Here is a 270,770-nt window from a genome sequence, read left to right on the forward strand (position 1 = left end):
AACAATGTTTTATAGTTTTCGGTGTACAGATCTTTCACCTCTTTCGTTAAGTTTATTCCTAGGTATTTTATTCTTTTTGTTGCAATTGTAAATGGGATTATAGTCTTAATTTCTCTTTCTGCTACTTCGTTGTTAGTGTATAGAAATGCAACGGATTTTTGTACATTGATTTTGTATCCCGCAACTTGACTGCATTCCTTAATTATTTCTAAAAGTTTTTTAGTGGACTCTTTAGGGTTTTATAGATATAAGATCATGTCATCTGCAAAGAGTGACAGTTTCACTTCTTCTTTTCCAATGTGGATCCCTTTTATTTCTTTTTCTTGCCTGATTGCTTTGGCCAGGACTTCCAATACTATGTTAAATAAGAGTGGTGACAGTGGGCATCCTTGTCTGGTTCCTGTTCTTAGAGGGATAGCTTTCAGTTTTTCTCCATTGAGAATGATGTTTGCTGTGGGTTTGTCATATATGGCCTTTGTTATGTTGAGGTATTTTCCTTCTATACCCAATTTATTTAGAGTTTTTATCATAAATGGATGCTGTATCTTGTAAAATACTTTCTCTGCATCTATTGAGATGATCGTGTGATTTTTATTCTTCATTTTGTTAATGTGGTGTATCACGTTGATAAATTTGCAGATGTTGAACCATCCCTGCATCCCCGGAATGAAACCCACTTGATCATGATGTATGATCTTTTTAATGTATTGTTGTATTCGATTTGCTAGTATTTTGTTAAGGATTTTTGCATCGATGTTCATCAGTGATATTGGCCTGTAATTTTCTTTTTTTGTGTTGTCCTTGTCTGGTTTTGCTATCAGGATAATGTTTGCTTCATAGAAGGAGTTAGGAAGGCTCCCCTCCTCTTCAATTGTTTGGAAGAGTTTGAGAAGGATAGGTATTAAGTCTTCTTTGAATGTTTAGTAGAATTCACCAGGGAAGCCATCTGGTCCTGGACTTTTATTTTTTGGGAGGTTTTTAATTGCTGTTTCAATCTCCTCACTGGTGATCGGTCTATTCAAATGTTCTACATCTTCTTGGTCCAGTTTTGGAAGATTGTATGTTTCTAAGAATTTATCCATTTCTTCTAGATTATCCAATTTGTTGGCGTATAGCTTTTCATAGTATTCTCTTATTATCTTTTGTATTTCTGAGGTGTCGATTGTAATCTCTCCTCTTTCGTTTCTGATTTTATTTGAGCCTTCTCTCTTTTTTTCTTGGTGAGTCTAGCTAAGGGTTTGTCAATTTTGTTTATCTTTTCGAAGAACCAGTTCTTGGTTTCCTTAATTTTTTCTATTGTTTTTTTAGTCTCTATTTCGTTTATTTCTGCTCTGATTTTTATTATTTCCTTCCTTCTGCTGATTTTGGGCTTTGTTTGTTGTTCTTTTTCCAGTACCTTGAGGTGCACTTTTAGATTGTCTATTTGGGATTTTTCTTCTTTGTTGAGGTAGGCCTGACACTCTGTCTTGAATTACTGTAGCTTTACAGTAAGTCTTTAATTTGGATAGCATCAGTCCTCCAACTTTGTTGTTCTCCTTCAGTATTATGTTGGCTCTTCTGGGTCTTTTGCTTCTCTTTATAAACTGTAGAATCAGTTCATAAATATCCACAAAATAAGTTGATTGGATTTTCATTGAGATTGCATTGAATCTGAGATCAAAGTGGAAAGAATTGACATCTTGACAATATTGATTCTTCAAATACATGAACATGGAATATCTTTACATTTGTTTCTTCATTGATTCATTTGTCAAAGGTTTGTAATTTTCCTCATATAGTTCTAGTACACATTTTTTAGATTTGTACTTAACTATTTCATTTTAGAGGTGCTAATATAAATGGTTTGTGTTTTTAATTTTAAATTCCAGTTGTTCATTGTTAGTATATAGGAAAGTGGTTGACGTTTGTATTCTTAACCTTGTATCCTGCAACCTTGCTGTAATCACTTATTACTTTCAGGAGTTTTTCTGTCAGTTCTTCTGAGTTTTCTACATAGACGATCATATGATCTGTGAACAAATATGTCTTCCTTCCCAATATGAACATCTTTCATTCTCTCTTTTTGCCTCATTGCATTAGCAAGGACTTCCTTTCTGATGTTGAAAACGAGTGGTGAGAGAGGACACTTGCTTTTTATCTGATCTTAGTGCGAAAGCTTATATTTTCTCATCATTCAGTATGATGTTAGGTATAGGTTTTTTGTAGAAAGTCTTTATCAAATTGAGATAGTTTTCCTCTATTCCTACTTTACTGAGAGTTTTTATCAAGAATGGGTATTGTATTTTGTCAAATGCGTGTAGTGATATAATCATGTAATTTTTTTTTCCTTTTTAGTCTTTCAATGTGTTGGTTCACATTTGTTAATTTTTGAAGATGTTTTTATTTTTTTCCTTTTTCTCCCCAAAGCCCCGCGGTACATAGTTTATATTCATTGTGGGTCCTTCTAGTTGCGGCATGTGGGACGCTGCCTCAGCGTGGTTTGATGAGCAGTGCCATGTCTGCGCCCAGGATTTGAACCAACGAAACACTGGGCTGCCTGCAGCGGAGCGCGTGAACTTAACCACTCGGCCACGGGGCCAGCCCCCACATTTGTTAATTTTTGATGTTCAAAGTGCCTTGCATTTCTTGGATAACTCCCACCTGGTCGTGATGTGTAATTCTTTTTATACATTGTTAGATTTGATTTGCTAATAATTGTTTCAAGATTTTTGAATCTGTGGTCATAAATATTCTATAGTTTTCTTTTTTGTGTATCTTTGTCTGGTTTTGGTTTTAAGGTAATACTGGCCTCATAGAAGGACTTCAGAAGTATTCCCTCTGCCTTTGTTCTCTTTAAGAGATTGTAGGAGCTGGCCCCATGACATAGTGGTTAAGTCTGGCATGGTCCACTTCGGTGGCCTAGGTTCACGGCTTCAAATCCCAGGTGTGCACCTATACCACTCATCAAGCCATGTTGTGGCGTCCACCCACATACAAAATAGAGGAAGACTGGCACAGATGTTAGCTCAGGGCTAATCTACCTCAAGAAACAAAGAAGAGGAATATTGGCAACAGATGTTAGCTCAAAGTGAATCTTCCTCATCCAAAAAAAAGAGGGAAAATTGTAGAGAATTGATATAATAGCTGCCTTAGATATTTGGTACACTTCACCAGTGAACGCATCTGGGTCTGGTGTACTTTTTGGGGGAAGATTATTAATTATTAATTAAACTTCTATTATAGATAGAGGCCTATCCAGATCATATATTTCTTCCTGTGTGAGTTTTGGCAGGTTGTGTGTTTTAAAGAATTGGTCCCTTTCATTGAGATGATCAAATTTGTGGACGTGGATTTTTTCATAGTATTCCTTTAGTATGCTTTTAATTTTACTGGGATTTGTAGTGATGGCTGCTCTTTCATTTCTGGTATTAGTAATTTGTGTACTCTTTCTTTTTTTCTCAGTGTAGCTATCTTTACAGAGAACTACCTTTTGGTTTCATAGATAGTCTCTATTGATCTCCTGTTTTCATTTTCACTGATTTACACCCTACTTATTATTTTTATTTCTTTTTTTTTCATACTTTGGATTCAGGTTTTTTCCCTAGGTTTCTAAGGTGGAAATTAAATTATTGAATTTTGGTCTTCGTTTCTTATATATGTATTCAGTGTTATATAGTTCTAAGCTCTGCTAAGCAGAGCACTGCCTTTGCTGCATGTCACAGGTTTTGATATGTTGTATATTCATTTTCATTTAGTTCAAATAAGTTTTCATTTCTCTTGAAATTTCTTCTTTGACTCGTATTTTACTTATAGGCATGTTGTTTAATCTCCACATATTTTGAGATTTTCTTGTATTCCTTCTGTTATTGATTTCTATGTTAATTCCATTGTGTTCTGAAAACAGACGTTATGTGATGTACAATTTTTAAAATTGCTAAGGTGTGTTTTATGGCTGAGAGTGTAGTCTGTTTTTGTGAATGTTCCATATGAGCTTGAGAAAAATGTATCTTCTCCTGTTGTGTGAAGCAGTCTGTAGCTGTCAATTTTATCCATTTGATTGATGGTGATGTTGAGTTCAACTGTGTCCTTACTGATTTTCTGCATACTGAATTTGTCTTTTCTGGTAGAGGGTTATTGAAGTCTCTAATTGTGATAGTGGATTCATCTGTATTTCTGTCAGTTTTTTCCTCTTGTAGTTTGATGCTCTTTTGTTAGACACATATACATTAAAAATTTTTAATGTATTGGAGAATTGACCCCTTTATTATTATGTAATGCCCCTCTTTATCCTTCTAACTTTCTTTGCTTTGAAGTCTGTTCTTTCTGAAATTATTAGAGCTACTCTTGCTTTCTTGCTTTCTTTTTATTTTTTACTGAGATATAATTAACATGATATTAGTTTGAGGTGTACAACATAGTGATTCAATATTTGTGTATATTGCTAAATGATCACCACAGTGAGTCTAGTTAACATCCATCACTACACATAGTTCATTTTTCTTCTTGTGATTAGAACTTTTAAATTCTACTCTCTTAGCAATTTTCAAATATACAATACAGTATTTTTAACTATAATTACCATGCTGTACATTCCATCCCCAGGTACTCCTGCTTTCCTTTGATTAGTGTTAGCATGGTATATTTTTGTCCATCCCTTACTTTTAACCTATATGTATTTTTAAGTTTCAAGTAGTTTTCTTGTAGACAGCATATAGTTGGGTCTTTTTTTTTGATGCACTCTGACAGTATCTGTCTTTTGATTGCTGCATTTACACAATTGAGGCATTTACACTGTTGACATTCCAAAGGGTTTTGATGTTTGTATTAATACCTGCCATATTCATTACTGTTTTCTGTTTTTTGCCTTTGCTCTTTGTTTCTGTTTTTGTGTTTCACTCTTTTTCTGCCATTTTTGGTTTTAATTGAGTGTTTTGTATTCCATTTTCTCTTCTTTCTATCGGTTATACTTCTGTTTTTTACTTAGTGGTTTAGAGTTTGCAATATGCGTTTAAAGTTAATCCAAGTCTACTTTCAAATAATAATGTACCATGCCACAGATAGTGTGTGTACCTTATAATAAGATAACATTAATTTCTTCCTCCTGTCTCTTGTATCGTTGCTGTCATTCATTTCACTTACAGATAAGCAAACATAAGTAGATAATTGTGTATATATCCATTTTATATTTACATAATCATACGTAATTGCATTGTTGCTTTCATTATTTTGAGCAAACTGTTATCTGTTATATCAATTAAGAATAAGAAAAATAAAGTTTTCATTTTACCTTCACTTACTCCTTCAGTGCTCTTCCTTTCTTTATGTTCATCCAACTTTCCGACCTGTGTAATTTTCCTTCTGTTAACATTTCTTGTGAGGCAGGTCTACTGGAAACAAATATTCTCTATTTCTGTTTGTCTGAGAGAGTCTTTATTTCTCCTTCATTTTTGAAGGATAGTTTCACAGAATGCAAAATTCTAAGTTGATGGGTTTTTTTTCTCTCAATACGTTAAATACTACACTCTTCTCTCTTACCATTTCATCGTTTCTGAGAACTTGGCCATAACTCTAATCTTTGTTCCTCTATAGGTAAGATGTTTTATCCTCTCATTTCTTTCAAGATGTTTTCTTTATCTTTGATTTTCTGTAATTTTAAAATGGTATGTCTAGGTGTAGTTTTTTAGGCATGTATCCCACTTGTGTTCTCTGAGCTTTCTTGATCTGTGGTTTGGTGTTTGACATTACTTTGGGAAATTTCCTTAGTCATTATTGTTCAAATATTTCTTATATCACTTATTCTCTTTCTTCTCATTTTGGTATTCCCATTACCATATGTTACTCTATGTTGCAGCTTTTGTAGTTGTTGCACAGTTGTTGGATATTCTGTCCCTTCTTTAGTCTTCTCTTTGTTTTTCGGTTTTTGAGGATTCTATTATTATATCCTCTACCTTAGAGATTCTGTCCTCAGCTGTGTCCAGTCTTAATAAGCTCATGAAAGGTATTCTTTGTTTCTCTTTCTCTTTCTCTCTCTCTCTCTTTTTTTTTTTTTTTTTGATGAGGAAGATTGGCCCTCAGCTAACATCTGTTGGCAGTCTCCCTCCACTTTGTATGTGGGATACTGCCACAGCATGGCCTGATAAGTGCTGTGCAGGTCTGCACCCGGGATCCAAACCCTAGGCCACTGAAGCAGAGCACATGAACTTAACCTCTACACCACTGGGCCAGCCCCATTCTTCATTTCTTTTACAGTGTTTTTTACCTGTAGCATTTCTTTTTGCTTCTTCCTTAGTATTTCTGTCTCTCTGCTTGCATTGCCCATCTGTTCTTGCATGCTTTCTACTTTGTTCATTAGAGCCCTTAGCATATTAATCATAGTGTTTTAAATTTCTGGTCTGATAATTCCAACATTCCTTCCATGTCTGGTTCTGATGCTGCTCTGTCTCTTCACATTGTGTTTTTGCCTTTGGTATGCCATGTAATTGTTTTCTTGATTCGCAGACATGATATCTTAGTAAAAGAAACTGCTGTAAATAGGCCTTTAGTAATGTGGTGGTGATGTCAGTGGAGGGGAAGCATTCTGTAGTCCTATGATTGGCTCTTCGTGTTTTAGTGAGCTTGTGCCCCTGGACTGTTAGCTTCACAAGTGTTTTTCAGTCCCCCACCCCCCTTATTTGGGACAGGATGGCTAGAGTAGGCTGTGGGTGGGTATTTCCCTTCCCCACGTTAGTTAGGCTCTGATAATGCCCCAGCAGGTTATGCTCTGGTTAACTAATTTCCCCTAAAGTCAGACCTTACTAAGAACAGAGTGCTCTGGCTTATTTCCAAATAGTTCCTTTTCCCCCTCCACTCCCAGAAACCCAAGGGTATTTTTCCCTGGTATTTACTGTGGAAATCTGGTTGAGCTTCTGGAGGTAAATCTCACAATATTGTGGGGCCCCCGCTGTGAAGGAGTCCCCCTGGAGTTTTCAACTCTTTGAGTTGTACACACTGAGCTCTGATGATTCGTAGATTACAGTTCAGGTTTCCTACCCCTGCACTGGTTCCTCTGGCAGCCTCTGCTCGTGAATCTCGGCTCTGGTAAGCTACAAGTCCCTGTATTCACCTGTTGGTCTCTCAAGTCTTAGGGGTGCAGCAGTTTTCCCTGTGCCCTCCCCTTTCTTGTGGATCCAAGAAGAATTGTTGATTTTTTTTCAGTCTATTGACTTGTTATTTTTACTTGTTATTAGGATAGAGTGGTGATTTCCAAGCTCCTTACATTCAGAACCAAAAACCTACTTCTAGTTTTAAAGAGTAAATAACTATGTTATTGGTATTTCTTGAAATTTTAATTTGTGACGTGTGTTTTTATTTATTTCTATAGCTATAAAATTGGGAAATAGATAGTGTACAGCAAATATCCTGATAAACCTTTCCTCAGTTGACCAAATAGATTATAGTTATTTTTCCAAAGCACCCAAAACTTTAGATTCTTTATGTAATGTGTGTATGTATATATGATTAAATGTTTACATCTTGCTGAACATACAGTTAAAAGATTATCTTTTAAATTATTTTCTTAATTTGTTACAAATATTTCCCTCTTTATCCAATATTTTAAATACTCCAATTCATTCTCTTTTCTATCTAGGTTGAAGATTGTAAAAATTTCTTTTAAGTGCAAACAGTTTTTTATTCAACTTAGAAAAGAACTGGTGAGTGTTGATCTAATTATTAATATAAATGAAATCTTAAGAAATGACTAGTCATTCATGACAACTTTTAGTGCAAGTAAAAGTGTTATTAATGCTGTTGCTAGCTGCCAACTGAGTTAAATAATTCACATTTTATGACACAGTGTATTTATTTCCCCAGTGTTTCTGTGGTTCTGATTTAAAGCTCTTCTAAATACCCAACTTGCTATCTCTTAAACTGAGAAACTGACCTCAATCGTGCTGTTCATTGTCAGTCCTTAGGGCCCATTCACATAGGTTGGTAACTGAACATTTTATATGTCCTTTTTCTTCTTTCTAGTAAATCTACAGCACTTCCTTACATATATAAGTTCATTTCATTTCAGGGAACCTGAGTGTTTAGTTTTGTTTCTAGTTCATGAACGTGTAGTACATTTCCTCCTTGTCTTGGAGTGATAATGTCCGTTTTACTTACTAAATACAACACATTGAGTTATCATGGAGAGTACATTGTTGGAAAGAATTTCATGTTGTAATTGATTTTATCTGTTTCATCAAGTTAAACTAACCTTATCCTTTCACTTACATTATTTCTTAGAAATCTTGACAAATTAGTGCAGATTTCAAGATGAAGTGTATGTAAAATGTATTTGAAACCTTTGAAATGTATTTGAATCAGCTGCATTTTATTTAAGGATATTGATCTACTCAGTGACTATGATCATTTATGCTCACAAAATACAGAATTTTTTTTCAAGAGAGGTTTTATTGAAATAGAATAGTATACAGACAGTGAGTATAGTGCTTGATAAGTATATAAAATACAATGTCAATGTGTAGAACGTTGCTACCATCCCAGAAACTGGTATTATTCCTAATGGACCTGATGCCCACTTTGCAGTCCTTAACCCTCCCAAAAGGTAAACATTATTCTCATTTGTATTATCATAGATTAGTTGGCTTATTTTTGAACTTTAAAAAATTAAACTATATAGAATGTTCTCTTTTTGTCTGCCTTTTTTCCCTTAACGTTGTGAAAATCATCCAAGTTGTTACACAAAGCAGTAGTTTGTTCCATTGCTGTGTGGTATTCTACTGAAGGAATATACCATAAATTAGTTTTTCGTTCTTTTTTTTTTTTTTTAATCTGAGGAAGATTAGCCCTGAGCCAACATCCACTGCCAGTCCTCCTCTTTTTGCTGCGGAAGACTGGCCCTGAGCTAAGATCTGTGCCCATCTTCCTCTATTTTATATGTAGGGACACCTAACACAGCATGGCTTGATAAGCAGCAAGTAGGTCCGCATCCGCTATCCAAATCGGCAAACCTTGGGCCACCAAAGCAGAGCACGCGAACTTAACCACTGCTCCACCAGCAGGCCCCTTTTTATTCGTTCTTATGTTTGTGGACAGTTTGGCCATGTCCAGCTTGTGGCTATTACGACTAATACTGCTAATGACCATTCTTGTGCATGTTTTAGTAAATATTTAGAGGGATGAAACATGATAAATCGTACCTAGAAACTAGAGAAGAAATAAGTATTTTACTTTAATTATATTGGTAGAAGGTAGTGTAGAAGTCAACTTTTCTAATTTCTTCCCATTTTAGTACTATTCTTATTAGTAGTAATAATAATAGTTATATTATCGAACGTTTATTGAGGTCTTACCAAGTGCATGGTAATATACCAACCATTTTTATATCGTTTAATCCTCACAGCCATTCTCTGAGGTGGTGTATCATTAGGAATGTGTTTAGCTGCAGGTAACATCAGCAACAAAAGTCAACTAACAATTGATTAAAGACTACACAGACATACTCTGCAGAATGTTGCTTTGTTAATGTTTTCTTTCTGAAACATCTCTATTTTTAAATACTCAAACTTAATAGACTACTTATATCTGAATACAACATTTTGTGTCTATTATTTACAAAATGTGTAGGGAAAAATTTTGTTCATTCCAAATACAATTGGCAGAATGTCAAAATCATATATAGGCTTTTTGAAGTATGGAAAGTCTCAAAAAGGGAGAACATAAAATTTAAAAATGGGCAAAAGATCTGAACAGACATTTCTCTAAAGAAGATAGACAGATGGCCAACAGGCACATGAAAGGATGTTCAACATCATTAACTATCAGGGAAATGCAAATCATCATTAACTGTCAGGGAAATGCGAATCGAAACTACAATGAGATATCACCTCACTCCTATCAGAATGCCTTTAATTAACAAGACAAGAAACAAGTATTGAAGAGGATATAGAGAGAAGGGAACCCTCATACACTGCTGGTGGGATTTCAAGCTGGTGCAGCCACTATGGAAGACAGTATGGAGATTCCTCACAAAATTAAGAATAGAACTACCATACGATCCAGCTATTCCACTGCTGGATATTTATCCAAAGAACATGAAAACACGAATGCATAAAGATAACACACACCACTATGTTCATTGCAGCATTATTCATGATAGCCAAGACTTGGAAGCAACCTAGGTGCCCATCAAGGGACGAATGGATAAAGATGTAATATATATACACCAAGGGAATACTACTCAGCCATAAGAAACAATGAAATCCGGCCATTTGTGACAACATGGGTGGACCTTGAGGGTATTGTGCTATACGAAATAAGTCAGAGGGAGAAAGTCAAATACTGTATGATCTCACTCATGAGTAGAAGATAAAAACAACAACAGTCACATAGAGATGCAAATTGGATTGGTGGTTACCAGAGAGGAAGTGGAGAGGGAGGAAGGTGAACAGGGTGATTAGGCACATTTGTGTGGTGATGGATTGTAATTAGTCAAAAAAAAAAAACTCAGTTAACCTTAAACAGAGGCATACAGGTGGGCCTCACATTAGGCAATGGATGTCTTACTGAAAAATCAGTGTGAATCCTCTTGGAAAGACAGTAATAGCATCCAAAAAAAAAACAGGGCACAAAGTAAATAGTCTTACTGCCAAGCATAACATTTCCAACTACTACGTATTTAATTCAGCAATTTAAAAGAACATGGCATGGGGGCTGGCCCAGTGACATAGTAGTTAAGTTCCTGTGTTCTGCTTTGGCGTCCTGGAGTTCGCTGGTTCAGATACCAGGCGTGGACCTAGCACCGCTCATCAAACCACGCTGCAGCAGCATCCCAGATAAAATAGAGGAAGATTAGTACAGATGTTAGCTCAGGGCCAATCTTGCTCACAAAAAAATAAATAAATAAAAGACACAGCATGAATCTAGTCCTCATCACCTATAGTGTAGTCTGATTCCAAATAGCACCCCTTAACCAACTTCCTAATGTCAAAATAGCATTTCTGCTAAGTTCCTTGGATGTCACTGCTTCCAAAGTAACTAACTCCTGAGGTCTCCTAAAAGCACAAGAAATTGCACCTCTGCAAAAAAAGAACTGCACACACAAAAGAGTTCTTCATAAAGCCTTCAACCCTGAGCCAGCCATTCAGCTTTAGCACACGTTATACAGAACGTGCTTTCTTTACCAGCTATACACCAGGCCACATGATCAGCCTGCAGGGCCACACCAGCAACCAGTAAACAGTTCTTGTTTCTGGAAAGAATAAGGCTCAAATGTGGCCACCGCAGCTGCCCAGCCAGCCGCACCACAGGTGACACCAGGAGGCCGGCTCCTCACCCAGTGATTCTGTTACACAGCATGCGGGGCCTGGGTGCCAGCCAAGACTGGCAGTAGTAGCTCGAGTCCCTTTGCTTTCTGGAAGTTAAAGTCAGACCCTGTTGGTCACTTAAACCCCCTTTGTGGTTCAGGGAAAGAATCCCTCTCTCAGAACTCTTAACTTTGATTGGAGACTCTGGTTAAAATTAAAGACTTCTAACCCGGATTTGAAAAAGTGAAACAGCTGTCCTGTTTATTAACCATAAATGACTCCGTATATCGGATCCTTTCCTCTGTTTTTTTTTTTTTCTTTCTGCTGAATTAAGTTTTATTTGATGGAGAGTTCACTTAAAAGGTTAAGAGAGAGTAGAAAGCATGTATAGACTGTGAATGGAAAAACTGCTAAATCTTTCTCCAGAATATAACAAAGGAAGCCTCTTTCTAAAGATGAAAGTGCTCAAGCTGCCACCTCACAGCACAGCCAGCACCCAGCGTCAAAATCAGCGTCCCCAGTGGTCCCCAGACTCAACTAACCCAACTGTGCCCACCACCTGCACCCTCATGGAGACCAGCATCGCGTGGAGGGGCAGAGAGGTGGCAGGCTTGCACTCACATGAGAATATAGTTGACGCTGACAATAGTGTGGCCTGGACGAGCGGCTGGTTGTGCATGATGGTCGCATAGCTCTGCACCCAGACCCAGCTACCATGCTTTGCCAGCAACCTGTAGTACTTGGTGGTTGCCTACCCCTTCACTAGCACTGATGGAGAGACAGAAGGCAACTGGTGTGAATGAGCTCACTCTGGATCAGCCCCAAATGCGATCCCTGGGGGTAGGAGTGCAGGTCCCCTGTGAGCCCTAATAATCGTGCCAGGCAGGATGAATTTATCCCAAAGTGAATTGATTGTCTTGTTAATTTGCATCGAATCCTCTGGTCCCTCACCATTAGCAAGGGAGGAAACACTTAAATTGGAAGGATTCCCCAATACTGTTTTCTAACTGAGAAGGTGGGGTCTAGGCAGCTGAACTCCTTTGCTCATGTTCCCTTTCCCGAGAGATTTCAGCTCAAAGCAAAACTGTATGAAAAGCCAAGGGCGTCAATGCACATGAGCCAAGCAGGCTAGCTTCACTTTTTGTTTCCGTCTTTAGTGAGGTCTGCGTAGGGCGAAGCATATGACTAGGAGAATGAGACCCCTCCCAGGAGGATTCCGTCCAGAAACTCGCCCTCGCCTTGTGCGAGCTGCCTGCAGATGTTAGAGAAACAAGTTGGGGCCCAGGGTTGGAGCAGCCACTAGCAGGGCCTCAAATACCATCGTACTCAGAGGGTTCCCACCCATCCACAGGCTGTAGACTAAAGTCACGCCCCGCCCTGGGGTGATCCAGGATGCGCTGGAGTTGTCCCAGTGCTGAGCGTTGTGGCATCTTACACAGGTGGTGAGTGCAGCGCAGGTGGAAGGTGCTGTAACCGTGCACGTGGTGGTACAGAGTCTTCTCAATCAGGTCCTGAGGTTTGTACCCCATCAGCTCTGCCACTGTACGGAGAGAAATCCCTGGGGGATGAGCACCAAGTGTGGCTATGCCCCCTCCACCCCAGACAGCAATTTCAAACCTGGGTGCCCACCTTCACTTCACGGGGTATGAGGGACACAGAACGACACGACTTACATGCATCTTAGATTTTACTTCCACGTAGGAGCATTACTGCATTCATACTCTTTGTAAGACATTCTCTGTCATTTTGCATTGTTTATGGTATGTGGTATAACATGTGAACTGTATTTGTTAGTGCATAGCAAGCAGCTGTCAAACATAATTAGGAATTCTCTGGTGATTGAGAGGTGATATTTTAAGCATATTATCTTCTAACATAGTAGTTTAATACTTATACATGGGCATTTTACTGTATTTTAATTATGGAAAATATCTTCATGACCTTTTGATAGGCAAAGATTTAACAGACCATAGAAGGAAAATTAACCTTAAAATGTCAATAATTGCTCTATGTTAAAATTAAGAACTGTATTCATCAATAGACATCATTGAGTGAAAGAGCACAGAATATGTTTATAATACACATGCACGTGCGCGCGCACACACACCCCCCGCACATCCTTGGTTGTATATCTAACCCAATCCAAAAATATGCTACTGACTTGAACAGACACTTCAGAAATGAGAATATCCACATGGCCAGTAACATGAAAAGGTGTTGAACCTCATAAATCATCAAGAAAATACAAATTGTAACCAAAATGTGATACTTTTACACATCCACCAGAATAGTTTAATGAAAAGATTGCTAAACCAGTCATTGGAGAGCATGTAGAGCACACACTGCTGGTAGAAGGGAATACATATTGATCTAACCATCTTGGAACACTGTTGGCATTATCTACTAAAGGTGAACATGTGTGTATCTTATGATCCAACAGCAGAAATGTGCATCAGACAACATACAGGACATACATGGCAGCAATATGTTTACATCCTCAAACTGGTAACATCAAATGTCTGTCAACAATAAATGGATAAATAAACTGTGGTATATTCATATGATAGAATACTATGTAGGATGAAAATGAGCGAATTAGTGCTTCACAACTATATAGATGAATATAGAAATATAATATTGAACACAAGAAGTCAAACCTAGAGACACATATGTATGATTCTTTGTATATAAAATTCAAAAACAAGCATAACCAATCTACGGTGATAAAAGTCAGACGAGTAATTACCTTTGGGGAGGTAATCTTCTAGAAAGGGGAGAGAAAAGATACTCCAGAGGTGCTAGTAACAATATATTTCTTTTTCTGGTTGGAGGTTAAATGATTGCATTCATAATGTGAAAATCAGAGCTGTACACTATGACATGTATGCCTTGTGATACATAGTTTACTTCAATGAAACTGTTTATTTAAATAGTAACTTATGCCAGACTTTTAGAGAAAAATTAAAGAAATGCTTCTATCCTATTGCTCTATTTTTTTATTGAGGTAAACATTGATTTATAATGTTATATAAACTTCATGTCTACATCATTATATTTTGATTTCTGTGTACACTACATCATGTTCACCACCCAAAGATTAATTACCATCTGTCACCGCACACGTGCCCTTTTATTCCTTTTGCTTTCCCTCCTCCCCTCTTCTGTATCTATGTTTGTTTGTTGTTGTTTTTATCTTCCACTTATGAGTGAAATCATGTGGTATTGACTTTGTCCATCTGAGTAATTTCTATTGCTCCTTATTTTAAAATTTGAGTTTCATAAAGTGTTCAGAAGTGCTGAATATTCTTATTTACTTATTTGCAATCTGCACAGATTTATAAATTTAGAGATATTGAAAGATGTGATAATCTTAAAGTTTAACATATGGGCCAGGATTATATTTTGAAACAGAATTATAGCTACTGATTTTTTAAAACAGATGTATATCAGTTTCTAAACTTATTTCTAACTATGTTCTAAAGTAAAAGTTCCTACGAGATGTAATATTACTGACTAGAATATTTATCTGTAAAGAGTGAATTAAATGGAGCATTAGATCCTGACCTTTTCCTGGTATTCTCTGCATTTTGTCATTTATTACAGCATGAATCTAGAGACACATTATTGGGATTTAATATGGTGAATTACAGAGCATGCAAACATTTGTGGAAAGCGTGTGTAGAACATCACACATTCTTTCGTTTGGACAGACCACTTCCACCTCAAAAGAATTTTTTTGCCCATTATTTTACATTAGGTTCAAAATTCCGATATTGGTAAGTATTGCTTATGCATTAATGCTTTATTGTTGGATTTTTCCTCCGTTTAAAATAAGGGTCTAGTTTATTGAACCATGGAATCTTGGTTACTCATACATACCTACTAAGTCAAAAATCTCCCTGGAGTGTGGCCCCTTTGTCTCTGTTGGCAAAATGTTCTGTCGGTTCTTGTGATATAACTAGACTTGAGAAACCTCTTCCATTGACTATATTCCAGGTCATTAATTTCTAAAGCAAATCAACCATATTTCATTATTTACATTCTAGACATGTTATCATTTCCATTGGTGTCTTTGTTAAATATTTACAATAAAACTTTTCTTTGTTCTAAGAAACTTTGATTTGTAAAAACCAAGATCTCTTCTGCATGAGCTTACAGTTACGTTGCTTTTTTTGTGTATGAGTTGTCAAACCCTTTATTGTAAAGAGTTCAAAACAGCTATTGTGCAAAATCAGATTTGGTCATTGAACAATAACCCCAAGTTCCTTTTCCTAAAGTTGTCTTATTATTTATTCTTGATAGCTTTTATTTTCTCCTGAAGACAGCAGTCTTTGGGGGATAACTATAAATATGAAGAAGCTCTAATTAGTTTTGCCTATGGAATTCTTGAAAGACCCGTGAAAACTAGTTTTTAAATGGAATCTGGTAAGAGTCACATAGAAAAAGCCATTCATGATCTTCTGGTAAAACAAGTGTTATTTATTTTTGTTTGTTTCTGCTTCACAAAATAAGATTTTCCATCTTCAATAAATAAAACCTTTTACCATTATCTGTTAGATTAACTCATGTTATATATTCATGAGGAAAATATTTAGATATGGCCCAGAAAAGAAATATATTGTAAACCTCAAACATTTATAAATGCCCAGTTTGTAATCTCAGAAAAAAATTACAGCATAAAGCTTAGTACAGGATATTCTATTAAAAATGCATACCCCCCCCCCCCACCCACCCAAAGAAAAGTAGTAAAGGTAGCCCAAAAATTTCAGTAGCAACACTTAAATAGAATTAGGAAAATATTGACCACCAACAAAGCACAGCAGATTCTTAACGTGGTTCATGTTTAACTCCCCTGTTACCTTCCTAAAAGCAATTTCGGGAAAAGTAAGGTGGTAGTACTTATGAATTTAAAGGTAAATAGAGTATTAGACCAATGGTGAAAGTCAAGGAAAAATCAAAAAGCTTTATCTATTGGTAATAAATCTCAGCAGGGACAGAAGAAATCTCCAATGAAAGAACAGTACAGACCATAACAGTATTCCCTCAGTAAACTTAATTCCTAACTAAGTGACCACCAGGGTTATATACAAGGGCTACACTTAATCAGAGCTCTTTCTTCCCTCTGTCTTTGAAAATATGACATACACATAAATATACACACACCATTTCACTTGGGCAACAAAGAAATTAATAGAATGTAGTTACCAGCCTTCAACTATAATTCAAACAGGTCTCAGATAGGATGAGAAAAAAAAAGGAATTTACCCAAACTATACCACAGCAAACAGAAAATCTAGTCATGAGGAGTATAAATAAAAAAGACGGTTAAAGAAACCAATTTGGGAGAAAATCACCACTGAAACAGAATGAAATTTCAACCATAGATAATAATAAAAACAAGCTCCAAGCTCAAGAACAACCTAATAAGAAAAAATATTGGTGGGGAGGGGAGCAACACCTGCCATTCAGGCTATTGGGGGCTGACAGATTGTACATTTTTAACAGCTTTATTAAGGTATAATTGACATGCAATAAACCACCATATTTAAAGTTTAAGATTTAATGTTTGGAGAGAGATATACATCCATGAATACATCACCACAATCAAGATATCAAGCATATCTACCCCAAAAATCTCTCTCATACCCCTCTCTAACCCCTTTCTCCCATGCTGCTTTGTCCCCATGCAACCATTGGTCTGCTTTCTGTCTCTATAAATTGGTTTGAATTTTCTGGGATTTTATATCAATTGAAGCATATATATTATATATATATATATTCTTAGTGTGGCCTCTTTTCCTCAGCAAAGTTATTCTGAAATTCATCCATGTTGTTGCCTGTATTGATAGTTCATGTCTTTTTATTGTGGAATATAAATATACCATAATTTGTTTATCCATTCACTTTGTTATGGATATCAAGTGGGTTGTTGCCCAGTTTGTGTTGTTTCCAGGTTTGGGCTATTACAAATAAAGCTGCTGTGAACATTCATGTGGAAGTATTTGAATGGACATTTGCTTTAATTTCCCTTCATTAAATACTTAGGAGTGGAGTGGCCAAATCATATGGTAGATGTATGTTTAACTTTGCAAGAAACTGCCAATCGTTCTTTCAAAGCAGTTTGTACCATTTTACGTACCCACCAGCAGTGTAGGAGAGTTCTGGTTCCATCACATTCTCATCAATGCCTGTCATTATCTTCGTTTTACTAGTGTCTTCTGAAGAGCACAATTTTGGTAAAGTTCAGTTTACCAATTTGTTCTTTTATGGATAAATCTTTGCCTAACCCAAGGTCACAAAGATTTATTCCTCTACTTTCTTCTGAGAGTTTTGTGGTTTTGGCTCTTAATTTGAGTCTGTGATCCCTTTGGAAATAATTTTTGTATATGCTGTGAAGTGTGGATTAAAATTCAGTTTTTTGCATATAGATATACAGTTATTCTAACACCATTTGTTGAAAAGATTACCCTTTCTTCACTGAGTTGCCTTTGCACCTTTGTTGGAAATCAAGTGTCTGTATTCGTGTGGACTTAATTGTGGACTTATAATAAGAAACTCCGGTAGTAGTCGTCCTCCAACTTTGTTCTTTTTTAAAGTTGTTTCAAATGTTATAAGGCCTTTTCATTTCCATCTGAATTTTAAAATTAGCTGATCAACTTATACAGGAGAGAATTCTAGGATTTTAATTGAGATTGTGCTGAAACTATAGATCAATGTCGGGAGAATTGACATCTTAAAAATACTGAGTTTTCTGGTAGTGTATCTTTTTATTTACTTAAGTCATCTTTTATTTCTCTCAGCAGTGTTTATAGTTTTCAGAGTACAGGTGTTTTACATTTTTCTTGAATTTGTCCTTAATTATTTCATATTTTGATGCTATTATAAATGGCCTTTTTTCATTTTAATTTCAGATTGTCCATTGCTATTAGATAGAAATGCAATTGATTTTTTTATGTTGATCTTGTTTCCTGAAACTTTGCTCACCTCACTTATTCTAGGAGCTTTTTTGTAGCTTCCAGCAGAGTTTCTACCTAGAGAATAAAGACAATTGTAATTCTTCCTTTCTGTTCTGATTTTTTTCTTTTCCTTTTCCTATTGCCCCAGCTAGAACCTCCAGTACAGTGTTGAATAGTAGTGGTGAGAACAGATATCCTTGTCTTGTTCTTTATCTTAGGGGAGGGCATTCAGCCTTTCACTCTTAAGTATGATGTTAGTCGTAGGCTTTTCCTAGATGCCTATATCGTGCATGTTGAGGGAGTTCCTTCTATTTCTCATTTGCTGGAAGTTTTTATTAGGTTAGAATATTGGTTTTTGTCAAATACTTTTTATGCAACTGTTGTAATGATTATATGGTTTTTCTTTTTGGTTTGTTTATATGAGGAATTACATTGACTGAGTTTCAAGTGTTAAACCACCCTGCATTCCTGGGATGAGCCCTACTTGGTCGTGATCTATTACTCTTTTTATGTATTATTTTATTTGATTTGTGAAAATCTTGTTTAGAATTTTTACATCTATGTTCATGAAGGATATTGCTCTGCAGTTTTCTTGTGATGTAATTGTTGGGTTTTGATATCAGGGTAGTTTAGGCCTCATTGAATGAGTTGGGAAGTATTCCCTCATTTTCAATTTTCTAGAAGAGTTTCTGCAGTAGTGGTTTTATTTCCTTTTGAATTTAATAGGATTTACGGATTAATCCATCTGGGGGAAAGGTTTTATTTATAGGAAGCTTTGAACAACATGTTCAAATTCTTTAATAGATATAAAGCAGTTCAGGTTTTCTCTGTCTTCCTGAGCAAGCTTTGGTAGTTACATTTTTTCAAGAAGTTTATCTGTTTTGTCTAAGTTGTTGAATTTTTTGGCATAAAGTTTATAATGTTTCCTTATTATCTTTTTAATGTCTCTAGAATCTCTAGTAATGTCATTTCTCTCATTCTTGATATTAGTAACTTGTGATTTCTCTCTTTTTTCCCTGACCAGCCTTGAGCTAAAGGCTTATCAGTTTGCATTATATATTTTTAAATTCTGTGAATATCAAATAAAATTTTTCTTCAGACTTATATATAGCTTATGGGCCACCTTTGTCATATACTAAGTCTTAAAGAAAAAAAAGTGACCAAAAGCTATTAAACTTAGCCAAGTTGCCTTTCAAGTCTAAAGTCGATTGATAGACATAATTAAATATACAAAACCTCAGGGGAATATAGCATCCGTGAGCTCATCTTGAAAAAAATCTTTTAATAGTAAAATTAAGCCATTCAAGGGATAAATCAAAATGACTCAAGAAGAATTTCAGTAAAAGCAAATCCTTTCAATATAGAACTAATCCTTGACAATGTGAGAAGTATGATTATAGAATAGAATTAAAATGGTATAAACTTTGACAAAGTAAAAGTAATGATATGACTAAGGAAAGAAGAGGAAAGAAGGGACTAGTGGAAGTAGGAGATTCCACATTAACAAAAATGAAAACATTAATAACCAACTCCTTAAGGTTTTCCTAATGTTTTCTCTCTCTCTCTCTCTTTTTTTTAATGAATGGTGGTCTTTTTCTTTTAGTTCAGGGAAAATCAGTATAATGTCGTTTTCATTAAAAGTGGCATATGTAGCATAATCACATTGTAATAGAATTATGTCTATATTTGGAGCCTTTTCTATGTGTATGTAGTTTCAGAATGATTTTTACCTGCTCATATGGAGATTATTTCTTAGGGGTTAGACTCCTACTAAATTTGGGGGTTTTTTCCCCTCTTTTTGTTATGCTTTTCTATCTTGCTTGAATTCTTTATAATAAGCTTATATGTATTTTTTTACCAATTGGTATTTTCTCATTATTCTAAAGATAAGTATCTTCCTGTCAGAATTTAGTGTTCTTAGGTTATGGTACAGTTTTGCATTTTGTTCTAATAACAATACTAAACCCCTGAAGAATAATATTATAGATAATATGAAATACAAACTTTTAATTACTCCCTCATATTTCAATTTTATCTTTATATTTTTATTATGAAATTCAACTTATTAATCCAACCGTTTGAGTCCTCTTCACTGGAAAATTAATGCATCAGTCAGGGAAATAGAAAGCCCCTTTGATTTTTCAAATAAAAGCAATTTAATTGAGGGAATTGGTTAAACAGATGTTAGAAAGGCTGGAAAAGCAAAAGGAGAAGTAGAGTTTTGGAGAAGCAAACAGGAAGAATGGGTAATGCTTAAGGATCAGAAGCTTGTATTCCTTCTGGGCTGGAGTCCGCAAGCCTAGACCTGCCACTGCATTATGTTACAGCCACTGTCACTTCAGTTCTGGATCTGCTTTGATCAGGGATGGTACCGTCTATAAGGTCCTGTTTCTCCCTGTGTCCTGGCCCCACTATTGTTATAGCAGCTAGCAGCATCTGTCAGTCTCCTGCTTTTGACTTGCTCTGCTTTCTGATCTCCCACCAGAAAAAATACAGAACCTAGCAGAGAGTCAACTTGCAAAGGAACCTAGAAGATAGAGTTTGTTGACTCACAGCCTCCTGCAAAACTTAGCAGAGCACAGAAGGACAGGATTGAGACCTATGACAGCTCAACTAACATTAAATTAAATTAGTGTATATAAGTAAACCATATATGTTTACAGTTTTGAAGTTTTGTCTTTGTAGTCCTTGAGAACTTTAAAAACATATCCAAAGCACTTTTTAATAATCAAAATGATTAATAATTTTGTAAGTGAAGTAGTAATGGCAGCATGTCAGATGTTTATTTGGACACGATTCTATCCCTAATGGTATGCATTAAATAAATAGGTTTTTTCTCCTCAGAATAAGCAATGGTTATGAATATTACAACTATTGTAATACTTAAAATGTAATATTATTTAGACTGAGATATGGAATGCAGAATATCAAAGAATTTATTACTGTCTCTACCAACCACCTCATACACACACTTGTATTATCTCTGTTCCAAAACATCCAGGCGATTAAAGTCATTGTTCTAATGTGGAAATACAAAACAGTGGTGAACCTTAATTTGTTACCTTGTTCATAATTGCAAGTATAGTTTATCCTTCTTAGAGGAAATATATTTTCTTAAGAAACTTCAAGTTGGGTAAGTTTAAAAATCATGGTAATGTTTCTGACTTTTCCATTGAAACTTCAACAGACATGCTGTATTCACATTTATCTATACTTTTCCATAGAAGATGGTCTTAAAATTGCTTGCTTAGCTTTAGAAACCTATATTTGGCTGCTTTTGTATGTATTAGATATCTACATATGTAAGTGGTTGTGTTTGATATACTAGATATTTATGTTCATCCACCCTTAAATAATGTGACATGTCAAGTAACCAATTATCTGAGAACCAAGTTTTTATTAACAAATTTGGTCTGAACACATTGGTGTACCACGGAGGAGGATCAGTTCCCGTGCATAAACAATGTGCTTGCTAGACAAATCAGCTTCAAGACAAATTCCCTATAGTGCCCAACTCACAACCATATTTCTGTTCTTAGTTCCTTCCTATATACAAGAATCCGGAGTTGCCTGTGTCTGGACACGGAAGGATTTGAGGATGTAACCAGTCTTCATATCTATGATCATTACCAATAGACAAGGAAGAAAATCTTGCCCAAGGAAAGAACAGTTCCTCAAGATCAAGATGTTTCGGGCCCTTCCTAAGGAACAGTAGAGACACTAGCTAAACCACAGGCCTATAGAGTAAGGGCAGGGCTTAGATGAGCTGGGACATAGCAACCTATCTCTGAGTCTAGAGGGAATGCCTTTCCAGGGCTTAGCAGAGAAGAATTCCTCTCATGCAAAATATAAATAAAGAAGTATCTGAAAATGAAGTGTCTATGGAACACATCTTTGTTCATAAATGGAAGAACTGTAATTAAGCTTCAGCCATTCAGGTAGAACTGGAATGTAGTCCAGTCTTTCTTTCTTAACTTCTTCTCCCTTTTCTCTGCTAAAAAATTTTGTCTCTTATGAAATTGTAATATAATCATGTTGTGTATAGTCATTTTATCTTATAATTTTCTTTAAGATTTTATTATTGTGCATATTCATGTATTTCAGTGGGAGAACTGAAGTCCAGTCAGTTCAGTATGGCAAAGAAAAGGCAAATAAAGACAGGGTATTTGCAAGGTAAGCCACTTCTATTTCAGTATTTGAATTTTTTTTAACAGAAAAAATTACTAAAACTCTTTTTCCAGACACGATTACAGAATCATCACCTGATCCTTTCTTTAGTTAAACTATAAATTATGTTGAGGGGATAATGAAATAGTTTGTCTAATTTATTCTTTTTTTTTTTTGCTTGAGTTAAATTAACCTTGTGCCAAGCTTTGTAGCTCTGTAGGCTGAATCAAATATTATATTATTAATACAGCATTTTGTTGGAAGCTTTGTTTCCCTTTTTTAATATTTTTCAGAAAAATAATGATTCTTTTCGTACATTATCCAGCCCATTTCCGTATCATATTGTTAAGAAGTAAGTTGGTTTTTATTTGGGTGCCGTTTAGTTATCTTCATTTTTTTACAATCTGTTGTAGCCAGTTTGCTTTTTAACAAGTGAAATGACATGATCAGATTTATGTTTTAGAAAATAATTTTATGGGCAAGGATAAAGAATGGATTAGAAGTAAAGACTGGGTACTCAGAGACCAGTCAGAAGGTTACTGCAGTAATCCAAGTGGAAATAATGAAGGCCTGATCTAAAACATTGGCAATGAAATGGAGAATACGGAACAAATTTGGGGAACATTTTGTAGGTAGAACTAGCAGAAGTTGTTGACCAATTGGATGGAAGTGTTACGGACAGTAGTATCTGGAAATACTGTCAGATTTGAGTGACATAAAATAGACGGGATACAGTAGAAAGAACAAATTTGTAATGGAAAAAGGAGTTAAATTGGCACAGGTCTAGTTTGAGATGCCTGAGCAACACTCTAACAGAATTATCTAATAGATTATTAAATATTCAGATGTAGAGCTCTGAAGGAGGAAGAATGACCAAATCTGTGGCAGCAAATATTTATTGAAGACCTACTCTGCTGAGCATTGTTTCAGGCCCTAGGAATACAATGAAGAACAAGATACACATCTTGGCCCCGTGGAGCTTAAATTCTAAGTGATGCCACAGATATCTAATATAAGTAAAGGATTGAGCCATGTGTCAGGAAGAGTAGACTGATAATAGACCAAAGCGAGCAAGAATGGTAGAGTTGAGGGTTGGGGAGGTAGGCAGCAGCCAGAACTTCTATGACCTTAAGTTAGAATTGGTTAAGGACTTTGGGTTTTAAGTGGAAGCCAGTGGGGGCTAAAAGCATGAAAGGGATATAAACTCATGCATTTTTAAAAATCTGGTAGAGTTCTTATATTTTAGAGTGATAAACTGAAGTATTTACAAATATCATATGATTTCTAGGATTTGCTTCAAAGTAATTGGGGTGAGAGGGTTAGTAAGTGGTAGAGATGAAACAAGATTGACCATGAAGATAATTGTTGAACTTGGGTCCTGAGTACACAGAGTTTATTAAACTATTCTCTCTGCTTTATTTATGTTTAAAATGTTCCATAATAAAAATATGGGGGTTGGGGGAAATTACTCTGGCTACTGTGATAGGATCAACTGTATGGGGATGTGAGTGGAAAGAGGTTGACCAGATCTAATGTAATGTAATAGTGGCTAACATTTGTTTTGTACTTCTCTGTGCCAGGCAATTTTAGTATATTAGCTCACAATCACTATGACTCAATGAGGTAAATTCCATTACAGATGAGAAAACTAAGCACAGCAAGTTTGAATAACTTGCCTGAGATTGTATAGATAGTCAGGGATGTAAGCAAGATTCTAACCTAGGCATTCCAGGTTCTTACCCACACTTTTAACCTCTGCAGAGCAGTTTTTGCTATGAGATAGGTGAATGTTGACTCCTTTCCTGTCTCGGAAATGTGAGAGATGGTCTTGTTTTTTGTCTGTCTCCCTCAGCAGAGTGTAAGCTCTATGAGGGCAGTTGTGTCTGCTTGGTTCACTGCCATAGCTCCAGCTCTTTTAATCTCTCTGACGTAGTAGATGTTTTTTAAATTCAGTAAAAATGGCTTGGAGAGGGCCTGGCCCCGTGGCCAAGCAGTTAAGTTCGCGCGCTCTGCTGCAGGTGGCCCAGTGTTTCATTGGTTCAAATCCTGGGCACGCACATGGCACTGCTCATCAAACCACGCTGAGGCAGCGTCCCACATGCCACGACAAGAAGGACCCACAACAAAGAATACACAACTATGTACCAGGGGGCTTTGGGGAGAAAAAGGAAAAAACTAAAATCTTTATTAAAAAAAAAAAAATGGCTTGGAGAGGATAAGTCCTTAAAGTAAAGAGTACATATGTTTGGCATCTATGTTTATGAGGGATATAGTGTCTATTCTCTGTTAAATATAAATCGGTGGATAGGTTATTTCAGAAGGGAGGAAAAAAGAAAGAACACAGAGATGCCTACCCTAATAGACACAGCTACTGAAATTAATTCAGAATCCTCCCTTTCACAATCTTAGATAGCCTTGATTCCAGTTAGAAAGCACTAAGCACTTCTTATCAACTTCATTGCTTTAATTTAAAATATATTTGTTCTAGTTTTTAGTACTATAACTTAATTTCAACACTTCTTTCAGACTTTTTCATATCAAAATAAATATTTTTCTGATTCTTTGCTGTTAAAACTACACCATAACAAAATACTTAACACCTTTTTCTTCTTTTCGTAACAGCAAACTTAACTTTTTTCTTGCTTGATATAATATTGAATTGATTTGATAATTAGTTATCTTGTAGTATGATGTCTTAATGTGAATACCAAATCATAGGTGCATTTGTATATTAATGTTAATATCACGCAAATGACTTTCTTTATAAGTGTTAATGTTTTAGCATTTTGATCATATCAAATTTTGGGAAATATACAAATATACCTGCATCTTAGTTCTTCGTTTTGTATATGCATTATTAAAATGTGAAATTGTTTTTTGTTTTGTTTTGTTTTTGTGGCAAGGGGTAAATCTTTATTTAAGGAAAGAATGTTCAGGTGGCAGGTGGGAGAAGAGACACTCCAGAAAGTATGGGTGGCTCTACCAGCCCCCAGGGGCCCACTGCCTACATCTCTATGGACCTGAAATTATTTAACAGGCTCTTTTATAAAACAAACATGCATTATTCAGTGACTACTAGAGCTAAAATTCCAATATGGTAAGCCCCAAATAACTGCCTTGTTTCTTTTGTTATGCTGGTATTGTATGAATCCTCCTTGAACTAAGTCATCAGCTGTGACAGAGTTTTAATAGGACTGTTTTAATGATCCTGTTAGCTGTGAAATACTAAGCTTTTCTGGGGTTGTTTTTTATAATATATCAGAATCTTATTGTGATGACCTGATGCGTATCTACCAAAATACTCTATAATAAAGATTTTAGCAATTATTAAATTAAGTTATTCTGTTAAAGTAGTAGAGAATTCCACAGTTCTTGTCCACTTGGAATTTTAGTTGGCAGTATAAATAGAAAGAAAAGACTTCTTGAACTTTTCATGTGAGGTCTTTTTTCCCAGCAGTAATAAATAAGTTAATTTACTTTATTTTTCTGATATGTCACCTCTTTGAATTGCTTTCATACTTTTTCAGTTGCCATATAATATCTAAGAGAAAGCAAAAGAATGTTCCCGTGCAACAGAAAAATAAGGTACCATGGTCAGAAAATAAATTTACCACATTGCAGACACACTGATGAAATGTGGTATTTTTTTCTCTGAAATTTCCACACTCAACAGGAAACATAGACAGCAAGCTTGAGTGGGTGGGTCTCTGAGGTTAAAACTGTTAATAAAATAAAGTACCTAAAATTTAGTTTTAAATGCAAAGCATTTCCAACCTGTTTAGTTTATTAACAACAGTAAAGTGTTCTGACGCTTTATACTAGGTGAGTATGACTTTATTTTTTCCTCCTTCAAATGACTTTTTCCCTCTCTTAAAAAATGAAAGTAGTTGGTCTCCTGGCTGTGGTTAGTGAACTCTTACAGTTTACATTTAGTAGTCTAAATATAAGAGAAAGAATAGTCTATTAACATTAAGAATTAGTGTTAATAGAAGAGCCATACTAAGGTTTCTTTTAATAAGCTTCATTTAAAAGATCTAATGCCTGAGGTAATATACTTTATTTTCATTTTATTGTGACTGATTAGAATATTTGCACGACCGTGTGAGGGAGCTGGATTAAATGGTGTCCTGAGTTGTCTTCAATTCAGAAAATCCTGCAATTTAAACTCAGGATAATAGAAAATGTTCATGCTTAAATTACTCTGAATTCACTTATGAAAAATGAAATCTGAATCGATGCCTTTTTTCCTTAATTGATAACATTGTAACTCTTTTAGAAAATATTGAATGTTCTTAAATTAAGGAGATGTCACTGGGCCAAACTGTAAAGGTTTTGGCTATGAATACCTGAAATGATAGGGCGCTTGTGTGATTTCGATTCATAAATAATTTAAGTTACTTGTGGTTTAGTAAAATTAATAGACTAAATTGCACTGAAAATTTAGATACTCATAAATCATAAAATTCAGGAGGTAGGGAAGGACCTTAGGATCATACATTGTACTAGTAGATTTAGATATTTAGATGTTGAAACTTAAAGTCATTTGTCTAATGGAAGATCAAAACTACGATTCAGGGTTCCTACTCATCATTATTTTAATGCTTCCCACTATGTACATAAATTCTATGGAGTACTCTTGGTCATTGTTACCACGCTTTTTAGTTCAGTCTGTTCCTATATGCTTCAGTGAATTTATTACTGAAATGTGACCACGCTTTTTAGTTCAGTCTATTCCTATATGCTTCAGTGAATTTATTACTGAAATATGGAACTGTCGATTTACAAGATGAGTTATTGTGTATTTTTATATAAATAGTTTAATTCATTATATTACCTTCCGTGTTACTCTGCATGTCAAAAAGCTAAGCATTCAAATAGATGTCATATATTTTCCATGAATTTTGACCACTATCTGAATTTATATATAAAAAAGACTTTAGTTGTTGACGCACCTAAAATTCTGAGGGTTTCTGATCTCTGCAAAGATCAATATCTTTTCTGAAAAGATCACTTAGTTCTCTTCTTTATCCCTATGATAGCTGACAGTATGTAGATAGATAATAAAAGATTCTTCTACCCCCCCCCACCAAAAGACAGAATAGTTAACCTCCCAAATGTTTTTTTTTTTAAAGAAAAGCAATCCACTGGCTTACTATATATAAAAAGGAAAAAATTATAAATAAAATGTCATATAAATAATTATCATTTTTTCCCTGTCCTCATTGAGGCAGAGGATCAGAGTTTAGATGTAAGGACATTCAGGAGATAATATGCTAGAAATTGTTTGATACATCCCAAGATAAGCTAGAATTTCAGAAACTCTGGAATAGGAGTAGGCAATATCTATAATACTGATAATACCTGAGAAAACTTTTGTTAACTAACTGCTCCCTTGCTTTTTTTCTTTCTCCTTCCTTTTCTTGTTTCTTTTCTTTTTCTCTTCTTTCCTATTCTCTCTTTCACTTTGCCTATCCTATCTTTCCTTCCTTCTTCGTATAAAGCAAATTTATTTTCTTAGGAAATTATTTTGTAAATAGCCTCCAAATGCATTAACAGTAAACTCTTTATGTTTATCCATCTAGAATATGATCTATTAAGACAAATTCTAAGATTTGGTTCCTAGTTTGGGGTATGGAAATAAAATTTTTACGTGTTAAATTATTTCTACAGATCTCCAAGTAAGCCCTTGGCACGGAAGTTAATGGATTGGGAAGTAGTAAGCAGAAATTCAATATCTGATGACAGGTTAGAAACACAAAGCCTTCCGTCGCGATCTCCACCTGGAACTCCTAATCAGTAAGTACAGTCTAACATCAGGTATACATTTTGCTAATTTCTAAATTATTTGCTATATATTTCCATTGCCTGAAGATCAAAATACATAAATCTTTATATTTAAATCTTTTGGTCAAACATGATTTTTGTTGCTCCAGAGCATTATTTCCTCTTAGTGTGCAGCTCATTGCATAAGTGGTATGGAATGGCCTCAGCGAATGAGGGACTAGAGCATTGAATAAGGATGCTCACTTTCCTACAGAGTTGACTTTCTGACAGTAAGGATCCCTAGCCAATAAGTCAATTAATCAAGATCTATTCATAGACTTAAATCTGGGAATATGATTGTTGCTGGTATATTCCTTTTACATGTAGATCTCCAGTAGAATTTCTAGGGGAGTATATATTGTTGAAAATGCTAAGTGATTGTGATTCTCTTACTTAAGCTTCTACCCCAACCCACTGCTCTACCACTCTCTGTGGTCTAGAAAAATGGACTTCCAATGTCATTTCCCACAAGTTTAGCCAAAGCTATGCTGAGAAGCACTGTGTTATACACCACTTACTGTGTATGTACTTCATTCTAGCATTTTTCACAAAAACTGTGTGCTTTGGTATAATTATAATAAGATAATAAACTTGTACTAGCCAATGATGTTATCTTAATTTTATAATGTTAACAAATGTGTTGTATGTAATATATGTAAGTAATTAGGATAATGGTAAACAAATGTATGTCGGCATTTTGACAGACCTTGTTAACCCAAAAGATTGAAACACAAAATATTTGAATTTTGATATGGAATATAATATTTGAAGAAGTCTTCCTTTAGAAATATTTTATACACATTAATATCCAATAAATGTGCTCTAAATTCTAAAAATTATGTCACTGGTGTGCGTTTGTCAGCCCAAGAATAAAGTTCTACCATATTGGAAGTAAAGAGTATACATAAATGCTTTGGTTCACAAAATGTTACCTAATAACACCTAGGTTTCTTCCTTACTACTAAAAAAAAATAGACTCAAAAGTTTCTATCTTGCTAATTGGAAATTGATAAATCATCTTTCTTTATAAAAGACTGCATACATTCAAAGGTTAATCCGCTTGTTTGAAGAAAATCCAGAACCTTCTTTTTCTGGTCCCTTTTCTAGCCAGCCATTTCTCCATTTGATACCAGTACCACTAAACAATTATAGCAAGTCATAGAAGACACAAGAAATTTAAGCCAGTTGACTGAATTAATTAATTAGCAGTAGTCCTGATTAAATTTTCTGGTTAATGAAACAATTTTAAGTATGATCTGAAAAAAATTGTTTTGTTCTAAATTCTAAAGAGAAAATATTGTGTGGTAGCTAAGAACATTGGCCCTGGAGTCACTGTATGTTTGGACTTTGAGCAGGTCAGTCAATCTCTTTGTCCCATTTTCCTCATCTACAAAATTACATTTATAATCACAGTGTCTTTCTTGTAGTGTTGTGAAGGTTAAACGAGGTGATATATGTAAACTGCTCACAACAATGCCTGGCACATAAGTGCTCAGATGTTAGCTGTCATAATTAATAATAGTAATGACAATAATAATTCATGTAACTTATGAGGAGGGAAATGTGTTATTCAGTATTTATTCCTAAGATTTGAAGAAAGTCCTATAAATGGAAACTTTTATAAGGATCAAAAAATAATTCAGACCAGAAGCTATTACTGAATCATTTATTCTATTCCTTTATTTTATAAATGCTGATTAAGACACGAAGTTGTCCTGACTAAAACCTAGAAACAGTAAGGTTGGTAGAGATAACAGACGATCGAATAGGTAAAATCCCTGTGGCTGATTGTTGACTGTAGCTCAGATCTCTAACTTCCTATTCTGTGTTCTTTCTGTTTACACCACACTGTGAAGACAGTGTGTCAGAGACTCTGCTTAGTCAACGTGATTAGTCTTAAAAACACTCGCCCACTTTCTAATGCAATCATATAATTAAGAAACTGGAGAAAATTGAATTAAAGCGTATTTTCACTCAGTTTTTCTTCCTCTTCATGTAGTCGGAATTCTGCATTCACTCAAGAGGGAACCCGGTTACGACCGTCTTCAGTTGGTCATTTGGTAGACCATGTGGTTCATGCTTCCCCAAGCGAAGTATTTGTGAATCACAGATCTCCATCTTCAACGCAAGCTAATAGTATCGTTCTGGAATCGTCACCGTAAGACCTTTTCTCATTTAGCTTGCTTCTTATAAATAATAATGCCCGAAATTGTTTCATTTGAAATAATCTGACAAATTAGGGTATTTGATACAAAATTTTATTTATGCAAGATTTTTAAAATTTAAATATTTGTAAATGTGCTTATTTGGCCCTGAGAGTTCCGGGTGCTTTCCCCCAGCACCCCTCCCCCCCAACAAATCACTGTTATTATTTTGTTGACTCAGTATGTTCTTGAACTTTTTGTGCGTACATTTAAATATTTCTGCAGATAATGTAGCACTGCAGTCAGGCAGTAAGGTAGTGAAAGGTAGAATTTTCTTAAAATTTTTCAGGAAGGGAACCAAAGGGATGAATAGGCAGGGTTGGGAAAATTGAGTAGCAATGGAGAACTAAGTAAGATGACCATTACACTGAAAATGTTACAGAAAATTTGCATGCATCATTTCTAAAATTCATTCCTATCTCATATTGCAAACTGATACGTAAATTCAACTTAATAATTCAGTATTTGTACCCCATGAATTAATGCCACAACATGCTTACCCTCACATTAATATGCAATATCTTGATTTATTGGTTTATATAATGCAGTTAGTTCATGTGCAAGTAAAAATACAGTGCAAGAATTAGAAAAAAAGTAAAAGACAGGATACACAGATGGGAAAAAAATTAATTAGTTGTTAAGGAAAAAGGTGTATAAAATATAATGAATGTGAGCAGGGTTAAAGAAAGGGTAGGTCTGAGAGTGATGGATGGAAGAGTAGATGGAGTAATCAGCCCAGCAGTTAGTTGTAGGTGCTCCGGGAAATGTCACAAGCTACATAAGAGCCATGGTTGTCCTCACTGTAGGCCCAACCAGGGAAGGGTAGCTGAGCTATTAAGATGAGTGGAAGCTTAGTCTTGGTAACATATCTTGGTAAAACATTTTGATTGTGTGTATATATTAAAAAGAATGTGACACCTGTGGAAAATGAGTTGACAGGAGATAGGATTGATGGAAATTTAATATTTTATTACTTTAAAAATTATAGTTCTAGGGGCCAGCCCTGTGGCCAAGTGGTTAAGTTCGCACCCTCTACTTCGGTGGCCCAGGGTTCTGCCAGTTCAGATCCTGGGCATGGACATGGCACCATTCATCAGGCCACACTGAGGCGGCATCCCACATGCCACAACTAGAAGGACCCACAACTAAAATATAAAACTATATACTGGGGAGATTTGGGGAGAAAAAGCCAAAAAACAAAAAAATTGACATCAGGTTCCACTCTTTAAAAAAAAAAATTAGCTCCCTGAAGACAGGGCCTTTAATTTTTGGGGGGGAAGATTAGCCCTGAGCTAACATGTGCTGCCAATTCTCCTCTTTTTGCTGAGGAAGACTGGCCCTGAGCTCACATCCATGCCCATCTTCCTCTACTTTATATGTGGGACGCCTACCACAGCATGGCGTGCCAAGCAGTGCCGTGTCTGCACCCGGGATCCCAACCAGCGAACCCTGGGCTGCCAAAGCAGAACATGCACACTTAACCACTGTACCACTGGGCCGGCCCCTGAAGACAAAGCCTTTAAAAAAAGAAAAAATTAGAATTCTAAACTTTTTGTTTCATTTTTTAATAATCATGTATTTTCTAATTCTGAAACCTTAAAAAGTAGAGTAATTAAGAATATGATTGAAATGTTAATTGATTGAATTTAAAAATGACATAGTTTCTGCACATAAAAATAAACCATGTATTGGAATCTCAAAAGCCTATCTTATACAGAATAAAACAGTCTTAACTCCCGGGGCCTAACCAAGTTATCTTAATCTATTTCTCAAGGGCCCTTTTCATAGAGAGACACACATACACATACACATACCATTGAGTATTTCCATATGTAAATTTTACAGATTCACAAACCCAAAAAATCACTTACCTCCTTGAAATACCTGTGTTCTGATTTCCTTACCTGAAGTGGAGAAGCAAGTCCAGGATAGATGGGAACCGAGCAGTGTTTGCTCCCCCTCCCAGATCCCCAAGAACTTCAGAAGCTTGGGGCTTTCTCCTTAGACGTGTGTTTTATGAGGCTTACATGTTTGTATTCAGTTTTGAATATAGCACTGTGTTTGAAATTCAGCCATTTTTAACCTTAAGAATAGTGAGAGAGATCTGAAAAGACAAACTTAATGGTAAACTAACTTCCATTCGTTGTTTACAACTGGCTTTTTCATAAATTATCTACTGTTCTATTCCAGAGAACTCAGTGAAATAGAAAAGATACATAATCCCTGTTTTGTGATGAGAAAGCCACACTTACAGTACTTTGTCCCAATTTGCAGAACTAAAACAGGTCTTCCTTACCTGAGCCAGCCATCAGAACTTTGTGTCCTGGACAAGGCTTTGTTGATTGATTGATTTTGCAATTTAGAGAAAGTATTTTGCAACATAGAATCCATAGACTTTACTTCTACGCTGACCAAATGTGAAAGGAATTCAAACAATATGTTGAATTAAGCGCAGAGCATTTCAACACATATTGAAATAGATCTTGAGATCATCTTGCCAGTTCCCTGTTTTTTGAGTGAGGAGAGGGGCTTTAAGGTGAAACCTGAGTTGTGACTCCAATCACTGGGTAAGGTCGCCTACTTCTGAAGGAGAAAACGCTGCTAAATCGCAGATGTGTTTATTGTGGAAACAAATAAGATGGTTGTTTGTACTGCTCAGAATAAAGTTATCATTTTTGGCAGGGGTAATTGAAAGCACAGTCCACCATTTCCTTCATTTCTTTAAATGCTTCTCGGAAAACTAGACTGCTTGTGATTTTCTAAGGTAAAGAATAGCCCTAAATTAATTTTAAAACACTTAACAGGTGTTTAATAAATTCGTACTACAAATGTTAATACGCTCTTACTAATATGTAACAGGGACACTTGGTATTTCTACAGAATAATCACAACTTTTGTATAGACCTGGAAATGTTTAAAACAATGTTTATTTAGCATTTTATAAATGGCAAAATTTATAGTGATGAAGATCTGTTGTTCTTACTGTGGTGTTTACCATGTGCCTGTGGTAAAGAAAAGGAACATAAAAGCCCAAGCGTGTGAGTTGGGTGGTTGAGATTTTATTTTTCATTATGACGCAGATTGCTAAAGGCAGCAGCAGAGGGCTGCTCTGACTGCAGAACAGGCTGCTTTCACTGCTGTTGTTGAGTCATTCACGAGGAAATCTAAAGCTGACTGAACTGAAGTGAATCAGGAAAGTCTTTGCCCACCTGACTGGCTTGACAGTTTTAACACATCTTTTGCTACTATATTATAGTATATTGCTCTGTTAAGAGCAAAATGCTCTTAAGCGTAACATTTTCATTATTTGCTCTTCCCTTAACGTTTTCCAAAACGTCTAAAGTTTAAGATAAGCAAATTATTTGTGGTTAAAAAAAAAAAACGAATATGAAAATTGGGCATTGAAACGTTTTTAGAAGTATATTCCTATCTCCCCTTTCTCTTTTTTAACATCCAAAAGTTAACACAGGTAGTAATTTGTCCACAGAATTTTTTATGTAGGTAAATTTTGAACAGTATGTGTTTTGAGCCCTGGTTCCCAACTGTCCCCATTTGGATCATTTTAGGCAAATTATTAAATATATTAAAATTATTGAGTTAGAAATGTGTTGTCAAAGTAAATATGGATATTGTTAGAGCCCCTGATCCCTACTGATCTTGCATTCTTTTCATTTAAGTAGTTTCTATTAGAATTTAAAATATAGCAGTATTACCACTTGTAACCAAAGTAGAAGAACAGAAAATAGTTGTGTTCAAGATATGCTCCGATAAGTTATGTTGAGGCTTCAGATCCCGGCAGGTAGAAGAGTTGCTTAGCTTTTGTCCATTTTATGAATTGGCTTCTGAGAAGCATTTCATTTGAAGAAAAAAGTCTACTACTACAGAAAGTTTGGAAACCCCTGATTAAAATAACTTTGCTCCTGCTTTTTGCAGTTATTTCTTGAGCTGCAACTATAAGATATGTTAAGGGCACAATCTCTGCAATCAGACTAGGTTTAAAACTTGGTTCTATCACTTCTCATTGTGTGACCTTGAGTGAGTTGTTTTATCTCTGCAAGCCTCGATTTCCTCACGTGTAAAAACAGGATGATAATATCTACCTCATAGGATTGCTGTGAGCATGTAATGAGATGCATAGTTCAGCAGAAGAAAAAGTGCTTAGTCGATGTTAACTATAATAATTATGTAACTTCTTTCAGTTAATTTTTTGGGATATATACTGGCAGCTTTTAAGGATATTATCAACCATTCATCTTTCTGCATGTTTGAAATATGGATATCTGGCTGAACACAATGAGAAATTCCTCAAATTCTCAATTTTTCCCTAGGTCCCTAATCACGAGAGACTCTATGCAGACTTTATAATCCTCAAATATTAAATCCATTCTCCTGAGCCATTCTTTCCTGGACTGTCCCATCCTAGTCTCATCTAATGAGTAACCACAGCTTTGTCCATACCTCATCAATTCCTTTTGCTTAGTCCTCAAGGATTTGCCTTCCCTCTGCCCTTCTGAGCTACTGACACTGATAACTTCATCAAGACACAGCTTAACCCAATTCCCCTGCTAGTCTTGATCAAGTCTAGCAATATCTTATGGACCCTGCAAATACTAGGCTGCTCTAGGACTAGGAAATCAAAGAACCAGAGAGAGTACAGATGGAAGGAGGTATCAAGCCATGGGGACTCAGAGGATGCATTGTGTCAGAGGCTGTACTTGTCACAGCAAGACTAATTGCAGGTCCCTGGGCTGCTGTAGCTGCAGTATACTTACCTGCCATCCATCTCTGGAAACAGGGAGAGGGAAGAAACACTTACCGAGATTATTGGAAGAGTGCATAGTTTGTAAAAGTTCCCCAGACCAGCCTAACCGTTACTCTACAGCATTCAGGCATCTGGAGAGCCTGTCCACCATTCTTTTGAAAGTTACTTTAACGAGAAAGTTAGATAAAACAGTGAGAGAAGGCAAGGTAACCCTTGTCCTGAAATCCAAAATTATATTGTCCTTTCCTCTGTTACATCTTGGCTAATCCTCTGTCTACACTCTGTTCTCCTCACCTTTTCCTTAGAATTTCGCTTAAATCCCGCCCTGAGCCTATATGCTTGGGCTCTCTTCTTGTTTGTGTCTTCCTGCAGAGTTTGAATGTTTAAAGGAGAGGTTATGCTCAAATACCAACTGGAATCTGACAGGTAACGCTGGGTGGGATTTGTGTAGATTGGAATGCTGGTGACTAAATGCAGCAGCTACAACTTGGCTTTGTCCATTGGTTGACAACTTGTAATGCAGGTCCATGCTTTCCAGAGCTTCCAGGTTTTTCATTCTGGAAATCTAGATTTGTTAAAATGTAAATGTATGAAATGTAATCAATTAACTCAACATTTTACAAAAGCAATGGATGGGCCAAATGTATGTTGGCCAGAATTAGCCCACAAGCCATGAATTTGCAACCACTCTTCTGGGACAGTGATTTCTAATTGGAAGTGCATAATAAAAATCACTTCTGGAGCTTTTTTGACTAATACATTCCTAATTTTTAACCCCAGAAATGCAGATTCAGCAGTTTTAGCAAAATGTCCCATGATGTCAGTACTGTCCCTCTCTTGTAGCTGAGCATTGCCACTGTTACACGTGTACCCACCAGGTTTGGCTTACTTAGATATTGCACTGCAGATTAGACTTGTTTGTCCCCATGGTATACTTTGGCACTTCTTTAGACTGTTAGCCAGACTGGGAATAAAGACGGTTGCTCTGACTCCATTTCCATCTCATCTCAACCTTATACTCTTCGCTACATACCTTTAGATTTTAGGTTAAATGCTTCCTGAATGTGACAACTGTATGCAAAACGAGAAAAAAGTTTCTGTTTACCTTGCCTAAGTGGTTACACTTAAACCCTAAGTAAGGGATGAGACCTGTTGATTGATATAAATGGAGTCCAGTGACTTTCGGTTTTTGTAAAATCTTGAAGGCTTTTGATACTGCTTTTTAGAAATGTCACATCTGTGAGGCTCTACCAAAGGATGTCCATCTTTATCTGTCCTAATCCCTTGCAGCAGGCCGTGGTTGAGGTACATGTCCCTATTCTAACCTGTGGGAACATTTTCCTGGACCAGCAGCACTTGAATGTGTTGGATCTTAGAGGCTTGGGTTCTTGTCAGTTGAAACTAGCAGAAGAAAAACTAGTATGTTTGGGACCTGTATCCCTGGCCATCAAGGTAGACCTCAAAGAAGCTTTTGTTGAAAAGGATAGGTATGCTCTCTGATGCAGTCTTTGAAGACTTCTATGTAGAAACCTGGGCTGAGTAGGCATTATTGTTTACCTACTTGTTTAGTGATTATATTTTATACTAGATTATTAAATTTCAGAAGGACTATATTCTCTCTTAGGAAAAGCTCCCTGGAGGACCATACAGTTACACCATTCATTATTAACCCTGGCTGACATCCTTGGCACTAATCAAATTTTTAGTTTCACTACCATGTCTACCCAGTATCTAGCAGCAAGCCTCTAAATAAGTTCACAGCTTCCCTACCAAGAGAGAAGCATGTGTCCAAGAGCCACTCTGGCAGTAATCTCTGAATCAGTATCTTGGGCTAAAGTATGCTGCAGTGGCAAATTACCCCAATTTACAGTGACTTAACAACAGCAAAGCTTCTTTCTTTCTTTTATTATATGTATATCATGGATTGACTGTGGCTCTGCTCCGCGTCATATTCCTAGGACCTAGATTGACAGCAGCCCCTATTCGGGATATGGCTTGTCTCATGGCCAAGGATGAAGAGAAACATAATGAATCACAAGCTGTTTCTTAAAGCTTCCTTTCAAAAGTGATGCATACCACTTCTGCTTACATTTCATTGGCCGTAGTAAGTCATATGGCCAAGCCTGATGTCAACCAGGGAAGGGTGGAGAACAATTTTTGGACAATAATATAATCTAATACAGTTCTGCTTCCTCAAGACCTTACAGTTTGCATCTTAGGCATCTGTTGTTAGTCAACAAAAATAAGCAGAAACTGGGTGAAATCGGTGCCTCAGTACTACGGCAGCAGCTGTGCAGCTTGACACAGTAGCAGTCAACTCTCTTACCTATCATTAGGCGGTGGGACAGCAATTTGTTTATTTCCCCCAAGGGACCTCCTGCCACCTCAGAGGTAAATAATGACCCCAGTGATGGTCAGTGCTCTACTCAAGAACTATTTTCCCCTTGTGTATTTTCCTCAACTCCACAACTTCCATGGCTGCATGCTTCCTAAGTCCAAGTTGAATTGCTGGTTCCCCCTTCTGGCCTTTGTGAAAAACTCTCAAGTAATGTTATTACATATACTGTGCATGTTCTTTAAACTACACTTCTTACTTTGAAGCTTCCCCATCATACCCAGCTCTTTTTATATCAATTCCTGCTGCCACAGATTGAGGTTTATGTTCTCTACTGTTAACTGGATTTTTGCTTCCTCTCCTCAAATCATATACTCTAACAATGTCTCATCCAGTTTTGTCTCTTCAGTGATCTCAGCACTCTTACTCAGATTCTAGTCCTTGTTGCAACATTTGAATTCATTACTTTCACTAATCATGTTTTATCTCTAAACAAGTTGGGCCAATCACTTAAGTTCTCTAGACTGCACCAGGTGTTTTATCTGTGGAGCAGCTCAACTCTCAGTTCCGATTTTTCTTTGCCTGCCTTATTGCCTGGCTATCCATGTGATTCCACTGAAATAATTTCAAAAAGGTTTTTGGAAGGGTGTGTGCATTGTTAATAGTAGATTAATATATATCTTCATAGAAATACCCTGGCAGTATATTTTATTTTATGTAGAATTGTTTATAGCTTCGATAAAGCAGGAAATTAAATTCACTACTTAAATTTTCAAAGTTAACAATTTCATTAAACAGTAACACTTGCAAAAATATGGTGTTTAAAGCTTGTCTCCTACTAGAGATTGTAAATGTCTCAGTTCCTTGACCCTAGCTTTTAAAATAACAGTTCTATAAGACAACTTCCAAAATATTCATTCTTTTCCCTTTTTTCCTTTCTAGATCACAAGAGACACCTGGAGATGGGCAGCCTCCAGCTTTACCACCCAAACAATCGAAGAAAAACAGTTGGAACCAAATTCATTATTCACATTCTCAACAAGACCTAGAAAACCATATTAATGAAACATTTGATGTTCCATCTTCCCCTGAAAAATCTACTGTAAGTAGCTTCTTCAAATATTCTCACATTTCCTTGAAATTTTTTAATCAGAAATGAAATTTCTTTTTACAGTGGCATATTTTATCTGTAAATTATATACTTTCTCTTTTTCGTCATATGTTTGCCCATGATATAACCCAATTATGGAATTTCCTTTTATCATCATTTATAAAGTGTTCATTGCTCTAGAAGTTAATTCTTAACAAATTTATGTTGATTTTAGTCTTGCAAAACACACATTTCCAGAACAAATGCTAATGATCCATTAAATACCATTAACGTCATTATGTAATTCACTGAGTATAGAGACTTTATCATTTTCATCAACCTTTTGAAATTGAGTACAGGTCCCTGGAGTATATGATCACTCTCCTCTACAAAATACATTTATGAATTGTTTTGAGAATGAAAAGACTGAAAATAAATAAAAGATTTTTTTGCCTTAGGCAACATGCTTTTACCACAACAAAATGGTAAATTGTTAGAATCCCCTGATTTATGAATTTTCATTGCTTTCTCAAGTAGACATAAATAAACCAAAAGTGAGGTTGTCAGTATTTTTTAAGAATACACTGTGTTCATGAAGTATAAGGACAGACAGAGATATGGGACGTTTCAGGAAACTTAAAGGGACATCAGGGAATGAAATAAGATGCAGGGACAGGAGACCCCATGGCAGGTCTTGGCAGTGTCAGAAGTTTCTGGTGGCCATTGCACTTGTAGCCCTCTCATGTGTTCACCCGTAGTCCTCCCACATTATCTAAGTTGAAAAGCAAGAAGCAGCCACTCTGTTTTCCCACACTTAGTGCTCCACCACTGTAGGTACATCAACGAGAGATCAGAATCCTTAATCAAAAGGGAATGACAACTCTAGTGCTACCAGTGTGGTGATTCTTAGGTTTTACTCATTCATGCGTTCATTCATTGGTTCGTAGTTACTGAGGTCTTTTGTGTGCTAGATACTTTGGTGGGTAGTGGGAATACAAAGACAAGTAAGACATGGTCCCTGCTGTTAAATAATCTACAATCTAGTTTGTTTTTCCATTCATGCAAAATTACTTATTGAATACCTGCTATGTGCCATGCATTGATATAGGCTCTGGGGATGTAATGAAATAAAATAGAAAAAAAAAGCAAACTCTGCCTTCAGGGAACTCACATTCTTGGGATAGAAGTGAAACAAACAGTTAACAAGGTAAATAATTTATATATATAGCATATTAAGTAGTATAAATGCTAGGGAGAAAAATAAAGCAGGAAGGAGCCAGGGAGTTTCAAGAGTAGAATGTTACAATTTTAGATAGTGGAAGCCAGACATGGACGTAGTGATAAGCCATGTAGATATCTAGAGGAAGAGCAGGTAAGCTGAGGGAATAGCAGATACAAAGACAGGAGGAGTATGATTGATATGGTCAAAGAACGCCAAGGGAATCAGTGTAGCTAGAGCAGAATAAGCCAAAGAGGAGGAAACAGGTACAGGAGAAGGCCTGTAAAGGCTGTCTTGTAAACATTTTTTTTTTTTTAGCCTTACGTGAGTTAGGAAACAAATGGACATATCTGAGGAAAGAAATAACATGATGCCACTTAAGTTTTAACAGTATCACTCTGGCTGTTGTATTGAAAAACTGAAAGCAGGGTAGAAGTACAGTACTGGTTGTGAGGTTTTGCAGTATTCCAAGCAAGCAATGGTAATTTGGACCAGGGTAGTGGCAGTGGAAGGAATAAGACCTGGCTGTATTCTGGATATAATTTTAGGGTAGAGCTAACAAAATATGCTGATGGATTGGGTGTGGAGTACTAGAGAAAGAGAGAAATCAAGGATAAAAGCAAGGTTTGGGGCCTGAACAACTAGAAGGATGAAGTTGCCATTTACTGAGATGTGAAAGGCTACAAGTAGAGCAGGTATGAGAGGAATATCAGGAGCTCAATTTGGGACATGTTAAGTTTGAGATATCTGTCTATTAGAGATCCATTTGGAGAAATGATTCTGGTGTTGAGGGGAGAGGTCCAAGCTAGAGTTATAACATTGAGAGTTGATGGCATGTAAAGAGCATTTAAAACCATGAGAGAAGAAGAAATCACCAAGGAAGTGGGGTGGGTGTAGATATCTAAATAAGAGATTCTAGAAATTGAGCCTTCGGTCCTCCAAATTAAAAGGAAGATGAAGGAAACTAGCAAAGGAGACTTGAGACAATGCAGACAGAAAGGTAGGAAGAAAACTAGTGAGCTGGCTGATAGGAAGAAAGTCACAGAAAGAATAACCAACTTTGTCAAATGCTGCTAGTAAGTCAAGTAAGATGAAGACTGAGAATTGAACACTGGATTTAGCAATGTGAAAATCTTTGGTGGTCTTAATTAGAATAGTTTAGATGGAGTACTGGGGGTGAAAAGCTGACTGTAAGAGGATGGGATTTGAGGAAACAGACAGCAAATGTAGACAACTCTTTCAAGAAGTTCCTCAGCAAGAGGAAGGAGGGAAATGGTGCAGGAGCTGGATGGCTGGATGGGGAGGTGGAGTCCAGAGAGAGTTCTTTTTCTTTTTTCTTTTTCTTTCTTTCTCTTTCTCTCTCTTTTTTTTTTTTTTTTTTTTTAGCTGAGGAAGATTTGCCCTAACATCTGTCACCAATCTTCCTCTTTTTACTTGAGGAAGATTCTCCCTGAGCTAACATCTGTGGCCAGTCTTCGTCTACTTTGTGTGTGGGTTGCCACCACAGCATGGCTGATGAGTGGTGTAGGTCCATGCCTGGGATCTGAACCTGTGAACCTGGGCAGCCAAAGCAGAGCATGCCAAACTTAACCACCAGGCCAGCCCCGAGAGTTCTTTTTTTTAAATGGGAGAAGTACTATTTCCCAGAAGGATGGGGGAAATGGATAATGCAGGAGGGTAGAGAATTGCTATAGCAATATCCTTGAATATGGAAGAGGGGATGGGATTTAGAGCAAATAGGAAGACAATTTGAAGGCAATATAAGTTCTATAATTAGAAGTGATTATAGGGAATTAGCAAGTATATAAAAATAACTAAGGCAGCTGTGGAGTTAAGGGAAGACTTCCCAGAAGTGATCATCTCTGAGCTGTGTCTGGAAGGATAAGTAAGAATTAGCCATATACTTTTCCTCAAAGAGCAGGCATAAAACGTGTTGAGTGAAAGAAGCCAGTGACAAATGACCATATATGTCATATGGTTCCATATATGTGAAATGTCCAGAACAGTCTAATCTGTAGAGACAGAAAATAGATTAGTGGTTGAATAGAACTTAAGGGCAAAAGAGTGAAGAATGACTGCTAATGGATACAGAGTTTCTTTTGGAGGTGATGAAAATGTTCTAAAATTGAATAGTAGTGATGTTTATACAACTTTGTGACTATGGTAATAATTATTGAATTATACACTTTGAGTGAATAGTATGTGTATAGAAGTGTGTAGTATGTGAATTATATCTCAATAAAGCTGGTTTAAAAAAACAAAAGGAGTGGGGCAGGCCGCATGGCTGAGTGGTTAAATCTGCGTGCTCTGTCTCAGCAGCCCAGGGTTTTGCCGGTTTGGATCCTGGGCACAGAAATGGCACCTCTCATCAGACCACGCTGAGGCAGCGTCCCACATGCCACAACTAGAAGGACCCACAGCTAAAAGTACATAACTGTGTACTGGGGGACTTTGGAGAGAAAAAGAAAAAATAAAAAAATCTTTTTAAAAAAAAAAGAGTAATGTGAATTCATGTAAGACTTACGAGCGCTTGCTGTGTGCAAAGCTTTGAGCCAGGTTCTAGGGATGCTGTGGCTAATTAATTAGCAAAGCCCCTGCTCCTCTTGACACTTACAGTCTAGCGTGCAGTGGCAAGGAGACATGAGAGAATGTATCTAGTTGGCGTAACTGCAGGTTATTAGTCAAAATTTACTTTCCTGAATTAACATTTTAACTTAAATTATGATTCCTGTGCTACAGATAATAGCAACATACGAAAGACATGCTTCATGTATATCTGAAGGATAGATTATAAGTGAAGAAAATCACAAGCTCTTTATTTTTGTCTTTTTAAGCCTAATGGTGGTATTCCACATGATAATCTTGTTCTCATCAGAATGAAACCTGATGAAAATGGAAGGTTCGGATTCAATGTAAAGGTAATCTAGAATTTATATTGTCCTCAGTTTTTAAATTAAGATGTTCCTATTTTGGTAATATTTGACTAATAATTGACTTGCTCTGTTTAAGGGAGGATATGATCAGAAGATGCCTGTGATCGTGTCCCGAGTAGCGCCAGGAACACCTGTGAGTTATCTAAATCTTGCAAGTCAATCCTGTTTTCAAGAATATATACTTATTTTATTTTTATTCATTTAAATAAAAGAAGAAATTTAATCATTTCTGTTAATTTGTCAACTATCACGTTGTTGGCTAAATCTCTTAAATTGCCAGGAAGTTAGTTTTTATTTATTCCCTGTCTATATAAGAGTTTTTAAAATCTTTGTTTTTACAAAGAAGCTATTTATGACTTCCAAGCCTTCTAAAGTATTAATAGATTCTATCAAAATAACTACTTTAAATAGCAAAATGTAGGCAGAGGTATAATTTTTGTTTTGCTTTCTTGTTTGCTTGCTTTTTGATTTAGAATTCTTTACCTACATTCCATTTGCCTTTCTGTTTAAAATTTTTACTTCAAATAGAAATGGTACTAGTGATTTTTTTTCCCTATAAGGACACTTTAAAACTTTTTATTTATACACATTGTAAACAAAAGTAGAGAAAACATTATTTGTACCCATTATGATGAACCCCCCCTCCAGCTTCAGCATTCATGAACTGTCTGCTCATCATAAGGACAATTCTTAATTAGTTTTGTGGGTGCATTATCTTTATTGCTCTTACATGTAGCAAATATTGCTTTCAAATTCCCATTTATGTTGCTGCCTACTTTACCTAAATGGTCTTCCAGGACTTTTCAATCAGCTCCCTTTGTCAATTAACTCTCTCTCTGTCCTGGGAAATGTATGAACCAGCAGCCTGAGAGAAAAAGGGCAGTTATGCTTTTTTTGGTGCTTTGCAGCAACCTCAAAGTTGTTTTGAAGATCGCGGTCAAGATTCGTCAAGGATATCATGATAGGTAGTTTTGGTTCTGGTTTTTTAAGGAGTTTGTTGGTTGCAAATAACAGGATACTCCTGGAATATCCCTGGCTTAAGCATAAATACAAAATTTATCATATAGCAATAGAGGCATCTCACAAAATCCAAGTACAGGAATGCAGTTAGACCTCTAGAAAGAATTTTAAAAATCAAGACTCTATATTTTGTATCTCTGTTTCTTTTTATGTCAGTGTTCCATTCTTCTTTCTCAGAGCAAACCAATTTGTACACTGAATCAGCCACTTCTCTCAAGTCGCTCCAAACACAACACAGTCTAAATAAAAACAGTGTACTTGGTGGAAGCTTCAAGCCAAGTCCTGTAACATCACCACCACGCACACACTCTACCTTCAAATAAGATTGTGAGTCCTAAATCTCTGCTAAATAGAAATTGAATAGCTACCACTATTCTCCTAAGTCCATGTGTTAGGATATGGTTAGCAGTAACTTCCAGTTTTTTATATTGCCAGCTCAGCAACCCAACTCTCAGTCCAAATTACAGACTCCTGGCAAGTAAACCCTTCATAGATCCAGCTTGGATCAGATGTCGTCTTTTAAACAAATCTCTTGTGGTCAGAGGGTGTGGGACAGGGGTATGAGGTATGAAATGAGTCTTGAACCTACTATGCATGTAAAGGGTGGGGACAAAGAGGAGGAAAATAGTCCAAAATTATTTAGTATATATTTAATGGGAAGTATGTATCTGTTTGGGACTGTAGATGAGGAGATGGACTGCTAAATTCTCATCTATCAAGTAGAGAGTTAGATAATGTCTAAAATAGAAAACTGAGAAGAAACAAAATGGGAATATTTAGAGACACTGAGGTAAATACAAAAGATGTAGTAAAAATGTTGAAAGAATTTGTTCCCTCTAGAGAGGCGGAGATGTTAGGGAGGAATACAAGAAATGGTTTCTTATCTTAATAATCTTATAGACCTACTCAGCTCTTTAAATTGTGTGATGTATAACTTTGCTAAAAACAAAAATTTAAACTAAAATTTTTTAAAATCAAAAATAAGCTATCTTTCAACCTGACAGTTGCACTTTTAGGAATTACCTGTAATGAAACAATTGGACTAGGGAACAAAGGATACAGAAGCATGTTCACTATAGTATTGTTTAAAACAGTTAAAAATTGGAAGGAAAATCAAAATGTACATCATTAGAGTTGGTGCAATTATGCGTTGGCTTTGCAGCAATTGAAATGATGAATGATGTGGCTCTATAGAAGTATGGAAAATGTTCGTAAGATATGGAAAATGCATATTGTAATTCCACATATATGTTTGATCCAGTTTTTTTTCTTTTTATGTGAGTTGTGTGCATTTTAAAAGTCTGGAAACATGCTAAAAATATTAGCAGTGTTTTGTCTTGGTATTGAAATTACTGGTATTTGGGTATTTATCATGTCTATATTCCCTTTTTTTAATTGTCTGAATCATGACAATGAGCATGTTTTAGGAAACATGCTTATAATTAGAAAAGATTATAAACCTTTTTTTATTTGTTTTCCAGTTGTAATAGTCAGTGAATGACACAAAAGAAATACTGATTTTCTGAACAGTGAATGTGGGTAGTTTTCAGTTAAAGTCAAGGATGTTCAGGAAACTTTATATAGACAGATTCATTTCCAAACAGAATTTTGAAACTCTAAATTTTCTTTTTAAGCTATACACATTATTGGTGATTTTTCCTTTCTGCCATGTAGAACTGTGTTCCGTAAATATTGGCTGAATTTAGAGCAAATTAAAACTCTAGAAATTTATCATTTTATATTATTTTATTAATTTAGAGACCATTACAGTCTTCCAGTTGGAAAACTCATTTTAGGTGATTGGGAGGAAAGGGCAGGGTTTCAGATATTTTAATGTCATTTTTTATATTGGACACCTTTTGAAATGGATAAAATAATTCCCAATTCAAGTCGTATTTTTCTTCCTATCTGATCACCTTTGAGGCAATAGCTGTTGCTCCAACAAAATTCATTTTAGTATACAATTTATCTAGACTTTCCAAATCAGAATGAAATGAAAATTAAAAACTGTAAACATGCCTTACAAAAAGCAAATTAAGTACAAGAAAGTTCCCTGCAGTGATAATGGGTAAAAAAAAATCTGCGTATTGTAGCCTGTTGGAAAATATACCACCCTGTTAGCCACAATCTCTGAACTGGAAGTATCAGTAGATGTATGCAAGGTACAGTAAGAGGAATTCCTAGCTATCCTCTCCTTAACATGTAGACTACCTCCTCTTTCCACCAACTGCATTATTCGTAAAGTAAGGTGAGAAGAGAACTCATTCTGCTATAGCCCTTTACATTTCTCCCAGTACCTTTAACACCTCCCAATTTATGATTCTTTGGGTACCTGAAAGGCATTTACAAAAACTTGGGATCAAATTGGTGCACAAAAGCATCATGCTGCTAGTGCAGAGGAATTACTGAATGGCATCTACTCCACTACAAGAAGTAAAGAAAGAAGCAACTAGAGAGAATGGTTATAACCTTAAATGTGAATTTTCCAAATGTTTATGGTTCACATTGAATTATCTCATTTTTATCTTCACAACCCAATGAAATAATTAGAGCAGATATGTGCTCCATTTTCAGAGTTTCCAGCGTCTAAGATGACACATTTTATAAGCAGCAGAGGAAGAACTTGGCTGCTAGACCAGTGCTCTTTCCTCTGTTGACAATACCTTGTTGGATTTTATTGACCTTGTGTTTGTAATGAATTTGAGTAGTTGTGTTTTCATTTCTTCAAGCCTTTGCCAGAGGAAGTTCCCTTTTTTGTAAGGTCCAACCCCGTCATTTCCTTCTCTCTGTAACCTATCATCCTTCAAACTTGACTTACATGTGTTCTCATTGCTCTGTTCCTGAAACATGCTGTCCATTTTTCTGTTTGTCACTTTTAGCTTAATTACTTGTTTTCTCAGTAAAATACGGACAATCCTCACAAGCTGAAACTGTGCATAGTGATCTTAATAATCAATGGGGATTTTTTTATTAAAACCTTAAAATCTCTCTTACTTTCTCTTGTAAAGGAAATGAAAAATACTAAAACTAATACTGATTTAGTATCCTGTAATTCAAAACATTAGAAACATCGGGAATTAAAGTGCTTTATTTCTTTGTGAAGATTTACCACAAGTAGTTTGAACAGTGCCTGTCTCCTTCTTGTCATATAACTTAAAATACAAAGTGAGCATTTTTTCTTGCCTTGGCAAATTGTCATAATCCTTTCTAAATTTGAATCCACCCCCAATATTTTGTCCTTTGTATTTTCTTATAAAATATCTCCAAGAGTTCTTTTAATAAGTGTCTTGCCGGCATCACTTGCTCCAGGACATCTTCTTCATCCTTCTAGTCACAGCCACTGTCATCTTTTATGTTAAGTTCACCTTCACTGAATTTCTTTTCCTGCACATCTAGAGTCTCTCAAACAGTAGTAGTGTCAATATTTCCATGGTCAGCTATTTCTTCTATTTATGTTCAATTTGAATTTCACTTCCAGCAGTATCACTTTTTGTTTCTGTACTGCACTTTTAACTTTTTTGGCCAATTCCGTCTTTCGATTATTCATTTTTTACATAGGTTTATCACTGGCAGACAAAGAGACAACAAAAGTACATGCTTTGCTCTCTCTGCATGAACTGAGGAACAGATGCACAGCAGCAAATCACCAAGAGACTTTGAAAGACGTGATGTGATCGGTCACTGATCATGATGTGTGTCTATTATTTATGTAGTGATTTTTAGACTAACAAGCTAGCGGCACAGTTTGACTTTATGCGATTATTCACAGTTAATATATTGTGGTAACTGAAATTTGAACCATATTGTTAGGAGACTGGTGTTATTTAACTAAACTGTGATAACTGAAATTTGTGTTCATCTGGACAGTGCAAAGCAAGGGCTGCCTGTATCTATGCACTTTGAAATCATTAGTCTTATCTGGATGTCTAGCCATATAATAGGGCATCAGGGAAAAAGTTGAATGAAGAAGAAAAAAAAATGAGTATCGTCATGGGAAAGCTAGATTTCTACTTTTTTTTTTGCTAGATGAATGGATAGATGCTATTCTGTATGTAGTTTTAGTTCTCCTGCTGTGGAATCTATGAAAATAAATTCCTGTGCTTTCCTTTCAGAAAGCCATGTGCAGATCTGAAACCTTATTTGCATTACATTACAGGCTGACCTCTGTGTCCCTCGATTGAATGAAGGGGACCAAGTTGTACTGATCAATGGTCAGGACATTGCAGAACATACTCATGATCAGGTTGTCCTGTTTATTAAAGCTAGCTGTGAGAGAGATTCTGGGGAACTCGTACTTCTAGTTCGACCTAACGGTAAGTCCTCTTTGTAGCACTGGATATTTTTCATAATTCATTGTTGTTTACTACTAGACACAGCAGCCAGAGTGGGCTTTTTAAAACGTAAGTTGTGTCATTTCAGTTTCCTACTCAGAGCACAGTGGCTTCCATTAACACTTGGAATAAAATCCAGATTCTTGGCCCTTTTGCATACCTAACTCAGCCTTGCTCACTCTCCTCTCTTGTATGCCGATTTTCTTGGTGTTTCTCTGCCTAAAACTCTGTTCTTGATTTTTGTATGACTTATACCCTCACTTTATCCAGGTGTCTGCTCAAATGTCCTCCTCTCCTGACTGCCGTAGCTAAAATGGCTCCCTCTCCCCCAGCTGCAGTTGTGGTGGTAGTGGTCGTAGTAGTGACTTCATAAAAAAACTTGTTGAATGAATGAGTAACTTTTGAACTCTGTTTCACTTTTAGAAAACACCGAAACAAGCTGTAGTTAATTTTCTTATTCCTGTCTGTGTTTTCTGTAGATAATGCTCACTAGCCTAATGATGTCATCTCCTCATCTGGACAGCTGGCTTCTTAATTCATAGTCAGAGTCCCAGATTTGGAGAAACCTTAATACCATAAGCTCTGGCTCCTTTGCTGGTTACTTGAATTTTCTCTTCAACAGCCTCAAGAACGTCCTGCCCGTGTGGAGCACTCAGTGGCTCCTGAAGCAGTTCGTCCCCCTTTGGATGGCTTGAACTATTAAGTGAACTAAACATCCATCTTCCTTCAGTCCCATTGTTCCTAATTCTGTCACTCTGTGCTTTGCAGAATAAGTTCAATCCCTCTTCCTTCAGTTTTTCAACAATAGCTAATTTTACCAGATACCCCCTCCCTTTCTCCAGTGTAACGATCCCAGATCCTTTAGCTTGTGTTTATTCAGCATTGTTTCAAGTTCCCTCAACACTCTATCACTCTCCTCCGAGAAAAAAATTTTATATGCTTATATCCCAGCATTAGACATCTAGTTTTGTTCTGAACAGTTTATTAATCATAGTTTTATCCACAAGAGTAATTATTGGTTAATGTCATGTTGCCAGTTCTTGAATATATAACCTAGGAAAGTAAAATGTAGTTAGAACTCTGCATATTCCCACACACACACACCCAACCCAGCAAAATTGCGCAAGAAAATTCCTTTAAAAAAATACAGGGGCCAGCCCTGTGGCTGAGTGGTTAAGTTCGCGCATTCCACTTCGGCGGCCCAGGGTTTCACCAGTTTGGATCCTGGATGTGGACGTGGCACTGCTCATCAGGCCATGCCACAACTAGAAGGACCCACAACTAAAGTATATACCTATGTACTGGGGGGCTTTGGAGAGAAAAAGAGAAAATAAAATCTTTAAAAAAACTCATTTTTGCCTCTTGTGTACAAAAATAAATTCATTTATTTTAATGAATAAAAGAAAATATTCGTTTTATCTTCTCTACTTTGTGTTTTTCTGCATTTATGGTCTAGAATTGGCTTTCTTCTTAAAAGGACTTGAACAAGGCATTCTCTTTTTACTTTTCAAGGAGCTCGTTCATTTAGACCGGATACTTAGGTGATTAATTATTAGGAATTTTTGTCACATAAAACAACTTAAATTTTATACTAAGAATAATATTCTCTCAATTTATTTGTTCTGTTTTCTCTTGATAACAGATCCTAAAGAACTTAATAATTATAATAATATTAACCGTCATTAAATGGTTTCCATGCACCTGGGCTCTTTTGTATATTCTCATTTATTCTTTCAGCTAGCCAATGAGATTGATGAATTATCTCAATCTTATATTTGAAGACACTTAGGCACCAAGACATTCAGTTATCTGCTCACAAATTCATGACTAGTACGGAGCCAGAATATGATCAAAAGTCCCTATAATGGAAAAGCCATGCCTTTTTGCAATTCCAAATTACCTCATTTATATTTTAAATTAGGAGAGGATCCCACCTAGGGCTTACTTCTTGGCAAAAGATCTTTCTAATATTGTTTTATTGTCAAAATCTGGACTAGAGCCTCCAGTCGCTTTCAGTGTGGGTCTCTCATGTCGATTTTTGTTTAAAATAACATATAGTCAAAATTTTAATTATATTTGCCAAAAATACTAGAAAACTAGAAAAACAAAGAGCTTGTTTTCCTAGTCTTTTCCACTTTAAATCTTATTTCTCCTTAGGCAAAATACATTCATACATTTTTGTCTTTTCATTCTTCATTTCAGAAATTTATTCTTCTTAAAAGTGCATACATATCTGACCAGGAAAAGCTCTCCTAGACAAGGGCAAAAGAGGCCCCTAACTTGGCCCCACCCTCTAGAGGGCTGTACGCTGGCTCTCCTTCAGCTTTACCTCTCCCCATGGGGGTCAGGACTTTTCAGGACCAAGGGGGCATTGTGAAGCCATCACCTTCCTTTCTAGACCACTTTTTTATAACCCTCAATTCTCTGTCCAAGTAATTCTGAGTCCACTGCCTGGACCTGTGTGGCCATTTTTCCCAGGTCCATACTCCCAAGGGTGGATCACGTGGTATATGTACTCCTAGGCTAACAGGGTGACTGAGAGGCAGCAATTTGCAGAGAGGTGTAGAACAAGCTTACGTATGGGCTGGGAGGTTCACGCATATGTTCATAGGCCTCCATGTTAATGAGTGGAGCTGAGGGTGGGAAGAGAAGCAGGGTGAGCTATAGGCCAGAGTCTAGGGTCTGGCTCTCCTTACATTATATGACCATGAAGTCTTGCCTAGAGTTCTCATTTGAAATATGGCCTCCCAGGTTGTTTTGTAGGTATGTCAAGGAAAGAGGTTAAAACATATTTTGTTTAGCACTCTATTCAATTTCTTTGTGACTTTTCATATCAAGACGTGTATGTCTGTTTGTACTCTTGCCCTAGGTCCCACAAATTAAGGGCAGGTCTGTTCAGAGCTGCTTCTCGGCAGCTCCTCTTTTTCTTAATGTCTCTTCAAGTTATAGACATTTTCAGCAATATTTCCAAGAACTCTTCTTTTCCCTAAAGGTACAGCAAAGTTCTTCAACTCCACAGCCACGTTCTGTCTCTACACGGTGGCAGCAGACTCAGATCTGATGAATTATGAATACTAAAGAACATTTTTAGTAAATTCTTTTCACCAATTCATTACAATTTCCATGTGGCTTTTTTGGTTTTGGTTTTGGTTTTTTAGCTGTATATGATGTAGTGGAAGAAAAGCTAGAAAATGAGCCAGACTTCCAGTACATTCCTGAGAAAACTCCACTGGATAACGTTCATCAGGATGACCATTCCCTGCGGGAGTCAATGAGCCAGCTAGCTGAGGGGCTCATCACTGGGACGATTCTGACACAATTTGATGTAAGTAATACTGTATGGAAAGATGTTTGCCCACATTTTCTAATTAATTTCATGGTTTCTTAACTGCCTGATCTACTGTCAGTTATAATTTATAAATTAAAATGGTATTCTGATAAATGTTGGACATAAAAGAGTTCTAACATGCAAAGTTTTTAAAATTGCTCCCAAAATACTAGCTGTGGTCATATACATAGATGTCTATTTAAAAGAGAGGAATAGGGAGATTTTATACGTATGTCATCAAACTAAATTTTTTCCTGCAGTTAAAATTTCTGTTTTTATGAAAGGTGACAGATGGAAAATAGGCTATTGTAGAAATCCTGAGTTAAAAGAAAATCACTTTTGTACCTTCTCATATTTAATCCTTCCCTAATCTTTGTCAGTGTAGTTGGCCGTCATCAATATTTGTTGTTCTGAAGTATATGTTACAGATAAGTGACTATAAAACATTTGGGGCATGTCAGTTTTTCTTTTAAAAAGTTCTTGGTTCATATACTCTAAACATCTCCAAATGAGATGAAAGCTAAATGTTTTCTGCAGGTTTGTTATTCAAAACTTTTACTGTAAGCAAAATTGTTTTCACTTGTTTTACCGTTTTTCAAAATGTGATCTATAATTCATGTCAGAAATTATGCAGAATTCAGCTTTACAAATCTGGTTCAGTACGCTGCTAGCCTCAGGTATGTTGTTGTATAGCTAAGATGTTCAAAGGAAAACACCTGTTTCTTGTTAGCGTAGAAACAAGTCTGAAATCAAAACAGAAACTCTTGATGACTTGCTGGACTCATCTTATATTTTTTTTTTTTTTTAGCAACTATATCGGAAAAAACCTGGAATGACAATGTCTTGTGCCAAATTACCTCAGAACATTTCCAAAAATAGATACAGAGATATTTCGCCTTGTAAGTATCTACAATCTCTTTATGTTAAGTTTCATCTTTTTAACATAAATTTATTAAAATATTCTTTCTTTTGAATTTTTTCAGATGATGCTACACGGGTCATTTTAAAGGGTAATGAAGACTATATCAATGCAAATTATATAAATGTAAGTTTATTTTTATTATGCCTTTGTCATTTGGAATAAGAGGGGCCACTGTAAACATCTGAGATTTATCCCTTTTTGTTAAAAGCCTAACCTTGAAAGAATATTAAAACTTTCAGACAATTGAAAAATATTATACAATTTTTAAAAAGTTGTTTGGTACTGGCGTGTTAATACACACATAGAGCAGTGGAATAGAATACTCTAGTCCAGAAATAAACTAAGTACTAGAATTTTGTTTATGATAGAAACAGCCTTTTAAATCATTGAAGATAAAACAGATTATCTAGTGAATTGGTTAGGTCAACTGTCTAGAACATATCTTTGTACGGAGGTTTTTGCTCCCTTCTGGTGGGAGAAAAGGATTATTACTTAGTTTTTTCCTTAACTTTATAATACAGAAAATTTCAAAAATACGAAAGTAGAGGAAAAAGTAAAATGAATATACACATCACTCAGCTTCAACAGTTGTCAACTCATGGCCAGCTTTGTTTCACCTATACCTCACATCCAGATTGTTTTGAAATAGATCCATACATTATGTCATTTATCTATAAATACTTCACCTACCCCTTCTTGATGCCAACATGTATTTTAGATATATCAAAATATAAATGTAAAAAATGGAATCATGAAAGTACTTGGAGGAAATATGTGATTATTTTTTAAAATCTCCTAAAGGCGAAGATTTTTCTAGGCTTAGACACATGTCTAAGCTATAAAGAAAAGATTTTATATATAAAGTTTACTATAAATTAAACATTTTAATTTTGGGGGATGCTTAAAAATTCTAAAATCAAATGGCAAACTGAATTTAAAAAATACTACAAAGGGCTTATTTCTTCGGTGTATACAAAGAGCTTTATAAATGAATAAGAAAAATAAATAACAGTGCAATGAAAATAATGGAAAACATGCAAAGACAATTCATAGAAAAGGAAATACAAATGACATTTAAAAAATATTTACAGCCACTGTGAAATCTATACAAAAGTAGAAAGAATTGTATGAAGAACCCTCCTGCCATAAACCTGTTACCTAGCTTGAGAACTGTCGACAAATGGCCGGTCTCGTTTCATATAAACACTAACCCCCAGGTTATTTTTTTCAAAGTCCAAATATATCACTTTTTTGTAAATACGGTCATCTTGTTCTTTGTGGTAGTTATAGTTTATTATGAACACTGAATTTTCAAATACTGAATCATTGCTCCAAGGGGAAATAGAGGATTAGGTTCCTCTAAGCCTCTAGTTGTAACATTTTTGTCAACTGATCAGTACATAACCTTGTTTGTTTAAAGATACCTTATTTAATATACATTGTTGATTCATTCATATTGAACCCAGGCTAGCAGCACCAGAACTCATGCTGGATGGAAGCTTATCTAACATACGTGTTTTCTCCATAAGGCACATCATGGCCTCCTTGCACTTAGGAGCCCTACACAGCACTTCAGCACTCCCCTTGGACACCATTTTAAACAGTGAAATCACCAACACCCAGTCCCCAAATTCAAAAAACATGGACTAAACAGTCCACAGAAGGGACACTTGTTTACAATATGAGCAGAAACAAGAAGACAAAACAGCATTTTATTCAACATTAGCTGGAAATGTGCACATTGGGTGACTCAAATTTTTTACCTCTTTGGACATGTCTGTAAATAGCCACAAAAGCCCTGCAAGTATTTTGGGGTTACAAATAAATTTTAGCAAGTAGGCAAATTTGCAAATACAGAATCCATGAATAATGAGGACAACAGTAACCAAACAGTTAAATGAATGATACGCTCAACTTAATTCACAAAAAAAATGTAAATCAAAACTGCAAGGAGGGGCCGGCCCGGTGACGCAGCAGTTGAGTTTGCACGTTCCCCTTTGGCGGCCTGGGGTTCGCCGGTTCAGATCCCGGGTGCGGACATGGCACCACTTAGCCAGCCATGCTGTGGTAGGCGTCCCACCTATAAAGTGGAGGAAGATGGGCATGGATGTTAGCTCAGGGCCAGTCTTCCTCAGCAAAAAGAGGAGGATTGGCAGCAGATGTTAGCTCAGGGCTAATCTTCCTCAAAAAAGCTGCAAGGAATCACCATTTTTCACCTATTAGATTGAAGTGTCAAAAAGTTTGGAGGCCAGCCCTCTGGCCGAGTGGTTAAGTTTGCACACTCCACTTTGGTGGCCCAGGGTTCGCCAGTTCAGGTCCTGAGCACAGAGCTATGCGCCGCTCATCAAGCCATGGTGTGGCAGCATCCCACATAGAGGAACTAGAATGGCCTCCGACTAGGGTGTATAGCTATGTACTGAGGCTTTGGGGAGGGGAAAATAGTTTGATAATACCATATACAAGTCTATATCCTTTATGTGAAAACTAGGGATTACGTATGCTTTGGGATTCAGAATTTTTTGTATTTTTGAGAGGTTATTCAGTGCATAAACCCTGTACTGTAATAAGTAACGTCCTCCATAAGCTGTGGGACTTTATCCTGTAATGAATGTATTGATATTCAACAGCAAACTATGGATATTTCCACTAAGTGGGACTAATAAAGACTTTAAATAGTCTTAGATCAATTTGGGTCAGATATTGCTGTCAAATGAGTCCAGTCAGGTCTCATTTGGTCAGGTGTACGAAAAAAAGAGACAAACTTAGACTTCAGAGCTTTGGGAGTTTCAGAACTGTGGATAAGGGATTATGGATGTATTAAGGAGATTATCAGGGAACAAGCATTCCTCTTACATTATTGGTGGGAGTATAAATCGTACAACCTCTTTGGAGAACATTTTGGCACTATCTGTCAAAGTTTTAAGTGCACGTACACTTTGATCCAGCATTCTCATTTCTTCCTGTTGCCCGTACAAATGTATTTCTTCATGTGCACAAAAATGTTAGGTTTACAAAAGTTTTCAGTGCAGCCTTGTTTATGGTAGCAAATAGATTAGCAGCAACTTAAACGTCTGTTAAATAAATTATGATATATTTATATAGTGGAGCCATTGAAAAGAATGAAATTTTATGTACTAATCTGACATGATCTCAAAGATAAAGTGGAAAAGATGCAGAACAACATTATATGCTACCATTTTACAGAAAAAAAGGAAGATAGTATTGTGTGTACATTTGTGTGTTATATATAGAATATCTCTGAAAGGATATATTGGAAATTAGAAAGAAGAATTGCCCTCCTGGGCATAAACCAGGCTGGGATGGGAGGGAGACTTCTTACTCTATTCACCCTTTGGTTTTCTTCCAGTTACCATGTGAATATGTCACCTTTTCCTGTTTTTAATTCAATCTCGAAATGTAGTAGGATGATGACTTCTCTTCTTCCCCAGATACTCATGATCTTACTTCTTTCTGAAGATAATGAATTTAAAACAATTTTCTAGTGTCTTTTTATGTTATATGTAAAATCTAAACGAAAACAAATGGCATAATTTTTGTTCCTCACAAATTTTACCAGTGTTTAGAGACAAATATTTTTTATTTCTGTACTAAGTCTCTGCCTCTGAAATAGGGTTCTCTGTAAAACTGCTCTTAAAACCATAGTAGTGCTTTGGAAAATATTTAAATTCCTATTTCCATTAATTGAAAGGTAAATATAACTTCTAGACATTTCCAAGAAATTTCTTCTACAGATAAAATAAGAAAGTGTTGATAAGGATTTGTTTTACTGACTTTTCAATTTATTGAGATTAGTTGTATTCAGTTATCATTTAGTAGATGATTTTCATATGCTTGATCATAGTAAAAAGTAATAATGCAAAAGATTTTATTTTTGTGTCCTTTTCTTTTTAGATGGAAATCCCTTCTTCTAGCATTATAAATCAGTACATTGCTTGTCAAGGGCCATTACCCCACACCTGTACAGATTTTTGGCAGATGACTTGGGAACAAGGCTCCTCCATGGTTGTAATGTTGACCACACAAGTTGAACGTGGCAGAGTAAGTCATACTTGAATCTTAAATATTGCTTGGGCTATTTTCAAATTACATGTATAGTCAAAATATTCATGTTGATTTAGGTTTTTTTTGTAAACTTCCTTTCTTGTGGTGTTATGATTAAAATCATCGTGGTTATGTGCTTAAAACTATGATTAACATAATAAATGTGATGTGTTAGCCATTATTAATATCATTGTTATATTTAAATGATTAATATATACATTTGATAAGAGATTTGTATTTAGAATATATAAAGAACTCATACAATTCAACAACAAATACCCAATGTAAAAATGGCCAAAGGATCTTAATAGATGGTTCTCCAAAGAAGGTATTCAAATGGCCAATAAAGTCATGAAAAGATGCTTGGCGTCATTAGTCATCAGGGAAATGCAAATCAAAACCACAATGAGATACCATGTTATATCCAGTAGGATGGCTAAAATAAAAATGGCAGATATTAACAAGTGTTGGTGAGGATGTGGAAGAACGGAACCCTCTTTTTACTGCTGGTGGGTTTGTAAAATGATGTAGCGACTTTGGAAAACAGTCTGTCAGTTCCTCAAAAGGCTAAACATAGAGTTACTATAACTCGGCAATTTCACTCCTGTATACCCAAGAGAATTGAAAACATATGTCCACATAAAAACTTGTACACAAACGGTCATAGGAGTATATTCATAATAGCCAAAAAGTACAAACAGTGCATATGCACCAAATAAAATTTACTATATTCATACCGTTGAATATTATTTGGTAATAAAAAGGAATGGAAAAATGACACATGCTACAACACAGATGAACTTAGAAAATATTATGCTGAGTGAACAAAGCCAGTCACCAAAAACCACATAGGTGTGATTCCATTATATGAAATATCCAGAATAAGCAAATCCATCAGAGGACAGAAAGAAGGTTAGCAGTTGCCCAGGTCTGGAGTTGGGGAAGGAGGGTGGGATAGAGGAATGCACAGCAATTACTAAAGCATATGGGATTTCTTTTGGGAGTGATGAAAATGTTCTAAAAATGATGGTGGTGATGGTTACACAGCTCTGTGAGTATAATTGAATTGTGTACTTTAAATGAGTGAATTGTATGGCATATGAATTAACATGTCGGTAAACCTGTTTTTAAAAAAATCCTAACTGGGGCTCACCTGGTGGCGTAGTGGTTACGTGCGTGTGCTCCACTTCAGCAGCCTGGGGTTCACAGGTTGGGATCCTGGGCATGGACCTATGGCACCGCTCTTCAAGCCATGCTGTGGTGGTGTTCCACATACAAAATGGAGGAAGATTGGCACAGATATTAGCTCAGAGACAATCTTCCTGAAGCAAAAAGAGGAAGATTGTCAAGAAATGTTAACTCTGGGCCAATCTTCCTCACCAAAAAAAAAACCCTAACTATGAAAATAAATGGATTGCATTTGGCATTTTGGTTGAGGATTCCTTCTCATTGTTAAATTTAAAAAGTATCAAAATTAGTGCACCATTTTGCCACCCTCGTAGTAGTAATTGATTCAGTGAGAAAAAAATTGGCAAAGAAGAAATGTTAATAGTTGGCAGATCTAGGTGAAGAGTATATGAGAGTTCATTAAATTATTCTTGTAACTTTTCTGTTAAGTTTGGAAGTTCTTTAAAATTAAAACATTTAAAAAATTGGAGAACCTAAATTATATATGTTTCTTAAATCTATTGATGTCAGGTTAAGTGTCACCAGTATTGGCCAGAACCCACAGGAAGTTCATCCTATGGATGCTACCAAGTCACCTGCCATTCAGAAGAAGGAAACACTGCATGTATCTTCAGGAAGATGACACTATTTAACCAAGAGGTAGGAAGGCAGGATATCCATTTGTTAGAACTGTTATATTCAAGGTGAAGGCTTTGGAAGCTAAAAATGTTTTTCGTCTGATTCCTGGTTACTAGGAAATATTTAAAAATTAATTAGGATGCTTTGGAATCTTATGAAGTATATTCTCCTACTAAAATAAATCTATTTCCCATCTCTATAGGTAAATATGAGTGGTCAGTAAAAAAAGAATCTAGCAAATAATACTTATTACTCTTAATACTCTGCCTATTCATAAAAATTATACCAGGGGTGTGTTTTGCTATAAAGATTTCTTCCTCCAAGTTATATCAGTAAAGTACGTCTGTGGAGATGGAAAGAACAATTGAAAGCTATTAAATTATTCCCCTTTTTTAAAAGAGGAGAGGAGAGCAGTTTCACAGTCTCCTCAGTATTAAGTAGGAAAACCTCTGGGCAGGACCTTCTGACAGCAGGTAAATTACAGATTCCAAATTGCTAGTTTTTCTGACTGCCACCTGGGTCACTCCCCTTGGCTTCCAAATCGAGAGCCAGAAATGGAAACTGATTAATAAATGTTGCCTCACTAACCCAGTTGGGAGATGTGTGTGGAGGGCAGCACGCTGCCAGTCCTGTCAGACTGCTGGAGACAGTGCACCCCACTTGCACTATCTGCAGCTGGGTATTCCCCTGCTGGCCACCTTTGGTTTTGAAGGGGACTAGAAGATTGCTAGTGTGGAACAAAATGAAATTTTAAAAAGAGAACCCTGAGAATAAGATGGACTCTGTAGCTAACTGGAACCTAAAAACAGAATGGAGTCGAGTGGCCATGACGGGACCAGGATACAGTCGCATACCCTGTTCTTGGAAAAGCCACAGAATGCACTCTTAAGCTTTTGACTCTGCCAAAGTTTCTGATTTTACAAAAGTCCCTAACAGGCACCTGGACCTAACCAGTAAAACTGTGGCCAGTGCCAACCAATCAGGACTTATTTGCATAAGCACACCTGAGCGGGAGCCTGGGCAGAAACTTTTTCTATAAAAGGCAGCCCCCCTCCCTTTGTTCTCCCGGAGCAAACTTACAGTTTGCTGCCAAAGGCTGCATCTCTCTGGTAATGTATAAACAGTAAAGCTTTCTTAACTAAATTCTTGTATTCCAGGGATTTTTGTTGACATTACGAAGTCCCAGGCCTGTCCCATCAATGGTTAAGAAACGAGAACTCCATATCCCTTCCCGCCCTCCACCCACCTCCCTGAGTTTGATTAAAGGAGCCCAGCAAGACAGAGCCTTACTGACCAAAAGGAAAGGAGCTAGAAGTTGTGCTGATTTATATTAATGGAATCTGACATGCAATAAAGCTAAAGTTACATAAAATAAAAAATTAAATAGAAAGTTTCAAAATCTTAATGGCCTAGAGAGTCCATCAGAATGAATGTGGGTTAGGGACCTAGACTGTGTAGCTCATGGTCTAATGTAACAAGGCCAGCCAGTAAGAGAGGTCTTCATTTTCCCAAAGAGATGTGAAAGACGGGCTGCATATGGTTCCATAAAATATTATTTCTATCTTTGGCGCAGTCTCTTTATTGTACTTCACCTATAGATTATCCATGGCAGTTTTATATACTGTAGTAGCTTTTCTTTGCAAACCCTGAGTGCCTCAGAACTATGCTTTAGTTTCAAATTAGTTTCTGAAAACACAAATTAGTTTCTGAAGTTTGAGCCAAACATAAATAGGAATATAAATTTGCCACCATAAATATGTACGTGGATGGATGGACTGACGGACAGACAGACACTGCCCCAAAATTTAGTAGAGTATTATTTTACATTACCTGTTCTTGTAGATTTATTAGTAGCATTAAATTCTTATGTTAATATTAATAAAGGTAGTCTATATTAGATATCTTTAGTTCATTTTACAGAATTACAGAATTCTGAAAGATTAACTATCAAATTATACTGAAGTCTCTTCAGAAATTTTTTCATTAGTCCATTTCTTAATTACCTTTTTCTTTCATGGTCTTTTCTGGATTCTTCCTTTAATGTAAATGACAATAGATAGATTTTATAGTGTTGAATGTCTATAGCTCCCATTTCTTGAGCATATAATTCCAAACAGCTAACTGGGTGGTTTATAGGTCCTCTCATAGAACCCTTTCAACATAAGACTGTCTCTTTTAGGTATAGGTGTTATTTCATTTGTCAGTTGAACAAAGTGAGGCTCTGAAATATTAAGTGCCTCAACTAGCAGAGTGAAAATTTGAATGGCGATATATAATTCCAATATCTTATTTTCTCCGTTATACCAATCCTGACTCCAAAAAAGAATTAAGCCCTGGTTTGACTTAGTGTTTTTATGATCTCCAGTTTTTAGTCTACATTTATTTTGAGAATTTATTTTCCTAATTTCCATAATTTCACTTGTGTTTTTTAGGATTAACTCAACTTTGTTCATAAAAACATTTTTTCCCTTTACCAGTTTTGCTCACTAACAGTTCTTTAGCTTTTTTTTTTTTAAACATTTCTCTGGATCTTGTTTTTGCTTGTTTACTTGATTATCATCTTTAAAATATTTTACAAATATAGAAATTGAGTTATAGGAACAGTAATGATCCAGGTAGCTGGAGCTTAAATGGATATAACTGTTTCTATAAAATGATTTCTTGGGTCCGGCCCCATGGCTGAGTGGTTAAGTTCACGCGCTCTGCCTCGGTGGCCCAGGGTTTCGCCGGTTCGGATCCTGGGCGTGGACATGGCACCACTCATCAAGCCATGCTGAGGCAGCGTCCCACATGGCACAACTAGAAGGACCCACAACTAAGAATATACAACTATGTATCAGGGTGCTTTGGGGAGAAAAACGAAAAATAAAATCTTTAAAAAAAAAAAGACGAATATGTATTTATATTTTAAAGATATTCCTAAGTCAAGGTAAATAATTTTTCTTTACACTTAGAAAAATGAGAGTCGTCAGCTTACTCAGATCCAGTACATAGCCTGGCCTGACCATGGAGTCCCTGATGATTCAAGTGACTTTCTGGATTTTGTCTGTCACGTACGAAGTAAGAGGGCTGGCAAGGAAGAACCTATTGTTGTTCATTGCAGGTATTCTTCTTATGATCGAACATCTGGCTAGATATGTCATTTTTAAAAGGAAATACATATTTTATTTTGTCCTTCAGTTGTGATTGTAACTATGATAATTAGAACTCAAAGCTGTGCTCTGAATGTAGAAAGCAAAGGTACGTTCCAACATGTGATTGGCAGAAATTTTGTCATAAGAAGTAAAAATAATACTTTATTGCACTCAGAAGATTGTCTTTTTCATAGTTTAACATCTCTGAAATTGGGATGTCTTACAATTGATGGTATCTTATATTTGGTGAAATACAATATTGTAGGCTTTTAGGTTTCATCCTCAGGTTTAGATTTCCCCCTCCCAGCACGGTACTCCTTCCGGGCCTGTGGCCCCTCTGGGGACAGTGGGCAAGTACTTTCACCTCTCTTGGAATGGCCCCACCCAATACCATCACACGATGTGCTGCTTCCAAGAGCTTCAGCTGAACAGTGGTAGGCTGCTCTCCCTTCCTTTCAGACTCAGGCCCCCTTCTGCCTTCAAAGGACTGAATACAATGACTCCAGCCTTCACTGTCACTGACCCAGAGATTTGAAGACAAAAATTATGTTCTCCCCATCCTGGCCACCTCTGTTATTAAATGATTTAGTCAGAGGATGTATTGAGGTATCTATCCTTAAACTTTCCAGCACTTATTAAGAGCAGTCTTTCAAATTATCAAAACAGATTGTAGACCAAATATTGAGAGGGAAAATGGCAGGAATGGTGAACACATTTGGCCATTTCATATCCCAAGTCCCCCATAGCTAATATAGCCCTATTCACAGAGAATGCTTCAAAAAGTTGTTCTTGACTATCTCAACAGTAAAGCTTAATCAAAATTAAATTTGGTTTTAAAAACTGATTTGAGAGTGTAAAATATTTTGTGCATTTGTTAATGATTTATTATTGTAATTCCGTTATTTCAGATTTTAAAGGGGGGTTGCTCCAATGAGCATCTATACCTTGTTCAGATTTCAAAAACTAAAACGTAACTCTTTTAAAATAGTATTTTTACGACTAACAATGGGGGAACGGGTGGATGCAAACCATTTAATCTGTATTAAGTGTGAAGATTTTTTCAATTTTCAAAATATTTTCTAGTTGGCTTGCTACTTTTGTATTATCAACCGTTAAAATCAAATTGTTCTTCTACTATGTTATGATTCACTACTTTAATTTTCTGCACAAAAGCCACAAGTTGTTTACCAGAGTAGTATCAGTAAGACTTTGCCCCATATTTATCTACTTTAGTGCCGGGATTGGAAGAACCGGGGTTCTTATTACTATGGAAACAGCCATGTGTCTCATTGAATGCAATCAACCAGTCTATCCACTAGACATTGTAAGAACAATGAGAGATCAACGAGCCATGATGATCCAAACACCTGTAAGTACTGTACTTCATGTACAAGTGCGTATTCTCAATGTGATGATTTTTATCGATATATATTCCATACCATATTTTTGTCTTTTTAATTCCCTGCCAGGAGCTAACAATCCCTAGCACAGGGGTCAGCAAATACTGCCCATGAGCCAAATCTGATCTGCCACTTGCTTTTGTAAATAGTTTTCTTGGAATACAGCCATGCTCATTTGTTTACATTCACACTATAATAGAGTTCAGAAGTTGCAACAGGCGCCATATGGTCTACAAAACCTAAAATATTTACTGTCTGGTCTTTTACAGAAAATGTTTGTCAGTACCACCCTAGCATGTTAACTCTTGAGTGTTTAAACAGGTGCAGAGGAACTCGCCCCGTGTTATTTAGTCAAGTGGAATGCTGTGCACAACGGTGTCAGTGAACTGGAGAATCTTGATAGACCTGCTTTCAGTGGAACAGCTGTGGTGAAATGGCATTTCTTTTTTTACATAAGAACTTAAATTGCAACAACAAAAACAAAAATATCATAGCGATTAAGTCACTGACTTATTGTATTGTACACTGACACTGAATTATGTTCCAGGAATCAAAAGGGGGAATCATGAAATTTTAGAGTTAATGTTAAGATTATTTTTTATATTAAGTCATTGTCAAATCTTAGCCTTGTTGGTGGCATTAAGGTTACTGAAGTGAATTGATCTATGTGATCTAATAAGTGTGTGCCATTTTTAGCTTTTAATCACAGAAAATTTGAAACACAAAAATAGACAATATAATATAATGGACACTATGTTGAGTACTCAGACCCAACATTTGCCGTATTGTTTCACCTATACTACCACTTACTCTCCCTGTATTCGAATCAAATCCTAGACATCATACCATTTCGTCTATAAATATTTTAGTGTATATCTCTAAAAGATAAGGAGTGTTTTTCCTTCTAAACAAAACTACAATACCATTATCACACCTAAGTATAATTTAACAGTAATTTCTTACTATTACCAAATAGCCAGTATTCAAATTTCCAGTTGTCTCATATAAATCGTCTTTTTTTATTTTAGAACAGTTTCATTGAAATAGAATTCACATACCATAAAATTCACCCTTTTAAAGTTTACAGTTCAGTGGGTTTTAGTATATCACAGTTTTGCAACCATCACTGCTGTCTAATTTTAGAACATTTTCATCACCCCAAAAAGAAACTCCATACCCATTTGCCCTCATACCTTCCCCAGCCTCCCCAGGACCCAGCCCTAGGATACCACTAATCTACTTTCTGTCTCTATAAGTTTACCTATTTTGGACCTTTCATTGAATGGAATCATATAGTCTGGTCTTTTGTAATTGGCTTCTTTTAGTTAGCATAATATTTAAGTGACTATCCATTCTGTAGCCTGTGTGAGTATTTCATTCCTTTTTTTTTTTTTGGCTGAATAATATTCCATGGTATGGATATATACCACATTTTGTTTATCCATTCATCTGTTGATGGTCATTTGGATTGTTTCCACATTTTGGCTATTATGAAAAATGGTGCCATAAATACTTGTGTATATGTTTTTATGTCAACAGGTTTTCATTTTTCTATGGTACATACCCAGAAGTGGATTTGCTAGGTCATGTGGTAATTCTGTTTAACCTTTTGAGGAACAGCCAGGCTATTTTCAAAGCGGCTGTACCTTTTTGCAGTTCCACTGGCAGTATAAGAGGGTTCCACTTTCTCCACATCATTATCAACACTTGTTACTACCTATCTTTTTTTGTTTTAGCTATTTTATGAATATAAAGTTGTACCTCACTGTGGTTTGGATTTGCATTTCCCTAATAACTAGTGATATCAAACATCTTTTCATGTACTTATTGGCCATTATTAGTATATCTTCTTTGGAGAACTGTGTGTTCAAATCTTTTGCCCTTTTTTCAGTTTGGTTTTTTGTCATTTTGTTGTTGGGTTGTATGAGTTCTTCATATTTTCTGAATACAAGTCCCTTACAGATCTATGTTTTCTTCCATGCTGTCCTTTCAGTTTCTTGATTATGTCATTTGAAACACAGAAGTTTTTAATTTTGATGAAGTCCAGTTTATCTTTTTTTTTAGTAACATGTTTTCGGTGTTATATCTAAGAAATCATTGTCTAACTCAAGGTCACAAAGATTTACTCCTGTTTTTCCCAATACATTTATATTTTAGCTCTCGCATATAGGTGTCTAATCCATTTTGAGTTGAGGTAGGATTCCAGTTTCATTCTTCTGCATGTGGATATCCAGTTGTCCTGGTCCCATTGTTGTAAAGACTATTCTTTCCCCATTAATTGTCTCTGGATCCCTTTTCAAAAATCAGTTGACCGCAAATGTAATGGTTTATTTCTGGACTTTAAATCCTGTTCCGTTGATTTGTATGTCTATTCTTATGCTAGTCTTTAATTTCTTTTGATGATGTTTTGTAGTTTTCAATGTGCAAGTCTTAGACTTCTTTTATTAAGTTTATTCTTAAATTTTTTGGTCTATTTGATGCTCTTGTAAGTGCAATTGTTTTCTTAATTTCATTTTGAGACTATTCATTGCTTGGGTATAGAAATAAAGTTGATTTTGTATATTGATCATATATCCTGCAACCTTACTGAAATCATTTATTAACTCGTAGTTTTTTGTGTATGAAAGTGGCTTCCTTAGAATTCTCTATGCGGACATACGTTGGAGATATTGTGAGTTCGGTTCCAGACCACTGCAATAAAGCGAGTCACACGAATTTTTTGGTTTCCTAGTGCATGTAAAAGTTATGTTTACGCTGTACTGTAGTCCGTTAAGTGTGCGATAGCATTATGTTTAAAAGTCAATGTACATACCTTAATTTAGAAACACTTTATTGCTAAAAAATGCTAACCATCATGTGAACCTTCAGTGAGTTATAATCTTTTTGCTGGTAGAGGGTCTTGTAAAAAATGCAGATCTGAAAAGCACAGTAAAGTGAAGCACAATCAAACAAGGTGTGCTTGTATCCAAAATCATGTCATCTGCAATTAGAGATAATCTGCTGCTTTTCTCTTTTTCTTGCCCAAGTGTCCTGGCTAGACCCTCCAGTATAATGTTAAATAAAGTAGTGAAACCAGACATTTCTTGTCTTGTTCCTGATCTTGGTGGGACAACTGTCAGTTTTTCACCACTAAGTCTCATGTTACCCATGGGTTTTTTAATAAATACCCTTTATCAGATTGAGGAAGTTTCCTCTGTTACTTAGTTTGTTGAGTGTTTCATCATGAAAAGGTATCCTTTTGTCAGATGCCTTTTCTGTATCTATTGAGATGATCATGTGGTTTTCGTCTTCTGTTAATGGTGGTATTACACTAATTGATTTTGGATGTTAAACTAACATTGCATTTCTGGGGTGAACCTTACTTGTACATGGTGTGATTCTTTTTTATGTTGCTCGATTTGATTTGCTAATATTTTCTTGAGGTTTTTGTATCTATATTCACACATAGTGGATTTTTTATTTTTAATTGTGGTAAAGTACATAACATAAAATTTACCATCTTAACCATTTTTAAGTATACAATTTAACAGTGTTTATGTTATATTCACACTGATGTGTAAACAATCTCTAGAATGTTTTCATCTTGCAAAACTAAAACTCTATACCCATTAAACAACAACTCTCCATTTTAATTTATAGAGATTTTTTAAATTAATGTTCTAATTATGGGGTATATTTATATGATTTCAAAGTAAAATATAAAAGAAGGAAGTATATTCAGTCAAGTCTAGTCTCTCTGTCTCATGCGCCCTATTCCCTTCTTCCCTTTAGAGGAAACCAGTTTTAATGATTTTTCCTTCCCTTGCTGCTTTTTTTTTTTTTTTTTTTTGAGGAAGATTAGCCCTGAGCTAGCATCTACCGCCGCCAATCCTCCTCTTTTTGCTGAGGAAGACCTGCCCTGAGCTAACATCTATGCCCATCTTCCTCTACTTTATATGTGGGACGCCTGCCACAGCATGGCTTGACTAGCAGTGTGTAGGTCCACGCCCGGGATCCAGACTGGTGAACCCTGGGCCACCAAAGTGGAATTTGTGAACTTCACTGCTATGCCACTGGGCTGGGCCCCCTTGCGTTTTTTTTTAACATGTACATTGAGGCAGATAGATAAATATTTGTATTCCCCGCTCTTTCTTTTATAAAGATAATATGTTGTATGCACTTTTCTCTACCTTGCTCTTTTTACTTGACAAAACATCCTGCCATCATTCTGTAGTAGTCTATAGACTTTTATTCCTCCCTCCCTCCCCCCACCACTACATATTATTCCACTGTGAGGATGTACCACAGATGACTCAGTCCCTTTCTGATGGCAATTTGGATTGTTTCTACTTTTTTGTTACTATAAATAATCCAGCAGTGAATAGCCTCATTTATGAAGATATGTTTTCAATTTTTTTCCTAAAAGTTTATCTTTTGGATACATTCCTAGAAGTGGGATTGCTGGGTCATTAGATAAATTGATGTAATTTTGTTAGATGCTGCCAAATTCCCATCCATAGGAGTTGTATTTTACATCTCGGTTAGCAATATATGACTGAGTTTTGCCAACAGAATATTGTCAGGCTTTTTTATTTTTTGCCAGTCTGTTGATGAGAAGTGATACCTCTGTGCAGTTTTACTTTTCATTTTTTTATAAGCAAACCAAGAGAGATGTTTGTCATTTTTCTTGCTTTCTGCTTTTTGTGATCAATTCTATTTTTTATATTTTATTTTTCAGAGTCAATACAGATTTGTATGTGAAGCTATTTTGAAAGTTTATGAAGAAGGATTTGTTAAACCCTTAACATCATCATCAAATAAATAAGAAAGCAAAAAGTCTGGGATACATGTTGGAAAACCGCTTTCCATTATATTCACTGTGCCATAATACTGCTTGCAGGAAAATGGCATCTAAACAAAAACAATGAAGAACTAACAAAAACTGAAAACTTCAGCACTGTTGCACTTTATGTTTAAAAAAAGTCCCTCTCTCAAAATCTGTAATTGATGTGTGTGAAGACTTTCATGCTTTGCTCCGAACAAATAGTGACTAACTGAGTGTGTTCAGGGTAATTTATGCAATTCTGTGGTGGCGCCATGCAGTCCGCTTCTGGGAGAATTGCCACAGACAAGGCTCAGAATTATCATCTCTATTGATAAACCTGTATCTTGAAAGCAAAAAGAAGTCAACATCAGGAGTCAGCTCTGGTGTTTTCCAGTGATTCATGTACTTACTATACTGATTACCAGATTTTATTTTTAAAATTTTAGCAATATCATTCTCAATATTTAGCCAGTACACTGCCTATGGATGCAGCACGTCTTTCCCTACACTCCCCTGTAGAGGCCTGCTGTTCGCAAGAAGAAAGGTGGAATTTGCTTTTCCCAGGAAATGCTGCACATTGTCCATTTACCAGCATCTTACAGAAAGTATAAATATGAATCTACAGATTTTCTTGAATTTAATAATGTAACTTATATTTATCATAACGTTGGCTTATTCCAAATCATGTGATTTCACATACTTGATGTAAAGGAATGCATGCATTGTGTCTTAACCCCTTAAGTGCCTTGAGACGTCTTTGTATGTCTAATGAAAAGGCACTCATTTGACCCCACTAGGAGGTGTGTATGTATATTGTACATTTACATTTTTAAGCATTTTGAATCAGTTCACGTTCTAAAAAATAGCTCCATGTATTGAGAGTTATGCAGTCAAAGAAGGATAAGGAAATTCTATTTCTTCATTCCTGTATTTTGCCACAGGAAGCAAAGATAATTTGTCTTCTACCAAGTGAGCGCTCTGCTGCTGGGGAATTGTTCACAGTCACATTCCTTTCCTGAGGGACAAGGCTTACAGTTTAGCAGCTCAAGTCAAAACAGGCTTTATTCTTCAAACTTCATATTTATTTTATCCCTAACTTTAGAAATGGCATCTAATATGCACATTAAAGTTAAATGTATTGATACTCTAAGCTAAAGTTAGAGCAATTAATTGTGATTTATTTCTATCGCTAACTAAATGATTACCCTTCAGCATTAATTTCAGTTCATATCAAGCTTTGTTCACACTGGTCTATTGGTTGGGATACTTCAAACGAGGAATGAAACGTTGTTGACTTATTTCTAAATGTAATCCCTCAATAACTGAAGTGAGGGTTTTCTTGTCATTTTTGTGTACAATTAAATTACTCCAGTTGATAGATGCTTTTGAAGTTATCAGCATGTTACTGTGGAGAGTTTGGACCGTCTGGCCTGGTGGAGGGTCTGACTCCCTTTAAGGGTGTGTATATTCTCCTCTTCAGGTTGTTTTATTTTTAAGTCTACAGAGAGAGAGAACTTTAAAATTGCCCTGTTTTAATATAAGTGGAAAGTTGCTCGCTTATTGAAGTGTTATATAACACAATTATTTTATATGGATTATGGCTAAAATAGATTCATTTACTAGTGGTTTCTGAATATTTCTGTATAGTCTTGATAAAATTTAGAGTTGAATGGTAGATATTTTGAAATGCCGTTTAGTATGAGAAGAAAAAAAGGTACATTTTAAAATCTTGAGTATAATCTAAATGATGTTGTTTTGAATATTCAAAATTAATAATCATAAGTTTTAGGAAGTTAAGTCCTAAACATTAATAACCAAGATACCAAATAAATTATTGCATTAAAATAGTGTTGGGTTTTTTTAAAGAGAAAAGTAAACATGACCATTATATCAAAGAGATTCTCTTATCTATTTCTGGGTTTCACAGTCAAGACAATATAAGATAGTAAATAAGTAGTCTTATTTGAACATTCCGTTTTCTACCAACAGATAAATGTAATTGAGGCTGCTGTGTGACATCATGAAAAGGTAAATCATGTTGGGGGTCTACATGATTAATAACTGCTTTCGGCAGTTGTGTTTCACCTGCATTTTAAAAATCTGCCTGTTCTAACTATATAGACAGAACATGACAGCCATAGATTAAAAAGATACAGTCATACAGATAGAAGCAGAGAAGTGTGATGGTTGGCATGTTCTTTAATTTAGGGCTTTGTTTACACTTCTGAGAGCAACTCTAACAATTTGTTGGCAATGAGCACTGCTGCCTTTTTTAATCATTAATGCCTGTCTTTAAATGATAATATATTAGAAGTTTAGACTTATGTTTAAATTTCTCATATATGAATTTTTCATCTGGGAGCTACCCTCTGTCAGTATTTTTATGTACAGAAAAGATCCTTTTATAAAGGCACTAAAGATTTATTAGGATCTTAAATTTAAAAGAAACTATCCTTCACAACTTATTAAAATGTGTGCTAATTATGCTTCCCTGTACACACACCACAGATAAGACTTTATCCATTACACCTGAGAATTCTTTAACCTGTTTATCAGTCTAAATAGGGTTCTAGAAATAATCCTAGCTTTCATTTGCCAAGTAGTTCTAGATTCCATTCATATCAGTGTAATATTGTGTGTTTAAAATGCCAAATTTCTTGTATCTAAACTACTCTCCCCCTCCTGCAACCAAACCGCACCCCTGCTCCCCACACACACTCAAGAAATCAGTGCTCTCTATTATTCTCACAAGTGGAAATAGATATTGGTGAATCATGGGGCTTTTGTCAGTGCCAGGAAATGTTTGTGAAAATCTTAACTCTCTGATTTAGGATGATTTTGCTATGTTCATTTCAAATGTTTTATTGAGCACCTGATTTGCGTCAGCACTGTGTGCATAGAATGTGGAATATTTTGGAATAGACTTTACATTCACAAGCAGAATTGGTAGTACTTGTTAAACCAGTGCATCCGTCTAAAATAGAGACAGAACAGCGTTAAGAAAGAATTTCTTTTGTATAGCCTGCTAACACAAGTTGAGGGGTGGGGAGTTGGTCATTTTGATTAAGAGTAAAGAGAAAACTTATATATAAACACTTCAAATGTATAAAGGTATGTTAAGCCCTTAAGACAGTTGCTTGAAGGCTTCAAGTACTGATATATAAACATAGAGATACTTTTGTGTGTTCACATATTTGTGTGTTTCACAAAGGCAAATGCTCGCAAACAGAGGTAAAGGATTATATTAATTACAGAGTTGTTTATAATTTGTTGGCAGGGCTGATCAGGTCTAATCGGATATTTGAGCAAAAGTCTCCCGTCTCCACTAGAAGTACTATAACTTGAGAGCTGAAAGGAACCTGAAAGATTTTATCTAATCTCACTTTCTCCTATTTTTGACAACGTATGTGAATATCATACATTCTTGTGAACTTTAGTCTATTTCGGTTCAAGAATTATACTCAGGCAGTGTTTTCACTTAATAACTATGAGGACTTTAGACGATGTCACTTAATTTAGAAAATAAGTAGGCTTTAAAAAGTGATCCTAATTAGCACCCAACTCAGTTTGCTAATCTTGCTTCCTTGATAGAACATAAGCTTTTGTGATATTTCGGCTGATGTATATGCAGTATGAAACATTCTGAAATGCAAGTTAGAAGACTAATTTTTAAAAGCGCTTAAAACATAGAACTAAGATTTAGAATATATGTCCACTTAAATCAAATAACTTATGTTTATAATGTGAACATTAATAGAATTAAAGCATTACTTGTTTTATAATCTTATCAGGAAGGGAGAAAGAAACAAGAATTTTTAACAATGTTCTATTTAATATCTGTGTTTAGAATATTTAAAATATTCTGATGGTAAGGTTGCCAAAGTAGTTTTGAATTCATAAAAATTATTTATACCACAATAATGTGGAATATGTTTACATTTCTTTTATTTTGTAGTAATTTTGTAGTTCAGGTGAATTTGCATTTAAGTCGATTAGAGTAAATACATATGGTAAATATTTGTTGGAATGAACATCTGTTGATACTCTGACAAGACAAAGATAAATTATGCCACAGCTTGCTTTTATGTAAAAGCTGCTACATCAACAAAGTGTAACTACCTTATATCAACATTGCTTACTTCTCACATGTGCTTCAGCTAGCCAACTACAATTTCTGCAACCATTTTTCGTGTGTCTTGTTTCCTGCCAGAAAGATAGCTATGTTATTGAAAACCACTGGATTAATTTTATCAAATATCAGAATTACTGATCTGTTGGCAAAGATTTATTGGTGTGTTCACAAGTTGTGATCACACAACACAACTGTTTTAGAAAATTCTTAGAAAATTATACAGATACAAAGGAATTTACGTAATAAAAATTTTGAGGGCTAACAACTAATAGATAATTTCAGCAATTTTATAAAGAGTCCATGAAATGAATCCCTAAGTTGTATTTTTTTTGCTTCAATATACTTTACAATGTCTGCAGCCATCATCACCACAGTTTTTGTTAGAGCAGACTTCATTCTTCATAGCAATTACTACAGTAGGCCTTTCACCGTTATCAAAGACAGACAAGCCCTCTTTCAGCCAGAAATTAGACATTTTATTTTTATAATCTTGGTGAAGTTGTCGTAGGTTGACACCAAATAGTTATTTCTATTTCCATATCTAAATTTGCTGCTATTTATTTGTATGTTTTTCTACTGCGGTTTGTTGATTTCTAAAGTTTTATGTTATTTTTATTTTAGTTATTTTTATTTTAGTAATCCAAGCTAAATGTGCAGCCAGAAGTAGTATCCACTGGGATGCAATCTATCAACATTGACTAGATGTGGTTCAGTGCATAAATAAGTAAACCAATTTTTTAATTTACACAGTGAAAGATAATTAGCAATATTGCAAATTAAAGGCTACAGTTTTAGGAGAAAGGTCAGATGTTTTACTTCTTGAAACCTTTTAAAATTTCCAATACAAGAATGGAAATGTTTGAAAACCTTGTTATGCTCATAAATGTTTTAGTTAAACACTGTACAATTTTCCTATCTATTGTGTAAATGATAGAGAAAATATTTTTGTATGGACAAAAGATTGAAACATAACTTTTACTTCGTTTAAAAAGGAAAAGATGATATTTGTATGTCTTTCATGCTGTAAAGAAAATGAATGTATCTTTCAAATGTTATTAGAATTATGATTTAGTTCTGACGATATTCTGTTTTAAAAAAAAGTCAGCGAGGGATTGAAAAGCAGGAAAGGAGAGTGTATTTCATTATACATAATGCAATTTTAGAAGAAAAATGTAATTTTCTTTATAAACAAGCAATTGTTATTGAAGCATATTTCACATATAATGTACATTGTTCTTCATTTTGCCTTGTTTTAGCTCTAGAATAGAGAATTTCAAGAAAATTTGTGCATACTGTTTTTAAGTATAAAATAATTGAATTCTAGACTTCTCTGGAGTGTGGAAGGGTGTTTTTATGTGAGGGTGAACATTCTGCTGTGTGTGTTTATCATGGAGGAAAGTTCTCAGGCTTTGTCCCTGGAAGCTACAAATGAGGACATCATTGTGAAAGTGCTATCTGAAGCCAGAAAACCGTGCCTGAGACTCAGCACAGTGAATACATGCAGAGGCCCCTGACAGATCGTTTTACCTTTTTATTCTCAAGATCTTGGACAGCTAGCACCACTGAGCCCAACTCTGACTTGTAGCACTGGTGTCTTATAGGCTTAAGGGTTTATTAATGCAGCCGAACAAAAAACCGAAAACCCTGCATTTAAACCAACATCTTTAGGCATGATTAATTTGTTCAACAGTTTCTTGAAAAGGTGGTATTCATTATTTATCACTCATTAAACTTCACTCATTGGGGCCTTCATTATTTTCACCCCTGCTTCCTTCCCTCCAACTTGTAAAAAATCATTGGTATCCCTTTACAGTAGAGTCTTTGTGAAGTAAATACTCTGAACAACTAGAAGGTGATACCTTCCTTCGTTAACTCTTGTTAACAATTGTTATAAACTTAGTATCAGGCCCAGTCAACCCTGGGAGTTTCCAAAATTTAACATAATTACTTGTGATAACCTCAAAGCCATCAAGGAAACTCAGCCCTGCTTACAATCTTAGACCCAAATGGAGGGTGATATGTGGTTTCCCCAAATCCACTGTAGTCACAGTTGAGCCCATTTTACCTTTTATTTTAAAAGAAACTTTCTAGTTGTTATTCCTGAATTGTAGTGCTCCAATTATTTGCCTTCCTGGGCAAGAAAATTTCAGCCCAAATGTGGGATTCTCTGGCACCTATCTTTTCCCAACTTTCAGTGAGTTGATAAGATTATTCCTTTTTTCTTGTATACTGTAGAGTAGGTCAAATTTCAGTGCTGACATTGATTTTTTGAATTTCAAATACTAGCACTTTATTTCATGCTTACTACTGACTTAATTTATACATTTAAAAGTAAAATCTACGAGTTTTGTAAATATGGAAAAGATTTAATGGATTAATATGTAGAATTAATTGGATTGGACCCAAGTTTAAATGCTTTACGATGATCTCTTGACCATTTGATATTTAAAAGGTAGCTGGTGTGACTTGACCTTTGCCACTTTTCTGTAGTTTATTTAGTACAATAAAGGCTACCTGGCAGACTGTCTTGCTGGACTCAGTTCCCTCAGCTACCCTCAAACAAGTTTGGTTTACGATGATCATTTCTGCTCTGCAATTTTGTACCATTATATGAATACTTGGAAGTTCGTTTGTTTAGTTTTGAATTGTACCTGGGGTGTAAGTCAGTACTGTACGACTAGTCAGCTGAAGGGGGCAAGATTCTGACACTTTATATACGTGTCAAGGGGCAGGATTTAAGAGACTAAGAGCAGTTTACATTAAGCTGTTTTTGTTTTCTATCAATAGAATATATGTGCTCAAAAAGTGAGAACTGTCCCACCCAGTGTTCCTGCAGCATCAGGATGTTGCGGTTAGAGTCTGTATTGTCATCTTTTCAAATAAGAAAAGCTAGTCTTTATTTTCTACAGTGTAGGCTTAACATCAGGACAGTTTACTATATACACTCATCAGTGATATTTTTAAGTAGTAGTTTTAAAAATAATTATTTCTATGTAGAGGGTGTTTTACTTTGGGATTTTTTTTTTCTTGTAACAGGTGCTACGTGTACATATGAAGGGCAAAAAGTCACTTAGTTAAAAATCTAGTTTATTTCCTAATTAAAATAGAATTTTACGTTTTCTGCCATTTCACGTTTGATTGTACTGACCTAATAGCAAAATGGAATTAGCTCCTTAATTTTTGAACTTTTTCCCCTATTTGACACAAATATCTCTTTCCATATGGTTTGTTCCCATAATTAAGAGACAAAGAAGCTGAGGGTTTATTTAAAATGTGTAAGTTTGAATTTGGTCAACACTGGGTAATTTGAAATCATCACTATGCATTTGCCAGTGCAGCTTGCTGTGTGCTTAAGAGGCCTTGTGTATTTGTCTTGATTAAGTGAAACATTAGCATTCCTGCAATTCATGTAAAAAAATCTTTGAATACTAACAGCAAACAGGATAAAAATGTTGGTTTGCATTGAAACTGTTTTAGTCCTAAGAGCGACCTATGTTATGTGAAATGCTATTACATATACTATGTTGGCCACATTTCATTTTGATTGAGAAATGGTTGTTCAGGTACAAACGTGAAAAAACTCTAGCTGTGACTTAATTGTTCACTTGCAAAATAAAGATGTGCTTTAGTAATTTAAATACAGGAGTTTTGAAGATCATTTGATGGGTGTTTTTTGGGGGGAGCTTTTCAAACAATGATTATGTTCATGAATGGGTGATCAGAAGGGACCGGGAGAACTCTAAGTGCAAAATTTATTTCTAGAATTACTGGCTCACATAGTGGCTGTATTTGTCGGGGCAGGTAAGTAAGGAACTAAAAGGGATTTAGAACATTAAAGAGTGTCTTGAGAAGCTCCTCCTTCACTGTGGCCACTGCTCGATTGCTCTCCTCCCCCAGCACCAGTCCCTCTGTTCTGGTATGCCTGATGTAAGACCTTGTCAGGCAAAATAAAGGACCTTTCTTTCTGTGCCTGAAGTCAGCTTGTCTCGTATCTTCCCCAAGTGCAGTTAGGAATGCCATTTTTCATCTGAAAGAAAATAAGTTCTTAGAGAAAATACTAATATTTAAGTAATTTCATACCTAAAAATAAACAAAGCAAGATGGCAAAAGTAAAGATTTTTGATTATACCATGACTCTGTTCTTATGGACATGATAATAAAAATTCACACAGTATAAGGAAGATCCAAGAGAAGTTCTGAAAGCCCCTTCCCCATGCCCCACCCCCAAGAATAATGCCCTCAAACCAATAGCAACCTCTGTCAAATTTCTTGTATTTTCATCTGGGAGGAGGAAATGTGTGTGGTTGCATTTCTGTGTACATAGACATTTTGTTAATGTCAAAGGGATTGTACAATATATTCTGCAGCTTGCTCTATCATCTTGGAAATATTTCCATATCAGCATATTCAGGGCTACTTCATTCTTTTTAATCACTTAGCTTTCTACTCCATCATATGGATATCCATAATTTAGTTTCCTGATGCACACTTAGCTTGTTTCCAGTTTATACTGTACAAGCAATACTCAAATGAAATCCTCATGCAAATATTTTCATTAATCATTGCCAGTATGTGTGTGGGGTAAATTTCCAGCAGTAGGATTGGTAGGTCATAAGGCACCTGCATTTTTAAATGTCAATAAATATTGTCTAATTGCAGAGATTATACCAGTTTATGCTTCCACCAAAGCATAAGAAACTTAATGTCTTTCCCTGCATTCTTATTAGAACTGATATTAGCCTTTATTTGCTCATCCCATAAGTGAAATATTTGGCATGCATTTCTTCTGTAAGGAGGTTAAGTGGATTTTCATATCTTTATTGATCCCTTGTATTTCTTGTTCTCTAAGGGAATAGAATAGAGATCCCAGAAATAAGTCCTCACATATATGGTCACAAAATTATTTTCTACAAGGGTGGCAGGACCATTCAATGGGCAAAGAACAGTCTTTTTGACAAAGTGTTAAACTAGACATCCATTGGCAAAAGAATGGCAAAAATTGAGAAGGATTAAAAAAACCTAAAGAGCTAAAACTATAAAACTCTTGGAAGAAAATTTAGGGAAAAATCTTTATAACATTAGATTTGGCAATGATTTCTTGGATATGACGCGAAAAGCATGACCAACAAAAAAAAAAAAATGGACTTCATCGAAATTAAAAACTTTTGTGCACCAAAGACACTGGCAAGAGAATGAAAAAATGCACAGAATGGAAGAAAATTTTGCAAATCATGTATCTGATAATGGATTTGTATAGAGAATATATCAAGAACTCCTAGAACTAAAACAAAAGCAATTTTAAAAATTCAAAAATGGGCAAAGAACTTAAATTGACATTTCTCCAAAGAAAATATACATATGGCCAATAAATACATGAAAAGATGCTTACATCACTAGCCATTGGGGAAATGCCAACCAAAACCACAATGAGATACCACCTCATACACATCCAGGTGGCTTTAATTTTAAAAAAAAAGAAAATAAGAGGTATTAGTGAGGATTTGGAAAAATTTCGACCCTCATGCATTGCTGATGGGAATGTAAATTAGTGTAGCCTCTGTGAAAGACAGTCTTGCAGTTCCTCAAAAAGTTAAACATAGAATTAAACATTGGCAATTCCACTGCTAGATGTATACTCAGATGGATTGAAAACAACTTAAAACAGATACTTTACAATAATGTTCATAGCAGCATTATTCACAATAGCCGAAAGGTGGAAACACCTTAACTGTAAAACAACAGATGAATGGTTAAACAAAATATAATATATACCCCCAATGAAATATTATTCAGCCTTAAAAAGGAATGAAATTCTGATACATGCTACAGCATGAAGGAATGGTGAAAGCATTTTAAGTAAGATAAGCCAGACAGAACAGGGCAAATATTGCATGATTCCACTTATACGAGGTACCTGGAGTAGTCAAATTCATATATGTGGTAAGAGTAGATTAGAGGTTGCCAGGGCCTGGGAAGAAGGGAAAATGAGTTATTGTTTAACGGGTACAAAGTTTCTGTTTGGAGTGATGACAAGTTCTGGAAATAGTGTGAAAGTTACACAGCATTGTGAATGTACTTAATGCCACAAAATTGTACACTTAAAAATGGTTAAAATGCTAAATTTTCTGTCATGTATATTTTACCATGATTAAAAATAATAAATTAGGGGCTGGCCCCGTGGCCAAGTGGTTAGGTTTGCGCACTCTGCTTCAGCAGCCCAGGGTTTCGTCAATTTGGATCCTGTCTGCAGACACGGCACTGCTTATCAGGCCATGCTGAGGCAGCATCCCACAGCACAACCAGAGGGACCTACAACCAAGAATATACAACTATTGTACCGGGGGGCTTTGGGGAGAAGAAGAAAAAGAAGAAAGAAAGATTGGCAACAGATGTTAGCTCAGGTGCCAATCTTTAAAAAAATAATAATAAATTACCCTCTAACAAATAGACAAACGAGAACAAAATGGAACTTTTACGCAAGAAAAATACAATATATGAAATAAAATTTCACATGGATCCAATAGCAGTTTAAATACTACAGAAGAAAAGATCAGTAAACTTGAAAACAGCAATAGAATCTATAAAAAATAAAGCAGAGAGAAAAAAGAAAAATAATGGACAGATCCTCAGTGACTCATGGGATAATATCAAGGGATCTAACATATGAATAAGTGGGCTCCCAGAAAGAAGGGGAAGAACAAAAATATTTTAAGGTATACTGGCAGAAATTTTTCCAAATTTGATGAAAAATATCAGCCCTCATATTGTATATGCTCAGTGAACTGTGAGGAGGATAAACACACACACTCATACCACTACTAAGGCATTTCATAATCAAATTGCTGAAAGCCAGAATAAAGAAAAAAGAGGAAAAAAATAATAAAACTTACAGCAGAAATCAATGAAATTGAAAACAGGAAATCAATAGAGAAAATCCACAAAACCAAAAGTTGGTTGTTTGAAAGATCAATCAAATTGATAAACCTCTAGCCAGGTTAACTAGGAAAAAAGAGAGACGAGACAAATGGTAATATTAGAAATGAAAGGGCTGGGTGGCATAGTGGCTAAGTTCGGCATGCTCTGCTTCGGCAGCCCAGGTTCACAGGTTCAGATCCCAGGGATGGACGTCCACCACTCATCAAGCCATGCTGTGGCAGCAACCCACATACAGAATAGAGGAAAGATCAGCACAGATGTTAGCTCAGGGCCAATCTTCCTCAAGTGAAAAGAGGAAGATTGGCAACAGACGTTAGCTCAGGGCCAATCTCCTTCACCAAAAAAAACCCTCAACTAATTATTAGCCAATTGAGTGAAACACCGTACAAAAAGAATTATACACCGTGATCAGGTGGGGTTTATTCTAGGTATACAGGGCTGTTTCAACATTCAAAAATTCGTTAATGGAGTCTTTCAAATCAACAAGTAAGAAAAGAAAAATCATATGATCAGTAGATTAAGAAAAAGCATTTAACTAAATCTAACACCTATTCATGATAAAAAAAAAATTCTCAGAAAACTAGGAATAGAGGGGAACTTTGTCAATTTAATAAAGAACAATCACAAAATATCTACAGCTAATATCATAATGGTGAGAAACTAGATGCTCTTCTGCTAAGATGAAGAAGGCAAGGAGGTCCCGTCTTGCCCCTCATATGCAACATCATATTGGAAGTTGTAGCTAAAGTAATAAGACAAGAAAAGGGAATAAAAGGTATACAGATTGGAAAGGAAGAAATAAAACTGCCTTTCTCCACAGATGACATGATTGTCTATATAGAAAATTTCGAAGAGTCAACCAAAAAACTCCTAGAATTAATAAGCAATCATAGTAAGTTTATAGGACACAAGGTTAGTATAGAAAAGTCAGTTGCTTTCTTACATGCCAGCAATGAACAATTGAATTTTGAAATTAAAAACATAATATCATTTATATAAGCACACATACACACAAAAATGCCTAGGTATATATCTAACAAGATATCTAAAAAATCTATATGAGGACAGCTACAAAACTGATGAAAGAAGTCAAAGAAGATCCAAATAAATGGAGAGTCATTCCATGTTCATGGATAGGAATATTCAGCATTGTGAGGGTTTCAGTTCTTCCCAATTTGATCTAAGTTTCAATGCAATCAAAATAAAATCCCAGCATGTTATTTTATGGATATTGAAAACTAACTCTAAAGTTTCTATGAAAGGCAAAAGACACAAAATAGCCAACACAATATTGAAGGAGAGGAACAAAGTTGAGGACCAACACTGCCCAACTTCAAGCCTTACTATAAATTTACAGGAATAAAGGCAGTGTGGTATTGGTGAAAGAATAGACAGATCAATGGAACAGCATGGAGAGCACAGAAATAAATCCACACAGAGTCAACTGATCTCTGACAAAGGAGCAAAAGAGACATAATAAGCTTTTCAACAAATGGTGCTGGAAAAATTAGATAGCCACATGCGAAAAAAAAACAAAGATGAATCTAGGGGTTAGCCACATGGACTAGTGGTTAAGTTCACACACTCCAATTTGGAAGCCTCAGTTTGTGGGTTCAGATCCGGGACACAGACCTAGACCACTCATCGGCCATGCTGTGGCAGCAACCCACATATGAAGTAGAGGAAGATTGGCACAGATGTTAGCTGTTACCACCCAAGACGGCGTTTGTCTGCCTGCCGAAAGACATGCCAATAGTCAACAGGCAAGGGGGTGGGAGACAAAGGGTTTTTCATTATAGCTTGCTAGCAAGGGAGAAGATGGTGGATTAATGTCCGAAAAACCAACTTACAGAACAAAGACTACAGGCCAGTTATGTACGGGGCTGGTCTCTGGGTGGGGGAGGCATCTGGTCTTAGTTCCTGATGGTCTTTTGTTTCACTGGATGTCCATCAGAGACTGAAGCAACACCCTACATCCTGATCTTTCAGTTGTCATTGATGATGGCTGTCACACAGACTCTCTGCCCGGGGGTCATCACATTCCTAAAGAACTCAAAAGAACAAAGTTATCAACTTGTAGCAGCTGGAAGGGGCCATAAAATCTACAGAGCATGTCTGGGCTAGTTAACTCTGATAAAGTTTCTTGGAACTCTGTCTTTCAAATGGCAATCATCTTCTGATCTGTTGGTCTTACTGTACCTGAATAATAATGTATATAATAGGTTTATAATAATAATGTTTTAATAGGCTGATAAAACCCATTAAAACACACCTCTCACAAAAATTAATACAAAAGTGATTATAGACCTAAATATGAAATGCAAAACTATCAAACTCCCGGAAGATAACAGAGAAGAAAATCTGAGTGACCTTGGGTTTGGCATTGACCTTTTAGATACAACACCAAAAGCACAATCCATGAAAGCAAAAACATTTATAATTGAACTTCATTAAAATTAAAAACTTCTATTCTGGGGCCAGCCCTGTGGCCGAGTGGTTAAGTTCGCACGCTCCACTTTGGTGGCCCAGGGTTTCGCCAGTTTGGATCCTGGGTGTGGACATGGCACCGCTCATCAGGCCACGCTGAGGTGGCATCCCACATGCCACAACTCAAAAGACCCACAACTAAAAATATACAACTATGTACTGGGGGGATTTGAGGAGAAAAAGGAAAAATAAAATCTTAAAATTAAAAAAAGGTTTTTTTAAACACTTCTGTTCTGCAAAGGGAACCATTAAAAGAACACAAAGATAAGCCACAGACTGGGGGAAAATGTTTGCAAAACATCTATTTGTTAAAGAAGTGGTATTCAAAATATACAAAGAACTCTTAAAACTCAACAATGAGAAAACAAACAACCAAATTAAAAATGGGCAAAATATCTGAACAGACATCCAAAGAATATCTACAGATGGCAAGTAAGTATATGAAAAGCTCCACATAATATGTCACTAGGGAATTTCAAATTAAGTCAATGAGATACCCGTATACACTTATTAAGAATGACTAAAATCCAAGCTGACAGCAAATGCTGGTGAGGATGTGGAGCAGCAGGAGCGCTCACTCATTGCTGGTAGAAATTCAAAACGGGAAGCCACTTTGAAAGACATTTTGGCATTTTTGTACAAAATTAAACACACTCTTACTGTAAAATCCAGCAAGATTGCAATCCTTGATATTTACCCTAATGAGCTGAAAACTTATGTCCACACAAAAACCTGTACACAAATGTGTATAGCAGCTTTATTCATAATTGCCAAAACTTGGAAGCAACCAAGATGTCCCTCAATAGGTGAATGGATAAACTGTGGTATATCCATGCAATCGAATATTATTCAGCAATAAAAGAAATGAGCTATCAAGCCACTTAGAAGACATGAATGTTATCAATTGCATGTATGTGTCCCCCAAATTCATGTGTTGAAACCCTATCCCCAAGGAGATGGTATTAGGAGGTGGGTCCTTTGGAGGTAATTAGGTTTAGATGAGGTCATGTGGGTGGAGCCCCCATGATGGGATTAGCATCCTTCCAAGAAGCAAAAGGGACCAGCTCACTCTCTCTCAGCCATTTGAGGATAGACTCAGAAAGCAGTTGGCTAGACCTAGGAAGCAGGCTCTCACCAGACACCAGATCTGCTGGTGCTTTGATCTCGGAGTTCCCAGCCTCCAGAATTGTGAGAAATATTTGTCGTTTAAACCACCCAGACTATGGTATTTTTGTTACAACAGCCTGAACTGACTAAGACAATGGAAGAAACTTAAATGCATATTGCTAAGTAAGAGAAGACAATCTGAAAAGGCTATGTATGGTATGATTCCAACTATAAGACATTCTGGAGAAAGCACGACTATAGAGACAGTAAAAACCATCAGTGGGGGGCCGGCCTGGTGGTGCAGCGGCTAAGTGCTCACGGTCCGCTTCGGCAGCCCCAGGTTCGCTAGTTCAGATGCCAGGTGTGGACATGGCACTGCTTGGCACACCATGCTGTGGTAGGCGTCCCACGTATAAAGTAGAGGAAGATGGGCACGGATGTTAGCTGAGGGCCAGTCTTCCTCAGCAAAAAGAGGAGGATTGGCAGCAGATGTTAGCTCAGGGCTAATCTTCCTCAAAAGAAAAAAAATCAGTGTTTTGGGTGGAGTGAGGGATGAATAGGTTGAGCTATATAGCATGTTTAGAACAGTGAACCTATTTTGTATGATGTTGTAATGGTGGATGCATGTTACTATACAATTGTCAACCCATAGAACGTATGACACATGGAGTGAACCCTAAAGTAAACTATGGACTTTAGTTCATAATAACGTGTAAATACTGGCTTATCAATTGTAACAAATGTACTGCACTAATGCAAGATGTTAATAATAGGGGAAACTCTGGGTATGGGGCAGGGAGGAGAGGTAAGGGGCTATATGGGAACTGTCTGTACTTTGTCCTCAAATTTTCTGTAAAGTTCAAACTGCTCAAAAAAAAGCCTATTAATTAAAAAAAAAAAATTGCCAGCCACCTCCCTCCAGCACTCTTCATCTGTTTCATCAGCACTCTTCTCCTGTTTAACTTGTGCACCTGACATATATATTTTACTTATTTATTTTGCCTTATGGTCTAATTCCCCCCCATAAAGTTAGCTCCAGAAGGGTGGGGATGCTGTGTTGCTCATTGCTATATCCCCAAGTGCCCTAAAACAGTGCCTGACATATAGTAGGCTCCTAATAAATTTTTGATGATTTCTTTAAAATGCCAAGAGTGGATATAAAATGGAATCCTAACTGGTACTCAACAAATCCAAAATTAGGCAGGAATACTTCCTCACCTACTCTAGATTCTGATGTTCAATGGCAATCCTGGGCATTCCTTCACTTCTGGGTGTGTCAATTTAATCTCTGCCTCTGTCATCATATGGCCATCTTCTCCCTGTTTGTATCTACATTGTCTTTCTTCTGTGGGCATCTGTCTCTTTGTCCAAATTTCTCTTTCTTATAAGGACGCTAGTCTCATTGGATTAGGGCCTACTCTAATGGGCTCATCTTAATTTGATTACATATTCAGAGACCTTATTTCCAAATAAGGTCACATGTATAGATACTGGGGTGTAGAACTGCAATATATCTTTTGTGGGACACAGTTCAACTCATAACAGTGTCCTACATGTCTCTGAGAATGTGTGTATTGTTCTTCATTCTTCTTCTTTTCTATTATTCAAAGTGAATAATGTCAATTGACCTATCTTCAAGTTCACTGATTCTTTCTTCTGCCGGCTCAAATCACTCCAGTGAATTCCTCATTTCAGTTAGTGTACTTTTCAAATTTAGAATCACTATTTGTTTCTTTTTTATATTTCTATTTATTTATTAATATTCTCTATTTGGTGAGATATCAGTCTAATAGTTTCCTTTTTTAGGTATGGTTTCCTTTGATTCTTTGAACATATTTAAAAATAGCTAATTTAAAATCTTTGCCTTGTAAGTCCAATGGCTGGATTTCCTCAGGGACAGCAATATTGACTGCTTTTTGTCCTGTGTAAGGGCCATAGTTTCTTTGCTTGTGTCACATTTTTTCTTGAAAATTGGACATCTTAAAAGACATAATCTGACAACTCTGAAAATCAGATTCTCTGTCTTTCCAGAGTTTTTTTATTGTTGTTATTTGTTTGTTTAATTACTTTCCTGAACTAGTGCTGTGAAGTCTATATTTTTTTTTTTTAATCATACATAGCTACTAACATCTTTGTTCAAGTTAGCTTAGTGATCACCTAATGACTGGATGGAGAGTTCCTCAAATGCCTGGAACTAATAAGTCTCCAATCTTTGTGCAGGGGCTGTGTGTGTGTGTTGTGGCTCATCTTTAGCACTCTGCCAGGCAGTTTACAACTCTGTCTTAGCCTTCACTTCCTGATTGAATAGAGTCTCAAGGTTAGCCAGAGTTGAGAGCCTTCTCAGAACTTTCCTGAACGTGTTCTTAGAACTGGGTATGCACATAGTCCCATGCATGCAAGAGGCCTTTTACATTCCAGAAATATGTCAGAGTTTTTCAAAGACCTCTACAGATATCTCATTCCCAGCTTTTCATTTTCAGCTTTTTTTTATTGGCCTATTGTTTACTCCAACTGTTATCCCCTGTCTAAGACATCCATAATGTTAAACACTTGCCTCTGTTTGTTTTCAGCAAACACCTCCAGGAAAAAAACTGTTTGCCCTGAGTGAGCTCTGAGTCAGGTCAAATAAAAACACCTTGTGAATGAGGTCCTCCAGTGAATCACTAGACAAGTGACATAGCAACAATTCTCTAAGCATGGAGTTTTGAAGGAGCTCTGACTGTTCTGCTCCTTCAAGTGGCTGCTAGTTGCTGAGTTTTAAGGCTGCAGTGGAACTGAGAAGAAGGAGATGAGAATAGAACAAGTTAAAATGCCACAAAACTCACTGCTCTTACCAAAAGTCAGCTATTTTTCTTGAATAAACACCCTCTGGATTGTTGCAAGCCCTTGGCTAATATCCAGAGTTCTGAAAAAAGAGTTGATTCTGACTATTTTTAGAGTATTTTGTTGCTTTTCTGGATGAGAGAATTTTTAGAGGTTCTTACTCTGCCATTTTCACTTACCTTACTTTTAGACGCCTTGTTTTTCAACACATTCCCCCAATTGTATTCCGATTGACTTTTGGCTGTTGCAAGGAACCAAGTCCACCCTCAGAGGATCAAGATTTACTACCACTGAGAAAAGCCAGAGACCTGTGAAGTGGTTCCTGCCTAAATACCCAGCTTCATCTCTCACCAGCCTCCCACTGCTTTCTTAGGCATTAGCAGAACTGAGAATAAGCTATACTGTCCCTCAACTGCACATTTCCCACCATGGCATTTGATCCTCACAACTATAGCCTCATTTTATAGATAAGAAAATTGAAACTCAGAGTTGACGTTTCCTTCCAGAAGTTAGGTAGCTAGCAAATGGGGGTGCAGAGACTAGAGCAGGTCTGTCTGATTCTACAACCAAATTCAAAGTTCTTTGACAGAAGTCATTTTTAAAGTGTAGGGGAGCAGAATTTGTACCCCAAAATATGTGTCTTTGGCATAAAGATTATTTTAGGCTGATTATTTTTAAGAAAAAAAAAAGACTCAAGGAGGACTTTGACCTTCCCCTTAACTGCCTAAAAGAATTTAGATAGGGGCTGGCCCAGTGGCCAAGTAGTTAAGTTCGCGCGCTCCGCTGCAGGCGGCCCAGTGTTTTGTTGGTTCGAATCCTGGGCGCAGACATGGCACTGCTCATCAAACCACGCTGAGGCAGCATCCCACATGCCACAACTAGAGGGACCCACAACGAAGAATATACAACTGTGTACCTGGGGGCTTTGGGGAGAAAAAGGAAAAAAATAAAGTCTTTAAAAGAATTTAGATAGAGGTCCTGTTCCAGAAAGGAGACATCACTATGGGTGACTATAGTCTAACATGAACTAGGTGTGGTAGACAGGGAGGAACCTAGCAAGGCCCATTTAATCTAAGTCCTCTTTGTGTCCCATTATTCTTGGATGGCCCAGCAAACATTTGCTTATCAAACACTTACTCTTTTCATTCTTTCCATGAATTGCCTTCCTTCCCTTTGAAATCCCAGACCCTTGCCCCATTTCTTTCAGTCCAGAATGACATATATACCTCATTTTGCCTGACTGTCTTTGAAATCTCTTATATTAATGTGGATCTCCTGTGGGTACCTAATTAAACTTGATTTTTCCCTTTTAAACTGTCTTATGTCATTTTAATTATTTGACCAGCCAAAAGAACCAAGAAGGGAAGGGGAAAATTTCCCCCTTCCCAAGAAAAGGAATGGTACCAGTTTATGTGTTTGAAATTATTTGAAAAATCATTGTCATTACTTTAACCTGACCTCAGATTTTTTTTTTTTTTTGAGGAAGATTAGCCCTGAGCTAACATCCACCACCAATCCTCTTCCTCTTTTTGCTGAGGAAGACTGGCCCTGAGCTAACATCCGTGCCCATCTTCCTCTACTTTATATGTGGGATGCCGCCGCAGTGTGGCTTGACAAGCGGTGTGTAGGTCTACACCCAGGATCCGAACCGGTGAACCCCGGGCCACCAAAGCAGAATGTGCAAACTTCACTGCTACACCACTGGGCTGGCCCCTGACCTCAGATTTTTAAATCACATTTTGGAAAATAGGCATTTAAAATATGATAAGATTCTCTAATGGAAACATGAGGTTTGGTTTATTTCTTTCTTTCTTTTAATTTATTTTTTTTATTGAGGTCATATTGGCTTATAACATTATGTAAATTTCAGGTTACATTATTATATTTCGGTTTCTGTATAGACAGCATTATGTTCACCAGCAATAGTCTAGTTTTTGTCTGTCACTATACATATGTGCCCCTTTATCCCTGTCACCCCACTCCAATCCTGTCTCCTCTGATAACCCTAATCTGTTCTCTTTATCTATGTGTTTATCTTCCACATATGAGTGAAATCATACAGTATTTGTCTTTCTCTGATTTATTTTGCTTAGCAGAATACCCTCAAGGTCCGTCCATGTTGTTGCAAATGGCATGCTTTTGTCTTTTTTTATGGCTGAGTAGTATTCTGTTGTATATATATACATCACATCTTCTTGATCCATTCATCAGTCGATGGGCACTTGGGTTTCTTCCACGTCTTGGCTATTGTGAACAATGCTGCAATGAACATAGGGGTGCATAAATCTCTGAATTGTTGATTTCATGTTCTTTGGATAAATATCCAGTAGTAGGATAGCTGGATTGTATGGTAATTCTATTTTTTAATTTTTTGAGAAATCTCCATACTGTTTTCCATAGTGGCTGCATCAGTTTGCATTCCCACCATCAGTGTGTGAGGGTTCCCTTTTCTCCACACCCTCTCCAACATTTGTTATTTCTTGTCTTGCTAATCATAGCCATTCTGATGGTATGAGGTGATATCTCATTGTAGTTTTGATTTACATTTCCCTAATACTTAGTGATGTTGAACATCTTTTCACGTGCCTGTTGGTCATCTGTATATCTTCTTTGGAAAAATGTCTGTTCATATCCTCTGCCCATTTTTTGATTGAGTTGTTCATTTTTTTATTGTTGAGTTGTATGAGTTCTTCATGTATTTTGGAAATTAACCCTTTGTCAGATGTATGATTTGCAAACATTTTCTCCCTGTTGGTGGATTATCTTTTCGTTTTGTTGATAGTTTTCTTTGCTGTGCAGAAGCTTTTTAATCTGATGTAGTCCCATTTATTTATTTTTCCTTTTGTTTCCCTTGCCTGAGTAGACATGGTATTCAAAAAGATACTAAAACTGATATCAAAGAGTACTACCTATATCTTCTTTTAAGAGTTTTATGGTTTCAGGTTTTACATTCATTAATCCATTTTGAGTTAATTTTTGTGTATGGTGTAAGATAATGGTCTACTTTCATTCTTTTGCATGTGGCTGTGCAGTTTTCCCAACACCACTTATTGAAGAGACTTTCCTTTCTCCATTGTATATTCTTGAGTTTATTTTTTAACAAAACTCTAACTTTAAAATATATCTAAACTCAGATTTTTTGTGTGTATTTGATTTACATAAAATTAAATGAAATCCTCTTAGATACTGGAATAGGTATAGAATCACAGATTTTAAGATCTGGAAGAGATCTCAGGAATCGCGTGTTCTAATTACCTCATTTTACAGCTGATAAAACTGATGCCAGAAAAGATGAATCCTTGTCCAAGTGAGTTAGTGATAGGGCAGTCGCCACTGACCTTTCTACTATATGGTATCCTAATACCTTCACAGGCCCTGATGTCAGGCAATAGTCACAGGTCATCTAAAGATGTCCTTACTCAAAATATAGCCCACTAATGAGCAGTATGAACAAACTGCAAGCTTGTGGGCCCCACCCGAGATTTAAATCTTTTAACAGATCTCCAGGTGACTCATGAACATTAACTTCTGGAAGCACTGAGGCTCGGCTCCTTCCTTTCCCTTTTACTGAGTCTCATTGTGGTTTCACACTGGGCAAACCTAATTTGCAAAATGTTTTCACTTCCTTCTCTCTATTACCCAATGTAATGAACTTGCCTGGACCCATCCAAGGTTTTCTGAAGTTTTCTTCCTATCAATTTAAAGAATGAACATAGGCCACCAGATCAGTAGGGCTCTGTTTCAGATAATTCTGAACAAAGAGATGCATGAAATATGGATTCACAGAAGATGAATGCTGAGGCTTTTGCCCTGAGTCTCCAGTAGTAGTGAAAGCCCGAGTACTTTGGAGAAAGAAGTGACTTGTCTTCAATTCACCCTTCCACGTCCCCTCTCTACATACCTCTGCCCCGGCGACCCCCAGTTCCTTTAAGGTGTTGTTCACTTAGCTCATATGGCATGAATTTGTTTAAAGTCTTACTCCTTCCAGGAATACTTGCAAAGAGAGGAAGGCAGGACTTTCAAACATGAGATTCTGGTGCAGGAAAGATTTAGCTGGGTGAAAGGAACTACCGAATTGTACAAAATTAGGCCCAGGCCATGGCCCGATTTTAGGAGACCCTCATCTTCTATTATCAGCACCCAGGTATTTTTGTTTCTTGGTTTGTAAAATTTATCTTACCTTCTATGTAGTGTTGTGTACTTTGGAAAACATTTTCAGATAACTTTTTTTCTGTAACGCTCATAACTACCCTGTGAGAAAGGTGGTCTCATCCTCATTTGACAGAATTTAAAGTTGTTTTAGATCTTTTAGCTTCTGAACTAAAGCCTAGACTCTTTGTAATATGCTAATAAAATTCTCTCTCTGGGGCTGGCCCCATGGCCTAGTGGTTAAGTTTGGTGCACTCCACTTCAGTGGCCTGGGTTCAGTTCCCAGGCACGGACCTACACCACTCATCAGTGACCATGCTGTGGCAGTGACCCACATACAAAACAGAGGAAGATTGGCACAGATGTCAGCTCAGCAACAATCTTCCTTAAGCAAAAAGAGGAAGATTGGCAACAGATGTTAGCTTGGATCTTCCTCAGCAAAAAAAAAAAATCTTTCTTCGAGTGGTGTTTCCTGGTGACTGGTTTTGTTTTTTGATTCATTTTATTGTGTGCACTTTTTGAATAGGTAGTGCTCTCTTCAATCCAGTGTCTGATAAACAAATTCTTCATGATACCCACTCTCCTGAGGGTATTTTCTTTTCAATGGAGGCTTCTGGAATGCAGGACTCCTTCAGTGTCTAGGAGGACTGAATCTCATTGACACTCTGCTCCACTCTGCTCAGAATACCTTGGCATGAACGGCCCCACCAGTGTGGACCAATTCCGAGAAACTGACCAAGACAGCAAAGAGATTGGCAATCAGAACAAGAGGAGAAGATTTTGCAGACTTGGACAAATGTCCTCAGTTATTTGAAGGGTTGTGATGTGAAAGAGGGATTACATTTCTTCTTGGGGGCAGAAGTGGATTTACCATGAAGATAATCAGATTTAAGCTTTAGGGCTGCTTATTTGTGTGGGCCCCTTCCAAGATCTGCATCTAATTCTTTTTTTTAAAGGTTTTGTTTTTCCTTTTTCTCCCCAAAGACCCCTGGTACATAGTTATGTATTTTCAGTTGTGGGTCCTTCCACTTGTGGCATGTGGGACGCCACCTCTGCGTGGCCTGACGAGCGGTGCCCTGTACTGCACACAGGATTAGAACCCTGGACTCTGAAGCTGAGCCGTGAACTTAACCACTCGGCCACAGGGCGGCCTGGCCCCCGACCTGCACCTAATTCTGATTCCTTAAATATGTTTTTTCACCCAAAGAGCCCCCCCCCCCCCCCCCCCCGCTGACAAATTGTATGATTTTCAGAACCCACAAAACCTGGATCTATCCCTTTCTGTGTGGCTCCAGGAAGCAAACCAGGACCTGGGATAGAAGTGGAGGTCTAGGGTGAGGGTGTTAGTTCAATAAAGGAAAATCTTTCCATGAGCCAGGACTATTCCACCAAAAGAGGGTCATCGTGGTAGGCACCCTGTATAGCCGACCCACAGTCATTCTTCCCAGCAACAGCCCCTCTTTCCTGCTAACAGAGATTGGATTAGTTCAAGAAGTTAGTGGAGAACCTTGATCTCAGAGAGAGCAGATCCTCCCCCAGACTCTGAGAGTGAATGATGATTGGTCTAAACCAATCACAGTATTCCCTTTCCTAGGGTCAGTAATTTGCCTAAGTATGGGCAGGTCATCTAGTTCGAGCCAATGAGACGGGGGTGGTAGGACTTCCCTCCATGAATTAAAAGACAAGGCTTCAAGAAGAGAAGGTCTTTTCCCCCTTTCCTTTCATTTCTCAAATTCAGATAAGACAGCTGGAGATGCTGCAGCCCTGTTGTGGCCTGTAGGCTAGAAGCATAAAAACGAGACTCGACCTGCTAAGGATGGCAGAACAGAAAGAGTAAGAATTTAGGATCCTTATAGTATTGTTGAGGAGCTGAACCCACATTAGGCAGCCACCTATCTCTAGATTATTTATGTGAGAAAAATAAACTACTTATTTAAGTACAGTTAATTATATTCTCTATTATTTGCAGCCAAATACATTTTTACTTAATTTGGCTGCGTTCAAGGAGAGAGACTTCTCCGTCTCTGGGGGGAGCCGATTAGTAGGCTGATTTACCACGACAGAGGGATGTTGCAGAGGGCCCTGATCGCCGGGAGAGAAGATTTCAGAAAGTGTTCATTGTCATTAGGAATAATCTTTCCATGATGAGAGCACAAACAACTTACTGTGACTTAGGTCCTTATGTGCCCGTCTTCCTCCCCCACGTCTTTATATTTCCTTCAGCCTGTAATCACCTTTCTCAACCTGTATCTCTCACCTCATCCACAGCCTCCCTCAACCCCACCCTTGACAGGAGGTAGGAAAACAGCTGAACAGAAGGGGAGAAGAGTATGCTTTCTCCACACTGGTGGATGCAACAGTTTAGGACAGTGACGTAGCTTTATAAGTATGGACAGAAAATGCTTCCATTATTGGTCAGTAAACAGAAAACGTACACTATAGCTTTCAAAGGTGCAAACCCTGGGTAATACGTGGAGGGAGACAGCCCTGAGGCCAAGGGGATGACACACAAGACTGTACAGTTTTCAAACTGGGGTAATCAGACCCCTGGGGAGACACAAAAGTTTTCCAAGGTGTATATGGCCCAGATAGTATTTTTTTAAAAAGCTTTTTATTATGGAAAAAACTTAATCCTATACATAAAACAGACAAGATAGTTTAATGTACCTACTTACCCAGCTTGAACCCATGGCCCTTTCTTGTTTCATCTACGTGTCCTCCACTTCCCTCCATCTCATAGCATCATCACGGCTTTTTTATTGAGCTAAGGATGCAAAGATGACCCCCAACAATTCCTCCCATCCCTCCATGCCAGGCTGCTCTCCCATGAGAGACGATGAAAATGTTCTACCATCAGACTGTAGTAATGGTTGCACAACTTTGTGAATGTACTAAAAGTCATTGAAGTGTACGCTTTAAATGGGCGAATTGTATCATACGTGACATATTTCAATAAGGCTATTCTTAAAAAGTAGAGAAAGAAAATTTCTCTAAGACTATTAAGGGAGGAAAAAAAAAAAAAAGGTGGAATCTTGTTCCCGTCCCTCTTGAAACTGGTTTGGCCTTGTGACTTGCGTGGACCAGTAACTGGCAACAGAAGCGACACTGTGACTTCTGGGCATTTCCCTTACCAGGCTTTGGAGCTGCAGTGTTCCCTCTTGGCGAGGCCTGAGCCCGCCCGACCGCCCGGCTGGAGCGCGGCCCCGCGGAGCTCGCTGTTGGCTCGGCCGCCGCAGCTGGGACGCCGCGCGCCCCGGGGGAGCTGCCCAGCCGACGCGGGGGGAGCAGGGTCCAGCTGTCCCTGCCACGCCCCCTATGAAGTCTGGGGCTGGTGGAGGAACAGGCGGTGCCAAATGTCCAAAAGGGGCGATGATGTTGGTCTCTTCTCATTTCAGCCAGCAGGGTCCTCCGCCGACACTCCCTGACCCCGCGCAGCGGTGGGCGTTGTGGCCCTCCGCTGACGCGCGTCTCCCCTCTGACTGACCCCCCAGGACGCTCCCCTTAGCCCCCTCACCTCCGGCCACACTGGCTCTCCAAGCAGGCCCGGGGGCACCTCGCAGGGCCTTTGCCTGCCCCTCTGCCGCTCCTCCACGGGGCCCTCCTTCGCCTCCTTCGCCTCCTTCGGGTCTTCTCTCAAAAGGCCACCTTCTTATTGAGACACGCCTCCTCCTTACCTAGCCAGTCTACCTGAATTACCGGCCCCCCATTCCCTCTCTCTATTCCCTGTGTTTATTTTTCTCTTCATCACTTAACAATGCCTGCCATCGCATTTGGCCAGCCCCGGGGTCTAGTGGTCGAGATCCGGCGCTCTCACCGCCGAGGCCCGGTTCCTTTCCGCTCAGGGAGCCACACGCCCCGTCTGAGGTCTGTCGGTTGTCACACTGTGGCGGCTGCGTGCTGCTGGGATGCTGAAGCTAGGCCACCTGTATTTCCAATACCAGCAGGGTCACCATGGCGCACAGGGTTCAGCGGAGCTTCCAGACCAGACAGGCCAGGAAGAAGGACCTGGCCACCCACTTCCGAAAAACTGGCCTTGACAAGCCTGTGAACAGCAGCAGAGCTGTCTGATAGAGCGCAGGGAGGGGAGAGGATGGCGCGACAAGTCGGGCACGGTTCCACTCTGCCGTGCACAGGGGCGCTAGGAGTCGGCATCCACTCATGGCACAAAGATAGCATTTATTTTTATTTATTTAATTTTACTAATTTACCTCATTTATTTCCTGTTTCTCCTGCTAGCACTTAAGCTGCAGGAGGGATTTTTGTCTGTTTTGTTTATCCTTTGTATCTCCACTGTCTAAAACCCAGCCTGGCCCATAGTAGGCACTTCCATAAATTATCTGTAGAAAGAATGGCTGAAATGTCCGTTTGTCACAGAGGATCTCCCTGACCACATTGTATTAAATAGAAATCTCCTGTTTCCCGCTCCCTTCTTTATTTTTCTTCCCGATACTATCTCTGTTTAACACACATTTGTTACCGCCTTCCTCCTCACTAGAATGAAAATTCCTGGAACAGCAGGGCAGTAAATCTTTGCTGAATGAATTAGTTTCTTGAACGGATGGGTGAATGAATCTAGCAGCACCTGATGCTGGGCTCCCACAGGGCTAATCTGCCTTTGTGACACGACTAATTTTGGGGCCCCCTGTGGGCGTGCACCCCGTCCGAGGGCGGAGGTCAGCAGCGAGAGCTGGGTTTCGGCAGCACCCCTTTAAATCCGCTGCCGACTCCGGGCCGCAGGTGCTGGCTGCAGGTCGGCCTCCCTGGGCATCGCCGGTTTAACCCAAGTCTCGCCCAGTCCGGCGATTTCCGGGGCGGTGTCGTTGCCCATTTAAGAGCAGAGCGCCCCGCCCTCGAGGGCGGAGCTTAGAGGGGGCTTTTAGGGGCGGGCCGCGGACGGCCGGGGCCCCGGGGGATTAACGTGAGGTGGGCGCGTCGCGGGCCGCCATTTCTCCGCGTCTCCTGAGGAGCTGCCCCCCGCAGCCTCGCTCGGGCCGTCTCCGGTCGGGTCGCCGGCGCCCCGCGCCCCCTTCGTCGCCGCACTGCCGCCCCCAGCCCAGGTAAGCGCGGGGCCCGGCGGCTCCGGCCGCGCAGCCGGCCCCCGACTCCCCCCGCGCCTCGCCGCCCTCGCGGCCCCGGGACCCTCCTCCGGCGGCTGCCTCGCCCCGACCCTCCGCCGCCCCCCGCGTCCCGGCTGCCGGCAAAACAGTAAACCCGCGCGAGGGGAGCGGCGGCGGCGGCCAATGGGCTGGGCCTCCGAGTTTCGGGCGATACCGGGCGGCGCGGCCGGAGCGGGCGCCAGGGGCGAAGCCGTTTCCCGTGTGCCTGCGCCCCCGCCGCCCGGGCCGGCCCCCCGGGGTCGCCCTTCGCTCCGGCCGGGCGGGTTAGCCGGCGAGGTGGACGGGGCGGGCCCAGGGGGGAACGTCGCTCGAGCCCTTGTCACGGACTCGGAACAAAAGCCCGAGTGTCCTTTTGGGGCTCGTTTGCGTTTGACTAAAACTTGAGCCACTTGGAAATTGCGCGAGGCAGGTGTGTGCCCCGCGGCGACGGGGTCTGCGGTGGCCTCCCCGCCGCGGGCGGAGACAGGGGGCGTGTTAATGATGGGTTCCTGCGCGTGTAAACATTAATTGTACCTGCCACTGTCTTCATGGTTACTGAGTCTTGTGAATTTTACTTAAGAGCAAGAAGACCTAAGTCTTTTAAACCGTTTGACAGCTTCTTAAATTAATATCCAAAGTATTTTTTTTAAGAATTCGGGAAAAAATAACCCATAACTGCCTTTCTAACATAACTAACACGTTGCTGAACCCTAGCTAACATAGTGGATTATTTGTACAGATAAACTAGTTAGGAGAGTTTTCTTTTTTTTGTGCATAAACTTCATTAGAAAATGGTGTGTGTAATTTCTCTTGAGTTGTTCTCTTACATTTTGTGTATCGGGATTACTGGGATAACACATATTAATATCTTTATGGCACTTATTGTAGGTTGGCATATTGCTTTATGAAAAAACAATTGCTTACCAAAGATTGTGGCCACCGGTTCTGTGTGAGAGTAGATAGATTTCATGACGAACTTTTGAATTTTAGATATGTATTGAAAAAACTTCAGTTAATTTGAGTAGTAAACGGATTATTTCTCTTTATGTTTTTATGGTTGTAAGGGAAACCCTTCTTGTTATTTCATTGCCAAAAAATAAGAAGTCACAGATTAAAAACCAGTTTTTTAAAAAAAACCCATATAAACCAACCATCCAAAAATTCCACTGTATCATTTTAGTGTCAAAGTAAATTCTTCATTGAGCGCTTAATATGCAGATTGCTGTGCTGGCTAGGTCATAGTCGTGAAGAAGTCAGAATAGGTGCTAGGGCTTGAGTCCTAGTTGGGGAAGGACCTAGCAAAAAAGAAATAAACAAACTATTGGCTATTTAGTGACAGTTTCCTTAAGGGTGATAAAGAAAAGGCTAAGGTACTAAAAGGAGCACTTAATGTGGATTCAGGAGTCTGGGGGAATGCTTTTCTGAGGAGGTGGGAGAGGGTGGGGGAGAGGTGAAGTGGGAAAAGAGCATTCCAGAGGGATGGTCAGCTAATGCAGAAAAAAACAAGAAGGCCTGCAGTGAAAAAGATTCTTGGGCTGAGCAGAAGGGCTGGGAGAGCAGAGTGAGCAGCTGGGAGAGGTCTGCAGGAAGGGTCAGGCGGGTGGGAGGAGCTGGGTCAGGGAGCACGGCCGTTAAAGATTTTTCAACAGGGATCAGATTTGTGATTGCTAAAAACCCGCTGCTGCAGCCTGGAGAGTGGCATTGCGGGTAGAGGTGGAAAAAGAGTGAATATGGGAAAACTTTTTTTAACAATAAATTTTTAAAAACTCTTACGACATGTTCATAGGTACTTATATAGAAGATGTAGGTACCTCGACATGATCCTCTCCAGAGATAACCTCCTGTAACAGTTTTCATGTCCTTCTAGTCCTTGTGTGTGTGTGTGTCTAAAATATAAGTATGTGTACGTATATATCCCACCCCAGTTTGGGATAAAACTGTATTCATTTTTCTCTGATTTCATTTTTCACTTATAAATTTTGTCAGTGTCTGTCAACTGTATTTTAAAAATAGCTGTGTTGTATGCCATTGTATGTACCAAAATTTGCTTAACTACTTGCATGTTGATGGATATATTTAAATTTTTAAGTCAGTTATGCCCTGAAAATCCTTGTTTTTTACAACTTGGAGCACTTGTGGGACTAATTCTTTAGGATAACCTACCAGAAATAGTCTGAGTGAAAGGGTATGCACATTAAAATGGTTTTTTTCTGTTTTTCTTCTCTCCAAAGCCCCCCAGTACATAGTTGTATATTCTAACTGTAGGTCCCTCTGGTTGTGCTATGTGGGATGCCACCTCAGCATGGCCTGACGAGCGCTGCCATGTCCGCGCCCAGGATCCGAACCAGTGAAACCCTGGGCCACTGAAGCAGGGCACAGGAACTTAACCCCTCGGCCACTGGGGTTGGGGGCCCTGGAAATTTTTGATAGTGTGGTCAAATCCTCTTTCAAGGAGGGCATTGTATGAGGGCGATGGCTTTTCAACACTGGCTATCTTAAGTCTTTTAAATGACAGACAATATCTTATTTTTTAATTTGGATTTCCTTGGTTACTGGTGAGGTTGAACATCTTTTTAATGAGTATTTTCATTACGTATTATTTTTTAGAACTTTTTCTTCATATCTTGCCCAGTTTTTTCTGTTGTGTTGTTTATCTTAATGATTTGTGATAGTTCTTTATTAAACTGCATATTAATCCTTCAAAAAATTTCTTTTGCAAATTTTAAAAGCCCTTTAATATACTATTGTTTCCTTCTAAGACTTTCTCATTTTCTTTCATTTAAAATCTTTAATCCATCTGAAATTTATTTTCATGTAAATTGCTTTCATATTTTTGTAAAAAGAACTTGTTATTTGTGGCACTGGGTTTTATAGTTCAAAATGCATAGTTCTTAAAATTCTAAATGTGAAAGAAGCTGTGTTGTTCCTTAGGAGGTTAGCTCTACTTGTATACTGAGTCTTTACTTTCAAGGTGTAGGATAAATCTAAGTCAGAAAACTTGTTTTATAATTCATTTGCTTCCTAGGAACTGCAAAGTTGTAGTGCATTTTGAACATTTTTTTCTCTTAAAAAGCCTTTTTTCCCCCAATATGGAAAAGTTGCATGTACGAAAAAGTAATCAGGAGAGTGTAATGAACCCCCATGTACCCATCAGGCAGCTTCAGTTACTGGCCAATTTTCTGGCCAGTTTGTTTCACCTTTATCCCCACTTAATTCCCTTCCTTGTATTATTTTGATGCAAATACTAGTCATCACATCATTTCTTCTATAAATATTTCAGTATGTATCTTAAAAGATGTATCTGAGAGAAGGACTCTTTTAACGATCCAGTCAGTCAAATGTGTGTATGTATAATTTATGTCCTTGGGAAGTTCAGATGACAATTATCATGGCTTTGCTAGTTCACTTAATTACATAGGAGTATGCATACTTATGAAATGAGGGTATAATCCTCAATTTATAGCTGCTGAATTATTTTTTAATATGTTGGTATTTATTTTGGTATTTCAGCTTTTGTTTTTATCATGTTTACAAATGCATCTAGTTTAAAACGTCAGCTGGTCACACAAGACTTCTTATCTATTGTATGTATACCAGCAAATTCTTTATAAAGAATTGGGTAGCAATTTAAAATATGTAAGTGATAGTATAATCAGCTGACTTCTGAAACTTTTTGATTTTGAAATAACTTTAGACTTATGTAGACGTTCCAGCACTAGTACAGAGTTAGCATATGCCTTTCACCCAGCTTCCCACAACGTCTGACAACTTAAAACAAAAGTTTGAGTTAGAGTCTAAAATACGTCCACATATTGTGATTGAGTGATATGTATTTTGTCTCTTTTAATCTGTAGTTTCCTCTGAACTCTTTTTCCCACCTTGCAATTTGTTTGTTGAATAAATTGAATTAAGTTTTAAAAAAATTCATCATGTACATTTTGTGTTTGTATTTTCTCTCAGCTTCTTTTTAGCTGTAATCTTTGATAATTTATTTCTTGTCTCTAAAATGTGAGTTTTACATGAATAGTTCTATGATGTAGAAAGAGAGACCAAGATTTGGAGTCGGAAAATCAGAATTTGAACCCCTGTCTTCACTATTTATTAAATAATGGACTTGGGCAATGGTTTGAAATGGTTTACTCATCAAAATAGGACAATGCTTTGCGGAGTTTTTCTAAGAAGTTAAAATTATTTACTAAACATTTATGGTACTTGATGATGAAATGTGCTCGATAGCTAGCTATTCAAAGTGGGAATTGTGTCCTCAAGGAGCTTACAACCAAGGATACAGACATGTACATGAAGAATTAAGGTCTGATTAGTGAAGCAGTAAAATATTTTCAAGGTTCAATGGAAGTGTGATGATAGGAGCGACTAACTTTGGGTATCATAGAATGTTTCTCGGCAGATATAGGTGGAGTTGAGTTAAAAGGAATAAGTATGGATTCTCTGACATAAGGGCATTACAAGTCTGGGATAACAAGTATGACTTTTCATGGGCAGCTGAGATGAGACAGGAGAGCAAGGTACAAAGGGAGCAATGCCTGAAAAGAGACCTGGAGAGAAAGAGACTGGGCCCAGATGTTATGTATGAGTGCTTTGTAAACTGGAAAGCTATCTAAAATTTTAGTTATTTCCTTGGGATTTTGAACAGATGCATGTACAAATGACAAATATCATGGCTTTGCCAGTTTACCCAGTTATGTAGGAATGTCCATACTTATAATATTCACACTTGTGTGTATGATAATCTTCAACTTATAGGCACTTATTTTTTGATGTGATCGTATTTAAAATTAGCTTTTATTTTTATCAAGTTTATAAATGTATGTAGTTGAAAGAGTTGTCTAATCTGAAGGCTTCTTTTGAAAAACAGCACTCTCCTGAATTCTGCTCCCTCCTCAAGGCAGCCACTTTCACATTTTAAATAACATTCTCTTATTGCTATTTTTTTATTTTTATTTTTAGGAATTATGTGTTTAGGAATTATCTGAATTCCCACTAGGCAAGATGAGGAATTAGCTGTCTGTCCACACCTACCTCTACTGTACACCTCCTCTCAATTGTAGTTACTTTATAGTTATGGTGAGATCACTATTTAGTGTTTATAGTATTATGACTATTTAAACTATTAGCTGAGTCGTGTAGTATACTGTGATTACTTTTTCTTTTCTGCACACCTTCTTGTTTTCTCAGGAATTAATAATTGTCTTTTTGTTTATCTGTTGGCTTACTTACATAGTATGTACTTATTTTTCTCAAACTCTCTTAGTTGTGTGACATTAGGTTAGCAAGGTGGTTCTTATGGTGTTTCCATTTTATGTGTGCTATATTTTAAAAATTCCTAATACCTGTTTTAATTTTTTTTTTAAGATTTTATTTTTCCTTTGTCTCCCAAAAGTCCCCCAGTACATAGTTGTATATTTTAGTTGTGGGTCCTTCTAGTTGTGGCATGTGGGACGCCGCCTCAGCATGACCTAATGAGTGGTGCCACGTCCGCGCCCAAGATCCGAACCGGCAAAACCCTGGGCTGCCGAAGTGGAGCGCACGAACTTAACCACTCGGCCACGGGGCCAGCCCCTAATTATTTTGATTAACCTTTATGTTCTTAATAGAGATAAGGAAAGAAATAGCACTAAAGTAATTTGACTTTATAAAGAATTGGGTAGCAATTTAAAATATGTAAGTGATAGTAGAATCAGCTGATAAAAACTTAAAGTATTTGAATTATATTTGTATTGTAGCTGAAATAAATGATTATTTTTGTATTCTTATCATGAATGCTCGGGAAAAAAAATGGAACTACTTAGGATTGTTATGATCGTCAAAGGATACCTTAGTGTGTGACATCATCTCCTCATGTTTGTGGGGATATACAGCTATTGTACATAGAATTCCTTGACCCAAAAGACCTGATGAACTTCATAAATCTTTGCCCTGTCCTCCCAGACCATCTCCTTCTAAAATAGTCCAGTAAGTTTAGAAATGCTCTAAGCCATAGCTCTATTTTTTTTATTTTTATTTTTTTAAAGATTTTATTTTTTTCCTTTTTCTCCCCAAAGCCCCCCAGTACATAGTTGTGTATTCTTCGTTGTGCGTCCTTTTAGTTGTGGCATGTGGGACGCTGCCTCAGCGTGGTTTGATGAGCAGTGCCATGTCCGCGCCCAGGATTCGAACCAACGAAACACTGGGCCGCCTGCAGCAGAGCGGGCGAACTTAACCACTCAGCCACGGGGCCAGCCCCTCATAGCTCTATTTTATGTAAAAGTCTTTAAAAATTTTGAATTAAAGTAGCCAGTTTTAATTACGTTTTTTCAAATTTACTTGACCAGGAGCCCTTTTTAATAGCGTGTCTGCTAATGTCCACAGGACTTTTCTAAGTAATACCATTTGTCCGACTGCAGATTGTGGAGAGTCTTCTGATATCTTTTTCTGTCTGGTTTTATAGAGACAAAAATGCTGAGTTTCTTGCGTAGAACGCTTGGGCGTCGGTCAATGCGTAAACATGCTGAGAAGGAACGACTCCGAGAAGCTCAGCGAGCTGCCACCCACATTCCTGCAGCTGGAGATTCGAAGTCCATCATCACGTGTCGGGTGTCCCTCCTGGATGGGACTGATGTCAGTGTGGACTTGCCGGTATGTAGGTCTTGCTGACCTTTTGGAAATTCTGTATGAGATGACTTTCTTCGTTTGAGCCTTCTGATGATAACTTACTGGGGGATTAGGTAATATGGGTTAGTATGGATCAGGCATCGTAACAGACAGGTACGTGCATCAGGTAACCTTAGGTACCTGGAATGGTAGTATTTCTCTGGGATTAGTGGCAGTTACCTAAAACATTTAAATGGTAGGGCAGTTATTGGCACAAGTCATTTGTGTCTGTGTTTATATATGTTCTTTATGATGGCAGTGCGTAGTGTACTTTAGTGGATTTCTCACAATCCTTGTAGAGCAGTTATTAAAACAAGGAAAATCTTTGGGACCAATAATGATACTTATATGTATACTGTAAGACTTTTAGTTCTCTGTACTTTTCCTTAATTTTCAAAACACTCCTCACTTTTCTGAAAACAAATAACTTCCTCAACAGTTTGGTGTACTTGCAGAAATTTTAATGAAACAAAGTAAGAAAAAAGACTTTCTTCATACCTCTCAGCTCTGACTGCCTATCTCTTTGTTCCCAAAGTAGTTTGCAGGGGAGGTTTTTTGTACACTGTAATCTTTATTTCAGGACAGTTTGTTGTAACTCTTGTCAAATTTTGGGTAGGTTTTTTTTGTGGTTACAAATACCTAGGCATAATGCAGTGTGAAACAATCCAACATATTTGAAAGAGGTTGACTTATTCCTTACAAGCCCTTTTTTGAGGGGAGAAGGAGGTACTATATGGTTTTGAGGGAATTGAGTTTCTTTCTGAGCTATTTACTGAGACCAAGTCTCTTTCGTATGTTTTCATTTTGCATTAACAGGTTTACATAATTAAGCTGTAAAAGGTGCAACTTGGTATAAGCATCACTGGATATTCCACACTGTCTTCTCCCTTCACAAACTTTTTTTAGCACACGTTCACGTACCCAAAATGCAATAGGGTCTCTTTGTGTGCACTGATAGCCTGAGTGCTGCTATCGTACGTGGTTGGCTAGGCTCTGGAAGGCCTTAGACTCAGTGAGAGATTAAGGAATTGAAGAGTTTGTTTAAATGGATATTCTGATTAATTGAATAATTTAGAATGTACTAGATCCCTTACACATTTTTAAAATCATGGAATGTGATAAAATTAATCAGAGATGCAGGATTTCTTCAAGTGTTCAGAAGTCATCGTTATGAGTATTTATTATCTTTGTACATTAGACTGGACATTTTTAGGGTTTTTGATTCTGGAAAACTTTAAGGCATTTAAATTTTCTTCCTGTAAGGGCTTCTTGAGGGTTTGTGAGACTTTCTAATATGTGATACTTTGTGAGGATAGTTTTCATGTTCATTACTTATTTGATAAGTACCTTAAGAGTTTTGTCTACTATTCCATTAAAATGTCATTAGGTATGTAGTGAAAAGCTTGAGATTGCTGTGTAGGAGACCGGAAAGAAGTTTCTTATTACCTAATGTTTAAAGTATGAAATCTCAAGGTTGTTGATGGAAAGGTGGATACTAGGAAAGTAGAGTTTGTAAAGGAGCTTTTTTAAGAGGCAGTGTGTATGAAGGAGAAATAGCACTAAGTTTTAAAGTAGTGGAACAAATGGCTAGTGACTGGTATAGAATAGTTTCCTATGCTTAGTATGCTCAGTAAGGGTGTATGTGATACTTGATCAAGGCCAGAAATGCTACCTGACCGCTCATGCAGACAATTGCAGTGAAGAAACCAAGAGTTTTAGATTTGACTGTTTGGAGAGCTAGAACAATTGCCTTTTCAGCTCTGCAGGTGAAATTGTAGAGTTAGTAAACTAACTCCTCATGCTTGCATGGATAAAAAATGGGCATTGGTCTGCCAGCTAACCTTCCTTACTAAAGAAAAAAAAATAGACCAGAGGAATGTTAATTTCTAAAAAGAAAAGGTTTTCTCTTTTTCTGATTTAACGTCTCAACCAGTCTAGTATGATTCTGAAAGAAGGTTTAGAATTGATTTTGGAATTGAATGAAGCATGTAATTCATTTCCCGTTAGGATTAGGGTCACTAGTGATCATAGTAAGCCCGCGTGGAACTAGGATGGTTGCTCAGGCAATATGTAAGGGATTGTCTGTGATTAAATAGAGTAATTTAAATCTGTAGACTTCAAATTAATATATACCAAGTAGTAATGGTCATTTTCTTCCTTCTGCTCTCCTTTCCTCTCAGAACTGGGGGAAGAATTTAAATACTTTCTACCTCTTTTTTTGTTTTAAAGAACTAAATACAGTGAGAATGCCTTTCAGTGAGTGATAAAGGCATCAGGGAGAAATTTCTAACTATCTGATTTTTAAATTTTCTCTTTCGAAATGCCACAGTAACTCCTTTGATTGATTTTTGAGTTTAGCATTGTTTAATAAACAGCCTGTCTTGTAAAACTCTGCATCTTCCTTTAAATTAGTAGGAAATATTTGATTAACTGATAGTAATTTTTGATATACCTACTTTGCTAATATGCTGAGGATTTTAAGTTACATAGATAGGTATGTAGTTAAATTCTATAGACCATGTATAGTTGTACCTTTAAATAAATGGGAAAACATCCCTTGTTCACTAATTGAAAGATTTAATATTAAGATGAGAGTACACTGCAAACTGATCTACAGATTGAACGTCATCCCCGCCAGAATACCAGCTGACTTATTTGTACAAATTGACAAGCTGATTTTAAAATCTATATGGAATTGCAAGGGACCTACAGTAGCCAAAACAGTATTGAAAAAGAGCAAAGGAATAGGACTCACACTTGCCAGTTTTAAGCCTTACTGTAAAGCGATGGTAATCAAAATGATGTGCTCCTGGCACAAGGTCAGACACGTAGATCAATGGAGCAGAATAGAGAACTAAGAAATAAACCCGCACATCTATGGTCAGTTGATTTTTGACAAGGGTGCCAGAACCATTCAGTGGGGGAAAGATTAGCCTTTTCAACAGGTGGTCCTGGGAAAACTGGAGGATAGTCACGTGCAAAAGAATGAAGTTGGAACCTTACCTCACACTTTATACAAAAATTGACTCAAAATGGATCAAAGACCTAAACGTAACAGCTAAAACTGTAAAACTTTTAGAAGAAAATAAGAGGATAAATCTTCATGACCTTGGATTTGGCACCAGTTTCTTAGATATGACACCAAAAACATGAACAACAAAAGAAAAAATAAATAAATTGGACTTTATCAAAATTAAAAACTTGTGCACCTAAAGGACACCATCAAGAAAGTTGAAAGACTCTCCCACCGAATGGGAGAAAGTATTTGCAAATTTTATATCTGATAAGCACCTGTGTCTAGAATATATAAAGAACTCTTACAACCCGATGATAAAAAGACAACCCAATTTAAAAATGGGCAAAGAATCTGAATAGACTTTTCTCCAAATGAGATATACAGATGACCAATAAGCACATGAAAAGATGCTTGACGTTAGTAGTTCTCAGAAAAATGCAAATCACAACCACTGTGAGATACTACTTCATACCAACTAGGAAGGCTATAAAATAAAAATGTGAGACAATGTTAAGTGCTGGTGAGGATGTAGAGAAATCTGAACAGTCTTACAATTCCTTTTTCAGCAGGAATGGAAAGTGGTGCAGCTGCTTTGGGAAACAGTCTGGCAGTTCCTCAAGTGGTTAAACATAGTTACCCTGTGACCCAGCCATTCCACTTCTAGGTATATACCGAAGAGAACTGGAAAGAGAGGTTTATGCAAAAGCTTGTACACAGATGTTCATAATAGCATTATTCTTAATAGTCAAAAGAGAGAAATAACCCAGATGGCTGTGAGCAGATGAATGGGTAAACAAAATGTTATATCCATATAGTTGAATATTATTTGGCCGTAAAGGAAACGAAGTACTGGTACATGCTACATAGATGAACTTTGTAAGCATTGTGGTAGGTGAAAGAAGCCAGTCACACAAGACCACATAGTATATGATCCCATTCATGTGAAAGTCCAGAATAGAGAAATCCATAGGTAAAAAAAGTAGATTAGTGGTTGCTTAGCGCAGAGGGATAGGGCCTGAGAGGACAGTGGGAAGGGTGGTTGGGCACAATAGCTGAAGGATTCAAGGTTTCTTTGTGAGGCGATGAAGATCTTCTAAAAGTAATTGTGATGGTTGTACGTATCTGTGAATACAGTTGTCCCTTGGTATCTGCGGGGGATTGGTTCCAGGACCCTCCTCCCCCAGGAACCAAAATCCACAGGTGGTCAAGTCTCTTATATAAAATGGCGTAGTATTTGCACGTGACCTACACACATTCTCCTGTGTGCTTTAAATCATCTCTAGATTACTTATACTACCTAATACAATGTAAATGCTATGTAAATGGTTGTTATACTGTATTGTTGAGAATAATGACGAAAAAAGATCTGTACATGTTCAGTACAGACACAATCATTGTAGGCCTTTCCATCCGTCGTTAGTTAAATCAGTGGATGTGGAACCCGAGGATATGACGGTCAGAACATACACTTTTCAATTGTACACTTTTAACAGGTGAATGGTATGGTATGCAAATTATATCTCAAAGCTGTTTAAACAAAGAATGCATGAATTTTTGTATATTTGTGTTTTATTCCACTTAAGGTTTTTTTAGTGGTCAAGAGATATGATAAAAATGACATAGAGGTTTAATGTAAAGGTGGTATGTTTGATTCATTGTCAGGGATAAAAAGCAACTTGGAGAGTGTACAGTAATGAAAGTGCAAAATGATGGGACTGCAGACTAGTAGTGGCAGGGAGATTGTAGCAGAATGAATGCTTAGTACAGGGGTACGGTGAAGATTAGAAATGAGCACAATATAGTTTTAACTGTGGTAGAGGGGGTAATATAGATTGTGTGGAAGATCATGACATGGTGGTTAGCTGTTATGGAGAAAGGGGTAAAAGATGAAGTGGAGAAAAGAGCTTCAGTGGGATGATGTGTTTGGAAGCCAGATTTTAGAGGGTTTAAAAGACTTATTGGATGGACTTCTTATAGTCCCTTATACCCAGTGGATGCTTAATAAATATTGTTTAGTTGTTGGAGGAAGTGCATGAAGGGAAAATGGGGGATTGCCATGAGATTTGGCAGTAAAAGGCAGGAAGGAAATAACATAGCAGCTAAAGAATGACTGCATAAGGGAGATCTGAGTTTGTTTGAATGAATAGAAAGAATGTTCCTTAGGAATTGGTTTCATATACACAGGTGGAGATGGTAGGAGGAACATTCTAGGAAGACTGCTATCTTATTCTGAAAAAGGTGGAATGCTGATGGAAAGATACTATTGATGGTCTTAGTCTTCAGAAAAGAGAATGTGAAGTGAGAACTGGGCCTGAAAGAGGTGTGACATAGGATAATTTGTTAGAAAGAAAGAAAAGAATAGTTTAAGTAGCAAGTGCTGGTCTAGATGCAGCTGAAAATGGAATGTTTAGTGAACCAGAGCTCTACAGATCTGTTTTCACGTTTCCTTTTCCACTTGGTTCGTTTTCAGTAGCTGCAAAGTGAAAGAGTATACAAAAGTAAATAAGACAGTGACCCTGGAATCAAGGATCTCACATCCGTTTTCCATGTACTCTGGCCACACTGGACCTTCTTCTTATTGCCCAAACGTGGTAGACTATTTTACAGCTCTATACTTTCGCGTAGACTCTGTCCTAGCTGACATTACACGGTAGTACAGAGAGGAAGGAGGATTCATTCTGTCAGGAATATTGGAAGGTAATGCAGATGTCTTGATTCTTGAGAAGCCAGAGTCAAGAGTCCTTTAGAGACCCAAAGGACATTCTAAGCAGAAAGAACTGCATTTTGCTAAGGCTCAGAAGCATGACTTTTTGGGGAAATTTATTAGGGGGTAAAAATGCTGGAGTGACAGGAGATGAGGTTGTAATAGTAAGCAAGGAACATGTTGGAAAGACTCTATTTTATGCCCCAGAATTTGCACTTTAGTCTGTAGAGGAAGAGGAATAATTAAAGGATTTTAAAGATCAGAGCGGTGTCTGTTTTGCAGTTTTAGGAAGAATCACATTGGCAGCTTCTGCCACTTTGTCTTCTTCCTCCTCCCTGTCTCTTGTCTGTTTCCTCAACTCCACCATACCCTGTCAAGATTTCATAACTGTTCATTGTGTTTTTTTCTTAGGGTCGCAGAGTTCTGTTAACTCTTCCAAGCCCAATTTCAAATGCAGATTCCTTTGAAGCCTTCAGTACTTTCAGGCAGACTTAACTTCATTTCTCTAGCATTTTGTTTATAGTGCAAGAATAGCACTCATATTTACTGTGTCCAAGCTAATTGTGTATAATTTTTTTTTTAGATTGGCACCTGAGCTAACATCTGTTGCCAGTCTTCTTTTTTTTCTCTTCTACCAAGATTAAAATTAATTACAAGATTAAAAGTGCCATCACACTTTACAACAGCAGCATGGATTGCAAGAAGATGATAGAGTAATATATTTTGAGTATTGAAAGTATTGAAAGGAAATAACTTTGAACCTTGAAGTTGATATCCAACCAAGTGTCATTCAAGTATAAGAACATGGTTAGACTATTCTTGCAGAGGGCCCATCCTGGTGGCACAGAGGTTAAGTTCGCATGTTCTGCTTCTTGGCAGCCCAGGGTTTGCCAGTTCTGATCCCAGGTGTGGACATGGCACTGCTTGGCAAAAGTCATGTTGTGGTAGGCGCCCCACGTATAAAGTAGAGGAAGATGGGCATGGATGTTAGCTCAGGGCCAGTCTTCTCAGCAAAAAGAGGAGGATTGGCAGTAGTTAGCTCAGGGCTAATCTTCTCCTTCTTCAAAAAAAATTATTGGACATAGAAGACCTTTGAAGATTAGCATACTAAGTCTCACATGGAGAACATTTCTGGAGGAAGAACGCAAATGAGTGGAGAAACAGATGTAGCAGAAGCTACTAGATATGTGTAATGTACACGTGTGAGACGTGTAAAGAATGATCAAATTCCAAAGTAAAAATTGTCTTAAAAGAATTAGGCATGACCAAAGAAAAGAAATACAGGAAGTATATCCATAAAATGTGATGAGGATTGGGTGGAGGGGAGATCAGGGACATGAGGGCATGGTAAAGATGTTGTCTTGATAAAGGGATATGTGGATAACAATTTTATTTATTAAAAAGAAAGGATGTGAGAAGAAGCGCAGAAAAAGCAAACGACAAGTTGAAACCAAGTTGTCAGTTAAAAGGCAGAACCTGATGATTCAGTAAGAAAAAAATCTATATACGTATATATACTTTTTTTTTTTTTTCTTACAAGAAGTACCCTAAATCATGGTTTAAAATTATATAGGGAGGAGAGGCATGGATAGCGTATATATGAAAATTGTTAAAAATTGGAGATCCCAACAGTGCTTTTGCTTATGTGGGTTATATCTCTTGATAGTTATCATATTAGAAATTAAAACTGAAAAATTTAAAAAATATTTATCTATTGGCTAATTTAAAAGCAGTGATAATATACCCCTTGTGTGTTAACATAAGCAAGATTTTTATGGAAAATAACTATTTTACTAAACAACAAAGAATTTAGTGAGAATGGTAGCATTGTTTTCTGCACTTTCGTAAACCTCTTTAATGTCTGGTTTAATACAGCATACTTAAAACTAACTCTTTCCTGCTTCTGCGTTCACTGTGTTGCAGCGTGTTGTTTTGGTTGAGGTACGTGAGGAGAATCCTAGGACCTTGTGGATCTTTTAGAAGGATATGGGGAGCCCTCAGGAGTCCTGAGACCACACTTTGAGAACTGCTTTTTCCATAAAGTTTCTTCGCTATTACCCCGTCCAGTTTGGTATCTTCTGCGTTGATGACAGTGCTTTTTCTCATTGCCTCATATTCCCTCCCACCTGCCATTTTTGTTTTTGCTATTTCCTACCTTACATTCTTTTCTGGCGTAAAACTGATTTTCTGTAAGTCTTCACTGATGGTTCTAATCTCTGTGACTATCTCTTGTCTAAAATCTGTTGACAAGTGTAGTTAATTCCACTTGATTTTTACTTAAGTTTTCGTTTTCCAATTACATTATAAAGCTCCTTTAAAGTAGGGACTCTAAAAATTGACAAGACAAAATAAGAGTTTTGCTTACACAGAGCATTAGGTACAAAGTAATATTTGTTGGTTGATAGGAAGTAACACTCTCCAGGAAAGCGTGTATAGATCACAAATTCTCTTTTTGCCTTAAATGGTTTATTGGGAAGCTGTAATATCTTACCTATTGCCTGCTACATGGTTATACTTTGGGTATTGCCAGTAATGCTTTTTTAAGAGGTCTTATATAACTAAGACTGTCTTCAATTCAGGCTTGTTGATCTTGTGAGCCACTTACTGATTAATATGTTTTCTTACTATTTCAGAAAAAAGCCAAAGGACAAGAGCTGTTTGATCAGATTATGTACCACTTGGACCTAATTGAAAGTGACTATTTTGGACTGAGATTTATGGATTCCGCACAAGTAGCAGTGAGTAGCTGTTTTTTGGAGGTTCCAATATGGGGGCAGAAATGGAAAATTTCAGATGATATGCTAAAGGCTACATTTTCTTACTGCAGTCTGTTTTTCCTGTAGTTTTCTTCTTATGGTCTGAAACTTTGACCCCTTACTTCAGAATAACCTGAAGTGCTTGTTAAAAAAAAAAGTGAGTTCTGGCCCTAAACTATATTACTAGAGCATGAACTTTGCGGATGAGACTTGGAAATCTGTGTTTTTAATAACCACTTGGTTGGTTGTTCAGCAGACTAGAGTTTGAGAACCACTCTGTAATGGAAAGAGTGCTAGATTGGGAGTTTTGTGGCTCTTGGTTAAGTGATAGAAGTTTCTAATTTAAATCAAGGCTGAGAGGACTAGGATATCTGTAAGATCCCTTCCAGGTCTGGGATTCTGTATCTATAAAGAGATGTTCTGTGATGTGTGTATGTGGAGTGAGATAACAGCATATGTAATAGGGTAGGAAGTTGGAGGCTTTCCAAAGAACTGAGTACTACACTAGGATTTGACAGGAGGGTATTTGACAGAAAGTAGATAAGATTGGAAGGTGGATTAGTGGCCATATCATTCAACTGAATACTGAAAGTATTAAATAATAAATGGGCAATATTTATTCTCTAATAATTGGGATTAGGAGTTTTTCAAGCAGTGAGGTTATATTTTGCTTCAGAAAGTTTTTTATAGAAATATGTGTAGGATTATTTGGAGTGGGCAGAGATGAAAGTCGGAAAGAGTCATTGCAAACACTTTGGGGATTAAAGTCATATGAAGGCCTGGAATAGGACATTCACAGTAGCTGGGAGAGGGAGGGGACAGAGCTAAAGATATCAAGACGTGAAGCCCTGTTTTCTGGAAGTCTGTGATGGAGTGTGTGTGTGTGTGTGTTTAGACACAATGGGCGTATCTAGACCTGTAGGAACAATATCTACAATAAGAATTCTCAGGTTCATTTTAGAGTGGGGCTTTGTTTGTTTGTTTTGGTGTGATTAATTAGTGAACTGGAATACCTCTATAAGATGCTTTAAAAACCCACATCTTTTGGAGATGAATACCTTAGCTGGCATTCTTTATAGAGCATGTTGGTTGAATTTACAACTGTTAATGATGTTAGCTGTAACTTTTTCCCCTGATTTCCATCCCCCACCCCCCCAGTTAAGAAAAACTTAAGTGTGAGCATTCAGCAACAGGATATTCGTTAGGTAAAATTTGGCACGTGTTCTGATGGAATACTCTGTACCTCATTAAAAATGCTGTTTTTTTTTTTTAAGTATATTAGTTGACATGAAATGATGTAAACTCTGAAAAGTTACAAAATGGTATAATTGAATTTTTCTGTTTTTAAAAAATTTGGATATATGCACATACATATACCTGAAAAAATTTCCCAAGCTGTTTCCCACGATTTCAGAGTTCTGATCTCTGGATAGAGTTTATATAGGAGGTCTTTTTAAATTTTTCTTTTTAGTATTATCTCTCTTCTATTAGATTAAACCTACTAAAAGCAGAGAATGAGTCTTACTTAGCTCTGTTGCCCAGCATGTAGTAGACACACAAAACATTTATTGAATTCAATTCTGGTCTGCTCCTTAATTTGATGAAGGCTTGGTTGATTGTTGAGTTTAATATCATTCAACTGTATCTCTAGAATAATGGAGTTAAAGTCTTACAATCAGTGAAGAGTGATTTTAGGGATAGATAATCCATAGCTTCCTGTTTTTTGAGGAGTTGTAGGGGAAAGAGGTAGAAGTATACCAATGTTAAATTTCAGGTAGTTTCTTTCCTTTTCTTAAGATATTTAAGCAGCTGGCCCCGTGGCATAGTGGTTTAGTTCACATGCTTCCCTTCGGTGGCCCGGGATTCACGGGTTCGAATCCCAGGCACGGATCTATATACCATTCACCAAGATATGCTGTGGTGGCATCCCACATACAGAATACAAGAGGATTGGCACAGGTGTTAGCTCAGGGACAATCTTCCTCAAGCAAAAAGAGGAAGAAAAGATAGTTAAGAGATTGTGGGAGACTGGCCCAGTGGCTTAGTAGTTAAGTTCATGTGCTCTGCTTCGTCGACCTGGGTTTTACCAGTTCGGTTCCTGGTTGTGCCCCTACACACCACTCATCAAGCTCTGCTGTGACAGCATGCTATGTAGAAGAACTAGAAGGACTTAGAAGTAGGACATACGGCTATGTACTGGGGCTTTGGGGCGAAAAAAAAGGGAGGATGTTAGCTCAGGGCCAATCTAAGAAAAAAAAGTTTGTGGAAAGAAATAAACATATAGCCATTGCTAAGTTGTATTAATTGTTCTTTGCTAATATCAACAATTTCTGAATTACTAGATTCTATAGTGATATTTTTCCCCATCATTTGATACACATAGTGCCTTCCTTTTGGTCAGAAGTTTTTGATAAAGCCAGCATTAGAACTTTTAATCCCTACTCTTTTTAGTTCTAGTTTATCCCTGCCAATGCCCAGAAATCTAGGCATTAAGGTTAGATTTGTGTAGGTTTACTTGTACTTAGTTTCTATTTTTGCTGTCACTAATTTACTCTAGATGAGTTGAGCTGGAAGAAGAATAATTGGTAAATGAAGGCTATTAAAAATGAACTCTAGATAGCACTTTAAATATCCTCAAAGTGCTGACTCACTTATTTGCATAACAATTTTATTATGTCAGTAAACATAGAGAAGATTTTCAGTTATTTGTGGCCAGATTTAACACCAGAGTGAAACAAAATTGATACTTTACAAATAGTTCACTTTATTGGTGAAGGTAGTGAACTTGATAGATCAAGTGGATTTTTTGGCCAGGATCATCTATTTAAACTAAGTTAACCCAGTGATTTCCATATCTCTTTGTCATATTTACCATGTTGTTGTAATTGTAGATTCCAAAGGGGATGAGGCAGGGTAGAAAATGCTGCATGCTTGATATGTTTTCTTTTCCCATTTTCGATAGAGATAGATATAGAGAAATACAGCATGATGATAAATCATAGCTGACATGTGACAGACTGTTGAAGATCAGAAAGGATTGGTAGAGGAATGGTGGTGAACTAGGGAGCCTATCATTTTCCCTCCAAAAACGAGAGAGAAGAGCAAGTACTACCTAGCTCCAGCCATTTGTTGCCGAATAACATTGCTGGGTTCATCTTCAGGTCTTTAAAGAAAAGCTGGAAATCTAGAGTTTTAGGTTAAATATTCCATTTTTTTAAAAAAACGTGCTTAAATTTCTTTTAAAAAGTGTGGCTGATGAAATCAAAAAAGAGCTAAATGAGAGACATACTGTGTGCGTGGATTAGAAGACTCGACAAAGTAAAGATGAGTTCTCCCCTAACTAATATACAGATTTCATGCAATTTGTGTCAGAATTCCAGCAAAATCTTTTGTAAATATAGACATGATTATTTTAAAATTTATATGGAAAGGCAAAGGAACTAGAATAGCTAAAAACAGTTTTGAAATAGGGGAGTAAAGTGGGAGGAGTCACTTTACCCAGCTTCAAGAGTTATAAAATAAATCTGTACTCAAGACTGGGTGGTATTGGCAGAGCAATAGACATGTAGATCAATGGAACAAAATAGGAACCTGGAAATAGCCCTACACAAGTGTGGCCAACTGATTTTTGACAGAGATGCCAGGGTAATTCAGTGGAAGAAGGGTAGTCTCAGTAATGGTGCTGGAGCAATTGGATATCAGGTAAAACCAGTGAGCCTTGACCTAAACCTTGTATTTGTACAAAAATAGATAACGAACATAAACATAAAATGTAAGACTATAAACTTAGAGAAAAATACACAGGGGAAAGTCTTTGTGACCTAGGGCCTTGGAGAAGAGTTATTAGACGTGACACCAAAAACATCATCCATTTTTTGGGCTGGCCCAGTGGTGCAGTGGTTAAGTGCCCGGGGTTCGCCGGTTCGCATCCTGGATGTGGACATGGCACCGCTTGGGAAGCCATGCTGTTGTAGGCACCCCATGTATAAAGTAGAGGAAGATGGGCACAGATGTTAGCTGACGGCCAGTCGTCCTCAGCAAAAAGAGGAGGCTTGGCAGTAGTTAGCTCAGGGCTAATCTTCCTCAAAAATAAAACAAAAACATCCATTTTTTGAAAATTGATAAAATGGACCTTATCAAAATTACAGCCTTTTACTCTGAGAAAGACCCTGTTCAGAGGTTAAAAAGCCAAGCTACAGACTGGGAGAAAATATTTGCAAACCACATATCTGACAAGGAATTTATATCTGGCCTATGTAAAGAATTCCTAAATTCAACAGTTAGGAAACAAGCAGTCCAGTTAGAAAATGGATAAAAGACATGAAGAGATATTTAAGACCTTGATGAGATGTCATTATTAGACATCTATTAAAAACAGCTAAAATGAAAAATAGTGACAACTCCAAATGCTGGTGAGGATGTGGAGAAACTGGATCTCTCATACATTGGTGTATGGTAGTATGGTATGTATTGGGGTATGGTGTATAAGTAGAAAATAGTCTGGCAGTTTCTTTGTTTTTGGTGAGGAAGATTGGCCCTGAGCTAACATCTGTGGCCAGTCGTCCTCTTTTTGCTTGAGGAAGATTGTCGCTGAGCTAACATCTGTGCCAGTCTTTGTCTATTTTATGTGGGATGCTGTCACAGCATGGCTTGATGAATGGTGCTAGGTCCGTGCCCAGGATCTGAAGCTGTGAACCCTGGGTCCCCAAAGCAGAGTGTGCAAACTTAACCACTACGCCACTGGGCCGGCCCCATCTGGCAGTTTCTTAAAAAAATTAAACATACACTTACCATGTGACTCAGCAATTGTATGCATAGCCATTTATCCCAGAGAAATGAAGACTTCTTTCCTCAGAAAAACCTGTGCATGATTGTTGATAGCAACTTTATTTGTGATAGCAAAAACCTTGAAAAATCCAGAATATCCTACAGTAAGTTAATGATCAAACAAACTGTCATACATTCATTCTACAAAAAAGAAAAATTTGTCAATACACACAACTTGGATGGATTTCAAGGGCATTATGCTGAGTGAAAAATGCCAGTCTCAAAAGGTCACATACTGTATGATTCCATTCATATAACATTCTTGAAAAGACAAAACTCTAGAGATAGAGATCAAATTTATGCTTGCCGAGGTTTAATGATATTGGAGATAGGGTGTGGGTGTGACTGTAAAGGAGTAATATGGTAGAACTCTTTGTGTTAATGGAATATTTCTTTTATCTTGATTGTGGCATTAGTTACAGGAATGTAAATGTGTGATAAAATGACATAGAACTACATTTACACATTGTATCATTGTCACTTTCCTGATTTTAATACTATACTATAGTTATGTAACATGTAAGCATTGGGGGAAGGTGGGGGACGGTACACGGGACCTCTCCCTATTATCATTGCAACTTCCTGTGAATATTTCATAATAATAAATTTTTTTAAAAGAATAAGAAAAATATAGTGTGGGCCAAATAAAATATGTCTCAGGACCAAGATTTAATCCTCTGACCTATATGTTTGACCTCTGCTTGGTGAAGTTTTTCAGACTTCGTATTTAGAGCGTAGAATTTTAAATGGTCCAATCAAGTTTTTAAAGAATGAGTTACCTAGATTGTAGACACTTATGTCTTGTTTCAGAAAAGAGAAACATAGGTAGTATTTCTCCTAGTATTTGGAAAAGAAAGAAAAAGAATTCTTTTTTTCTTTCTTTCTTTTTTTTGAGGAAGATTAGCCCTGAGCTAACTGCTCCCAATCCTCCTCTTTTTGCTGAGGAAGACTGGCCCTGAGCTAACATCTGTGCCCATCTTCCTCTACTTTATACGTGGGGCGCCTACCACAGCATGGCGTGCCAAGCGGTGCCATGTCCGCACCCGGCATCCTAACTGGCGAACCCCAGGCTGCCAAGAAGCGGAATGTGCGAACTTAACCGCTGCGCCACTGGGCCGGCCCCAAGAAAAAGAATTCTTAACATGTCAGTGATAATTATTTTTTTGCTTTTTTCTTAAATTGATTTGATAGCTTATATTCTCTTTATATATATTTTAAACTTCCCTTATTCTCTGTGTAAAAATCCTAAATATAATATCAACAGACTGTATTCAGCCTATTAAAAGTATAAATAATGTATTATGGTCAGGTAGAGTTTATTCTTAGAGATGCAAGGATGATTCAATATCAGTTGATATAATTCATCGTATGTGGTATTTCGTGAGATTGTTTCCTGCCTTCTCTGTAACAGGATTATACTTTCTTGCTCTCTTGGTGCCATATTTGGCCATGTGACTTGCTTTTGGCAGTGGAATGTGTGTTGATGGGATGTGTGCCAATTCTGAACAGGTTAACTAACCATTTGTGCTGTTACTGCTTTATCACATACTTAAGTGAAACTACTTTCAAAAAAAGATCAAAACTGAAATCTTTACCACAGAAGAAAATAAGATGAATAACTTGATTAGTTGAAGTTTATCGCCTTTAGTTTAAAGACAGCATTCAGTGGAAATGGAAATAAGGATGTTAGATCTAAAGCTGAGGGCTAGAAAACACTTCATTGTCTAGTGGAACATTGGGTAAAAGTTTGACAAATGCATACCTGGAGGCTGCAGCAGTGGATCCCCTGGATAGCGCATCTAAGATCCTTGAGCCAAGGAAAGAGGCAGTTCTTGTTCCACTTTTAGAATTCAGCAATTCAGTTACTGTAGGCATAATGTGAGGTGTCAGTTTGGCTTGCTGACCCTCACTCATCTGAGATTGTGCAGCGAATACTCTAGTTTAGAATTCTCATCGTGTGGTTTTTGGTGGCCTGTTAAGCCCTTTCTTCCTAGCCCCAGGACATCTTGAATAAACCTAATGGACTCTGGCCTATACACAATTGACCTTCTTTCTGTGTAGATCTAGCCAAGCTTTGGAAGGTGTGCCCATCTCCAGCGGTGGTGGTGGGTGCTGAGCAGATGGGTGGCTCAACAGGTGGCACCCATGAAGAACAGACTTGGTAGTTGCTCAGTGGCTCTGCTGTCTTTCTATACCGATTTTTCGTTATAAAAAAAAAAAAAACCCAAACCCTAGATTAATACAGAAACAATAGAAGCGATCCTACTAAAGACAGGAAGGTGACAAAGAGGCCCATTATTACCACTGCTATTTAGTTTCATAATAGATGTACCAGCAAAAGCAGTTTTAAAGTTATGACGGTTGGAAAGGAGGAGGTAGAATTAACACTGTTGGCAGATGATTGAACTGTGCACTGGGATTCAACTGAGAACTTGACACAAACAGTAAGATTCAGTACAGTAGTGGGGAGTGAAAAATATATGGAAATAAATAATGTCTATGTAAAATAGATATGTATATTCTAATATACATGCAAACATATATTTGCTAAACAAGGAGGACCTGCAAAAAACTGTATTTCCAAAATAGATTATCTGCTCCGTCTCTGGAGATTGAATGTATAACCCACCTGACTCAACTATGTTTCCGTTATGAGTTTGACTTTTAAGAATCCTAAGAGGGCATACTAATAATACACGGAAAGGCATGGTGGAAAATAGATTTTAATGGTTCATCTTAGTCTTCACTTGAAATGTCTTATAACACAGACTGTTAACACCAAAAAAGTAGTCCCCCAGGAAGAGTTTATAATGAAATTTAGACTAAATTGAAGAGTTTTCAGTTAGATTATAGCAATGCAATGTATTGATTCTTCATTTTCGTAGCATAGATTTTTTTTAACGTTTGTCAATTGTTTAAAATATTAAAATTTGCTTTAAAACAATCCTTTACTTTGGATCATAAGCCTCCATGCTTATTTTTTGCAGAGGCAGTTGTTTTGAGAGGTGGTTAACATTTCTCTGCTTTAAGCTCTTTGCTCTTTGAGCAAAAGTTGTGGTGCATTTCTTTAGTAGAGCCGTGTAGATGGTTAGAAGTCAGGAATCATTCATTTGAAGAGCTATTTACACAGTATTTGGCTATAAGGCCGGGGATGAGGGTGTGTATATGTTAATGTTTTGGCAACTCCCTAGATAATTTCTTGGTTTTGTGATGTCAGTTGTATTTGTGATTACATATTATTTATATTTTAAGACACATGAGTTCTTTTTTTTTTCTTTTTTTTATTTTTTAGGAAGATTAGCCCTGAACTAACTACTGCCCATCCTCCTCTTTTTGCTGAGGAAGACTGGCCCTGAGCTAACATCCATGCCCATCTTCCTCTACTTTATACGTGGGGGACCTACCACAGCATGGCTTATTGCCAAGTGGTGCCATGTCCGCACCTGGGATCCAAACTGGCGAACCCCGGGCCGCCGAGAAGCAAAATGTGGGAACTTAACTGCTGTGCCACCGGGCCGGCCCCGACACGAGTTCTTAATTGTTCCTTCATGCCCAGCTCAATAAGATAGAAAGAAATGTGGCTTTCCACATCCTTTGGTTTCTAAATTTATCAACCAAACTTAGAAGTAGGAAATTAGAAGGGAGTTTGTTTCCTCCTTCAGGTACGAATGGGGAAAGAGAACCATATTAGTTTCACGCTAAGCATCCAAGAATCTGTATCTGTGTTCTCTCACCTTTATCTTCTAGTGTAATTTAAACTCAGCTCCTAAAAACCCTGATTCAAGGAAAATACTATCAGTGCCTGTCTCTGAGCTCTGAATTTTCCAGTCGCTGGGCTTGGAATGTGGAGGAGATGAAAGAAAACAGACTTGAGAATATGCAAACATGAACTCTTCCCCAGAAGAACGTCACCCAGAACTCCCCCAGCTCCTAAACTTCATTTTAAAATATACTCAATGCTTTCTTTGAGTTTTGGGTCGTCTTAAGAGAGCGCAGATATTAGTAGCTATTATTAACATGCAGGTAGAAAAGAGACTAAAAAGCCTACGTGGAAGAAACCTCTGGTCCTTTATCTCACTGGGATGATTTTGTGTTCAGTGTGCTGCTTAGAAAGTAGGCACAAACTAGCGAGTAAAAGTATGTGCATGAGACTAGCCCTAGATGTTCTTAAACAGGAAATAAGTTCAGTTATCACTGTCTACGGAGGACTGTAGATGGTTCTTGAAATAGTAAGTGCTCTATCTTATATGAATGTTTCCTTCTTTATATTCCTCAAAGTTTATTCTATCAAAATTTATATTTAGCCTGTTGATTTTCAGTCCATTGTTAATGTCTTTTACTCTTCACCAACACACACACACACACATTTTTTTTTCCTTCTCTGTTTGAAGAAACTTTGGGAGGAATCAGAAACCAGTAGCATCTTGGGGTTAGGGGTTGCATGTGGTGATAGAAATTGGGTACATGGGGGTGGCCTATTGCAGGGCTTGGAGGGACTGTTCACCATAATCTTTTAATATTACCAAAAAATTATACCATGTGAATATATTAATAATATAAAATAGTAAAATAAAGGGGTCCATGATTATTGTTTTAAGTAATATGTGCTCATTGTGGAGCAAGTTGAAAATATAGGAAAGCACGAGGAAGAAAAATTATCGCCAATAATCTCACCCACCTAGAGATAACATCTCTGTTACTGTTTTGTTATAGATTGTCTCTGTCCAAAAGAAAATGCATTTTTTTTTTCCTGAGGAAGATTTGCCCTGAGCTAACATCTGCCAATCTTCCTCTTTTTATGTGTGGGTCACCACCACAGCATGACCACTGACAGACGAGTGGTGTAGGTCCACACCTGGGAACTGAACCTGGGCCACCAAGTAGAGTGTGCTGAACTTAACCACTAGGGCACCAGGGCTAGCTCAGATAATGCATGTTTATATATTCAAATTTTTACATTTGGACAGAACAATTCTATTTTGTAACCTGCCTTTTAAAATTTAACAATATATTGTAAACACTCTTCCAGATCCTTAAGTATTTGCTACCCTTTTTTTAAAGTTGCTGTGGTGTTCTGTCATATTTAATTAATTAATATTTATTTAAAATATTTAATAAATAATTAAATACATTACATATTTTGCCCAGTTCACTATTGTTAGATACATAGATTGTTTTAATTTTCTTTGATGTAACTCCTTGTAAGTAAATCTGCATACATCCATAATGATTTCTAGTTGTGGAATTGCTGAGTCAAAGACACAGTTATTTTTAAGGCATGATCAGATTGCCTCCTGGAAGAGTTGTGCTCATTTGCACTCACTGTGGTGTATCAAGAATTTCCTTAACCTAGCTACATGAGGCTATCCAGGGGACCAGCCATACATTTGTTAATTTATTGGAGTATAGTAGATAAAACCTGAAGATAGGACAACTCCCAGTGGGGAGTGAAAACTGATTTTATCTTATACCCAGTATATGATTGGCATCAGGCTGGAGTGGGTATTTAGCACAATTAAGTTTGGGATTTTTGGATATTTGGTTGCTGGGCTTGGCCTGATGAGTGGACTTTTTGCTGTCCACGTTGAAATCTTCTCTGCTAATAGATTGAATTGTGTTCTGCTCACTGGCTGGCCTAGCATTCTCTTAATGGAGGGATGTGTAAAATGGAACAGTTGCTAGACTGAAATATGCTTAAAAGTTGATGTCCGACTGAATTTATTGAAAGATGAGAGATGACTAAGTAGCCTACACACTTGGAATCCAGAGAAATACTGCATAGTATTTAATTGCCTTTTGAAATGTTTACTGAGCATCCTATTTCAACAAGCACAAGTACTATGCTGGCACACTGTGCTATGCTGGCACACTGGTAGTTCTGTGAATTTCTCTTTTGGATCTTGGGAGAGAGTGGAGAGAAGAGGCTCAGCAAATAATTGGCAAGAAAAGCAAACAGTTACAAGTCTGTTAACAATGCAGCCTTGTTTACCCACTCTTTGCCTATCTGGATTTCTGAAACTGGATTCCTTAGCTCTGTTAACTGGCACGAGGGCACTCCTTTCGGTTAGGGTGCTTGGAATTGTAAGCATGCTGGAGAGAGCATAGTCAGTATATCTTAGCTGGGTGAGTGCATCCTGTCACTGTTAGGACTTGGTCCTGTAGGGGGATTAATAATGAGAAGTGAGCTGGGAATTGTTTATCAGTGGAAGCTCTGGAATTGCTTCTTAGGTCTGTTTGTGTTATGGGCATTTCAGAGTGGAGAGGTTACAGAAATGAAAAGCCTATTTACTCTTGAAGCGTGAAGTCTGCTAGTCACAATTTTAACATTTTTTGTTTGTAAAGCAAAGGAGCAAAGACTGCTCCGTGTAATAGATAGGGCCTTGGTTATGAGAAAGATCTAATGTTATTGTGCAGGCTCTTTCAAAGAGTACTACTTCGGAGTAGTATCAATTTTGTAAAATTTAAGTGACATTATTTCACTTGTATTTTGGTTATGATCTGTTAATAAATCTTAGGTTTTTATTACAAGAATAAACCAGGCACTGGAATATGAGGTTACTTTTCTTCTAATTTTAACAGTTTTGAAAGAGTCATTTTATGGGGAACAGTGAGGAAAACTAAGGGCAAAGTCTAGAATATCATCTTTGTTACTGAGGGAACAGAGGAAATGTTTTAAAAAGTCGTGTATCTGGTTTTAGGTCTTTTTTGCTCATAAGCAAAGTGTCATAAGCTTGCTGTGGATATTGGGCAGGTAACCTCCCCCCTCTTGTTTTCACTCTCACTTTTGTTTTTCTCTTGTGAAATATTTCTTTGTGGTTATCAACAAAAGCAGGATGAGAATTAGCTTTTAGTAATTAAAATGTGAAGTTCTGGGGCCGGCCCAGTTGTGCAGCGGTTAAGTTCACTCATTCCACTTTGGCAGCCTGGGGTTTGCTGGTTCAGATCCTGGGCGAGAACCTACACACTGCTTATCAAGCCATGCTGTGGCAGGCATCCCACATATAAAAAAGAGGCGGATTGGCGGCGGATGTTAGCTCAGGGCTAATCTTCCTCCAAAAAAAAAAAGTTAAGTTCTATCACCTGCTTAACATCTGAATTTTTTTGTTTTCAGCATTGGTTGGATGGTACAAAAAGCATCAAAAAGCAAGTAAAAAGTAAGTGGTGAAAAAAATGTAAATTAAATTATTATGTGTAATTAGATATTAGAAACTCTAATTCTTAATAGTAAAAACATAAATCATTTTTCAGATGAATTTATTAGCATCTCTACTTTACGAAAATAATTTCAGTCTGATATATAAACCCACCCCCTAAGTTAGGTAGGATTAATGGAAATCTAGATTCAGATGCCTTGCAGTTTGTTTCCAGGAGAAAGCCGTGCAGCTTGTGAGTGAGATTGAGTTCTTGTGAGATGCTTAACTTTTATTTATTAATTACCTATATTAGAATCTTCCTATTAGGCATCTGCTAGTTTAGAAAATATTTTGAGACTTTAAGGTTGTAACTGTTTAAAATTAAGAGTAATGAAATGAAGCAATTCACATAAAACGTCAGTATTATTCCTGGCAGTGGTCAGGGGAAAATACCCATGTCCAATCCATAATCTAGTCTGTCATCTGTAGAATCAGAGATTTCAGGGTACGTCAGCTCTTGCCTTTACAAAATAATGGGACCACTGAGAGTATAGGGTTTAGTGAAGTAGATGAAGTGAATTGAACAGTATGTGGGAGGGTTTGCCATGTCATATGCATTCCTGATGCTTTCAAGAAACACAGCCGGGCGGGTTTTTAGGGTTGTTACATAGCATGGTTGAGACTTTTATGTGGTGCATTTGGCCCTGAACTGTTGGAATTAATCTAGCACTGTCTGTTCTTGGGAGGACAGAAGATTGCAATAGTACTATATGATGGGACATTTAAAATGTCCACTGATTGATCTTTTCGTCTTAGGTTTAATTAAGCCTATGAGGTAACCTGAAATATTGCCACAGTAACCTGTTATTTTCTATCTCCACTTCAGTAGATTTTGACAGATTTACTGGCTGAAAATCCCTTACTATTTAGTTACATAAAAAATTAAAGTTTGTTTTTTTTTAATGGCAGTTGGCTCACCCTATTGTCTGCATCTTCGAGTTAAATTTTATTCCTCAGAACCAAATAATCTTCGTGAAGAACTAACCCGGTAAGACCACCACCTAGAGTTGTACATGGGTAAAGTTTTGATCAGGCTAGCTTAGGATGTTGGAAGATTGTCTTTTTAGTTCTTTCCAGTTTATAGACAGCTAGTGAAATGGATTCCTTGCCCCGGTAACAAGACCTTAGACAATAATTTCGTTTTGGGGCAGTGTTTTTTTTTGTTTTTTGTTTTTTTTTTAAGATTTTATTTTTCCTTTTTCTCCCCTAAGCTCCCTGGTACATAGTTATGTATTTTTAGTTGCTGGTCCTTCTAGTTGTGGCATGTGGGACGCCGCCTCAGCATGGCTTGATGAGCGGTGCCATGTCCGTGCCCAAAATCCTAACCAGCGAAACCCTGGCCCGCCGAAGCGGAGCACATGAAGTTAACCACTCGGTCACGGGGCCAGCCCCAGGGGGCAGTGTTTTTTATGTGTAGGATTCTTTTCTTTTATCAGTTTTCAAAATGAAGAGTTGATTCCCTAGCATCCTCCAGAGGTAACTAGTGAGTTCTTTTTTTTAAGTGTCATTATCAACTCGTGGATATTAAACAGAACTGAAGTGTTTCAATACTTTGCCATATTATGTTTATTCATGTTCAAAATGATCTATCTTTGGCTGCTGGGAATTTATTCAAGTTGGCTCCTGACTTTCTTTACCTATTCGGGTGCCATTGATTAATGAAACATGTTAGATCCTGATTTGGTTTGAAGAGTTTTGGGTAAACTTTAAGTAGATCATACACACTTATTTTTATTTTGTCCTGCCTCCTTGGTATTTATTCATTGACTCTATATTGTAAATCCATGACTCTAGCACACATACTATTTATTAAGTAAAAAATTGAGTTGCTAAGTCCCTTTAGAAGGGTTTTGACTTGAACACTCTGCCAATGAGATTATAGCTGTTATCCATCGTTATGTACGTGCCTGTGTCCCTTCACATATGAGGTGGCTGTGTTGTCAAATTAAGTTAGATCACAGAGCTCATTCTCCATGATTTGCTTTAAACCTTTGGTGCCCGTACTATACTCTCTGTTCTGCTGTTATCTTGTGGACATGCTACCATCCTTCTGATGCTTATTGCCTCTTTATGTTCTTTTTTTCTTTATAGACTATTGTGGGTAAAATTCTGTAATTAAGAATGTTTTGGGGCTGGCCTGGTGGAGTAGTTGTTAAGTTTTTGTGCTCCGCTTTGGTGGCCTGGGGTTCGTGGGTGCAGATCTCGGGCACGGACCTACACACTGCTCATCAACCCATGCTGTGGCAGCATCCCACATACAAAAAATGGAGAAAGATTGGCACAGATGTTAGCTCAGGGCCAATCTTTCTCACTAAAAAAAAAAGAAAAAAAGTTTCTTCTTTATTCAGAAGGAATTATTTCTGATAGTAAATTTGTTCTATTAAATTTGTGACTTTTATTTTTCTTAGGTATTTATTTGTTCTTCAGTTAAAACAAGATATTCTCAGTGGAAAGTGAGTACTAGTTATTTAAGGTAAACCACGTTTTCTTGAGTAGTTGAAAATGATTTTGAAAAATAAGTTTATAGTTAATTATGAAAAAGAAATGGTCAACATAAAATATGTATTATTTCCATTTATCTTAAAATTAAGGTTGTGAAATTGACTTGTCTAACAAATTTGTACTTTGTTCTCAGATTAGAGTGTCCTTTTGATACAGCAGTTCAGTTGGCAGCTTATAATCTGCAAGGTAAGCAATTCTTATGTTGACTGTCAAGAGTAAAGTGTACTTTTTTATTGTGTGCTTTTAGTTAAAGAATTTAAAAAGATTCAAAGTAATATACAAGAAAAGAATCACTACTGTTTTTGTGTAAATTTGTATCAGTATCTGACTCTGACTTTTACTTTCACTTGTTTTAGAACATTGCCTTCTTTTTCTTCCCTGTCACTTTATTTGCCCCCTTTCCACTTCTAGTTTTGTTTATTTTCAAGCAAAAATTGCAGTCTACTTCATAATAAATGTTATATTTGGGCCCTCAGCAAATTTTTTTTCTTAAAAAGAACACAGTGATATATGAGTAAATTGTTGTAATAGCCACATGGTTTGCTTTCTTTAGTGGTAGTCTTATAAATGAATCCGTGAGAGAAATACTTAGAGTGTATTTAAAAATTCCTGGTGATTATGTTACGAATAAAAAGAGTGTTTTCCAATAAATAGGATTAATGAAAAACTTATTCTTTTATACCTCCTTGTTACACTGATCAGATACTCTTAAACTCAGATATTTTCTTCTGAAAAATTGACATTTTAGTAAGAATATAATTTCTTTCCTTCTTCACAAAATAGAAAGAAAGATTCTCTTGGAGTTTCTCTATATACTAGAATAAAAATAAAAATATTGAATGATTAATCAAGATATTAATTTATACCTTTTCTGGTGATTCCATATTTATCCCCAATTCCTCTAAGATCCGTAGTATGTATTTGCCATTGTCTAGATATTAATAAGACTAAATTTTTACATTTTATGGTAAACCTAATATTTTTGCTTCTTTTGTGCTTCTGCTATTTAAGAAAGCATACTTTCCTGTTGATAGAGGGATTGGTGATTGGAGGAAATTTCTGTCCTCCAAAAATTTGCCACTAGTGTAAATTATCTACCTGCCTCCATCTACTGTTCTAGTCTGTCTACAAATTAAAACTTGTTTTCTCATGTGCAGAAAATACGTATTCCAAGCTAGATACAAGCTTGGAAATGTTGTGCCTCTAGCGTTGTAATAATCAGAAGTATATAATTGCATGCATATTTTCTTGAAAGTAGACTTTTACATTTTATTCCTGTATGAGGTGGTTAATTCTAAAACTCAGATATACTGAAAAGCTGTCATTTTCAGTATCTGTCTTACACCATTGATTGCCTCATATATTCTGTCTCTCTGTTAGTTTGATGACAGCTAAAGTATATGCTTCTTGGAAATATGATTTTTATGCATTTTTGTGTATATAACAAAACACTATTCAAAGAAGTGCTTACTTCATAATTGTTGGTTTGATTCATGCTTGTGGCTCTTTTCTGTTATCTCTTAACCTTACATGTCATATTATTTTCCTAAATAAAAGCTCTTCCCTACTTTCTCTTTCACCCACGGCACCATTATTTTTATGATTCCTCCAAACTTCATGTTTTATCTAATGAATCACTTTGTCCCATGTCTAATAGTTTACCAGATCCTCCTAATTCTTAAGGTCTTTAAGAATAAAGTTGCTGAAGTATTACTGTCATCTTTATAAAATGAGCTCCTTGTTTCTCATTTATGATTTTATATTTTATCAGAATAATTTTTAGTACCTTTTTCTCACACTCTCGTTCAATTTTTCTTTACTTATTTTTGTTGTTGTTGATGAGGAAGATTGTCACTGAGCTAACATCTATGGCAGTCTTCCTGTATTTTGTATGTAAGATGCCACCACAGTGTGGCTTGATGAGCAATGTGTAGGTCTGCACTGGGATCCAAACTTGCAAACCCCGGGCTGCTAAAGCGGAGTGCACAGACTTAACCACTATGCCGCTGGCCCAGCCCCTTCTTTACTGTTGTAATATATATCCTGAGCAACGTTACATAGCAGATTTGCTGTGGTGCTCCTTCAAGATATTGTGGTTCAGACAAGAGAGCAATTTCTTCACAATAAAGTGGGCATGATAATAAATATTTTCCAAGCTTGTTGTGAAGTTAAATGACAGTATATCTGTAATATGTCCATTGTGTAGAGTAGGTGCTCAATAAATAATGTTGTTACCATTTTTATTATTATTGCAAGATAGTTCTCATGTACTTTTTCTCTGTGCAGCTGGATTTTTTTAATCAAAATGGAAATATTTTAATTTTTTATTATGAGTAAAATATTCTTTTAAAGGAAAAATTTCTTAAGTATAGAAAATTAGAATTATTGTTTTCTCTTCTTCCCTAAACCCACAGTTCAGAGGTAACCACAGATGAGTACGTGTTTGTGCATTGTCCAGTTCTTTTCCTACTGCTTTCCTTCCTCAAGTATTCTTTATTAATTTTTTTTTCAGTTATCTTTTTAGGATTGATAATTTAAAATTCCAGGAGGGACAGAGATGATATCTTACAGTGGTATATGATGTCATGTTCTGTGCATTTTTAGATTCTTGATAATTGCCAGCTAATTGTTTTTTAAAGATTGCTAAATAAATTCTTCATTATAAGATCAAAAGATATTTCTCTGTGGAAGTCTGGAAAGAGGTTTTCAGAAGCTAAGCATTATAAGCTATGAATAAATTAAGAGAAAGACATTTCATTGAAAGCGCACCACTAATCACAAATGTGTGATTTGTGTACAAACAAATGAGTCATAAGACTAAGCTAGATTTATTTTTGGGAATGGTCTGGGTGTTCTGAATTCCTGGTAGTTTAAAAAAGAATCTTTTGTAATCTTCTTAGCAATTTTTATTAATAAAATGAGTTTTGAAGAAAGATTCAGCAGGAAATAAACTCATTAACAAAATATAATGTTCTGGAACTTATGTTTGTAGCTGAACTTGGTGACTATGATCTTGCTGAGCACAGTCCTGAACTTGTATCTGAGTTCAGGTTCGTGCCCATTCAGACTGAAGAGATGGAGCTGGCTATTTTTGAGAAATGGAAGGAATGCAGGTACTTAATATTTGATCACACTTCCTTTAACATAATGACAGTAATGACTTCATATTTGTTTTTTTTCTATTTCTATACTTGGTATAGAATTCATTTGACATTTATTATTTTAAAAATTACTGTTTTTTAAATTTCAGAAGTCAGACACCAGCACAAGCTGAAACCAATTATCTGAATAAAGCCAAATGGCTAGAAATGTATGGGGTTGATATGCATGTGGTCAAGGTGAGCACTGTGTTGTGATGCTTTTTAAAAAATTTATTCCTTCAAGATTCAAGGTGACTGGAATCTTTCAGTCTGAGGGAGGATATGGAGTCTGCATAGTTTAGCATGGGATATTTTGGATGTGTTATAGACATTGAGATTAAGTACTGAATGATGAGAATCTCATATCGTTTCATTATAAGAAAGAAGAGGAACAATCAGAATCTCCAGAAAGCTAGGTCTGTTCTTTTAAGCTGTTCTTCTCTTTTTTGTTGTTTTTCAAACCACTTGTTCTTTCATTTCATGTTTATATCATCTTATATCACTTAACCTGAGTAGGCTCTGTAAAAATAAAAATAATTTAGGAAACTAAGTTGAAAACTTATAGCTCGAGAGGACTTTGATAATCTGTAGTATAGCTTGTGTAGTGATTTAAGTTATTTCTAGTTTAAATAGCTAAGTTTTCCCAGAAAGGCAGGCTTTTTCAGAATTTGTGATTTAAGTGGTTAGTAGAATATGGAAAGAGCCTGGAAAGAGCATTCTTTGTAGTGGAACTGTACATACCTATTTTCACTGGAGACACATCTTCAGACTCTAGTGTTGCGCTGAACTAAATGTATGTGTAAATCTTCCTGAGAATGTTATTTTGGGGTACTCTAATTGTTGAAAATACCTTGCATATTAGTCTCTATATAATTAATATCATTCAATCTGAAAATATAATTAAACAGTTGTGTGAAAATGTGAAACCTGTTTTATGCAAATAAAGCTAACACATTTTGCTGTCCTTTAAATTAGGCTAGAGATGGGAATGACTATAGCTTGGGACTAACCCCAACAGGAGTCCTTGTTTTTGAAGGAGAGACCAAAATTGGCTTATTTTTTTGGTAAGCAGAGTTAATGTCAAAGATACTTGTTGTTTTGTTTTTTTAATGAGTAAAAACATTTGTATCAAGTTATTACGTGACATAGAGTTTGGAAATCAAATAGTTCTGAAAAGCTTGTAAATGAAAAGCAACTGTTTCCTTTCAGACTCCTATCTTTAGTCCCCCCCACCAAGAGACAATTTTTCAAAACTTTTCTATCCATATTTTCCGTTAGTCTCAAGGAATATCAGAATAGGTCTTAATAGAAATATTTCTATAGTTATTAAATGTTCACATGGGCACTCTCTCCTGTCATGTAGTTGTGTCACTATTTTTAGTATTTCTTGTTCCACAATCTCGGTTGCTCTCTACTCTATATTGTCTAAGAGGAAGATATTAGCACTTTTACCCCCTGTTTTAACCCCCCCCCTTTTAAAGCTGTGCTTCTCTTTCTGTGTCTCAACTTCTATCATCCATACTTTTAAATTAAATTTGCATTTTACTTTTACATCAAGGATGGATTTTACTTGGACTTCATAACTATAATTAAGTTCTTCATGTTTTATCTGGTTGGTTCTAAAATCTGAAAATCCGGAAAGAGTGTTTACAGTATGATGTCTGTGTCGGAACAGGCGCAGAACTTAGTGTACTGGTGTCATATACCTGAGCCGAAGACGGCCGCTGTGTCTCGGCCCCTATGTTGTTTACTTCCTCACAGCACATTAGGACTTTGAACTCAAAGCCCGCCAGTGCCAAACTCAAATGCTTACACATCCACTTACTTTAAATATAGCCCGTGAGTATATTTTAAGCCATTTAGAGCCTGCCTGTTTTGCATATCCCACTACAAATTGCACCCCATGTCTGTTAGCCATAGATGACGCAAGTCCTGTAGCAATAAAAGACCCCAAACCACTAATGCCCTTCAGAGCTCTCTAACCCAGACTCCCCCCTTGCTGCTGAATGCCATCCACCAGACATAGAAGCCTCCTCTCTCCTGGGCGTTCCAGTGCCCTCTTCTTTGTGGTGGCCCTATGCTGCCACCTCTGGAAGGTCTCCTGTGAAGGACTTCCCCTCTCATGCAACCCTGCCTAAACACCTCTGAATAAAGCTCATTGTGCAATACTGCTGTCTCATGGTCCTGTCTTTCTCTTGATCAGCCCTGAAATCCTTGAACTCACAAACAGGCTTGCATTTCCTCTCTGTATAGCTTTTTGTTTTTTCTCAAGTTCTTTACTCACCCTCAGTCTCATGCACCCCACACATCCCTTTACATCCCTTTACATCCCTTTTTAGTTACCTGCTTTTGTCTTCTCCGTAAGCTCTTTCGAATTCTTGGGGGTTGCATTCAATGATTCTTCTTTTCCACTTGGAACTGTTTGCTCTCCAGGCTGCTCTACAGCTTTTGTCTTGGGACTTCCTTTTCCTGTTTTCTCAGCTAAGATCCTTTGTTGTCTTCCTATATTTTCCTCTTTCTTTGCTTTTGTTTTTACTGATGTGTATCCTCAAGTAACTGCCTATGAAGAGGATGTAAGAGGTAAATTATTTGAGTCCTTGGGTGCCTTAACACAGTTTATTCTTCTGCTTTGCTTTCTTGATAATTAGGCTGAGAATGGGATTTTAGGTTGAAAATGATTTCTCCTCAAAAAGTTGATTTTATTTGATTTATTTTTGCATTGAGGTGTCCCTGCTAGGGACTCTTGGAGAGGCTTGAGTGGAACACCTTTATAATTCTCCCTCGATGGGTGAGGGAGCTGGAGTGTTTATTTACCCCATCCTTGAGTGTTGATTCTCTGACTGTTCCAGCTTGCCCTGTGGGCGGTTGGAACAGGCTTCATGGCCGGAGAATGCTGAGGCGGGGAGATAAAGAAAGCATTTGTATACCACCTCATACAATTGTTGTGAGACTCAGTTGAATTAATACATGTAAAACATTTAGAAGAGTACCTGACACTTAGTGCGCATTATGTATGTATTTGTTACACTCTTTGCTCCTCCTCCACCTAGTACACTTAGTTACTTATTGGTTTAGTACAGCTCTTGGAAACAAGGTATGTTTTACAATTATGTTTAAAAATTAGTGAGAGTTGCATTGTTTTGACATTCACAGTTTATAGAAGTACAGAGTTCTAATGTGGTAGATTGTTTAGAATTTTAGTAGAGGTAGGAGATAGAGTTGGAAAATGGGCCATAAAGTGAGATTTTTAAAGAAAAAAATTTTTTAGCTAAAGATGTATTTCTTCAAACCAAGATTGCTGTAGAGAATAGAGTTGAAGGCCCTGATCGCTCATTTGTGTGTCTTTATGCCTTTTAGAAGGCTTGGTAGTCTTTCCTGTGTCCACTTCCTGTGCTGCTGCTTTAATGCTGGGCCTGGAGAATCTCTTACACCATAGTTGGGGGCCTGTGAAATATATATACGAATTGCTTCATTTTCTTTTTCCCTTAACATTTTTAATGCCTGATATATTTGCAGCATCAATTTTGCTAGAAGTGTTGCATTTGAAATATGTTTTTTTCTGTCATCTTAACTATTTTTTAGATTGGAGGCTGTTTTGATGGGCAGTGCAGTTTATGTTTACCCTCTTAATCAATTTGCAATGCAGAAGTTCGGTGATTAATATGCTTAATGTAACAATAAAATTTTTTTTTTTAATTTAGAGGACATTTATTTGTTATTCTTATATTGTTATAGGCCCAAGATAACCAGATTGGATTTTAAGAAGAATAAATTAACCCTGGTGGTTGTAGAAGATGATGATCAGGTAGGAATTGTATTGCATTATTTATTTAACAATGACTATGTTATGTGATAACTTAAGTCTCTAAAAGAGGAAATGTTCCTTGTTGTTTTACAGAGCCATAGAACTTAGTACAATTAATAATTTAATTAAAAAATTTCCTGCTTCAAGTCACACCATCCTAAAAATACAGTTTTCTGCCCTTAAGATTAAAGATAATGTAGACTATTCTTGTTTCTTCATTGATAAATAAATCTCGTGTATAAAAAGTTACGTTTAAATAACTTTATCTGTTTAGTACCTGATCAAAAAGATTAATCAAAAAGATCTACCTAGTAATATTTTTTAATAAAGCCTACTAAAATAAGGATTACGGTTTTTTTGCAGTTAAATCTAGTTCCTAATTGATAAACACAGCAACGTGGATGCATCTCAAATGTGTACACTAAGTGAAAGAAGTCGGACTCAAAAGATACGACTGTCTGAGTGCATTTCTGTGGCAGTCTGGGAAAGGCAGACCTGTAGATGTGGAAAACAGATCACCAATTGTTTGAGCTTAGGGGGGTGAGGAGGCTTGATTAAAAAGGAGCAGCACAGGGAATTGTGGGAGTGAGAACTATTCTGTGTCGTGATTTTGGTGGTGGTTGCTAGACTATGCATTTGTCAAAACTCACAGAATTATGAGAAAATAAAAATAATTTTACTGCATACAAAGAAATAAATTTGAAAAAAACATGTACATACTATAGACCAATGTAGGTAAAAGCAAATTGGGCAGAATGTTACAAAGATTGGTGGTATGCACAGTGGAGTCTGAGAATGACCAAGCAGAACTGAAAAAAGAAGATTCTCAAAATTAGATGAAACAGTGATAAATTTTAAGTTTTACTGCTGATATACATGCAAATGATTGCCTTATCACACACTTTGGAAGAAAATCAAGACAATAATAGAGCATTTTGAAAAGAAATCTTTTGATGGCACAAGGGATGATCATTATATTATCAACAAATGAGTTGAAAATGATTCAGAAGAGGCAGATTTCAGATGTAAAAATAACTTATTTTACAAATATTTTCCTTTTTATGTGAGCACATATGTGATTAAATGATACTTGTATCTAAATCTAAAGATCATCCTTCAAGAAGAATAAATTATAATTCTATGTGATAAGAAAACATGGTCATAATTGGTGACACTCGTCCTTATTGGGCCATAAAATAATTGTGCATCTTAACAATGACTTTTTTTCTTCTTCTTTTTGTGAGGAAGATAGGCCCTGAACTAACATCTGTTGCCAGTCCCCCCCCACCCCCGTTTTTTTCCCCTCCCAGAGTCCCAGTAGATAGTTGTATATTGTAGTTGTAGGTCATTCTAGTTCCTCTATGTAGGATGCTCCCACAGCATGGCTTGATGGGAGGTTTATAGGTCTGCACCCAGCATCTGAACCGGCAAACCCTGGGCCGCTAAAGCGGAGTGTGCAAAGTTGACCATTACACCACTGGGCCATCCCGAATGACATTTTAGATTTGATCTAATACAATAGTAGCTTCTTGGATGTATTTTTGAAGGTGTTTTATACATATATACAAGCAAATGTATGTATCAGTTCTTTATACAAAAGTTATTATGCTTATATACTATTCTCTACTTACCTTTTTTTTAACTTTACATTATAACTTGGAATCTTTTCCATATCTGTGCATAAAGTACTTCTTCATTCTTATTAAGGAAAACAAAATAAAACTACTTAATATTCTAGTGTATGGATGTACCATAATTTATTTAATCAATTCTCAGTTAATTGACATTTATTCACTGTAAATACATTAATTTGTAGATTGGCAAGTATCTATAGGATAATTTCCTGGAGGTAGATTTGGTGTTTCAAATGGTTATGTGCATTTGTCCTGGATATAGAGAGATCCTATTGAGTTCCACTATTTATTGGTGTACAAACCTGTTTCCTCAGAGGGAGTAAACACATTTTTATCTGAAAGGTGATAATGGAATTTCATTTTAGGTTAATTTTTATTTCTGTTATTATGAGTGATATGGAACATCTTTTTATACATTTGAGTTATTTGAATTTCCTTTTCTCCAAACTGTCTATTCATATCCTTTGCCCATTTTTCTTTCGGGTTGTTGGCCTTTTTTCTTACAGGTTTTGACCTTTGTCATAGAAATTGTAAATATTTTATCTTACAGTTGTCTTTTAATATTGCTTATCATGGTTTTTACCATGCACTTTAAATAGGTGAATTTATCAGTCTTTTATGGCTTGTGGGTTTTGTGTCATAGAAAGGTTTTCCCTACTTTGAGGTATACGTTTTCCCATGGTTTTTTTCCTGTGTGCAGTTTTTGTTGGTAAATTTTATTGAAGTATAACATAAATTCAGATAAGTGCGAAAATAAGTGTACAGCTTGTTGAATTTTCACCTACGCCTGTATGACCAGCACCCCGATGAGGAAATGGAATAGTACCCGAGCTGTAGGATCTCCCTGTGCCCTCACCAAGTCCAGTCCTCAAGGGCAACCACTCCCCTGACGTTACCACTGTTAATAAGATTAGTCTTTGCTTGTATTTGGACTTTATGTAAGTGCAGCCTGACTGAATGTTCTCGTGGTGTCTGCGTCTTTCTTTCAGCGTGGTAGTTGTGAGCGGCAGCTGTTGCGGTGACTGGTTGTAGTGGGCTCGTCCTTGTTGATAGGTAGTATTCCATTTTATGACTAGACCACGCTTACTTATCCATCCTGCTGACGGATATTTGAGTTATTTTTAGTTTTTGGCTATTAAGAAGAGTGCTGCTCTGAGCACTAGGAGACGCCTGTGTTTGACTTTTGTGAGGACCATCAGTTTTCCAAAGTGTCAGACAAGTTTACGTTCCCACCCGCAGTGTGTGAGAGTTCCGTTTGTTCTTTTCTTGGCTAATGTTGGTGTTCTCTTTTTCATTTTATCCATTGTGGTAGTAGAATCATTTTATGGTTTTAATTTGCATTCCACTGATGACTGTTTAGCACTTATTTGTATATTTGTTGACTATTAAGATACTCTCTTTTATGAAGTGCCTGTTCAAGTCTTTTGTTCACTTTTCTGTTGGGTAATGAGCTCCTTTTCTCAGTGAAGAAGTTCTTTACATATTCTGGATATCAGTTCTTTGTCAGATATATGTGTTGCAAGTATCTTCTGATCCTTGGCTTGCCTTTTGACTCCCTTAGTAGTATCTTTTGGATAAGTAGAGGGTTTCAATTTTAATGTAATACACTTTATAAATTTTTTTCTTTGTCATCAGTACTTTTTGTGTGTTGAAATTTAAGAATTTTTGCTTATATCAAGGTCATGGAGAAACTACATAGAGTTTATAAAACATTTTACATGACAAAGTAGTTTAAATGAGAAAATATTCAACATATACTGAAAAGTACAAAAAATTATAAAACTGGTATCCATTTTACTCATCTAGATTTAACATTTTTGGCATTGTTGCTTCAGAATTATCTTTTAGAAATAGATAAATTAATAAAAATAAATTTGATACAGCTAAGGTCTGATCTCCCAGCTCATACCTTTCTTCCCCATAACTGGCCATCATTCTTGGAGGATATCATTCTCACACTTTCCAACTTTTTCCAGATATAAACACATCATAACACATGGTAGAATTGTTTTAAAAATTTACATAGATCGTATATATTTGGATTTTTTGCAGCCCTTGCTTATTTTACCCAAACAGATATAGCCATGTAGATCTAGTTCATTGATTTTTAACCTATATATAAAATTCTGTTTTTTTTTGGTGAAGAAGATTAACTCTGAGCTAGCATCTGTTGCTAGTCTTCCTCTTTTTTTTTTTTTTCGTGCTTGAGGAAAATTAGCCCTGAGCTAACATCTGTGCCCATCTTCCTCTACTTTGCGTGTGGGTCGCTGCCACAGCATGGCTTGATGAGTGTGTAAGTCTGTGCCTGGGATCTGAACCTGCGTTGCCAAAGTGGAGTGCGTTGGGCTTAACTGCTATGCCACTGGGCTGGCCCCACTATAGTATTCTATAGTATGAAAAAACAATAGTGCATTCATCTTTTGTTCATTTATCTCTGTATAGTTTTTAAATATACTATTATTTACTTGATTATTTCTCTTGTTTTGGACTAAATGTTTTTTGCCAAGTTCTAATATTATAAATGAGAGTGTGAAGAAAGTCTCTGGGTGTAAATTTTGGTGTTTAGAAAATCTTTTTCCTTAGAGAGACAGTGTACCTTAGTTATTACAAACATAGACTCTGGAGCCCAAATGACTAAGTTCAAATTCTGGTTTCCTCTCTTACTAGCTTTGTGACCTTGGGCTTATTTTCTTGAGCTTCAGTTTCCTTATCTGTGAAATGGGGCTAATGATAGTATCTACTCATTGAAGCAGCTCCTGTGAAATCTTTAGAAAAGTACCTGTGAATGTTAACTGGTAGATTCCTGTGGTTATGGTTGCTATGACAAAAATGTAGACATTTTTAAGTCTGTTGAACTATATTGCCAGATCTTATATGAACTTTTAAATTATAATTGTACATTTATCCCAAAGTATGGCAGATAAAGCCCATTTTATGTTTCTCTGAGCAACGAGATCACACGTAGAGAGGACCCTCTTAGGAATATTTTTATATTGGCTAAGAAAATGGACAGCTTGACTTCAACTCTGCCTTTTTATGTAGGTAGCTATAAAGAGTGTCTGGGTTTCAGGGAGCAAGCCAGATGCTTTATTATTTGATTCTTGGTATTGCTGTGGTTTTATTTGTACCTGAGTAATGGGATGGGACTGTTTGATCTAATAATTACCTATTTTTACATCCTTTTTTCTTTTTCAGGGCAAAGAGCAGGAGCATACATTTGTCTTTAGACTGGATCATCCCAAAGCGTGCAAACATTTATGGAAGTGTGCTGTGGAGCACCATGCCTTCTTCCGCCTCCGAGGCCCCGTCCAGAAGGGTTCCCATCGATCGGGATTTATTCGACTAGGATCACGATTTAGATATAGGTTAATGTTAACAGCTGCTTGCTATAGCTTTAATTCATTTATAGAGGCCAAAAAATTTAGGCCAACCTCTCATTTTACAGGTGTGGAAACTAAGGCATGGAGAAATAAAGTGATTTGCCAGTGTTTTCCATTGGCCAGAATAAAAGGAAAAAGTGCTGTTGTTATTGGTTGTAATTTCCTGAATAGACAAGAAAATATTGTAATGGTGTAATTAATTTTATATCCCTCTTGACATTTACTTTATGTATTAATTAACCCCTGATTTAAATCCATGTAGCAAAAGTTGTATCTATATGTTTAGGGAGTCTCTAACCAATAGCTGTCTACCATATAGTAGAAGGGTATCCTGCACTGAGTGGGAAATTAATCTGGATAAGATTTCTGGTCCTTTATAAATGTGGTTTCGTTATTCTCATAGATTTTGTTTGTTGGTGATAAATTACAAATGTTTTGGTTTACCTGAGAGTAGATTGATTGTGAGTTTTCAGCATACGGTGAGAATCAGTCTGTATGATTTAAAGAAGGAATGGATAATATCAATAATGTGGCAAGTCGATTGTGTGGGATTCATGTAAGAGAGCTTCTTTCTACTTACATTAAAAGTGGAGAGGTATTTTCTTCATAGAATTTAAATGGAAATTAAGGAGAGTGAGGTAGTTTTAAATATTTCTGGAAAATGATTTTGAATGTATATTACAATTAGAAAAAGTAAATGAGAATCTTGAGTTAATTGCACACTTTGATTGAGAAGTGTGGATGGGGAGGGCAAGGAAGTTCCATAAAAGCACAGGTACTCCAAACTTATTTAAGTTATTTTTAGATGATGTGCATGCTTAAGAAAAAGCAATATAATTTGTGTGTTGCATATTTCACACAAGCCTAATGAGTGAAAGAATGATATGGTAAAGAGAGACATCAAGATTTCCATTAGTAGTTTCTTTAGGATGGCTCTTTTAAGGAGAACCTCAATGTAGACTTTCTCTCATTTATGTCTGATTACTGGAGGCCTCAAATTCTCTTATTCCTGTTAATATGCCTCATTTATTTTAGTGGGAAAACTGAGTATCAGACCACAAAAACCAATAAAGCAAGAAGATCAACATCCTTTGAAAGAAGACCCAGCAAACGATATTCTCGACGAACTCTACAAATGAAAGGTGAAATGCAACCGTTTCACAGGACTTTTCTTCCTTGACAATTCCTCCTGTGTTGGTATTGTTTACTTGAGAGGAAGTTGGCTGAATCTTGAGTCTGTGCCAGTCAACTAAAGTATTATTGAATTTGGTTGTGGCATAATCAATTTAATAAAACACAAGGGAAAAAAATTGCCTTTATTATTGCTGAGGGTAAAACTTCATGTTAATCCCAATTCGGACACTATTCTGAGTTGTTCAGTTTTTGTTCACGTGGACTGTTTTAGTTCTGTAGAGTAGCATTTTCCCTTCACTTTTTGACTTCTAGATCTCATTCATAGTAATCTCTCAAATCCCCTTGGGACTTTTACCAATGTTGGTATATGCTGAATAAATTTTAAGTAAAAATTTATTTCATATTATAATATTATTAAGGATTCTGTTAAATACAGTTTTTAAATTTAATTTTCAGTGTACATCATACATAGACATTTCCAAGTTCATAAATGTTACCTGCTAATTTGTTACTTTAATTATGTAATTAAAAGCATAGGGGCTGGCCCTGGGGCTGAGTGGTTAAGTTGGTGCACTCCGCTTCGGTGGCCCAGGGTTTCACCGGTTCAGATCCTGGGCACGGACATGACACCACTCATCACGCCACGCTGAGGTGGCGTCCTACATGCCACAACTAGAAGAACGTGCAACTAAAATATACAACTATGTACTGGGGGGATTTGGGGAGAAAAAGCAAAAAAAAAAAAAAAGCATAGTTTACTTCGACAAATAAACTAAAACTTGTGTTTGGTTTAGAATCTGAGTTTGCATTAAAATACAGATTGAATTTTAAATTTGTGTAGTGTCAGGGTCATTACCAGTTGTCCAGAAATAACTGCCTTGCACTGATGTTTGGCAGTATCAGTTTTTTAAAAAACTGATTTTTATTCATAATTTTTAGTATGGCTATGAATTAAATAATGAACCATTTCAATATGTGGTAGTTTAAAATCCTAGCACTCCTTACTTCCCACGTTTCATTGTTGCTCAGGTCACACGAGGAAGCTGGCAGATATCTGTTGTAAAAGAAAAGATGCGTGCTTATTTTACTGATTATTTCAAAAATGGAAATAGTTGTCATTATTGACTTTAATGATGTGAACCCTAGAACACTATGAAAGGAAGGTTTTTAAATCTATAGTTGGGAAACAGGGCTTACAAAACAATTAGTCCAGATTTGCTTTTACGAATGGTGAAGCAGTTTGCCATGTAAGAGGAAACTAATGAGATGTTCTCTTTTTTCTTCTGTCAGCAAGTACAGCAAAACCTGAAGAACTCAGGTGAGTAATGTCCTGCAACTTAGGAATTGATATAGAATATTTTAGAATTTATGTACTTGGTGTCATTAATTAAACAGATATTTGTTGAAGACCTATCAAAATGTTAAGTTGTCCCTAAGCATTGGGGATATAGCAGAGAACAAATAAACATGTAATGCCAGATAAAATTGACACAAAGAAAAATGAAGCAATTTGGAGAAATAAAGAGTGGAGTGGGGGTGGATGTGCTATTTATAATGAGAATGACAAACATTTGTTATTGGCGTGTGACTCAGGATATAAAGATGAATCAATTATGGTCCTTGCGCACAATGAGCTCAAAGAACAAAGGTAGATTTACAGATAAGCAGTTAATTTTATTTCTGGGATAAACCCCACTTGGTCATGGTGTATGTCCTTCTCTATATTATATGTTGCTGCATTTGGTTCACTGGTGTTTTGTTGTGGATTTGTGTGTCTGTTCATCAAAAGTATTGGTCTGTGGTTTTCTCGTACTGTCGTCTTCTGGTTTTGGTGTCTGGGTAATACTGGCTTGACAGAATGAGTTGGGAGATGTTTCCTTCTTTCCTCTTGTTCGGGAGGTGTCTGTAAACAATTTGTATTCTTTATATGTATGGTAGAATTCACCATTAAAGCCATCTTGCTTGGACTTCCTTTTTTTGTGAAGTTTTAAAATTCCTAATTCAATTTCTTGTTATAGGTCTATTCAGATTTCATTTTTCATCTTGAGTCAGTTTGGGAGTTTGTGTCTTTCTAGAATTTGTCCATTTTATCTAAGTTAGAACTGTTAGCAGTGTTCTGTATTTTTAAAATTATTTTATTTGGTTTTTTTGTTCATTTAATGGATCATGTCTTGCTTTCCTGAAAGGGGCTGGGACAATATTACAGCTGAAAGTCAAGAAGATAACCTGGTGCAATTAGCAGAAATGTGGAAAAAGTATTCAAGTACTGACGGGTGGTTGAAAAATTAAGGCTTTGTTTGTAAGAGTCTGTCCTCCTTTAAAATTTTTTTGAAATATACATTTCTGACCAGAAAGTGAGTATGACTGTGTAGTCTTTATGTTTAGAATTAAGATTAGTTTAACTTTAATAACTAAATTTTGTTGTCTTTTCTTGAGTAATGCTTTTGGCTCTTGAAAACACAGAAGAAATGGGATAAGTCATGATACTTCATTATTTTTTTATTGGAATAAACTTTTAGGAATGAACTCCGAGAGGGAGTCCCAGCTCTGCTGAAGGTCATTCAGCACTGCTGCTGACAGTGCCTGAGGGAACCTGAGCTTGGACTGCGTGACTGCCCTTTCATTCTTGCCGTTGTAGTTTATTTGCCTGAAGAGTTTTGCTCCAGTGAACCATGGAAAACAGCACTGTTTGAAAAAGCACAACTATTTAACCTAAAAATCCTCTTGACCTTATACTGTGCCTATTTGAATAACAGGTTTTTAAATTGGCTGATGTCGGGAATTTTCCTTGTACAATTTCGTCTCCTCTGACTACTCCCTTGTGAATGTTGACTAATATAAAGTATTTTAAGAAGAGGTGACATTTTAAAGGATAGTTCACATTTCAGTTGTTCGTATTTTTTTGTGCAGGCTTAGTGGACAGAATCTTAGACACGAGAGGAAAAGAAGAAATGGTGGAGGACATGATGGATAGAGGGAGTTTAAAAGCAAAAGGGGTCAGTTGTTGCAGGGAGCCCTTTAAAAGGGGAAGCTTGGATTAGGTCAGTATTGAGACATGTTCGTTCCTGCTTTCATATTAGTGGAGGTGAAAGAATGTGTGTAGTTAGGAGAAAATAGTGCTTTCTGCATTTCAGATTATTTGTAAACAGAGAGCCATGATTCAATTAACATCGCTTATTATAAGCACTTTTTTTCTTACATTGTTATTCATCTTTTATTCATCACCTGTTGAAGTTATTCCAGTCAAAGGAAAAAGCTTCAGAGAGTAACCCAGGCGATCGTATGGAGTAGTGAGTCTAATTTCTATACCAGGCAGGTTGGATAAAATTTCATTAATATTTGGGATTATGGATTACTTAAACGAGCATAATGTATTCTGGGAAGAGGAAAATGGTTAGTAGAAAGAAATCATGCCTCATAGATATATTCTTTACAATTACCTTGGCAGCAGATCTACACTAAGCAATATTTTTTGTAACTTTTTTTGTCAGTTAGTTTTATTTATCACTCTTCTTTGTGCTTTGCTAGTATTAATTCCTTTAATCTTCCTAACGGTATCGTGGAGAAGAGGAACCTGAGATTCAGAGAGCAGGGCTGGTGGTGCTGCACATTTGAACCCAGGTGACGGTAGCGCAGGTTCTGATGGCCCAGCTTGTGATAGCTATGTAGTTAATAAAAAATCGGATAGAATCACCCACCGTCTTTAGCAAGGCGTCTTCATTCGTGAGTTCTTTCTTAATTAGTTGTCTTTCATCATCACTGGGTTTTTGTTTTGCTTTAATTCCTCTAAGAAGGCTCATGGATGTTGTCTTCAGAGTGTGTGAGAAGCTTTGCCCGTTTCCTTTTACTGGGATGACATCTTGGCCGTGGCTGTGGAGAAGTCTGTGCCAACCTGATAGTGGCAGGGATTTGCTTTTAGATCTGCTTGGGGTTCCTGAAGTATTCTTTCTTTATCCTTGAAGATCAGTAATTTAACAATAAGAGATTGAATGTATTTAATTCTGTTTCTCATTTTCCTGGAACACAGTGCTCTTATTAAATCTGTAGATTATTTTCTCACTTTCAAGGAATTTTTTTATAACTTTGAGCATATTTTCAGTTACTTTCATTGAATTCTTTACCTCAGGGTACTAATTATGCTTATGTTAGAAGGTCTGAAGTTAGTAAACTTTTTTTCCTTTCGTTTATTTTTTTAATTTTTATTTTATTTATTTATTTATTTTGGTGAGGATGACTGGCCCTGAGCTAACATCTGTGCTAGTCTTCCTCTAGTTTGTATGTGCGATGCCACCATAGTGTGGCTTGATGAGCACTGTGTAGGTCTGTGCCTGGGATCTGAACCATGAACCCCAGGCCCCTGAAGCGGAGGCTGCGAACTTAACCACTTCATTGCTCGCCTGACTCCCCTTTTCCCCCTCATTTTGTTGTAGTAATATCTCATCTTTGAGTTCTTATTTCATTGAATATTTGTTCTCTTTTTTTAGCTGTTCTGAGGTTTGTTTCTTTTTATTTTTTTTAATCTACAGAAAATGTATTTGGGTTGTTTTTCTTAATAATTGTTTTCTTTTTTTTTAATGTATGTTTTATTGCAGTAACATTGATTTATAACATTTTATAAATTTGAAGTGTATGTCAGTACATTTCGATTTCTGTGTGGATTACATCATGTTCACCACCCAAAGACTGATTACCATCTGTCACCACACACGTGCCTAGTCACCCCCTTTGCCCTCCTCCCTCCCACCTTGAGGTTTGTTTCTATTTATTTTGTTGTATTAAAGGTTGAGTTTTTTAAGTGCTTTTTTGAGGGCATAAAGGGAGATGAGTGCAGCCTAAAATAAATTTTTAAAAACATATTTATAGGGAGCCGATCCGGTGGCATAGTGGTTGGGTTCATGCACTGTGCTTTGGTGGCCAGGGTTCACCAGTTCGGATCCCAGGCACAGACATACACACCACTTATCAAGCCATGCTGTGGCAGGTGTCTCACATATAAAGTAGAGGAAGATGGGCACAGATGTTGGCTGAGGGCCAATCTTCCTCAGCAAAAAGGAAGATTGGTGGCAGATGTTAGCTCAGGAACAATCTTCCTCAAAAAAGAAAAATAGAGGAAGATTGGCACAGATGTTAGCTCAGGAACAATCTTCCTCAAGCAAAAAAAGAGGAAGATTGGCAACAGCTGTTAGCACAGGGCTAATCTTCCTCACCCAAAGAAAGAAAAATTTATAAATTCATTTGGAAGGAAAGATATACAGAGAAGTTTCTAACTTTAAGTTTATACTAAGGTCTTTTGAGTTAAAAAATGCTAAGCTGTTGCTTCCACTAGGAAATCTTGAGAGGGTAGGAGTGTACAAAAGAAGTGACAGGTAAGTTTATGTGGGTGTTTGTGCTGACTGCCTTGAATGTAAGGAATCATTTGTGCTGCTATCTTTGTTTTGCGATCTTTGACAGATACAGTCCTGTGAATAAACGAGATTAGTAGTGAAGTACATGTCTAAAGCATAATTAAAATATAGGTATATGGAAATATCAAATGAGCATACTGTAGAAAAGCAAGTGTTTGCCTATAAAAGCAGATGTTTTCTGGGTATCTTACATTCTTAGTTTTAGGTACCAACAGTAATTTTTTCTTTATTTGAAACAAAACAAGTAATGTCTTCAAAAATAAACTACTTTCATTAGTGTATGTATAGTCTTATGATGTGAACCTGTAGAGCTTCATATATGACTTTTTAATAGATTTTTTTCCCCCCATTACAGTGTCCATAATAGTGTTTCAACTCAAAGTAATGGCTCCCAACAGGTAAGACAATATTAAGTTTTTAACGACTAGAACACTGTAGTTAATAATGACAAACAATAGTATTGAATTTTTCATAGTGGTGTAACCTTGGGAAAGCTTTTTTGCATTTTCTTTTTCTTACCTGTAAAGTGGTCAATGACGTGAAACTCTCTGTTATTTTATTCTCTGAGATGTAAATAGAAGAAGTGCTCTATAAAACATTTTCTGTCCCTATAAATCCTGTAGAATGAATAAAATATTAATATTCGGTTAGATTATCTTTAGTATATAACATCAAGCATTTGTTTATATTATATTTATTCACTATGTAAATAGTACTCCTTTTTAATTTTCTATTTATTGGTGAAGAGATCTATCATCTTAGCAAAATGCATGATTTTGTAATTTGTTTCCAAAGGCTTGGGGAGTGAGATCTGCTCTGCCTGTGAACCCTTCCATTCCCTCTGGTCCTGTGCTGGTGGAGGTAGAGAATCTTCCCAGGAGTACTGGAACAGACCAGCGTGACAGGAAATGGTTTGTTAACTCCTTAAACTAAGATAAAATATTGCTTGCTTAATGGTATTCCAAATTCCCAGCCATAATCTTAGAGTACTTTAAATATGATTGAAAGCAAATTATTCATATTTGTTAGATGAAAAGAAGCATATTATTGAGCAGTCATATTGGGATGGGGAAAATAAGGAATATAGATGAAGAAGGGAGTGCATTTGTCTAAATGCAGAACATCAGACAGCTCTCCTTAGTTTGGTTAGCGTGATCTGGAGTGGTAGGTGGTTCTCTGTTGAAAAAGACTTCAGTGCCAGTCAGTTGAACCTTTTCCCAGATCCCTAAGGAAGATATGTTGGTTACATGTTATTCCGCGTAACATGATGCTACTGCTTTGGATGTATTTTCTTCATTAAAGACTAAAGACAAAGCCAAAAGGGAAACATGATTATAGTCCAATAAAACAAAGCATGAAATACTCCATTTTTGGGGATGGAGAGATAATGTGACGACAGGAAAGATTGTCATTTGTTTAGATTTCCAAGGTCTTTTTTTAGATTAATAATAAGTACACAAATATGAATACTTTGTGGCTTATTGGGGTTAATCAGTGGGGTTCCTCCTTTCCCAAATAAATGGTTGTGGCTTGGGGGGCTCCATGGGAATTAATTATTTGATTGAATGGTCATGTTGGTTGCATCATCTGTTCAAGTTTTGTGTTTATTTATGAAATGAACTTTGATAATTCATAGGATGTTTTCTCTTTTTCTCTTGCTCTTAGTTTGTTTAATACCTGAAATCTAATGCGTTTCTGTGGTGATCTCAAGGTTTTGGTCAGCTTTCTGTGCAACCGGTTCTTCCTTGATGGTGGTGGGTCAACAGTGGTTGGTGATTATTTTCAGTCTTTGCTATGTGATTGTTTTTCTCTGTCATTTTGGCTTAACTAACAGCAAGGTGCTTTGCTCTTGATGGTTGGGAATATTTCTACTTCAGTTCCAAATATCTTGACTAGTTTCTAAGATGGAGGAGATTTTTTTTTCTTGTTTTTCCCTTTATCTTTTTTTTTTCCCTTTCTACTTGAAAGTGTGATGGGAGTACTTTGTGTCTTTGTGCATGTGGCCACACACTTAAAGTGTAACAGTGAGACTTCTCAATGTCGAATTTCATTTCATGTTTTTAAGCCATTAAAAAGAGTTTCTTGGATTTCTTACTGAAAACACAGCTCCAGGAAGCAGCTATGTTTTATCTTCTTGATATTACCACCAACCAAGTCCTATTGGCAAGGAAACATAGTTCTGAGCCTTCAACTTGAAGAATCCCTTCATACATATTACCTTTTATACTGATATGGAATGAGAGTCTGGTTTGTTTGCATCCTGTGTTATGATACTAAATCTTTATTGAGATTTCCAATTTTAATGGGTACATATTTAAATCTGCTTAATTTGATTCATTAGGCAATACTCAGTTCCTTTGCTGTAACTTTTAGAAAGAGAGAACATTGAACCTGAGAGTTCTGAATCTCAAGAAAAATGAAAAATTTGGAGCTGTGTCTCTTTCCTTTATATAGTTGTGCTGAGACCTCCTTTGCTGAAATGGAGTAAAGTGGTGATCCTTAAAACCTAGTGGCCTCAGTGTGTGTCAGCATGGCATGGAACTGAATTCAGGACTAATGCGTCTTGGAGCTAATGAATTCTCCAGCCTTGATTTAAAATGCGTTCTGCATTTCAGTCTTTGTTTTTGCATGCTTTGATTCTTGTTAATACTTTTAAATGAATATAAAACAGTCCTCCCTTAGACAGTAATAAAGTAACAAAATTTAGAAATGTTCCCTAGGTTTGAACAGTTGGGCAGAATAATGGAGTATTCTATTTCTGGCAGATAACTTTTAACCAGTTTACTCTAAACCTACCCTGTTCAATTCTTTAGCTTTTCCTTGCTGGAATCTTCTAAATGATGCCATTATTTCAGTGAATGATTTAGTTTATTGGTAACTTAGAATTATCCAATGTTTAAATATCACCTTTTGAGGAACAATTTGTGTATTTTAAATCCATAAACTGTTTATAAACAACAACAAAAACAAAACTGAATAATATTTGGAAAATTTTGCCTATATAGGGGAGAACATAAACCAAATTTAATTTCCTAAATTTTCAGAGACCCTATGTTGATGGCCATGAATTTTATGGGTTAGATCTGATGAACAAATTATATTTTAGTTGAAGGAAAGAAGGTGATTTTATTGTAAAAAAAACGTCTTTCAGGTTTGTCCTGAAAAATCCTTCCAGCTAATTTCTTTTCAGTTTCCCTAAGGAAAAAAGGTGGAAGATTCATGTTTTGGTTGAGTTAGAAAAATACTATGTTTAAGAATCTATCCTTAGACCTCTTTTGTAATTGGGATGGTTTTTTTCTTTGTAGCTGTCCTAAATATGTGCTGCCCTTTTTGCCATGTCACAAAACCTTGGTGTGTGTGAACCTTGGCGAGTGTTTTCTTTCTACTGGAGGACTCTCATCTTTTCTAACCCTGCTGCTTGTATGCATGTTTCACACTCATAGTTCTCTAGGCCTATTCTATACCGCTGTGTGATAAAAGATATCTGATATGCTTATTAAACTGTTTCTTGGAGAGGGCTTACAATCTCAGTATCTGTACCTGTTGAATTTCATTCTGAGGTTCTGTGAACTTCAGTTATAGAAGGAACAATGATTCTCCATTGTTAATTTGTTAATCTCCATTGTAATTGTTAATGGAACATTGATGTGAAATTACATGGCCTCTGAAGGTAGTTTTCTTTTCCTTTTGGTGAGGAAGATTGGTCCTGAGCTAACATCTGTTGCCAGTCCTCCTCTTTTTGCTTGAGGAAGATTGTCACTGAGCTAACATCTGTGCCAGTCCTCCTTCATTTTGTATGCGGGATGCCACCACAGCATGGCTTGATGAGCGGTGTGCAGGTCCGCACCCAGGATCCAAACTGGTGAACCCCGGGCTGAGAAAGTGGAGCGTGCTAACTTAACCACTATGCCACTGGCCTGCCCTCCTGTAGATTTTTTTTATTGCTCTTTCTGGTTTGTTTTCTGGATTTCAGTTTTGTGTAATCACTTAATTCGGGGAATAATTTTCACAATTGCCCTTTTCTCTGTGTGCTTTTGTCCTTATGTAGAATTGTCCTTTCACATATTTAAATTAAATAGATTATAAATTTTTTTTCTTTTCATTAGAACCTCAAACGTTTCAGCCTTTGATTTTGATAGTAACATCAGGAACAGATACAGAGGGTCTTGTTCTCTGTGAAATTTGCACTTGATTTAATTTGCTTAACTGACTCTTGATTACTTACACGTATTTCCATATTGTCGTTTTCCACTACATGTAGCTTTGTGGATTCCTCTCCTTTGTTATTCTTGAATGTTGTCATTGCATGGAGTAGATGCTGATAACTACTCATAGCAGTGGTGCATGCTGGTCTCATCGCCTTTTTCCTTTATTACCTCTGAAACACATATGTTTTCTCCTATTTCTATTGACTAACTGTCCTCCCCTCCCACTCCCCAACCATCCAGGCTCTCTGCTGCCAGTGACTGCTGTCAACGTGGTGGAAACCAGTGGAACACAAGGGCCTTGTCCCCACCCCAGCCTGCATATAGAAACTACACTGACTTTGTCCATGAACACAATGTGAAGAATGCAGGAGTCCATCATGATGTTCATTTTCCCAGCCATGCAGCCATGACTGAGATATGAGTGTTAAGCCTCTTAGGCATTGGGACTCTTTGTCATGACAGTTGATGGTATAAAACTTGATGGTATACGTTTTCTAGTGTTTATAGAGGATTGATCACATTAGGAGAAATTGGGAGAAGTTATTTTATATTAAGTTACTAGTTGTGTAGTGTCGTTTGTAATTAAATTCTTCTCTGAAAGGGAAAAGGATCTGAAGAAGCCGTATGCCGTCAATGATAATGATAAATGTTTTTGTGTTGAAAAGGGTATGTATATCATTGTAATTTTGGAAAGGTTTTTCATACTTTTAACATGTTAACACATCACTCAGAAGATGTCTCAGGAGAAGGTTTGTGTTTGTGAACAAGCTCCCCATTATCACCCACCCCCATGCCCTCCCAATAGATTGAGGTTAAAAGAATCAGACACACTAAAACCACACTCGGAAGCATGTCCAGGTTCCATGTATCAGCCTTGGTGATATTTTTATAAAACAGCTCTTATACACTATTTTTAATACTTCTAGAGTGACCCATGTCTTAATTTCAGTTAAGTGCCTAAGATACTATCATTTTAATTAATGTAATTTTTAATTAAAGAGACTTTTAGTCTTTAGTAAACACATATATTTTAATTTACCAAAAGATCTAGAAATCACATTAATAATGTGATTCATGTAGAGAGAAATCTGAATGGTTACTTTTGCATGATTCGTCAGCCAGTGGTTAACTGAGTGGTTACGTTACTGCTGAATGGTTGTACAAAACAGAAAATGTATTTAGTTTTGTCTTTTCACTTTTCTTTCTTCTTTCATCTCTTACATCTGATAGATTTCCCAGATTTGCAATAGCCCCATAATCTGGTCTTGTACAACCTTCAAAATAAAATTTTGAAGCCAAAACTATATCACTTTTAAGTGGATTGGATATATTTCTGGTTTTGGTCCTTTATGAACTTCAGAATGTAATATCTAAGCTCTTTGGTTTAATTCATATGGGCAAATTAGCTGGAAAAAGTACATTTCTGATGTAATGGGAACTGATGTAAGGAAAGCATTTCTTTTGTCTTTTTACAGTTTTTTAAAATTCTAACAGTTTTTAAACTTTAAACCATGTAATAGTAATTTGAAGGTATTTCATAGTCTGAGAATTCATAATACTTCAAGATAATGAAGCTTCATTATACTCGGGTTAACCCATCTACTGTCCTGCTCACCTCAGAAGTTGGTCTTCTTCCTCTGCTAGACAAAGATAAAGGTTTCCGAGGGCTTTGTTACTGGACTGTTGGTTGCAAATACAATACAGTTTGTCGATAGAAGACATAAGTAAGCAGAACTAAGTAATATTTAGGGATTGAAACTTATAGGCAGGTTTCAATTTGTGAGTTTATCACAATTGTATATAGAAGGATGAATGCTCAAAGTATTTTTTAGTGCATCCTGCAAATATGAACAGATCCCTGTCTTAAATAGCCCAGCTCTCTACCTCTATTAGTCTGTCATCATTTAGCATGCTTAAAAATGGCCACTGACATATGTCCCTCATAGTTGTTTTAGACTTTATATAACTCAGATTATAATTGTCAAGTATTGTCGATGGTGATTTCTTTCTTAAAAGAAAGGAACTTGAGTCATAACATTTTGAAAGCAAAGAAACCCTGGTTTGTGCCATTCAAGAAAATGAGAGTGAATATGATTAAGAACCTATTCTTTTATAGTAGAAACCAAAGAAGCATAATAATGACAAAGCTTTTCTGGTCTTTTAGAAAGTCCCAGGGTTTGACTTCTCTCACTTTAAAATTAATCTTGAAATCAAAGGTGAGACCGCTGATAAAATGCCTCGTATGTATCTTAGCAGAATCTTAACTTTGGGAAAAATGGAAGGATTGTAGTTGAAGACTAAGATCTTCAGTTTATCTTGAAAGTGGTAATTTCCTTACTTAGAATGAGTTAATCAATACTGTTACATTTAAGTGAAAGAAGAATCACGTCATGGTTTTTCTTTCTTTGAAAATCTCGTTATATAATAATTCATTTGTTATATAATAGTTTTGTGTTATATAATACTTGTTATAGAATGGTTCAAATTACTGATGATAGAAATTGGGTTGGAGGGATGATGGGGCAAAAAGGGGATGGAGAAGTCTAAGGGCTAAGACTGGATGGTAGTGGAATCAAATTTGTCTATTTTATAGAAGTAGCTATATGCTTCAGGATCTCATCTCAAATAGTGTGAATATTCTTGCTGCTATTTTCAAGATGAATATATATGTTTCCAGAGCTATGAAGAATTTACTAAGATAGCTCAACCTAAATTAAACAAATAGTCACCAGCCTTTTTATACTCTGCACTTTATTATGCCTAAAGGATCAGTGATCATACATCCTACATGAGGGAACTCATATCCTCCAGAAGCACCTTACTTGGTGACTCTCCTTTTGATTAGAGGGACTTATCTGCACAGAACTGCAGGGTCATGTGATTCAATGTCAGTGCTTTGGCTAATTTTATTTAGCATAATTAATTTTAGCATCTTGAGTTAGGTTGGTTGTGTTTTAACTGCATTTTTATAGACAGAGAAACTTACGGAAATACAGCAAAGCTAGTGACCTTCACACTTTCACACATGAAAACAATTGAGCCCTTAAGGTCATTATTTCTCTTGACAGGAAAATCACTTCAAAGGCATTTACCTGTTTCTGAGTATAATGTAACAATTGTGAGTTTGACAGGGTAGTCATAGATGTACTTTTAAATGAATTTACAGAGAAGAACAACTTTATTTGTCCTGCTGTGTATATACTGTCTATATTTTAAAAAGCAACTAGTATACAAACATTCTAGTATTGTAATATCATCAGTATAATTCAAATAATCTTTTTGGGTGGGGGACTTTTTTATTTATTTAAAGTGCTGACCCAGAAAATGTTGTTAGTTTTAACACTTGGGTGAATCTTTATTGTTAAAATTGCCCAGGATGTAAAAGGTGCCATATAAATAAGTCAAGATATAGAACCAAAGTGTCTGCTGAATGGAGAAAAGGGAGGCAGCTTGTTTCATAGGGTAAGACAGTTAGCTGAGCCTTAGTTATGGTAGTTTCTCTTATTCTCTGGATTTTTGCATATTTTCTTGGTTGATATGCTAATAATTGTTTTGATTGATAACCTTGCTTTATCACATTTATGTGTCCTGATGTCGCACATTTCATTTTTCCATCTTGCCAAAACTGGAAAATAGATGAAGAGGGTAAGGAGTGGAGGACTACCATGTTTTGGGATTTCAGGAGGAAGAAGAGTATTGTGGAAATGACTGGCTTCACAGGCATGAGAAGACTAGACCTCAACTTTGATCCTTTTTACTTCCATATATATTCACAGATGTAAACTGAAAAAGTTGGGAGATGGCTGTCCCATGTTAGTACAGCATGCCTGTTGGTGAGAGTGGTAATCGTTTGAGTACATGGTAATTTAACTGTTTTGGTTGGGGCCTACTCTTAGTTCGTTGCTTTTATTTTGTATATGTTAGGCTTTCAGTACCCTTGGTATATAGGGCTTGTCATATGGATTTGTAAAAATAAAATCATCTTGTGCTAATAACCACTGAATCTTTTTACTACCACATACTTCCTTCCTATATTTTAATATAAATTATATCACATCATCAGTTATACCTTCCAGAATTGTGAATGCTTGCATGTGGGATGCTTTTATGTAAAGGATAGAATTTGAAGATACCTCTGTGGTGGGGAAACCTCTGTCTTTCTCTCTTTGTCTTTATGTCTCTCTCTCTCTCTGTACTTCTGTCTCATATGTAAAATGTGATTTGTCACATTCTTTCTAGATATTATGAACCATGTGAATTTAGGTACAGTATTCTTCCTCAGCTCCCTTTTTTTGAAGAACATAAAAATTTATCATCCTCTGTTATATAAATTAACTTTTACTTTAGTCACATGAAATCGTTGTGAGAATTTTTTCTTGCTCAGTTGATGTTAACCTTGGTGGTTTAGATATTAGGACAAGAAGCACTTCACTTTCAGTGGAAAATGTGTTACGTAACTTTATATCTTCAATTCTTGACTATTGCTGATGTGTGATACACTTCAGTTGCTTTCATCTCTTTGGGCTGGTGGGGAGGATTGTAATATTAACCTTCGAGAATTAGTGAAGAGAAGAGAAAATTTCAAAAGAAATTAGTGAAAGGGAAGAAAATTTTCTGTGGCTTGACGATATATTTTTATTTTTATACTGAAGCAGAAGAACAAGTGTTCTTGTTTTTCCTGAAGGGATTGTTTTCCCAAATTTTTTATTATTAGATAATTACCTGAGCCTTTTTGTTCCTAACAACAAGCTGTGGCCTTAATTCTAGGTGATGGTGCTTGAATGAACTTTTTACATTTTGTTCCTGAGACCTGCCCAAAGTTTTGTTTTTCCTGGCGTGGAGAAGGGAGATTGTCTCGGAGAACAACATTCTCCAAGGAGTGTGACTGCAGACTCCCTTAGTGCTGTAATCAGTCTGTACCTCCTCCTCTTAAAAACTGGTTCCACAGCTGCAGATCTTATTTATTTTGTTGAAGGAATTCTTGTTTGTTTTGTTTTAAACTAATTTTAATAGAGAAGAAATGAGACATACGAGTGTATGGGTAGGATTTGTAAGAAGTTGCAGATTCCTAAGTAAAGGTCTGGTCTGCTGACCAATGACTGATTGTTAAGTGAAAAATATATTAATGTATTAGAGGTGGAGTAAAAGGAAAGAATGAAAGATGAGATGATAATAGGAAGATGATTGCTGGCATAATTTGTCTTGTGGAACTAGATAGAGGAGTATCCAGGGAAATTATGGAAAATATCCCAGGATGTAAAATACCATTAGAATATATACCATTACACAGAAGAATTTCTTGTGACAAAGCTACTTTTTGTAGCCGAGCCATTAGCTTTAGGGAGTACTTAATTTATAAATTCTCTGGGAGTTTGGAGATAAGACCTATGTTTAACAACTTACATATTTTTCTGGGGATACCATAAGCAAAACCTTTGGAAGTCTTTAGAAAGATCTGGGAAGGTTTAGAATGTCCCGGTTATCACTTTGATGGGAACTTCACAGATAGGGAGCAATAGCAGTTAAAAGTATTTGAGTAGGTTGGCAAGGAGGCATTGAATGTCAGTCTGAGTACTTTGGAGTTGGTGAGGAGGCCTGGAACAATCATTGCAAGTTTTTCAGTGAAAGGTTTTGGGAGTCTTATATTGATACCTGTTTTTTGATTCACTTCGTTATTTGTTGAATACCCACCAGCTTGTTCCTCACTTCTCAGCCACAATCACTTATAGTTACTCCTTTGCGTGTACCCTCAAATTTCTTGACTCTTCCTCTGTTGTACACGTCTGGTTACGTCCAACACTCTTGTGCATGTAGATGGCAAATGTGAATTGCAACATTATTGAATGGTCTCGCTTTAAATTGTGGCCACAGAGCGCAAGTGGGCCTTCCATCCTGCCTGAAATCGTATCACGTTTCCTTAATCTATTCATTTTCCCACTGTGCTGGCAGTAATTTATCCTCTTTCAAACCACTATCTTCTCATTCTTCACTCCACATTGTCCGCTAATGACCTTGCTTCCTATTTTATTGAGAAAATAAACAACCAGAAGAGATCTTCTGTACAGTCCCCCCATCTTATCAATTAACTTATTTCTGTTGAGTCCTATATATTCTGCTTTCTCTGCTCTTGTTGTAAATGAACTGTCCATGCTTCTATTTAAGGCCCACTTCTAGTTGTCTCCTAGATCTTGACTCGGCTACTCAAGAACGTCATTTAAGCGTTTCTCCCTTCTCTCTCTCTTTTTTTTTTTTCTCCCTGAGCTAACTGCTGCCAATCCTCCTCTTTTTGCTGAGGGAGACTGGTCCTGAGCCAACATCCATGCCCATCTTCCTCTATTTTATATATGGGACACCTACCACAGCATGACGTGCCAAGCGGTGCCGTGTCCGCACCTGGGATCCGAACCAGTGAACCCCAGGCCACCGAAGCAGAACATGCTAACTTAACTGGTGCGCCACCGGGCCGGCCTCTCTCTTTTTTTTTTTTTTTAAGATTGGCGCCTGAGCTAGCAACTGTTGCCAATCTTCTATTTTCTTCTTCTTCTCCCCAAAGCCCCCCAGTACATAGTTGTATATTCTAGTTGTGAGTGCCTCTGGCTGTGCTATGTGGGACATCGCCTCAGCACGGCCTGATGAGCAGTGCCGTGTCTGCACCTGGGATCTGAACCGGCAAAAACCCCAGGCCGCTGAAGCAGAGCGCACAAACTTAACCATTCGGCTGCAGGGCCGGCCCCTCTCCCCTCTCATTCTGTAGTGTCAGTTTTCACTCTCTACTGGAGTATTCTTGTCAGCACAGAAATAGCCTGTGATATCTCACATCATTAAAAAAAGAAACCCTCCCTGAACTCACCTCCTCTTTTGGCTATTCCTCCATTTCTTTGTTCCACTGATAGCAAAACTCCCTGCCCTGAAAGAATTTTCTATATTCTCTGTCTCCTCTTTTTCTCTTCTCATTCTGTCTTCAACCCGTTCTAATCAGACATTGTCTCTGCCGTCTAAGCTATTATGTATGATTGTGTGGGTTGTGACTGCACAGGAGTGCCACTTTCAGGAGGACAGTGATCACATATTTATAACAGTGGTTTTCCAGCAGATGGCATTAAATTTCTTGTTTAAATAAAGTCAGTGTATTATGTGAGTTTTGCAGGAGATGAAGGTAAAGTGTCATCAGGAGGGGCACTGCTTAAATCCATACAAAAGCTCTGCATGAACTACTAGGATTATGCTACTGCTCTGCCAATATAGCTTTTGTTGGTTTATAAATGACCTCCACATTTCTAATCCCATGGTCATGCTGCAGTCAAGTTATTAGCATTCAAAACAGTTGCTCACTTCTTAGTGAAATGCTTTCTTCACTTAGCTTAGGGACACTACTCTTTTTTGTTGTCTTCTAACCTCACTAGCCATCATTTTTAGTTTCCTGTTAGTTTCTCCTTATCTCCCTAACCCCCTAAACTTTATCTTAGCACCCTTTTTGTAACAACTCATTTCCTTGGTAATCTCATCTAGTGTTATGGTTTTAAATGCCATCCGTACACTGGCAGATTCCCACTTTATATATCATCAGCCTGGACCTCTTTGTTTCCAGACTTACATGTCCAACTGCCTATATAATATCTCTACTTAGATATCTAATACAGGCATCTGAAGTTTTAAAAACTTTTGATTTTGAAATAGTTTTAGGCTTACAGAACAGTTGCAAAGACAGTGCAGAGTTCCCACACCCGCCCTCCTTAGCTTCCCCCACCGTTAACATCCTACATAACCATGGTATAATTATCACAACAAGAAATTAATATTGGTACAATACCACTAATTAGACTGTGGACCTCATTCAGGTTTCCCAGTCTTTCCACAAATGTTCCAGAATCTGATCCAAGATCTATGTTACTTCAGTCCACTTCCATCTGTGACACTGAGGCATTCCATTTCTTTGGCAACCTTTTGAAGAGTACTGGTTAGATACCTTGTAGGATGTCCCTCAATTTGGGTGGATGTGATGTTTTCCGATGATTGGATTGAGGCCATGGGTTTTGGAGGAAAATACCACAGAGGTGATATTGGGCCATCTTTAATATGTTTAAAATTGAGCTCCTGATTTTTCTTCTCTCTGCAGTTTTTGCTAGCTCAGTAATGGGCAGTTCTGTTTTTCCTGTCTGTAGGCAGTGTGGCTCAGGCTCCACTTCAGACCTACTGAGTCAGAAACTCCAGAGGTGAGACCCAACAGTCTGTTTAACGTGCCCTCCTGGAGACTCTGACACACACTAAGGTTTGAGAAACGCTGGCTTGGAGCTTAGCGCCTAATGATCACCTTGACTTCACTTTGTCTTTACTCGTTAGTCAGTAAATTCTTAAGTTCTTTCTTCAAAATGTATCTGGAATCCACCACTATCTCTCCTGCTCCCACTGTGTTTCAATTTGCTATGGTTTCTTTCCTTTTACCTGGTCTCCCAGCCATGCCCTCAATCCTCTACTGTCTCCTCATCTCCTTGGCAGCCATGGTGATTATAAGTCAGATCACATCATTTCTTCTTACACCTTCCAGAGATCCTCATCTCACACAAACTAAAATTCAAAATCCTCGTGTTGACAAAAGCATGATTTTTCTGATTCCTTTTCTTCTGCCAATCTTGACCTTGTTTACTGGCTTCCAAAGACTTGCTCTAACGTTCTAAGTGTGTTCCTTCTTAGGATCTTTGTACTTTTACTTTGGCCTAGATATCCCTCATTTGAATCTCTTATGGTTCCTTCTGATGCCTCCAGGTTTCTTAGCAGGGAAGCCTTTCCTGACCTCCCTGTGGAGTAATCACAGGCCCCCAGCCTCCTCTGCATCCCTACTCTTCTTACGCTGCTTTATTTTTTCTCGCCTCGCTTCACCTTACGACTCTTATGTTAGCTTGTTTGTCATCTCTGTATTCTTCAATAGAACCTAAGCTTCGTCAAGGGAGAGTGTTTATTTTGTTTACTCCTCTATACCCAGAGCAGTGCCTGGCTTGGCACTCCATAAATACTAGCTGATTGATTGACTGCATGAATGCCAAGCACATCTTGACACACTTGATGCAGAAATAATCAAACTGCTGTCCCTGGCTTCAAGAAATTTACACTCAAATTGTTTTTACAAATAACTGGTGCGAACGCTAAGTCATTAGGTATGCAAGGTTGTAGAAAGGTAGAAGAGGTTGAAACAAAGAAGGCTTCCTGACATTTGCATCAGATTTTGAAGGACACAGAGAATCAGGAGCATTGGATGAATAACTCATTATGAAATAAGAGAGTGATAGCAAAAGAAAATTTTAAAGTAGCAAAGTGCAAGGTATAGTTGAGGAATGATGAATGGGGTTTGAGTAATGAGTGCAGAATTCATGGGGTGGTATATTAATAGCGATAGCTGACATTTGAGTGCTACTGTGCCTGCATTGTTCTGGAGGTATATCAGTAAACATTTATTCCAGCAAAGCATTTAGTCCCTAAAGGAGTTTGTAAGGTGTTTAGGCCAGTGAAGAAATTAAGGCATAATAAGGGTATGTAACTTGTCTGACATCGCATTGCTAGTACATGGTGAGGCTGGACTTCAAACTCAGACAGCTCGGTCCTGGAGCCCAGACCATTACCTGCTGTCCTGACTTCCTACAATGTAAAGCTTGGTGGGGCCTAGAATGTGGAGAGTAAAAGGGAGTGTGATAGCAGGTCTACTTTAGAAAGATAACTCTAGAGGCAATGTGAAGAATGAATGTCAATTGATGGAAGACTGGATAATTAAAATATGCTGCATTCATACCATGTAATTGTTAAAGAATGAGGAAAATTCTACCTGTGCTCTTACTGGAGTATGTCAGTAATGCATTGTGGAGTTACAAACTCAAGTGAAGTGTTTTAGGTATGTTTCCATTTTTGTAAAACCCATCAAACCATGTAAGTACACGTATTTGTAAGTACACAAAAAATGGACCTGGATAGATTAACTAAATTTTCAGAGAGTGAGAATAAAGGAAGACATTGATTGCTTTTCTTAGCTAGCATGTACTACTTTAAATGAGTGAAAACAAATTAAAATGCTGCAGTTTGTCCACAAGACAAACTGCTTCAATTTATACAGGTAAGTATCCATGAAAAGGAACGGGATGGATAGAAGAGACAATGGTTTACATATTCCTTTGTACATTCTTGAGAAATGGATGTGTACAGGACATTGGCAAAAGCCACAGACTGAAAATGTAATGTACTACCTTTTTAAAAACTTAGGTGCACAATTTCTTAGTTTTTAGTGTGTTCACAAAAGTGTACAACCATCACCACTATAATTCCAGAACATTTTCATCATTTCCACCAGAAACCCCTTACCTATTAGCAGTTGCTGCCTCTTCTCACCCCCCGCCCTCCCCACCCACCACCGCCCTGGTCCCTGACAAACACTAATCTACTTTCGGTCTCTATGGATTTGCTCATTCTGGAAATTTCCTATAAATAGAATCATACCATGTAACCTTTTGTGTCTTCTTTCACTTGCATAGTATTTTCAGGGTTCATCCATGTTGTAGCATGTATCAGTATTTGATTCCTTCTAATGGCTTAATATATTCCCTTCTATAATACACAACATTTTATTTGTTATTTGTTACTTGATGGACTTTTGGGTTTCCAGTTTTTGGCTATTGTGAATAATGCTGCTATGAACATTCATGTACAGGTTTTTTGTTTTTTTTTTTTTTTAAAGATTTTATTTTTTTTCCTTTTTCTCCCCAAAGCCCCTCGGTACATAGTTGTATATTCTTCGTTGTAGGTCCTTCTAGTTGTGGTATGTGGGACGCTGCCTCAGCGTGGTTTGATGAGCAGTGCCATGTCCGCGCCCAGGATTCGAACCAACGAAACACTGGGCCGCCTGCAGCGGAGCGCGTGAACTTAACCACTCAGCCACGGGGCCAGCCCCTGGGTGGTTTTTTTTTTTTTTTTTTTAACATGTTTTCAGTTCTTTTGGGTATATACATAGGAGTAGAATTGCTAGGTCATATGATAACTATGTTTGACATCTTGAGAAACTGCCAGATTGTTTTCCCAAGTGGCTGCACCGTTTGACGTTTCCACCAGGAATTTTGTTAACCTCTCTTCCTTGTTGTTTTGAGGGTGGTGTCTTATTGTGGTTTTGAGTTGCATTTTCAGGGGGCTAAAATTGGATATATTTTTTAATATGTGTATTGACCATTTGCATGCCTTGGGAGAAATGTCCGTTCACATCCTTTGCCCATTTTTAAAATTAAGTATAATAGTATATTCTCTTACTTCTTTATCTGTAGCATCTGAAATTCTGTCTCTTGGTTTTTTGGTTTTTTTTTTCCTGGAAGTGTGTCTGTTTATTTAGTCTTTTCAAACAACCACCTTTAATTTTGTGTTACATTGTATATGTTTGTCTCTGCCTATGTGAGGCAGATTGTACACATTGAAAACAAAGCACAGTGACAGTTATATAGTCTTCAGTTTGTAACAGCTCTTGTACCAGGATGATTAGGTATTTCTGTTTTAGAGAAAGTAAAAAAATAAAGTGCACAGTATTTAAATTTTGTAATTTATTTGTATAGAAGATGGAATGCTCAGGGATGAATTACTTGCTTTTATGAAATTATACTTTACTTTTTTTATTCTCTCATGACTGTTGCTTATTTGTAGATTGTAAAACCGTATGTGTTTGCAAATTTCAATGGGGCAGTTAAATAAATCTTTCCTGGTGAAGGGGCAATAAATGTTCCACTTAAATGACCTACATATTTCCCTAGGGAAGATGAGGGGGTGCAGTAAGTTTATTTAAGCGGTTATTGTGCACTGCGTGCCAGGTTTATTTGTGTTTTGTTTTCTGTCACTGTGTAGCAAAGTATCAGAAAACAGAGATAAATCCTGACGTGGTTTTGCGGGCAAGCTTCAGTCAGGAGAGGTATTTTATCTGATGTTAGCTATTCCAGTAACAGCGGCACAGAGTGTGACGTAAGTGACCTTCAGATAACCCCAGCCTGTTCTAAAATGCAAGGGTGTGATAGCAAGCAAGGAAAGATCGTTCACTCTTAGGCTTTATAACCATGGTTGTAATGGAAGACAGGCAATGAATGAATCCTGTTATGTTTTGGCTTTGTTTCTAAACAGAAAGTGGTTGTAGGAGAAAACTGCTGATATTCTCTACAATAGATGCTGTTCTTTTATTTATTTATTTATTTGACGAAGATTAGCCCTGAGCTAACTACTGCCAATCCTCCTCTTTTTGCTGAGGAAGGCTGGCCCTGAGCTAACATCCATGCCCACCTTCCTCTACTTTATACGTGGGACGCCTACCACAGCATGGCTTTGGCCAAGCGGTGCCATGTCCGCACCTGGGACCCGAACCGGCGAACCCTGGGCCACCGAGAAGCGGAACGTGTGAACTTAACCGCTGCACCACCAGGCCAGCCCCTTGTCTTTGCTTTTATGGCCTGAATAATGTGGTTGCTATTTAGGGTCTCCTTTAGTAAGTCTTGCTCAGATCTTTAGAACGTGAGACGTGTTAGTTTGCTGGGACTGCCTTTACAACTGAGTGACAACAGAGATTTTGTCTCACAGTTGTAGAGGCTAGAAGTCTGAGAGATTAAGGTGTAGGCAGGATTGCTTTCTTCTGAGGGTTATGAGGAAGAATCTGTTCCATGCATCTCGTCCAGCTTCTGGTAGTTTGCTGACAGTCTTTGGATTGCAGAAGCATCACCTCATCTCTGCCTTCATCTTCACTGGGCGCTCTCCTTCTGTGTGTGTCTTTGTCCAAATTCCCCCCTTTCATGAAGACATCAGTTACAATGGATTTTAAATGCCTACCTTAGGGCCAGCCCGGTGGTGCAGCGGTTAAGTTCGCACGTTCCGCTTCTCGGTGGCCAGGGGTTTGCTGGTTCGAATCCCGGGTGCAGACATGGCACCACTTGGCAAGCCATGCTGTGGTAGGCACCCCACATATAAAGTAGAGGAAGATGGGCACGGATGTTAGCTCAGGGCTAGGCTTCCTCAGCAAAAAGAGGAGGACTGGCAGTAGTTAGCTCAGGGCTGATCTTCCTCAAAAAAAAAAATAAATAAAATAAATGCCTACGCTATTCCAGTATGATCTCATCATAACTAATTACATCTGCAAATATCCTATTTCCAAATAAGATCACAGTCTGAAGTACTGGGTGTTAGGGCTTCAGCATGTCAGTTTGGGACGGGGGGCACACACAGTTCAACTCATAACACAGGTACCTTTTAACCGTTATTCTTCAAAAATTGAGACAATTCAAGATTCTTTTATAATGGCCTTCTATTTCATTTCTGATTTATGACGTTTTCAATCTTTTTTTTTTAATTAATGTTATGATAGATTACAACCTTGTGAGATTTCAGTTGTACATTATTGTCAGTCATGTTGTGGGTACACCACTTCCCCCTTTGTGCCCTCCCCCCCCCCCCTTTTCTCTGGTAACCACCGATCAGATCTTGTCAATATGTTAACTTCCACCTATGAGTGGAGTCATATAGAGTTCGTCTTTCTCTGACTGGCTTATTTCGCTTAACATAATACCCTCAAGGTCCATCCACGTTGCTGCGAATGGGCCAATTTTGTCTTTTTTTATAGCTGAGTAGTATTCCATTGTGTATATATACCATATCTTCTTTATCCAATCATCAGTTTCTGGGCATGTAGGTTGGTTCCACGTCTTGGCTATTGTAAATAATGCTGCGATGAACATAGGGGTGCAAGGGACTCTTGGGATTTCTGATTTCAGGTTCTTAGGATAGATACCCAGTAATGGGATGGCTGGGTCATAGGGTATTTCTATTTTTAACTTTCTGAGAAATCTCCATACTGATTTCCATAGTGGCTGTACCAGTTTGCATTCCCACCAACAGTGTATGAGGGTTCCTTTTTCTCCACAACCTCTCCAACATTTGTCGCTCTTGGTTTTGGATGTTTTTGCCAATCTAACGGGTGTAAGGTGATATCTTTGTGTAATTTTAATTTGCATTTCCCTGATGATTAGCGATGATGAACATCTTTTCATGTGTCTATTGGCCATATTTATATCTTCTTTTGAGAAATGTCTGTTCATGTTCTCTGCCCATTTTTTGATCGGGTTGTTTGTTTTTTTTGTTGTTAAGCCGTGTGAGTTCTTTGTATATGTTAATCTCCATAAGGAGATTAACCCTTTGTCGGATAAGTGGCTTGTAAATATTTTTTCCCAATTAGTGAGCTGTTTTTTTGTTTCAATCCTGTTTTCCCTTCCCTTGAAGAAGCTCTTTAGTCTGATGAAGTCCCATTTGTTTATTCTTTCTATTGTTTCCCTCAACTGAGGAGTTATAGTGTCCGAAAAGATTCTTTTGAAACTGATGCCAAAGAGTGTACTGCTGATATTCTCTTCTAGAAGACTTATTGTTTCAGGCCTAATCTTTACGTCTTTGATCCATTTTGAGTTTATTTTGGTGTGTGGTGAAAAAGAATGGTCAATTTTCAATCTTTTGCATGTGGCTGTCCAGTTTTCCCAGCACCATTTGTTGAAGAGACTTTCTTTTTTCCATTGTAGGCTCTCTGCTCCTTTGTCGAAGATTAGCTGTCCATAGATGTGTGGTTTTATCTCTGGGCTTTCAATTCTGTTCCATTGATCTGTGGACCTGTTTTTGTACCAGTACCATGCTGTTTTGATCACTGTAACTTTGTAGTATGTTTTGAAATCTGGGATTGTGATTCCGCCAGCTTTGTTTTTCTTGCTCAGGATTGCTTTAGCAATTCGCGGTCTTTTGTTGCCCCATATGAATTTTAGGATTCTTTGTTCAATTTCTGTGAAGAATGTTCTTGGGATTCTGATTGGGATAGCATTGAATCTGTAGATTGCTTTAGGTAGTATGGACATTTTAACTGTGTTTATTCTTCCAATCCATGTGCATGGAATGTCTTTCCATCTCTTTATGTAGTCGTCAATTTCTTTCAAGAAAGTCTTGTAGTTTTCATTGTATAGATCCTTCACTTCCTTGGTTAAGTTTATCCGGAGGTATTTTATTCTTTTCGTTGCGATTGTGAATGGGATTGAGTTCTTGAGCTCTTTTTCTGTTAGTTCATTGTTAGTGTATAGAAATGCTACTGATTTATGTATGTTGATTTTATACCCTGCTACTTTGCTGTAGTTGTTGATTATTTCTAATAGTTTTTGTATAGATTCTTTGGGGTTTTCTATATATAAGATCATGTTGTCTGCAAACAGTGAGAGTTTTACTTCACTACCTATTTGGATTCCTTTTATTTCTTTTTCCTGCCGAATTGCTCTGGCCAACACCTCCAGTACTATGTTGAATAGGAGTGGTGAAAGTGGGCACCCTTGTCTTGTTCCTGTCCTCAGAGGGATGGCTTTCAATTTTTGTCCATTGAGTATGATGTTGGCTGTGGGTTTGTCATATATGGCCTTTATTATGTTGAGGTACTTTCCTTCTATACCCATTTTACTGAGGGTTTTTATCATAAATGGGTGTTGGATCTTGTCGAATCCTTTCTCTGCATCTATTGAGATGATCATGTGGTTTTTGTTTTTCATTTTGTTGATGTAGTGTATCACGTTGATTGACTTGTGGATGTTGAACCATCCCTGTGTCCCTGGTATAAATCCCACTTGATCATGGTGTATAATCTTTTTGATGTATTGCTGTATTAGGTTTGCCAGAATTTTGTTGAGGATTTTTGCATCTATGTTCATCAGTGATATTGGCCTGTAGTTCTCTTTCTTTGTGTTGTCCTTGTCAGGTTTGGGGATCAGAGTGATGTTGGCTTCATAGAATGTGTTAGGGAGTACTCCATCTTCCTCTATTTTCTGGAATAGTTTGAGAACAATAGGTATTAAGTCTTCTTTGAAAGTTTGGTAGAATTCTCCAGAGAAGCCGTCTGGTCCTGGACTTATTTTTGGGGAGGTTTTTGATTACTGTTTCTATTTCCTTACTTGTGATTGGCCTATTCAGATTCTCCATTTCTTCCTGATTCAGTTTGGGGAGGTTGTAGGAGTCTAGGAAGTTGTCCATTTCTTCCAGGTTGTTCAATTTGTTGGCGTAGAGTTTTTCATAGTATTCTCTTATGATCCCTTGTATTTCATTGGTATCTGTTGTGATTTCTCCTCTCTCATTCCTAATTTTATTTATTTGAGATTTCTCTCTTCTTTTCTTGGTGAGTCTGGCTAAAGGTTTGTCGATTTTGTTAATTTTTTTGAAGAACCAACTCTTTGTTTCATTGATCCTTTCTACTCTCTTTTTTGTTTCAATATCGTTTATTTCTGCTCTAATTTTTATTATTTCCCTCCTTCTACTGACTCTGGGCTTTGTTCTTCTTTTTCTAGTTCTGTTAGGTGTCGTTTGAGGTTGCTTATGTGAGCTTTTTCTTGTTTAGTGAGGTGAGCCTGTATTGCGATGAATTTCCCTCTTAGGACTGCTTTTGCTGCATCCCAAACGATTTGGTATGTTGTGTTCTCATTTTCATTTGTCTCCAGAGAATATTTGATATCTTCTTTAATTTCTTCAATAATCCATTGTTTGTTGAGAAGCGTCTTGTTTAGTCTCCACATTTTTGCACCTTTCTCTGCTTTTTTCTTGTAGTTGATTTCTAGTTTCATAGCATTATGATCAGAAAAGATGCTTGATATTATTTCAACTCTCTTGTATTTTTTTTTTTTTAAAGATTTTATTTTTTTCCTTTTTCTCCCCAAAGCCCCCCGGTACATAGTTGTATATTCTTCATTGTGGGTCCTTCTAGTTGTGGCATGTGGGACGCTGCCTCAGCGTGGTTTGATGAGCAGTGCCATGTCCGCGCCCAGGATTTGAACCAACGAAACACTGGGCCACCTGCAGCGGAGCACGCGAACTCAACCACTCGGCCACGGGGCCAGCCCCTCAACTCTCTTGTATTTATTGATGTTTGCTTTGTTTCCCAAAATATGGTCAATCCTTGAGAATGTTCTATGTGCACTTGAGAAGAATGTGTAACCTGCTGTTTTTGGATGAAGTGTTCTATATGTATCTATTAAGTCCATCTGGTCTAATTTGTCATTTAATTCTGTTATTTCCTTGTTGATTTTCTGTCTGGATGTTCTTTCCATTGGTGTTAATGGGGTGTTGAGGTCCCCTACTATTATTGTATTGTTGTTGATGTCTTCTTTTAGTTCTGTTCAGAGTTGCTTTACAAATTTTGGTGCTCCTGTGTGGGGTGCGTATATATTTATAAGTGTTATGTCTTCTTGGTGGAGAGTCCCTTTTATCATTATGTATTGTCCCTCTTTGTCTTTCTTTATCTGTTTTGCTTTGAAGTCTACCTTGTCTGATATTAGTATAGCAACACCTGCTTTCTTTTGTTCATTATTAGCTTCGAGTATTGTTCTCCATCCCTTCACTCTGAGTCTGTGTTTGTCTTTGGGGCTGAGGTGTGTTTCCTGGAGGCAGCATATTGTTGGGTCTTGTTCTTTGATCCATCCTGCCACTCTGTGTCTTTTGATTGGAGAGTTCAATCCATTTACATTTAGAGTGATTATTGAGATGTGGGTGCCTACCACTACCATTTTATGTCTTGTTTTCCAGTTTTCTTCAATTTCCTTTGTTTCTCGTCCCATGGTTTAATCTGTTCTGATGAAGAGCTGCTACTCTCTGTTGTTGTCCTTCTACTTATCTCCTCTGCTCTTGGTTTTGTAGCCCCTTTCCTTTTTTTGATTTTTTCAGGAATGAGGGTTTTCCTGAGGATTTCCTGAAGAGGAGGTTTTGTGGCAATGAACTCCCTTAATTTTTGTTTATCTGGGAAAGTTTTTATTTCTCCATCGTATTTGAAGGATATTTTCGCCGGGTAGAGAATTCTTGGCTGTAGGTTTTTGTCCTTCAGATTTTTGAATATATCATTCCACTCTCTTCTATCCTGTAAAGTTTCTGCTGAGAAATCTGCTGATAGCCTGATGGGGGTTCCTTTGTAGGTTAGTTTCTTTTGCCTGGCTGTCCTTAGTATTTTCTCCTTGTCGTTGACTTTTGCTAGCTTCACTACTATATGCCGTGGGGTTGATCTTCTTGCGTTGATAAAGTTTGGAGATCTATTGGCTTCTGTCACCTGAAGATCCATCTCTCTCACCAGATTTGGGAAGTTCTCAGCCATTATTTCTTTGAATAGGCTTTCTGCCCCTTTCTCCTTCTCTTCTCCCTCTGGTATACCTATAATCCTTACGTTGCATCTCCTAATTGTGTCTGATATTTCTCGGAGAGTTTCTTCATTTCTTTTTAGTCTTGCTTCTCTCTCCTCCTCTGCCTGCAGCATTTCTATATTCCCATCTTCCAAATTGCTAATTCTTTCCTCCATATTATCGGCCCTACTGTTCAGTGCATCTAGATTTTTCTTAATCTCCTCTATTGTGTTCTTCATTTCCAGTATTTCTGTTTGGTTCTTCTTTATCGTATCAAACTCTTTTGTGACATAGCTCCTGAACTCGTTGAGTTGTCTATCTGAATTCTCTCTTAACTCATTGAGTATTTTAATGATGGCTGTTTTGAAGTCATCGTCATTTAGGTTATATATTTCATTTTCTTTGGGATTGTTGTCTGTGTATTTGTTGTTTTCCTTCTGTTCTGGAGATTTAATGTATTTTTTCATATTGCTTGATGTTGTAGATTTGTGCCTCCACATAGAGATAGAGATTAGTTGCTCCTTCCACTTGTTTCTGCTGGTGTGGTGGGGGAGCAGCTGTTTATACTGCACCAACCAGGAACCCTATCCGCAGTTGCTAACTGGGCCTGGGCCCCTCCTCGTAGTCACAGTGGTCCTTTGGATTCCCTTTTCTGCCGTGGGGACCGTCACGGGGGGGGCTTCAGGCTGCTGGTGCCTACTGTTGCAGCCCACCTAGATGTGCTCCCTCCTTGGGGTATGCAATGGTGTTGTGGGCTTTTCCAGCGGCCAGGGGTAGGATCACTTATATTTGCCACTCCGTCACTGTCGGCACCCACAAAATCTCACTTGTCCACTATGGGGTCACAGCAGAGCTATTGGCATCTTCTACAGTCTGCGGTTAGCTCACCTAGCTATGCTACTTTTGTCCCGGGGTCTTCCAGCCTTGTGGCTGCCGGATGGGTGCTCTCTACTAGTGCTGTGCAGAGGCTTTCGCTGAGGCTGCTGTGAGCCTGTAGGGTTTCCCCCTAGGCTACGGAGCCGGGTCGCTGGAACTCCACCCAGCCCTAGTCCTGTTCCCCAGGAACTCGGGGAGCCCTTTGCCCTGACTGGGGGATAGCCGGAGATCCTGATTTCAGTGGTAGCTGGTCAGCTGCTGCCCTGCCTGATAGTCTCCTCTCCGGGACCCTCCCGGTGTTGTGAATGCTGCGCGTGGCCCCTCCACTAATGGCAGACAGAGAGTTTTGTCTGCTGCCCAGGCGGAACTCTGGAGCTTCCCCCCTGGGCCGTGGAGCCGGCCTCTGGAGCTCCACCCAGCCCCAGTCCTCTCCGAGATCTCCGGCAATCCCTTGCCCAGCCGTGCAGGCAGTGGCAGCCGGGGGGCTGCTACACCCTCTGTTATTCTCTCTGGGACCCTCCGGGCGCCGTGGACACCAGGCGGGATCTCCCCGCCAATGGCGGGGTGAGACTCTCCCCGCGGGCTCAAGTGTGTAACTCTAGAGTTTCCCTCTGCATTTAGGAGTAATTGCGGGGGGTTTAGGTAGGGTTCTGGTCACCTGTTTCCACCGTCGCTCCTCTGGTGTGTGCTCGCTCCTGCCCTAGGTGTGAGTTGCTCTTCTGGGGGCGTCCGTTGGAAGAAAGCCGCTTGCAGGTACTAGGCTGTTCGGTCGGGGTCGGAGAGTTTTCACCTATCTCCACCTCCTCCCGGAGGGAAGTCCGTCTGCCTTCCGATGTATAGTCGCATGGGTCTCTCAGACGTCCTGAGATGCTATCTGGATATCCTTTGTTAAGCAATGAGTGTCCAAATAATTGTAGACTCAAAGGGGGAGAGACAAAGAGGACTACTCATGGCGCCATCTTGGATCTTCCCTCAATCTTTTTTTTTTTTTTTAATGCAATGGACTATACAGCTGTGTCCCCCTAAAATTTATATATTGAGACATAATCCCCAATGTGATGGTGTTTGGAGGTGACACTTTTGGGATGTGATTAAGTCATGAAGGCAGAAGCCCTCATGAATGGGATTAATGCCCTTATAAAGGAGACCCCAGGGAGATCCCTCACTCCTTCAGCCATGTGATGACACAGTGGAAAGATGATGGTCATTGAACTAGAAAGTGGGCCATCACCAGACACTGAATCTGCTAGTCCCCAATCTTGGACTCCCCAGCATCTAGAACTGTGAGAAATAAGTGTCTGTTGTTAATAAGCCACCCAGTCTGTGGTATTTCTGTTAAAGCCAGTCTGTACAGACTAAGACGTGTGGTATGTAGTTGAAAAAATATTTTCTGCCATGTGCCCATGTTAGGACCATAGGAGATGAACTCCCAACAGTTCTCACATTTTTTGGCCGACAAATATTAGTATCCATATTTTTAAAAATGTATGATGAAAATTTCAAAAATGCATGTAGTAGAGAGAATATATGCAGTATGCTCATCAACCTACTTCAACAAATTCTGACAGGCTAACATTTTTGTTTCATCTCTTCTCACCATCACCACCTCTTCTTTTGATGTTATTATCCTTATTAAAAAAGAGAGAGCCCTACAAGAGACACTGATTTATGCTTAGGGAGGATAACAATTGGACCAGTAAAAAAAAAAAAAAAGACTTGAAAATGAGCTGATGAGATGATTTTACATTAATAGATTGTTACAGTCTTAAAGATGAAAAGTGCCTGAAGTGCCTTTACTCCAGTGGTTCCCAAATGAATTTTAGCTAAGAAACCCTTCAAATTAAATCCACCTGGGAATCCCAAATAAAAATGCCCATAAGAAAGTCACCATTTCCATACCTGTAAATAAGTCATTCACATGTATCTGTGGACTCCTCTGGGCTCTGTAGAACACATTTTGGAAACCAAGGTAAAGTGTAGGTGGTTGCAGAGACAGGACTGGGGCACAGATCTCTTGACTTGCACAGAAATTCTTTGTTCGTACTATCTCTTTTAACAGTTTTCAAAGGAATTTTTTCTTACTTGAGTCCTAGACGCAAGGTATGTAATTGAAGTATGGCCTTCATTCCTCTAGGACAGCATGGAGCCTTTTAAACAATGGCACTTCCTTTCCTTTGCTCTCAGTATTAGATCAACAAAATAAAAATCTGTGACCTTTGAGCTTTCCTACAGCAGATGAATTGGGTTGAGAGTCTTGTTCTTTAAAAAACTTACAATTTGGAATGCATTGGGTTTCTAAATGGAATTGTTTTCTTCATTTCAGTTTCCTGTTGTTCATTGCTAGTGCCTAGATATACAATTGATTTTTATATATTGGTCTTGTATCCTGCGACTTTCCAAACTGTGCTTCTAAATTTGGCTAACGTGTTTTGTTTTTGGAACAAGTTTATTGAGACATTTTTACATATTATAAAATTCTCTTATTGTTAATATACAATTCTGTGATGTTCAGAAATGTGTGAAATTGTAAATCATTGCCACAATCCAGTTTTAGAACATTTTCATCATCCCCAAAAGTTCCTTCATGCTGGGTTACACTTAAGTCACGTTCCTAAGCTTCCACTCCTTCAGGCAACCACTGATCTGCTTTCGGTCTCTATAAATTTGCCTTTGCTAGACATTTCATATAAATGGCATCATACAATATACAGGTCTTTATGTCTGGCTTCTTTCACCTAGCGTGTTTTTGAGGTTCATCCATGTATCCTAGTTTGTTCCTTTTATAATCGTCAAATAGTCCATTGTATGGGTATTCCACATTTTGTTTGTCCATTCAACAGTTGGTGGAAATTTGGTTGGTTCCATGTTCTGGCTGCTGTGAGTAGTGTAATGAACATTCCTGTACATGTCTTTGGGTGGGCATAAGGTACAGTTTCTCTTGGAGAGACTCCTAGGAGGAAAATTGCTGGGTTGTATGGTAAATCTATATTTTAACTTTTCAGGAAATTGGCAAACTGTTTTCTGGAGTGGAAATGCCTGGGGATTCCAGTGTCTCCACATCCCCTTCAACACTTGTTATTTTCTCTCTTTTTGATTATAGCCATTGTAGTGAGTGAATAGCGGTATCTCATTTGTCAGGCATTTAACTTTATAAATGTTAAAAACCCCATCATATATTGTTCATTGTTCATTTTATTTTTGCTTATAGCTCTTCCTTTAACATTTTTTTAGTTCAAATCTTTTAGTCATGAATTCTTTTGTAACAATGTTTTTGTGTTTAAAAAAATTTCCTTATTAAGATATAATTCACATACTGTACCATTCACCCATTTAAAGTGGACGATTCAGTGTTTTAGTATATTCATAGGATTGTGCAACCTTTGTCAGAATTTGCTTTTAGAACATTTTTGCCCCCTCGAAAGAAATCCCATGCCCATTAGCAGTGGTTCTGATCACCTCCTATGCACCCTTTTGGTGAGGGAGGAATTCCCCACCCTAGATACTGCAAGATGGCTGAACACACAACACCCAACACTGGACAGATGAGATCGATAGCAATTGATTAGTCACATATACTCATAGCTACAACGTACAGGGCCACACAGGTGTTGACTTGGGAGCAGAGTGAGCAAACATGGTTGTGGGAGGCAGGCTTTACATAAGGGTGACGTGACTCCTGGTTTCCTCCAGAGGGTATGATTGGCTTGTTTGAAGAATTTCACAGGCTGGCAGCGAAGTGAAACTTGTTAGGTGAAGAACCTGGTAGAATGAACCTGGTGGGATACAGTTGATAGCAGAACTAGCTGGATGGGGAACCTTTTCCACTGGATCAGGGGTGTATGTGGTGAGAGCAGCGGAACTCGCAGTTAGGCCTTGGGGGCCCTGTGAGATGCAGGGATGTCAGGGCAGGACCTAATATTGAATCTTAATTTCAGACCCTACACCACAGTGGTCAATCCTCATTCCTCCCTGACTCCTCCTCAGTGCCTGGCAACCACAAATCTACTTTCTGTCTTTATGAATTTTCCTATAAGGACATTTCGTGTAAATAGACTCATACAATATGTGGTATTTTGTGTCTGGCTTTTTCCCCTTAACATTATGTTTTCAAGGGTCATCCATGTTGTAGCATGTGTTAGTACTTCACTCCTTTTTATTGCTGGCTAGAATCCACTCTGTGAATAGACCACATTTTATTTATCCATTCCTCAGTTGGTGGGCATTTGGGTGGTTTCCACTTTTTGGCTCTTATAAGTACTGTTGCTCTGAACACTTGTGTACACATTTTTGTGAGGGTGGATGTTTTCAGTTTTCTTTAGTATATACCTAGGTCTTCCTTTGTTTTGTAAAGCTTTTTTTACTGGATATAAAATTTTGATTGATAATTTTTTCTTTTAGTGCTTTTAAGATGTTCCTCCACTGTCCTGTAGTTTGCATTGTTTCTGATGAGAAATCTGTCATTCTTATCGTTATTCCTTTTAACATATAATATCTGACTGCTTTTAAGATTTTATTTTTATCATTGGTTTTAAGCAGTTTAATTATGGTGTGCTGTGGTGTAGTTTTCTTCATGTTTCTTGTTTGTAGTTTATATTTAGTGTTTCTTCTTCATGTTGAGTGTTTATTGAAATTCTTGGATCTGTGGATTTATACTTTTCGTCAAATTTGGAAAAACTTCAGCCATTATTTTCTTAAATGTATGTTCTTTTCCACTTTTACTTTGGGACTCTAATTATCCATACAGTAGGCTGCTTGAAGTCCCACAGCTAACTGATATTTTATTTTTGAGGATTCTTTTTCTTTGTGTATTTTATTTTGGATAGTTTCTGTTGCTGTGCCTTCAAGTTATCTTTTTTAAGGTCTAATATGCTATCCATCCCATCCGATCTATTTTCCATCTCAAATATCGTCGTTTTCATCTCTAGAAGTTTGATTTGGGTCTTTTGTTTTTGAGGAAGATTGTCCCTGAGCTAACATCTGTGCCATCTTTCTGTATTTTGTGTGTGGGACACCACCACAGCATGGCTTGATGAGCAGTGCATAGGTCTGCTCCCGGGATCCAAATGCACAAACCCCAGGCCGCCAAAGTGGAGTGCCTGAACTTAACCACTACACCCCCCCGGCGAGCCCTGATTTGGGTCTTTTTTATATGTTCCATGTCTCTGTTTAACTTTTTTCTTAATCTTTCCTTTCTTTGAAGATTGGCACCTTAGCTAACATCTGTTGCCAATCTTCCCTTTTTTTTTTTTCCTTCTTCTTCCATAGTTACATTACATAGTTGTGTATTCTAGTTGTAGGTCCTTCTGGCTCTGCTATGTGGAACACTGCCTCAGTATGGCCTGATGAGCAGCACTAGGTTGTGTCCACGATCTGAACTGGCGAAACCCTAGGCTGCCAAAGCAGAGTTCACGAACTTAACCACTTGGCCATCGGGCTGGCCTCTCTGTTTAACTTTGTGAACATACAGAATACAGTTGAAATAACGGTTTTAATATCTTTCTCTGCTCATTATAACAACAATTTCTATTGACTGATTATTCTCCTTCGTATGGGATGTATCTTTCTGCCTCTTTGCATTCCTGGTAGGTAATCTTTTGAGTGGATGCTTGATGTTGTGAAACTTACTTTTCTGGGTGCTAAATAACTTTGTTTTCCTCTAAATCTTCTTGAGCTTTGTTTTGGAACACAGTTCAGTTACTTGGAAACAGTTTGACCCTTTCAGGTCTTACTTTTATGATAAGCTAGGTGAGTCTATTGCCATGCTCAGCCTGGGTTAATTATTCCCCACTATTGAGGCAAGACCTTCCTCAGTGTTCAATGCCCTGTGAATTACGTGTTTTTACAGTCTGTGGAAACAGACGCTGTGGCCCAGTGTCAGTGCCACTAGTTCTTTCCCCAGCCAAACGGGGAGGAAATCCTTTTGGATAATTTTTTTCTGCAGCCTCGGGGAGCTTCCTCACACACTTTCTCTGATCACTACTCTGCTGAATACTTGAGGGGGACCCTCTGCAGGCCTCCAGGATCCTCTCCTTGAAGTGCTGCTCTCTCCTAGCTGAAACTCTGTCCTGTGAACTCTCACTGCCTTGCTCTTCCTGGACCCTCAGTGCCATCTTCTCAACTAAGGGAGCCCTCTGTGCTCTGCCTCATTTCACCCTCTCTGTGCCACGGCATGGAAGTTGTCTTAAGACAATCATAGGGCTCACTTTATTTGTTTCCTGAATCTCAAAATCACTGCTCTTTGTTGTCTGATGTCTAAATGTCTTGAAAATAGTTTCTTTTTTTCCCCTTAGGTTATTTCAGGTGGAAAGCTAAATCCAGTCCCTTTTACTCCATCTTGGCTAGAAGAGAAGTTATCTGCCCAAAGGGTTTTGACAGATAAATAAACCAGTTGGGTTATGAACACTTACATGAATTTTTTTTTCAGCTCAAGTTTTTGTTAGTATTTTAAATTCTTTTCATTGATAAATTTCTTGGTCTAAGTAAGTTTTCTGTTGCCTTTATAGCTTGGCTCTGAATATTGATTTGCTAGATAGTCCAGACTTATTGGAAACAACCATTGATGATGTAATTGGGGCACCCGACCCTATGGAGACGTCCCAAGCGCCAGATGATATTAACATAGCCGCTGGGCAAACTGGATTAGAGGAACCCGAAGTTGAATGTGGGAGTAAGTAAATGTTCTCTATAATGACGACACGTTTTTATTTTACTTTCCTTTGAAATGAACTATTTATGTCAGTTGCTCCAAGAATATTTTATGCAGTAGTTGAATTTTAAAATTTAATGTAGAATAGTTATGCTTTTTGCCTCTTTGTGGCTTAAGGGTCCATTGAAATATTTAAGATCACATAACTGAGACGATCAAACATTTGTATTATTCATAAGTCATCAAACATTTATGAATTTTCAGACTTGCTTTTTACTTTGTTTCTTGAGTGAAAATGGAGAGAAAAAATTTTTCCTTAAAGATTTTCTAAGGCACAGGATTGAGTAAATGTTTGGACATTCCATTAGCTCCTAGAAAGCATTTTGTTATTAATGAGAACTTTTGTTGCCCAGATCCACAAAAATGAATAATCCAGAAAGAATGCTGCTTTCCTTAACTCTTTAAAATACTAAAAGGAAACAATAAATTGCCCATTGAAAATCTCTGTATATTTGTGAGTTTAGTTTGGTATTAAAGCATAAACTGTAAGCAGGAGCTTCCTGTTGGATCTCAGTGTAATGTGTGTTCATTTAACAGTGGCTCATGTTCCTGTGACTCTTGGCAATTCTGATTTCTGTTGCTCAAATCAGACGTCATCTTTAACAGTTCATGTGAAATTGCCAGTGAGTACGCTGTTCTCTCTGAAGAGCGTAGAATACAGCAGTGCTATTTAATAATTTACAAACGGGTTAATGAAAAGTTATGCAGTGCTTCTGGTTAATAGAACATGTTGAAGGACTATTGGTAATTGATGTTAAAAATTTGTCCTTTTGTTCCCTCAGTAACCCTTTCAAATACACACTTAAACAAATGTTCTGATATGTCATGGTTGTGTTTGACATCTACCATGTTTAAATTGTGCTTACAAACCTGAGGTCAGGGAAACAAAAATTAACTGATTTATTATGTTAATAATTTCAGAAAAATGTTCTAATTTGATTATTTTAAAGGTAGTAGTTAGTTATTGGGTTTTTGTTTGTTTGTTTCTTAATTGTTTTCATATCTTCCATTACCATTTCTTATGAACTTTCTTTGCAATAATTTCTTTTGGTTAGTTTCCAGTTTTCACAGCCCTGCCCTGGACTCTACTTTTTGTTAGAAATGGTTGCTCTTTGTCACTAGAAAGACAACAAACCAAAGCTATCAGGATTTAGATTCAGCTAGACGCAAGACTAACTTGAGAGTATTTCCAGGGCTAAAATAAAAAGTCTCCTTTATAGAGATGGCAGTATTGATTTTGTTTACATTCCATTTTATGTCCGTTGTCTGAATTCAGAGTTTTTAAACAATCCTTTCAGTGCTGCAGTAGTGTTGTATTAGCAAACCATGTTGGTTTAGTGCCTACTTCCCAGGGATCTGTGTTGGTTTTGGAGAACATGTAGAGTGAACTAGGGACGCCTAGAAAAGATCAAATGAGACGTAATATCTCTTCAAATGTTTGAAAGTCTGGCATATCAAAGAATTTATTTTATCTCACTTTATTGGTGAATCTTGAATCAGCAATTTGAAAGTATGAAGAAGCAGATTTGGAATCAGTATAAGAAAGAGTGTTTTTAATGTTTCTGTGGTAAATCAGAACTAGATACCTACTGGTGAGTGAGCCCCTTGTTACAGAAGGCGTTCAGACAGTGCTTAAATACTGTTCAAAGCTGTGGCAGGAGAAATTCTGCCGTAGTGTGAGGGTTTCATTAGTAAGACTTGTTCAGTTCAGATTTATAATATTTGCTCAAAGTCAATAAAAATAATTAGTGTTTTGATGGTAAGAATTAAGGTCTTATAATCTTGGTATCCAGTTTATTCTGTATTTTCTTTCGGTTTTAATGTCAAAATCCTGATTCACATAGGTAATAGTTATAAATAGTAACTTTTTTTAACATCTTATCCTACAGTCTCAGGATGTTCCTCGGCCAAACAAGTAGCAGAAGAGGCTTTATTTCAACCAAAATACCCCAAACCCAGCAGTATTAATTTATCAGCATAAGCTGAAGCATTTGTGGTCTCAGCATCGTCATGTTAAAATTTAGTACCAAGTAATCTGAAGCATAAGAAAACCAGGAGATGGTAATTAAGTGAATAAATGAGTATGGAAGATTTTGAAAAGTATTGAATTAGTGATTCTCAGCTTGGGTTGTTTAAAATCACCTGGAGAGTTTTTAAAACTACCAGTGCCAGAAAACTACCTCCAGAAAGTCTGATTTTACTGTTGTGGAGTCAGCTCTGGAAATCAGTATTTCTTAAAAGTTCCACATCCGATTCTAATGTGCAGCCAAGGGAGTGATCCACTGAGTTAATTGATGGACACTTGTAGAAGATCCCTTTCACCAGGAGGAATTGACTTCATAGTTTTTTCCTCCCTTCTCCTACCTGATTATATACAAATTTTAGGCATTCAACAGCTTTTTAAAATCAAGAAACAGTGTAAAAATTCAGACTCGTACCAAAATAGTCCCTGCAAAATAAGATTATTACAGAGTGGTTAATGTAAATATTGTTCATAAGCTGAATTGTGTTTAATGTATTATCTTTTCAGTGCTTCAAGGACTTTATTTGTAATGTGTTTTGCAGCGAGGTGGAACATAATGAAAACAAAATGCTTCTCCTGCATCACACCTGATGTTACCAATATGTCATCTGTTGAGTCAATTAATGAATAAATACATGTCCTTCATTGGTTTGCTCCATTTAAGTTTCATTTTTGGCCATGTATAGTCAGGGCCAAGGAAGGAAAACAGCACAGTACTGAGGTTCAGCAGGAGCTGCTTGGGTTGTGGTTATGGGAGAAAGGATCATGTCACAGGTGCTGTCTGCCTTTTCTTCCAATCTTGGCTGGTAAGCCTTCTTAACCACACGTGCTATTAAGATTCCATGTCCATGGGCTTTTTAGGAGTGGTGCAGATACAGGGCAGTGTTCCTGTTTAGGTTAACTCTTAATCAAATTAGTGGAGAGTTAACTGGTTTTAGGAAGAAAATATATTTATTCTGTGGTTGTCTGGATTATTACCTTTAATTGATGGTAACTGGTGTTGGAAAAAGCAAATTTGAAGTCCACAGCTATGTCAGCCTGGCAGACTAAGAGGCTATTTTGCCATTTTTTTCCAGCATTAAAAGATGCCTCAGAGAAGCTCAAACACCTTGAGATGGAAAACAGTCCATTGCTGTCCTCTCGTCCCAACATTGATGTTAATATCAACAACCAGGTATTCAGATTTCTCCTTTGTGTACCTGTTACATCTCCAGACCTCCCAGAAATCTTTTCTTTCCAAAGCTAAAGGGCCAGCCCAGTGGCATAGTGGTTAAGTTTGTGTGCTCTGCTTTGGCAGCCCAGGGTTTCCCAGTTCAGATCCTGGATGTGGACCTACACACTGCTCATCAAGCCATGCTGTGGCAGCATCCCACAGAGAAGAGCTAGAAGGACTTACAACTAGGATATACAACTATGTACTGGGCTTTTGGGAGATAAAAAAAGAGGAAGATTAGCAGCAGGTGTTAGCTCAGGGCCAATCTTCCTCACCAAAAAAAGAAAAAGAAGAAAAAAAAAGCTGCAAAGGTAATAGTTTCTCTTTTCTTTGCTGGGAAATCCGTCTGTGCCGACCTCTCATACAACTGTTTTCTCATTTAAAAAGGTGAAATTGTAGATGTTTAGGAGTGAAGAGGGAAACTTGGGCAGCAGCATTAAGAACTGTAATCTCATAATTTTTTTTTTTTTTTAGGATTGGCAGCTGAGCTAACAACTGTTGCTTATCTTTTTCTTTTTTTTTTTTTTCTGCTTTCTCTCCCCACATCCCCCCCGGCACATAGTTGTATATCTTAGTTGCAGGTCCTTCTAGTTGTGGCATGTGGGACGCCACCTCAACGTGGCCTGACGAGCGGTGCTATGTCCGCGCCCAGGATCCGAACCGGTGAAACCCTGGGCCACTGCAGTAGAGCATGCGAACTTAACGACTTGGCCACGGGCCCGGCCCCTCATAATTTTTTTTTAAACACAGTCAAAAGTGTTAAGACTGTTAAATCTTTTATCTTGAATCAGCCCATCCTTTCTCTAATTCTGTTCGGTGGGACTTGATTTAGTTGAAGAACTTGGCGAAAGCCTTCTGAAATTATAGGATTTGTTTGAAAGAGAGCTGCTCTGTAATGTAAACAAGGAAGAGAACAGAACCTCAGAAACGTCAGCTTTATCTTTCACAGCTTTCACCAACCTGTACCCTTGGAGGTCTTTAGGCATGGGGGTTGGGGATGCATACTAATTAAATCAATTAAACTTCGGTTAGTTGACTATAATTTAAAAAAAATTTATTTCTACATTAAATAACTTACAGGGATAACTAAAATAATTTAAATGAGATAAAAATAATTAATCGTATCAGCTACCAAATGTCCCCACTAAATGGAAGAGTGAATTTTAGGTAATGATTTGGAGGCACCCTTTTTTCCCTATATATAGACAATTGATAACAAGGATCTGTTGAATGAATTTTATTTTGGTTTTAAAGAAGAAAGGGGAACAGCTGATGTCCAGTGTTCTCTCATTCTTGGATAACTAACTGGAATTTCTTCAGAGACCAGTCTGGAGTAGAGAGTGATTTTCTTCTTTCTTGCATAATCATTGTTAAAACTGTCCTTTTGAATCCAAAGTCTTTTTTTCTAGTATATTTTTTCTTAGAAATATCTTTTAGAAGCTGATTAAATTTCAGAAGGGCTTTCGTTTTCTTGAGCCCTCAGTATTTTTCAAATATATCGGTCTGTTTGATTTCACATTGTTAGTTCTTTTACTGTCTCTGTAAGGTGGGGGAAGGCAGGGTCAGAGACAGAAGGGTAATTGAAATCTTTAGATGGTTAGCAGTTAATTTGACAAAAATTTAATGGAAGACTGGAATGAACCTAAAGGGGTAATAAAGCCTGGTGAATCTTGGAGGGGGCAAGGAGAAGAGGAGTGACTGTCTGTTATACTGGAAGGGAGTTCATGAAAATCCATGGAACAGCTACCTGTTTCTTTTGTAAAATTCCCTGCTTATCTTGCTATAATATAACTGAGCGTCTGCAGCAGAGAATCTGTTAAGTTAGTCCTGAAGCCTTGAAAAAATGAGGAGTGTGGGTTCAGGATAGGAAAGGGAGTAAAAGAGTGAGTTAGGTAAAGGACAGGATGACCTCAGGGAACATTTTGGTATTCATGTAGCTAGAAAAAATAATAGCTAATATTTAGTAAGGGCTTAGTACTGAATACCAGGCAGGAATAACAAGGAAATATAGTGTTGCACTAATAAATAAAGGGCTTCTGACTGCCTACTTTAACTCTTTTCAAGCAGAGTGTTGTGTAAAAGTTGATGCATGTTTTATTTATGTGACACATTTTTAATACAGTCTGATTTCTCTACCTCTACTATTGCAGATTAATCTTAATATCAGCTTTACTAACTAATCTTAGGATGAAAAGCCTGCTATAAGTAAAATACATTGTTCTAAAGCAAAGTGGCAGTTTTTCAGTGATTTGCCGTAAGAGTTGTGTGATTGAGAAGCTCTAAGCCAGCCACAGAATCTTAGGCTCAGACTAGCTAGCACTTCTGACAGCAGAGTTGACTTCAAACTCATGTCTTGAGAACCCAGGTTAGAGGAATCTCATGCCTTGTGAGACCTGTGTAGGGGAGGAAGACAAATCCTCTACCCTCTGGGTCCTTCTTGCTGGGCTACAGATTAAATTGACGTGAGATAGAATAACAGGAGAAAATCAGAGAAAGCTTTATAACACGTGTACATGGGAGAGACCCAGGGAAACTGAGCAACTTGCCAAAATGGCAGAGGCTGTTACCTTAAATACTATCTTCAGCTAAAGACGAAGGAGGATGTTGGGGGTGGGAGGAGTCCGTTATGGGAGATTACCAGAAAAGCACAGTAAACAAGAGTCAGGTTATTATGCAGATTTGAGTCCTTGCCTTCCCCACTGATAGGAGTTTCTAGAGAGAAGGTCATCCCCCTCTTTCTGGTACAGGGAGGGAGATATCTTTACAGGTGGAGAGTTCCCTTACAAATGTAAATGTCTCTTACAAAGGGTAACTTCTGCTTTTCAGAGCTTCTCCCCTGTCTGCAGTTTCTTAAAAGTAACCAGCCCAAAATAATCCTCATGCCAAAGAGACACATTTTGGGGTGGTTGGTTCTGACCCCCACCATGTGCATTAGCCAGGATTGATAGAGTCACTTGAGATCCTGATACACTGTTGATTCAGTTCTACAAACCTGTTTATTGTTTGCTATTTGTAAGATACAACAATAAATATTTTGTGGAATCCACAGAAGAATGACAAAGTCTTGGCTCTCAAGAAACTTAGACCTGCCCCACCAAGCCCCACAGTACTGCAAATGGCTTTCTCCAATGACCACTTCCTATTGCAGATCTCCTACGCTAATGGAATTTTTAGATGACAACATCTGGGAAGTACAGTTCTTGAAAGGCAAAATCAGGATCCATGAAGACTTTGACAGGCTAGAATGATGATTTAAGAATATATGTTGTGACAAGTCTGACACAAATATAGGATTAGGATAGGGAGATAGAATGTAAAAGAAACGTGTAAAAAATTGTTTTAAGAGTATGTAAATGCAATATGAAGCGTGACTGCTAAAACAGCTTTTTTGTTGTGTTACCTGAAAGAATTTTAAAAGGGAGGTCCAAACACAGTATTATTATATTTATTTCTGGAGACCACTCTTTAAAAATGATTTAGGAAAACTAAAGCAGTTTAGGAAGAGAAGGAACTATATGGTGAAGGGTCTTGAAACTATTCTAACTGAGGATCAGTAATCTCAGGAGAGAGCACTTTAGATATCTGAAGAGCTATTATATCGAAGAGGAGTTAATGTAATTTGTTTTTTAATAGCCTCAGAGAACAGGTAAGGTCCGTGAGTATGTTAGAGGTATGCAGGTTTCACCTCTGTGTGAGAAAGCATTTCCTAACAATTACCTGCAAATTGAATGGGATGCTCCAAGGAAGCAGCAAGTTTTCCACCCTGGGAAGTTCTTCAGGTTAAGACTAAATTAATGACCTTTTGGAATATTTTGGTGTTTAGATGAACTGGTCATTCCTTCCAACCTCGAGATGCCATGATTCTAAGTGTTGTTGATTCTTGCCTCTTTCTTGGTGCCTCCTCCTTTTGGAAACTTACTCCGTTTCTGTGCGTGACCTATGTGTTTAAAATTCTTTAGGGCTTCTGCTGTGTCAAGATCTATAGATTGTTCAATTACCTTCCTCTTCTTAATTACCTGAGACAATTCCAGGGTTTTCTTTATCTTCAAATTTCATTTCAGGAATCATTCTTTTCTTGTTCTTTGATCAGCTATCAAATTTTAAAAATGCTTCAAGTGACAAAATCTAAATGCATTTGTTAGTGAGGACACGAGGCACAATTAAGATATGTGTGGCCTTTAGCAACTAGTCTTTTTAGGGTAAAGGATTAAAAGTAGGGCATGATAACTGTGTTATCTTGACCAGGAGTTGGTGGACTATTTCAGTAAAGTGTCAGATAGTAAATATTTTAGTGTTGCCAACCATACAATCTCAGTCAAAACTACTCAACTCTGGCATTATAGCACAAAAGCAGCCATATAGGAATGAGCAGAGCTGTGTTCCACTGAACTTTATTTACAAAAATAGGTGGTGGGCCAGATGGACCTCCAGGTTATGCTTTGCTGACCCCTTCTCTTGATTTTTAGGAATTTAGTTTAGCTGCAGGTTGCCACTGCATATGATTTGTAATAATATTTGTCATTTTGCCCTTTTGATTTGCTTTTATCCAGACCATAAAAGGGTGTTGTAGGGGAGGAAGACATTTCCTCTACCCACTCTGGGTCCTTCTGGCTGGAAAACTAATTAAATTCACATGAGACAGAATAACAGGAGAAAATTAAACAAAGCTTTATAACATAGATACATGGGAGAGGCTCAAGCAAACTGAGCAACTTGCCAAAATTGCGAAAGTTCTCATCTTAAATACCACCCTCAGCTGAAGACAAAGGAGGATGTTGAGGGTGGGGGAGTCAGTTGTGGGAGGTCACCAGTAAAGCACAGTAAACAAGGGTAGGGTTGTGCAGGTTTAAGTCCTGTCTTCTGCCTTGATGGGAGTTTCTAGAGATAAGGTCATCCCTCCTTCTTCCTGGTGCAGAGAGGGAGACACCTTTACAGATGGCAGAACAGGGCAGAGTTTACTTACCCTCTTAATAAAGGGTAAGTAAATTCTGCTTTTCAGAGTTTCTTTCCTGTCTGCAATTTTTAAAAGTAACCAGCCCAAAATAATCCTCATGCCAAAGAGACATGTCTTGGGATGGCCAATTCCAGTCCCCCACAGTGTAGCAAAGTAAAATGTCAAAAACCAAACTCTGCATACTGAATAAAACAAAGTAGAAAGATGAGTTTGTAGCAAGAGTTTCAACCTGCAAGCTGGGAAACTTAAGGCTGTGGGAGCAATGAGTTGCTCACAGATCAAGGGGTTTTTGTGGGATAAATATGAAAGTTATTTGGTTTTTCCAACTGATTGGTTACCTGGTAGTTATCTTATTTGGATCAAGATTACTGAGTCAGGGCAACAGGGAAGTCCAAAGATGGCGTGAATGGAGTTGGCATTTGAGGATTGGCTGGTGTCTTCTGCTGATTTCTGAGAAGAGCTGTAAATTCCTGTAAGGTTAGGTTAAGTTTGTTTATGCACCTGCCTTGACCATTTCCATTTTGTCCCTGACATAAGTGACTCCATTTTAGTTTGATTCTACAAGTAGTTACTTTCTTTCCTTCTACCCCCAATTGGGACACAGAGGGTGTGATGATAGGTCGAAATTCCCTTTGGGAAATAGAAAATACTCAGATAGCTATGCAAAGGCCACACTTCTCCAGGGATCAGTGAACTGTTGTATATCATGTAACTAGTAAATAGAAATACTTTTTATGAATGCAAAGGCAAATGTTTCCTATTTGGTAATAATTGCTGTAAGGGAGGAAAAATAATTTTCCCTCTGCTCTTCTGAGTTCCTGGCCGAGACCCCTGTAACAAAAGGCAGATTAACAAGAGAAAAACAGAAATTTATTAGCATGTATACCCCATGTATACAGGGAGGCACCCAGGGGAAAAACTAGTAACTCTCAGTGGTGGCTTAGAATTCCAGTTTAGCTGTTATCTTCAGCTAAAGTCAAAAGAAAGAGAGGTGGAGGGGAGGCCACCTGTGGAAGGTTGCAGGGGAGCCTGGCGAACAAGAGTAAGCTTTGTTATGTGGATTAAGTCTTTGCTGTTCATTGATAAGGACCTGAAATTGTCTCCAGGGATTAGTCCTTGTTCTTCTTGGTAGAGAGGGGAAGAGGGACACTTTTGTTAATATATGTCTTGCTTTTAGGCAAATAGGGGGAGGATAGAGAGTTTTTCTTGCATCTGCTGCTTCTCCGTTGCCTTCAGCTCAAAATAGGCCTTATGCCGAAGTGGTATATTTTGGCTTGGCATATTCAACTACCCTTCATTGCCTTGACTTTTTCAGCTTGAAGAATAGTTACTAATATTATACTAATATCATTAGTGCAGGTTTCTTTTTTTTCTGCTTTTTTTTTTCCCCTCCCTAAATCCCCCAGTACATAGTTGTATATTTTTCAGTTGTGGGTCCTTCTAGTTGTGCCATGTGGGACGCCGCCTCAGCGTGACCTGATGACCGGTGCCATGTCCACGCCCAGCATCTGAACCAGCGAAATCCTGGGCCCCCAAAGCGGAGTGCACGAACTTAACCACTCGGCCATGGGCCCGGCCCCTAGTGCAGGTTTCTTAAAAAATAATTTTTAAGTCATTCTCTCTTTCTGGAAATTAGGCTGTTATGCTGTTGGTGTCTTAGCATTTTTTAGTTATATAGTAGACTAGCTCTAAAAGTTCATATCCCTTTTGTCACGATCTCAGGCATTCTTCTGGCTTCATTTAGATACATTAAACAGTTTAAGGGGAAGAAACAGTTTATAAAATGTGGTTAAAACCTTTGTGTGTGTTTACTAAAAATATAAGGGTAAATTGTGTTTAACCTTCTAAAGCAGAATTCATAAGTTGTAGATCATGGATCTATCCATGAATATGCACAGGAGGGCCTTAAACCCTATGAAATTGAATACATATTCTTGTCTTTGATTCATTTATACATTTTTCTGGAAAGTGGATCCAAATTTTGTTAAACTCTCCAAAAGGTCCATGACTCATAAAAGAGTGAACCATAGGCAACCTTAAAATAATTCCTTGCATCTCTTTAAGGTTAAAACTAAAGAGAACTTCACTTTGCTTAAGAGGTTTCTATAATTTTTTTTTTAATTCAACAGTTTCAGGGTTTCTGAGGCATTTAAAGAAGGAGCTCTCAGAATTAGGGCCTCTTTGTGTAGAAAAGTACCATTTGAGGGTTGAGGAGTTACTGTTTTCACGAATTCTCTACCTTAGTTGTTTGACTCTATTAACGCTCAGTGAAGTATACTCACGTTTCCTCACCAAGACTGTTCAAGAGCAGTTTCAGGTCTGGATCTAATGGCATTCTGGTTGAGAACTGAGGTAGACTTTGGATCAGCTTTAGCTCCTGACTAAGCTGACTCTCACAGCGGAAGACAGCTCTATAGTAGAGCTTGTGTATTGACAGGGATTTCAGATCACGTCTAATTTGGGGTGTTCAGGAATCAGGCTGTCCTTTTAATTATTTTGGTCTTCGGTTTGCCACATTTTGACCATCCAAAGCAGACATACCAGCAGCATAGTAACTTGGTGCCACTGGAGTTATGTGCTATAATAAAATAAAGTGAAAATGTGTTAAAGCTATTACATTCAACTTGTATCACACTAATTGTTTTCTGTTGTACACATACATCATAATTATAGGCAATACAGATCTTTAAAAAGTAGGAAATTATGAATCTTCCACTGTCTCATTACTAAGAGATAACTACAATTAACATTTTAAAGATATATACTTGCATAGTGATGGATGATAATTAGTCGTTGGCTGGTGAACATGATGTAATCTACACAGAAATGGAAATATAATGATGTACACCTGAAATTTATGTAATGTTATAAACCTCAATTAAAAAATAATAAACATCAAGAAAATAGAGATATATACTTACAAACATTTAAATGTGATATATTTTTAAAGTAAGAATGCAGTGATGCTGCTTTTATTTATTTATTTATTTTTTAAAGATTGGCACCTGAGCTAACATCTGTTGCCAGTCGTCTTTTTCTTTCTTCTTCTTCTCCCTAAAGCCCCCCAGCACATAGTTGTATATTCTAGTTGTAGGTCCTTCTGGCTGTGCTATGTGGGACGCCTCCTCAGCATGGCTTGATGAGCGGTGCTAGGTCTGCACCCAGGATCTGAACTGGCAAAATCCTAGGCTGCCACAGTGGAGTGCTCGAACATAACCATTTGGCCATGGGGCCAGCCCCGGCGCTGCTTTTAAAACTTCAATTATAAACATCTTTCTTTATTTCAATGACACATTACAGACAATAGTTAGATTGCATGCGTTGTCATTGTGTTTACCCAGTTCCTTGTTAGACATTTAGATTGTTGCTAAATTTCACCGTAATAATCAATGCTGTGACAAACAGTCTTATAAATAAATATCTGCGATCATCTTTGATTGTTCTCCTGGGAAGTGGAATTGTGAGGTCAAAATACAGGCATAATTTTAAAGCCTTTGGTACTTTTGCAAAATGGCCTTCCAGAAAGATGGTAACAATTTCTGCTTTTACCTGTGATATGGTTGTTGAATTCTTGTTTTTGTTTTTAATGTAGGCAGAAAAAGAAATATCTGCTTATATCAGAGGCAGGTTGCTCTGAGAATCCTATAATGTGCAAATATAAATGATTAATAAATAATCTCAAGTGTGCAGTATAATTGGCTCTGAAAAGAAAATATCAAAGCAATTGAACTAGCCATGATTTTTTTCCAGCCTTGTTGAGATATTGTAATATATTTAAAGTGTACAACATGATGATTTGATAGACGTATACATTGTGAAATGATTCCTACAATCAAATTAATTAACACGTCCATGACCTCACGTTACCTTTTTGTTTGCTTTGGTTATTATATGAGGCAGTTTTAAGGACTATAGCCCAGGATAACACTTTGACCAAGGAAGGAAGCTCTCCAGAGAAGTGTGGTGTACAGACTGAGTATATGCCATCTTGGAACAAGGAATGTACATCAGATATGACAGGAATATCCCTTTTACTGCAGTCACGAGATGCTTTACTGGCACAGCAGATGAGTGGTCACAAGATGAGCTTAGTAGGTCAGTAATTAATCCTTAGTTTCTGGAAAGAAATGCTTATATATGAAGAGATGCTGATATGGAGGGAAAGCAACATCCTGGTCTTTAAGGACATCATTCTCAGCGTTGAAACATTGTAAATGTTTAAAGCAGATGTACAGTGTATGCTCGACAGGTCATGTCAGGCCTTTTTAGAAAAACAAGGTCAGGCCCAATTAGTTTTAAACCAAATGGCTTCCTCATGTACTCCAGTATATCTTACTGTTTTTCATTTATTCATCACAAGCATATAGGACAGTATAATTAACTCTAGTCACCTTGTTATACATTAGAGCCTCAGAACTTATTTATCTTATAACTGAAAATTTGTACCTTTTTACCGATCTCTCCCTATTTCCTCACCCCCGCAGCTTTTGCAACCATCATTCTACTCTCTGTTTCTATGAGTTGGACTTGTTTTAGATTCCACATGTTAACTAATACCATGCAGTATTTGTCATTCTCTGTCTGACTTATTTCACTTATAGCATAATGCCCTCCAGCTTCATCCATGTTGTTGCAAATGGCAGGGTTTCCTTCTTTTTAAAGGATGAATAATATTATATACACACACACACACACACACCATATTTTCTTCATTCATTGGTCAGTGGACACTTAAGTTGCTTCCATATCTTGGCTACTGTGCATATGCTGCAATGAACATGGGAGAGCAGATATCTATTTGAGATGGTCATTTTGTTTCCTTAGGATATATACCCAGAAGTAGGATTGCTGGATCGTATGGTATGAACTAGCCATGACTTAAAAAGGACATAGAGACTTCTTTCAGTTAATAGGAACCATTCTGAAGACTAGGAGGTCACAAGCATAAATAGAGTCTATTCCAAAGTAGTGATTTTCAGACTTTTATATGTATCAGATTCACATGGGGAAGCTTGTTAAACATTCATATTTTGGGGTCCCACCCAGAGGCAGAAGTGTGGAGACCACACTAAAAAACACCAAATTAGAATAAGCATGTTAGGGGCCGGCCCCGTGGTCGAGTGGTTAAGTTCGCGTGCTCTGCGGCAGGCAGCCCAGTGTTTTGTTGGTTCGAATCCTGGGCGCAGACATGGCACTGTTCATCAAACCATGCTGAGGCGGCGTCCCACATGCTACAACTAGAAGGACCTACAAGTAAGAATATACAACTATGTACTGGGAGCTTTGGGGAGAAAAAGGAAAAAATAAATAAATAAAATCTTAAAAAAAAAAAAATAAGCATATTAATTAAATCTTTTCAGACCTGAAAGAGCTGTGTAATATGTAATCCCATATTTGGCAGCTAGCCTGTTTTACAGACCAAAAGCTGTATCTGAGACTAAGAAAAATTTAGAGTGAGTTTATTATTTAGACCAGTGTTAAATAGCAACCATAGTAGTAATAATGATAGCTGTTGTTGTTATTATTGATTGTCATACATTTTAAATTAAGTAGAATGTCAGTTGTAGTGCAGATAATTTAAACGTTTTTTATTTTTTTTAAAGATTGGCACCTGGGCTAACAACTGTTGCCAATCTTTTTTTTTTTTCCTGCTTTATCTCCTGAAACCCCCCAGTACACAGTTGTATATCTTAGTTGCACGTCCTTCTAGTTGTGGGATGTGGGACGCCGCCTCAACATGGCCTGACGAGCAGTGCCATCTCCGCGCCCAGGATCCAAACCCTGGGCCGCCGCAGCAGAGCACGCGAACTTAACCACTTGGCCACGGAGCCGGCCCCTAAACATTTCTTAATTTGCTTCCTCCCCTTTCTTTCTTTTCTTAATATTTATGGTGTTTTAATTATGATCTTCATTGACTGGACTTGTGCTTTATTTTATCCTTTTCCTTAGTCTATACCTGAGGGTGACCTGTTTTTTGGCTGTATAACATAACCCTAAACACAATCGTCTATCTGGTAACAGCTCCAGAATTACAGGGATTAGCTTGTTTAGGGCCTAACCTAAACCTCAGTTGAAATTAATTATAGCAAATGACACACATTCTCTGTGAGAGGTTAATGCAAGCATTTGTCCTGGATGATATAGTCAGATACTCAGTTGGTGAAAGACAGGACACTGGGCTAGATGATTTCTAGAGGTCCCTGGCAGTTTGTATTTCACGTATGTGATTATTGAGCCTTAGTTTGAGACTACATGGAGGAGCTGACTATTCCTGGAATAGGATATGACTGCTTAAGATTTCCTGGTTGTCTGAATATGAACCGTCGTCAGTCCCTTTTCTATTTCCATATAACTATGGCCTGTCAGAGTTGCTTACAGTATATTTTTAACATCTAGGAGGAAGTGGTGAAGTTGACTGAGAAATATCTTAATAATGCCATTGAGAGCCCAGGATTGAATGTCAGGAGACTTCCTCCTGACTTGAAGAGTAACATTTTGAAGGCTCAAGTAGAAGCAGTGCACAAGGTAAGCTGCCTTTAATACAGATGGTCCTGGTGAGGTGAAGAGAGCCTGAGACTTAGAGTCAGAGAGAGCCTGAGGTACCAATAAAATACGTGACTGTTCAGCAAGCGTGACCTAGCTAGTGATGGGAGAGACGGAGTAGTACCAAGAAGCCTGCTCAACATGCAGCGTGCCTTCAGCTCTAGATAGAAGCTACACTAAGAGGGGTCAGTCCTGGGATGAAACAGTGAAAGTAAAGACGTTCCACGGTGTAAGAAGTTTAAGGAAAAAAAAGTCAAATTCCTATAGAAGTGAGTCCCTAATCTTTGCCACTATTATAGTCAGAAAATCTAGTGATTTTTAGGTTCCTGTCAATATTAAGTCAGTGATTTTAGGTCTTTCTTTATCAGTCTGCTACTTTTTACCCACGTCTACCCCCAACTTGGCAAAATTAGAATGTTATTAGCAACAGGAGTGATTGTTATAAGGGGAAAGAGTTGGCTGTGATATTGTAAATGATGCGGTGGGTAGGGACCAACCTCTATGAAGTTTATGTCATCCATGCTCTAGTTTCTCCTGGGTTCTGCCTAACTTTCAAACTTGTCCTCCAAACTAAAACCAGGACAGAAGCCTGTCTCACCAAGTCAGGTTGTCAGCTAGGATTTCAAAGTATCCTGCTGTTGAGAAGACGCATTTTACCGCCCTGTCCCCAGGCACAAGCCGTGACAGGACTGAGAGCACTTGAGGAATGTTGTTTATGCTTTTTATCTACCCTTTTACCCCAATATAAACAGAAAACATAATATTTACATTTACAAATAAATATAAAATATGGCAATATAGATTCTGGAATCAGACAGCTTGAGTTTGAATCCCATTTCTTATCTACCACCTACTAGCCTTTTGACTTGGCAAGTCAGTTAATCTCTCTGAACCTCAGTTTAATTATGTTTAAAGAAAGGATAATGGCAGTACCTACCTGAAGGCAGGTTGCAAGGATGGAATAATAATAATATTAATAATACTACTACTAATAATAATGATATTAATAATAATAATAAATATAAAGGACCTGGAGTAGCACCTGGCACATAATGAGCATTTAGTGAGTGTTGGTCACTGATGTGAAGCTCCAAGTTGTGGTAGCAGTGGTAGTAATTGTTGGTGTCATTACCTTATATTTCAGTTATACTTTTGCATCTTTTTTGACTTTAATAGCCCTAAATTAAACAGATTTTATTTTACAGTTAAAAACTGTCCCATGAAGGAAAATCCAGGACCAGTGCCTTCATTGTTGAAATCTACTGAACATTTAAGAAAGAAATCATAACAATTCTACACAAACTCTTTCAGAAAATAGAATAGGAGGCAGCACTTCCCAACTCATTTTATGAGATTAGTATTACCCCAATACCAAAACCAGAAAAAGATATTATAAGGAAAGAAACTATAGACTAATACCCTTCTTGAATAGAGACGCAAAAATCCTTAACAAAATATAAGCAAATTATACTCAACAATTTATAAAAAGGATAGTATGTCATGACCAGGTAGGGTTTATCTCAGGAAAAAAGTTGGTTTATCATTCAAAATCCAGTATAGTTCACCATGTTAAAAAATAAAATTGTCTCAATTCATATGGAAAATGCATTTCACAGAATTCAATGCCTATTCATGATAAAAGCTCACAGCAAACTAGGAATAGAATGGAACTTCTTCAGCCTGATAAAGGAAATCTGTGAAAAAATCTACAGGTACCATCATACTTCATGGCGAAAGACACATTCACTGAAATAGCTAAAATTAAAAACTAGCCATCCCTATGTTGGCAGTGATAGAGTCCTGCAACGCACACTGCTGGTAAAAATATAAATTTTTTTTTTTTTTTTTGAGGAAGATTAGCCCTGAGCTAACTGCCACCAATCCTCCTCTTTTTTTTTTTTGCTGAGGAAAACTGGCCCTGAGCTAACGTCATGCCCATCTTCCTCTACTTTATACGTGGGATGCCCACCACAGCATGCCGTGCCAAGCGGTGCCATGTCCGCACCCGGGATCCGAACCAGCGAACCCCAGGCCACTGAAGCCAAATGTGCACACTTAACCACTGTGCCACTGGGCTGGTCCCCAAAAATATAAAATTTTATAAGCACTGGAAGAAAGAGTTTGGCAATGTATTAAAAGAAATACCATATAACCCAGGAGTTCTACTCTTAGGTATTTATCCAAAAGAAGTGAAAATGTAAGTTCACACAGATATTAGTATACGAACGTTCCCAGCAGCTTTATTTGTAATAGCTAAAAACTAGAAGCAACCCAAATGTCCATCAATAGGTAAACAGATAAATTGTGGCATGTTCATACACAGGAATGCTACTCAGCACATAAAAAGAAATGAATTAATGATACATACAACGCCATGGGTGAATCTCAGAAACGTCATGCTACTCTAAAGAGGTAGACACAAAAGATAGGTATTATGATTCCATTTATATGAAACTGTGAAAAAGTACAGATCATTGTCTGCCATGTCTAAGGGTTTTTGATAGGATTGCATTGGCAGCCTTGAGGGAACATTCTGGAAGTAGTGGAGATGTTACATATGTTGATTATTGTGTTGGTTATGCACCTGTATGTAGTTTTCAAAGTTCATCAAACTGTACGTTAAAAATGTGTGTGTTTTACTGTATGTAAATGATACCTCAGTAAAGTTGAGGAAAAAACTAACCTCTTGAGAAAAATTTTTTAGAATTACCTCCTAAAATATTTCTTGGTTTCAGGGAAAAATAAAAGGCCAAATAAAAAAACAACATCTCTTTCTTCTTTTTTATTTTTGGTGAAGATGATTGGCCCTGAGCTAACATCTGTTTCCAATCCTCCTCTTTTTGCTTGAGGAAGATTGTCGCTGAGCTCACATCTGTGGCAGTCTCCCTCTATTTTGTGTGTGGGACGCCACCACAGTATGGCTTGATGAGTAGTGTGTAGGTCCATGCCTGGGATCTGAACCTGTGAACCCTGGGCTGCCAAAGCAGAGCACATGAACTTAACCACTCAGCCCCTGGGCCAGCCCCTCTTTCTTCTTTTTATCATGTAAATTTGAAAAATTCTGGCATTGAATCTTTTGGAATTCTATTTATGTTGACTAACACAACTTGATGTCTAAAGTAATTGAGAGCTGTCTGGTCAAGCCTGTGACTTTGTATACTACTATATCAGAGTGAAGGCCTGGAGTGTTATCTGGGCATGGGATAGGATTGCACTGGGTAAAGTACCGCTACTTCTAGGTATGGTTTAATTCCCTCTTTCTGGAACTGAAGCAGACTGGTATTTCCATTCTTACTGGAAAGAATTGTTAATTTCTTGTTACTTTAGTATTCTCAACAAAGATTTAATGTTTTTTTATGATTTCATTTTCTTAGGTTACAAGAGAAGGTAGCTTATTAAGTCATAAAAATGCCAAAGGTCAGGATGCTGCCACCAACAGGTACCGTTCTGGGTAGACTGAATTAAATTGATGTTCTTTTCCTCTTAGCTTCTTTGGGGTCTTTTGTCCTCTTCCTCGGTCTGTCACCACGTGGGTTCAGGATGTCTGTTGGAAAGATAGCTTGAACTCATACTTCTGTCCATTGCGTAGCTGCTTAGTCCCTAGTTTTAGATTATTTGAAGATACTCCTAATTAGTCTCTCTACCTTCTCATTCTTCAGCTGATTCAAACTGCAGAGCAAAAACAACCTTTAAAGATATTTTTAATCTTATAAGAAACCTGGTGAGGAATGGATATTACTTCTCTTAGGTATGGCAGTTAACTTTAGTGCCATCCTGTCATCACAGTGGCCTTGTTCTTAGAAACTTTCTCACTGTGGGCTCTCACATTAGTCAAATTTCTTTGCTGTTCTTTCCAAGTTTCCTCTGCGTCTCTTTTCTTTAGTGAGTATTATGCCATTTATTTGTCTTACCAGACTGTTATTCCCTGCGCTGTGCCAGTTTGCTTTGTTCATCACTGTGTGTTCAGTGTTCTGTGCTTAGTTGGTGCTAAATGTTACTGAATCAGTGAATGCTGTTTCTTTTCTCATTATTCAAAACTTGGTGAAAAGTTTTCTGCTTATTCATATCAGTTCCAGATACTATAATCAATATAGTACTTAAACCTGTAGCACGCTTTGTATATAGGACTTTACAGTTAGTGCTCAACAAACATACTAAGTGGTGATCAGGGTAAAACTGGAATTACAACTTAACCTTGTATTTAATTCCAGTAAATCAGTTGGCCCACAACATTTTAGATTCTATTATTATTTGAGCCTTTTAGAATAACCTCATCACAATTTTTTTTGTCAAGAGAAGATAGTGGGGATGGGACTGCCTAGTTTCATTAAACTCTTGAAACTGGAAAGAGCCTACAATATACTCCAGCTTACTTCCAGATTTATTTTTCTAAATGCCTGCTGACATTTTGAATAATCTGTTGCACCCCCAGGATTTGAAGTGCATCCCTTAAAATATACTAAGTTCTTATGTAAACTTAGGTCTGTTTCTGGCCCTTTTCCTTTTCTGTTAGTCTCTTTTTTCCCCATGCCATTCTACACTTTTTAAATTATTATTACTGTATCCCCTTTTAAAAAATGAAATATTTAAGGCATAGAGAAAACTATGGCAATTATGTAATACATACCTGTGTTCCAAGTATCAGGCTTTGCCACATCTTCACATTTTGCTGTAGTAGATTTAGACCTTTTTTCTTTCTTTATTGAGTTGTAATTCCCAAACCATAAAATTTACCCTTTAAAAGTATGCAATTCTTTGCTTTTTATTGTATTGACAAAGTTTTGCTACCATTACCACTATCTAATCCCATAATATTGTCATCACCCCTAAAAGAAGCACCATATCTATTTGCCTTCTTTCTGCCTTCCTCCTTTTCTCCCTAGCACTGGCAAGCACTATTCTCCCTTCTGTCTATATAGGATTTGCCTACTCTGGACAGTTCATATAAATGGGATTATACACTATGTGGCTTTTTGTATCTGCTTTCTTTCATTTGACATAATGTTTTCAAGGTTCATCTATATTGTAGCAAGTATTGTCATTTCACCCCTTTTTATGACTGAATAATAGTCCATTGTATAGATAATACCACATTTTGTTTATTCATGTGTCAATTGATGGACATTTGTGTTGTTACTCTTTTTTGGCTGTTATGAATAAAGCTGCTATGAACATTCACAGACAAGAATTTTTGTAGACATGCTTTCATTTCTCTTTAATCTATACCCAAGAAGGGTATTACTGGGTCATGTGGTAACTCTATCTTTAACTTTTTGAGGAACTGCCAAAGTGTCTTCCAAAACAGCCACAGTGTTTTCCATTCCCACCAGCAATGTATGAGGGTTCCAATTTCTCCATATCCTTGCCACTGCTTATTATTCTCCATTTTTTAAATTATACCCATCCTAGTGAATATGAAGTGGTATCTCATTGTGGTTATGATTTTCATTTACCTAAAGACTAATGATGTTGAACATTTTTCTTCTTTAGAGATTTGTTTTTGTAGTAACAGCTTTATTGACATACAGTTCAAATACCATTCCATTTACCCATTTAAAGTGTACAATTCAGTGGTTTTTGTTTTGACATATCTGAATTTTAAAAAATTATCCATGGTTCCTTCATTTTTTTTCGTTTTTTTTTTTTTTTAAAGATTTTATTTTTTTTCCTTTTTCTCCCCAAAGCCCCCCAGTACATAGTTGTACATTCTTCGTTGTGGGTCCTTCTAGTTGTGGCATGTGGGACGCTGCCTCAGCATGGTCTGATGCGAAACACTGGGCCGCCTGCAGCGGAGCGCGCGAACTCAACCACTCGGCCACGGGGCCAGCCCCTTTTTTTCGTTTTTTTAAAGAAAGATATGTTTTTTTCTCCCTGAAGCTCCAGTGTGTGTTGTATCTCCTAGTTGTAAGTCCTTCTAGTTCTTCTGTGTGAGGTGCCACCACAGCATGGTAACTGACAGACGAGTGGTGTGGTTCTGCGACCGGGAAACGAACCCGGGCCACCCAAGGGTGAGAGTGCTGAACTTTAACCACTAAACCATTTAGAACTGGCTTCTGGTTCCTTCTTTTTAACTGCCATTAATGAGTCAGCCACAATTTATTCGTTCTTTTATTAATGGACAAATATTTATTCCAAATTAATGTTGTGTATGTTCCTCCTTATACACATATGTTGTGAGGATTTTTTTAGGGTGTGGAATTCCTAGGACTGGAATTGCTGTGCTGGGTCATGGCACATGCTGAGCAGAATGGATGCAGAAGCTTTTCATCTGCTTCTTTGCGTATTCTACACAGTGTAAACTACCCAGGACTAATCTTTTCTTGAAAGGTTGAGAGAATTCATTGTAAAGCACATTTCACTCCTTTTAATGCTCACTGTTTCTTATATTGATTGACTCAGCATGGCTTGACAAGCGGTGTGGAGGTCTGCACCTGGGATCCAAACCCACGAACCCTGGGCACTAAAGTGGAGCGTGCGAACTTCACCATCATGCCACTGGGCCAGCCCAGTAACTGTTTCTTCTTATTTTTCATCTCTTTGCCTCTGTTTGCCTCAGTGTTGTGGATGCAACAGTACTCGCTTCCACTTCGCTAATTATGTCTGACTTTTCCAATCTAGGATTTTTCTCATTTTTTTTCTTAGTCTCCTTGTAGGATTGGACAGGAACTGCTCCTGTTGCTTGTACGTTTTCAGTGATGTTGGAGAGGACTGGGATTTCCTTCTGGATGTGTTATCTTGGTGGATGACAGTCAGCTGTAGGTTTTTCCCCTTTCCTCCCTGGTGTTGAAGCCGTCTGTAAGACTGCTCCTATTCTTGTTATTCTTATCTGGGGTTAGATGCCCCTGTCATTACTGCCAGGCCTATGGGTAACGGAGTCTCGGCATCTCTCTCCTGGCTAGTCCTGTTGTAACATATGGAGTACTCTAGATGTTGCCTCCACTGTCTGCAGCAGAGCTCTCCAGCCTGTGTCCTTAAATGGCGGCCTCTCCTTAGGGTTTCCCGACCGGTCTCCTGTATCTCACATATTCTGTATAATTTCTGTTCCACTGAGCTTTCCCATTCATGTATTTGATAACAGCTTTTGAAAATCAGTCTAGTGATGTGTCTCTTGTGTGTTTCTGTCTTTCTTTTCTGTCCTTTCAGTGAGATTTAGGAGGAAGGTGAAGTTGTCCACCATTTTGATCCACCTGTGAGTGAGGCTGACTTGGATGTGAAGACTTATGTGATAGATGGGGAAGGGCTTCACAAAGGCACATGAGTGAGCGCTGGCTGCCGTCATGCTCCTCACAGATTGTCATTTCTTCTTCCCCTTTGTGAATTTATTCTTCTTTCCTAAGCCCTTTCTTTGAAAATGCTGCCTATGCCTGTTTTAAGGTCCTCTGTGATGTGAATTTATCTTTTTCTTCCCAGTGCTGTATTCAATGAGAGTAATGTGCCCCTCCTTGAAGATTCTCTTGCTCTGATGCATACCACACCTGCAGAGAATGGTTCTGTTCTAAAGGTAACTGTGCTTTCACTTTTTAAGTTTCCTCTAAAGACCTTACTGAGTTAAATCCTATAGTGTAACCACGGACATCTGGTGATTTCTGATTGACGCCAGAACTTCAGCTATGAGAAGAGCAGGGAGCCCCAGTTCTCTAGGGAGAACCCTGTTGTCAAATCTCTCACAAGAGTTTCTGAGAATTTCCTCTCCATTATTTGTGTTATTGTTGGTGTTTTAGTTTTGGAGGGGTCTTTGTATTTTTGTTTTCTGGATGCTGGCTGTGCTTCCCTAGTCTAACAGTTCGTGGTGTGTAGTAGGCACTAAATAAAGATTGATTGATTGAAATGAAATGTTTTGAAATAGCAGCAACCCATCATTGTGTTGCACTATAACCAGCTCACTGCAGCCCTTGCCTTTCCTGTGTCCACTTGTCACACCCTCACCAGTTTAGAAGTCATAGAAACTCAGGTCACTGCCCAGGGAATGTTCTAATTTGCAAGTTAAATGAAAAATTATCCTTGCAAATGAACATTTACAAGTTTGCTCTTTTATTATGTAAGCACATCTATTGTAGAAATTTACTAAATATTTTGTAAAAAGAAAAAATTAAAAATCACTTGTATTCCTACTACCTAAAGACAACATGTAGTTAATATTTAGGTGTATAACTTTTCAGACTTTAGGGTTAAAAAAAAAAAAAAACAGCCTAAAATACCTGTCATCAATAGCTTCCTTTCTGCTAATTAAAATTATAAAAAGATATATTGGCATCTTTGACTGATCATTGAAAATTGTTAAGTAGAACCTGAGATGTTTTTACAACAGAGAATGACATTCAGTTCAAAGATTTATTGCATAAATAGTATGTACCAGACAGCATGCTAGTCTTTGAAAATTCAAAAATGGATGAAACATGGCCTCTTCTTTCAGACTGCTTATAGTCCACTGGGAGAGAGAATTTTAGTACGTTGTGGTGGAGATATGCACAAGCTGTTTTGCGGGCACTCACCCAGGCCATGGTGGGGGGTGGGATTAGAAGGAGGGAGGTGTGAGAAGAGAGAGAACAATTTTTTCATGTGTGTGATTAAAATTAAATTGATTGTTGGAACATGAATAGGAGATTTACCATGGCCTGAAGGCAGATAGATAGAATTGTATAAATGAAGGGTGTTTTTCCTTATGTGCTACACCCTAAATACTTAATTCTCTTATTTCCAGTTTGGAATTTTATCATTTATACTTTTTAAATTCTTGCTACCCCCACAAACACACACTTTCCAGTGCAGAACTGCATCTTCCATAAGGTGCTTCAAATACTAATTAAATAAAAAGTCTTAATTAATGTTTATGGGGCCTCATTCATATTGTACTCTTTTGCAAACAGTGAAGCACTCTTGTGTCTGGATAAAGAAGGATTTGGACTTGAGGCCTCTCCTTTGTTCACTGTCTCCTGTGCCGAACCTTTTACCTCTCTCCTCTAGTCCAAGAGCCAGGACAGGCTTAACCCTAGTCAAGTTTTGTCTCACCAAAAGGAACAGCTATATGAAAACTCACAGAACACTTTAGCTCTTCCAAGTTCTGATTGTGGTCTAGGTTCTCCACCAAGCCAAGGTGGAATCACTAATAACCATGATTCCTGAATGTCCCTGTTCATTTAAAGGTTAACACCAGCCAGGCCTGGGTGAGAATTATAAATTGAGAGGATATGGAAAGAATTTAGTCTGATGATTAATGAGTCCTTTAACAACTTTAGATGCTTTGTCTTCTGTAGGATGCTACAGATGAATTGGATGCCTTGCTTTTATCTCTAACTGAGAATCTAATTGAGCACACAGTCACACCTCAGGTAAATATGCTTTAAAACAGCAAGATGGAAAGAAATTTCTGTTCTGAAAAATGTTCCTGCTAGATTCCAATTTTTGCCTTTTTTAACAAATTAGTAAAACTTTTCATTTAATAAGAGTTTACATTTCAGTAACCCCTTAGCATTGCCTTTCTGTAGGAAAATTCCACCAGTTTGAATTTGTGTATTGCTGTATAATAACCACATGTTAATATATTTGTAATTCAGCACCATATTAAATAACATGAGCAGAAACATGGGGATAAACCAGCTTCTAAAGAGTTAAGACAATAAGGACATACTTAATCTTTTGAAAGAATTTACAGAAAGGTGGGAGCATAAGAATGGTTGGCATTGAACATATTGATTGTTATTGCAGTATGGGAGAGACTGTGCAAAGTACATGACCATAATACAAATAAGAAACACCTCCTTTCATCCAGAGACTTCCTTTTAGTTGGGGTGAAAGGTATACAAATAACTCATTTAGTGCGTTAGGAGTCAGGTGACAAGAATTGCTGTAGGAATTAGATGTCGTTCCAAAGGCTTGGAAGTACAGGTGGTTCTTTCTGTGGTGCTGGATGTTTGCTTAGGTCATTAGTTCTCAAATTTGGGTGTGTATCAGAATCACCTGGACAGTGTATTAAAACACAGATTACGGGGCTGGCCCGGTGGTGCAGCCGTTAAGTGCGCACGTTCCACTTTGGTGGCCCAGGGTTCACCGGTTTGGATCCTGGGTGCAGACGTGGCACCACTTGTCAAGCCATGCTGTGGCAGACATGCCATGTATAAAGAGTAGAGGAAGATGGGCACAGATGTTAGCTCATGGCCAGTCTTCCTCAGCAAAAAGAAGAGGATTGGCAGCAGTTAGCTCAGGGCTAATCTTCCTCAAACACACACACACACACACACAGATTGCTAGGCTCTACCCTCAGAGTTTCTGGTTTGGTATGTGTGGGGTGGGGCCTGAGAAGTTGCATTTCTAACATGGTCCAGGTGATGCAGATGTGGTCTGGGAACCACGTTTGGGAACCACCAGCTTAGATGAATAAACAAAGAGACTTTACCAAAGGATAAGAATTAATGACAAGTCTGAGAAAGTGAATAGGCAGAAAATAAAAGGGATAGTGGCAATATTGAGCCGTAATAATCCTTAGTATAGACACAAGAGGTAACTTCTTTAAGATTGATGCAAGATGGTCTGAAGCCTGGAGAAGGAATCCCTGGGGCCCAATTCATAACACTTATTGCATGTATATTCTGTATCATAAGTGGGTAGATGATACAGTGATGAAAATTAAATTGATTTAAAAAATTTTTATATCACTGTGTTTTCCCTTCCCTACAAATTTGGAATGCTTTATTTATTAATTTTTTTTAAAGATTTTATTTTTCCTTTTTCTCCCAAAGCCCCCCATACATAGTTGTATATTTTAGTTGTGGGTCCTTCTAGTTGTGGCATGTGGGATGCTTCCTCAGCGTGGCCTGACGAGCAGTGCCATGTCCGCGCTCAGGATCAGAACCAGTGAAACCCTGGGTCGCTGAAGCGGACCATCCGAACCCAGTCGCTCAGCCACTGGGCCGGCCCCCTGGAATGCTTTACTTTAAATAAAAATTTAGAATATTATGCATTTTAGATTCTGCCTATGGGCTCTCTATTCTATTGAACTTAGAGATTTCTCAGTTATTAGAACTGTAACACTCCTCGGATAACTGTAGCATTTTAATTGGTTTTGATATGTGCTAGGTCCAGCCCCATGTCACGATGCAGCTATTTTGCTATTTTTGCTTGTGGATGACTTTTAGAATGCCTTTTTCAAGTGCTACCCCCTCCAAAATCCTTTGAATTTTTATTTGTAAATACTTAAATTCATAAATTAGAGGAAACAATTGATACGTTTATGATAGTGTGTTTCCTTATCCAAGAATACAGTATGTTTTTCCCATTCCTATATCTCCTGTCAAAGTTGTGTAGTTATAGCTCCCCAATATGTCTATACTTTTTTCATTATTTTTAGATCCTTTATGCTTTCTGTGCTATTATTAATGAGATCTTTTTTCCTATTATATTTTAAACTGGCTTTAAGAAGTCTCTCGTTTTCTGAAAAAATTCAGCACTTTAACGGAGTTTATATTAATTTTATAGATTATTTTGGAGCAAACTGACATTTTTGTAAATATGAACATGATATATATCTCTATTTTCTCATCTTTTTTTGAGTGTCTAAATGTTCTCTATGTCTTCTGTTTTCTTTGTTAGGTTAAATCCTAAATACTTCATAGTTTTGTTGATTTGGTGAATGATATTTAATTTTTTGCTATTGATTTCATAACTTGATTTTGTGTCTAGCAAACTTGCTGAATTCTTTTATTAAAATCTGATTCTCTTAAATATTCTGTCAGTTTCTAGGGTGTGTTTACTATCTGTCTACAATTATTGATTAATCCATTTCTCACCTATTGCTAGATTTGTCAGTTGTTGTTTTGTGTATTTTGATGATGTTGCTGTGAGACGCGTATATGTTAATGGTAATTACACTTTCTCGAGCTCCTTTTAGCACTTTAAAGTGTCTTCCTTTGCCTTTTTTCCTCTCATAATTTCCCTTTGATTGATGTAAAATTGACACCCTAGCTTTCTTTTAAGTTTGTATTGCCTTCTGTATCTGTTGGTTTTAAATGGACCTTTTGTGAACAACATTTTGTTGGATCTTGTTTTTTAAATCTTATTTGAGAGTCCCTATCCTCTGATTGAGTTTAATCCATTCATATTTACTGTAATTATGGTTATTATAGGACTCATTTCTGCCAAACAATTTTTTGTTGTTGTTGTTGAGGAAGATTTGCCCTGAGCTGACATCTGTTGCCACTCTTCCTCTTTTTGCTTGAAGAAGATTCACCCTCAACTAACATGCATGCCAGTCCTCCTGTACTCTGTGTGTGGGTTGGTGCCACAGTATGGCTGACGAGTGGTGTAGGTTGGTGCTAGGATCTGAACCCACGAACCCAGGCTGACAAAGCAGAGTGCACTGAACTTAACCACTGTGCACCGAGGCTGGCCCCCTGCCAAACCATTTTTTTGTTTACTTTTACCATATATATTTTTTTCTCTTTCTTTCTCTGTTTTGTTTCCTATGGTAAAAGTGTGTTTTCTTAATATTGGTGGGAAAGTCATACTTTGCATTTTTATTCTTTTGGTGGTCCAGAAGAATATTATTATTATTAAATATTAATATAAGTCAAGGCCTGGACTAATATTAATTTTTTCTTATCAGAATCTAAGGCCACCAGTGCAAGGACTAGTCTAAGTCTAAAATAGGGGGAGTTCTACACATAGAAATAAGATCTAGAAAATTAAACATTAAAAAGAATGTAACAAAGGCCCTATGAGTCAGAAGCAATATGGGTGTTTTTGTTGTTGTTTTCTACATGCGTGCATGATTATTAGCAAATCGCCTGTATGTAAACAGATTTTTTTTGTGTACTTCCTTTGTGATATTCATTTGAATTAGTCACAATACATTGTTTAGCGTGCTGCCAAGCAAGCTGTTATTATTTGTAATGAACTGAAATTTCAGAAAATAAAATGCTAAACTGGGTCCCGGGGTGGGGAAGAGTCCTCTTTAATGAACTGAAAGTCGCATTCTGAACTGAAAGTAGTAGCATTCTTGGAGTAGTAAATTTTTAGATTAAAGAGAGTCTCAAAATTATGACGGTTTCTTAAGTGGTTAAATATGACATCTGTGTTGTGGAAAAGGATCTTGGATTTGGAAGTCCATGTCAGCTCAAGGGGACCATTAAGAACTGCTCCCTCCGTCCCATGCGTTTCACAGTAGAAGAAAGCATTATGAATATAATTGTAAAAAAATAAGTCAGTCTTCTCTAAAAATAAATACAATATAAAATTTATTTTAGGTATCTTCAGCCTCCATGATCATACCCCGGTGGATTGTGCCAGTAAGTTAATGATATTTGCAATTTTTCTTTTGGTTACCCTTTCAGAGTGAGGCCTTAAAAGATTACCAGGCTCTTGTTTTTCCTTAGAAATGTGGGGTCATCCTCAAAGCTCTCTTAACTGAACTTAATGGCTTCAAATTGGTGATATGACTTTTCTGTTTATAAATGCTTAAGGATGCTGACAAAAACAAAAATAAAAATCTAAGGCAAAGGATGGTAAAAAACAACCAACCAACCATGATCATTAAAATCATCTTCCTTATTATTGTAATCATTAGAGAAGATGACTTGGAGCCAAAGTACTGACCTTTGGGTAGGTGGTGTCACCTCTGCTCAGACATGCTGTGTGTCTCCCTCAGCAGAGCACAGTCCTTCCTGATGGACTTGTGGGAAAGGGACCGTCCTTGGCAGGGAAGGAGGGACGTGGTGACAGAGAGGTGGTCTCGCTGGTCTCTCCCCCGGCACCGTTCTTGGTGGACGCTGTGACCAGGTGAGGAAATTCTTTCTCAGTTGTAGTTCTTAGGCATCTGTTAGGAGGAAAAAATAATAAAATTAATTATGTTTAAAGCAATAATGTCAGTCCTTCTTTAATGGAACTTAATTGAAACTTGATAAATCTTTTCTGTTTATTATTTAGAATAGTTTTTTTTTCTTGTTAGTTGTAATTTTCTACAAAATTTTGAAGTAGACTGTATCATGGTTTTTTTATGAAGTATTTGTTAAAAATGTTAACAGCTTATCTTTAAAAATGTCTACCTTTTAAATTGATTTCCATCTTCTCCTTCCCTGCTTCACTGTCATGTTGTCCATCGGTAAGGTGGAGAGGCACGCTCAGGGCGAGGTGGGCCATCACAGGGGGGCGCTTTTGCTGAAACCTGATACACTGCCGTTGCCGCGTCCTGCTTGCCAGACAGAAACTGGCCTCAGAAGAGCTTTTGTTCAGCATGTAGTTCTTCAGATTTTAATTGTTAGGGCCACAACTGTGTCTGTTTTGCAAAAGATTTATAATTCCTTCATTCTCACCTCAGACTTTTCCCTGATTATGTCTTCTATTTCTCATATCCTCCTAGTGTTAAGAATGTGGGTCAGTTGAAGTAGATGCTTTCTTAATTAGAGAAAAAAATTCCTAATTAGGGAGGAAAAATTACTAGAGATGATTAACTTGAGAGAAATTTTAGAGTTTCACTTTAAAATTGTTGTCTCTTATCTCCACAGTCTTTGAAGTAATAAATTATTCCTCAGCAAACACTTACTGAATGTCTGTTATGTACCACGCATTGATTGTATCTGGCACTGAAGATAGCAGTGAACATACAGATGTGGGACCTTCCTTGGGGAGCTCACATGTAGTTGTCAAATAGCAGTTAATACAAATGTAATAGGTTATTTTTCTAAACACTTATATGTCTAGTAATTGCCACTATGAAACTAGAGGTTACGTGCAGAGGCCCAGGTGATAATGCTTTGTAATTGAGTTTACACCATAAAATGTTAGTTCTTAAGGACTTCCACATGAAAATTACGCATGAAAGAAGAGCTCATCTCCACTCCTTCCCAAAGCAAAGTGGTCATAAAGGAATTAAAGATCAAAAATGACAAGTAGTATACCTGAAACTAATGTCATCTGTCGCTTATACCTCAAAGAAAATAAAAAACAGTAAATAAATCAGTGGAACAGAATAGAGTACAGAAACAAACCCACACATATGCAGTTACCTAATTTATGAAAAAGTGATGCAGTAGTGCTGGGGGGAGAGAAGGTCTTCCAGTAAATCAGCTGGACAAGTTGAACATCCATGAGAGAAAAAATTAATCTTGACCCAACCTCATATCATACACAAAAATCCATTCTAGATGGATTGCAGTTCTAAATATGAAGCATCAAATAATGAAGCTTATAGAAGAAAATATAAGTGAACATCCTTGTGGCCTTGAAATAGGCACAGATTTTTTCAACAGGTCACAAAAAACTTGAATCATACAGGAAAAACTTGATAACTTGGATTATATCAAAAACTTCTGTTTATCAAGAGATATAATTTCAGGAACCCAAAAGGAGAAGCCACAAAGTGGGAGAAAACATTTGCACCACACTCCCCGCGTTTCTGCCTCTGTCTCTTTCTCTCTGACAAAGGATTCACATCCAGATTATAAAAAGAGCTCTTGTAAATCAGTAAGAAAAAGCTAAATAGAAAAATTGACAAAATACTCAAATAGGCAGTTCACAAGAGAATATCCAGATGACATGTAAGCATACGGGACGGTGTACAACTTGACTAGTCATTGAGGACTACAATTTAAACCACCATGTGATACCACTACACGCTACCAGAATGTCTAAAGTGTAAAAGACATAGAGTACCAAGGGTTGGTAAAGATACGGGGCAACTGGAACCCTGTAAATTAGAATAACCTTGTTGGAAATAGGTTTGGCAATATCTACTAAAGTTAAACATACACAGTGACTCAGTGATTTTATTCTTATGTGCATACCCAATAGAGATACAAATATATGTCCATCAAAGGACACGTAGATGAATGTTTATAGCAGCTGTGTTCATAATAGCCTAAGCTGGAAGCATTCCAAAAGCTTATTAGCAGTCAACTAGATAAGTACTAGACTAGAGCAATGAAAATTAATGAACTACAACTGCAGTGTAGCAATACAGATGAATTGCATAAACATAATTGTATCATTTATCTGTTACTGTGTAACAAATTTCCACAAATTTAGCAGCTTAAAACAATACACATTTATAATTTCATTTCCTGTGGGTCAGGAGTCTCAACCTAGCTTTGCTGGGTCCTCTGCTTCAGAGTGTCTTACAAGGCTGTCATCAGGATGTTGGCCAGGGTTAGGTCCTCGTCTGAATGCTCAACTGGAGAAGGCTCTCCAGTCGTGGTTGTTGGCAGAATTAAGTTCCTGAAGGGCTATCAGACTGAGGGCCTCAGGTTTTAGCTGGCTCTTGGCCAGAGGCTACCTTCACTCTTTGCCATGTAGGCCTCTCCACCATAATTGCTTATTTCATCAAAGCCAGCAAACAAAGAAGGCAGTAGAGAGTCTGCTAGCAAGCCAGAGCCACAATCTTGTATAATCTAATCTCAGACGTGACCCCCTGTTCCTTTTGCTATAATCTATTGGTTAAAGCAAATTATAGGTCCTGCTCATGCATAAGCGGAAGAGATTGCATAAGAGTATGAATACCAGGAGGTGGGGCTCATTGGGGATCATTGTAGAGTCTCCTCACCGTAATAATGGTAAGCAAAGTAAAGTTGAAAAAGAAGCACAACTCTTAGAGATGAAAATAATGGTTACCTTTGAGGTGGTTAGTGACTGGAAGAGTGCTAATAATTTTCTGTCTCTTGATTTGTGTGCTGATTACAAAGGTGTGTTCAATTTGCAAAAAGTCATCAAACTATAAACTCAGATTTGTGCACTTCAATATTATGTATGTTATAATCAATAAAATGTTTTTAAAAAAATGACTGGGTTGCATCTCTACAGAGTCAAATTTATTTTGGGTGTTCTCTCTGTAAAATTTTATTTTAAAGGCATAAAACCATAAGGACAAAGTACAGGAAAGGAGACAACAGCTATTGAGAGAACTTAAATTTTGGAAGCAGATAAGTGATAATAAGTGATAGCCAACGTAGCAGAGAGGAGAAGACTGAAATCTAAGCCTGAAAAGGGGAGGGAGTGGAATCTGAGAAAATAAAAAGCAAGCCAAGTCACACTGCAGAACCCTGGAAAGGCTCAGGAATTGGAGGTGCCAGATACTTGTGAAGATAGGAGTATGAGGTGGGCCTGAGAATGTGAGGATTGGTTGAAAGTATTTATACCCGTTTGGACACTTACCTCCCCACCCATCCTGGCATGATTCTGGAGGCTTCCTTTGGGAGGAGCTGGGCCACAGAGGCTCTGGATTTGGGAGTTTCTGCCTAGAGTAAGACAGGGAGGTTAGTTCAAAGTCCACACGCTGAAGGGTGAGATGCCCAGCCTGCCTTCTCTCAGCTTCCAGAATGCTATCAGCCATGTATAATGTCTCAGGTGAGAAATTAAGAGGATCATTCTAGAGAAACTGACCAACCACAAAGAAAAGGCCCACAGAAACTAATGTTTCTGGATCCCCTGATGAAAATGCTGGGAAATCTGCCTAGTAACTACCTGGAAGCCCATTAGTTAATGAGTTTTGCCTCTGTTTCCCATATCTTGCACATCTTTCCAAGCTGCATCCCGGTGCTTCCCTCTTAAATGTGAAGAGAGCCAGAGATTATCAGATGTTTAAGACCAAAATGGGTAGACGGAAAAAGAAACAAGGAGGAAGTAAAGGCAATGTGAGTATCAGAAGCTTCACAAAAGGATAGCATTGTGAGAGAGAAGATGCTGCATCCATGCAATAGTAACTGGAAATTGAAAAGAAAAGGAACAGAAAACAAAGCAACCTTAGAAATTATTAACCACGTTAAAAGTAAAATCCACAGAATGTGTGGAAGATAAGATTGGGGAAATCTCCCAAAAAGTAGAACAAAAAGATGAAAACTGGAAGAGAAAGGAAAGTTGGAGGATTGGTCTTGGAAATGTAATGTATGAATCATCGGATATCCAGAAAGGAAAACGGAGTAAATAAGAGTGAGAAGATTGTCAAAGAAAGGAATTGAGATTTCCCAGAACAGAAGTACTGGAGCTTTTCAGATTAAATGGGCCTTCTGAATACGCATCACAGAGAATGAAAGTAGACAGCCCCAAGGAACACCATGGAATTTCAGAATATTAGAGTTAAGAGAGGATGTAAGTCTTCGGGGAGGGGGGAGTACATACACAGGATCCGTAATCAGAATGACAGCAGACTTTACTGAAAACTAGAAGATAGTGGAACGATGCCTTCAGGATTCTGGAGGAAGATCATATTTCACCTAGAGTTTTATTTCCAAACCATCAATGAAGTGTGAGATTAGAATAAATAGACGTAGAATTTCTCTAAAATATATACTTCTATGCAGTCTTCCTCAGAAAGCTGTGTGGTCCATCAAAACAAGGTGATTATCCAAGAAAGATGATGCTATGGGACCCAGGAAACAGAGAGGTGCAGGAACTTAGCAGGAGGAAGGTGAAGGGAAGTTCCAGGGTGGCAGCTGCCCCGTAGGTCTAGAAAGGACCCTGTACAGATCTGAAGAGGGCATAGAGTCTGGGCAGGATATTGGCAAGAAAAATACAAACACATCGCCCACCCCAAATTTTAAAATTACTTGACATGTCTGAACGTACTGAGAAGAGATCCATGGTTTTATCTGCAAGGTTAGGGATAAGTGAGAGATAAGTATAGAAAACTGAGCAAGCAGTCACTACAAAAAATGAGATAGTTTTTCAGTCCAGGAGAAAAAAATTGTGCAAGAAAAAAATATAATCACTTACGAAAGTGTTTATATAATTACAACAAAGACTGAATATGGTCAAAATTGTTGATGTAACTGTTGAAAGATAGGATGGAAGGATTGTGGAGCTGGTGAGTGGGGTGTGAGAACGCTAAGCCTTCACAGTCTGTAGGAGGAGATCCTTATAGAAACGCATCACTTAGAACAGTTAGGACTTTTGGTGGTTGTGCATCAGAGTCATCTGGAGAACTTGTTGAAACACAGATTACTGGGCCCCAACCGCAGGGTGTCTGATTCAGTGTGTCTGGGTGGTACCTTAGAATTTGCATTTATAACAGATTCCCGGGACCACACTTTGAGAACCAGAGATAGAGAAAAGCCATGGAAAATACCAGAAAAAGACAGTTGAAAGTGTTTGAGTCTATCTGGTAGAAATGGAGAGGAGTAGTGCAACTGACTTGTGTTTCATTTATAAACTTGTTAGTACTTTTGACATCTTAGTCTATGTCCTTTGAACGATCTATTTTGATACTAAGTTTTTATAAAACCAAAATAGATGTCATTACATCCTTGCATCTAAGTTCATGCTCGTTACCTGTGGCAGAGACTTGGGCCCTCATGCAAAGCCCATATTCTTTGATTTTTCACACAGCTCTAACAAAGCAGATTACTGGTGTGGGAACTGACACAGCCATCTGGGCTGTAAAGCACAGAGCAGCCTACTTACCATGGTGTTTCTTGAGCAGGTTGCTGCCATGCTCAGCAAAGTACTGTTCTTGATATTGATAATAATCCCAACTCATTAAGATATGGTTAAGCAACTGTTTGGTATATTTTATTCAAGGAAGTAAGGGAAATCAGTATCTTTAGATCTCATTTCAAGATGAAATAAATATCAGTTATCTAGAAAATTGCCTCCTGCGGACTGCCTCATTGCTAAATTAGCTGTTACAAAGTAGTCATTTAGGTATGTAATTTTCTCTCAGTGTGTTTCATGTGGCACTTACGGAGAAATGCATGTTGCTCCCACCCTAGATGGTTTCATCGAATAACTCTCATACTTTCTTCCTTTCAGCCCTGCTCCAACCTTGGCCGAAGAAGCCGTCTTGAAGCAGAAGTGTTTACTGACGACTGAGCTCTAAGGGATGGCCTCTTGGCCACCTGTAACTGGAATGCCTAGCGCTCTCCAGCAGTCCGTCCTGGAATCAGGTTCCACTGGAATATGTTGGATTCAGGAGCTTGTCTGTTACTTGTGGGTAAAAACGTTCACCTACATTTGACTTCAACTCCATGAAAAAACAGCTACATTTTCCGTCCAACTGGAAGGGTGTAATTATGCTACATGTTTGCCCAAATGAGGGTATCTGGTCTTTTGCTTTCTATAGTTTTATTAAAGTTGTAAATTCCTGAAACAAGGGAATTACTTTCCCTGTGGTTTCCTTCAAACCCTTGGCTCCACCTAGTGGTTGTAATTGTTCAGGATGCCTTCGTAGCTAGGCCGTCTCTGGTGTCAACAGCCTTGTTCTCTCTCTCTAGTTATCAGGTTGAGTGTCCTTCCTCTCAAGCCCTGTTAGAGAAACTGCATTTTTCATGCATTACCTGGAAATAAAGAATTTAGGGAATTAATGAGGGCAATGTGTAGGTATTAAGGGCTAACTTTTTTATAATTAGAATACTAAAGAGAAGTTTAGAATACAGAGGGTTTTCAAATGTCTCCCATTCTTTTGACTTCTCACTGGACTGGCTATCTTAATACTTCAAGTTGACATAAAGGTAAGATAAACCTTGAGAAGAACTACAGAGAAATCAAGTGGGCGTTGTATTTTTTCAGCCTTGCCTTCCCACAGGGAGCACTGACTTGCACCACACACATATTCTGTGACTTTTCAGCCTGGAAGGAGCCAGGGTAGGTTCGAGAGACCCTGGGCCGTTTCCCACACATGCCTACACTTCTTCCTGAGCAGGCCGGGGGCGCAGGCCTTTCTAGGCTCAGGCCCTGACGGAGCAGCACAACACTGTCTGTGGCTTTAGTGCTCCACACGGTACCTGTTTGCACATAGGCTCCGTTTCCTTTTAGTATAAATTTTGAGCTTGTAAAATGAAGAAAACAAAACAAAAATGCCAGGACAGAAATAGGGAGTCAGGGTGGGGGCATTTTGTTTCTTGAACACCTACTGTGTCCGAAACTGTACACAACACACTGAAAGAGCTCACATCTCACACTACATTAGGAATTGTGTGTTAAAGTTCTCTAGAATTTCCACATCACTTTTGGTCTGTATAGAAAAATTCTGGACATTAAAGTAGTAAATACTCATTATAGAAAATAGAGAAAAGTATAAGAATAACCATTCACGATCTCAACACCCAGAAAAACACTGTTTTAGCTTTAAAACTTTAGAATGCATAAGGTAGACCTCAGTTGCTGTTGGAAGTGAGGACGACGTGGAAACCATGTGGGTAAAGCCACTGTTAATCCCTGTTATTCAAGACTGATGTTATACTGTTCCTCGTGGAATTTGCTTTTTAGTTTTCTGTCCTGTGATGTGTGTATAATTGAGTGTTAATGTATGTGGCTCAGCGTAAAAGAACAGCCAGTTTTATGATCTTTAAAATTCCATGGTTTGGACTATCCTGGGCTCCCTTTAGCATAATCATGTGCTCAGGCAAACACACGCAAGTGTCTGACTGGAAAGCTGAGGAATTTTAATCCTGTGCTGTTTCCCAGGGAGCTGTGCAGACTGGAAACCACTTTTGCACAAAACTATTTTGCTGAAGGAAAGAAAGTTGGCACTTCTTGCTGGCTGCCTCCCCTTAGCCATTGTGCTAAGCTGGTAGATTTCACTGGTGGAGCTCTTGCCAATTCTTAATTGTAAAACAAATTTTCCAGCAGCTGTACGGGACACCCCGAACCAGGGGCTTGACCCAGGACGTGTTGGACTGGACATCACGTTTTCAGTGTCCTGACAACCCTAGATGCACTGAAAGGTTAGGTTGTGCTTCCAACCACAAAGCAGCGAGGGCATTACTAGCTTGGAAAGCCTGAATTTCCCATCTAGTTTAGGAGGTAGCACCATCCTCCTTTTAAACTTCCTAGAATTTAGGAATTAAGTTGTTGAGAATATTCTATAACCTTTGTGTCTTCAGGTACCTGTGTTCTTGCCACTCAGAATATTGCTAGGGACTTTCTTAAAATTCACTTAAGTCTCAAGCTAAAAGGAAATTTTGTCTCATGTTCTGACATGAAGTGGTAAACATGGAAATTAATACTTTAACAGGGACTTGGCCCTGACAGATTAGAGACCTGTTAGGTGTAACTTTCCTGTCATATCTGCTGCTGGTGCCATCTCTGAGCTGATGTAAACCTCATCTTGTTCTGCTCATCGAGAATGGGAGGGAGGGAGGGGCAGGGCTGAGGAGACTGAATGTGTCAGATGGGGAAGGGGGGAATCTGTCTCTGTGAGCAGGAGAGAAGCACTGTGAGTCGGTAAAGGATGCTGTCATTGGAGCTGATACTGGATACGAGGGCAGCCTGGGTTCATTGAAGTAGGAGGAGCGGGAAAGGAGGAACAGCTGTGGAGGCACTATAGGCTGGTGCCCTGCAGGGCAGAGGACCCCATTACAAGAGGTTAGAATCTGCCTGCACATCTGAATCATCTGATAAATTAAGTAAAGCTCAGATCCTCAGATGAGGTTAAATAGCCCTACTGTCTGTTCAGAAGGACAGCCAGTTAGGCAGGAAGTTTTTCTGTATCCAGATGAGGTTCCCATGGTACAATATAGCTAAAAAGAAATATTGGCAACGTTTAATCAAGTCAATTAAGTCAGGAGTAATGAGAACATGTTTGAAAAGAAAGCAAGAACAATGGTTTATTTGAGTGCTCCAGCTAGAGAGCGGTTAGCCGTCCTCCATTGGAGGCAGCTTTACGGCCGAGATAACAGACCCAGAGCTGCAAAAACAAACGAAGGCTGCTTCAGCCACAGGCTCAACTGCCCTGTGGTTACTCTTTCCAGATTTCCAGGACCAGATTTTACTCTGGGAACTCGTTAGGAAGAAGGACGATAGAACTTGTGACTGTGAGCCGGGTTAGGCGGGCGCTGAAAGTGGTGGCACCTCTGCCGTCCTCTCCCGTCGCCTCACCGGTCTGTCGCCTGTGCTCCAGTGTTGCTGCTGCTGCTCTTGGATGGTTTGCCGTGTGCACAGCTCTAGTACACTTAGCACAGCGCTCGGCAGTGGACGGTCTGCTGCCGGCCTTGGGCGAGCTGCAGATGAATCTCAGATCAGTCCTTTGTACAGTCTGGAAGGAAGGGGAGAGGCGGCCTGCTGGTTTAAAATAAGATTGGCAGTTTCAGTTTTCTGCCCTATACTGTTCCTCAGAACTTGTAACATAATCAGTGAGATCCTATGTCTCACTGTCAGTTGTATCACCTTTGTATCCGCAGGAAGGACTTCTTGTTCTTTCATTCCTGACCTTCAGGAAACACTGCTGAACAGAGGAATGCTTAGGTTCCTTTGATCTTGGTAAATTTAGACATGCCCTTAGCAGTTTTCCTAAAACGTTTAAGAAAAAAAATTTTTTCTGCTTTACCTCCCCAACCCCCCCCCCATACATAGTTGTATATCTTAGTTGCAGGTCCCTCTAGTTGTGGCATGTGGGACGCCACCTCAACAAGGCCTGACAAGCAGTGTCATGTCCGTGCCCAGGATTTGAACTGGGCCACGAACTTAACCGCTCAACCACGGGGCTGGCCCCCAAAAAAATTCTTTTAAAAAATATTTCTTATAGTTCGCTAATGTTTTGTCTTTACCTTTATCTGCTCCTGCACAATCACGGGTGCTCTGTGGACAGTTAAGGGTGAAAGCCCCGGTCGTTCCTTGCGTCTGGACTGCTTGTTCTCTTACGCTTCTCAGTTCTGGCTGAAACTGGGGCCTCTGTCTTCTCCTAGATGAGCCCAAGATGAAAGCTCAGTATCATGTCAGAAACCTTGTTAGAGCTGAATTATTTGGGAGTTACTTACATGGAGAAAAATCTTTGATATTTTTCCGTAAGTAAGGGTCTTGAGAAGCACAGTTCCTGTCTGCTCCTTTAGAGCAGGGTCAGCAGACTTTCTGTAAAGAGCAGAGGGAGTTAACACTTTACTGTCACCTCTGCTTTGCAGCGCAGAAGCAGCATAGGCCAGAGTCAGTGAGCCGGCATGGCTGGGTTCCAGAAAGCCTCACGAAACAGGTGCGCGTCCCGGTCTCCAGCTCTGTAGGGGAGAGTGGCTCCCTGGGAGGCAGGCAGGTGTTCAGAGTTCTGCAGCGTCGCCCGTTGCTTGGAGGCACCTGACATCTTTAGATCCTCATTCACACATGGACAAGGTCAGTCATGGGTCTCACCGTTTCTGATTAATTTTGCCCTCAGCCTTTTAGTTGCTTAGAAACCTGGAATCTTATGCAGACTGAACAACGTACATTTCTGTATTATTTGTCCTATTTCCCTCTCAAAAATTTAAACACTCTGGTTCTTGAATGATCAGAGGAAAGTTGGCAACTTTTCCTACCTATTAGCGCCCAGGATGAGGGTTTGTTTGGATTATAGAAACTTGCCCTGAGTCTTACTCTGCTGTGTTAACATGTTGGTAGAGCTGTGATGATTTCCAGTTCTAAGAGACAGGAGCCATAAATCTCCTTATCACATTGCTTGAGACAACAACTCAGTGACTTCCCAGGATTTCTCTTTGTCAGCGATGCGTTTTAGCACAGATCCCTTGCTCTTTTTATCTTCATGAGGACCTCACTATTTCGTGTTTACTTTTTATATGTGTAAAGCTTTGCAGTAGCTTTTAAATTGTAATTTATTTTTATATCAAGTGCACTACTCATTCAGTGAGCCCCACAGTGTTATGACTTGTATTAGAAGCATTGCCCCGAACTGTGAGTCGTTTGTATACCGAGATGAGAACTGTAGATGTGACCACAAATAAAGCTTTTGTGAGACATTTGTTTTGTGAGCTGTTTCAGTTTCTTGGAAGTGTAATACCTGTTTGCTGGCCTTTTTCTCTCCTCAGCAGCATTGTTACTTCAGAGTAGCTGTTAGGTGGAGCTGTTGTTAATGAGAGGCCGAGGAGAAGCAGCCCCAAGGTTTTCAGTGTTCATTTTAGTAGGTATGGTGTAAATTTGAGAGTAGAGGCGTTTTCGAAGTTTAAAGACCTCATTGGTCATGGCCAGCTGTTCTGGAAGGCACAGCGGTCGTTCCCAGGAGCAGCGTGTACAGTAGAAGCACAGCTCTGCTGGTTCACACCCGCGGGACCTTGAGTGAACTACATAACACACCTGCGCCTCTGTTCCTTCCTCTGAAATAATGCGTTCCGTGTGCGATATAGCGTCCTCTAGAGGGCAGGGAGATGTCCTCCCACTCCTTCGCCTCCCGCCGCCCCAGCCTTCTCCAGGTGTGCGCCCGCCGCCCCAGTCTTCTCCAGGTGTGCGCCCGCCGCCCCAGTCTTCTCCAGGTGTGCCTCCACCATCCACCCTAGCCTTCTCCAGGTGTGCGTCCACCGCCCGCGGTCCCAGCAAAGAGCAGTGATGCCCGTATTGATTTCAGTTCAGGACTTCTGCTGGGCAGAGGTATCCGGCACCACCGGAAGTCAGCCAGGCTTCTGAGAAGTCTCGTCTGTCCCTCTCCCCTTCTCTCCTTTCTGCCTACAAGACGGGCAGCCATGGGCCTTGGAAAACAAGAAGCTTCTTAGGCTCTTTGAAGATGTGCAGGGAGCGGCAGGAACCTGGGCTCGGTCACCTGTGCTGGAAGCTCTCCTAAAAGATTTTTTGGCGGTAAGCATCCAAAGTCACTCTAGCTTAAGCGCAACGATTCATTGGAGAGAGATGGTGAGCTCTCTGAACCCACAGGAAGGCGGGAGGCGGGCAGAAGTGAAGGGGAGGAACAGCCTGGCCTCTGCCTGCTGCTCCCCAGGCAGGGAGCTTCGGCTGGCGCCTTGGGTTGTGTGCCCACATGTTGGCCCTGGAGGGCAGGACACCTGACAAGGCCATGGATTCCCAAAGGGAAGAGAATGGATACTGGGCTGCCGAAACCACCACAAAAAGAACCCAGCATGCTACCCAGAGAGGGCTTTTGTGGTCAGCACCAAGAAAAGGCAGGAGGGGTGAAGAGGGTGGCTGCGGAGCTCAGATTGGGAAGACGTCAGTGTTGGTTTGGTGGCAGTGTGATGGCTTAGGGTGATCTGTCCCAGCAGACATTCAACCCCACCGTGCTTAGATTCTGGGCCTCCATCCTGGAGGAGAGACCTACAGGGGTGCAGAGCAGCCCTTCTGTCCACAGCAGGGTGGCCCGGCCCACACGTGCGCTGGGGGTGCTCCCCAGCCCTGTGTAGTGCACCCTTCACACATCACGTGCACCACGCAAAAATAAGCGCTAGCTCATGCTCTCAAGCTAGGAAATCAGGATGTTGGGGCAGAAATAGATTTTCAAAATAACCTAGTCCCAGCTCCTCAATGCTTCGATCAGGAAACAGGTCCAGAGAGGAAAAGAAACTTGCCCCAGGTCGGAGGGCCAGGGCCAGGAATTCAGTTCTTGGCTTCCAGGACATTGTCTCCCTGCTCTCCTTTGTTGTCTTCCGTCCATACTACTTGTCTTGGCTCTCGACATCAGAGTTGCCACAAAGGGTAGTCTCGCTTTTTCTGCTGTATCCTTGAGGCCCTTCCTCCCTGGTTCCAGAATGTCCCCAGGAGAAGCTTATCCGTTTCAAGATTCTGTGGCTCCAGGCAAAAGCCTTCTCAAAAAGAAGGCCCCAACCCGGATCTGGAGGGACCCGCACACCTCTACCATCCTTCAGGGCCCCAGAGGTCCTGGAACAGACCCCTCCTCTTCCCAGGTTGCAGCCACTAGTCCCTGCCTCGGGAGGATCTCCCCACGTTGCCCACGTGCTCCCAAATCCCACTTGTCCATCCCGTCAGGAGCTCAGAGGATCATCTTGCTGGCAAACCGAGAGGACAGGAAGAGTCCCACTCGTCCCCAGGGAGCTCGCACACAGTTTGCCACTGGTTCTTTTTTTTTTCCTATACAAAAATCATTAACATTTAAAAGAATGACGTTTTACATCTGATCCTCAGAAATGTCGATGCAAATAATCCATAATCAATCGATAAGATTGGGGTGAGTTTACTATGAGCCAGGTCTGAGGAGGGCCTAGCCCAGGGCCTGCCTTCCCCAAGGAAGGAAGGGCACCAAAGAAGTGGGAGGTACGGAGTGGTTGTATACCATCTTGGAACAAAGAGGATACATCACATTGACAGGAGTATCTCTTTTACTGTCATGAGATGCTGAGCTGGCACAGCAGGTCAGTGGTCAGCAGGCCAGTGGTCACAAGCTGAGCATACCAAGTCAGTAATTAATCCTTAGTTTCCAGAAAGAGAATGCTTATCCTTAAAGAAATGCCGATATGGGAGAAAGCTACATTCTTATCTTTAAGGGCCTCATTCTTGTCTTTGGGACATAGTAAATGTTTAAAGCAGAGGTACAATGCATGCTCGACAGGCCATGTGAGGCCCTTTTGGCAAAACAAGGTCAGGCTGAATTAGTTTTACACCAAATGGCTTCCTCACAGGCTCCTATATATATCCTATTGCTTTTCATTTGTTTATTGGCCATTATGCATCTTATAGTTGAAATTTTGTATCCTTTTACCAACCTCTCTCCATTTCCCCCACCCCCTGGCAACCACCATTCTATTGTCTTGTTCTGTGAGTTTGGCTTTTTTAGGCTCCACATGTGAGTGAGACCATGCAGCATTTGTCTTTCTCTGACTTACTTCACTGAGCCTAATGCCCTCAAACTCCATCCACGTTGTCACAAATGGCAGGATTTCCTTCTTTTTCGTGGCTGGATAATATTCCATTGTGTATATATAGCATGTTTTCTTTCTCCATTCACTGTTGATGGACACTTAGGTTGTCTCCACATCTTGGCTATTGTGAATGATGCCCTGGCTCTTAGTCTGCTTTCAGGCTAAGGACTCTCTGGCAAATGGACACTCAGGCAGTTTTGCCTACAATTCCACGTGCTCATTGATCCCCCAGGAAGCCTCAGATTGGAAGCCTCTTCTCTAGACTGATGATGGGAATGTCAGGCTGGAGGAGGTACTGGGAGAGGAGAAGGCAGAGAGAAGGAGGCGGCTTTACTTGGACAACTGCTGGCTCCCCTCCCAGCTGTCTGCAGCACTGGCCCAGGGTAGAAGCCCAGCACGTGCTGACTAAAGGCCTGAAGGCACACAGAGTTCCCAGCTTAGAATATTAAAGAACACAATCCTCTAGGCCAACTGTTTTATATGTTTTCTTACTCAGTTACAATAATATACAAATATGCCCTAATGGAAGCTCATCCATCGGCCCCTCTGCCTTGTCCTTGTAAATGGGGTGAGACTAGTACCTGCCTCATGGTGTGAAGGTTAAATGAGTTAACAGTAGAATCCTCCTGTGTGCTGATGCCCCCCAAGCCCTAGTTCCGACCCAGATCTCTTCCTGGACCCCCTCCCAGCTCCACTTGGATGCTGGACACGCATCTCAGACTCGGCATATCTTAAGCCAAACTTAAAGTGGCTAACAAAGCCCCCCACCCCACACATGCCCAAATGGCTGCTTCTCAAGGCCTGATCTCAGCGAACTATCTATCTGCCCCTGATTCCTCTTGCTCCCCTCCCATGTCCCATCAGCCCTCACGTCCCGTGGCGTCTATCTCTGAGATGCCTCCGTTTCTGCAGCTAACCCCTTGACCAAGGCAGGTCTGGCTTGCGCTCCTGCAGCTGCCTTCCTGGTGGTTTCCTGCATTCGCTTAGGTGAAGCCGTTTTCCAGCTGTAGCCAGAAGTGAGGTCACGTTCCTCCTCTACGTTGAAGCTTTAATGGCTTCCCAGTGCCCTCAACACAGAATCCACACTCCGTTGGTGGCTTCCATGGCATGGCCGGTGGCTGTGCTGCTCCCACTCCACTGGGTAGCCTGCACTCACTCTCATGATGGGGCCTTCCCTTGTTCTGGTGGGAACTTGGTGGCCCCAGGCCCCTTGCCTTGAGGATCCTTGTTCAGGGCTCAGGTTGCACGTCACTTCTTCCAGATGTCCTCCTATGCACTCCAATATCAGCCCATTCCCACTGTCACCACCTTTTGTGATTACTTGTTAACCGTCTTCTCTGATAATATAAGCTTGTCCTGTGCTGCATTCAGGGCGCCCAGCACGCTGCCTGGCACGCAGGTGAAGGAATGCTGAACTGATTAAGCACCCACTCTGTTCCATGGAGGCTGTAAGGCCTTGGTTTAGAGGTCCCCATTTACTCCTTACCACAACTTCTGTGGTCTTAAGGGAGCCAGGAAGTCTGGCTGTAGCTGGTGTTGGACCAGGAGTTGAACCAGGTCTGTTTGACTCTAGCGCCTGAATTCAGCATGTCCCAAACTTTGGGCCTTCACACACAGGTCACAAGTCATCCTGATTTGCCTGGGGCTGAGAGGGGTCCTGGGACATGGGACTTTCCATGCTAAAACCAGGAAAGTCCTGGGCATACCAGGACAACTTGTCAGTGTACTAACAGACCACCTTCACAATTTTGCCACATCTGTGTGTTAGCTACTTAGTATTTATCCTTACATTATCTTTTCATCAACTTGCTTTTACATAGCTTCATCCTAAAATGTAAATCACAGTTGTGATGGGCTGGTTATTGTCTTGCTAATATGTAGTAAAATAAACACAATTATTAAAATGAAAAGTGGTCTGCCAGTATATCACATAAAGCCATCTCACACAGCCCCAGGGGTGAGCTTGCCCTGCTTTGGGAAACCCTGTCCAGCCCTGCACTTGCCCAGACCCCTGTCTGCTCTTCCTGCCCCTGAGCCCTCCCAGGGAAGCACTGTGCCCGCCTCCTGTGACTCAGCCCCAGGGGTGTCAGCGCTCACTGCAATGTGTAGGTTGCCTCCTTCAGGGGTCCCAGCCTCCGCACGAGGGCTGTTATCATTCAGATACCAGTGAAGAGCCTATTAATGACAATGGGAGGCAGTAAGCAGTGTGTCTGGGGACACAGTACTTGTCACAGTCAAAGTATGAACCTGGATGTGCTGTGGTCTGTCTCAGGCAGAGCCAGAACACAGGCCCAGCTCCTTAGGAAGTCCTGGTTGATTTGGGCTAGCCTCAGAATTCTCTGTCTACCTCTTCTCAAGAAGGGTCCTGAGAGCTCTTGTCCTGAGCCCTTACACCTCTGCCTTGACACTTCCCATCACCCCACAGCTGCCTGCCGTCTAAGCCGCCCTCTCCCCTGCTCCATTCCTGGGATGGGGTGGAAAGCCCTGCCTCAGCGAACCCCCTCAAAGCCGACCTACTTTGCAGTTCAGTGTAAGAGCGAAGGCCCACGCTTTTGCAGGATTCTTTTTCTTCTGAGCCAGGCTGGGTTTAGGGTGAGGTGAGTGAGGTGCAGAGGGTGCTAAATTGAGGCACTTGTTCCTGGGGTCATACAAGTGCCCAGCCTGCACTTGCACAACCCGGCAGGTAAGCGCCTCCTTCTAGTTTGCACCCTATGCACCTCTCATTTCACGCTAGCCCGACCCTGCTCCTGAGGCTGGATGCTGGGCCCCAGACCTTAAAAAGTATCTGAGGACAGGGCTTGGTGAGATCTTCAACGGAGACCCTTTCAGCAGTGTCACGCCAACCTCTGAATCTGCCTGCAGAGCCTGGAAGTCGGGGTGAGTCTAGTGACCTGCATGGAGCCCCCTCCGCAGCGCTGTTGTGGGAGCAGAGCAGAAGCCCAGAGATGCTTCCAGGGCTCCGCGGAGACTGTCTACACCTGTTGGGGGGCGGGGTCCTACGGCTGGCAGCAACCAGGGAAATCCCCGCAACCTCCTAGGCCGTGATGTCCTTGGTGACCACAGGGAGGCGCTGCAGCACTGAGAAGACCCGGCGGGTCCAGCTAGTAGGAAAGTTCTCTCCTCCGAGGGTCACTTCCAGTTTGCAGGAGAGCGGCCCCTGCAGGGTGTGGGAAACGCTGGAAAGTGAGAGAGAATATTATGGAAGTGGGTGTTGGCCAGACGTGCCCTGGCAGTTTATTCACCTTTAGGGAGAGAGAAGATAGCTCCCTGCCAGGAAGGGGAAGCTCCCAAGACAGGGCTGTCCCTGGGCACGGGAGGCCCTCCCTGGCCCTTTCTGCAGGCACGGGGCAGGGGTCGTTAGGACTAGGAACTGCGCGCCTATTTTGCAGCCGAGTCTTAGGGGCCCTATCTTTGTAGCCTCCCAGTCTTCTCTCTACCACCCGGAGCTGGCGTTATGGCTCTTCCTCTGCCCCAGTCCTCAGCCCTGTGCCCCGCTCCCACACCCCGCAGGCCGCCACTCTCCTGCTTTCTTCTCCAAGACCCAAGCGGCTGCCCCGGCTTTGGGTTTACACAGGTGGTAGCCAGTAAGCCCCCTCCCTCGGGGAAAGCTGCCCAGGCCTGCAGACAGCTCAGTCCCCCAGGTCCTCGCTTGCCACACTCTCTCCAGCAGGTGATGAGTGTGACTTGTGAGTCTCAGGCCAAATTTTTTAAAACAGAAAAGGACTTTAAAAACTCTTTATTATGGAATCTATCACACATACCAAGGAGTGCACAGGCATGCAAGCACAGCGTGACACCTTACTGTCAAGCCGAAGCTCCTGTTATCACACCCCAGGTCCCGTCCCACGGTCAATCTTCCCCAACTGCGGGGCTGGGTTTCACCTGCTTTGGAACTTCTCATAAAGAGACTCATACCGATGTGTTCTTCCCAACTTCTCCGGGTCTGTCTTGTCACTTCGGCCGATGACTGCTGCACATCCCCTCTGCGCCGGGCTCTCCAGTCAGCGTGCAGACCCCACAAGGCTCCACCAGCACAGAGAGTCCATGCCGACGGTGCCCTCTGTGGTCCCGGAGGCCATGCTGACCCGACGCTGACAGTCCTGCCTCCTTCTGGCTTCTGCTCAGAGTTCTGGAGCTCCCTTCTCCATCGCACCTTCCTCCCTTCTCCGCAGGCCCAAGTAAAACTGTCATCTACCCCTATTTTTGTCAACTCCAGCTTTTCACAGCTGGATCCAGGCTTTGCTCCCTGGACTTGGCTCTAAATGATTTTTGGTTCTTTCAGAACATCAAATCCTCCCTCAAAGGCAGAGAGCTGCTACCTGAGACTGTCCCAAGAACGCCCTCCAAGCAGTGACGGCAGGTCCCACAGTGCCCTGGCAGGGCAGAGACAGTCTGCCAGGGGGCCTCTGTGGGGCCGTTCCCGCCTGGCCAGGGTGCGGTGACACTTCCCTACCTTGGTCCCATCATCGCACCCAAGCCTGTGGCGGCCTGTGGCCTGGGCTCTCGGATTTCGTCTGTGACGGCCAGTGCAGCCCTCAGGCCCCTGCCTGCCCGCGCGGCCCCAGCGTCCTCGGATGCCCAGAGCACCACCCAGCTCGGCGCACGGAGTGCCGTGAGCACCTGAAGTCAGACCCTGTCTGGGACTCCTGGAGCTCCCACCTGGTCTCGGAGAGGGCCCTGCACCCCAAGAACGCGCGAGGCCATCCCTGGAGGTCACCACCCCCGTCACTTTCCCACTTTCCCCTTTATGTCCTGTACTCCTCTCTTGCCCTGGGGACGCCCCGCCTTGTGGAGCACAGGTCCTGGGAGGAAACCTTTGAACTGAGAACAGGACTTGTGCCTGGAGCAGAGCCGGAAGCCTCGTCTGACGTTGCCCTGTGTACCCTGAGCTGTGGCCAGGAGCTGAAGCCTCCGCCACCACCAAAGTCCAGAGGGAAGTGAGGCGGCAGCGAGAACCGGGGCTTCCAGGCCTTTCCATCCAGGCAGGGCACATCTGCCCCCAGGAGTCCGGGTTTCGGGGCAAAGCTAGGTCTCAAGAGAAGCTCATGAGTCCCCAAGACGGGAGACAGTCTGCTCTGTCAGACAGACCTGTTTGTTTGCTGGGTCCTGGGTTCCCACAATCTCAGGAGCGGAGCCGTTATGTCTGGCCAGGAAGGCAGGCGGTGGAACTTTGCCTCTCCCATCCCAAGGGGCAGTTGGTTCCTGAGTGGGGCACTCAACAGGTAGTGAGGGAACACACCCAGGTGCCAGGTCATACTGTGCAAGGGCATCCCATGTCTCCACCAGGGCCCAAATCTCCTTGCCACCCACGCTGACACAAGGGAAGCAAACGATTTCAACAACAGAGCCCTTTCAAACCCAGGAATGGTGCTGAGCGGATGCCCGACAGCAGAAGGCACAAGCACACTGAGGGCCCCGGGCGTCAGACCCTGAGCCCCACGCCTGGGATGCCCTGTGACTCGGTGCGGGGGAGGCTCGGGGTCACTCCCTGGAATGCAAAAGTGGGTCTGATGACCCCTATGCAGAAACTGCAGGGAGGTACCTCCCTTCCGTGGCTGCTGGGTTATTTGGTGGGCATGTCCCTCTCTGTCATTGAGTCACAGGGGCAGGTGGGTCTCAGAAGGCTGTGTTTCTCTCTAGTGTGGACACCCAGGGGTGTGGAGTGGGGCACTGAGCTGCCCTTCTGGCTGCCCTCCCCGAGGGCGGGAACTCTGGCAGGCTTTCCGAAACACAAGGAGCGCCTTTCCCATCCTCTGGCCGCAAAGCCAAAGGGGAAGTCGCTGGGAGGCCGCCTTCCCCGGCCGGCTGGGCTCTGCGTTCCAGGGCGCACAGACTGAGGCCTGGGGGAGCTTGGCGCCCTCAAGGTCCTGGGGCCCCGCCGTCCACTCTGGGGCCAGGGCAGGGAGGTGGCCTGTTTGGCAGCCACGCAGAGGAAACAGTTCTGCTGTCACTGTCCGAGGGAAGCTGTGGGTCAGGAATGTCCACAGACAGGCCCTGCGAGGCCCGCCGGGACTAGGTTTGGAGAGAAGCTGCGGGAGTGCCGCGTCCCGCCCCACCTCCCACTGTCGACACGGCCCCCAGGAGCGGACAGCGGGGCCCCGCCCCAGGAACATGCCCACGGTGAGCTTTGGGACGAAGTGCTCTTCCTGTGCGGACTGGGACACGCCCACGGATGTTCCCGCGCCAAAGAGTTTCACGACAGCCCGACGGGCAAGGCCACCGCGGCAGTCACTGGGCAGGAAGGGGTGGCAGCGTTAAGGAGGGCTCACCACAGCCTAAGGGAGCTCCAGGTTCGCATCTGATCGTCTGTGAGAACCAGGCTCAGGCCCCGCTTCGGAAGGCAAACTGGCGGCCTTGCCCTCGCCACTTGCGAGGACGCTCCCGCTCCCACCGCCCATTTCAGCGATCCCCGCGTTATACCCGACGACGGGAGCCAGGCCCGCCTGGTCGTGACATGCTTTTGCCACGAGGTGACGGCTGCAGCGAGCTTTCCAGAACCAGGACTCCCGCTCCCACCCGGGTCCTCGGGCCCCATTTGAGGCCCAGAGAACACCCCCGGGCGCACCAGCGCGGCGGACCCCCGAGGGCCCAGCCTTGAGCGGCGGGAGGTGCTCGAGGGACACACGCCGCCGGTCGCCGCCACAACCCGGAGCCCTGGAGCGTGGGGGGCGGCCCCGGACCGCAGCGGCAGAGGAGGGCGGGCACTCGGGGCCGGCGCCCCGGCTCGGTCCAGTCCCGGGCCCCGCGAGGCCCGGAGGCCGAGGGCGCCCTCTCTGGGTCCGCTTCGGGAGCCGTCGGCGCCCGCTCGGGCCCTCGGCCGTGCTCCCTGGAGGGCCCCAGCCAAGTCACCGCGGCTCCCCGAGGGGGGCGGGGCGGGGCGGGGCGGGGGTCTGCCCGTCGGGCCCCGTGCAGGGCCGGCCCGCGCTGCGCGCCTCTCGGGGCCCGGCTGGCGCAGCTGCCCTGCCATCGGCCGTCACGGCCCCCCGCTGTCCCCCCGCGCGGCCGGGCTGCGCTCCGCTCCCTGGCTGAGGGCGACTGCGCGGGACTAACAGAGGAGGGACACCGAAAAAGACAGGATGAAACGTGAAACGTCATGACAAAATTCGGAAGACTTGACTGCGAGAGATGAAAACACAACATGCTCGAATACAGATATTTGCATATTTAAAAGCGTGTAGCTTCGTGGCAGTGCTGCCCCAGGACTGATGTTAATTGGTGGGCTGTTACCTAGACTCCGTCTTCCAGTCTCTCGCTCAGTGTGACGCATGCTCTCCCTACATTGAGAGGCGCCAGCTTCGGACAAAGACTAGGATGCGTGTTTGTAACCAAATAAAACCAAAACTGTCAACTTTTTTTTTTTTTTTTAAATCTTTTATGGCAAAATTGCCTTTACAGCCAATTAGTTGTTTGAGGGAAAGTATTTGCGGTGAAAATCTTTGTGGCAGTAACTGCTTGCGGCAAAGACACCTGTGGTGAAAACACATAGAACCAGAAGACTCTCCAATGGGCTCTTTGTAAGTTTAAAAAAAATTTATGTAGTAAAATATAAATAATGTAAATTTATGTAATCTAATATAAATTTAAAATAGAAATATAAAATATAAATAAGTAATGTAAATTTTGACTGTTTAAAAAATTTAAATTAGAATTTTAAAAAGCTGGATAAAGTATACGTAAGATTTACCATTTTAAACATTTTTCAGTGTACAGCTCAGTGGCATCAAGCACATTCACATTGTCGCGCAACCGTCACCACCGTCCGGCTGCGGAACTTTATCATTTTCCTGCTCCATCCCCAGTCAACACTAACTCTCCATTCCCGCCCACCCCCAACCCAGCCCCTGGCCGCAGCCAGGCTGCTTTCTGTCTATGAATTTGCCCGCCCTAAGTATCTCACATAAATGGAATCATACAGTATTTGTCCTTTTGTGACGGGCTTATTTCACTTAGCACAATGTCTTCCAGGCTCGCCCACTTTGCAGCATGTGACAGCATTTCCTTCCTTTTTAAGACTGAATAATATTCCATTGTGTGTGTTTACCACATTTTGTTTTTCCGTTCGCCTATCAAGGGACAGTTGGGTTGTTTCCACCTTTTGGCTATTGTGAACGATGCTGCTATGAACACTGTGCAGATATCTGTTCAAGTCCCTGCAATCAAATCTTTGGGGTCTACACTCGGAAGTGGGATCGCAGGAGCACATGTAATTCTTTCTGAGGAACCGCCATTTTATTTTCCACAGCAGCTGCACCGTTTTATATTCTCACCGGCAACGCACGAGAGTTCCAATTTCGCCACATCCTCACCGATAGTTACTGTTTCCTATTTTTGTTTGTCTGATTTTTTATAATAGCCACCCCAATGGGTGTAAAGTGGTTTTAATTTTCACTTCTCTATTGATTAGTGATGTTGAGCATCTTTTCATGTGTTTATTGGGCATTTTTATGCTTTTTGGAGAAATGTCTGTTCGAATCCTTTGTCCATTTTTAAATTGGATTGTTTGTTTTTTTGTTGTTGAACTTTAGGATTCTTTATATATTCTGGATTTTAATCCCTTATCAGATATATGATTTACAAATATTTTCTCTCATTCTATGGGATGCCTTTTCGCTCTGTTGATAGTGTCCTTTGATGTACAAAGTTTTTAATTTTTCTTTTTTTTACTGAGGAAGATTTGACCTGAGTTGACATCTGTTGCCAATCTTCCTCTATTTTGTTTGTGGGTTGCTGCCACAGCATGGCCACCAACGAGTGGTGTAGGTCCGTGCCCAGGAACTGAACCCTGGCTGCCCAAGTGGAGTGTGCCAAACTTAACCACTAGGCCATGGGGCTGGACCCCAAAAGTTTTTAATTTTGATGAAGTCCAATTTATTTTTTCTTGTGTTGCCTGTGCTTTTGGTGTCATAACCAAGAAATCATTGTCAAATTCAATGTCATGAAGATTTTGCCTTATGTTTGCTCCGAAGAGTTTTACACTTTTAGCTCTTACATTTATGTCTCTGATCCATTTGGAGTTAATTTCTGTATATGGTGTGAGGTAGAGGTCCAGCTTCATTCTTTCGCGTGTGGATATCCAGAGACACTTTTACTTCTTCCCTTCCAATTTAATGCCTTTTATTTCTCTTTCTTGCTTAACTTCTCTGGCTAGAACTCCCAGTATTGAATAGAAGTGGCAAAACTGGGCATCCTCGTCTTTTCTTGGTCTTAGAGTAAAAGTGCTGAGGCCTGTGTGTCTGTGTCCCCCAGATTCACATGTTGAAGCCCTAACTCCCAATGCCATGATGTTAGGAGCTGGGGCCTTCAGGGGATGATTAGGTCCAGATGAGATCATGAGAGTGGAGCCCCCATGGTGGGATTAGCGCCCTCATAAAAAGAAGAAGAGACGCAGATAGCTCTCTCTGCTGCACACGCCAAGGAAGGCCGGGTGAGCGCACTAGCAGGAAGATGGCCCTCACCAGGAGCCCACCATGCGGGCACCCTGATCTCGGACCTCCAAGCTCAGAGCTGTGAGGAATAAATGTTTGTTTTTTAAGGCACCCAGTCTATGATGATTTGTTATAGCAGCCTGCACTGACCAAGACGAAAAGCTTTCTGTCTTTCACCACTGACTGTGATGTTAGCTGTGGGTTTTACTTACATGGCCTTTATTATATTAAGGCAATTTCTTTCTATTCCTACATTGTTGAGTGTTTTTATCACGAAAGGGTATTGAGTTTTGTCAAATGCTTTTTCTGCAACAATTGAGATGATCATGTGTTTTTTCTTTCATTTTGTTGATGTGGTGTATTACATTAACTGATTTTTGTATGTTGAACCATCCTTTCCCCAGGAATAAATCCCACTCGGTCGTGGCATATAATCCTTTTACTTTTTTTTTTAAATTAAGGTTATGAAAGTTAACATCCTTGTGAAATTACAGTTGTACATCACTATTAGTCATGTTGTGGGTACACCACTTCACCCCTAGTACCCTCCCCCCACCCCCCTTTCCCCTGGCAACCACTGATCAGTTCTCTTTGTCCATATGTTAACTACCACCTATGAGTGGAGTCATACAGAGTTCGTCTTTCTCTGTCTGGCTTATTTCACTCAACATAATACCCTCAAGGTCTATCCATGTTGTTGTGAATGGGACGACTTTGTCCTTTTTTATGGCTGAGTAGTATTCCATTGTGTATATATATATATATATATATATACCATATCTTCTTTATCCAATCATCAGTTGCTGGGCACTTACGTTGGTTCCATGACTTGGCTATCGTGAATAATGCTGCAATGAACATAGGGGTGCATGGGACTTTTGGAATTGCTGATTTCAGGTTCTTAGGATAGATACCCAGTAGTGGGATGGCTGGGTCATAAGGTGTTTCTATTCTTAACTTTTTGAGGAATCTCCATACTATTTTCCATAGTGGCTGCACCAGTTTGCATTCCCACCAACAGTGTATGAGGGTTCCCTTTTCTCCACAGCCTCTCCAACATTTGTCACTCTTGGTTTTGGATATTTTTGCCATTCTAACAGGTGTAAGGTGATATCTTTGTGTAGTTTTGATTTGCATTTCCCTGATGATTAGTGATGATGAGCATCTTTTCATGTGTCTATTGGCCATCTATATATCTTCTTTGGAGAAATGTCTGTTCATGTCCCCTGCCCATTTTGTAATTGGGTTGTTTGATATTTTTATTGTTGAGTTGTGTGAGTTCTTTGTATATTATGGAGATTAACCCTTTGTCGGATAAATAACTTGTGAATATTTTTTCCCAATTAGTGGGCTATTTTTTTGTTTCAATCCTGTTTTCCCTTGCCTTGAAGAAGCTCTTTAGTCTGATGAAGTCCCATTTGTTTATTCTTTCTATTGTTTCCCTCACGTGAGGGGTTATGGTGTCTGAAAAGATTCTTTTGAAGCTGATGTCAAAGAGTGTACTGCTGATATTCTCTTCTAGAAGACTTATTGTTTCAGGCCTAATCTTTACGTCTTTGATCCATTTTGAGTTTATTTTAGTGAATGGTGAAAAAGAATGGTTTATTTTCATTCTTTTACATGTGGCTGTCCAGTTTTCCCAGCACCATTTGTTGAAGAGACTTTCTTTCCTCCATTGTAGGCCCTCAGCTCCTTTGTCGAAGATTAGCTGTCCATAGATGTGTGGTTTTATTTCTGGGCTTTCAATTCTGTTCCATTGATCCATGCACCTGTTTTTGTACCAGTACCATGCTGTTCTGATTACTGTAGCTTTGTAGTATGTTTTGAAGTCAGGGATTGTGATGCCTCCCGTTTTGTTCTTTTTTCTCAGGATTGCTTTAGAAATTCGGGGTCTTTTCTTGCCCCATATGAATTTTAGGATTCTTTGTTCAATTTCTGTAAAGAATGACATTGGAATTCTGATTGGGATAGCATTGAATCTGTAGATTGCTTTAGGTAGTATGGACATTTTAACTATGTTTATTCTTCCAATCCATGTGCATGGAATGTCTTTCCATCTATTTATGTCGTCGTCGATTTCTTTCAAGAAGGTCTTGTAGTTTTCGTTGTATAGATCTTTAACTTTCTTGGTTAAATTTATCCCAAGGTATTTTATTCTTTTTATTGCGATCATGAGTGGGATTGAGTTCTTGAGATCTTTTTCTGTTAGTTCATTGTTAGCATATAGAAATGCTACTGATTGGGGCTGGCCCCGTGGCCGAGTGGTTAAGTTCGCGCACTCCGCAGCAGGCGGCCCAGTGTTTCGTTAGTTCGAATCCTGGGCGCGGACATGGCACTGCTCATCAGACCACGCTGAGGCAGCGTCCCACATGCCACAAATAAAAGAACCCACAATGAAGAATACACAACTATGTACCGGGGGGCTTTGGGGAGAAAAAGGAAAAAATAAAAAAATAAAAAATGAAAAAAAAAAAAGAAATGCTACTGATTTATGTATGTTGCTTTTATACCCTGCAACTTTGCTGTAGCTGTTAACTGTTTCTAATAGTTTTCCTATGGATTCTTTGGGGTTTTCTATATATAAGATCATGTCATCTGCAAACAGCGAGAGTTTTACTTCTTCATTGCCTATTTGGATTCCTTTTATTTCTTTTTCCTGCCGAATTGCTCTGGCCAAAATTTCCAGTACTATGTTGAATAAGAGTGGTGAAAGTGGGCACCCTTGTCTTGTTCCTGTTCTGAGAGGGATGGGTTTCAGTTTTTGTCCGTTGAGTATGATGTTGGCTGTGGGTTTGTCACATATGGCCTTTATTATGTTGAGGTACTTTCCTTCTATACCTATTTTATTGAGGGTTTTTATCATAAATGGATGTTGGATCTTGTTGAATGCTTTCTCTGCATCTATTGAGATGATCATGTGGTTTTTGTTTCTCATTTTGTTAATGTAGTGAATCACGTTGATTGACTTGCAGATGTTGAACCATCCCTGTGTACCTGGGATAAATCCCTCTTGATCATGGTGTATAATCTTTTTGATGTATTGCTGTATTCGGTTTGCGAAAATTTTGTTGAGGATTTTTGCATCTATGTTCATCAGTGATATTGGCCTGTAGTTTTCCTTCTTTGTGTTGTCCTTGTCAGGTTTGGGGATCAGGGTGATGTTGGCTTCGTAGACTGTGTTAGGGAGTGCTCCATCTTCCTCTTTTATGGAATAGTTTGAGAAGGATAGGTATTAAATCTTCTTTGAATGTTTGGTAGAATTCTCCAGAGAAGCCGTCTGGTCCTGGACTCTTATTTTTGGGGAGGCTTTTGATTACTGTTTCTATTTCTTTACTTGTGATTGGTCTATTCAGATTCTCTATTTCTTCCTGATTCAGTTTGGGTAGGTTGTATGAGCCTAGGAATTTATTCATTTCTTCTAGGTTGTTCAATTTGTTGGCATATAGTTTTTCATAGTATTCTCTTATGATCCTTTGTATTTCTTCGGTATCTGTTGTGATTTCTCCTTTCTCGTTTCTAATTTTATTTATTTGAGACTTCTCTCTCTTTTTTTAGTGAGCCTGGCTAAGGATTTGTCGATTTTGTTAATTTTTTCGAAGAACCAACTCTTTGTTTCATTGATCCTTTCTACTGTCTTTTTTGTTTCAATATCATTTATTTCTGCTCTAATTTTTATTATTTCCCTCCTTCTACTGACTTTGGGCTTTGTTTGTTCTTCTTTTTCTAATTCCGTTAGGTGTCATTTGAGGTTGTTTATGTAAGATTTTTCTTGCTTATTGAGGTGAGCCTGTATTGCAATGAATTTCCCTCTTAGGACTGCCTTTGCTGCATTGTGGTATGTAATCCTTTTAATATGCTACTGAATTTTGCTTTCTGTACTTTGTTGAGAATTTTTGCATCAATATTCATAAGGGATATTTGTCTATAGTTTTCTTTTCTTGTAATGTTTTTGTCTGGCTTTAGGCTTCTGAGCTCTTGCCATTAACTCCCCAAACTCCAGAGCCTTCATTCATATGCTGTTCCCTAAAACGTGCATCACGGAGATGCCAACCTTTGAGCCAGCATTTATTTATTGCACTTTTGCTGGGGGCCCCAGCCCATACGGGCTTAAGAAACATGCTAAGAAGATATGGAGAGAATCTCAGTTCAGTCCCTGGCTTTGAGATGCTTCAATCTAGATGTTTTCAAAGTTTGGCTCAGGGAAACCTGGGGATATGGGAGGTCAAAACTATTTGTATAGTGATATTGAAATATATTCTCCCTTCACTTTGCTGGCATTTGCACTGATGGAAGAAAAACAATGGTGAGTAAAACTGGCCCCCTTAGGACAAATCAAAGTCAGTGACACCAAACTGTATGAGGATTCCACTGCCACTTGCTGGGGACTTAGGGGGGCCTAAAGTGAGCATTTGGAAGTGGATGAATGGAAACAGCTCTGAGAAACAGAGTTTATGGAATTTGAGTTTAAAGGGTCAAAATAGTTGCTTACAGAAATGTGTGTAATTTTCATTCTCTTGTCATATTGCTTAAAAAGCAAAAAAGAGTTAGAGATTTACTTGGCTTAACAAGCTTCCTCTTTCATCAGTTGTTTTCTGGGGGATACGGGCTTAGTGTGACAGACAAGACCCACTCCTCTGGAGGAGTAAACCTCTCCCCAGCCTGCGTGTGTCTGTGGGTAGGCTGGGAGGGGATCAGACTGCTTGGAAGCCTGGGGCCTTGTCAAAGGAGAGCAGACATGATGACGGTGGCAGAGGACCTCGAAGCAGCTGAGGATACTAAGGCCCAGAAAATAAAAACAATCTGAGACGCAAGGCACCAAAGGCAAACTTGGCTTCACAGTAGCAGTATTCACAACAGCCAAAAGGTGGAAACAGCCCAATGTCCGTCAGTGGATGAATGGATAAACCAAATGCGGCATATCTGTACAATGCAACAGTTCTCACTCATGGGAAGAAATGAAGTACTGATACACGCTACAACATGGATAAACCTTGAAAACACTATGTTACTTGAAAGAAACCAGACACGAAAGGTCACGTGTTGTATGATTCTATTAACATGAAAGATCCAGATCAGGTAAATCCATAGAGACAGAAAGCAGGTCAGTGGTCACCAGGAGCTGGGGGTGGGGGAATGTGCTTGATGTCTTAATGGGTATGTGGTCTCCTTTGGGGACGATGAGACTGTTGGCACTAGATAGAGGTGATGGTTGCACAACCTTGCGAATGTACTAAATACCAATGAATCGTACACTTTAAAATGGTTTATTTTATACTATGTGAATTCTACTTCAATAAAACAAAAAACACTGAAATCAGGACAAGAAAAATTACAGGGACAAAGACAGACAATACGTAATGATAAAAGAGTGAATTCACCAACAAGATGTAATAATGTTGAGTGGGTATGCCCCAACAACAGAGCTTCAGAATACACGAGGCAAAAACTAATAGAAATGCAAAAAGAAATTTACAAATCCTCAATTATAGTCAGAGATTTCAATCCCCCTGTGGTGTAAGTGGCTGACAATAAGCTTTTGATTGTTGTGGCATCCATTTCAAAGACATCCATCTTGAATAAACATATTGCCAGCTAAATGATTAGATAAAGAGCCAGACTGCCCCGCCTCGAAGCTCCCCCTTTAGAGACCCCTGAGTAACCTAGATCTGACCGCTTGAGTGACCCTGCTTTTTGCTTCCCACACTTTAATTCCCACTCTTATGATTTAAATTCACCCATAAAGAGTGAATTTAGGAAACGCTAGGCACCTCACTCTTGACCTCAATAAAGGCAGAAGCCTGAGTCCCACTCTCCCTCTCTCTTTACCTGCATTGCTGTGTGGCTCTGGGCATGCTGTGTACCCTGCAGGACCTGTGAGTAATAAACCTTGTTTTTTCAAAGTTCCCTGATGGTTGTTGCTGAAGCGTGTCTTAGAATCATAATGAGAACCACAAGGGCTGGTCCAGACACAACACTGGCCCTGGTGGCGGTGGTGGGGAATGTCTGGGGGGGCTCACCACAAGGAGTATGGGCCCAGGTGAGTGCCCCCAGGCGTTCCTAGCTGATAAGCATCACTATCAATAGGCTGAGATCAACACAAACAATCCCTCTCTCAATAATTAACAATTATACGGAGAACAGAACAAGTGTACAGAAAATCTCTAAGGATATAGACAACTTGGACAACACTATCAATCAACTTGACATTCATAAAACACTTCACCCAATAACATAAAAGTACAAGCATACCTTGGAGACATTGTGGGTTTGGTTCCAGACCACCGCAATAAAGTGCATATTGCAATAAAGTGAGTCACACAAATTTTTTGGTTTCCTGGTGCATATAAAAGTTATGTTTACATTATTCTCTAGTCTATTAAGTGTGCAATAACATTACATCTAAAAGAATATACATACCTTAATTAAAAAATGCTTTATTGTTAAAAAATGCTAGCCGTCCTCTGACCTTCAGTGAGTCGTAATCTTTTTGCTGGAGGAGGGTCTTCCCTCAATGTTGATGGCTGCTGACTGATCAGGGCGGTGGTTGCTGAAGGCTGGGGTGGCTGTGGCAATTTCTTAAAACAAGACAGCAATGCAGTTTGTCACATCGATTGACTCTTCCTTTCACGAATGAGTTCTCTGTGGCATGTGATGCTGTTCGATAGCATTTTACCCACCGTAGAACTGCTTTCAAAATTGGATTCAACCCTCTCAAATCCTGTTGGTGCTTTATCAACTGAATTGATGTCATATTCTAAATCTTTTATTGTCCTTTCAACAGTCTTCACAGCATCTTCACCAGGAGTAGATTCCATCTCAAGGAAGCCCTCTCTTGGCTCATCCATTAGAAGCAACTCCTCCTCCATTAAAGCTTTTTCATGAGATTGCAGCAATTCGGTCACATCTTCAGGCTCCACGTCTCAATCTAGTTCTCTTGCTATTTCCACCACAGTCACTTCCTCCACTGAAGTCTTGAACCCTTCAAAGTCATCCAGGAGGGTTGGAATCAACTTCTTCCCAACTCCTGTTAATGTTGATATTTTGACCTCTTCCCATGAATCAGAAATGTTCTGAATGGCATCTAGAATGGTGAATTCTTTCCAGAAGGTTTTCAATTTACTTTGCCCAGATTCATCAGAGGAATCATTATTTATGGCAGCTTTAGCCTTATGAAATATATTTCCTAAATAGATAAGACTTGACAATTGATATTACACCTTGATCCGTGGGCTGCAGAACGGATGTTGTGTTAGCAGGCATGAAAACAACATTAATCTCACTGTACGTCTCCATCAGAGCTCTTCAGCGAACAGGTGCATTATCAACGAGCAGTAATATTTTGAAAGAAATCTTTTCTTCTGAGCAGTAGGTCTCAACTCTGGGCTTAAAATATTCAGTGAACCATGTTATGAACAGATGTACTGGCATCCGGTCTATGTTGTTGCACTTATAGAGCATGAGCAGAGTAGATTTAGCATAATTCTTAAGGGCCCTCGGATTTTCAGAATGGTAAATGAGCATTGGCATTAACTTAAAGTCACCAGCCACATTAGCCCCTAACAAGAGAATGAGCCTGTCCTTTGAAGCTTTGAAGCCAAGTGTTGACTTCTCCTCTCTAGCTGTGAAAGTCTAACATGGCAACTTCTTTCAATATAGGGCTGTTTCATCTACATTGAAAATCTGTTGTTTAGTGACGCCACCTTCATGAATTATCTGTGCCAGATCTTCTGGAGAACTTGCTGCAGCTTCTCCATCAGCACTTGCTGCTTCCCCTTGCACTTTCATGTTATGGAGACAGCTTCTTTCCTTAAACCTCATGAACCAACCTTTTCCAGCTTCACACTTGTCTTCTGCAGCTTCCTCCCCTCTCTCAGCCTCCATAGAATTGAAGAGAGTGAGGGCCTTGCTCTGGATTAGGCTTTGGCTTAAGGGAATGTTGTGGCTGGTCGGACCTTCTATCCAGACCAGTAAAACTTTCTCCATATCAGCAATAAGGCTGTTTCACTTTCTTATCATATGTGTGTTCATGGAAGTAGCTCGTTTAATTTCCTTCAAGACCTTTTCCTTTGCATTCACAACGTGGCTAACTGTTTGGCACAAGAGGCCTAGCTTTTGGTCGATCTCGGCTTTCAACATGCTTTCCTCACTAAGATTAATTATTCCTAGCTTTTGATTTAAAGTGAGAGATGTGCAACTCTTCCTTTCACTTGACCACCTAGAGGCCACTTTAGGGTTATTAAAAGCAGGGTAGAGTCATAGAAGCAGGCCACTAACGGGCTGAGGGCCTGGAGCCCTTACATTTATGGCTAAATTTAATGCCATCTCCTGGTGCCGCTCAACACCTTCTTCTGTTCCCGGAATCTTGGCACATCCCATAAATTTTGGTCCAACAAGAAAACAGAATGGGATTTTGGAAGATGGCAGCATAGCAGGATCCTGAGCTCCCCTCGCCCCATGGACACAACAAAACCACGACTACCTGTGGAACAATTTCCTCTGAGAGCATCTGGAAATGGGGTGGAAAAAACCTCCACAGCAAGGGACCACACAGAGAGGGGTGGCAGAAGCCAGAAACAACCCCACTAAGGAAAAAACCACACCCTAGCCACAGCATTTCATGGCCTGAGCAATCTCCAAGGTATGAGCTTTTCCTGGAGGAGCAGGAATTTTGAGCTCCACACTGGGTGCCCCAGCCCTTAGATCCAGCACAAGAGATGAGCTCCCCTAATGCTTGGCCGTCCTGGCTTTGACAACCTGTGGGGAACATGCTCAGGCCAACTATAAAACTTTAAGGGAAGAAAAACCCGCTCTTAAAGGGCCCACACACAGACTCACTCAACACAGAAACCAGCACAAAAACAGATAGAAAAGTGCATAGTCCATTGGTAAAAGAGACTCATTTACTAGGCTTGGAATGCATCCTGGAAAGGCAGGCGGCAGCTGGGCCCACCCCCTAGAGACTGAGACGTTGGAGGCAGCCACTATTGTGATGCAGTTTGATCGTGCTGACATGGAGGCTGGCAGTACTACTGGAATCCTTCCTCTAGACTGATTGTGGGGGTCTATCTTGCCCGCCAGGGCACCCGAGGTGATCAAGCACAGCCATCTAGCAGGGAGCCTGCCCCAGGGACCAACGCTGCTCACCTGCAAGCCCACGGTGGCTGTGTGGCCCCGCACCAGCCATGTGGCCCTATGGTGGCCTTGTGGGCCTGTGGCAGATTTGTACTGCTGGCCATCGCAAACAGCCATACAGGGCAGGGAAAGCCTGCCCCACCCTCTACCCACCAAAATAGAGACAATCAAGTACCACAAGGATCTGTGCCAGGGGGCCTGCAGCACTTGTGTGCCTCAGGGCCTAGTAACCAGCCACACTGGGGGCCTGACTCACTTACTAGCAAAACTGCAGTAGTTGTGCGCTACCAAACTTGCAGCAAGCTGTGCCCGGGGCTTTCCCTATCCAATAAAATGCCCGTAGCAACCACACATGGCCAAGCCTCACAATCAGTCAGCCTGGGGGCCAGCCTAGCCTACTCATGTACCTGCGGCAACAGCAACCCCACCCAACAGAAGGACACACACAGCCCAGACAGAGGACACTCCTGGGACATTTGGCACAGGGGATGAGAAGGGAGCAAGCTGCTGGGCCCCATAATGCATCCCTTACATAGGTTGTGTTTCCAAGTTTGGGAGACATAGCTGATCTATCTAATGCATAGAAGTAGACAAAATGAGCAGACAAAGGAATATGTTCCAAATAAGGAAACAGGACAAACTCTCAGAAAAAGAACTAAGTGAAACAGAGATAAACAATATACTGGATAAAGAGTAGAAACTAATAGTTATAAGGATGCTGACTGATCTGGGGAGAAGAATAGATGAACACAGTGAGAACTTAGACAAAGAATTAGAAAATATAAAAAGAACCAATCACAGCTGAAGAATACAATAATGGAAATGGAAAATTCACTAGAAGGAATTGACAGCAGAGTAGATGACAGAGAAGAATGGATCAGTGAGCTGGATGAAAGAGTAGAGGAAATCAGCCAAGCTGAATAGAAAAAAGAAAACAGAATTAAAAAGAATAAGGACAGTCTAAGGGACCTCTAGGACAACATCAAGAGCACTAACATCCACATTATAGATGTCCCAGAAGGTGAAGAGAGAGACAAAGGGCAGAGAATTTATTTGAAGAAATAATAGCTGAAAACTTCCCTAATCTGGGGAAGAAAACAGACATCCAGGCATAGGAAGCACAGAAAGTACCAAAAAAGATGAACCCAAAGAAGCCCACACCAAGACACGTTATAATTAAAATATCAAGAATTCAAGATAAAGAGAGAATACTAAAATCTTTAAGAGAAAAACAGGTTACATACAAAGGAAACCCCGTAATGCTATCAATTGACTTTTCAGTAGAAACCTTACAGACTAGAAGGGAGTGGCATGATAAATTCAAAGTGCTGAAGGGAAAAAAACCTACAACTAACAATATTCTTCCCAGCAAGGTTATTATTCAGAATGGAAAGAGAGATAAAGAGCTTTTCAAACAAGCAAAAACTAAAGGAGTTCATCACCACTAAATCAGCCTTATAAGAAATGTTGAAGGGACTTATTTAAGTGGAAAGAAAAGACCAAAAATAGATATCAGAAAATCAAAGAAAAAATATCACTGATAAAGGCAAATATACAGGTAAGGTAGTGGGTCAACAACCTATAAAACTAGTATGAAGGTCAAAAGACAAAAGTACTAAACTCATCTTATCTATGATGAGAGGTGGAGAGATATACAAAAATAAAACAGGTAAAATACAATACCAAAAACATAAAACGTGTGGGGGAGAGTAACAGTATAGGGCTCTTAGTAAGAGGTCAAACTTAAGAGACTATCGATTTAATATAGGTTGCTATTTACGCAGGTTATCATATATGAACCCTGTGGTAACCACAAACCAAAAACCTATAAAAAATACACACACAAAAAGGGGAAAGGAGTCTGAACATAACACTAACGATAGCCATCAAACCACAAAAGAAGAGAACAATAGAAGAATAAAGGAACAGGGAAGAACTACAAAAACATCCAGAAAAAAGGTAACAAAATGACAATAAGTATATATTTATCAATAGCTGCTTTAAGTGTAAATGAACTAAATGCTCCAATCAAAAGACACAGAGTGGCTGAATGGATAAAAGCACAAAAGCCATTTATATGCTGCATACAAGAGACACACATCAGACCTAAAGACATTCACAAACTGGAAGTGAAGGGATGGAAAAAGATACTCCATGCAAATGGAAATGAAAAGAAAGCTGGGGTAGCAATACTTATAGCAGACAAAATAGACTTTAAAACAAAAATGGTAACGAGAGACAAAGAAGGCATTACATAATGATAAAGGGAATGATCCGATAAGAGGAGACAACACTTGAAAATATTTATGTGCCCAGCATAGGAGCACCTAAATACATAAAGCAAATATTAATAGATATAAAAGGAGAATTTAGGGACTGGCCCTGTGGCTGGGTGGTTAAGTTTGTACACTTTGCTTTGGCGGCCCAGGGTTTCACCGGTTCAGATCCTGGACGTGGACCTGGCACCACTCATCAAGCCATACTGAGGCAGCATCCCATGTAGCAGTGCCAGAAGGACCTACAACTGGAATATACAACTAGGTACGGGGGTCTTTGGGGAGAAGAAGAAAAAAAAGGAGAAATTGACAGTAACATAATAATAGTAGAGGACGTTAATTCTCCACTTACATCAGTGGATAGATCATCCAGACAGAGATCAATAAGGAAACATTGGCTGTAAATGACACATTAGACCAGATGGACTTAGTAGATATATACAGAACAGTCCACCCAAAAGCTGCAGAATGCACATTTGTTTTGAATGCACATGGAACATTCTCCAGGATAAATCGCATATTAGTTCACAAAACAAGTCTCAATAAACGTAAGATTGAAATAATACCAAGTATCTTTTCTAACCACAATGGTATGAAACTGGAAATCAACTACAAGAAGAAAACTAGAAAAGTCACAAATATGTGGAGATTAAGCAAAAGGTTACTGAATAACTATTGGGTCAATGAAAAAATCAAAGGAGAAAGCAAAAAATACCCGGAGACAAATGAAAATGAAAAGATGAAATACTAAAATGTATGGGATACAGCAAAAGTGGTACTAAGAGGACAATTTATAGCAGTACAAGTCTACCTGAAGAAACAAGAAAAATCTCAAATAAACAATGTAACAAGACACCTAAAGGAACTAGAAAAAGAACAAATGAAGCCCAAAATCAGTAGAAGGAAGAAAATAATAAAAATCAGAGCAGAAATAAATGAGACTAACAAGACAAGAGAAAAGATCAATGAAACTAAGAGCTGGCTCTTTGAAAAGGTAAATAAAATCGACAAACCTTTAGCTAGTCTCACCAAGGAAAAAAAAGAGATGGCTCAAATAAATAAAATCAGAAATGAAAGAGGAGAAATTACAACAGACACCATAGAAATACAAATGATTATAAGAGAATACTACAAAAAGCTATACACAGACAGACTGGATAATCTAGAAGAAATGGATAAATTCGTAGAGTCATACAACCTTCCAAAACTGAATCAAGAAGAAGTAGAGAATCTGAATAGTCCAATCACTAGTAAGGAGATCAAAACAGTAATCAAAAATCTCCCAAAAAACAAAGTTCCGGGACCAGACAGCTTCCCTGATGAATTCTACCAAACATTCAAAGAAGGTTTAATACCCACACTTCTCAAACTCTTCCAAAAAATTGAAGAGGAGGGGACACTTCCTAACTCATTCTATGAGGCCAATATCACCCTGATACCAAAACCAGACAAGGACAACACAAAAAAAGAAAACTACAGCTCAATATCACTGATGAACACAGATGCAAAAACCACAACAAAATATTAGCGAACTGAATACAGCAATACATTAAAAGGATCATCCACTATGATAAAGTGGGATTTATTCCAGGGATGCAAGGATGGTACAACATCTGCAAATCAACCAACGTGATACACCACATTGACAGGATAAGAATAAAAATCACATGATCATCTCAATAGATGCAGAGAAAGCATTTGACAAGATACAGCATCCATTTATGACAAAAATTCTGAATAAAATGGGTATAGAAGGAAAGTACCTCAACATAATAAAGGCCATATATGACAAACCCACAACTAATATCATACTCAATGGCAAAAAACTGAAAGCTATCCCTCTAAGAACAGGAACCAGACAAGGATGACCACTTTTGCCACTTTTATTTAACATAATATTAGAAGTCCTAGCCAGAACAATCAGGCAAGAAAAAGAAATAAAAGCTATCCAGATAGGAAAGGAAGAAGTAAAAGCGTCACTATACACAGATGACATTGTTTTATATATAGAAAACCCTAAAGAATCCACCAAAAAACTGTTAGAAAATAATAAACACGTACAGAAAAGTGGCATGGTACAAAATCAACATACAAAAATCAGTTGTGGTTCTATACACTAACAATGAACTAGCAGAAAGAGAAATCAAGAAGACAATCCCATTTACAATTGAAACTAAAAGAATAAAATATCTAGCAATAAATTTAACTAAAGAAGTGAAAGACCTGTATACTGAAAACTATAAAACATTATTGAAAGAACTTGAGGAAGACACAAAGAAATGGAAAGATATTCCGTGTGCATGGATTGGAAGAATTAACATAGTTAAAATGTCTATACTTCCTAAAGCAATCTACAGATTCAATGCAATCCCTATGGAAGTCCCAACAACATTTTTTAATGGAAATAGAACAAAGAATCCTACAATTTATATGGAATAACAAAAGTCTCCAAATAGCCCAAGCAATCCTGAGAAAAAAGAACAAAGCTGGAAGTATTACACTCCCTGATTTCAAAATGTACTACAAAGCTATAGTAACCAAGACAGCATGGTACTGGCACAAAAACAGACACACAGATCAATGGAACAGAATTGAGAACCCAGAAATAAACCCACACATCTCTGGACCGTTCCTTTGACAAAGGAAGCCAAGAACATAATGGAGAAAGAAAAGTCTCTTCAATAAATGGTGTTGGGAAAACTGGACAACACATGCAAAAGAATGAAAGTAGACCATTATCTTACACCATACACAAAAATTCACTCCAAATGGATTAAAGACTTGAAAGTATGAGCTGAAACCATAAAATTCCTAGAACAAAACATAGGCAGTACTCTCTTCAACATAGGCCTTAGCAGTATCATTTTGAATATCACATCTCCTCAGGCAAGGGAAACAAAATAAAAAATAAACAAATGGGACTACATCAAACTAAAAAGCTTCCACACAGCAAAGGATACCATCAACAAAACAAAAAGACAACCTACCAGTTGGGAGAAGATATTGGCAAATCATACAGCCTATAAGGGGTTAATATCCAAAATATATAAAGATTTCATACAACTCAACAACAAAAAACAAACAACCCAATTTAAAAACGGGCAGAGCAACAGAACAGACATTTTTCCAAAGAAGGTATACAGATGGCCAACAGGCATGTGAAAAGATGTTCAACATCACTAATTATTAGGGAAATGCAAATCAAAACTACAAGAAATCACCTTACATCTGTCAAAATGTCTAATATTAAAAAGACAAGAAATGAGTATTGGAGAGGATGTGGAGAAAAGGGAACCCTCATACATTGCTGGTGGAAATGTAAATTGTTGCAGCCACTATGGAGAACAGTATGGAGATTCCTCAAAAAATTAAGACTAGAACTACTATATGATCCAGCTATACCACTTCTGGGTATTTATCCAAAGAACACAAAAAGAACAATTTGAAAAGATATTTGCACCCCTATGTTCACTGTAGCATTAAGAAGTATTCACAATAGCCAAGACTTGGAAACAACCTAAGTGCCCATTAATGGATGAATGGATAAAGATGATATGATATATATATAAACAAAGGAATATTACTCAGCAACAAAAAGGATGACTCTTACCATTTTGAGAATGTGGATGGACCTTAAGGGCATTATGCTAAGCAAAATAAGTCAGACAGAGAAACCCAAATACTGTACCGTTTTACTCATATGTGGAAGATAAAACAACTACAAACAAACACGTAGACACAAAGAATAGGTTGGAGGTTACCAGAGGGGAAGGGAGTGGGGGAAAGGGATAAAAGGGCACATGTTTGCAGTGATGGATGGCAGACTTCAGGTGGTGAACATGATGTGGTCTTCACAGAAATTGAAATACAATGACGTACACTTGAAATTTATATAATATTATAAATCAATGTTACCTCAATAAAAAAATAAAATAAATTAGCATTTGAACTGAAGTTTTCATGTATATCAAAGGAATAGAAAAAAACTAACACAGAAAAAAATAGTTATAAATCAATGTTATTTAGCACCCAATGTATAAACAGGTAGTTTGTGGCAATAACAACGCGAAGGGGGGGTAGGCTAGAGCTATGTAGGAGCAGCGGTTTTGTATGCTAGTGAAGTTGGTATCAATTCAAAGTAGATTGTTATAAATTTGGGATATTAAATGTAATCTTCATTGTAATCACAAAAAAAAATCTAAAAATAGGCAAAAAAGGAAACCAGAAAGGAATCAAAATGGTTCACTACAAATAACCAACTAAACACAATAGAAGGCAGTAATGGAGGAGATGAAGGATAAAAAATGGATAAGATAGACTGAAAACAAGTAGCAAAATGGCAGAAGTCTTTCCTTATTAATAATTGCTTTATATGTAAATAGATTAAATTTTCCAATCAAAAGGCATATTGGCAGAATGGATTAAAAAAATCAAGCATGATCCAACCATATGCTGTCTGCAAGGGATTCACTTTAGGTCCAAAGACATAAATAGATTGAAATTCACTTGATGAATAAAGATATTCCGTGCAAATAGTAACCAGAAGAGAGCTATGGTCGCTATCCTAGCTTCAGGTAGAATAGACTTTTTAAGTCCAAAACTGATACAAGTGATAAAAATTGACATTGTATATTGATCAATGGGTCAACGCATCAAGAAGCTAATACAATTATAAACATACACACACCTAGCAACAAAGCCAAAAGAAAAGAAACAAAATGTATGAAGAGCTAAAGGGAGAAATAGACGGTTCTACAATAATAGTTGGAGACTTCAATACACTGTGTAAGTCCCAGAAGAAGATAGAGAGAAAGGGGCAGAAAGAATATTTGACGAAATAATGACTGAAAATGTGAATAATTGTTAGAACATCTTGATAGGAGATCGGTACGGAGATAGAGAACTTGAACAACACTGTAAACCAACTAGACCTAACAGACATCTATAGAACACTCTGCCCAAGGGCAGCAGAATAAACATTCTTCTAAAAAGCACGTGGAATATTCTTCTGGGTATACTGTATATTAGGCCACAAAACAATTCTCAATAAATTTAAAAAGACTGAAAGCATACAAGGTGTTCTCTCTTATCACAATGGAATGAAGCTAGAAATCAATAACAGAAGAAAAATAGGAAAATTCACAGATATGTGGAAATTAAAATGCATTCTTAAACAACCAATGCTTAAAGAAATCACAAGTGAAATTAGAAAATACATGGAGATGAATAAAAAGGAAAATACAACATACTAAAACATGTTGTATACAGCAAAAACAGTGCTCAGAGGAAAATTTATAGCTGTAAATGCCTACATTTAAAAAGAAGAAAGATCTCAAATCAATAACCTAACTTTACAGCTTGAGACACTAGAAAAAGAAGGGAAAACTAAACCCAAACCTGGCAGAAGTGAGGAAATAATAAAGCGTAGAACAGATATAAACAAAATTGGGAACAGAAAAGCAAGAGAGAGAATCAATGAAACTAAAAGTTGGTTCTTGGGAAGATCAACATAATTAATAAAACTTGAGCTAGACTAAGAAAAAAAGAGAGACAATATAAATAACTAAAATTAGAAATGAATCTGGGGATATTACTGTTGATCTAACAGAAATCAAAAGGATTATAAGAGAATGCTATGAACAACTATGTGCCAACAAACTGGATAACCTACATGAGATGGGCAAATTCCTAGAAACACACAATTATCAAAACTGAATCATGAAGAAATCATAGAAAATCTGAATAGATCTGTAACTAGTAAGGAGATTGAATAAATAACCAAAACTCTCCCAACACAGAGAAGCCCAGGACCAGATGGCTTCTCTGGTGAATTCCATCAAACATTTAAGGGACAATTAATGCTAGTCCTTCTCAAACTCTTCCAAAATATAGAAGACAAGGGGACACTTCCTAACTTATTCTACAAGGCCAATGTTACCCTGATACCAAAACTAGATAAAGACATCACAGGAAAAGAAAATTACAAACCAATATCCCTGATGAATATAGATGCAAAAATCATATCAAAGTACTAGCAAACTGAATCCAACAGCGTGTTAAAAGGATTATACACCACGAGCAGGTGGGTTTTATCCCAGGAATGCAAGGATGGTTCCATATCGAAAAAATCAGTGTAATTCAACACATTAATAGAATAAAAGAAAAAAACACATGATCATCTCAATTGACATAAAAAGCATTTGACAAAATCCAACACCCTTCCATGATTAAAAAAACACTCAGAAAACTACAAAGGAATTTCCTCAACATGATAAAGGCCATATAGAAAATAACCACAGCTAACATCATACTCCATGGTAAAAGTCTTAAAGATTTCCTCCTAAGATCAAGAACAAGACAAGGATGCTCATTTCACTACTGCCATGCAGTAACATACTGGAAGTTCTAGCCAGAGAAATTAGAAAAGAAAAAGAAGTGGAAGGTATCCAAATTAAACTGGAAGAAGTTAAACCATCTCTATTTGCAGATGACATAATACAACATATAGAAAACCCCACAGTATTCACAAGAAAGCTACTAGAGCTAATAAATGAATTCAGCAAAATTGAAGGGAACAAGATCAACACAGAAAAATGCATTGTGATTCTATACACTTGCAAAAGCAATCCAAAAAAGATATTAACAACACAATTCCATTTACAATAGCATCTAAAAGAATAAAATACCTAGGAATAAACTTAAGCAAGAAGATGAAAAATTTCTACACTGAAAACTAAAAAACACTGTTGGAAGATATAAAAGACCTAAATAAGAGGAAAGATATGTTCAGGGACAGGGAGACGTAATATTGTCAAAATGTCAATACTACTCAAAGAGACCTACAATGCAATCTCCAACAAAATTCCAACAGCTTCTTTTTGCATAAATGGAAAAGCTGATCCTCAAATTCACAAGAAATTACAAGGGACTTTGTGTAGCCAAAAAAATCTTGAAAAAGAAGGACAAAGTTGTAGGATTCACACATCGATTTCACAACTTATGACAAAGCTACAGTAATCAAACCAGTGTGGTGCTGGCATAAAGATAGACATATAGATCAATAAAATAAAACTGAGAGTCTAGAAATCAACCCATATATCACGGCCAATTGATATTTGACAAGGATGCCAAGACCATTCAATGGGGAAGGGCCAGTCTTAAATAAATGATGCTGGGACAGGTGCATTTCCACCTGGAAAAGAATGAAGTTGGATCTCTACCTCACAGTATACACAAAAATTAACTCAAAGTGGATCAATGACCTAAATATAAGAACTAAACCATAAAACTCCTAAAAGAAAACTTAGGTATATATCTTCATGACCTTGGATTTGGCAATGGAGTTTTAGATATGACTCTAAAAGCATGAGCAACAACAGAAAAATAGAGAAATTGAACTTCATCAAATTTAAAAACTTTTGTACATCAAAGGACATTATTAACAGAAGGAAGAGACACCCTACAGAATGGGAAAAAATATTTGCAAATCACATAGCTGATAAGTGATTAATATCCAGAATGCATGAAAAACTAAAATTTAACCATAAAAAGATAACCTAATTAAAAAATGGGCAAAAGACTTGAATAGACATTTCTGCAAAGAAAATATACAAATGCCTAATAAGCACATGAAAAGATATTCAATATCCTTATCATTAGGGAAGCAATCAAAACCACAATACGATACCATCTACTAGGATGGCTATAATAAAAAAAATAAAGTGTTGACAAGAATGTGGAGCATTAGAAGCCTAACACATTGCTAGTGGGAATGTAAAATGGTACAGCCACTGTGGAAAATAGTTTGGCAATTTCTCAAAAAGCTAAAAATAGAATCACCATGTAATCCAGCACTTCCTCTCCCACCTATATACTCAAAAGAATTGTAAACAGGCACTTGAAGAGATACTTGTGTGCCAACGTTCATTGCAGCATTATTCACAATAGCTAAAAGGTGGACCCGACCCAAATGCCCATCAACAAATGAACGGATAAACAAAATGTGGTGTAACCATACAATGGAATATTATTTAGCCATAGAAAGGAGTGGAATTCTGATATATGCTACAACATGCATGAACCCTGAAAACATGCTAAGTGAAATAAGCTAGACACAAACGGATAAATGTTATCGGATCCCACTTATCTGAAATATCTAGAATTGGCAAATTCATAGCGACAGGAAGTAGAATCAAGGTTCCCAGGGAGTTGGGGAGAGAAGGGAATGTGGAGTTACTGCTTGATGGCTACAGAGTTTCTATTTGGGATGATGACAGGGTTTTGGAAATAGTGTTGACGGTTGCACAACAGTGTGAACATAATTAATGTCTCTGGACCTGGCCTCTGGAACTGCTGTGGCCATCTTGTGACCAGGCTGAGGGTGAAGCCACCACAAAGGCAGCAACAATGAATCAGTGAACTATGACTATGAAGTCAGTCCTCTCTTGGGATTTATAGCCACGTAAGATAATAAACTTCTTGGTTTTTTTTAAAGGAAACACAAACAATGGAGACAATAAATAAAGAGCTCAAAAACTCCAACCCTTTAGTTGAGTTTAGAACAGAGAATTTTCGAAAAAACCTGAAAGATGAAAAATCTAGGTATTCAGACTCATTGAGCTTAAGGCTAGCCTTACCAGAAAGATTGAGAAGATGGATGAAAACGCATTCCATTTCAAGTAGCTGTAACCAAAACAGCTTTCAAAATCGGTAGAAAGAAAGAACAGTAGACAAGACTAGAAGATGCTTTGGAGGACAATTCCCATCTTCAGGGAGCAGAAGGAGCCACAGGACGGAAAGGAAGAGTGAGGAGCACACTCAGGACCCAGAAAGAAAAGTGGGGAGCTGGGGAGCTGGGGCTGGATGTTACGGTGGAGGCCTCCTAGAAGATGAGCCAAGAGCAGGTTTAAAGAAATGAGTCTACGTGGCTGAGCTAAATACTTATTTGAAACCTGTTGGAAAAAGAAAAAAGAAACCAAAGGCACACTAAATTAACTGAAAAAGATAAAATAATGGATCACTCCAAGATCATATTAAAAATCTCCAAACTGAGAAATCCACACTGCAGTCAGAAAAATCACAGTTAGAATGGGGAGGCAGAAACTTCACGTCCTTCCTGAGTTCATGGAGAAAAAGACATGGATTTTCACTGAATAGCCAATCTCTCCAAAGCAGGGGTGCCCGTCCTCCCAGAGCGACTTTGGGGGAATTCAGAAATCACACAAGCGATTCTGGTCAATGTGGGTTTTTCAGAAAGGGAGCTGTCCCCTGGGGATCCGGGAGGAAAGAGGCCTTCAATCTCAGAACTGAAGGATCAAATGGGGATTAATGCACCTTTCCACCGCTCATGCCCGGGCCATTACAGGGACCTGGGCGGACGGACGGGGCTTGAGTGGCTCCGGGAGGACTCTTGTCACTCGAGTCCGTAGGAGGCTTCCATGAAAGTGCTGTTCAGCTTCTACCCCAGGAACTGGCCTGCCTCCCGGGCTGGAGTGGGGAGGGCTGGTGGTGAACTTGCTAGAGTGACAGGAAGTCAGTCCAGCCCCTACAAGTCACAGGGGGCAGCAGGAGCCAGCTGGCTGACCCCAAGGGACTTCCTGCCTGGGCTTGTTCGTCTGGGCAGGCATAGCCTCTCCTCCCCGCCAGGTCCCCGGCCACCACTTTCCTACACTCTTCCTAGGCCTTTGACATGAGCTCAACTGGCACACCACGACAAGGAGGACAGTCCTGCTGTGGGTCCCCTTGGGGACAGGGGGGTAGGAAGGACTGCTGGGGCGGGTCCAGGTCCCCACACACACTGCACTGCCTGGGCACATCACTGCACTCTGCTAACCCTGGCCTCTTGGCGCCACTGGGATGAGAGGGCCGCTAAGAAGCGAAGGCACTAGGCCTGCAGGGTGACTGCCTGTGTCTGCTCTAGAGACAAGGAGGGCAGGGCGCTGGCCCTTGGGGTGGAGGGCAACCAGGACCCACATCTGGGGGCAGCTGGAGTGGCCGAGAGGTCTCAGCCACGGCCAACAGGTGGACAGGGCAGTCCGGAGGAGTGGGCTGCCAGACTCCAGGCCTGGCTCAGTGGTCAGCGGTCAGAGGGCCAGCCCAGGCCTCAGCCCCAACTGCAGCTTCCTGTGGCTGCAAGGGTCTGTGTCCCTCCAGCAGAGGCTGCTCTGTCCAGGGAGATGGGAGGTCCAGGACATGCTGAGAGGGCTCCAGACTTTGTTCTTCTGCTGGGGCCTGGAACAGAACTTTCAGCCTCTGGCTGGCCTCTTGGAGGTTGAAGCAATAAGCCCTGGGGGGTTATGCTATGCCTGCTGCAGCTCCATGCGCCCTCCAACCCCAGGGTCAAACACACAGTGAGGTCCCCTGGCTGTGCCTGGCACATATGTGTTGGTGGCTCTCGCTGGCCTTTGCCCATCTCCTCCCATGGCCTCGGAACCTTTGCCCTCCCTTTGCCACTCTCAGTGGCCGCCCTGTGTCGACACACAAGGAAGGAGGTCAGGTAATGACAGATCTTGGAGTGACGCAGCTAGAAGTCAGAGAATGCCAAGGGTGGCTGGAAGCCACCAAAGTTAGGACAGAGGCAAGGAAAGACTTTCCCGGCAGCCTTCAGGGGAAGCATGGCCCTCTTGACACAGCCTCCAGAAGTGTGAGAGGAGAAATCTCTGTTTTAAGTCACCCAGTTTGGAGTACTTTGTTATGGCTGCTACAGGAAACTAACACACTTACGTTCCGGGTGAGCTGCCTCTGGCTTGTGCCTCCGTTCCTTGGCCTGGCAGCCAAGGTTTGGGGGTGTGTCTGTTGGTGAGTCACCTGGGGAGGCAAGGTGAGGGCCCACACCAAGTTTCCTTCTCTCACTCCAGAACAGTGTGTTGATCGCCTGCTGGGCTCCGGGCAGAGCGGGGTATGGACATGAGCAAAGCGCGGGCCAGCTGCTCTCCCGCTGGGGGACGGGGAGTGTGGGGAAGCCTGTGAGGGTCACGTCCTGGGTCACGGCCCATTCCACGGCCAGCCCACAAAGTGCAGGGGGCTCTGACGCACGCGGACTGCCAGAGCAGCTGCAGCCTGAGGGCCAGTGTGACTGGAGGGGCTGCCCCGGGACTGGGTGGGGGTGCTTCGTGGGAAACTCACAGGGCAGTCCAACCCCACTCAGGGACGCGGGAGGCGGACTGGCTGCCTGTGTCTCAGGTCATCATTGCTCACAGTGGTGACGACCTTGGTGATCTTACAAAGTGGACCCCCAAAGCTCAGAGAGGTCAGTGCCCTGTCCCAGGTCACGTGGCTCCTATGGGGCAGCCAGGTCCCCAGCACCTGACCAGAGGTCTTTTTCCCAGAACCCCTTGTATTTTGTGTTTGGCTCTAGGATGTGGAGATGAGTTCTGAGAGCCATGTCTGTGGGATTTCTAAGTGTCAGATGAAGGAAGAGTCCCTGGAGATTCTGGGAAGGGTTTTCCTCCCTGATAAAAAGAGACACGCAGGGGAACCACTGCTTCCCTCTGCTGCCCATCACCTCATCCATACGTGACAGCTGCGGCTGTGTTGGGGGACCCTTGGGCAGATATCGGCAACAGTTGAGGATGGGAACGGCAGGAGAGAGGGTGGGAGGCCAGCCTTCCTTGATGCATTGTGACCTGCTCACCGGTCACTCTGCCTCTGTATTTCTGGCACTGTGCTTATTGCTTAAGTCACTATTAATTATCGCCCAGGCATCCTGACTGAGCTCTCCTCCTTTCTCCACGGTCCTGGGCCAGCACATGCTGGGACACCTCTGTGTCTGCACCAGGCTGGCCCCACTCACGCTCAAGCACTGCCCCTTACCCCCTACCTGGGACAGCCCTCCCAAGGCCCTGCTGGCTTTAAGGGAGTCCCTCCCCTCTCCCCCAGCACCCATGTCACTGCGTTTGTATCACCTCCCATGCCTAGGAGCCCTGTGGGTGCCTGGGAATTTCTCAAGGGCCGTGGCCATGTCTCCTTTGTGGTGAGCGTGCCTGTATTGGAAAACCTCAGTTGAGTCCACCCGTGTCTTTCTTCCCTCTGAGTCTCCTTCACTCCTCACACAGGATACTTCATTCCTGACGCTTCTGGTCACCAAATGTGTGGAGGCTTTTCCTCACACCAAGCAATTCTCTGCGACACCAGCTGGGTGTCCTACAATTCGACTCAATTCTGATACCACTATCTGGAGATAGCATCAGACCCCGCAAGCTAAGGGCTCAGCCCCACAAGACTGCGCCCCTCCCCACTTCAGACGCCAATCACAAATCACATGTGCTTCTGACCAGCTGGCAGTAGATCAGAGGTTCCCACGACTTCCCTCCTTGGGTTTGGTTAATTTGCTAAAGTGGCTCACAGAACTCAGGGAAACACTTTCCCAGTTTACTAAATGGTGTGATCAAGGGTACGATGGACAGCCCGATGACGAGATGCATAGGGAGGTCTGGGAGGGTCCTGAGTGCAGGAGCTGCTGTCCCTGTGGAGCTGGGGTGCGTCACCCTCCTGGCATGGATGTGTTCACCCGCCTGGAAGCTCTCTGACCCCTGTGCTATGGGGTTTTATGGAGGCTTCTTCACTTAGGCATGATCAATTATTAACTCTGTTTCCCACCTCTCCCCGCTCTCCGGAGAATGAGAGGTGGGCTGAAAATTCCAAGCTTCTCATCATGGCTTGGTCTTTCTGGTGACCAGCCCCCATCCAGGAGCCCACTCGGCATCACCTCATTAGAACAAGAGACGCTCCCAGTGCTCTTATCGCTTAGGAATTTACAAGGGTTTTAGGAGCTCCTGCCAGGAACCGGGGTCAGAGAGCAATACACATATATTTTCTCTTATCTCACACCACCGCACTCGGTACACAGTAGGAGCTCAGGGAATGTGAGTTGAGCGAAGGTCAGGCTTGGTCTCCTGCCTTTGGGTCTTTTGTGCTTAGTGCATGCTATGGACAGAATTGTGTCCCCCCAAATTCATAATTGAAGCCCTACGTTCAATGTGACAGTTTTGGGAAATGAGGCCATTGGGAGGTGATGAGGTTTAGATGAAGTCATGAGGGTGGGGCCCCCAGGTTGGGATTAAGACCCTTGGAAGAAGAGACACCAGAGAGCTTGTGTCCTCTCTCCCTGCCATGGGAGGACACAGCAAGAAGGTGGTCGTCTGTAAGCCAGGAGGAGAGCTCTCACCAGAATCTGACCATGCCGGCACCCTAATCCTGGACTTCCAGCCTCCAGAACTGTGAGGAATAAATTTGTGTTGTTGAAGTCCCCCAGTCTATGGGATTTTGTTACGGCAGCCTGAGCTGACTGAGACAGTATGTTTTTGGCACATAGCTGACTGTCACTTGACCTTGTGCTGTGGGGGCATGCTGTCCTCCTGAGGGAGAGGCCAGCACCTTCTCCCTTTCTGGGCCTTTCCCTCCCACGGACCCCTGGGGCTGGCCCAGGCCATCAGTGGAGCGTTGGATGGCCCATATGGCCTGCTCTGAAATGCCCCCTTCTCACCTGCCAAGGGTCCTCAAGCAGAGTCTCTGGGTTGGCAGGGCCTCAGGGACATCCCAGGCAAGGCCCCACCTCCCCATCCATGACTTCTGCCTGAAGCCTCTTGGGAGGATGGTGGCCATCAGGGACTGTCCCAGACTGGATGTTCTGACCCTGTTTGGCCTCCTGAGGCGGGGACTTGGGGCTGGGCGGCCGTGGCCTGATCGCCCAGCTCTTGAAGGTGCACCTGCTGTTCTAGAGCCCCTGTGGGTCACAGCACGCACTTCTGCGCTCGGGCAGAGTCTGGCCTGGTCCTCAGGGTCAGCCAGGAGACCAGGCTGCGGTGGCCCATGCAAGGGGACAAAAGCCAGTCAGGGGTCGAGGGTGGAGTGTGAGGCTAAGCAGAGCTGGAACCAAGAGAAGGGCAAGTCAGCCCTTGAGTAGAGAAAGGGCCTTCAGTGATGTTAAAAATATTTAACGACCAGGACAGCAGGGGTCCCTCCTCTGAAAACAGGGAATCCTGTCATTAAACATGCTGGATAGTGGGAGGTGGGGGCGGTGGCAGAGGGAGTGGCAGGGCAGCCTGGCAGGGTGGTCAGGGGCAGCCCTGACTGGATATCAGCACTGGCCTGCGGCCATTGCCACAGACTGGAGGGGGGCCCATTGTTCTCATTGCTGGCTGGTTCTCAGCGTGTGAGGGGACTGGCTTCCCGGAAATGTCCCAGGCTGGTGGGAGAGTCTTTGAACCTCCCATACTACTCAGTGCCCTTGCTTAAAGCCTGGAAGGGCCAGGTCAGAGTGCCAGAGCGGCCACGAGAGATGAGACCTCAGCCACGCATGTTTCAGCTCTAGAGTTGCTCATGCTGACATGGGGACAGAGGAGGAGGGTCATGGTGTGGAGGAGAGGAACGAGGGCTGGTGACACTTGTGGGGGTGGGGAGAGGCACCTGTCCAGGAGGGCAGGCCCCTGTGACAGGGCTGTGAGGGAACCAGCGAGGATGTGGGGTGGGACAAGAGATGTGATGGACCACGTGGCCCCAGACTCTGCATCAGAGTGTTGCTCACGTTGCAGGAGGAAGCATGAGGCCCCCGGGTGTCTGGTTGTGGCTCAGGCCTGGGTGTGTGTGTGTGTGTGTATGTCACATGGGGTGGGGGCAGAGGGGCCAAGAGGGGAGCCAGAGAGCCTGGGGGAGGGGCCGTGCCACATAGGGTGGGGGCAGAGGCAGAGGGGCCAAGAGGGGAGCCAGGGAGCTCTGAGCTGCTGTGGTGGAGAGAGGTTTCAAAACCCACTTCCCCCTGCCCTGCCCCTCAGTAATCTGTTTAACAAACAGGACATCCTGAAAACACAGAGAGAAGGTGGCCTGTGAGCTCTGGGGGAGTGACCGTCCATCTCTACTTCCTCCTGGTGGTCAGGACCAAACACCCCAGCCAACACAGCTGCCCTTTTGATGGACTGTCGGGGGGCAATGGCGTTGCTGCCAGATGAAGAGGTTTAAGGCTAGGATGCAGGAGCTCCCTAGGCCCCTCCTAGCTCTAGCCGAAATTAAATGAAAGATGCCAGCAGGACCAGCAAAGGGCTCGGGCCCCCAGGAATGAAGGTGTGAGTGACCCACTGGGTTAAATAACCCAAATAAGGGAGGTGCCAGCGGAGGATAACGGGAACGTGCAGTCGCAGAGGAGAGAGGCCATCCCGCTATCTGTCACAGAAGGGAGAGGACCTATTTTTCCTTCCTTTCTGTGTCATAGGGACTTCACTCAGTTGTAATTTGCCTTCCTCCCTCTTTCGCCCACTGACACAGGACAGCGGTCCTCAAAGTCCAAAGGGGTCCACGGGATCCATTTAACACTCTTAAAAATTGTTGAGGATCCCAGCAAGCCTTTGTTTATGTGAGTTATAGTAACACTTACCATGGTAGAAATTAAAGCCAATAACTTTTAAAAAATATTTATTAATTCATTTAAAAACAATAAATCCATTACATATTAACTTTTTTTAAATGAAAAATAACCGTATTTTCCAAAACAAAAACAATTGGAAGTAGAAGAGTGGCCTTGTTTTGCATTTTGCAAACCTCTAAACGTCTGGCTTCATAGAAGGCAGCTGCTTTCCCACATCTGCTCCTGCATTCAACCTGCTGCAGCATGTCGGACGAAGTGATCGATGAAGCAGCTTTGGATGATCTCCTCTCTCCTTAGGGAAGGGAGGAGCCACCCTGTGTTGCGAGGCTGGTTGTATTATGCTGGACGGAAGCAGTACTTCTGAAGTGTAAGTGTGGGAAGAAGAATGTACTTCAGATGGCCAAGGGACTTGGTGTAGTGACTTTGTCATTATCTTTGGTAACCCAGCATCCGAACACCCTTCCTTTGCGGGCAAATCCTCTACTGAGTGAGTTTTAGCAGAGTCCTACTTCCTCCTGCTAGAGCTAAGGGAGGCAGACACAGTCTCCTCTCCTGTTCTGGAAGCCGCAGAAGGATGCATATTTGAGGTTTGCCCAGTCATATCCCCCCTTCTGGTACTCTAATCTTGAGCTCCTGGCAGAGACAGTTGAGGGATTACTCATGGCAGCAGGGGCAACACTGGTAGCATTTTCTATTTTGGTGGCAGTGTCACGTGGCCAGGGATGGGAAACCAGCTGGAGCATCACACCAAACGGTCCCTGCGGTACGAACTTGCTTGCGTTTCTGGCAGCACAACTTCCCTTGACCCCTACGTGCTGGCTGAGCTTGACGTCAGCCTTCCCGTCAGTCTGCGAGCTCCCTGGATCCCCCAAGTTCCCTTTACTGAGCCAGGAATGTCACCTTCTCACGTTTGCTGGGAGGGTCGGCTTCTTCCCTCATCTAGCGTGCTGCCGAGGCCTATCTAGACCCTGCTTCTTCCTCCTGCCTGGCTGGTTTCCCTGTGCCCAGGCTTGGCCTCTCCTAGCATCCTGCAGAGCCGCCCAGAGAAGGCCTTGGAGGACGGCACTGTCACACAGCTGTCCCACGCGGAGCCTCCTCGGCCTCTCCTCAGTTTACAGATGCGTCTCAAGACACACTCTTCCCCAGCTCACTCCAGGCCCCCGGCCTCCCCCAACAGATTCCCTTCTAATTATTACTACAATATTAAACAATTAACTTTTAAAAATGATGGAATGTTTGTAAAGCAGAGGGGAAAAAATTCATGATCTACCACAAATTTTGAGATTCCTTTCCAGGCTTTAAAACTACCTTGCAGCATGCGTGCAGACTGTGTCACTGTGCCTTGGCGGTGTACTGGCTCACCCCACTGAGGGCGGGCGTGGCCTTGTGTTTTGGCCAACAGAACAGGTACATTTCACACGTCACACATGAGCAGGGGCTCTATTTGTGCTTGCAGGGTTTGGTTTGGCCTCTTGTGCTTCTGCCATGAGAAAGAAAGGGCCTCAGGGATTGCTATGCCTTCACCTGGGACCCAAAAGAGACTAAGGAACGCACTGTGGAGCAGACTTCGATCAGATCCACGGCCTGGAGTACAGTCACCGCAGCCAACCTGCAGACCCCAAAGCGCGAGTTTGTAATTGTAGGCCCCTGAGATTTTTGAGGTTGCTTTGCAGCAAAAACTAATACACCATCTTATAGAACAAACTAGTTACAGAATTTGACACGCGCTAAACACTGTGGACAGTCAGAGTTGCATGGCAATTAGGTAAATCCCAAGGCACAGCTGAGCTTATATTAACTTTTATAGACTAAACCACATTCTACAACCTGTCATTCCTGCTGTTTTTCCTTAATGGTTTTGGGGCAGGAAAGAGGTCTGACAGCGGATGACCTGTCTGGGTGAGAAAGCTTGTAATCACATTCAGACACTGGCTCTCCAAATCCTTGGGGCAGAGGAGATAAGATGGGTTGGATGACTGTGGAGAGCGACCCATCAGGTTAGGATTGTTCCAGGTGCCCACAGCCCCCTGGCCTGAAAATGTAGCCAGGAGAGGCTGGTGATCCCACTGCTGCCCTGAAACCCGCCCTTCAACCCCTCCAGCAGCCTGTGCCTCCACTCCTCATCTTCCTCAAGCGTAAGTCAATGTCTTTGAGATATTATTTGGGGGTGGAGGGGTAACTCGGGGCACCGGGCTCCTGAAAACCGAGGGGCCTGAAGTTCCCAGAGAAGGTCACCCTGAGGCCAGCAGCTTCCTTCCAGGCATTTTGCATACCCTGCTCTTGTTCCCTCCCCCAGGTAGGCTCTGTCCTGAGCACTTTTAATTGTCCACTGTGTGTGTGCAGGCAGGGGCCACATTTGTGTTGCTCTCTAATGTACCGCACTTCCTAGCACCATGTCTGGCTCCGAGTAGGTCCTCAATAAATATCTGAGAGACTCAATGAATGAATCCTTCTTTGAGAAATAAATGTCACACCCACTGCTGCTCAGGGCTGCTTCCCACATGCTCACGGCTGGTGTAAACTGGCAGTGTGTGTGTGTGAATTTGGCTCGTCCTGGCTCTTTAAACTGAGCTGCAGCCCCCCTAGGCTTTCAGGTGCCCAAGGCTGGATTCTGCTGCTGGCACGCTCCCTCACCAAGGAAATTAAACTATTTACTTAATTCATATGGAGTCCAAGAGAGATCATTTCTACTAAGTTGCTAATAATAAAAATGGATTCCCTCCACTGTTCTCCCCAGTAATACCAATCTTCTTTTTCATTTTAACCTCCTTTTGAAAATATTTATTTGTTCTCAGGAAGAGGAACGTTCTTCTTCCAGGATCTGGTTTTTGTCCTCTCCAGTACCTAAAGAAACATTGTACTTATTTAGAAAATAACCTGAACTATTATTTCTCTGTTGCTGACACATCAAAAAGTTTGGACCTTAAAAGAATACCTGATCCTGTGGGCCATTTTTGGTTAAAGCCACTCTCTCGAACTTTCCAATGACAAGTAATACTTTATATTATGGCCAACTAATGTTCTAAGATTCTTAGAAATGGACAACCACTTGTTGCTTATTTTGGTTGTTCCCGAAGAGACGGTTACCTGTGTGGGAAAAATTCAAGGTGCTAAATAACAGTGTCACTTTATGGCCTGGCACCACGCTGGAGCACGTCACCTGTTCCCAAAGGATGGTGGCTGCTTCTTCTAAGAGAGACCTTAAAACTGTGCTGACCGAGTCATTTAACACCTGAATGTTAAGATCCTTGAGATTTTCAATCCCTATATTCATGCCTAGTACTTTGGTATCATCCCACACCAGGTACATATTAAGGTTCGAAGCAATCTTTAAGGACATCTGCGGGAAACATACAGCTTCACATACAAACTTAAAAAAATACTTTAACATAATGCATTGTACTGCACAGAACTAGAATTCAACATAACATATCACATTGCTAAAATATTCACATAAATACCATGTATGCATGGAGTCACTGCATTAGGAAAATCCGTCTATTAGGCTATTAAAGACCAGTCTCAACAAAGCCCAAGGAAAAACTATTTTAACAGTAGGAACACTAAAAATAACAACTATGAGGTTTATAAACAAGTGGTGGGAAAGAGAATTCTTTACATTTGCTATTGATTATGTCACGACAGGCACAATCTGAAATACAATTTTGGGCTAGCAGTGTATAAAAATACTTTTTAAAACAATACTTTTGATATATATAGCGCTCCTTAACAAACCTCCAGCTGTGCAGTTATCCCATTTGAAGACCTACTAAAACAAATCCAACTTCCTGCTCCCAGCTAGCTCCTTAAGCACCGACCTGGAAAGCAAGTTCTCGCACACATGCGCACGCACCACACACACACACAGCCATATATGAAAATAGCCTACGGCTACAGCACATGCTGACGAGTTACCGATAGGCGTCAATTTCAAACGAGGCGTGAGATGATCCTGTTTAGAGCCTGTTTTTAGTTCTAGATTTGGGATGGACAAACAGAGGCAGAAGTAAGGTGGAGTGTGTGTGCGTGTGGTTTCTATTCCTCTTGTGGGCACTCTCTAGGAAATAAGTTTAATCTGGCATATCAATATTAAGCTTGGGAGGTGGGGGAACATATTTTCCAGGGCTCTGGGTTATAACTACCCTGGCCTTCTTTCCAAACATTGGAGCGATTTTAGGAACTTCTGGAACCGATGTTTCTTCGGCATCTTCACTATCTTCATGATGTAGATCATACGAAATGTTCCCATATTCTCTTAAAAATGGGAAAATTTCAAGCAGAAACTGACAGAAATCTTTGCGAATACCAAACCACCAATGGTTGCCCCCTTTTCGCCTAAATGTCGTGGCCATTAACGTTATTAATGAAAGCCAAAGGGGGACAAATATGGAGATATAAGAGAACGTATTGTGCCCATCCAATCTGTGAACCAGCAGAACCTCAAAAGTGAGCAAGGGCACGACAATCGTTATCCAGCTGATGGCCATGGTCACGTGTGTTCTTCGCTGTTCGGCAACCACATCCAGGGACCGCAAGAACAGGAGGGACCAGACGATGTAATAGAGGACGACCAGGCAAAGGAACGACATGAGGATCCACAGAGGCACGAACACCACTAGCCACGGCCAGTGGATAATCCTGTCCAGCCGTAGGGCGATGAAGATGAACTGCAGGATGTTGACAGAGCACAAGAGCTCCAGCTCCAGCGATCTATCGTGTCGGAAGCCCCATACGCAGGCGGCCACGGACACGGGGGATACGAAAAAGAGTGGCATGAAGACGAGCAGCCAGAAGTGGGTCCCCCTCTCCACCCTGTCGCAGACCAGGACTTCGAACATGAGCAGCAGCAGGTGAATGCCCACGGCGATCAACATAGCTTTGAACTCCACGCACGCCTCCCCCTCGGCGCGGTAGCGAGGGTTTCGGGCCCAAACGCCCGCGCCCACCGACGCACCGGCGATGACCAGGAGCTTCCACAGCCATATGGGGGCGAAGACGGCCCAGTAGCTCCACTGGATGATGCCGTCCAGGCGGAGGGGCAGCAGCACCGAGAAGAGCAGCAGGCAGGCGTAGATGAGAAACTTACTCGGGTTGAAGTCCTGGAACAGGCCCCTGGGGTTCATGGCGAGGCTGCTGCCCGCGCGCCCGGGCCTGCTGCTCGGCCCTACTCGGCGATCGCCGCGTCTCCGCCGCCTCCCGCGCCTGGCCTGCGGCCTATGTCGACTCTCGCTGGGCAGCGGCCGAGGGCGGCCCGGAAGAGGGTCCGACCGCGGCGCCAAAAGCCGGAACACGTGAGTGCGTGGTCACGTGGCCCGGTAGGACGCGCGGTGGGCGTGGCGTGCGCGCCCGCGCTCTCCCAGCGGCCCGCGGGCCCGGGCGGTGCGATGACCGAGGGCCCGGCGCTGCCTTGGCCCCGCCGCCCGCCTTCACTCCGTACCCATCTGAAAGGCAGCTCCTGCGTGAGGCGCCGGGAGGGACGGCGCGGGCGACTCCGGCCCGGGGCCCGGCGCGCTGCTGACTTCCTGGCCGGCCCGTTGGAAGCGAGCGGGCCGCGACCTCGGCGAACGCTTCCTGGCAGCGGCGGCGGGGGCAGGGAGGCGGGAGTGAGCTCACATCCTCCTGGCCGGCCCAGGGGCGGGGCCTCGCTGGGGCGGGGCCAGGGGCCCAGGAGGGAGGCTGGGCTGGGGGCGTGGCCGAGGGCGGGGCCCAGGCGGCGCGCGTGGCCGGGGCGGGTGGGGGCGGGACTCAGGGGGAGGGCGGGGCCGGGGTGGGTGGGGGCGGTCCGCCGCGGTTGCCCCACCCTCGCCGGCAACCGACCCAGGGGCTCAGGCTCTCGAGGTGACTGCAGCGCGGTGAGCGCGGTGGGAGGACGGCGTGGGCACGAGCGAAGGCGGGGGCCAGGCGAATGTGGGAGTTTGCGAGCGAGGGAGTGGGTGCCGGTACTCTGATGCATGGGGTGAAGTGGGGGCTTTGCCTGGAACACATGGCTTCCAGGGCTAGACTCCGCCTGGTGGAGCGACGGTCACTTCTCAGGCTCTGAGGCCGCGGCGGCGGTCTTACACCTTCCCCTTTCACCCCAAAAGTGGCGGGCGGGTGCTGGGGAGGGTGGTAGACCCCGCAGAGCCCCTAGGCAAAGCCCCGGGGAGCAGGTGCTTCCTGCCCCGGCTCACCCGGCAGGTTAGGAGCAGAATAGACACCCAGATTGAGGGCTCTAGACTTTAAACCCCTAATCCTCATTTTGAATGCCTCAGTCTGATTCTCACAGGACAATGTTGGGTAAAGGGCACTGGACCAGAGTTCAAGAAATTGGGGTTCTAGTCCAGGCCCTGCCCTACCACCCACCAGCTGAGAAAGCTGGGTCAATTCACCCTCTTCTGTCTTTGCCTCAGTTTCCTGGGCTAAGTTGGGGGCCGGCATGAGTGGTCTCCGAGGGCCAGCAGGTCTGCAGCAGGGCCCCTCTCTCGCCAGGGGGGCAGACCCTGGAAGACTCCTCCTTCTGTTCTCCACTCTTCTGCTCAGGAGAGCCCTGGTTGCTCAAGCTTCTTGCCTTTCAGCTCCCACCCGCCCTGCGCAGGACAGTCCCCTGCAGTGGGTATGGAGTACCGGCACTCAAACCCTGGGCTCTGGGAGGGGAGGCCCTCAGAGGAATGGGTCTGCTGTCAGGGTCACCATGGGGTAACAGGGAAGGGCTTCTTCAGAGAGAAGTGAGGGCCCTGGTCCAGACCCAGGAGCTGGGTGTCCCCAGGTCAGCATCAGCAGGATGTTCATGAGACGTGGGGTGGGGTGGACGGTCCCAGCCCTCAAAGATCTCCCTAGGACTTTACTGGCTTCCACCTCAGCGAGGGGCAATTGGGTGGTCCTGGGAGAGGGACTCCCAGCTGAGTGAGCCCTGCCGCTACCCAGGGCTCAACCCTGAACCCTCATCTTGCAGGATGTGCCTTCAGGGCCCCTTGGGTCTCCCCCTGGGGAGTCACTGTGGGGGAATGTCAGCTAAGGGCGGCTCTAGCCTTTCTCCCTCAACCCCTTTCCGTCATTCACCGTTGCTCTAATCTTTCCTTTCAAGAGGGAATTTCTCAGCTAAGACAAAATTGAAAATTCAAAAGCGCTGTATCAGTCTGACTGTGAAGTGGGCTAATAAAAGCCCATAGGATTGTTTTGAGGATTAGATGACTCAATACCTGGAAAGCACTTTGTATTTAAAGAAATGGGAGCTATTAATATTACCACACTGGGGAGAGGAAAGGGTGAGGCGGGGAGGGGCCTGCCTGCAGCTCTGCAGGGAGGCAGGAGCAGAGCCTCGTCCTCCGGTCCCTGTTAGGACAGTCAGAAATCCTCCCCAGTCTCCTCCCTGAGGCCACATGACCTCAGGGCCTCTGCTGCCAGCTTTGCAGAGCGTGTTTTCCCAGCTCTAGAGCTCCTCGTTTAAGACAAGCGCCTGGTTCTCCTCATCCAGGAATGGGGTCTTGAGGTGCCTTGTGGCCCTGCTGCCCCACTGCTGCGGGAGGTCAGAGCCTGCTTCCAGGTTTGTGCTAGAGCCACTGTCTGCCGTCCCCTCAGCTGGCTTTCCCGGGCCTGCATGCTGGACCCCCAGTCTGTACCTCGGACACCCTCCTCTGCTGTTTTCTCTGATGGGGTCTGTCTCTCAGGGACCTGCTCATGTGTTTATGTTTACCTTGAAAGCTAACATGGACTGTGTGCTGTGTGCCAGGTGCTGATGACTGAGCTGCCCATGAGGCTGGTACACAAAGTGTAAATTCATTCATTTACGGAGGGCGTGTGGTGGTGTGGGTGCTCTCGCCCACCAGGGCAGGCCTGCCTCTCCCGAGTCGTGGTGCATAGGGTCCTGAGATGTCCCAACTGCTTAGCATCCTCATTCCTAACTCCCCTTTCTGACCTGGGAGCCCTCCTGAGCTCTCCCTGGCCCACCTGCTGGCCAAGTCCCTTGTCCCTTTCCTGTGGTCTCCTGCCCATCTGCTGACCTTCCCGTGAATGTGCTGTGCATGGTCTCTGCGTTCCATGGCCCTGCTCTTCTCTCCTCAGAGGTGGCCCACACACCCTGACCCTCGTTCCTTCCTGGATGGCCGAAACCCAAGACAGGGCTTCAGACCCTGGGAAACCTTCTTGACCCCCCGGTGGACTGATGACCCTTCTCTGACCTTCCCCAGCATCAGGGGCTTTGTTCCTATCACGGGACTCATGTCACTGGGTTGAGTCTGGCCATTTTTCTCCCCATGAGATTTGCCTTCCAGACACCCAGCCAGTGCTTATGTCATAGCAAGTGCTTGAGAAATGTCACTCGAGTGGATGAGTGAGTTAATTTGACTCTACTCATGAGTGCGACACTCTTGTCCAGATCCACTGGTTCCCTTCCTTCCTCATTCCGCTGAGCAATGTGGAACCAGCACTAGACTCAGTCCTCTCATGGCCAGCATCCCAGGCCCTGTGCTGTCCGCTCCCCAGCCAGGTGGTCTGTTTTCAGATAGCTCACGTATCAGTTCCTAGTTTCCAATATCTGCTGTAACAGATTGCCACAAACTTAGCCACTTAGAACAATGCCCCTTTATGATCTCCCAGTTTCTCTAACTCAGGGTCTGGGCGTAGGGTGGCTTGGCTGGTGCTCTGCTTGGGTCTCAGGTCAAGGTCAAGGTGTTGGCCGGGCTGCGTTCCCTCCGGAGGCTCCGGTGCTGAGTCTGCTTCCAAGTTTGTTGGCAGAATTTAGTTGCATGCTTGTAGGACTCAGGCTGCCATTTCCTTGCTAGCTGTCAGGTGGATGTCATTCTCAGCCACCTGCATCTCCTGGCTTGTCGCCTCCTTCAGAGCCACCAACGTTAGGTCGAGTCCTTCTCAGGCTGTTGAATTTCTCCGAGACTCGACGCTTTGCTGCATCTCTCTTCTGCCTTCTCTGTTTTTAAGAGCTCATGTGATTACATTGGGCCCAGCCAGATAATCCAGGATCATCTCTATTTTAAGGGCAGCCTATTAGTAACCTTAATGCCATCTGCAAAGTCCCTTCACAGCAGTACCTTGATTAGTGTTTGATTGAATAACCAGGGTGGACGGGTGGGAATGCTGGACATCTTTAGAATCCTGCACAGTACCAGCTGTCAGGCCCAGCGCAGCTCCTCCTACTCTAAGCGAGGGGAGAGCCTGACCGTGAGGGGCCAGTGCTCTGGGAGAGCTGGGTTTCCAAAGAGAGCCCTTGCCCCAGTGCCCTCTATACACAGACCAGGGGGACAGCACTGGGATCCCCTTGCTGAATGTCCTGAGTAGGTGGCTTGGGGCAGGGGGATGACCTGTACAGAAAGCCCAGGGGATATTTTCCCTTTAGGACCCATTTATGGATTTGCTCACATCAGCTTCTTCACGAGGAAGCCACAGCTCCTGGCCCTTTGCATCAGCCTCAGCACCCACCACTACCCCTGGGCCCCCAGTCCCTAAGCGTAGCAGGCGCTCACCTCTTCCTGCAATAGCCTCCTCCCCACTCTCCGTGCTTCCCCCGCTGCCCACACACACTCGTCAGTGTGGTAGTGTGCCCATGGACTCTGGAACCCCAAGGCCAGGGTGTGAATCCTGGCACTGCTGTCTCCAAGCTCTGTGACCTTGGCAAGTGACCGAGCGCCAGCCCCCATCTGTGAAATGGAGATAACCTCAGAAAATTGTGAGGGTAAAATGAAACAGTGTACAAAAACCCGGACTATGCTCAATTATCCCATCCCATTGGTGGCTATTGTTACTGCCTTGGCCGTAGATGAGGTGTCCCTCCGTCTGTGGGCCTATCCTCGCTGCCGTGTGGTCGGCCCAGGGCTCACCCCACAGGAGATGGGGATCCTGTGTTTGCTCATCTGCCTGTCCCAGGGCACTGTGACTCTGCCAAGGGCAGGGCTGCATCTACTCTGGATCCACAGTTTCCAGCACAGGCCTCTACATAATAAGCGGATCCAGGAAAGCACAGGCGGGCAGGAAGCCTGGAGCTGATGTGGCATCTTTTCCCTGTGCTGAACAGGGGAGCAAGGTCAGCCCCGTGAGACAGGGCAGCCTGTCTAAAGCCAGTCTGTCTCGGGTTTGCAGGGAGGTGTTCCTGGGCCTGAGTGAGGACCTCTGGGAGCCCACCAGCTCCTCAGGCTGCACTGTGTCATCTGAAGCTGACTTTCAGGGGCTGTGGTGGCAAAGGCACTAACCTCATGTCACAGATGGGGAGACTGGATAGAATGAGGCCCAACACCCTGGCCATGGTTCTCTGCTAAACGGGAGGCTACAGACTTTCTACTGAGCCCTCCTGTTGGTCCAGCTGGTATCCTGGCCCTGTTTATGGGCTCAGTCCGGTGAGAATGACCCCTCCTTGAAGAGCCAGACTCTGGTTGGGACCCCTTGAGACTTAGCAGCTTTTCCTTAACTCATGTATTCATTTAACAAATATGTTCCAAGCATCTGGCTTGTGACCTAGGCCCTGTTCTGACATAGGATGCCACAGTGAACAGTTTCTACAACTTCTCCCATGCTGGCCCTGTCTCAGTTCAGTTGTCACCTCCTCCAAGAAGTCTTCCTTGACCACCCCACTTGAAGTCATCCCCGACCCTACTTATGTCACCCTGTTTTATTTCTCCTATTTCTTATATGGTCGCTAAATACATGCTCGCTTTAGGAAAATCTGTAAAACGCAGAGTCATTTTTAAAAAAGCCCTTTCCACCTATAGACAGTCACTGTTAACATTTTAGTGTATTCCCTTCCAGTTGGTCATCTCTGCAAAGACATGTTCTTGCCCACATGCCATTTTATTCTGCTTGTTTGCTTAACATTAATTCTGAGGCTTGCTTATTTTCACATTTGGACATCTCAAGCTTGCAGATAAGATTGCTGGTGTTTCACAGGTGCCGTCAGCCTGTGCTGAAATTCAGCTCTTCCAAAGGGGAGTCTTACTTGCTTCCAACAGTCACCTGGGGGCACTGCCCACTTGAGAGGATTGTACCGTAAACTTAAATTCAGTTACACATTTGCTTGAGGTGTTTTCAGACCATGTCTGTAGTGCACATTCAGACTCCATCCTGTATGAGGACGGGCTCGGGCTCCTTCGTGTTCGCAGGGACGGTTTTCTTCCCTCCCTGCACCCGGGGCCAAGGCTGACACATGATTTCTGCCTGACGGGGCTGTTAGCATTCCCCCTACATGGAGGGAATAGCCCTTGGGGTCCCAGCTTTACTTAGATGCCTCTTGTTAGACAACCCATCCCGGGTGTTTTTTCTTCCTTTGTGGTTCATGAAATAGTGGTGTGTCTTATAATCAGTAGTGTCTTAAATGTGATGAAGTTCTAGAAATAGAAACATTTCTCAGATTAACACAAACACGTTGCGAATGTCTTTTTAATGGCTGCACAATATTACTCACAGGGTTGTCTGATGCTTCACTCACCCCTTCCGTGGCTGTCTTGGGATTATTGCTGCTCTTTGCTGAGATAAGCAGCACTGTGGTCTTTCTTAGTACGCACGGCTTCCTTCTCTTTCAGATGCTTTCTTTAGGTTAATTCCCAGAATCAAATTGCCAGTTGAAGGAATGAAAATTCTGAAGACCCTTGATAATAAAGCCCGTGTTTTCAGAGGCTGATTTGTTTTCTTTCTTCTGTGTTTTTGTAGAAACAGTCAGTGCCACCACAAGTTGGCTACGAATCTGCCTTTAACTGGCAGAGCTGGTCGAGCGATTTCAGTCTGGAAAACTCCAAAAAAGTGGAGAATTAACGTTAACGAGGTAAAGAGGCTGAAACCACAAGTTTTCTCAGGTGTAGGGCTGCATAAAATTAAAAGTCAGTTAAAAACGGGCTGGTTTTGACGTGTGTGAGTGTGCACACGTGGGGTCAGTGGTTTATTCGGGGTTGATCACAATAACCTCAGAATGTTACGACCTGCTAAACTGAGGCATCCAAATATTATTAATTCAAACTATTCTTTTTGGGGGTATGGGCGGGAAGCTTCCTGAATTACAGAATGTCGTTAAACGGGTTGTAGGCAATTCAAGCATCAATGGTTTGTGTTTAAGTCGGCGCTACTAAAATATTTTAAGCAGTTTGCACGTGTGAATTAAGCTTTCCACTCTTGTTTGCTCTCTTAATTTACTCAACAAAAGCTTTTTTTACTGTACAAAGGTAATCCTCAGTTCTGCTCGCACCTGGATTTGTGGTAAATTCAGAGACAGTGCGACCTGGATGATTGATAGTTTACTGGGGCAGAACAAGTTGTGAAATTTTCATCCTAATTTTCCTCTGGCTTGCCTTTCATTCTTTCATTGACTGGTACAAAGTAGGAAACACTAATAAACAAACAAACAAATAAAGTAAATGTCTCTGAGTGTCCTTCAGAGCCACACCCTGGAGTTACCTTGTGAACAGTGTGCAGCTCTCGCCTTTAAGGGGCTGTCGGTTGAGCAGTGCAGGAGACACACGGCACCACATGGTGACACAGGCCACAGGAGTGCGCACTCCCTGCATCAAAGCTTCAGTGGCTTCTCACTTCTCAGGACAAACTCCAAATGCCTCACCACGCCCTTCAAGGCCCAGGTTGACCGGCCTCTCTCTCTGGCCTCAGCTCATTGCTTCCTGGGCTCCTGTGGCCACGGCAGCTTCTTTCTGTTCTTCTAATCCCCAGACCCGTTGCTGCATCAGTGGCGATCATCGATTTGGGTGCCTGGGTGGATGCTGGGCCCACACATGTGCGTCCAGCCATTCGCTCATCGGTCAGCTGTTGTAGGCAGATGTCTCCTGGGCCCGGCCCCGAGGCCTGATTAGTCTGCCACACAGTCACAGGGCACAAACAGGAAACACTGAACAACCCTGAAAGAGCCAGAGAGCAAACCAGAGGTCAGTGGGCTGAAACCAATTAAAAGTCAACTAGAAAAATGAAGCATTGAAAATAAGCTGTAGGGTGACAACTGGGCCAGCTGGGTGATCAGAGGAGGAGGCTGTGCTGTGGCTGTAACAGAACTCTGAACCAGACCAATGCTGAGAGGGCCCCGGGTCTATTAGAGCATGAGCCCAAGAAGGGACCACCTGGCTTCAAATCCAGCTCTGTCATTTCACCAGCTGTGTGTCCTTGACCTAATGAGTCAGGCTCTCTGAAGCTAGGTTCTCATCTGTACAATGGGGATAGTGATGTGTGCTTCACAGGATGGAGGTGAGTAATACAGCTGTAGGGCCTGGCACGTCTAGCAGGTGATCAACATATGGACATGCTCCTCTGCTCTCTCCCTCTCCCCCGTTCGGCTGCTGGAGAGGAGAATTCCCGGCAGGGAAGTGGGGTCCCTGTCTGATCGGTGTTGGAGTCAGGTGGAGTGTAACTAGAGGAGAACTTCAGTTATATAACTAAAGTAAACGACCAGGTGACTGGCATCTGATTCACTCTCCAGCCTGGGCCCAGTTCTGCCTTATAAGTTCGGGGGCCTGAAGGGTCAGGGGTCTCCAAATGCAGTCTGAATGCTGTACTGCTGGTAAAACCCAGGCAGATTCCGGAGCCTAAACCCAGACTCACCAAGTCAGAGGCCTGGGGGTGGGGCCTGGAATCCACATTTTTCTGAAGTTCCCCACATGATTCCAGCAGGCAGCCAGGTTTCAGAACCATCAGCCAGGTGGCCCCTGAAAAGCCTTTTTAGCCCTCACAGTTTGTGTTTCTATCCCCAACCAATGCCCTGTGCCGCTGTGGGAGGTCGTATCAGTATGTCTGGTCCGGAGCTCATCTCTTGCTTTCATCAGAGATACGAGGTCTCTCCGGTGCTGACTCATGTGACGAAACCACAAGCCGGGACCACTAAGTCTAGAAATAAATCTCAGGCTGCCTCCGGGGCCCCACACCTGAGGTCGTCTGCAAGGAGAGGAAACAGCTAACCTCTGAGACCAGGATGCTTTCTCCCCACGTATCAGCTGAATCTAATCTGAAAATGCATCTCTAAGGCTGGAGACGCATTATAGGATTAAAACCTAGACAGAGCAGGCCCTTCCTTCTCACAGAGCAGCTTCCTGCCCAGGCGAGAATGTGGAACTCTGCGGGGCTCCTGCTGCTCTTACACTTTTCTCTCATAAGAACATAAAAATTATTTACCGTCGCTGGGTTTCTTTCCAAATTGCCCGAAACAGCTATAAACTTCCCGGCTTTATCTAGGGGGCCTTCGGGGTGGTGAATTACTGTTCACCTAATGAATTCCGATTGCAAACCCAGCATGACTAGATTTCCCCCGTGAAGACAGGTAATTTGTTGAACTCCGAGTGCTTTTACAGAGCAGGGTTTTGAGGAAAGAGGTTTTATTTTACAGTTTCTAAGTGGGTGATTAAAAACTCCATAAAGATGGTTTACGGCCATCAGCACCACCACAACAGATGTATCAGCAAAAGGGGTCGTCATAAATCATATGGTGTGTGGGGAGCAGAGGTACAAAGAACACCTAGGATTTTTTTTTTAATTAACAAACAGAACACCTTTAGAAGTAAATAGAGGGCCCAGTTTTCCCCTTTGGGCCGAAAGGGGCTTCAAAAGGGGGAGACAAATCAGTTTTCACTGTTTAGTGGAATGATGACGATGGCAGTGATTGGGGGGGCAGAGCGACCCTTTACTTGGCCTGGTGTGTGGGGGGAGGGGTTTGCCCACCTTCCAGGGAGGAGACTGATGCTCAGAGAGGCCAAGCACCCACCCGACTCTGCAAGCCAGGATTTGAACCCAGGTCCCTGTGCTCCCACCTCGTCCCTCCAGTGGCACAGGGAATGAGAAGGATTATGTCCCCGCTGATGCTCAGCTTGGACAACAACTAAGAAAACACCACAGGGTGTCTGCCACACGGCTGGTTAGAAGTTATTTTAAAAGAATTATTTCCTAAATTACCAATTTCTTTTTATTTAATTAATTTATTTTTTGAGGAAGATTAGCTCTGAGATAACATCTGCTGCCAATCCTCCTCTTTTTGCTGAGGAAGACTGGCCCTGAGCTAACATCCGTGCCTATCTTCCTCTACTTTATATGTGGGACGCCTACCACAGCATGGCGTGTGAAGCGGTGCCATGTCTGCACCCGGGATCCAAACTGGTGAATCCCGGGACACCAAAGCGGAGTGTGCGCACTTAACCACTGCGCCACCAGGCAGGACCCCCCAATTTCTAACTATTAAAAAATGTGTGCATTGCCCTTGAGTGAAAGGAGGTGAGGATCAGAACCCCCTTTCTGGTGTACTAATTTAGGCAGTGAGGGGAGTAAGATTGTGGCAAGGTGACGGGAGAGCAGGTGGTGGCTGTGAGGCCCTGCTCCCCCCGTCACAGATCACTGCCATCAGGAGGCGCAGGTTGCACAAGGCCAGTGGCCAGGCCGACAGAGAGGTGAGGGGTGACCCCCTCCTAAGCAGCTGGCTTTTCTCCTTTTCTTGTGACCCTGGTCTGAGCACTGACATCATGTTTCTGTCATGGATAGCACAAAAACAACCAGCAGATTTTGCAGACTTCCCATGAGCAGGGTTCTGCAACGGCTGCTGTGTTGTCCAAATATTTCAGTATAAACATCTGGATGTAATCACCCGTTCATTTCTTTCCTGCATCGCCCCACCTGGACATGGGGATCAAAGGAGACGTGGTGGAGAGAACAGGGGTGTTAGAGCCAGGTCGGGTCTGGCTCCCCGGGCACACGTTTGAAGTCTGGCTTCTAGGTGCACACATCAGGCATCAGGCTTCATGTCCTTCTCTCCAAAAGCAAATACCCTCAACAGAGCTGGCAAGGGGCATAGTCTTAGGCACTGCTTCTTCCAGCTCCTTCGTACCTGGCTGTGCAGCCCCTGTTTTCTCGTCCTGCCCTCTGTCCGCTGGCGAGGCTGCCTCCTGGCCTGGCGCCCATGGGGGTGGATTCTGGCCTGTCTGCAGGGCAGAGTTGTAATTTAAAGCCTGGATTGTATGTGGGGCAGCCCTGCTCTGGAGCCCACCTCTGCTGCTTCCTGGCTGCGAGATCTTGGGCAAACAGCTTGGCCACTGTACCTCTCTTTTCTCTTACTATACAATGGGGTGGTGCTAGAACCCACTGTGCTGGGGGACTGGCTGAGTGTGGGCTGGGGAAGCGCCAGACCAGTTCTCGCGTGGGAAGCCTTCCGAAACTTCTGTAACGGAGAGGCAGCTGCTCTCCTGTCTAGAGAAGGGCTATTATTACAGCAGTCTGCTGTCTTCAGTCTCATCCACTGCTTCCCTTCGACAGAGTGTGGGGAATGCTGCCTGCTGCCGCAAGCCCTCCTCACCAGTCTCATCCCTTTCTCTCTGGGATTGGACGGAGGTCTTCTGGAAGTTGCATTCTAACCTCTGTCAAGATCAGCATTTTGTATGTAGCTTTGGAGAAGGGAGTACGATTTTGTTACCTCTTTGGTGGGAAAAGTTACTTCCTGGGGCTGGCCCCATGGCTGAGTGGTTAAGTTCGCGCGCTCCGCTGCAGGCGGCCCAATGCTTCGTTGGTTCGAATCCTGGGCGCGGACATGGCACTGCTCATCGAGCCACGCTGAGGCAGCGTCCCACATGCCACAACTAGAAGGGCTCACAACTAAACATACACAGCTATGTACCCAGGGGCTTTGGGGAGAAAAAGGAAAAATAAAATCCTAAAAAAAAAAAAAAGAGTTACTTCCTGTTGGGGTCTGTGCTAAAGACTAACTCCCGTTGGGTGACAGAGGCACTTCCTGCCGCGGTCCACAGGGAGGAGGGACTGGGAGTCACACGTGGAACTGTCTACTGCTTCTCAGAGCCAGGACCCCATCTCTAGACGGAAATGAGAGGTGGAGGCAGTGATCGGGGTGCAGTGTCTCCAGCCCCTAAGACTGGATTTGAGCTTTTATTTTGTCCCAGTCCCTCGTTTGGACATGGCTGGATTCCTTGCTTAAGATAAATAATGTTGAACACTACGTGGCACATACTGTGAGCCAGGCACTGTCGCAGGCCGTGAAGTGGATACTATCATTGTCCGCATGTTTGCACAGGAAGACCACGAGGCTCAGAATGGTTAGTGACTTGCTCAAGCTCAGACAGCTGGAAAGCAGCAGAGCCGGGGTGCACAGCTGGTCTGATTCCGGAGTCCAGCTTTGAACCATCAGTACAGGACCTCCCACCACCAGCTGAGGAGAAAGTAGCATTTACTGAACACGTTCTATGCTTCAAGCATGATGTCAGAATACATAACTAAAATCCCTGATCGACTCCTTTCTCCCGAGGAAGATCAGAGAGGGAGGGATGGAGAAGGGGGGCAGCAAGCAGCTTTGCCCTCCTCTGTCTGCTTCTGTCAGGCTGGAGCCGATGAGACAAGGAGCTGTTGGGGCCAGGCTGGGCCCGACCATCGCAGGGGGAGGGCAGAGGCTGCAGAGCCCCAGGCAGCCCCAGGATCTCTAGCTCAGGTGCAGTAACCAGAACACATCCGCTCATTAGGGGCCACCAGGGCAGCTGGCCGGGCGCCCGTCCCACAGGGTCTCCCTGGGCTCGGAAACCCGCCAGCCCGGGCATCTCAGGCGCAGCCTGCAGAGCTGCTTTCCCAGGCTCATTGCACGGGCAGGTGCAGCCCAGGTGTCTGACAGCTTTGGCTTTAGGGTCATGGCCTCCACATCTAAGCCCTTGTGGGACACCCAGGAGTTCCAGCTCGGCAGTTTGGGTTGTAGAATCCAAAAACCAATTAATATGGGGCTTGGGGGGAAATGTGTCTGACCAGTGGTTTGGCCAAATCTTCAATCGCTTGTAAGACGGAAGAGCCAGGCTGTGTGCAGTGACTGTAGCGCAGGGCTGGCTGCTGCCCAGGGGGACGGGCCCCCCACAACACCTCTTCCTCCCTTAGCCGTGCCCTCCCTGGAGTGCAGTGGGGGTGTACCGGGGCACGGGGCTCCCCAGGGCCTTGTTTCCTTGAAGACTTCTGTGTCACTCTCTAGATTCAGGGGCGTGTGCCCCCGGCTGACTGTGGAGCTGGGACCTTTTGCTGCAGCCAGTCCGAGAGCTGAGCTTTGGGAGCCAGAGCCGCGTGCAGATCCCAGAGAAAGAGGCAGACAGGCCCCACCTTTGGTTTGCCCCAGCACAAGCACGTGTGCACACAGCTACACACACACACACACACACACACACACACTTCCCTGAGTGTGTGAGCCCAGCCGCAGAGAGACCAGAGCAGGGGCTGAGGGAAGCCGAGGTAAGGAGCACTCAGCACTGGAGGGCTCCCAGGAGGAGGAGAGGTGAGTTGTGGACAGGTGGTAACCGTGGGTTTGCATCCCAGAGCATCTCTGGAGCTGAGTTCTGGGGTCTCTCCCTCAGCCTCCTGGGAAGGGATCTCTATGTGGAGGTTGTCAGCAAGCATTACCATTCTCTAAAATGCTGCCCAGCCCTGTGCAGAAACTTCCCTGTTTCCCTGGCAGGCCGGGTGTCTTCCTGTCACTCCAGGCTTTCTGCTGCTGATGGAGTTTTCTAAGAATGTCCCGATTCCTCTGTTAAACAGCCCTGTTTAGCCTTGCCAATCACTTCTTGGGCTTTGCCACCTCTGGGCCTTCGTTTCTCTCAGCACCCCTCCTTGAATGCCCTCCTTTTCCTTGTCTCTCTCTTTCCTTTGTGTTTGCCAGAATCCTCTTCATTTTTCAAGCTCAGTTCAAGTGTCACCTCTCCTGGGACACATCTGGGTGCTTACTTCACTCTCTTATGATGACTCTTTGCTCTGAAGTCCTCTGAAATCTTCTTTTCTTCTGGTTCTCCTTACCTGTACAATGGGACAATACAGTGTTGTGGATTTGTTGTGAACATGATTTGAGATGACCTTCCTGAAAGTGGCCAGCACACAGTAGCTTCTCAATAAATGCTTCACTCCTTCCCTTCTCTATGCCAGGCATGGGGATACAGAGTGAGATGCAGTCCCCATCCTCTGGGGCGGAAGGAAGCCGGAGGGCACCTTACCTCTCGGGGAGGGGGTAGGGCGGCAGGGAAGGCCCTCTACTTGGTTGAGTTTGAAGGATGAGTAGAGAAAGAGTAGAGCACACGGGGGGAGGCAGTGGGGTGGGAGGAGGAGGGCGTGAAATGACTGGGGGAGCGGCAGGCGGAAGAGGCTGGTGCTGGGCTTCTGAGCAGCTGGAGGAGGCTGGTGACCTGGGCCTCGTGGGCAGGCTGAGAGCTGGACTTTATCCGGAGGCAGCAAAGTCACTGCAAGTGGTGAAGGGGCAACGCTGGGTCTTGATTCTGTGTGGAGCGGGCGGGGAGAGGCAGATCCCGGAGGGGAGGAGGTGGAGGAGGGTGCTGACCCTGGGGGTGCTGTGTGCAGGTGCCCTGACTGAGTCAGAGAGCTGGTCCAGGCCTCCCTGCCCCCCTGCAGCCTCATGGAGCCCTTTGGGAGTAAAAGGTGGAAAATTCTGACTCGCTCTTTGGAGTTGTCTTGAACTCGGCCCCACTAAGGAAGATGGTTGGGTCCTCCCCTAGGACCCCCAGCTTTCCTTTCCCCGTGTGGTCCTGCTTCCTTGCATTCGTGGTTGTAATCAAGTTCTAGGCTGAACACCTCGCTCGTCCTCGACTGGGCGTTTCTCCTTCACGGACTTTGCTCTTCCGTTTGGGTTCCCGCTGCTCCCTCAGCTGAGTTCCAGGTGAGCAGAGCATGTGGAGGGTTTGAACACCAGCAGCATGGGGTCTGGCAGGAGGGCAGAGTGGGCAAAGATGGCCTCAGCCTCCTCGAGGCTCCCATCCCTGCACCCCACAGGGTGTGTTGTACCCCAATACCCAGCACAAACCTGGCAGCTGGTTTGGGGTCAAGAAGTAATCGTTAAATGAATGATGTCGAATGCCAGAATCTTTGTGTCTCCCAGTCCGAGTGTATCGCCAGTGCCTCATACCTGTCTCTCCAGTCCCCATAGTCCTGATGCCCAGGGATGGGGGCAGGGGCAGCAGCAACAAGCAGGGGAGGAGGCGACCATCTCAGCCTCACTGAAGTTTATCTGCCCCTCGGTGCATTCT

At 40.0% G+C, this 270,770-nt stretch overlaps 3 protein-coding genes across 8 annotated transcripts in view; 2 read left to right on the forward strand and 1 right to left on the reverse strand.

Annotated features, from left to right (window-relative positions):
• The window catches only part of PTPN4 (protein tyrosine phosphatase non-receptor type 4), a 210,180-nt gene extending 134,844 nt beyond the window's left edge, over nt 1-75,336 (forward strand). For 3 of the 4 annotated variants that reach the window (XM_046658299.1, XM_046658300.1, XM_046658302.1), the window contains 17 exons: nt 7,607-7,670; nt 14,874-15,046; nt 22,331-22,399; nt 28,064-28,189; nt 30,216-30,374; nt 38,460-38,619; nt 42,661-42,744; nt 42,836-42,892; nt 47,936-48,092; nt 51,269-51,435; nt 52,247-52,337; nt 52,422-52,483; nt 56,273-56,419; nt 58,121-58,249; nt 61,183-61,331; nt 62,596-62,731; nt 67,480-75,336. In XM_046658299.1, the coding sequence (XP_046514255.1) occupies nt 7,607-7,670; nt 14,874-15,046; nt 22,331-22,399; nt 28,064-28,189; nt 30,216-30,374; nt 38,460-38,619; nt 42,661-42,744; nt 42,836-42,892; nt 47,936-48,092; nt 51,269-51,435; nt 52,247-52,337; nt 52,422-52,483; nt 56,273-56,419; nt 58,121-58,249; nt 61,183-61,331; nt 62,596-62,731; nt 67,480-67,566 (2,017 nt within the window). In that variant the 3' untranslated portion in view covers nt 67,567-75,336. Of the gene's footprint in view, nt 1-7,606; nt 7,671-14,873; nt 15,047-22,330; nt 22,400-28,063; nt 28,190-30,215; nt 30,375-38,459; nt 38,620-42,660; nt 42,745-42,835; nt 42,893-47,935; nt 48,093-51,268; nt 51,436-52,246; nt 52,338-52,421; nt 52,484-56,272; nt 56,420-58,120; nt 58,250-61,182; nt 61,332-62,595; nt 62,732-63,083; nt 63,753-67,479 lie in introns of those variants that run through there. The other variant, XM_046658301.1, reaches the window with a different exon arrangement.
• Nucleotides 75,337-94,104: 18,768 nt separating this feature from the next.
• EPB41L5 (erythrocyte membrane protein band 4.1 like 5) lies at nt 94,105-209,161 on the forward strand. Of its 3 annotated transcripts, none has more exons than XM_046657917.1 (25): nt 94,105-94,257; nt 100,745-100,932; nt 109,301-109,405; nt 121,362-121,404; nt 122,353-122,431; nt 123,852-123,896; nt 124,079-124,131; nt 126,938-127,058; nt 127,196-127,283; nt 128,061-128,149; nt 130,821-130,890; nt 135,720-135,889; nt 136,940-137,046; nt 138,329-138,356; nt 142,799-142,841; nt 143,239-143,354; nt 172,198-172,361; nt 175,500-175,597; nt 186,987-187,115; nt 190,508-190,572; nt 194,544-194,634; nt 196,388-196,462; nt 200,372-200,413; nt 200,773-200,903; nt 206,862-209,161. In XM_046657917.1, exons 2-25 carry the CDS (start codon nt 100,753-100,755, stop codon nt 206,926-206,928), a joined length of 2,199 nt encoding a protein of 732 aa, XP_046513873.1. In that variant the 5' UTR covers nt 94,105-94,257; nt 100,745-100,752; the 3' UTR covers nt 206,929-209,161. The 3 variants fall into 3 exon arrangements, with proteins under 3 accessions (XP_046513873.1, XP_046513874.1, XP_046513875.1); XM_046657918.1 differs by having other exon boundaries at nt 200,776-200,903; XM_046657919.1 differs by lacking the exon at nt 186,987-187,115.
• Nucleotides 209,162-250,862: 41,701 nt separating this feature from the next.
• On the reverse strand, nt 250,863-256,371 carry TMEM185B (transmembrane protein 185B). Its single transcript, XM_046658901.1, has one exon. The coding sequence runs from the start codon at nt 255,939-255,941 to the stop codon at nt 254,889-254,891; it is 1,053 nt and encodes a 350-aa protein (XP_046514857.1). The 5' UTR covers nt 255,942-256,371; the 3' UTR covers nt 250,863-254,888.
• Nucleotides 256,372-270,770: the final 14,399 nt, after the last annotated feature.

This window comes from Equus quagga, chromosome 4, assembly GCF_021613505.1.
Source record: "Equus quagga isolate Etosha38 chromosome 4, UCLA_HA_Equagga_1.0, whole genome shotgun sequence".
NCBI lineage: Eukaryota > Metazoa > Chordata > Mammalia > Perissodactyla > Equidae > Equus > Equus quagga.

Bases quoted from the DNA above. Each gene is read 5' to 3' on its own strand.
- EPB41L5 (XM_046657917.1), top strand. From the start codon at position 100,753: ATGCTGAGTTTCTTGCGTAGAACGCTTGGGCGTCGGTCAATGCGTAAA. The intron at 130,891-135,719 runs GTAGGAATTGTA...TTTCTTTTTCAG, and splicing joins TTGTAGAAGATGATGATCAG to GGCAAAGAGCAGGAGCATAC. The intron at 196,463-200,371 runs GTAAATATGCTT...AATTTATTTTAG, and splicing joins AGCACACAGTCACACCTCAG to GTATCTTCAGCCTCCATGAT.
- TMEM185B (XM_046658901.1), bottom strand. From the start codon at position 255,941: ATGAACCCCAGGGGCCTGTTCCAGGACTTCAACCCGAGTAAGTTTCTC.